We start from the raw sequence: 288358 nt of genomic DNA on the forward strand, positions 1-288358 counted from the left end.
TGCAGGGACACTATATCACACACACGAACACACACGCACACACTGACACACAGACACACAGACACACACGCACATGCACACGCACACACACACATGCACACACAGACACATGTACACACACACGCACACACAGACACACACATACAGACACACACACGCTCACACAGACACACACACGTGCGCACACACACACACACGCACACAGACACACACAGACACACACACACATGCACACACAGACACACGCACACACAGACACATGCACACACAGACACATACACGCACGCACGCACAGACACACACTAGCTTTTAACCCCCCTGTTTGTATATTCCAATTGGAAACCTGGAATACACTGGTTCATCTAGACAATTGCACCTAAGGTCTTTGAGATGAGATAGATGTCATGTTCCTTTATCTTTACTGGAGATGATAATCAGTCTTTGGATGTTTTTAGAAATACCTTCTGCAGAAACTCCTGTGGGATGTTTTCTAAAGGACAAAGGAATTTGAGTAGCTAACTATACCTTCTCAGCCTTCTGTTGGGTTTGTGCTCATTTTAAAGTATAAAACTCAGGTCTTGTTAAAGTTCAATATTTCTGTGTATTTATTCCATAGCTTTTATCCCGCCCATCATTATAACACACTCAACAAGATCTTAATTAATCTGATTGTGGCCTCAAATCCACATTCTCCCACTCCCTTGTTAGCCAAAACTGTAATTATCTCAGCTTTAAACACACTGAATGTCTCTGCCTCCATCACTCTCTAACGCTCAGAGAGAAAAAACATCTTCTCATCTCTCTCCTAAACTACACTCGTTGGACAGCCTGCAGCACCTTCCTGGCCTTCCGCTGGCATCTGCCGGAGGAGGGGGGACAGGCTCAGATGGATCTCTGGTTTGGGGGGAAGGTGGTGGAGATTCTCCCAAGTCCATCCTCCCCCCATCCTCTACCACCACCCCCACTGCCCCCCCCAACCAGAGATATCTCCTGATTTCTTTATTAATCAAGAACCTATCTACCTCTGGCTTAAAGACACTCAGTGACCCGGCCTCCACAGCCTTCTGCGGCAAAGAGTTCCACAGATTCATCACTCTCTGGCTGAAGAAATTCCTCCTCATCTCTGTTTTAAAGGATCATCCCTTTAGCTTGAGATTGTGCCCTCTGGTTCTAGTTTTTCCTACTAGTGGAAACATCCTCTCTACGTCCACTCTATCCAGGCCTCGCTGTATCCTGTAAGTTTCAATAAGATTCTTCCTCATCCTTCTAGACTCCAATGAGTACAGACCCAGAGTCCTCAACCATTCCTCATATGACAAGCTCTTCATTCCTGGGATCATTCTTGTGAATCTTGTTTGGACCCTTTCCAAGGCCAGCACATCCTTCCTTAGATAATGGGCCCAAAACTGCTCGCAATACTCCAAATGGGGTCTGACCAGAGTTTTAGCCTTAGAAGTACATCCCTGCTCTTGTACTCTAGCCCTCTCGACATGAATGCTAACATTGCATTTGCCTTCCTAACTGCCGACTGAATCTGCAGGTTAACCTTCAGAGAATCTTGAACAGTGACCCCCAAGTCCCTTTGTGTTTCTGTGTTAACTCATAATTGATCTTCCAGCATTGTCCAGGGTTGAGTAGATGCTTTCCTTTCTGCTTCTAACGGTCCCCTATTGATGTGATGAAGACATTCATTGTCAATCACTGTCATTATTATCATTACTGCCTACTTGTTGTGCTAGTGATTGCAAGATCACCGGGTGGGATTGTGTGGTTGGTACAGACTTGATGGGCCGAATGGCTTCCTTCTGGTCCATACACTGGATTGAATGGAGTCTTTCAATTCATCGCTGGATCTTTTGTTGTCAGGGCTTTGATATTTCTGTTCAGCCCCAGCATGGGCAGGGTCCACTAACGGAACTCTTTCCACTGAGAAACACCTACAGAACCTAATGGCTCAGCAGTCTTGTAGCCCTCAGTCAGGTTGGTTTCTTCAGCTTGATTCTGCCTTTCTGGTTATTTACTGTCACGTTACACATCCCCCTTCAATTACCCACTCTGTTGGAGTATTGATCCATGAGGGGGACTTTCAGACTGGGTCCCCAACTTCACTGCAGCCGCTTCTCCCAGCTGTTTGCCAATGTTACCCCAAGCTTTACAGCTTTTCTTGTTGCACAACAATGTCCCTGCTTTACGATTGCACCCATTGAAGGCAGAGTTTCAACTAGCCACTGCTGCCATGCTCTGCACCACTGCCACTATTTATGTTACTGACTCTTAAGACAAATGTACTGAACACTATGGGGGGCATAGTGGCATTGTGGTTAGCACTGCTGCCTCACAGCTACCAGGGGTTCGATTCCCAGCTTGGGTTACTGTCTGCATGGAGCCTGCACATTCTCCCCATCCCTGTGTGGGTTTCCTCCGGGTGCTCCAGTTTCCTCCCACAGTCCAAAGACGTGTGGGTTAGGAGCATTGGGCCATGCTAAATTCTCCCTCAGTGTACCCAAAGAGGCGACTAGGGGATTTTCACATTAGCTTCATTGCAGTGTTAATGTAAGCCTACTTGTGACACTAATAAATAAACTCAAACAAGGGGGCAAATTTTCTCATCCCAGCCACAACGGGAATCATCGGGAAAGTTTCATGCACTATTTAAAGATCTGTTGACCCAGGGTGAGATTTCTGGTCTTGGGGAAAGTGTAATCAAAAAATCCCACCCAAGGACAATGATTAGCTATTTAAATGAAGGATTCTTAATGCAGAATGTGAAGAATTGAGGAGAGCTGTTCATGCACATGTTAAATTAGCTGTGTGGAATTTGCATGTCCTCCTGTGTCTGTGTGGGTTTCCATCAGGTGCTCTGGTTTCCTCCCACAGTCTGAAAGACGTGCTGGTTAGGTACATTGGCCGTGCTAAATTCTCCCTCAGTGTACCCGAACAGGTGCTGGAATGTGGCAACTAGGGGATTTTCACATTGCAATGTTAATGTAAGCCTTACTTGTGACTAATAAATAAACCTTACTTTACCTGCCAACCGGTACATTCTAATGACTGTATCACATGTAAACTTGCATCATTTTCTGTGATGAAGTATACTGGGCAATTTACATACTCAGCAATATGAAACTAGAACTAGAGGGCATGGCCTCAAAATAAGGGGGAGCAGATTTAGGACTGAGTTGAGGAGGAACTTCTTCACACAAAGGGTTGTGAATCTGTGGAATTCCCTGCCCAGTTGAGGCTCCCTCATTGAATGTTTTTAAGGCAAGGATAGATAGATTTTTGAACAGTAAAGGAATTAAGGGTTATGGTGAGCGGGCGGGTAAGTGGAGCTGGGTACATGAAAAGATCAGCTATGACCTTATTGAATGGCGGAGCAGGCTCGAGGGGCCAGATGGCCGACTCCTGCTCCTAGTTCTTATGTTCTTATGTTAAACTACATGCACTACAAGGCAATATCACAACACTCATTGACCAGAAGCTAAACCACATATCCATACTAATATTGTGGCTATAACAGCAGGTCAGATTGGGAATTCTGAACTGTGTAACACACCTCCTGATTTCCCAAAGCCTGTCCACAATCTACAAGGCAAAAATGTGGAGTATGGTGGAGTACTCCACACTTCCCTGAATAACTGAGGCTCCTGCAACACTCAAGAAGCTTGACATTATCCAAGGCAAAACAATCCACTTGATTGGCACCTCATCCAACACCTTAAACATTCACTCCCTCCACCGTTGACATGCAGTACAGCAGTGTAGACTATATACAAGATACACTACAACAACGCCCCAATTCTTCCTTTGATGGCACCTTCCACACTCATGACTTTAACACCTAGAAGGGCAATGGCAGCAGACTTATGGGAACACCACTACCTGCAACTTCCTTTCCAATCTGCACACCACCCTGATTTGGAATTATATCGCCATTCCTTCATTGTTTCTGGGTCAAAATCCTTGAATTTCTTCCCAAACAGCACAGTGGGTGCACCTACACCACATGGACTGCAGTCATTCAAGGAGGTGGCCCATCTCCACCTTCTGAAGGGCAGCCAGGGGTGGGAAATAAATGTTGGACTAGCCAATGATGCCCACAAGTAATTTTTTAAAAAAATTAGTTGTGGAAATGGCCAAAATTCCTGTTCCTGATCACATTCTGATAACCCTGTTTCCTCAATTGGACAAGAGGCAGGACAGGACTGAACTCTTCTTACACTCAACATCATAGAATTCCTACAGTACAGAAGGAGGCCATTCGGCCCATTGAGTCTACACCGACCACAATCCCACCCAGGCTCTATTCCTGTAACCCCACACATTTACCCTGTTAATACCCGTGACACTAGGCTCAATTTAGCCTATCAACCTAACCCGCACATCCTTGGGCTATGGGAGGAAACTGGAGCACCCGGAGGAAACCCATGCAGACATGGGGAGAATGTGCAGACTCCACACGGACAGTGACCCAAGGCCAGAATTGAACCCGGGTCCCTGGTGGTGTGAGCCAGCAGTGCTAACCACTGTGCCCACCACATAAAGAATATCTTCTTGGATGAGATACTCAACCTTCACCGATACAGCTGTGCTTGAGTCAGGAAAGATGGAGATATATGAGGGATAAAAAAAGGCAAATTGATCTTCAGTAATAATTAACGAAGAAGTGATCAGTGAGATATATTTTCCTCTGTTCGTCAACAATGGTGAGAAAACTGGAATGAGCTTACAGAAACGCCTTGTGTTAATGGTGCCTCCCCTAATGTTACTGAATGAAGGAAAATGTCTCCTTCCATCTATCGCTGTTCATTATTGAAAGCCTGGAGCCTTAGGCGATCATCCCCAATGCCTTCCCTACCTGCTCTCGATTCAAAATTATCCCTTTTTGGAGCAACATGACCATCAACCAACATCTGCAAAAGACAGATAATCAGCTAGGCTGCTGTGGGATCTTACTGTGCACAAGTTGCCTGCCCCTTTTTCACTTCAAAAGTATGTCGTTGCCCGAAAATCTCTGGGTTATAAAAAAGGCCACTTCTTTTTTCGGAAATACCTCTCAAATAATCAAACAATAAGACATTAACAAAGAAAAATGTAATTTAACGCTTAGAATGGCAAATTGCGTCAATTATTTAACAAGGTGCGGTTAAGGATTGGGGAAGACTAGATTGGAAGGAAAATTTTAAAAATTGCCCTAGTATTTTCCAGTTTGCCTGCTCAGGGCTTACGTACGGAATGGAAACACTTAAATATGATTGCATTCGATATCTTGATCTCAGCACCCACATAGCTGAGGAATTGCGTTGTTCCATCTGTGCCAAATAATAAGGCTTTGATTATTTCAAGCTATTGAAATATAATATATTCAGTCTGAAAGGCGCTGTAGAACTAAAATAAAAGAAATTCCCCAGGCACTGAGACCAGCCTAAATAAATGGCCACAACTGTCACACATGCCAAGTTCATACGGACTTGAGCCAAAACAATTATCCAGTAAACAGGTTCCCAGGAAACACCAGGGAACAGTAAGTTACAAGTGCAAACCATCGCTGTAACTTTCATAACAAAGATTTGGAGTAAAAAATTCCAAAATTAAACATAATGAACAGAAACTGAAGATCGTGTTGGCAACGTGCTTTGAAGAGAGGACAGGAAATGTATTCAGTGGCAGAGTTCTCTGAGAATGTGTTAGGGTTTAAACCAGAGCGGGAAAAGTTGAACAGTTATCCAAAAATATGAAAAACCATGAATCCCCCGTGTGGCATTTTTCAAGGATAAAAATGAACAAAAAGGATGTTTCTTCCTGTATTTGTCTCTCCATCATTCTCCCATTATTTTTGGATGTTACTAGATTCACTGACACCTCGTAAGTCTTGGACAAGTTTGTTAGGAGTTCATCCAAGGTGTAAACCAGCTTCTCATTCTTGCTCGCCCTCACTCTCTGTCAAAGCATCACCAGTCTCTCTCCTTTCTGCTGTTCTTACACAGAATTATTACTCATTACTCCAGAGAGGGCCCATTTACATTCATTACTTAATTCAACACATCACACAAGGTGGTCAGCACTGATTAGTCCGGACCTCTGATCGTGTATTCTGTACAAGTTAATGGTCTCCTGCCAAGGTTAGTTAGATCACATATAGTGAGCATGTGACAAGCAGAACAGTGTATGTAACATTGTAACATGATAAGCTTTCAGTAGGGTTTATCCGTGTGAAAAACATACCATAGAAAATGTTATATAAAAAAAGTAAAATGAAACTGTGGCTTCCCACAATGTTTTTCACTTTTGGCATCCCATACACACATGCCAAGTTCTGGCCTCCCAGCTACTCCCATGCCCCCTGATGCCACCATACCAAGCTACAACACGTGTGTGCCACTTGATCCTCTATACACTGTATAGAACAAATAAGTCACACTTGGAATACTGTGTACAGTTCTGGTCACCCCATAATAGAAAGGATATTATTAAACTAGAAAGAGTGCAGAAAAGATTTACTAGGATGCTGCTGGGACTTGATGGTTTGAGTTATGAGGAGAGACTGGATTGACTGGGACTTTTATCTCTGGAGCGTAAAAGGCTGAGGGGTGAACTTATAGAGGTCTATAAAATAATGAGGGGCACAGATCAGCTTTTCCAAAAGGTAGGGGAGTCTAAAACTAGAGGGCAGAGGTTTAAGGTGAGAGGGGAGAGATAGAAAAGTGTCCAGAGGGGCAATTTTTTTCACACAGAGGGTGGTGAGTGTCTGGAATAAGCTGCCAGAGGCAGTAGTAGAGACAGGTACAATTTTGTCTTTTAAAAAGCATTTGGATAGTTACATGGGTAAGATGGGTATAGAGGGATATGGGCCAAATGCAGGCAATTGGGATTAGCTTAGGAGTTTAAAAAAAAGAGTGGCATGGACAAGTTGGGCGGAAGGGCCCGTTTCCATGCTGTAAACCTCTGTGACTCTATTGTGACAGAAGCTTGTGCAAAAAAGGCTTGAAATAAAGTAATTAATTCATAACTTTCTACAATTATAGGTGGCCAAATGAGTCAATCATCCAGATCCTTTAAAATGTCAATAACAAAAACCACAACCCCTTGAAACCGCTTAACCTTGTGGATTGAAACATTGGGTGGGATTTGCTGTGCCATCCACTATGCGGTGGGAGGTGGCCTGCCATTGGTTGGCAGCAAGATCTTTTGGTCCCGCCATTGTCAATGGGGTCTCCTGTTGAATGTACCCCTCACCACGTGGTGGGGATGGGGGTTGGGGTGCAACATCAGTGGGACCAAAGACCTCGTGGCATGAACAACCGCAAAGTTCTGGCCATTGTGAAATTGACAGCAGCGATCAGCGAGCCTAAGCTGTCAATCAAAAAATGTTTTCTCAGGGATGAAAATGTTCCAGCGGGCAATGGTTGTCTGAGCTCTCAGCCATGCCGCATTATGTATTTCTGGCTACTTTCCCGACTATCCAACTACCTCCCCCAGCCGCAATTAAAACCTCTCGATTACCCACCTAACCCTGAACCCCAACTACCTTCCTGACTCTGACCAACCCACATATCCCCTCACCCACTCACCTGCCACCCTACACCTTTACCCTCTCCCACCCATCTACTGTCCTCACACCTCAGCAATCACACTTACCGCCTTGCTGTAACTTGATAAAGTGGCTGGGACATTTAACATTACTGGTATATGGTGGCTGGTGATGTAAAAAGGGGGTCTGGCTTGGCTCCTACACTACAAGGGAAGGACTCCAGGCTCCACATGTCTCAGGAGGCCTGGTTTAGGAGTTTTGTGAAGAAATTTGGAGCTCCAGTGGAAGGTAAGTAAGTAGTGGGAGAGTGGCAATCAAGGGTGAGAACCACTCCTGAGAAGATTTGGTCCAATATATTCTTCCCAAGCTTTGGTGGCCCAGAACATTTCACAGTGCTCTTGACATTGTCCAGCCAAGGCTTTGTATGGCTTGAACACAGCTTCAACCTAGTCGTATTCTATCCATCTTGATATAACAGCCGCCATTCCTTTATAAATAAGAAGAAAAAATAGCTTGAGGGATGTGGCAGGTCAGGCAGCATCTGTACAGAGGAACAGAGTTGATGGTCTGTACCTACTGGTGAAGGGGCAATTGAGTTTGATTACCACTTCACTCATAATCACTTACCTTGTCGGGGTGGTGATGGTGAGATGGAGTGGTCGGCGTGGGGGTTGGGTCAACGTGTGGGCCTTTGGTCAGGTGAGGTAATCAGATCGGAGTTGGAGTTGGGAGGGCTGAGGTAGTCAGTAGGGTGGAGGGGGGCAATTAGTGGGGAGCTGGATGGTTTCCATAGGGACATGAATGGATCGGGGGGGGAGATAGAGGGCTGAGAGATGGGGGTCAGATGTGAGGAGGGATCCCCATAAGGGGAATTGTGGAGAGTCCAGTGAGGGTGTTGAGGGGTGTGGGAGGTGGCGTGGAGAAGTGAGTCAGTACAACAGTTAGCCAGAGGTTTAAAACTTATTGGTGTCGTAAGTAGACTTATGTTAACACTGCGATGTTACTGTGAAAATCCCCTAGTCGCCATATTCTGGTGCCTGTTCGGGTACACTGAGGGAGAATTTAGCATGGCCGATGCACCTAACCACACATCTTTCAGACTGTGGGAGGAAACTGCAGACATGGGGAGAACATGCAAACTCCACACAGACAGTGACCCGAGAGGGGAGTAGAACCTGGATACCCGGTGCTGTGAGGCAGCAATGCTAACCACTGTGCCACCTTGTACTGGTTTCAAGTCTAACTTTTCCTCAATAACTTTTGCTGTCAGAACCACCAAAAGTTTGCGACTTTAATCGCATTATCGGATATTCACAGTGAAGGGCATGGGCTGAAGGAAGTTTGAACTTCCTGGGCAGTTGCTTCTCAGCTGTTTTGTGGGAAGCTCTGTGGGATGCTACCCAGGTACACTGCCCTGGTGTTAGGGAGTTACAGGCTGATAGAAACATCTGCTGAACACAGAGACTGGTGGGCTGGGGAGAGACCAGAACAAAAGGAACCTCTCACTGTTCTGGGAGGGAGAGAAAAAGGGGTGAGAATAGGACTTTGTGAAATGGTTTGGAATTGGAGAGCTCACTGCATGGGAATCCTTGGTCAAGGAAAAGGAACAATGCTCATATGGAAGATTGCATCATCAGATGATGCGATGGAGACAGAGAAACTGAGAGAGTAGAATGGAGGTCTTACAGGAGACAGGATGCGAGGAAAGGTAGTTGAGATAGCTGTGAGAGTATGAGGATTTGATATGAATATTAGTAGGAAGCCTATCTCCAGAAATGGAGACTGATAATTTGAGGAAAGGTTCAGAAATGGACCAGCTGGAGGTGAGAGAAGGGTGGAACTTAAAAACAAAGTCAATGAAATTTCCACTTCATGTGGCTGTATGGTGGCACAGTGGTTAACGCTGCTGCCTCACAGCGCCAGGGGCCCGGGTTCAATCCTGGCCTCAGGTTACTGTCTATGTGGAGTTTGCACCTTCTCCCCGTGTCTCCATGGGTTTCCTCCAGACGCTCCAGTTTCCTTCCACACTCCAAAGATGTGCGGATTAGTTGGATTGGCCATGCTAAATTGACCCAAGTGTTGGGGGGACTAGCTAGGGTAAATGGGGGTGACAGCAATGGGGCCTGGGTGGGATTGTGGTCGGTACAGACACAGTGGGCCAAATGGCCTCCTTCTGCACTGTAGGGATTCTATGATTCGATGGTAAGATCAGGAAGGAGTATTGACACAGTCATCAATGTGCCATGAGTAGGACCAGAGTCGGATTAAAATACTGAATGTTCCACATATCCCACGGAAAGGCGAGTTAACTGGGACCAATACAGCTGCCCAAAGCAACAGCTTTTACTAAGGAGGAAGTGAGTGGAGTTGAAGGAGAAGCTGTTAGAGTGAGAACGAGTTCGGCCAGGTGGAGGAGGCTGGCAGGGGTGAGGGACTAGTTGGGCCTCTGTTCAAAGAATTAGCAGGAAGTTCAGAGACTGTCTTGGTGTGGGAGGTGGTGTGGAGGGATTGGACCAGGAAACTAGCACCTATCGAAGTGAGGCTGGGCATCAGAAGAATCATGGATGTTGGCAGGAAGAGTCTGTGTCAAAGGAGAAAAATATGGAATTGAGATTGGGAGAAATAAGTTCAGTGGAGCTGGAACGGCATTCTGTTCACCTGTTTGATTCTTTAATGATATTTTAATGATCCAAATACTTGGAATGCGAAGTCTCTTTGGTCCATAAGTATTTCTAACATTTCCACGCACCCTACACCTGTGCTACTTTTCTATGTATTTGTTCTTTCAGTTTTTTTCCCTGTCTCTTTAGTTGTTCCTGGCTGTCATTTTTGGAAAGTGGACCTCTTGTCCTTTCAGAGAATAAACTTGTTCTGAGTCATGTTAGATTCTTTTTTGAACACCTCCCACTGTTGTTTGGTCCATGAACAGATTAGTCTGGTTTACTGTCCACAATCTCCGTCCCATCTCATTGAAGTCAGCCTCATCTAAATTACAATCTTTGTGTCTGTTTCATGTTTCTCTCTTTCAAACAGCACACTGAACTCAACTGTGTTATGATTGTGACGAGATAAATGTTTGAGTACCATTAGGTTGTTAATTAAATCTGACTTATTACTCGTTGCTAAATCTAACATGCCACGCTGCCTTGTTAGTTTATGCGTGGCAACTGCAAGCTTTTTCATTTCGCCAGCCAGTCCCTGAACCCATGCTGGTAAGGAGGGATATTAATAATCTGTAAAAACTAAAGGAGGTCCTTTGATTTTGATTTGATTTGATTTATTATTGTCACATGTATTAACATACAGTGGAAAGTATTGATTCTTGCACGCTATACAGACCAAGCATACTGTTCGTAGAGAAGGAAACAAGACCGTACAGAATGTAGTGTTACAGTCATAGCTAGGGTGTAGAGAAAGATCAACTTAGTGCAAGGTAAGTCCATTCAGAAGTCTGACAGCAGCAGGGAAAAAGCTGTTCTTGAGTCGGTTGGTACGTGACCTCAGACTTTTGTATCTTTTTCCCAAAGGAAGAAGGTGGAAGAGAGAATGTCCGGGGTGCGTGGGGTCCTTAATTATACTACTGCTTTGCCAGACAGCAGGAAGTGTAGACAGAGTCAGTGGATGGGAGGCTGGTTTGTGTGATGGATTGGGCTACATTCACGACCTTTTGTAGTTCCTTGCAGTCTTGGGCAGAGCAGGAACCCAGACCAAGCTGTGATACAACCAAAAAGAATGCTTTCTATGGTGCATCTGTAAAAGTTGGTGAGAGTCGTAGCTGACATGCCAAGTTTCCTCAGTCTTGTGAGAAAGTAGAGGCGTTGGTGACCTTTCTTAACTATAGGGTTGGCATGGGGGGACCAGGTCAGGTTGTTGGTGATCTGGACACCTAAAAACTTGAAGCCCTTGACCTTTTCTGCTTTGTTCCTGTTGATGTAGACAGGGGCATGTTCTCCTTTATACTTCCTGAAGTCGACGACAATCTCCTTCATTTTGTTGACCTTGAGGGAGAGATTATTGTTGCCGCACCAGTTCACCAGATTCTCTATCTCATTCCTGTACTCTGTCATTGTTTGAGATCTGACCCACTAGGGTGGTGTCGTCAGCAAACTTGAAAATTGAATTGGAGAGGAATTTGGCCACATGGTCGTAAGTGTATAAGAGGCATTGCAGGGGGCTGAGAACTCAGCCGTGTGGGGCACCGGTGTTGAGGGTAATTGCGGTGAAGGTGTCGTTGCCTATCCTTACTGATTGTGGTCTGTGAGTTAGGAAGTTCAGGATCTTGTGCTAGAGGCAGTCATAGATCATAAATCCCTACAGTGCAGAAGGAGACCATTTGTCCCATCGAATCTGCACCAACCACAATCCCATTCAGGTCCTATCCCCATAATCCCATGCATTTAACCATCTAATTCCCTTGACAGGAAGGGGCAGCTTAGCATGGCCAATCCACCTAACACACACATCTTTGGAATGTGGGAGGAAACCGGAGCATGCAGAGGAAACCCATGCAGACACGGGGAGAATGTGCAGACTCCACACGGACAGTGACCCAAGCCAGGAATCGAACCCAGGTCCCTGGCACTGTGAGGCAGCAGTGCTAACCACTGTGCCACCCAGTCAAGGCCATCATTAGAGCACATCTTATCTTCTGTAAACCATCATTTTGCCTGACAATGATAATAGCCAGTGAGTGCTTCTACAATGAGGACAGGTACAGGAACTGGATCTTTACCATGGAGGTGGGAAACAGGAACCGGGTCTGTTTCTGTGTCAGAAACCTGCCTCAGATGTGAGTCTGAAATTGATACGGAGACAGGCTTCCTGTCCAATTAAAACCAATGGGGATAGGGACAGGGGTGGGTCAGATGAAAGAGTGGGAGTTATTTAGACACCTCATGGCAGCCATCACTGAGCACCTGGCTATCCTGAGGGAGAGGTCTGTGCCAGAACATCCCACTGCAAGACAAGGAAACCAGATATCATTGTGGAACCGGCAGTCTGGCACACTGGGTAGGACAGCCTGTCCTGAGGGTGGGGAGGGAGGTTGTCTTCCCAGAGAGGGGCATTCAGCACAGGGGACTTCCCTATTCATTGTCATCTCCCTCTGCCTCCTCCCTCCTCCTGATTCTGCACCTTCCCATGAGCTGTGCCTTTCCAGAACTTCACTGTTCACGAAGATTACAGGACCATGCCCTGGAGATCAGCACCATCACCCAATCCTTGCAGGAATATATTGCAGGGCACAGGCTGACTGTGCCAGCCACTGGATTTGCATCTTTAGAAGCCCGCTAGCTTGTCCATTGCTTGCCCTGCTGAGCAGTTGGCATTGGTTGTAATGCCTCCTGTCTACATCTCCCATTCGAGGGGTCAGTGGCCATCCCTCGTCCCCTGGGCCCATCCACACACCTTGAGGATTGGAGTGAAGATTGGAAGCAGCTTGGGCTGGCAGAGGAGGATGGCAGAGATGAGAAAGCTGCCTGGAAAGTGAGCACACAAGTGGAAGAAAGACTTGTGATGGTCACATATCCCTCGGACATTGAAGGAGAGGAAGACATTCTTGTTCATGGGTTTCACTGGTTGGTCACTGGGTGCCTTGATGCTAACATGGGTGCAGTCAATGCTGCCTTGCACTTGGGGAAATACAGTGATGGCAGTGGATCTCTGTGCCCTCTGAGCCTGCAGTGCCCCATTGATATAACCTGACGTGTTGCCCAGCCTTGGTTAAAAAGGGGGCTTGTTACCAGAGCTTGTCACTTGTCCCCCTCCATGCTGACACTATAGTTAAGAAAGCCCACCAATGCCTCTACTTTCTCAGAAGGCTAAGGAAATTTGGCATGTCTGCTACGAATCTCACAAACTTTTTCAGACACTCCATAGAAACCATCCTTTCCGGATGTATCACAGCTTGGTATGGGATCCTGCTCTGCCCCAGACCACAAGGAACTACAAAAGATCATGAATGTAGCCCAATCCATCATGCAAACCAGCCTCCCATCCATTGACTCTATCTACACTTCCCGCTGCCTTGGCAAAGCAGTCAGCATAATTAAGGACCCCACGCACCCCGGACATTCTCTCTTCCACCTTCTTCCATTGGAAAAAAGATACAAAAGTCTGAGGTCACGTACCAACCAACTCAAGAACAGCTTCTTCCCTGCTGCCATCAGACTTTTGAATGGACCTACCATATATTAAGTTGATCTTTCTCTACAGCCTAGCTATGATTGTAACACTACATTCTGCACCCTCTTGTTTCCTTCTCTATGAATGGTATGCTTTGTCTGTATAGCGCGCAAGAAACAATACTTTTCACTGTATGTTAATACATGTGACAATAATAAATCCAATCAGAGTGATGCACTGGTACAGTCGCCTGTACAGGACCGAACAGGTCCTCAGCTGTCCCCTAAAACGACCCAATGTGAAGAAATTCATGACCAGTTACCTTAACGACTGGGAAGGTTTAGTGATGGGAGGTGGGAGCCGTGTCTGTAACCATCTCCCGCGGGAGTCACTACCTTGTCTGGCACTCGTTCGCAGCAATGTTCCCTTAAAGCTGCCCCTGTGTACAGCTCTACAACAATCAGGTTAGTGCTACACACTTACTGTTATATCCACGCACATCCTACTGGTGAAATAACGTTTACTGCTGCTATAGCCCACAAGCAAAGAACTGATAAATCACCCCCCAGCCCCCCCAAACCCCCCCACCCCCCCATGACTGGAAATCACAGGTTCAGAGTCAAGTCTGGCCTGATTAATCAGGTGGAAATACAGTCAAAATTCACTTGTGTCTGGAGCCTGAAGCTATCACCCAGCCTGACTAAGGTGCTCCAGCTGACTCCCTGAAACTAAAGAGCAAGTGGATGGCCTCTAAAGGACTTCATTTCCCATTCCAGCCATCAGCTGGACTGATCTCACCCTCTGGTTTCTCTTACTTCCTCTCCCAGGTTCCAGTACAGAAGTGGAAACAGTGTTCATTTCCCATCTCCCACCTCGTTCCCCAGCCATCCCACTCACAGTCTCCCTCCCCAATCATCCCACTCACCCTCTCCCTCAGCGACCTTCCCTCTTCACAGCAGGGGTTCAGGAGAAGGAAGCAATGCGCGGGAGGGTTGGAGAGTGGACCAGTGAAAAGGTGCAGAGGGAGAAGGCCAGAGAGGGAGGCAGCCAGTAGATCAGGAGCAGGTGGGGGGAGGCAGTGAGTGGGGAAATGGGGCAGGGAGGCGGTGAATGGGAGAGGCATTGAGTGGGAGGGAGAGCAGGAGAGACAGTAGATAGAAAGGTCAGCAAGGTGGAGGGTTGGTGAGTGCAAAGGTTGGCAAGAGGGATGGAGGTGGCGAGAGGGAGAGAGATGGTGAGAGGGAGGGAGATGGTGAGAGGGAGGGAGTTAGCGAGAGGGAGGGAGGTAAGAACATAAGAACATAAGAAATAGGAGCAGGAGTAGGCCATCTAGCCCTTCGAGCCTGCCCCGCCATTCAATAAGATCATGGCTGATCTGTCGCTGCTCAGTTCCACTTTCCCGCCCTCTCCCCATAACCCTTAATCCCCTCTCCTATCAAAAACCCATCAACCCGCGTCTTAAAAATATTTAGCGAGGCAGCCTCCACCACTTCAACGGGCAGAGAATTCCAGAGATGGCAAGAAAGGAAGAGAGGTGGTGAGAGGAAGAGAGATGGCATGCATGGGGTTTGGTGAGCACAAAGCTTGGGCGGAGAAGGTGCACAGCAGTTTGAGGAAGGAGGCACTAAGTTTGGATGGGTGGCGACCCAGAGGTAAGGTTTAGTGAGGATAATAAGGATTAGTTAAAGGATTTTGGAGTCTGTGAGTACAGTTGATCTAATCATTGTGCTTTGGCTGATTTGTACAATTGTTAAATTCTAGATTGATGTCATTCAATGTATTAAAAACACAAAGACCTTTCTAGTTTGTGAAAAATTCGGGATTCTTAGCCCAGATCTGCAAATAATAATGTGATGCTTTTGTCACTCCTTTTTGAGCTTGTAGATAGAAACTAAAACTTCTTGTGAATGATTGCTACCAATTCGCATTTATCTTCTGTCAAATGGCTAAAATAAAAACTCCAATATAAAAACGAACAAGAACCTCTCCTGTACATGGTGGTGTAATGGTTATATACAGTGCTGGAATTTCAAACCAAGTGCCTGTGAGTTCAGATGCCACCGTGGTAAATTTAAAATTGGGTTCAGTAATTTGTGGAGTGATAAGTTACCATATCAACCATGGCGGTGTGTATTCCTTACTCTTCTTAGACAACTATGATAGTTTTTCAGATATATATGTTGTATATAGGTCTCTACTGATACTGTATACCACACATTATCTTAATTAACATTGGTGTGGATAACAACATTCATTTCCACAAGGATGGAAAAAGTATGAGGGAGTATACAGGTAGCATTACCTCTGCATGTCAATCCAATGCTCAGGGTGGTCTCTTTTTCTCTGTTGTGCCCTGCTCTCTCTCTCTCTCTCTCCTTTGGCCTCCTGATATTCTGTGTGGGCTGCTGTTTCTCACCTCAAATGGCCTTGATTCCTGAGGGTGCAGTATCCATTTCCAACTTTTTCCAGTCCTTTCTGGTGCCCAGATGGACTCCAAGCAGCCCACGTGACACAAGGCAGATGACAGTCACCCAAACTGGCAATGTTCTTAATGCTGGCTCCTTCCTTGATCAGTGACGGGCTGCTGCACTTTCTCCTAGGGGTAAGTTCAGTTCTGCTCAGCATTGAGATTTGCCCACAAGTACCTTTCTGGCCTCCCTGGTTTGTGCCTGCCCTGAGCTAATCTGAGACAGAAATCTCCAAAACACCAGCCGCCTTCAACAATTTAAAAGCCTGTCAAAAATTAGGCCTTTGACGAACCCCGAACTACTTGAATTGGCTGAAACAGGAGTGCAGGTGAGCTGACACACCTTCACCCCACTGTCACGGAGATTTCTGATATTGGGAATGAAGATAGGATGTTAGTGCGCACATCGGCACCATCTTATAATAGCTATTGAAATGTTTATCATCTGTTTTTATGCCTCTTGTCAGTTGACTGTCAGAATCAAAAATTATCGAATCGCTACAGAGCAGAAGGAGACCATTCACCCCATCAAACCTGCACCCAGGCCCTATCCTTGTAACCCCATGTAATCTCCTGACACTAAGGGGAGATCTCACCCAGACCTGTTCCCCATAACCCTAAGTATTTACCCCACTAAATCCCCCTAACCTACACATCTTGGAGCACTAAGGGGCAATTTATCACGGCCAATCCACCTAACCTGCACATCTTTGGATATATCTTCATCCTATTTCTTTTCTCCATCCTTCACAATCTCTTGGCTCACCTTTGCTAGATTTGAAAATCTTCTCAGACCTACTATACTTTTTGGCAACATTATAAGCCTCTTTCTTCAAAACTACCTTTAACACCCCTCCTTAACCAGCGTTCCATTACTTTTTTGTCGAGACCTTAAAGGTATGTATAGCTTTATAGGGCTTTGCAGCTGTATGGTGCAACTGGTGAGGCTGCAGCTGGAGTACTGTGTGCAGTTTTGGTCGCCGCACTTACACAAGGATATTTTGGCCTTGGAGGGAGTGCAGAGGAGGTTTACTAGGCTGATTCCGGAGTTGAGGGGGTTGAACTATGAGGAGAGGCTGAATAAACTAGGCTTGTACTCGTTAGAGTTTAGAAGAATGAGGGGAGATCTCATTGAGACGTATAAGATGATGAATGGGATGGATAGGATAGAGGTGAAGAGGCTCTTCCCGCTCAGAAAGGACAGTAGGACTAGAGGGCACAGCCTCAAGACAAAGGGGGGGCAGTTTAGAACGGAGTTGAGGAGGAACTTCTTCACTCAAAGGGTGGTGAATCTCTGGAATTCTCTGCCCGTTGAAGTGGTGGAGGCTGCCTCGCTAAATATTTTTAAGACGCGGGTTGATGGGTTTTTGATAGGCAAGGGGATTAAGGGTTATGGGGAGAGGGCGGGAATGTGGAACTGAGCCACGACAGATCAGCCATGATCTTATTGAATGGCGGGGCAGGCTCGAAGGGCTAGATGGCCTACTCCTGCTCCAATTTCTTATGTTCTTATGATCTTATGTGTTTTTTTTGGCAAATTATGTTTAAGTCTTTAAAAATCAGGTCTTACTTGTCTACCAGCACAACCTTTAATGTCATTTCCCAATCTGCCTTAGTCAACTAACTCCCTCGTTGCTTTGTTTAGATTGAAAATGCTAGTTTTGGACTGAACTTTCAAGCTCAATTTAAAATTCCATCGTGCTACAGTCACTCTTCCAAGAAGTCTCCTTACTACTAGGTTATTAATGAACTCTTTCCTGCTGCATAATATTAGATCTAAAGTGCTGTGTTCCCTAATTTGTTGACGTGCTGATCTAGAAACCTAACCTACATACACACTATGAGCCTTCCACATTATTACTGTGAATTTGGTTTATCCAGTCTTCCACAATTACTGAATTGCCCTTACTATATGAATTTCTACTGTTTAGGGACCCGGAAATAACTCTCACTAACATTTCCTGCCCCTCTCTATTCCTTAGCTCCACTCGGACTGGTTCAATTTCTTGATTTTCTGAGCTAAGATCTTTTCTCTCTACTCTCCATCAGAGTCAGTCTTCTTCCTTCATTATTTTGCCCATCAAAAAGTTATGTATTCTTGAATATTTTGTTCCCGAACTTGGTCACATTCAACTACGTCTGTGTGATGGCTATTAGATCAAACCTATTAATTTCTAACTGTGCTATTAATTCATCTAATTTATTGCAAATGTTTTGCAAATTCGTGGCCTTTAGCTTTGATTTTTCTCTCACTTTTCCTGAATGTCACCATCTCTGTGCAACTTTCACTCTTATTTTTACCCAAACATTGCACTGCTATACATCATTGACATTTTCAATTACCCTTTCCAGAATTCTCCCACTGCCAAAACCCCGTCTGTCAGTTTAAACACCTTCATCACAGTTACTCGCTACTTCCCGAGTTATTTCATTTGCCAGAAAACTGACTCCAGGCTGATTTAAGTGGAACCCACCCTAATGGAACAGTTTTCCCACCCTAGTGCTCTGCCTGTGCCCCATGAAGCAAAAATCCCTGCCTCCCATATCACCCTCTCAGTCACGTATTTAACCTTCGAACCTGTTTATCTCTCTGCTAAGGTATGCATGGTTCAGGTACGAATCCAGGAAGCATTATCTTTGAGATGCTGCTTTTAATTTGGACCCTAGTTCCTCCCCCTCCATTAGCAGAGCATGGACATATGTCAGTGGTTCCAAGGTAAACCAGGATATCTGGGTCTTCCCTGTCCCACTCCAAATACTTCTCTGACTTCAATGAGATGTTCTTAACTCTGGCACTGGGCAAGCAACCCAACCGGTGCTGCTGGTCACAGCTATAAGAAACACTATGGGCTGGATTTTCCAGCCACACTCACCCCGAAACCGGAAAATCCTGCCCGAGGTCAACAGACCTTTCCATTGTCCACCCCTCGCCCGCTCCGATTCCTGAGTGGAACAAGGAAAATTTGCTCCTATCTGTCTGTCTGACTGTACTATGCCCCATCTCAACTACACTCCTTTTCATTCCTCTCTCCCCCCCCACTTTAATGCCCTGCTCCACAATGGTACGATGATCAGTTTGCCCATCCACCTCTTGTAATCTTTGATTAACAACTCTGAAGGGTGGCACTGTGGCACAGTGGTTAGCACTGCAGCCTCACAGGTTCAATTCTGGGTCACTGTCTGTGGAGTTTATACGTTCTCCCCATGTCTGCGTGGGTTTCCTCCGGGTGCTCCGGATTCCTCCCACAATCCAAAGATGTTTCACAGGTTTTAAGTCGGTCCGCCTTGTTGTCCAACGAGGGGCATACACGCGATGGGTCGTACTTGGGCTGCTCTTGGATGTTCGAGAATAGCCTAGTACTTCATGTCGTTAGTGTGTGCCTAAACTGGACCAGATACTGGGCAAGACGGCAGCTCAGTGACTATCACTGATTGCTGTGCAGACACATGGATTTGGGCTGGTGTCTGTGGGAGTTTGCGCATTCTCCCCGTGCTTGCGTGGGTTTTCTCCGGGTGCTCCGGTTTCCTCCCACACCCCAAAGATGTGCTGTTAGGCTGATTGGAGGTAATAAATGGTCCCTAAATTAGTTTTCCCTCAATGTGGATGGCCATAAGCATAGATAAGGGTCATGGGTGGAGGGGGGGACTGGTAATGTTAAAATGGCGGCGTGGGCTCGTTGGGCCGAAGGGCCTGTTTCCCGGGCTGTTTTTGTTCTTTTTTGTTCTTTTGTGTGGGTTAGGTTGATTGGCCATTGCAAATTGAGCCTTAGTGTCAAAGGGAGTAGCAGAGTAAGTTAAAGTTAAAGTTTATTTATTAGTCACAAGTAAGGCTTTCATTAACACTGCAATGAAGTTGCTGTGAAAATCTCCTAGTCGCCACACTCCAGCGCCTGTTCAGGTCAACCAGCACGTCTTTCAGACTGTGGGAGGAAACCCACACAGACATGGGGAGAATGTGCAAACTCCCACAAACAGTGACCCAAGCCAGGAATCAAACTTGGGTCCCTAACGTGGTGAGGCAGCAGTGCTAACCATTGTGCCACCGTGCCTTCCAAAAATGAGGGGTTACAGGGATAGGGCCTGGGTGGGATTGTTCTTGGTGTTCTTGATTAATTTAACATGGCCAATCAACCAAACCCACGCATCTTTGAATTGTGGGAGGGAACCCATGCAGATACCAGGAGAATGTGCAAACTCCACACAGACTTGATGGGCTGAATGGCCTCCTTCTGGATGGTAGAGATTCTATGGATTCTGTGTTCCCTCAAGCTGCAGATACTGAGTGAAGATATGGTTACCCAGGGCTGCAGTACTTATCACAAAATCCATAACTGTAGCTATATCGTGATAGCACACTCATGACAACTGAAGGACTCAGTCAAACCTCACATGGCAGATTAACCTCAGAAACTATTCCGATCGCCTCAGTTCATGACCTAACATTAAATATCCAGAATATTTTGACAAAATTGGCAGTTTTAAGGAAGCTGCAATGTTATGTTTGCAGGTGAACACAAGCCTGTCCAACAATCTGTTACAATTTGTGCATTGCAAATGTCAACAGATACAAGAAGAAATGGCAAAAGATTCTAATTGGAGAAACTGTGGAAAACTGTCATTTCCGAGGAATGGCCTGATTCAATTCAACATGTCCACAAACACGTGGGATAATTTTGGCCTTATGGGATTAATTTAGCCGTCTGCCAGAGCAGTCATTGTCAAAGGCAGGCTGGTATTCATACTGGGATCTTTTTGACCTGATATTCTTCAACAACTACACACATTGGCATAAATCAGAGAAAACTCATTAAGGAGACAGTCTTTAGGTATAGTTGTTGTTGAGAAATGTGAGGCATGCCATCATCAACCACTTTAACAAGTACCCCTTTATTTGAGAATTGCATAATAAGTCAAGCACAACAGTCATTCACACTCGAAATGCTATTTTCAGTTTATTAGTTGTGCCTAAAGAAGTCATTGTGGATAATTGTCTATAATTTATTGGTAAGCTATTTCAGGATATTTGCGAGAAGTGGGGCATCAATTACACTACTTCTTCTCCTCATTATCCTACAACTAATGGCCAAGCAGAATGTACGATTCTTACAGCAACATCCTTAATTCTCAGATGTAGACAGGCCAAGCTAACCTACACATTGCAATGCTACAGACAGCAACACCTTAACTGCAGCACTTTCATCATCAGCAGAGCTCAGGTTTGGCAACCAGTGTGTACATATTGTCTATTCCTTACCCATTCTACTCTCTCAGAAACTAGAGAACAAGTTTTAAAGATACAAGAAAAGATGATCAATGTGCCAAATAAAAATGGAGGTATAGAATTGTTAAAGTTTTTTTAAAAGTTTATTTGTTAGTATCACAAGTAGGCTTATATTAACTCTGCAATAAAGTTACTGGGAAAATCCCCTAATCCCTACACTCTGGCACCTGTTTGGGTACACTGAGGGAGAATTTAGCATGGCCAATGTACCTAATCAGCACGTCTTTCACATTGTGGGAGGAAACTGGAACACCCAGCCGAAACCCATGCAGACACAGGGAAAACACGCAGACTCTATCCAGACTGCCATCCAAGCTGGGAATTGAACTTCGATCCCGATGGCTATGAGGTAGCAGTGCTAACCACTGTGCCACCATACAGGCCTGTCTCACAACAAATTTGCATTCAGGATTCAATCCACAGCTGTTACATGGCAACCAGCCAAAGTGACAAGGTTTCATTCAGAACCAAGGTCTTCTGAAGTCATTACACAGAAAGGAGCAGCAACGAGTTGTAACTGAGGATAAGTCAGATTCATTTCAGTTCCTTAACCATCATGCAGACCTATTACATCGATGGCAAGGTCCCAAAAACAACCAGGAACAACATCTAAACATGATAACTTCAAAGATCACTATAAGCAATTAAAGAAACATCCAGACAAGGTTAATATAATAACACCAGGATTCAGCTGTAAAGGAACAGTGCTATATTGCACAAAATAAAGTAAAACTAAACCAAAAGCTATGGTGAACACAAACAGGTCCCAACCAGGACAGTTCACTAATGGAACTATTCAGGTGCCTGCTTTTTAAACGACTTGATATACGAACTCCCCTATCAATCACCAGGAAGCTTGTATTCTTCAAGTGTACAGGGAGATCAATCAGAGATTCCCCACGCAAGCCCTGAACGGCTACCATCCCAAGATCTGGTGTACCAGCAGGCCAGCTATATGCTTTAGAGATTCGTGGAGTCATTGGATCTATACTCAAATGCTTTGTCACGAAACAGGAACATGTATTATAAATAGTTTTATTCCTTTGGCGGGGTGGGATTATCTTTAAAAGCAAAGGTGTTCTAATATGTCTTTAAGAGATGGCAACATGACATCACGAGAAGGAATGTGTGTCATGTGATCCAGTCTTAGTTTCACCGTTGCTTTTGTGCAGAGCACACAGCATACACATCCCTGCTGCTGGTATCGGCAAGTTATCTATCCGTGTGCCTTGTCTTAATAAATGAAACCATGTGTTTACCCAATCCCTTATGAGTGAGCGTTGTCTTTTTACTATTACAACATTACATAAGCGCACCCCAAAGGTGTGCTACTAGGCTAATTGATGTAACAAAATGTCCCTAAATTAGTCTTCCCTCAATGTGGAATACCATAAGGGTAGATGAGGGTCATGGGTGGAGAGGGGACTCATAATGTTAAAAGGGCGTTGCGGGCTCGTTGGGCCAAAGGGCCTGTTTCCCAGGCTGTTTTGTTCTTTGTTCTTTTTATCGTTACAATTCGGCCAAAGTAAGGATGAAAAATATTTACGTTAAAGCCACTTTAGAAGTATTTTGTCCTTAGAGAAAAAGTTCTGATATTTTATATTTCACGAAACATTTACCAACATAAGCAGAGGGAAATGTATTGTTCTATTACCTAAATATAATGTTTTAACCCAACAGGTAAATATTAAAAAGTTGCCCTTCAAAACATTGTTTTAGATCTCGGGGCATGGGAGTGGATAAATGAGAGTGATTATAGTCATGCTGTTGTCAGTCTAAATCACGTTTTAAAGGGCTTTAAAAAAAGTTTTAAATTGACCTGTTGTTTTCTTTGTCTGATGTTTCTTGTGGAGTTTTGCCAGCAATCAACTGAACTGCAATATTATCAGCTCCATGTCCATTAGTGTCCCTAACTGCACTGAAATCCATTAATTCAAGAAAGGACAATTACTCTACTTAGAAATCATAGAATCTCTACATTACAGAAGGAGGCCATTCGCTCCATCAAGCCTGCACCAACAACAATCCCACCCAGGCCCTATCCCCATACTCCCACGTATTTACCCTGCTAATTCTGCCCTGATACCAAGGGGCAGTTTAGCATGGCCAATCAACCTAACCAGCGTGCCATTTGGACTGTGGGAGGAAACCGGAGACCCGGAGGAAACCCACGCAGACACAGGGAGAATGTGCAGACTCCATACCGATAGTAATCGAGGCTGGAATTGAACCCGAGTCCCTGGCGCTGTGAGGCAGCAACGCTAACCGCTGTGCCACCATGCCGCCCATACTTGTCTCTGAACTGTTAAAGAGTTGCGTGGCCTTTTTGCTATTGTGGTAACTCAGCCACTGAAAGGCTGATGTGAAGACGTTACGATCCCAAACAAAATTTGCAATTAAAAGATTGCGAAGTGTAAACTGCAACCTTCCTTCAATTGTCATTTCAGACCGAAAGCCGTTTAAAGCAATCAAAACGACAGGATTCCAAATGGAAAAGTCTCGGACGTGCATCAAGTATCTCATGTTTCTCTCCAACACTTTAATTTTTGTAAGTAACTGGTCGGTCATATTTACGAACATAAGCGAATGAATATTTGCATGGAGGAAGCGCTCAGCTAGACAGCTCAGAATATTCATGAGATCGGTAATTACAAGGAATGATATTAAAATCTGTGTCCATGGCAACTGGCATTGTTATTCAATAACTTTAATCAAATACGTACCACGTAATTTTATTAAAGTCTAGAATGTGGTTTAATTGTATTAGGAGATAAAGGGTGCTTTATCTTAAAAACAGTTATGAAATAATATCCAGGAGCTGAGGAGATTATTGCAGGATCCTGGATGAATTTTAATGCAGGAGACAGTGGCTCTCTGTAATAACCTGACTGTGGTTTCTTACAGGCAGGGGGGACATGTCTGCTGGGAGTTGGCATTTGGGTTACAACCAACCCCAACGGCTTCAGGAACATTGTGACGGCAAACCCGTTGATCTATACTGGGGCTTACATCATCCTGTCAGTCGGGGTAATTCTCTTCTTCCTAGGGTTCTTAGGTTGCTGGGGAGCCATCCGAGAGAGCAAACAACTGCTTATGACTGTACGTACAGCAACCTGAAATCTTCATTTTTTTCAGATTATTTTTGATTGATGTCCAGAGGTGTGAGAATGGTTAAGATTCGATCTGTCTTTTCCCCAAGATAAATGACACAAATGCATATTATACCCCCATTAGGATAACATCATTGGGCGCAACACCTTTTCCCCACCCACTTTGAAGGTGCTGGGTTTGCAAGCTTAAGGTGCCTTCTATCCTAACCCTTGGCCCGCAGGTCATAGAATCCTACTGTGCATAAAGAGGCCATTTGGCCCATCAAGTTTGCACCGACCACAATCCCACCCAGGCCCTATCCCCATAACCCCATACATTTGACCCTGCTAGTCCCTGACATTAAGGGGCAATTTAGCATGGCCAATCCATCCAGCCCGTACATCTTTGGACTGTGGGAAGAAACCCACCCAAACATAGGGAGAGCGTGCAAACTCCACACAGACAGTGACCCAAGCTGGGAATCGAACCCCCGGGTCTCTGGCGCGGTGAGGCAACAGTGCTAACCACTATTGGCCCATCATTCATTATATTTGAACTTCATGAGTGGTGCCAAACACTTGGCCTCTGGAGCATCGTAACCAATGTGTTTTTTGTTTATTCGTGCCACAAGTAGGCTTACATTAACGCTGCAATGAAGTTACTGTGAAAATCCCCTAGCTGCCACACTCTGGCACCTGTTTGGGTACACTAAGAGAGAATTTAGCATGGCCAATACACCTAACCAACACATTTTTCAGACTGTGGGAGAAAACCAGAGCACCCAGAGGAAACCTGCACAGACAGTGACCCAAGCTGGGAATCGAACCCAGGTCCCTGATGCTGTGTGGTAGCAGCACTAACCACTGTGCCACCATGCTGCCCTAAGTATCCTTGTCTGAGGTCCTTTGAACTTTCCACCTTGTGCCCGCTGAGTGAGGATGTGGCTGAGGATTCCCTTTTCCCCGTCTAAGGAACATTGAGCCTACGGAAGGAGCCAAATAGCTGAGATCATTTGGCTTGCTACTGGCTTTGGGTTTAAATCCCAGCTCAAATTCTTCATTATCTCAGAGCACCAGAAGTTAATTCAAGAACTTTTTTTGAAACTTAACTCAAATTCTTAAAGTAAGAATTGGAATTATATCATGGATTAGCATCTGTCCTTTAACCAATTGGGCAAAATGATGTGAATAGATTAGTGATGAAATATCCATCTCCAAGATTGCAGGGATCCTTTCTGTTGGTCAGATCATTGTTGAAACTTTCGATCTATAAAATCACAAATTGCACAAAATCTAAACTCCAAGGGCCCCAAATAACTGCTGTCAACATTCCAATGATCCTTGTAAAATATTCACACATTCCAAGGGACTCTCTGTAAAGTATTGACAAAATCTGAGGACCTCCCAGTAAATATTCATAAACCCCTAGGGGCGCCTCTGAAAATATTTACACACTCTTAGGGGGTTCCTGTAAATATTGTCACATTCTCCAGAATTCCTGTTGAACTTTGACACCGTCCCAGGGAGTGGCTCGGTGGGGAGCACCGTGTGGGCTAAAAGGCTGTAGCTCTGGATATTCGAGCACCTGATCTAGGCTGACACTTCACTGTTGGAGCTGCCACCTGAAAGATTAAACCAAGGCCCCGTTAGCCCTCTCAGTTTGAAGTAAAGGATGGTATTTGAAGCTCTTTGCATCATCCTGGCTGATATTTACCCCTCAGGCCAGTATCACTGAACCAGATTATTTGGCCATTATCTCATTGCTATTTGCAAAGTGCCTGCTGTGATCATTCTTCAGAAGACTCTAAAGCGGGTTGTTACGTTGTGAAAGGTGCTATTTAATACTATTTCATTTTTTATTCGTAAATAATAATAGGTCCTCTATAATCTCTGGTTTAAAGAATTATGCCACATTAGCTTCACGGAATTCCATTAGACTGTCTTTTTGTAAGATTTCCCAGGTTAAGGGCATATTTGTTTCAAAACGCTGTACAAGGAGGACAATCTCAGTGTGGTTGGTTAAAAAAAAATCATAAATCTGTTGTCCCCAGTCACCACCACCTTCTGGAAATGAAGACTCATTCTGACTTCTTTTATTCTTAATTCATTCCTGCCAACTCAAACATGTGGAACTCGCTAACCCAAATCCTGTCATCTTCTTGGAAAATATTGGGTGGAGTTTCCCCATCCTGCCCACCACAGGGATCATAGCGGGCAGGGCGTGGCTCACGCCTTTGACCTCAGGCAGGATTTTCCAGTCTTGGGGTGAGTGTGGCTGGAAAATCCCACCCATTGACATATTCCAAGGAACTCCCTGTAAGGTATTGAGAGGAGGTGATGGCCTGGTGGTATTGTCACCAGATTATTAAGCTAAAAATGTAGCTAATGCTCTGGGGAGCCAGGTTTGAATCCCACCACACCAGGTGGTGTAATCTGAATTCAGTTTAATAAAGAAATCTGGAATTAAGGAACCGCTGATGACCATGCGACCAATGTTGATTATTGGGAAAATTACTAATTCCGGATTCACTAATGTCTTTCAGGGATGGAAGTTGTAGAATTGCAGAAGGAGGCCACAATCCCACCCAGACCCTACCTATTCCCAACCCTTCTTCATCCAATGTCCTGTAATATCCAAGGAATTTAACTAACTGGTGAAACTTGTGTCATTGCAGCTAATGCAGTTATGTATGTGAAGCCTTGTCCTTACAAAGCAGCATGGAGCTTGTCATTGAGAGTGGGTGCTGAGCATCCCCTGCTGGTGGTTTCAGCTCATCCATATTATTATTGCATCTCCTACTTACCAATCTATTCCTTGCCAATCTGTAGGAATTTTATTAAAAACTTCCAAAATCCACCAAACTCAGGTCAAACTGTACATGTTTGAATAAACATCTTGTGTTTTCCCCCCATTCCGCACCCCCCCCCAATACACTTGATCAGAGTCAAAGATTTGATTTTAATCCCCTTAATAAATTGGCAACTGTGACAGGGTAACTGTTAATTTACAACTTGGTTTCAAACAGTTTCAGAATCACGCCGGCTGCCAACTTTGTGAAAGTCGAAGGCCAGTTGACTTTGGAAGGCAACGATTGAAAAAAAACCTCAGAAACTTGTAATCGTCCGTCCTATTCGAGAGGCAGGACTTTCCTGCTCCCCCCCTCTCCCCTCACTGAGGTGTGTTTTCCAGTGGCGAAGGTGGCTGTCAGCAGGATTTTCCGTTCCCACTAACGTATACACCATTTTGTGTGGCTCACCTGTCCCTCCGCTGGGGAACCTGCCATGGGGGAGTGGGCTTTAACCCTTGCCGGGACTGGAAGATTCTGCCTGTGGGAAGGGCTGGAAAGTCCCACCCGATATCTCCTGCTTGACGGCTTATATATTTCTGGTGTCAGCAATATCATTGTTTTATATATTATGCACATTTATGATTGCTGTAACTGGCAGACTGTGGAGTTCTTTCCCACACAGTGATTCAAGCAGGTAGTTAAAGGCAGGAGGACTAATCGAGTGTGTCCTGTTACTTGCAGTTTTTGCTGTTGATTCTGATCATTTTCATCCTGGAATTAGTGGCAGCCGTCCTTGCGTTAGTCTTCAGAAAGCAGGTAAGTACAATGAGCAGAAAGTACACTGTCACTATTTAACCATCTGTGAGTAATTACCCCCTGCTAAATACGAAACTTGTCATTTATATTCAGATAAGGAAGGATTATTTCTTAAAGGAATTGCAGATGAAGTACAAAGGAGACAATTCTACGGACGCCTTTTCAAAAACTTGGAATGCCATTATGATGGATGTAAGTTTTAAATTAAATTCTCTCCTTCCACCACTCGAATCAGAAGCTCTGATAAAGGCCACCTATAGTTCCACACACACAGCACGGTGGCACAGTGGTTAGCACCGCTGCCTCACAGCGCCATGGACCTGGGTTTGATTCCTGGCTTGGGTCACTGTCTGTGCAGAGTTGGCATGTTCTCCCCGTGTCTGCGTGGGTTTCCTCTGGGTGCTCCGGTCTCCTCCTACAGTCCAAAGACGTGCTGGTTAGGGGTGCATTGGCCATTTTAAATTCTCCCTCAGTGTACCCGAACAGGTGCCAGAGTGTGGTGACTAGGGGATTTTCACAGTAACTTCATTGCAGTGTGAAAGTAAGACTACTTGTGACACTAATAAATAAAATTTAAACATCAGCTGCCAACTCATGCCTCACCCAACTGGGTATCAACCTGTTGTTTGGTCATGTGACACATCACAAATGAGATTATCGACAGGCAGTTTGGCCATGTGATGCATCACAAGTCAGTTTGTTTCCTCCCCCTCTGTTGACTCCCAGATTTTAAGTGGGGTCACAGGACAGTGGAATCATAGAATCCCTACAGTGCAGAAGGAAGCCATTTGGCCCATCGAGCCTGCACCGACCACAATCCCCATACCCTTACTTATTTACCCTACTAACCACCTGACACTAGGGTCAATTTACTATAGCCAATCAACCTAACCTGCAAATCTTTGAACTATGAGAGGAAACCAGAGCATCCAGAGGAAACCCATGCAGACATGGGGAGAACATGCAACTCCACACAGACAGTGCCCCAAACTGGGAATCAAACCTGGATCCCTGGCGCTGGGAGGCAGCAATGCTAACCACTGTGCCAGGGTGCCACCATTTTTTTTATTCCCATGACCCCATGTATCTACTGTACTTAGTCCCCCTGATACTAGCTGGCAATTTATCATGGCAATCCACCTAACCCGCACATCTTTGGAGTGTGGGAGGAAAGCCACGCGGTCACGAGGAGAATGTGCAAACTCCACGCATACAGTGACCCGAGCCGGGAATCGAACTCAGGTCTCTGGCACTGTGAGGCAGCAGTGCTAACCACTGTGAACATAAGAACATAAGAAATAGGAGCAGGAGTAGGCCATCTAGCCCTTCGAGCCTGCCCCGCCATTCAATAAGATCATGACTGATCTGTCGTGGCTCAGTTCCACATTCCCGCCCTCTCCCCATAACCCTTAATCCCCTCTCTTATCAAAAACCCATCAACCCGCGTCTTAAAAATATTGAGCGAGGCCGCCTCCACCACCTCAACGGGCAGAGAATTCCAGAGATTCACCACCCTTTGAGTGAAGAAGTTCCTCCTCAACTCCGTTCTAAACCGCCCCCCCCCCCCCCTTTATCTTGAGGCTGTGCCCTCTAGTCCTACTGTCCTTTCTGAGCGGGAAGAGTCTCTCCACCTCTATCCTATCCATCCCATTCATCATCTTATATGTCTCAATGAGATCTCCCCTCATTCTTCTAAACTCTAACGAGTACAAGCCTAGTTTATTCAGCCTCTCCTCATAGCTCAACCCCCTCAAAGAACCATTTTCTATGGAGAATGTAGTTCTGGTTAGAACAGGTTGACTACTACCGTAGGCAAGGCAAACTAGTAGTCCGGGATTAAACCTAGATCACCTTGACCTGTTGACTCTCCCATGTTGGTGGTCACAATGCGTATAGTCGTGCATATATTATGTGAAATGTCTGTTTGAGGCTTGTCTGCATTGCAAAATCTGTTCCACTGGATTCAGTATTCCCCAGCTCCTGCACCCTGCTATTGACAGGTGGGAGTCAGGTGATGACAAAGTTAAACTCTGCTCTGTTACAAGACATAGAAATCTCACATCAGGTTAAAGTCTAACAGGTTTATTTGGCTACATAAACCTGTTGGACTTTAACCTGGTGTTGTGAGACTTCTTACTGTGCCCATCCCAGTCCAACGCCAGCATCTCCACATCAACAATACATAGAAACAGGCCATTAAGTTCTGTGTTTTTCTTCCTAAGAGTCACACACTCCAATTCTGCGCTCCTGCTTGCTTCCCCCATAATAATCCTGACGTGGGATTTACATCAAAGGTGTAATGCTGGTACCTTATCATTCCAGTTTTCCTGCTGCGGTGTAATTGGGCCTCAGGATTTTGGACAGAATTCCAGTTTTCACGAACTCTTTCCCAATATGCTGCTACCTGAAGCATGTTGTCAGAAGAACAGTGTATCTCTTGGCTTCCGAGACAAGAACAGATGTTTACGAGGAGATGTGGACTACATAAACAACAAGGTAAATGGAGAATCGAGATGAAGTACTTGTAAAGAGACAATGACCCTTATCAACTCTTGGTTGGATTGTTAGAAATCATATTGGTAGCTCAGTAAACTGCAGGTATTATATGATGTATTTATTCCTTAAACATGACTGTAGTCTTGCTGTCTAATAATAAGGTAAGCAGTGATCTATGGGCATTACAGAACTAAAGTGGGAATAAGGAATTGTGATATGGATCAGTCCTTCTTATATCCTTTCCTGGGGTGTGGCGTCACTGGAAGGGTCTGTATTTGTTGCCCATTGCTGATTGTCCTTGAGAAAGTGGTGTTGCACCTCCTTCTGAAACTGCTGCAGTCCTCACCAGTGTGATCTCATTGATTCATGGGACAGGTGTAAGGGGCTGAATGGCCATTTTCTATTCCTTATAGTTCTTCCAATGAGACTCCAAGCAGAGTCTCAAGGAGGCAATTGTACCCATCCAGTATGTGTCAACCCATTGGGAAAGGTATCCAATTAAATCCACTCCTCTGCTCTTCTGTCATTATTCTGAGTGTTTTCCTACTCAAGGGAATATTGTGTTCCTTTATGAAGAGTTTGCTTCAACTGCTCTTTCAGTCAGTGCGTTCCAGGTGATCATAGCTCATCAAGTAGGAGTGGCACAATGGCACAGTGGTTAGCATTGCTGTCCCACAGCGCCAGGGACCAGGGCTGGATTCCTAGCTTGGGTCACTGTCTGTATGGAGTTTGCACCTTCCCCCCATGTCTGGGTGGGTTTCCTCCCACACTCAAAGATGTGTGGGTTAGGTGGATTGACCATGCAGATTTACTCCTTGGTGTCAGGGGGATTAGCAGGGTAAATATGAGGAGGTTGTGGGGATAGGGCCTGGGTGGAATTGTTGTCCGTGCAGACTCAATGGGCTGAATGGCCTCTTTCTGCACTGTAGTGATTCTATGATTCTATCATTCTCTCCTAAGTACAGGAAGCTCCCGTGGAGGTCAGGATTGCACCTTGGATTATAGCAGCTTTGGAGCATTCATTAATGTTTATTGTTTCAGGGATGTTTCTCAATGATTGCGGAGAATTTTCGGAATTATGTCCATCTGGTGGGCGCGTTCAGTATAATAGTGCTTTTAATTGAGGTAAGGTCACTTTCTGTAAACTGAAGCTTTTGAAAAGCTGCTTGAAGTGAAAGGAAAGAAGATTTGCTCTGTTTATTACTTGCAGTGAAACTGCTAACATAGGTTTATAAATAGGTATCCTCCCCCTCCAGGTACTGTGCCCTAAGAGGACAACCATTTACCTAGAATGACAGAATCATAGACTCCTACTGTGCAGAACAAGGCCATTCAGCCCATCAAGTCTGCACTGACCACAATCCCTATCCCCATAACCCTATGTATATACCCCAGTTAGCCCCCCTGACACTACGGGCAAATTTAGCATGGCCAAACCACCTAATCTGCACATCTTTGGACTGTGAGAGGGAACTGAAGCACCCGGAGGAAACCCACGCAGACACGGGGTGAATGGTGCAGACTCCACACAGACAGTCACCCAAATTGGGAATTGAACCCGGGTCCCTGGCGCCGTGAGGCAGCAGCGCTAATCGCTGTGGCAACGTGCTGCTCTTGTGCCACTCCCATGTCACCATGGATTATGTTTGGCAAAGTGGTACAATGATTTGCCATTGCCTTCTGCAATGTGGTTGACTAGGAAACTCTCCCACTCTTTACCCCCTGACCTTCAGGGTTCACAGGCTGATTAGCAATGTGTTTGACCATGTTATGGATGCACATCCCATGGTCACCAGGTCCTGCAGTGGGATTCAAACCCAGATATTCTGACCCATAGGTAGAGACGCTATCCACTGTGAGCCAAGGCCTCCCACTAATGGGTATATATATGGCAACTGAGGAAATCTTCTTCCATTGATGTTCTTGTGCACACCTATGGCATAGGGAATGCCTTCCTATTGCTCTCTAAACTTGTATTTTTTTACTGCTATCTGTGCAAGTGTCAAGATGCATAGCCAATGAGCGGTGGTTTAAGCTGGACAGTATAAATAGAGACTAGAAGCTTGGGGATATTTAGCAGCTTGGCTAAAATATAAACAAACTAAAAGACAATTGCTGGTCAATTGGGCTGTTTATTGTGGCCATCTTATTGAACAAAGATTTTTAAAATAAAAATAATTGTACAAGGGGGAAGGAAAGTTTCCTCCCACTTTTGTCTGAACAAATAATGTGAACAGTTTTAGCCCCCGTACCTAAGGAAGGGTGTGCTGGCCTTGGAGGGGGGTCTGGAGGAGATTCGTATGATTCCAGGAATGAAGGGTTTGTCATATGAGTGTTGAGGACTCTGGGTCTGTATTCATTGGAATTTAGAAGAATGAGGGAGGTATCTAATTGAAACTTACAGAATATCGAGAGACCTAGATAGAATGGATGTGGAGAGGATGTTTCCACTCGTGGGAGAGACTAGAACTTGAGGGCACAACCTCAGAATCCTTTAAAACTGAGATGAGGAGGAATTTCTTCAGCCAGAGAGTGGGGAATCTGTGGAACTCTTTGCCACAGAAGGCTGTGGAGGTTGTTGAGTGTCTTTAAGATAGAGATAGATAGGTTCTTGATTAATAAGGAGATCAGGGGTTATGGGGAAAAGGCAGGAGAATGGGGATGAGAAAAGTATCAGCTGTGATTGAATAGCGGAGCAGACTCGATGGGCTGAATGGCCTATGCTCTGACATTTTATGGTCTTATGCTGTTACGGGACTGGGTTTCCTGTGTTCCTGCTGGGGCTTCTTTCCTAAAATATGGCAGGTGCCCAGCCTGTTACTTCCCCTGAGCTCACCCCCATCTCAGGGTAGGGAGGTGGATGCTGGCATTGGCAGCCTACCCACCATTTTTAAAACAATAATTAAGGGTAATTAAGCTTGTTAAAAAGCCAGTTGATCAGTGCTCATACACTGCCCACAACTGTTGGTGCGGTCAGGTGTGTGGCATTGGGCAGACGGTTTTTTTAAAAAGGAGGGAGATAAGAAGGAGATATAGGGGAATATTACCTTCAGTAGAGGATGCTCTTTGTGCATCAGGGACACCTCCCCAAGATATTACCCCCTCTACTCACCTGCATTCTGAATCACCCCTACCCACTCCTCTGCCCTCCTCCCAAACTCTTCCCTCCCAATGCCCCAAATATACCTCACGCTGGATCCATTGGGACTTCCCTGGGACTGGGGGTAACGCCGGTCGGACCCCTGGTTGAACTTTTGGTTCTGTTGGAATTGCTGGACCCAATCCTGAGGGAGGGTCTTGTCCCCAGTGAGGGGGTGTATGTGCCAATTTGGCTACCCTGCAATACATTATGGCTGTAGACTGGGCTTGAGTGAGCCGGCATTCAGCTGGCTTTCCTTCCTGTTGTGTTATGATGATGATATAATACCTTGGGCTTATTTACTGCACAAGCCATCAATCACTCTGAAAGGATTGTGGAAACATGTTGTGAGTTCAGCAGACTTGGCAGAGAGACTTCACCGGAACATTCCGGAAGAAGTCAGTGTAGTCACGGCTACTGAAAAGTGGGAAGCGGAAATGCGGTCACACTCAAGGTGCAGGAAGACAGATGGGTGACCGTCAGATTGGGTAGGCGGCCAATGCAGGGGTCCCCAGTGGCTGTCCCCTTATCTAACGAGAATGCCATTTTTGCCACTGAGAGGGGGAAGATCCAATGGGCGACATCAGCAGTGGCCAGAGTGAAGTCACCACACATAGCCCTGCTACAAAGGGTGGGGGGTACAAAACTTGGCAAACCAATAGTGGGAGGGGATTCAATAGCCAGGGGCAGAGACAGGCGCTACTGTGGCTGCGATAGGGATGGTGGTCCTGGATGTCTCTGTGTGGGTACAACGCATCCTGGAATGGCAGGAAAATCAGACAGATGTCATTGTGCGCATTAACACGAGTGACACAGGTAGAAAGAGTAGTGAGGTCTCAGGGAGTTGGGTAGAAGATTAAAAAGCAGCACCTCGAGGGCCTGATTTTACCAATTTCGTTCTGAGTGCTGAATCTGGGCACAATTCCGATCCGGCTCGGAAATCGGAAACCCATTCGCACTCAGCCTGGAAATAATCCCGAGTCTGAATCGCGCTGTGGGTGGGGTTTATCGTGCCCGAAACGCAGCCGCTCCGATTGGGGCTTTGAACTGCGTGTACGCGGTGAGAGAAACTCTCCGCAGTCACATGGCCCCAGGGCCGCAAAAAGCGGATAAAGTGGCCTGGGAGTGAAAAGCAGGAGCGACGTCCACCACGGACATTGCCCCACCCCCACAACATAACTGTCCCCCTTATCACCCCCCCCCAACCTCGCTACCCAGACCAATTGTGACCCTCTGCCCCCCTTCCCCACCCACCGATCACCCGCAGAGAGGCAGCGGACCCTGGCGCTGCCCCCGCACCCCACAGAGGTCCATAAGGCCTCCCTCTCCCCCCACCAGAAGGAGATTGGGCCTCCCCTCCACACCAGAGATACATCTTACCCCACCCCCACCCCACCCCCCCACCAACCCCCCCCCCCCCCCCCCCCCCCCCCCCCCAACACCCCTGTCTCACCAGAAAATGATCGGGCCTTCTTCCCTTGCTTCCGAGAATGATCGGGCCTCCCCCCGCCACCAGACAATGATTGGGCATCCACTCCCCCCCGCCCCCCCCCTCCCCCGGAGAATGGTCAGGCCTCCCCCCACCCCACCTAAGAATGATTGGGCCTCCCCTCTCCTGAGAATGATTGGGCCTCTCCCCCACTAGAGAATGATTGGGCCTCCCTCCTCCCCCCTCTCCTACCAGAGATACATCTGACCCACCTCCTCCCCCCCTTTCCTTCCCTCGCCAGCGAACGATCTGGCTCGTCTCCCTCCCTCCCCACCACCAATCATTGGGATGTCTTCCGGGGAAGGTGGGGCCTGTACAAACAAGGACAGGTTACACCCAAACTGGAGGGGCACCAACGTCCTGGTTTGCTAGTGTGGTTCGGGTGGGTTTAAACTAATGTGGCGGGGGTGGGGGTGGGGATCAGAACAGTGGGTCAGCAAGTGTAGAGACTGGGGGTGAACATGGGACCAAGGCCAGGCTAGATAAGAGGAAGAGTGGGGGGCGGGGTGGGGGCCGCACTCAGTGGGTCTGGAGTTCTGGAGTGAGTCTGCTTCAATACAAGGATTATAACAGGCAAGACAGATGAACTTAGAGCCTTGATTCATACGCGGAACTTGGATGTGGTTGTGGTAATGGAGACTTGGTTAAAAGAGCTGTGGGACTGGTTGTTAAATACTCTGGGATATAGATATTTTAGGTTAGACAGAGGGAAAGGCAAAGAGGTCAGAGGGGGATGGGGGAGGGTGGCGGGGGTTGCAATAAGAACATAAGAACATAAGAAATAGGAGCAGGAGTAGGCCATCTAGCCCTTCGAGCCTGCCCCGCCATTCAATAAGATCACGGCTGATCTGTCGTGGCTCAGTTCCACTTTCCCGCCCTCTCCCCATAACCCTTAATCCCCTCTCTTATCAAAAACCCATCAACCCACGTCTTAAAAATATTTAGCGAGGTAGCCTCCACCACTTCAACGGGCAGAGAATTCCAGAGATTCACCACCCTTTGAGTGAAGAAGTTCCTCCTCAACTCCGTTCTAAACTGCCTCCCCTTTATCTTGAGGCTGAACATATTACAGCTGCACATAAGGGAATTTCACAGTAACTTCATTGCAGTGTTAATGTAAGCCTTACTTATGGCTGATAAATAACCTCTAAAAAAAGAGGGAGGACAGCTTGGAAGGGTGATGTAATGAGACACTGTGGGTAGAGCTCAGAAACAGGAAGGGGGCAGTCGCTACGATGGGGGTGTACATTAGGCCTCCCAAACACACATGGGAAGCTGAAGAGCGGATACGTAAGCAGATTCTAGACCGATGTAGAAATAATAGGGTTGTTGTGGTGGGATAATTTAACTTTCCTCATATTGATTGGAAATCCCTTGGGGCTAGGGGGCCGGATAGTGAGGAATTTGCAAAGTGTATCCAGGAAGATTTTTTGGAACAATATATGGATAGTCCGTATGGATAGTTCCGAGGGGGCCATACTGGATCCAGTACTGGGGAATGAGCCTGGCCCAGGTCATGAGGATTGCAGTGCGTGAACATATGGCAAACAGTGACCACAACTCCGTAAGTTTTCGGATACTCATGGAAAAGGACAAGTGTTGTCCTAGGGTTAAGGTACTAAATTGGGGAAAGGCTAATTACAGCTGGATTAGGAAGGATTTGGAGGCTGTTGTTTGGGAGAGGTTGTTTGAGGGTAAATCCACATTTGGCATGTGGGAATCTTCGAAGGAGCAGTTGATTGAAGTGCAGGACAGGCATGTGCCTATGGAAAGGAAGGACAGGAAAGGCAGGATCCGGGAACCATGGATGACCAGGGAAATTGTGAGTCGAGTCAAAAAGAAAACAGATGCATGCATAAAATCCAGGCAACTAAAAACAGATGAAGCATTTGAAGAATACAGGGAAAGTAGAAAAGAGCTCACACAGGGAGTTAGGAGGGCAAGAAAGGGTCATGAAGTGTCCTTGGCAGATAGGATTAAGGAAAATCCCAAGGCGTTTTATACATATATTAGGAACAAAAGGATTGCTAGAGAAATAGTTGGACCACTTAAGGACAAAGGAGGGGAATTATGTGTGGAGCCAAAGTGGATAAGATCCTTAATGAATACTTTCACAAAGGAGAGAGACACGTTGATAGATGATGTCTTGGGTTGTGTAAACCCTCTAGAGCAGTCCATCATTATGAGGGAGGAAGTGTTTTAAGAAACATTAAGGAGACAAATCCCCAGGGCCAGATGGCATCAGACAGGAGAGGAAATTGCTGGGCCTCTAATAGAAATCTTTGTTTCCTCGTTGGCCAGAGATGAGGTCCCAGAGGATTGGACGATAACCAATGTTGTCCTGTTATTTAAGAATGACTAACAGTTTGAGGTAGGCCAGCAGTGTGAAACGGGAGATGTTGGATGCGTGGATCTCGGTCAATTGTTGGAAAGTAGAATCAGGAAACGTGTGATGAGAAGCTGATCTGTTATCATGCACTGAAACTCAGAAGAATTTCAAGCTGATTGTGACATACAGGATTCTCAGGGGCTTTGACAGGGTAGATGCAGAGTGATTGTTTCCCCTTGTGGGAGAGTCTAGGACTTGAGGGCAGAATCTCAGAGTATGGGGTTACCCATTTAAGACAGAGATGTGGAGGAATTTCTTCTCTCAGAGGGTAGTGAATCTTTGGGATTCTGTGAGCTGTAGAGGCTGGGTCATTAAATATGTTCAGATGGACAGATTTTTATTTAGTAAGCAATCAAAGGCTATGGTGATAAGACCAGAAAGTGGAGCTGAACTTTATCATATCTGATTATACCATGATCACACTGAGTGGTGGAGCTAACCCGATGGGCAGAGTGGCCTTCTTCAGCTCTTAACATCTTACTTACTTAGCACTCGCAAAACCATCATAGAGTCGTACAGGGCAGAAGTGGTTCTTTGGCCCATTGAACTGCACCACACGAGAAACACCTGAACTCCCACCTAATCCCAGCTACCAGCACTTGGCCCATAGTGTTTAATGTTATGATGTCCCAAGTGCTTAAACAGGTCCTTTTTAACAGAGTACAATCAATCCATTTAAAAGGCCAGAATCAGGTTAGCCTTTGGAAAGAGAAAAATGGAAGGAAAAACCTGGAGATAAATTAAAATATAGCAATCACTGAGAAATGTACTGCTCTCCATTCATTTTTAGAGAAGTATAACTGATTGAGTTGCTGTCTCCAGTTAGATCCCAATCTGGTGGATGATTTGTTCCATTTCTCTCTTCACTTTCTGTGATACACCAGAAAGTGTGCACCCCTCTCAGTGGGAAGAACTGTGTGGGAAATGTTTAATATCCCAGAAGAGGTGGGAAGCAGAGGACATAAATTTAAGGTAATTGGCATCAGGACCAGAATGGAAATTAGGTTTTTTTTATTTCTATAGAGAGTTGTGAACTGTAATTCCATTGCCGGGAAGGATGGCGGAACCTGACTTCAGAAGGCAATTGAATAAATGTTTGAAGGGAAAGAAATTGCAAGGGATAAAGGTCAGGCTGTGGAACTAATTGAATAGCTTTTATAAAGGAGCTGGACCTTCCTTCTGTATTGTGTCAGGCTCTGATCCAGACAAAACTTTGTATCGCTATATGGAGCAAAACCTGTTTACTTTTCCTTTGCAGCTTGGTGCTATGGCTTTCACTATCTTTGTCTACCGGACTTACAACTAGTAATGGCCAGAGTCAGACTGGAAAGGCAGTGCTCCAGTCATTATCGAACAAAGAAAGGAAGAAACTGACAGCTGGAAACATGTGCTGGACAATGACTGGGTGGACCTGCATCAGTGATTTACTGAGACTTCATTCAAATAATGTGTGAAATCAGGTTGGGAAAGGAACGGAACAAACCTTAACAAAGAACAATCCAACCAGTTTTGTATTCTGCCCACACAATTATATTCTTTATTTTAGTCCTGTTAAGAATGTGCTACTTAACTTTTTAACAGCGTTACTGTCCATGATTAAATGGTGTGTAGTGAGGTACCAATGTAATGTCGAGCTAATTATATTACAGTGTAATAGATAAGGATTTTGTGAAATGAATCTTCAGATTTCTTCTGTCTGAATATTTGTAATATCTCAGTTGTATTTTTGACCTTGAGGCTGAAAGTCTACAGTGAACATCTTTTTAAAGTTGCCCTTTTAATTTATTATCCCCTTTAGCAGTTTATTCTCTCCCTTCCTCTACTCCAAGCAGATGACCAACCAGCCTTGCGCTTTTTAAATGATTGCGACAGAGGCAGGGACTCATATGGGTCACCCTGTTCACTTCTCAAGCCGTGGCAGCCCCCACCCCAGATCCCCACCCCCTCCTCCACCTCCCAGTTTCGACGTGGCAACTTCCTCCCGCAGGCTCACCTGCCGGGAAAAGGAACTCGCCAGGAATCCTGTGCTCCATCAGTCAGCAGGGCAGTGCGTTAACGTGGCAGCTACCCGCGTGTGCGTGTTTCCTCCTGACACTGTGGAAATGATTCTGTTCTTCACTGAGCTTTTTTTTCCAGTTTTAATGGAGGAGGAGGTTCTATTATTTAGTCACGCACTGGTTATATTTCAAACAACAAGGAACAAAAACAGCCCGGGAAACAGGCCCTTCGGCCCAACGAGCCCGCGCCGCCATTTTAACATTACCAGTCCTCCCCCTCCACCCATGACCCTTATCTATGCTTATGGCATTCCACATTGAGGGAAAACTAATTTAGAGACAATTTATTACCTCCAATCAGCCCAATAGCACATCTTTGGGGTGTGGGAGGAAACCGGAGCACCCGGAGAAAACCCACGCAAGCACGGGGAGAATGCGCAAACTCCCACAGACACCGGCCCAAATCCATGTGTCTGCACAGCAATCAGTGATAGTCACTGAGCTGTCGTCTTGCCCAGTATCTGGTCCAGTTTAAGCACACACTAACGACATGAAGCACTAGGCTATTCTCGAACATCCAAGAGCAGCCCCAGTACGACCCATCGCGTGTATGCCCCTTGTCGGACAACAAGGTGGACCGACTTAAACCTGTGAATTTAAAGAGAAAAACATTATTATCATTCCACATCCTTTTACATTCCCAGGGATGTCCCAATGCTAATGAACCTTATTTAAAACAATCTCCTATATCCACCCATCTCCAACCCACTCATGTGCCTGTCTAAGTTACTCTTAAACAACTCCAGCGTGCCTGCCTCCACCACCTTACTTGGCAGAGCATTCCATACCCCCACTACCCTCTGTGTGAAAAACCTCCCTCTAATATCTGTGTTATACCTCTCCCCCCTCACCCTAAGCCCATGGCCCCTCGTACTGTGTGTCTGTAACATAGGAAATAGCTTACATAAGAACATAAGAACATAAGAAATAGGAGCAGGAGTAGGCCATCTAGCCCTTCGAGCCTGCCCCGCCATTCAATAAGATCATGGCTGATCTGTGGTAGCTCAGTTCCACTTTCCCGCCCTCTCCCCATAACCCTTAATCCCCTCTCTTATCAAGAACCCATCAACCCGCTTCTTAAAAATATTTAGCGAGGCAGCCTCCACCACTTCAACGGGCAGAGAATTCCAGAGATTCACCACCCTTTGAGTGAAGAAGTTCCTCCTCAACTCCGTTCTAAACCGCCTCCCCTTTATCTTGAGGCTGTGCCCCCTAGTCCTACTGTCTTTTTTGAGCGGGAAGAGTCTCTCCACCTCTATCCTATCCATCCCATTCATCATCTTATACGTCTCAATGAGATCTCCCCTCATTCTTCTAAACTCTAACGAGTACAAGCCCAGTTTATTCAGCCTCTCCTCATAGCTCAATCCCCTCAACTCCGGTATCAGCCTAGTAAACCTCCTCTGCACTCCCTCCAGGGCCAAAATATCCTTGCGCAGGTGCGGCGCCCAAAACTGCACACAGTACTCCAGCTGCGGCCTCACCAATGCCCTATACAGCTGCAGCAAGACCTCCCTACTTTTATATTCAATCCCCCTCGCTATGAAGGCCAGCATCCCATTAGCCTTCCTGACCACCTGCTTACCTCTGTTTACTCTATCTATACCCTTCATAATCTTATATACCTCTATTAGATCCCCCCTCAGTCGCCATCTTTCAAGGGAAAACAGCCCCAATTTGCTCAACCTTTCCTCATAACCCAGTCCTTCCATACCAGGCAACATCCTGGTAAACCTCCTCTGCACTCTCTCCAGAGTCTCCACGTCCTTCCGGTAGTAAGGCGACCAGAACTGGACGCAGTACTCTAAATGCGGCCTAACCAACGTTCTATACAACTGCAACATTAGACTCTAGCTCTTATACTCTATACCCCTTCCTATAAAGGCTAACATACCATAGGCTTTCTTCACAACCTTCTCCACTTGTACTGCCACCTTCAATGACTTGTGCACTTGCACCCCCAGGTCCCGCTGCGTTTCTACACTCTTTATAGGCTTATCCTTTATCATGTAACTCCTCCCTACATTATTCCAGCCAAAATGCATCACCTCACATTTATCAGGATTAAACTCCATTTGCCATATATCTGCCCAATATACCAGCCTATCAATATCCCGTTGTATTGCCAGACACTGCTCCTCACTGCCCGCCAATCCAGCCATCTTGGTGTCATCTGCAAATTTGCTGATCACACCACTTACTCCCTCTTCCAAGTCATTTATATACACTACAAAGAGAAGAGGTCCCAGTACTGAGCCCTGCGGCACACCACTAGTGACAGACCTCCAGCTAGGAAAGGACCCCTCCACTACTACTCTCTGTCTCCTCTTAGCAAGCCAGTTCTCTACCCATCTAGATACCTGGCCTTGTATCCCATGAGCCTTAATCTTTTCTACCAACCTACCATGAGGGACTTTGTCAAACGCCTTACTGAAATCCATATAGACGACATCAACTGCTCGTCCTTTGTCGACCGTTTTTGTCACCTCTTCAAAAAATTCTACCAGATTCGTAAGGCAAGACTTCCCCTTTACAAAGTCATGCTGCGTATCCTTAATCAGATCGCAACGCTCTAAGTGCTCATACATCCTATCCCTAAGAATCCTCTCCAGCAACTTGCCTACCACTGACGTTAAACTCACTGGCCTATAGTTACCCGGGCTATCCCTCCTACCCTTTTTAAACAACGGTACCACGTTTGCTATCCTCCAGTCCTCATTGTCTTGGTGGGTGCACGTGTATGCAAACTTTAACTTCTGTGCACAAAAAAAAGCAGCAGCGGGGGCAACATTTAAAAAAAAATCCATTTTGATGCTATTTATTATACTATGCAAGTGGAATCCTGGTACCAAGAGCCCTCCAAACATTGGATGTTTAAAAAAAAGTTACCTAAAGAGTTCACAACTTGGTGGCACAGTAGTTAGCACTGCTGCCTCACAACGCCAGGGTCCCAGGTTCAATTCTGGCCTCAGGTCACTGTGTGCAGTTTGCATGTTCTCCCCATGTCTGTATGGGTTTCCTCCGGGTGCTCTGGTTTCCTCCCACAATCCAAAGATGTGCAGGTTAGGTTGATTAGTCATGCTAAATTGCCCCTTAGTGTCAGGGGGCTTAGCAGGGTAAATATGTGGGGTTACAGGGATAGGGGCTAGGTGGGATTATGGTCGGTGCAGACTCAATGGGCTGAATGGTCTCCTTCTGCAGTGTAGGGATTCTATGATAATGAGTGAAGGATTTCCCTGCTCACTACTGTCATCAACATCGGGAGGGGATTTGTGAAGTTTTCCTTATTATTTTTATTCCTAGTAAAATCATCAATGTTCTTTTCTACTTCTTAACCCAGTCTTATAACCTGCACACCAGAGCAAGCACATTTGGGTATCTGATACCAAGATTTTCGACTGGATGTTTACAAGCACACAGTACGTACTAGATGACTGTACAGTGCATGTTTTACAGCAACCTGTCTATCACTGACTTAACCCATAATACAATGATTCTGATTTACTGCCCTTTAATATAGACATCACTCCAGTCTACTGGAAATATTAAATGTATGAACTGCTGGCACGTTCAGGACTAACCCCAATTTCTCAAGAACCTTAGGATGAATTCCGTTGGAACCAGGAGCCTGCCACGTTTCGGAAATATTTCTAGGCTCACTTGCACATAGCAGCATCTTTACGTAACAGCACTGGGTCAGCACCATCTTCAGTGGTGGAGACTGATGAAAAATAATTATTTATAAATTCAGCCATTTAACCCAACTCCAACTGGCCCTGCAGATTCCTGCAGTGACCTTGCTGTCAATTAGTGACAACATTGATATCCATTGATGGGTTGGCAGTTTGACAATAAATGTTTGTGCTCTCAACTGAGCCAGAATGACTTGTCAATCATTCGCCAGTTTGTTTACCTGGCTCTTGGTAAATTATTCCTGCTGTGAGATCTCAACATCACCATGTAGATTTGTATTGTCTTCCTTTAGTTTTCATTTGTGATGCGCTTATTTCTACAAAATTCTTCAACTGACCCAACTTAAGGTAACGAAATATTACTTCAAATGAACTTGGATAGGGATTGGAACTCAGATTTTGCTCTGATATCTGGAAGTACTTCACGAGAAAGCAAATTAATCTATTTTGGATGAATAATGACATGAAGGAGTCAGTTTGCTACGGGATTTAACATGCTGGTGGCTCACGTAGCAATAAATGACGTATGACCAGTGTCTGAATTCATATAACCTCAAACATTGGCTGGAATTTTACTGCCCCACCCGTCACGGGAATTGGAGCGGCCAAGGGGCGGACAATCGGAAGGTCCAGTGACCTCAGGCAGGATTTTACGGTTTCCGGACAAGCGAGGCTGTAAAATCGCACTCGTTGGCCAGAATTCTCCAATGTTGTACACCACTGTCAACAGGAACGGAGAATTTGGCACTCAGCCCAAACTCAATTTCTAGCAGTGAGACGAGGTCAGAGAATCCTGGCCATTACTCACAGAAAGTGTTCCGTTGTCTAACATTTGGCAAAGATGGAAGCAAAATCACTCAGTTCAAAAGCAAACATCTTGTGTGATTTATTCAAATATGTTTCTGAGTAACAAATTCTTTTTGATATCAGTCACCTAATTCACTGGGTTTCTGTTGCTGGATTGAATATATTTATGAACCTATCATTTCCAATCAGTAAATCAGGAATCTTCAACAAGAGAAAGAAAGGAGCCATTATGTAAAGAAATTACTTAAATCATAGTTTCACAATGCAATTGCGAACTATTATATTTTACAATACCGGTGTAACTAAGTTTACCAACAATTGTAAAAATATATTGCTGCTGCCATTTACTTGTTGTATGACTATTCAATAAATCTGGTAAGCAGATAAAATTTAAATCAAACCTCAATATAATATTATCTTTCAGCTTTTGGAAAGCATAGAAGAATTCACGAGATGGGATGGAATCAAGACCTGAAGTAATCTGTAAAGATTCTCTGTTAGTTCAGGGTAGCACGATGGCACAGTGGGTTAGCACTGCTGCCTCACAGCGCCAGGTACCCGGGTTCGATTTCCAGCAGCACGGTGACACAGTGGGTTAGCACTGCTGCCTCACAGCGCCAGGTACCCGGGTTCGATTCCCAGCAGCACAATGGCACAGTGGTTAGCACTGCTGCCTCACAGCGCCAGGTACCCGGGTTCGATTCCCAGCAGCACGGCGACACAGTGGGTTAGCACTGCTGCCTCACAGTGCCAGAGACCCGGGTTTGATTCCCAGCAGCACAATGGCACAGTGGTTAGCGCTGCTGCCTCACAGCGCCAGGTACCCGGGTTCGATTCCCAGCAGCACGGTGACACAGTGGTTAGCGCTGCTGCCTCACAGCGCCAGAGACCCGGGTTCGATTCCCAGCAGCACGGTGACACAGTGGGTTAGCACTGCTGCCTCACAGTGCCAGAGACCCGGGTTCGATTCTCAGCAGCACGGTGACACAGTGGGTTAGCGCTGCTGCCTCACAGCGCCAGGTACCCGGGTTCGATTCCCAGCAGCACGGCGACACAGTGGTTAGCGCTGCTGCCTCACAGCGCCAGGTACCCGGGTTCGATTCCCAGCAGCACGGCGACACAGTGGGTTAGCACTGCTGCCTCACAGCGCCAGGTACCCGGGTTCGATTCCCAGCAGCACGGCGACACAGTGGTTAGCGCTGCTGCCTCACAGTGCCAGGTACCCGGGTTCGATTCCCAGCAGCACGGCGACACAGTGGTTAGCGCTGCTGCCTCACAGCGCCAGGTACCCGGGTTCGATTCCCAGCAGCACGGCGACACAGTGGTTAGCGCTGCTGCCTCACAGCGCCAGGTACCCGGGTTCGATTCCCAGCAGCATGGCGACACAGTGGTTAGCGCTGCTGCCTCACAGCGCCAGGGACCCGGGTTCGATTCCCAGCAGCACGGCGACACAGTGGGTTAGCACTGCTGCCTCACAGCGCCAGGTACCCGGGTTCGATTCCCGGGGGCACGGTGACACAGTGGTTAGCGCTGCTGCCTCACAGCGCCAGGGACCCGGGTTCGATTCCCGGCAGCACGGTGACACAGTGGTTAGCGCTGCTGCCTCACAGCGCCAGGTACCCGGGTTCGATTCCCAGCAGCACAGCGACACAGTGGTTAGCGCTGCTGTCTCACAGTGCCAGAGACCCGGGTTCGATTCCCAGCAGCACGGTGAAACAGTGGGTTAGCGCTGCTGCCTCACAGCGCCAGGTACCCGGGTTCGATTACAGCCTTGGGTCACTTACTGTGTAGGGTTTGCATGTTCTCCTCATGACTGAGTGGGTTTCCTCCGGGTGCTCCAGTTTCCTCGCACACTCCAATGATGTGTGATTTAGGTCAATTGGCCATGCTAAATAGCCCCTGAGAGTAAGGGAGATTGGCAGAGTAAATGTGTGGGGTTAGGGGGATAGGACCTGGGTGGGATTGTGGTTGGTGCAGGCTTGATGGGCCAAATGGTCTCTTTCTGCACCCATAGGGATTCTATCACCGCAAGTGCGAGTTACAGCATAAGAAATGGTCAAACAGCCTGATCAATCCAAGGGCAGAATTTTACCCCCCAGCCCCCTCCACTTGTCCCAACCCAGAAACAATCTCACAATTGGATGGGCAGAGAGCTATGAGCAGGAAACCCTGTCTATCAGCTTTAAGTCTCTTGAGTGGCCAGTGAATGGCTGCTTAGGGCCTTTTCCCACTCAGCCTCCGTGTTTAAGCTGGCAGGTGCAAGTCGTGTTGGAAAAACTTTCCTCCATCTCAAGAAGGAGAGAGGGGGGAGGGGTGGGGGCCCTTTCGGATTTGGAACGTACTTCTCTCTGGGACCTTGGAGCTCCAGCCCTCCATCACCCCCTGGCATAGCCGCCACAATAGCCTCTCTCCCAACCCCTCACGGCATCCCCTACCCCCTTTATCTTTGGGATTTAGTCCCAGGCAGGGTGTTGCAGTTTCTCTTCTGGCCTTTCAGCACTGTGCCTGACCCAGGCTGGAGATGTGTTGGTCAATCTAAGTGACCAACAGCTTTCATAGGCAGGGCCTCCTTTCAAAATCCTCGACACTGTCAATCAATGCTCAAGTGAGCGGTAAGGAGCAGTGGGATTCTGAAGGTTGTCTGGAGTGTGTTACACACTGATTCTCAGGATGGCGAGGGCTGAATGTTCTCCATTTTTAAAATTCTACTCTGCGTCTACATTTATCTTCCATTAAACCAAACGATCCAAATTCATCTTGCTTCTACACCCTTTTAACCCTTCATTCACAGATTCAATTTAATCTTAAATGTTCTCAGGCCTGAGGGAATTAATAGCATCATAGATGTTTACAGCGCGGAAATAGGCCCTTCAACCCAACTTGTCCACTCTGCCCTTTTTTTTAAACCCTGGAGCTAGTCCCAATTGCCTGCATTTGACCCATATCCCTCTATATCCATCTTACCCATATAACTGTCTAAATGCTTTTTAAAAGACCAACTTGTACCTGCCTCTACTGCTACCTCTGGCAGCTCGTTCCAGACACACACCACCCTCTGTGTGAAAAAATTGCCCCTCTGGACCCTTTTGTATCTCTCCCCTGTGACATTCTGTGTATGCACCCGAATGTCGATTAAACTGTAAAGTTACTAGTGATGCTTTACTAACATTAAGCAGGTTAAAGTGTGCCTAGGCCTGGTTACTGCTGCAATTGGTTCAGAGTTAAAGCGGTAATCTCTGAACTCGATCTGGGCAACTTCAAACAGTTGTTTTGGAACAATGCAAAATGTGTGGTACACTTAACCTAAAAATAAAACAGTCCCTCAGTTCACCAGCACCCATCTTTATTAAAGCTGTTCATTCTGACCATAACTCAAAATAGAAGTTGGATTTGGTAAAAGCAGATGTTTGCACTCAGAGTTAACAGAACTGGGAAATAATAGGAAGTGAGATTCGTGACTAAAAAAAAATGAATGAGACTATTTTAATGCATATTTCAGTGAATATGAGCTCATCTTTACTGGGTTGAATAGGGTCACATTAAAAAAGTTCCCATCCCCGCCATCCTGTCTAACACCCACAAGGCAGCACAACGGCATGGTGGTTAGCACCACTGCCTCACAGCACCAGGGACCCGGGTTCAATTCCCATCCTGGGTCACTGTCTGTGTGGAGTTTGCATGTACTCCGCATGTCTGCGTGGAGTTTGCATGTACTCCACATGTTTGTGTGGAGTTTGCATGTACTCCCCATGTCTGTATGGAGTTTGCATGTACTCCCCATGTCTGGGTGGGGTTTTCTCTGGGTGCTCCGGTTTCCTCCCACAGTTCGAAGGTATATGGGTTAGGTTGACTGACCATGCTAAATTGACCCTAGTGTCAGGGGGATTAGCAAGGTAAATACATGGGGTTACAGGGATAGGGCCTGGGTAGAACAATAGTCAGTGCAGACTCGATGGACTAAATGGTCTCTTTCTGTGAGATTCTGTGATTCTATGATGCTGTGCCTTGGTGAGAACTAAGTTAACAGGCTTCTGGCCTCTTCAGGTAACCACCCAGGTTTTCAGTGAATCATCTGCTTTGATAGAGAGTGTCAAAAGGCCATCCAACCTCAGGGGAATCCTGCCCTTGCAACTCGGCCAACATTGTCTACCTGATACGTTGCAAGAAAGGATGTCCCGAAGCATGGTACATTGGGGAGACCATGCAGACGCTATGACAACGGATGAATGAACATCGCTCGACAGTCACCAGGCAAGACTGTTCCCTTCCTGTTGGCGAACACTTCAGTGGTCACGGGCATTCAGCCTCTGACCTTCGGGTAAGCATTCTCCAAGGCAGCCTTCACGACACACGACAGCGCAGAGTCGCTGAACAGAGACTGATAGCCAAGTTCCGCACACATGAGGACGGTCTCAACAGGGATCTTGGGTTCATGTCGCACTATCTGTAACCCCCGTGACTTGCCTGGGTTTGCAAAACCTCACTTACTGTACTGTCTGGAGACAATACACATCTCTTTAAACTGTGATCAGTGCTCCTTCCACTCACATTATCAGCCACTTCAGGTCTTGAACAGCAGGTTAGGTGTAAGGATTCGCATTCTAATCAGTAATCTCTAAACTGTTTGTGCTTTATATGCTCTGTCTGAGGCCAGAACTCTCCATTCACCTGACGAAGGGACTAACCCCGAAAGCTTGTGAGTATATTATCAAATAAATAGGTTGGACTAAAACCTGGTGTTGTCAGACTTTTTACTTGCCCTGATAGCCATGAGTTTTCTTCCAGCATAGCTCAACACAAGAGGATCGCGGGAGCTGCTGGATCTCTTCATCTCTCTCTAATTATCTGACCTCAGATCAAGTTTCACACTTTCATTGCTACCATAGCCAAGATCATTAGACGCCACATAGACTGGTATTGAGTGGTGGAGCTGGCTGGTCCGTGTAACCCAGCTATTGACCAGAGAAACCTGAGGAGTGAGGCCCCGAGATTATAAAATGAAATATCTTACACCACATGCAAAAGTCTGGCTAACAGAGAACTTGTGATGTGGGTATGCCGGCGTTGGACTGGCGTAAACACAGTAAAAAGTCTGACAACACCAGGTTTTAGTCCAACCTATTTATTTGATAATATATATTATCAAATAAATAGGTTGGACTAAAACCTGGTGTTGTCAGACTTTTAACAGAGAACTTAACAAGCTTCCTGTTTGTAGGTTCACTCTCAAAGTGAATCCTAAAATGAAGTTATAATGGTGCCATGTAAAATGAAGCATAATTGTGAGCGTACACAAACTGTGGAATTGTCAGGATGAGGAGAGACTGGAGAAGCTGGGGTTGGTCCAACTGGAAGAGAGAAAGTTAAGGAGAGATTTAATGGAGACCTTTGAAAGATGGAGGCCTCACCCTGGATCCAGCAGGAACGCTGCATCCTGAAGATCCAGGCAGCCAGCTGGATATCCCACCCAATTTATACTGCAACCAGCTGCAACGGCCCTGAGATACAGTGAGGCTCATTTATATAAGGAGTATCATTGATTATCTGCTCTGAACATGTTTAAAATCCCAATGAACAAATTCATTTGAATAATTGCAATGTAAAACTTGTCATTTATATTTTTGATCAGGGTGTTGATAATAAACAATTTTTAAGGTTGGAAGGATTCATCTCGACCTATTTATAATTAAGATAAAACACAGCCTGACCCAAAGATCTGATTATTGTTGTAATATGAAGACATGCAACTTTAAGGCGACACATCTTAACCTATTGTCAATCGGGACGTGGAGATGCCGGTGTTGGACTGGGGTGGGCACAACATCCGGTCAAAGTCTAACAGGGTTATTTGGAATCACGAGCTTTTGGAGCGCTGCCCCTTCATCAATGAGTCATTACACACAGCTCCGGATGTACCAGTCCCACAACTTGTAGGCAGTCTATAAGCAGCAGGGAGTGAGATGAGGTGTCTGCCTCACAGTGAACCTTATTGATGTATAGAATTATCTTTAAACAAAGAACCCAAATTATTGCCTAACCAAACCTTGTGATTTGATTTGATTTACTATTGTCACATATATTGGGATGCATTGGTTTCTTAAGAGCTGTACTGAAAAGACATACCATTCATAGAGTACATAGGGGAGAAGGAAAGGTGCAGAATATAATGTTGCAGTTACAGATAGGGTGAAGAGAAAGATCAGCTTAATACATGTTAAGATCATTCAAAATTCTGATGGCAGCAGGGAAGAAGCTGTTCTTGAGTCGGTTGGTATGCGTTTTGTATCTTTTTCCCGATGGGAGAAGGTGGAAGTGAATATGTTTTGGGCGTGTTTATTATGATTATGCTGGCTGCTTTTCCGAGGCAGTGGGAAGTGTATGGATGGGAGTCAATGGATGAGAGGCTGGTTTGACTGATGGACTGGGCTTTGCTCTCAACTCTTTATAGGTTCTTGCTGCCTTGATCAGAGCAGGAACCATACCAAGCTGTGATCTTTTTGGAAAGTATGCTTTCATCTGTAGAAGTCTCTCGACCATCTCCACTTCATCACTGTTGATGTATACAGACACATGTCCTCCATTATGTTTCCTGAAGTTGATGACTATGTATGATTGGGGTGTTTATAAAGATAAAATGGTTAGCATTGAACTATTACATTTTTCATTGTGCAGAATTATGCAGGCAAATTCCCACCACTCTCACATTCTATCACTTTCTTTTTCTTTCCCATCCCAACCTCACCTCTGCAGTTCCTTCTATTCTGGGTCACAGATCCAACCCCCCACCCCATCTCACTCCCTCTCAGGCTCAGGTTCCAGCCCTGTCACTCCCTCCAAATTCAAATCCCAGGCTCCAATTCCCACTGATTTAAGACCTGGACCTCTGCTTCCCCCGACTGTCAGCAGCCTTGTCCAACTCTGCAAGATAACAGGGTTGGCGTGTGCTCCGAGCCCCCCAGTACCGGATAGCTTCCAAGTAATTCCTGCACTTTTCACAGCTTTTAAGCCCTACAGTTGCATCCATATCTCTGGAATACATGAGAGGGAAAAGTGGGAATGCCAAACATACAGGGGGTAAAGCAGGGATCAATGAGAGGCAGAGGGCAGAGCGAGAGAAAGAAAGGAGTGCAGAAAGAAAGATTGAGAGGCATAGAGAGATTTCAGACATTTCTTCAAAATCTCAGTCCAATGTGTGAAACAGGATAAATCCTGTCTATAGGCAGGTTTTAATTTGGGGCTGTAATCGGGGTGTGCGTGGAGGCTGAACTGGACAACACGGGCTTGTTGCCTGTAAGATCTTCACTCTGCACCTCCCTAAGAGATCCATGGAGATCTTGTGGTCTAATGGGATGTGTTCGTACCTCTGAGTCAGAGGCTCTGGGTTCAATTCCCACCCTGGGACTTGACAACCAAGGAAGGTGGGTTCATTACACGGTCAAAGAGTTTGAGTATCAACCTGGAAATCCTTCCAATGGCAGTTGTTCAGAGCAGGAGAGACTCCTGGTCAGTCAGGACATGAGACAGAAAGAATGTTGGAGACTCTACCATCACTATCTATAGCTCCAGAACACACAAGTTAACTCAGGCTCCATGAGTGAACTGTAACACATCATCACTGTAATTCAGGAGGTGAAAAGTGTTGTGAGGTTTAGGAATTATTATGGACTACATCCCAGGGTTCTAAAAGAGACAGCTGAGGAGAGTTTTTCACGCAAAGGGTAGTGGGGGTGTGGAATGCACTGCCGAGTAAGGTGGTGGAAGCAGGCACGCTAGGGTTGTTTAAGAGTCACTTAGACAGCCATATGAGCGGGCTACATATAGGGGGATATAGTAGGCCTTACTGAACATTGTAGGCTTGGGAATACGTTTTGCCTCAGGAATGTTAGTCTTTGCCTGTTTAACAATGAATTTTTTGTCTCCACAGGCATTTAAGTCCAGCAAGGGGCATGCAGGCGGCAGGTTGTAGTGGGCTGCTCTTGGATGTTGCTTCGGGAGTTGCCTATTGCTTCATGTCGTTAGTGTGCTTAAACTGGACCATCTCGAGGGCAACATGACAGCTCAGAGACTATCTCTGTTGCTGTGCGGACACATGGATTTGGGCCTGTGTCTGTGGGAGTTTGCACGTTCTCCCCGTGGTTGCGTGGGTTTCCTCCGGGTGCTCCGGTTTCCTCCCACATCCCCCAAAGATGTGCTTTTAGGCTGATTGATTGGGTACTAAAATTGTCCCTAAATTGGACCTCCCTGATCCTCGCACGTTAGGCGTAGACTAAAATCATGAATAGGTCACTGAGATAGTAGGACGGCGGCGTGGGCTCGTTGGGCCGAAGGGCCTGTTTCCCGTGCTGTGTTGTTCTTTGTTCTTTGAGATTGTGGAGGCATTGGGGGTGATCTTTCAGGAATCACTGGAGTCAGGGAGAGTCCCAGAAGACTGGAAAGTAGTGAATGTAACACTGCTGTTAAAGAAGAGACGGAAGCAGCAGACAGGAAATTATAGGACAGTTAGCCTGACTTTGGTCATTGGCAAGATTTTAGAGTCCATTATTAAAGATGAGCTTGCAGAGTACTTGGAACTGCATGATAAAGTAGGACTGAGTCAGCACAGTTTTGTCAGGGGGGGGGCATGTCTGACAAATCTGGTAGAGTTCTCTGGGGATGTAACAAAGAAGTTAGATAAAGGAGAACCAGTGGACGTGATTTATTTAGATTTCCAGAAGGCCTTTGACAAGGTGCCACACAGGAGACTGTTAAATAAGTGCCCATGGTGTTAAGGGTCAGATCCTGGCATGGATAGAGGATTGGCTGACTGGCAAAAGGCAGGGAGTGGGGATAAAGGGGTCTTTCTTAGGATGGCAGCCAGTGGCTAGTGGTGTGTCTCAGGGGTCAGTGCTGGGACCACAACTTTTCGCAATATACATTAACGATCTGGAGGAAGGAACTGAAGGCACTGTTGCTAAGTTTGCGGATGATACAAAGGGACAGGTAGTATTGAGGAAGTGGGGGGGCTGCAGAAGGACTTGGACAGGTTAGGAAAGTGGGCAATGAGGTGGCAGATGGAATACAATGTGGAAAAGTGTGAAGTTATGCACTTTGAAAGGAGGAATGGAGGCACAGACTATTTTCTAAATGGGGAAATGTTTAGGAAATCAGAAAGACAAAGGGACTTGGGAGTCATAATTCAAGATTCTCTTAAGGTTAAGGTACAGGTTCAGTTGACAGTTAGGAAGGCAAATGCAATGTTAGCATTCGTGTCGAGAGGGCTAGAGCAGGAATGTACTTCTGAGGCTGTATAAGGCTCTGGTCAGACCCCATTAGAAGTTTTGTGAGCAGTTTTGGGTCCCATATCTAAGGAAGGATGCGCCAGCCTTGGAAAGTGTCCAGAGGAGGTTCACAAGAATGATCCCTGGAATGAAGATCTTGGTGTATGAGGAATGGTTAAGGACTCTGGGTCTGCACTTGTTGGCGTTTAGAAGAATGAGGGGGGAATCTTATTGAAACTTACAGGATACTGTGAGGGCCTGGATAGAGTGGATATGGAGAGGATGCTTCCACTAGTAGGAAAAACTAGAACCAGAGAGCACAACCTCAGGCTAAAGGGACGATCCTTTAAAACAGAGATGAGGAGGAATTTCTTCAGCCAGAGAGTGGGGAATCTGTGGAACTCTTTGTCGCAGAAGGCTGTGGAGGCCAGGTCATTGAGTGTCTTTAAGACAGAGATAGATAGGTTCTTGATTAATAAGGGGATCAGGGGATATGGGGAAAAAAATAGGAGAATGGGAATGAGAGGAGTACCAGCTATGATTGAATGGTGGAGCAGAGTCGATGGGCCGAGTGGCCTAATTCTGCTCCTACGTCTTATGGTCTTATGGTCTAGTTCCTTGATATGTATCATTTGAGATGTTGGGTCCTTAGAGCTTCGCAATAATTAATCATCATGCCCAGTTATGTAAAGGTTGGCAGGAGTTAATCTTCCATTGAAACCAAATTCTTGCGAACACAAGATATTTATGACCTTTTGTGAAAAACAACCTCAACTTGTTCTGTTTCCACTGTAGCCTTCTGGCTCTATGGTTTCTGAGCTGTGTGAAATGGAAAGAAAAGCTTCCGTACTCAGGATCCCTCACAGCACTTTAATTTCCACTCAATTCCCACCCACTCCAATTGTAGGTTGAAAGTATTCTCAGGATTCTCGGGGCCAACATCTTCGACAGCAGAAGAATTAATATTAACTTCAGCTGCAACCTGCGATCGAGCCAGCAGGTGGATTTGAACAGGTGAACCATACCCAATAACTAACACAAATCCTTAAACCAAACTTAATGATTCTCAACGCTACCCATTCCATTCTGATTGTTCAGACTGTCAGCTCCTGGAGGAGGGAGCAGACACATTTACAATTCATGAGCTTTGCTAATTGGATTCTAATATTCTTCCAATTATCTCATTTGCATATCCACTAAGTGTTGCTAAGGACTTTGGTGTCTTGCTGAATCCGCAATTACATAAAAAAATCTTTCCACCCACAAACCTGAATAAACAACCAGCTCGACGGATAGCCCACTTGAACTTTAGACCTCTCAGTGCCTTCCACGATGATGTTTCTTGAATTACGAGTAGTCTGGAATCTGCCAATTTTCCTCTCATGTTTTTATCGGATTTTCACAGGATCCCTACAGTGCAGGGGGAGGCCAGTCACTCCATCAACACAGCACTGTCTGACAGAATATCTTGCATAGGCCCTCTCCCCACCCTATCCCCATAACCCTACACATTTCCCATCTACCCTACACATCTTTGGATGCTAAGGGACAATTTAAAAGCATGACCAATCCGCCTAACCTGCGCCAGTGGGAGGAAACCAGAGCGCCCAGAGGAAACCCTCACAGACATGGGGAGAACATGCAAACTCCGACACTGACCCAAGCTGGGAATTGAACCTGGGTTCCTGATGCTGTGAGGCAGCAGTGCTAACCACCATGCCACCTTTCCTCGAACTAAGCATGTATATGTATAGGAAATTCATCTGTCCAAATCAATTTGGATCATGTAATATAAGAGGGCCTCTCTTTGAACTAATGACTTAGACCATTTTAAGAAAAAGCAAAACTGGACTAAATTACTGGCATGTTTTAAAGTTTAAGTAGGATCATATTTAGTTTGTTCACCATTTACAGCCTAACTCTAGACGTGCAGAGTGAACATACATAATAGCACTCGTCATGGGAGAATGGGCAATAAGCAAATGATTTAAAATGTGCATCATTTTCTAAGGACAGTTATATGTATAAGGAGGATTATCCCTCAGAAAATGCCCAAATGAATGGCTGGAGTTATTAACCTTGACCACATGGTTTTTATAAAGGTAAGGAGAGTCAACTTTTGAAATATTCATTTTTCTCTCCTCCATTATATAAATAATTATTCCTCAAATGTAATTAGAAATTTTGAAAAGCAAACTGAGTGATACTTAAGTTAATAACGCTTTCCAGCAATTAAACTAAGAATCATTTGTGTTTCTCAGAGGAGTGTGCTCACAGCGCCAATTTCACTGTAATCATTTGCTGTTTGATAGTCCCACTAATAGCACAAGTTTGCAGCAAGCCTAATTAAATGGAGATTGTTAAAATAGCTGCAGAAAGAGGTGATTTCACTGAAATTTCCTAATGATGAATGGGATTTATATTTTTTTACAGATGCCCCATAGAAAGCATTCTTTCTGGGTGTATCACAGCTTGGTATGGGCTCCTGTTCTGCCCAAGACTGCAAGAAACTACAAAAGGTTGTGAATGTAGCCCAATCCATCACACAAACCAGCATAATTAAGAACCCCATGCACCCTGGACATTCTCTCTTCCACTTTCTTCCTTTGGGAATAAGATACAGAAGTCAGGTACCAATCGACCCAAGAACAGCTTCTTCCCTGCTGCTGTCAGACTTTTGAATGAACTTACCTTGCATTAATTTGATCTTTTTCTACACCCTAGCTCTGGCTCTAACACTACATTCTGCACTCTCTCTTTTCCTTCTCTATGAACGGTATGTTTTGTCTGTGTAGCGCACAAGAAACAATACTTTTCACAGTGTATTAATACATATAACAATAATAAATCAAATCAAATTTTTGTTATATTTTAATAAAGTAGATATGGCCAAGAGCTTCAGGTTTTTAGGTGTCCAGATCACCAACAACTTGTACTGGTCCCCCAACACTGACACTATAGTTAAGAAAGCCCACCAATGCCTCTACTATCTCAGGAGACTGAGGAAAGTTGACGTGTCAGCTATGATTCTCACCAACTTTTACAGATGCATCACAGAAAGCATTCCTTCTGGTTGTATCACAGTTTGGTATGGGCTCCTGCTCTGCCCAAGTCTGCAAATAACTACAAAACATCGTGAATGTAGCTTTATCCATCACACAAACCAGCCTCCCATCCATTGACTCTGTCTACACTTCCCGCTGCCTTGCCAAAGCAGCCAGCATAATTAACGACCCCACATACCCTGGACATTCTCTCTTCCACCTTCTTCCTTTGGGAAAGAGATCCAAAAGTCTGAGGTTACGTACCAACCGACTCAAGAACAGCTTCTTTCCTGTTGCTGTCAGACTTTTGAATGGACCTACCTCGCATTAAGTTGATCTTTCTCTACACCCTAGCTATGACTGTAACACTACATTCTGCACTCTCTCCTTTCCTTCTCTGTGAACGTTTTGCTTTGTCTGTATAGCGTGCAAGAAACAATACTTTTCACTGTATGTTAAAACATGTGATAACAATAAACCAAATCAAATCAAAAAAACTGTATTCTTAAATAAACTTTGTTTGATAAAAGCTTTCTGATGGGTCATTCAAATCATACCTGGAGTGAAACACCTTATACTCAACCTAGTGCTAAAGTCAAATGTAAAAACCTAGGGTCTAGGCTATCTTCATGAAAGACCTTGGAGCTTCTGCCCTGGGCCATAGCCGTAGGGAGAGTGAGGAAAAGCAACTGGTACGTTTTTTAAAGGTGTGCAGGAACAGAGGCACCTAGGTATAAAGGAACATAAACCTTTGAAGGTGAAAAGGCTGTTGGGTCCTTAGCTTTATAAATAAAGGCAAAAGCACTGCAACTGGACCCCAGCTTGAGAATTGTGGCCAGATCTGGAAACCGCAATTGAAGAGAGGTACCAACACTTGGAGAGCCGCAGATAAAATTCATTACAATGGGATCATGGGTGAAAGAGTGCAGTTTTATGGAAACTATGGTTGTGTTCCTTACAGCATTAAAGGTAAAGGGGAGATCTGAAAGAGATGTTCAAAATCTTGAAAACCTTTTATAGAATCAAAAAGTTTAAAACAGAGTTGAGGAGGAACTTCTTCTCCCAGAGGGTAGTGAATCTTTGGAATTCTCTGCCCATTGAAGCAGTGGAGGTTACCTCGTTAAATGTGTTTAAGTCACAGACAGATAGATTTCTGATCAATAAGGGAATTAAGGATGTGGGGAGCAGGTGGGTAAGTGGAACTGAACCACTATCAGATCAGCCATGATCTTATTGAATGGCGGGGCAGGCTCAATGGCCTACACCTGCTCCTATTTCTTATGTTCTTAATCATGATCTGAAATGAAAAGATGGTTGGAGCAGATTCAGTATTCACTTTGAAAAGGGAATTAAATAAATACTTAAAAAAGAAAACAGATTATAGGACATTAGGGAATGAACGGTGGAGTGTGATGAATTGGATAACTCTTTCAAAGAGCTGGCAGAGATATTAAAGGGCCGAATGGCCCCCTTCTGCACTGTATCAATCTGTGAATCAAGGACAAAACATCAGAACTGCCAAAAGCAATTCCCAAAATGTGAAATAACAAATCTCAAAAGGAATAAATTCTAAAGCATTTCCAATCTGTGTTGGGATTGTAATTAATTACAAAAATCTGGAATCATTAGTAGTAATAAGTTATTGGAGGACCTCAGAGGTTAGAGTAATGATTGATGAATGGTGTTTAGTGCAGATCAATGCAAATTAACAGGTGTAGATATGAAATACATTAATTTATGGGATTAACGATTTAACTTCAATGAAGGTACTGCAGCAAATTGGGTTTAAGATTATCGTCAAACAAGGTTCCCAAGTAGTGAAAGAAGTGTGCAAGATTATCACCCTATTGGATAGAGTCATAATGTTAGAGGTTTACAATCTGGAAACAGGCCCTTCAACCCAACTTGTCCATGCCACCCCTTTTTTTTAAAGCCCAAAGCTAGTTCCAATTGCCCACGTTTGGCCCATATCCCTCTATACCCATCTTACCCATGTACTGTCTGAATGTTTTTTAAAAGACAAAGTTGTACCCGCCTCTACTACTACCTCTGGCAGCTCACTCCAGACACACTGTGTGAAAAAGTTGCCTCTCTGGACACTTTTGTAACTCTCCCCTCTGACCTTAAACCTATGCCCTCTAGTTTAAGACTTCCCTACCTTTGGGAAAAGATATTGACTATCTAGCTGATCTATGCCCCTCATTATTTTATAGACCTCGATCACCCCTCAACCTCCTACGCTCCAGAGAAAAAAGTCCCGGTCTATCCAGCCTCTCCTTATAACTCAAACCATCAAGTCCTGGTAACATCCTAGTAAATCTCTTCTGCACTCTTTCTAGTTTAATAATATCCTTTCTGTAATAGGGTGACCAGATAGAGGGCCATACAGGGCAAGATAGCCTTATATTCTTCCTCTGGACTATCTGTATTGACTGACGTCAGCTAGGATAGCAACTGGGTTACAACTGGTCTCTGTCTACCTGCTCCCACTTAGAGGGTGACACTGCGAAGACATCTCTGCTCTCCTTCATTCCTCACTGTGATCATTGGTGTCTGGGTCCACACTTACTGAATGCTAAAATACCCGAGGGTAACCAGAATTCAAGGAAGACGTTAGAGCATGAGTATCAATTCCAGGATAGGTGGAGGTGAGGAGGGAGTGGAGGTGGTGGGTTGAGGGGAGGGTGATGGGCACAGGGAGAAAAGCTTCGATTCTAATGAATGTTATGAAGTAACTGAAATCTGGAAAATGGACCTTGTGGCCCAGGACGTAGCGCCTCTGCCTCTCACCCAGAATGCTCCAGATCAAACCTCACTCCAGGCCCTGCTCTCTCTCCACTGAGTCTGTCAGACCTGCTAAGATTTTCCAGCATTTTCTAATTTTGTTTCAGGTTGCAGAATCCTCAGCATTTTATTTTTACCACTCCACAGACGTGGATGCACCCAGTCGTTAGTGCAGGTAAGCCAGTTTGTATTAATGCCAGATCCCAGGTTGGATTAGCAGCAGGAATGACTGTATAACTATCCACCACTGATGACTGATCTGAATGGACGAGAAGCTTGGCTGTGCAAATTAGCGGTGACACCATTTAACATGGGAGAGAGGAAGAGAGAAAGTGAGTGAAATCTCTATTGTAATGGTCATGGTTTTATCTGTGTTGGTGGTAGCCATGATGTGGAGTTGCCAGCATTGGACTGGGGTGGGCAGAAGTCTCACAACAGCAGGTTAAAGGCCAACAGGGTAATTTGGTAGCATGAGCTTTCAGAGCGCTGACCCTTCATCAGGTGAGCGCAGGATTTGATTCACAAAATCCTCATCATGGCTACCACCGACACCGCAAATTGACAGTTCAAAGTGGAGAGAATCTCCAAGCAGATTGTTCATATCGACACAGGCATCAAGTTTCTGCAAGATGCAAGTATTCTAACAATTACCTTGTAATTGACTTTGTGTCTATCTATGCCCTGTTAATGAAAAAAATCCAACACTCACCTGATGAAGGAGCAGTGCTCCAAAAGCTCGTGCTACCAAATAAACCAAGAACATAAGAAATAGGAGCAGGAGTAGGCCATCTAGCCCTTCGAGCCTGCCCCGCCATTCAATAAGATCATGGCTGATCTGTTGTGTCTCAGTTCCACATTCCCGCCCTCTCCCCATAACCCTTAATCCCCTCGCTTATCAAAAACCCATCAACCCGCGTCTTAAAAATATTTAGCGAGGCAGCCTCCACCACTTCAACGGGCAGAGAATTCCAGAGATTCACCACCCTTTGAGTGAAGAAGTTCCTCCTCAACTCCGTTCTAAACCGCACCCCCTTTATCTTGAGGCTGTGCCCTTGAGTCCTGCTGTCCTTTCTAGGCAGGAAGAATCTCTCTACCTCTACCCTATCCATCCCCTTCATTATCTTACATGTCTCTCTAAGATCCCCCCTCAGCCTTCTAAACTCCAACGAGTACAGACCCAGTCTATTTAGTCTCTCCTCCTAGTCCAACCCCTTCATCTCTGGTATCAGCCTAGTGAACCTCCTCTGCACTCCCCCCCGTAGTACTTACTATGGTTTTATCTGTAATAGTGTTAAAGTTAAAGTTATATTTATTAGTCACAAGTAGGCTTATGGTAACACTGCAATGAAGTTACTGTGAAATTCCCCTAGTCACCACACTCAGGGGCCTGTTCAGGTACACTGAGGGAGAATTTAGCATGGCCAATGCACCCTAACCAGCGCACCTTTCTGACTGTGGAGGAAACCGGAGCACCCGGAGGAAACCCACGCAGACACAGGGAGATCGTGCAAACTCCGTACAGACCGTGCTTCAAGCTGGGAATCAAACCTGGGTCCCTGGCGCTGTGAGGCAGCAGCGCTAACCACCGTGCCACCCAGGATTGCTTCCAGGAATGACTATCAAATTATAATGACTGCACCCAGCCATTCAAAATCATTTGAATTTGATCTTTTGCACTAAATCATCAGGTAATCCTTCCATTCAAATCCTTTTGTATTAATTCCATTGTCTGTGCTTGTCTTTAACTGTATTAAAGACATTTTATGTTCAGATCCAGTTGAGCAGTATCACTGGCTCATGTGGCTTTGTTCTGTAAATAACACCAGGCATGAATCCAAGATTTGTTGAGGTGCAGCATTTCAGCATCTCAACAAAAGAACAAAAACAGCCCGGGAAACAGGCCCTTCGGCCCAACGAGCCCGCCACACCATCTCAACACCACCAGTCCACCTCTCTACCCAAGACCCCTGTCTAATGTTTTATGGCCATCCAGATTGAGGGAAACTGATTTAGGGACAATTTATTCCTGCCAATCAGCCTAACAGCACATCTTTGGGGTGTGGGAGGAAACCGGAGCACTCGGAGAAAACCCACGCGAGCACGGGGAGAATGTGCAAACTCCCACAGACACTGGCCCAAATCCATGTGTCTGCACAGCAATCAGTGATAGTCACTGAGCTGTCGTCTTGCCCAGTATCTTTAGGCACACACTAACGACATGAAGCACTAAGCCAATCTCAAACAACCAAGAGCAGCCCCAGTACGACCCATCGCGTGTATGCCCCTCGTTGGACACAAGGTGGACCGACTTAAAACCTGTGAATGAAAAGAGAAAAAACATTATTATCATACTATACCCATTTACATTACCAGGGACGCCCCAATGCTAATGACCCTTATTTAAAAGGATCTCCTATATCCACCCATCTCCAACTCAGTCATGTGCCTGTCTAGGTTACTCTTAAAGGACTCTAGCATGTAAAGATCTCCAGGCTAGGGAGAGATAAAATGATGCTTGTGTTTCTAATCCCATTCCAGAAATCCTTGCTTTAAAATGTATGGCATTATCAGGTTTGGTTCTGATGCACTCTCTGGTCCAATAGCCTTATGACATCTCAAGTTGAGGCTCACAGATCACTTGGGGAAAGAATTGAATTAGCTTTTGAAGAATAACTCTACAGTTCATCACCCTGTTCTGGAACTCACACTGATCTTTAATTCTGGATTGGGACAGCATGATAGCACAGTGGTTAGCACTGCTACCTCACAGTGTCAGGGACCTGGGTTCAATTCCCGGCTTGGGTCACTGTCTGTGTGGAGTTTGCACATTCTTCCCATGTCTGCGTGGGTTTGCTCTGGTTTCCTACCACAGTCCAAAGGTGTGAGGGTATTGGCCACGCTAAATTGTTCCTTAGTCTCGGGGGGGACTAACTAAGTTAAATGCATGGGGGGTAATGGGGACAGGGCCTGGGTGGGACTGTGGTCAGTGCAGACTCGATGAGGCTGGACTCATCCTGTGCTGGCATGAATCCCAGAGCTGTGGCTGGAATTTTACTGTCCTGTCACGGGAATCGGAGCAGGGGGAGGAGCAGACCATCAAAAGTCCGTTGACCTTGGGTGGGATTTTACAGTTTTGGAATGAAAAGGTCGCGCTCATGTAGCTATGGCAACGAAGTTCGAGTCGGGGTGGAGTGCAAGATAAGGCCAGTTGAGGGGGCGGGGGTGGGAGCCAGCTCGGGGGATGCTTGTGATCGTGAGCTGGACACACGGGTCCTGGGTGGGTTATAGGTTGGAGTGGGTTTGCAGGAATGGCGGGGGTGGTGTGGGGGAGGGGAGTGGAGGGGAGGGGAGAGACATCTCCAGGGCCAGCTTGCATTGAGGCACAGGGAACTGAATAACGGGAGACTAGATCTAATCAGCGAGGGTGTGGGGGGAGGAGGAGCTCCAGCAGTGGTCTGGCTTGGAGAAGAGAGAAGGGTCTGGCCTCTTGAAGGTGGGGTGGGGGGGGGGTGCAGGGGGTGGGATCTCAGTCAGAGAGAGGAGGAAGGCCACTCTTGAGGCTCACCTATCCTGCGTCTCTGTCTTTAGGAAGGGGCCTGGCACTGGGTCTCCTGGGTGTCCAGCAGACATGGTCTATAGCTCCTCAACCTTGGGGGCAGAGAAGGTGTGGGGTTGGGAGCAGCCAGTGACTAAATGACTGAACATCTTAACTGTAATATGGAATCATGATGATATTCATTTGTTCACCCTAACCTGACAGTGGACTCAACCCTGAGTCAATAAACATTGCTTTGTTTTGATAAAGTAGCCAGCAATCCCCACTAGCTCTGCATTGCTGCACCACTGATTCCAGGTCAACAATTAATCATTTGAACGCTGGACTCAGTGAAGCCTGAGGGTTACTTTCAAGATCTGATTGGAGGCCCAGCAGATTCACAAGATCCCAGTCAAGGGGTAAGTGATACAAAGTTCAGCAGAGTGCCCTGCTCCAGGAGATGTTTCTGCAGTGCCTTCCTCACTGGCCAATTTCCTCTTCTCTCCCTTGACAAGGACTGCAGACAGGGCCTTACCATTAACCATGGGGCAGAGGCCTGTACTTTTCATCAGATCTCAGGGTGCAGGATGGTCTCTGAAGCTGAGGCTAATTGGTCAGCTTGAGTGGGACAAAGGTGGTATAGAATCTTATCTAATCTGGGACATATTAATGACTTGGGCCTCAGTATGATGGCCAGCACAGCAGTCAGGGATGCTCGGAAGCTCCCGGGGGTATATTGGGAATGTGTCAGGCCGAGGCCTCCACTTTTTCTCTTTCCCACGCAGTTAGTAGAGCGAGAGAGATATGGAGCTGGTATTGGCTGCAATCCTTCTTGACGTGAGGCGAGAGAGAGATGGCGGAGGTGCCAATATCTGACTTTCTGGAGGTAGCATCAGAATGGAAGGAGCACTAGGGCTTCCTCCACACCAGAAGGAGGACCGCAGACAGTGACTGCTCAGAGGTGCCATCTTTGGCCAGGATGCCTAACTTGGAGATGAGTGAAGGAGACTCTGTATGTCCAGGGACACAGTCACGCACCTGTGCCACCTGCTCCAGGAATTGGTGCCACATGGACTCAGAGGGCACCCATTGCCAGTTGCCCTGAAGGCTCCTTTCAGGGCTCCACTGGTGATCGTTCTGGCATCTCACAGTCCTCCTCCATACACGAGGAGGTGGTCAGGGATGCAATGTTGGCAAGGATTCACAGTTTCAGCAATCTCAACTGGGATTAGGCTAGCCATAGTGTGAGAGACGTGGGATTTGCCCAGATCGCTGGCTTCCTCCAAGAGCAAGGAGCCATAAACTGCACCTAGATGGTTCTCTGATCCCCATGGCATCAAGGTGTCCCCCTCATAAACCACAGTGGTGGATTTAGATGACAAAAGATGGGAAAGGAGGACCAGTTGGGCCGAATGGTCTGCTTCATTGCCAGGTGTCCTTTGTAAACTTACAACTCCACGGCAGTCAAACACTTACAAAATTTCCTCTTCATTACAAATTTTACTAAGAATAGGCTTTAGGTTGTTAGCACAGGAAACACTGGAGATTACAGAGAATTTGCTTTAAAAGCTGATTGTAAGTAATATGAAAAAGGGCAGCAATATTACAACAATCACACTTGTTAAAAAGAAATGACACACAGCCGGTCGCCTAGTGACAGGTTCGGCTGTATTTTTCTATGGTAATCAATTTCATGTTTTAATGTAGTTATTTCACGATGATGGATGAGGTGTGTTATTTCTGTAACGGGCTTTGCTTAAAGACATAAAATCAATTCCCTGCTATCTGCATATTAGCGACAGCAGAGGGTCAACAATTATCTTACTATCGTAATGTGTATATTCAACACTCTAGTATTGTTGATAATTTCTGTAAGGTCCCCCAAACGCAACGAACGAGGTTCTTCATTAACATTTCAATAAGCAAGTTGGAAAAGAGAGAGAGATCCTCCTCACTAACATTGTACCCTGTCTGATTAACACACAAATTCCCAATGTTCAAACCACCCGGAACAAGAGAAATAGCATTCTCTCTAGTTGTATCACAGCTTGGTCTGGGCTCCTGCTCTGTTAAAAACTGCAAGAAACTACAAAAGGTTGTGAATGTAGCCCAATCCGTCACACAAACCAGCCTCCCATCCATCGACTCTGTTTACACTTCCCACTGCCTCGGAAAAGCAGCCAGCTTAATTAAGGACCCCCACACACCCCGGGCATTCTCTCTTCCATTGGAAAAAGTCTGAGGTCCCGTACCAACCGACTCAAAAACAGTTTGTTCCCTGTTGTCATCAGACTTTTGAATGGACTTACCTCGCACTAAGGTGATCTTTCTCTACACCTGAGCTATGATTTTAACACCACGTTCTGCACTCTCTCCTTTCCTTCTCTACGAACGCTATGCTTTGTCTGTACAGCGCACAAGAAACAATTCTTTCCACTGTATACAAATACACGTGACAATAATAAATCAAATGAAAATGCTGGAGGAAATCGGAAAGAAAAACAGAAAATTCTGGCTTCGGTGTATGTACTAAAATTGGAACGATACAGAGATTAGTATGGTTCCTGCATAAGGAGGATATGCAAATTCAGGAAGCAGATCTACTGTATTAGAATAATGTGGGTGAGCAGTATTTTAAAAAAAAACAGGACAAAGGAACAAAGGCACACACTCCTTTGACCAGATCCAGAGCAAGATATGGATAGTCAGAGGCTTTTTCCCAGGGTGGAAGGGTTGACTACATTAGGGCACAGGTTTAAGGTGAGAGGGGTAAGTTCAAGGGAGGTGCGTGGGGAAAGTTTTTCACACAGAGGACGGTGGATGCCTGGAATGCACTGCCAGTGGAAGTGGTGGAAACAGGCACATTAACAACCTTCGAGGTGTATCTTGATGGACAAATGAATGGGAGGTGAACAGAGGGATAGAAAATGCGCATCAGAGCAGGTTTGGTGGGCTGAAGGGTTCTGTTCCTGTGCTGTTTTGTTCTTTAAAAGCAAAATATTGCAAATGCTGGAATCTGAAACAAAAACAGAAAATGCTGGAAAATTTCAGCAGGTCTGAAGGATCATTCAGACTCAAAACGTTGGCTCTATTCTCTCTCCACAGATGCTGTCAGACCTGCTGAGATTTTGCAGCATTTTCTGTTCCTGCATTGCTCTTTATTCTTCAGAGCCAGGAGCAAACAAGACCTGCAGAGTAATTCCACCACCTTCAAAGTACCTTTCCACTGGACAACTACGGAAAGACACTGATGTTGACATCTGCCTCTCAGCCCTTCCTGCTGTCCAGAGTAAAGTCATATCAGTTTTGGTGATGAAAGGAGGATGGAAGAGGGTCAAATCTTGAATTGGAATGGGAGAAAATTATTCAAGTTACATTAATTTTAATTTCCTCACTGTCTTATCTGTTAGAAGGAACACAAATACAGAATTAAACAAATTAGTTTATTTCAATAACAGATTATTGATAGGACACAATTCTCCCCAAAAAATTCAAAGGGTGTGATCTTAGGATAAAAATTCTAAATGCCAAATGAGTGGAAAAAATGATGGGAGAGTTTCAGGTCTGTTTTTTTTGGCAACTTTGAGTCTTATGGGACTTAGTGCAAAAGAAAATGCCAGGGTGCGATTCTCACCAGCGGAGAGCTGAGGAGTTCAGCAAGTTCACTTTGAGATTGGCACCAATTGTATAAGACTTAGGTTCAAAGAGCAGGAGGCACTGGCATGGATATGAAGTAATGTAGAGACAGCCTTTAAAAAAAAAACTTTGCAATCTTAACTAGGATAAAAAACAAAGGCAGCCCATCTCAATGGCCATCTACCATCCCGGTAGTCACGATACACAATAATAATAGGGTTGCTGACTAATCATAGTCAGTTGTCACTATCAAATAGTCTACAACAGACCCAATCACAGCATGAAGAAAAGCCAGTGGTGGGACAGCTTTGTGAACCATGGATTCAAAATAACCTGCATCACCTCGGCACTGTCAAAAGATCAGTGCATTGGAAATCCTACATTGTGACCTGATGCGGGATTATTCAGTCCAGAATATTTAACAGTCTCCTTGATGATGTTATTGTGGGTGAATTTAATCAACTTTCTATTGGATAACATACTTTTTATTTTGACTAACATGCAAATGAAGCTAATCTTGGCAGCTTCCTGTATACTATCGATAGGGTATAACACTTCCGAAGTATAATTCTGTTTGGTTATAGGACTCCTTATGTACATTGCATCACACTCTATATTCCGATTATCTACAAAAATTACAAAAAATCTCTTGTATGCTCAAGGGGAATGGGCTATATTAGTTATGTATTATCTGTTTACAATCACAAATTATACCCTTTAGAATCATAGAATCTCTTCAGTGCAGAAGGAAACCATTCGGCCCATTGAGTCTGCACCGACCACAATCACATCCAGGTCCTATTCCCACAACCCCATATATTTACCCTGTTAATCCCCTTTACACTAAGGGACAATTTACCACGGCCAACCAATCTAATCCGCGATCTTTGGACTGCGGGAGGAAACTGGAGCACCCGGAGAAAACCCACCCAGATACAGGGAGAAAGTGCAAACTCCACACAGACCCGAGGCCGGAATTGAACAGGGTCTCTGGTGTTGTGAGGCAGCGAGTTAACCACTATGCCAGTGATCAGGAGAAAGTGAGACAAGACAGGCACACTTTGCAAAACAATCTGTGGCAATGAGTGGCTGAAATTTTTCCGATCCTTCCTGCTGGTGGGATCTTCCTGTGCCGCTGATGGCAATCCACCATGTGGAATGTTCCCTTGCAGCAGGGAGCGCGGGAACACACAAAACCCCGTAGGTACCAGTGGTTCCAGAAGGTTCTGCCGCTGCCCAACAGTGGGACATCCTTGCTGCTAGTAAACATGCCTAATGATCGTGGCTGCAATTAATTCTCAAATATTGTCTTCACCGTAATAAAAAAAACACAAGAGTAAACATTTCAGTGTTTATAGGAATTCATGAACAAAGTTCTTATTTTACAAAGTTTCTTTGAAAACAGTAATAATCACATTCTTCATCGATTTATACATCAAGATAAAGGCATTCTTTGAATCGTCATAAAAAGGCTTGTACAAATGTACATAATTCTCACCAATATCAACACTGCAGAAAAGACCTTGACATGGTGAATGGTTTGTTATTCTATCTGTTCCACTTGCTTTCTCAATATATGCATTCCTCAAACTTCTAGTGAGAAGAAACTCGTCTTCCAGATAGCTCAGCCAGAACCATTCCATGATGATTTGTAGAATTATTCATAAAGTACAAAGATTCCTGATTTCCCTCTTGGTGAGCTCCATTCTCTTATCCTGGCAGCTTGAGAGCAGAATTGTCAGGACTCAAGGTCAGGGCAGGGGCAGAGAGAGAGCCCGAAAGATACCAATGCCAACTGCCTGACCCCATTTCCGCTGCTGCCCATTTAAAAGGGGTCGGATTCAGAATGCATTATCGAATGGCGGGGCAGGCTCCAGGGGCTAGATGGCCTACTTCTGCTCCTATTTCTTATGTTCTTCTTACCCTCTACTGCAGCCTGCCACACCTCTCAAGCCAGACGCCCTGGAGAGGTGCAACAAAGAAGCCCAATGCCGCTTAAATCATAGAATCCCTACGGTGCAGAAAGAGGCCTTTCAGCCCATCGAGTCTGCATCGACTCTCTGAAAGAGCATCCAATCCAGGGACACCCTCTGACCCTTTTCCCATGGCCAATCCATCCAACACTACACATCCTAGGACACTCAGGGGCTATTTATCATTGCCAATCCAATTAACCTGCACATCTTTGGACTGAGAGGGGAAACCGGAAGAAACCCACGCAAATACGGGAGAGAAAGTGACCCGAGGCTGGAACTGAACCTGAATCTCTGGCACTGTAAGGCAGCAGTGCGAACCACTGTGCCACCCATAATCGGGTGTCCAGAATTGGGCAGGGAACCTGTCTCTGTGCTAATTAAGGGTCATCGACTGTTTCTGCTGGGGGCAGGCTCAGGAGCAGCCCCATCTCCTGTTTCCTGCCTCCCGAGAGAAAATTCAGCCCACAAGCGATGGGGACGTTTCCTGTGGCCCAGATGTTTCCGTTTAGATAACGCAAGTGCACCTCAGCGGCGAGAGACTCAAGCTGCCAGAGGGATTGTATCTGCACCAGAGAATCCAAACCTTCACCTGTTGGAATTCAGAGTCTGAATGACTAGAGATTTTACTTCTAGTTGGTCGTGGGGGGAGTTTGGTTTGGTGGGGTGCAGGGGGGGTTAGTTTTGGGAGGTGGGGGATGGGGTGGATGCAAGTCCCAGCTGTCATGTGCTTCTTTGCTCTAAGCACACAAGACACTGGTGTTCGACAATCTAGGCTTTTGATTTTACAATAGTTCCATTTAAATGCCGCATCCTCATTGTGCTTACGGTGGCAGAGGAAGCAGGTCGTTAGATATAGACAATATTTTGAGGGGGCTTCTGTAAAGAGTTTCAAATAATTCCCTTACGTTCAATTGTACGTTGGCCCCTGCCATTATCAACCTGTGGAGATGCTGGCGTTGGACTGGGGTAAATACAGTAAAAAGTCTGACAACACCAGGTTTAAGTCCAACAGGCTTATTTGATAGTAAACTCATAAGCTTTCGGGGTTCACCTGATGGAGAGGGGAACCTCGAAAGCTAGTGAGTTTACGATCAAATAAATCGGTTGGACTTTAACCTGGTGTTGTCAGACTTCTCACTGTGATTATCAACCTGTCCTGCCCCCTCTTTTCCATTCTCAATCAGATTACCAAGTCAACCAGTGATCAGAGATGGAGGTATGTGTTAGGCGCCGTGGTTTGACCACTTAATTTCAGAGCAGAGGGTCATACTGTAGTGGTGGCTTACAAATTCAAAAGAAAAGGCAATTAAGAGGTGCACAAAATACTTCTTTTTCCCCAAATAACCACCGGCTGTGCCGTGGAATGCATTTGGAATTAATCATTTGATATGAAATGCTGGTTGGCTGTAGCTAACCTGGTTTCAAAAACCCTTCTTGCGTGGTCCTCTGTCGCTATTTTCATCTTATTAAAAGTTCTTCTACATCAGAAAAAAAATAGTCAATTCGTAAGAATTCAGCTCTAATTAATATCCCAAAACTGACACCTACTGTTGCTTGTAAAGCAAGTGTTTCAATATTCCTGGATGGATTGGGAGAATGGCAGGAGTTCCAAATAAACCAGGGTTTGCTCTTAAATCACCGGTGACCAAGCACTCCGAAAAATCGGACGTGCGTAAGGGGATGGATGAGTTTGGCTCTGTGGAGTTGAATAGGCTGACAACATTTACTGCTTAGCTTCACTCACAACAAACAACCACTTTGGTAAGATACAGTCATGAAACCATGGGCGGAATTCTATGGCCCTGGTGCGGTGGGGACGGAAAATGTGGCGAGCCATTCAAACGTCCATCGGACTTCGGCAGGACTGGAAAATCCCACCAGCGTGAGGGATCATAAAATTCCGCCCTACATTCCATTAAACATCACGGAAGAGAGGAAGAAAATGATAGAGGATGTATTTTGTCATAGTACATTGCTCTGCTTTGCCCAAATACTGATGCTTCTAATGATTAGCCAATCTTTTTGACTGTTTGTTATATATATTCGCACACAGTCTACACTGAAATCAATAATGGAATTGATATCTTTTTTGTCACACAGTCCCTTTTGGAACTCATTTATCTTAACATAGTCCGAGCAATCTTTACCCTTCTGGGTCATTTTTGGATGTTTTCCAACTTCGAGGACCCCAGAGTGAAGAATATCATTATTCCGATCCTCTGAGCCAGTGACTACATGGACTCTGGTGACGTTCATTGGCTTTATGAATATAATAGTGAAGTAGTCTCCAGTGGTGGGTGATTTTCCCCAGAAGTACTCATCGCCATTACTGTAAGCTTTGCTGGGGTCATAATTCTCAAATACTTTGAGACTGGTGTAAATGGTGGCAGGCGGGTTGTCAGGAATATCAAAGAAATCCTCTTCAAAGTCATCATCCTTCAATCTGTTCTCCGTTCCTCTGAAAGAGGAATAATATCCAATGTGTTGAAACAGGGAAGGCCGAAAGCGGATGACATCTTTCTGGGTGAGAAGGCCTCGGAAATGGGTTAGCAACCAGTCACACGGCATCTCTTGATAAAACATCAGCAGAAAGTGGGCCAACCTCGGAAGGTCGGTTGAATGGTAAAGTTTGCCAATGTAACCCAACTTGGAAAACTCCAACGTCACCCAGTAAGAGCCCTCTTTGGAAGCAAGGACCTTTTTAATTGCGGTTAAGAAAGAACGCGCACATTGAACATCATCTTCCAGCATTAGGTAATAATCTGATAAGTTTGCACAGAAGTTGAGCAGGAAAGCGTAGTCAACATTCTGCTTTGACCTGAAAGTCACGCGATCAGCTGGGTCGTTATAATTTCGTTTCAGGCCTTTTAGAGGCGGATAATACAACTGGGGAGCATGAATAATGACCAAGTGGCCGGAGATGATATGGTGAGCAAACCTTCTGGAAATATCCTGAACCACCTGTGCATTCCATACCATGTCAAAGTCTGCCAGGTGTACCACCACCACCATCTCCGTCAACTCTTCATTGGTGGATTGTTCAAATATGGATTTCAGCGTCTCGAGCAGGTAATTCCCTCGCTTCCGTCTCACGGATGACAGCCCGACTGTAAGGTATTCTGTAAATTGTGGAAAAAGAGAGAGAACATAAGAACATGAGAAACAGGAGCAGGAGTAGGCCATCTAGCCCTTCGAGCCTGCCCCACCATTCAATAAGATCATGGCTGATCTGAAGTGGATCAGTTCCACTTTCCCACTTTCTCCCCATAACCCTTAATTCCCTTGTCTATCAGAAATCTATCTACCCATGACTTAAACATATTCAACAAGATAGCCTCCACCACTTCAATGGGCAGAGAATTCCAGAGATTCACCACCCTCTGAGAGAAGAAGTTGCTCCTCAGCTCTGTTCAAAACTGCCCCTCTCTTATTTTGAGGCTGTGCCTTCTAGTTCTGGTTTCTTTTCTAAGTGGAAAGAATCTCTCTACCTCTACCCTATCTAGCCCCTTCATTATTTTGTAAGTCTCTATATGATCCCTCCTCAGCCTTCTAAACTCTAACGAGTACAGGCCCAATCTACTCAATCTCTCCTCATAAGCTACCCCCTCATTTCCGGTATCAGCCTGGTGAACCTTCTCTGTGCTCCCTCCAAGGCCAATATATCCTTGCGCAAGTGCGGCGACCAAAACTGCAAACAGTACTCCAGCTGCAGCCTCACCAGTGCCCTGTACTGTTGCAGCAAGACCTCCCTGCTTTTATATTCTATCCCCCTCGCTATAAAGGCCAACATCCCATTCGCCTTCTTGATCACCTGCTGCACCTGCAGACTGGGTTTTTGCGATTCGTGCACAAGGACCCCCAGGTCCCTCTGCACCTTAGCATGCTGCAGCTTTTCACCATTTAAATAATATTCCATCCTACTATTATTTCTTCCAAAGTGGATAACCTCACATTTGCTAATGTTATACTCCGTCTGCCAGGTCCTCGCCCATTCACTCAGCCTATTCTATCCAACCTATCAGAAAAACAACATTATACAACTACTAAAAATCTAAGGACACTCTCTAAAAGATTTCAAAGCAAAATCACTTCAAATTACTTCTATTCCATGTGACAAGGTAAGATGGTGCAATCAATGTAACAGGTTCCGTGTACACGGTTCAGTTTAGATATTTACGATATAAAAGCTTAGAACGAGATAGTTTAACTATCCATTCAACGAAGTCTTAAGATGACATGGGGAGAAAGAGTATACCTCCAACAACCACCTTAGTGGGCTGGCTGATGTGACATTGTCCATGGTTAGGGGCTCACAGCCAGGATTACATTGCAGGTCAACCCTCAGCTTCCACTTCCAGAGCAGGTGGCCATATCATCCATGGCCTGTGTGGACCAGATAGATCATCACACTCTATCTTCAAGACAGCTTTTAAAAAAAATTTATTTATTAGTGTCACAAGTAGGCTTACATTAACACTGCAATGAAGCTACTGTGAAAATCCCCTGCTGACGACACTCCTGTTTGGGTACTGTATGGGAGAATTTAGCACGGCCAATGCACCTAACCAGTCTGAGAGGGGCAAACAGAGCACCCAGAGGAAACCCACACAGACTGAGGGAGAATGTACAGACTCCACACAGTGACCCAATCCAGGAATCGAATCAGGTCCCTGGCACTGTGAGGCAGCAGGGCTAACCACTGTGCCACCCCAGTCAGGTTCTCCTGCGTTGGATCAGTGACGAGGTGTGGATTTTTTTATCCACATGTCTCATCTATGCAGATAGTGAGTTGATAATAACACTGGCTGCAGGAACGTTAGCTGCTGCTTTTCAGAATGGTCGACGGGGTTTTAAGCGTTTTCCTGTTAGGGTTTTTCCAAAGTCTTCACTAAGGGAGTATGATGGCATTGTGGTGAATGACAAGCAGGGTCATGTGGGAGGGAATTGGAAGCCACTCAATTTGGAGTTGGCTTTAGCATTTCTGGTGCCCTTTTCTTGGTAACCTTAGGCTGCTGGTAGACAGTGTGTGTGTGATTGCCGTAGGAGCACAAGGCAGATTTATATTCTGCAGCACCATAGACAAGGCCATCATTGCGATGCAAAGCATTCTGGCTGCGTTTAATAGGTTCAGGAACAGGTTCACCCTGGATATCGGCTGATCTCTGGGTATCAGATAGGGAATCACAATTTGAAACTGTGTCCCCCTTGGTTCTATGATTTTCCCCCACAACTTGGACAATGATTGGTTTTGTGGATGGAGGAAGAATGGCCGCAACAACGATTTAACATCAATAATGGCAACAGTAGCTCTGAAATGGCCATTCTGGATAAGAGTGATGCATGCTGGGACTTCTGGTCAATTTAAACATAGATTAAAATCAGATGCAGGTGGTAATGTGGCTCTGGGCTGGGAGTTGAGATCTGAAGCTTCCTGTGTTGGCCAAATAAAGGAAGTTGTTCACATTAACTGTGATGGTGCATCTCTGAATTAAATGGCTGCAATGTACGGTACATGTCAAAATGAGCTAAGGGTAATGGCACCATTCAAAATAATTTCACTGGATGTTCGAGCCATGTGATCAGTTTCTGGTTACACAGTTGGTTGGATGACAGAGAATCTTCCAGAAGTGAGTTGAGAATTGTGGATAAAGAGACACGTGAGCCTTTATTTGTCGGCGATAACTCAAAGAGACCAGCCATTGCAGGAAGATGTGTACCCTGTAGGCTGCTTCAGACAAGAATAAGATAGATTCTACATGAAGGATATTCCTTAGTTAAGGTTTTCCTAAACTCGGTGGTATCTATTTTCAGTTAAATGGTTAAAATTGATGTTCAGTTAAAGTTAATGTGTAGCTAAGAGTTAAAGTTCAGGTAAAGTTGATGAGTTGCAACTGTTTGAGCAGCTACTAGGAGTGTTAAATAAATAAATCATTGAATTATTGTCCTTGTTTGTCTCATTAAACTGGAATACTGGAAGATGTTTAAATTAAAGCTGTATAACAGTTTCCACCAGCAGTATAATGATACTCCAACAGCAGCTTTTGGTTTTAGTTGGTGCTGACACAATGATTCAAGTGGCCTCCTGTGTGTCTTTACAACTCTGTGAGAATATTAACACTAAGAAATCTTGATAAAGTCATCTGAATCCTCACGATTTATTCCAGGCTTATAATCTAAATGAGATGTTTACAATATTATATTTTGCGCAGTGAGGATGGAAGCTTTAGTAAACTGTCGCCCCTTCCTGAATTGGTTCAAAACTAACCTAACTTGGTGGAAATTTGAGCCCTGGTCCCACCCACAAGGATCCAAAATAAAACTAGTTTAGACATTCTTATCCGAGTTTGTGACAGCAAGAGGAACACAGACTATAGTTTTCCATATAAGCTGCTGGCTTACTGGTCTGTGTAGCAAAATAAGACAGATTCTCCAACCTTGCCCACAACTGGGATTCTCCAGTCCCGCTGTAGTGAATGGAAATTTGGCTGAGCACCAAATTCTCCATCCTTGCTGGTCATAGTGACAGGGCATAATTGGTCGGAGAATTCCATCCCACATTTTTACTCATTCATGGGGCATGGACATCGCTGGCTGGCTGGCCAGCAGTTATTGCCTATCCCTAACTGCCCTTGAATTGAGGCCATTTCTGAGGGCAGCTAAGAGTCAACCACATTTCTATGGCTCTGGAGTCACATGTAGGCCAGACCAGATAAGGAGGGCAGATTTCCTTCCCGAAAGGACATTAATGAACCAGATGGGTTTTTTACAATAACTGATAATGGTTTCATGGTCATCAATATGTTTTTAATTCCAGGTAATTTTTATCAAATTCAAATTCCACCATGCGCTGTGGCAGGATTCGAACCCGGGCCCCAGAATATTAGCTGAGTTTCTGGATTAATAGTCTAGCGATAATCCACGAGGCCATTGCCTCCCCAGCATGGGGGAAAGAGGAGGCTTCACTCGGCACTCACGTTTCTGCAATAGCTGAAATGAGACTGGTTGATGAGAAGCAGCTGCATAACGGCCTTATAAAATGTTAAGAAACTGATTATTGATTTAATTGAAAATTAATTATTAATTCATATTGCTTGAATATTTTTCCCTCCCCTGTTACTCAGTTCTGATGATGACTGGTGTCAGCAACGATAAGTCAAAACGCTTCTACTTGCGCTGAGCAGAATTCCTTCGTTTCGACAATTGTAAAATTCAACCACAAAAAAAATTGAACAAGGAACGTGTAAGTGATTACAGTTCCTCTGTGTGGGCAAAATCAGTGCTTTAGCTCTGGGTTAAACGTAACACATGGAAAGAGATTCTGCTAACGTTCTGGGAACCGGGTTCGAATCCCGCTACGCCAGATGGCGGAACTTGAATTCAATAAAAAATATCTGGGATTAATAATTTACTGATCACCGTGAAATCATTGCTGATTGTCAGAGAAACCCATCTGGTTCACTAATGTCCTTTAGGAAAGGAATTCTGTCTGTCTGGCTGAAGAAGGTTTATCAGTCAAAGGGCAACTGACACCTGAACAGTGAACTCAACAAATGCACAGGTGACTGAAGGAGTTTGGAGATAATTTTATTGTGAAAGTGTGAAGGGATTGATGGCAATTTAGTCAATTTGAACAGAACCTGGGGACGTCATAATACTCCACAAAATATAATATCCATTGACAACTGAATGCTGTGTGATGTTGAATGGAACCAGGAGAGGGAGTAAGCAGCAGATTTGGAGGTTTGCACTCACCTTTACCATTTGTGTGTGAATGCAATCTAATACAGGGTGCTTTACCAAGTTTTGATTTCAGGTACATTTTGAAGGGGAGTAGCAATAGTGTTCCACGATGAAAGCAGAAGCTTTTTATTTATTTTAGTGTCACGAGTAGGCTTATGTTGACACTGCAGTGAAGTTACTGTGAAAATCCCCTAGACCCCACACTCTGGCATCTGTTTGGGTTACACTGAGGGAGAACTTAGCATGGCCAATGCACCCCGAACCAGCACATCTTTCAGAGAAAACAGGAGCACCCGGAGGAAACCCACACAGACACTGGGAGAACGTGCAGACTCTGGACACCCAAGCCAGGAATCGAACCGGGCTCCCTTGCACTTTGAGGCAGCAATGCTAACCACCGTGCTGTCCCTTAAGCTACCTTAAGAGATTGGTGGAAAAGCTGGAATTTCTCTTTTGAGTAAGAGTGAAATCTTTCACCACAAAACAACATAAACGCAGGACAAACGCCCGGTGATTTCAGTGAATATGAAACTCTGTGTTAGACAACAGTTTCTGTTTCAGGAAATGTTAGGCCGAGAGACTCTCACAATCAGTTAATTTAAATCCATTCATTTTATAATCAACATATGAACAATTCCACGATGAAAACTTTCTCTTACTCTTTTTCAGCAAAGGATAGCCTGCTAGGTATTGATAGGTGACGTTAATGGGTGCAGAAAAGTTGATCAACTCTCTGAAGTTCTGCCCATTCCTCTCTGAATACAACTGTTGTACAGCTATTTCTTTGGCCAATCTCCTCGCTTCTTGATCCTGAAAGAGAGAGTGCGAGCAATCATAAATTGTGCCCCGAGCAAGAAATTGGACAATTATCAAAGGCGGTGTTTCAGTAAGTCTGCTTTATAAACCCAGCAGCAATCTGGACATTTTCACACAGCCAAAACATCAGGAGGTGATGAGGCAGTGAGTGCAGAACACTGCCTGGTTTACACCTCCTATTTCTTTACTGAAGAAACGTCAAAATAGTTACTTTGGAAGACATGTCACCTGCAAAATCACTAAAAGAGTCCCCCCCGGGGAGGGGCAAAGAGAGGAGGAAAAAGAGGGCAGAAAATCCCGCCTATGGTCTTTGAGTGATTTTGCAGGTGAGATCTTTTACAAAGCACCTATTTCTACATTTCTTCAGTAAAGTGGTGGCCTGCCTTTGGCTGGAGTTGAGGTCTTCCAGCCTGTAATAAGTCTTCACAGGCAGAAGTCCCATCACCAGAATCCCTTTATTTACAATTCCAGCAGTAATGTACAGAGGAACTATCAGTCTACATTCTGCACTCTCTTGTTTCCTTCTCTATGAACGGTATGCTTTGTCTGTAAAGTGCACAAGAAACAATACTTTTCACTGTATGTTAATACGCGTGATAATAATAAATCAAACCAAACCTTCGGGAGTGCCAGAGGAACTGACATTCCTGGTTAAATACAAGGAAAAGAACCCTCTGATTGGCTCATCAATTGACTCCTTAAGCAGGGAGCTCATATTCCAATAGGCCAACCTCAATGGCTCGACTGGAGTCATGATGCTGCTACACCACTCTCAATGGATTTCCTTGTTGCTCTTGCTCTCCGCTGTGGGGAACCCGGACCCCGGCCACTGCTAGTGACTGGATGATCCCGCCAGCAGGAACAGTTGGTAAACTTTTGGCATGCTTGCTGCAAGGATTCTCTTCGGCGAACATATTTCAGTCATGTTTTAATATAAATTAATACGGCTAGCACCACCCCCTCCCAACTCCTCTCATCACACCAACCTCCCCAATGCTTTCCAATCCACCCACATAAAACAAACAACATGCACTTTTAAAGTACCACATTGTGAAATTTTCAATTATGCCACCAAAATAGGGGTCTATGGAAAAAGTGTAATATATATTAAAAAGCAATTGTTGAGTTAAATCCAACTCAGTGGGTTAAATGTACAGGATGTCCTGGCTGAGAATGATACCGCAATATTCAGATGGTGAAAACTGATTGGGGGCATTTCAATTAACATTCACAACAATTCTGGCTGTGTTCGCTCAACTGATGATACTCACCGGGGCAGTTGCCATGGAAATCTGGTAAGATTCCCCTTCCTGTGGTTATAATCATCAGTCAAAGAAGGGAGGGACCAATGTCCGGTTTCAGCCTGGTTTATTAAAGGCTGTGGGATGTAGGGTCAGGTTGCTGAGCTGGGTATTAAAGGGTGGCACAGTGCTTAGCACTGCTGCCTCACAGCGCCAGGGCCCTGGTTCAATTCCGGCTTCGGCTAACTGTCTGTGGGGAGTTTGCACGCTCTCCTCATTGTTTGTGTGGGTTTCCTGTGGATGCTCTAGTTTCCTCCCACAGTGCAAAGATGTGCAGGTTAGGTAGATTGGCCATGCTAAATTGCCCCGTAGTGTCCAAAGCTGTGTAGGTTACTGAGATTAGTCATAGTGAATGTGTGGGGATAGGGTGGTGGGGTGGTCCTGGGGAACGTGCTCTTTCAGAGAACCTGTATGAACACGATGGGCTGAATGGCCTCCTTCAGTACTGTAGGGATTCTAAAACACAGTATTTTATTTGATTTATTGTCAGATGTTTTAGAATACAGTGAGGAGTATTCTCATGTGCTATACAGACAAAGCATATCGGTCATAGAGAAGGAAAGGAGAGAGTGCAGAATGTAGTGTTACAGTCATAGTTAGGGTGTAGAGAAAGATCAACTTAATGCAAGATAAGTCCATTCAAAAGTCTGACAGCAGAAGGGAAGAAGCTGTTCTTGAGTCGGTTGGTACGTGACCTCAGACTTTTGTACCTTTTTCCCGATGGAAGAAGGTGGAAGAGAGGTGCATGGAGGGGTCCTTGATTGTGCTGGCTGCTTTGCCGAGGCAGTGGGAAGTGTAGACAGAGTCAATGGATGGGAGGCTGGTTTGCGTGATGGATTGGGCTACATTCATGACCCTTTGTAGTTTCTTGTGGTCTTGGGCAGAGCAGGAGCCCAGACCAAGCTGTGATACAACCAGAAAGAATGCTTTCTATGGTGCATCTGTAAAAGTTGGTGAGCGTCATAGCTGACATGCCAAATTTCCTTAGTCTTCTGAGAAAGTAGAGGCAATAATGTGCAAAATGAATCTGGATAGTCTTGGCGTTGAGTGCAGTCAGGTGAAGGGGGAGTTTGAAGGAAAGATGGAATTGTTACTTTGGTTCAGCCATGCCTATGCTGCAAAACATATCCTCCTGATTTGTCCTCAAATTTGTTGTAGCAAAATGTTCATCAGTTCTGCCCATCAAAAGACTGGAGAAATGCGGAAGGGAACCTGGGCTACATTACCTTCTAGGTTGATGTGGGTAGCGTGAGTTATTTTTTATTTAACCATTCCTGGGAAGAGGGTGTCACTGACCAGGCCAGCATTTATCACCTATCCCCAATTGCTCTCAAGAAGGTGGCGGTGAGCTGTGTTCCTGAACTGCCACTTCAGTTATGAAGATAGACTGGGGAGGTTTGGACTGTTTGTTGTCATGTGGTGTTTTGCGCTTTGCAGTAAATAAAAATGTGTTACAGATAGCTGTTGGAAACCTGGACTGGGATTCTCCCAAAACAATTCTAAGTGTCGAATTTGTGTGGAAACCGAAGAAATTCACACCTTTTGTCAGTGGGAGTTCAGAGAAGAATCTCCCACATTCTGTGCACTGCAGAGGCCACCAGTGTAAACATTGTTAAATTTCAGGCAGTGGGGCCTATCTCCATGGAAGAGGGTGAAACCAGTGCACTGACCAGGTCACTGCGTATACACCTGATCTGTCAGTACTGAGAATGGCACACATGCAGTAGATCCGCACTGCCAACCTCCTAATTACTGGCCAGATCGATTGCTGACCAGCTCCGGCCCCCCACCCCAGACCCCCGCCCTGATAATTCCTGGGCCAGCTACGATCCCCTCTTGGCCCACTGCGATCTCCAGCCCCACCTGGACTATGTCTGCCTCCCTCCACCTCCCCCCACCCCAGCAGCCTCTCCTAGCTACCCCCAACCCTGCTCCATTCCACCCAATCACTGCTCTCTCTCCTTCACTCGCCAATCCCAAGTGCAGAGGGGTAGCGGGACCCCTCCCACCCCCCCACTAATTGCCCCATCGGGCCCCACCCCCATCAGCCCCACTCCGGTGTCCCTGCCCCATTCCTGATGGGCTGTGCAAAGGTGCCCTTTGAGCAGTGCCATGAGGCACAGGCTGCCATTACCAAGGTGCCAATGCTTAGGAGGCACAAACCCCGCCATCTCCCCCGCTGACTGACCCTCTGGAAGGCCCCAGTTGTCCACCCTCCACTCTAGTGGGGTCGGGCCACTTGGTTCCCCAAAAGAGGGGAGCTACTGTAATCCCCGCTGGCATGAACCACTCTGGTGGGGGTGGGGGGGACACTAGCAGACACATAGATTCCAATCCCAGGCCCGTTAATGATACTTTAATTACGTTAATATCCCCCTGCATATCTAATGTGGCTCCGTGCCTATTCCCACGCGGAGCTGGCAGTGAGAGACCTGGCGCTGGGAGAGGCGTTCAGGGCTGGACCCCCAGCGCGGATCTCACTAATCCCACCCGGCTGAGATCTCCCAGCTCACTGCACTGATTTATCAGTGCTAATTTTTTTTTGTTTACTTTATTCCAATCCAATCAAGTCAAATTAAAGTCAATTTAGAGTTCCAACAAGTTGGGACATTCCCGATCCGAGCTGACAGGACAGGGCTCTCACCTCCTGTCCTGGGCCTGATCTGCATAATCCAAGCTGATTGGAGCAGGTGTAGCTCCTCCTCCAGGGCTGGATCTAATTTGCATCTTAACCAAAAGGCCGAGATGCAGCTTTAAGAAGTTGCTTCAAATGAAGCTGAAATGTAACCTAATGACTTCAACCAAGTGCAGCATGTCGATACTACACTTGATCTTAGCCGAAAGGCCGAGATTCAGTGCTAATACATTAGTGCTGCAGGATGGGAGAATCACCCCCATGATCTCAACACTCAGAGATACATTGAGTTTGTAGGTGTGCCGACACCTTTTAGTGCAATTGTTGATTAAAAATAAACAGGAGGAATCGCAGCGTTTGCAAATCTTTTCCCATTGTCATTGTCCTTGGTTGCTGAATGCTCGAATACGTTGGTTAATATATACTTGTGAAATATTCCTGTGGGGAGGTCGATGAGGCAACTTGCATTAAAACTGCTGCTCGTGACTGAAGTACAGTTGCTGTAGCCACACTTATAGCTGGTCTGTGATTGCCCTGAGACTAACCTTGTGTTTTATTATGAGCATTTCTTGCTCTAATACATTGGTTTCATGATGCCTTGTGTACCATCCAAGTATGTATAGAATTTGCTGTAGAATGAGTAGACCCAAGTTAAGCTGCTGCCTAACAGCATGCTGTGGTCCCCAGACAATAGTTAGTGAAGAAACAAGGGCAATGTTGGCAGAGTTGTCTCCGAGTTTGCCTGGATTTCAAGCCCAGTCCCCCTCAACTGATTTCCATTTAAAATAGTAGCTTTTGCAACCTTAGAGAGATCTTAAAGCACTTTACATTCAATAAAATACTTTGGAAGAGTTGTCACTATTGAAAATTGGGTGGCTGGGCCAAAATCAAACCCACAGGATGGTTCAGAAACTTATCCCAGATCCTACTGTCCAAGGCTGAGGCACGAGAAAACTTCAGGTATTGTTCAGTACCTACTGTACCTGCTCTCCCTGATGGGGCTTCTCCCCCTCTGATGGTATAACACTGAAATCAAACAGAATGACAGGGCAAGGCTCTGAGAGACTCTTTTACCAAGATCACCAAATAACCTTTATTTAAAATTATTCTTTCACGAGATGTGAGCATGGCTGGGAAGGCCATATCGTTGCCCTGGAGAAGGTGGTGGAGAGTCACTTTCTTGAACCACTGAAGTCCCTATCGGTACAGGTACACCCACAGTGCGCTTAGGAAGGGGTTCCAAGAACTTGACCCAGCAATAGTGAAGAAATGACAGTCTAATTGCAAGTCAGGATGGTGTGTGGCTTGGAGTGGAAATTGTGCTGTTCCCATGCATCTGCTACACACCCATATCCTTCTAGGTGGTACAAGTCCATAAATCTGAAAGATGCTTGACGATGGTGCACACTGCTACCAATGTGTGCTGGGGTGGAGGAAGCGAATGTTTAAGGTGATGGATTGGGTACCAATCAAGCAGGCTGATTTGTGCTGGATAAGTTAAGCTTCCTGAGTGTTGTTGGACCCTCGTGGGGAGTATTCCATCACACTCCTGACTTGCAGACGATGGCGAGGCTTTGGGGAGTCAGGAGATGAGTTACTCACTGCAGAATTCTCAGCCTTTGGCCTGTTCTTGTATTTATCTGGTTGACCTGGTTACGTTTCTGATCAAAGGTGACTCCCAAGATGCAGGAGTTGTTCACCTTAAGCCTTGCTGCAGTCCTTCAAGTACTTAATCCTGCCCCGAATAGAAGGACAGTTGTACACCATTTCTTTATATAGTACGTGACCACATCTTCCTGTACAGTCTCAACATGAATCATTTGTGATGAAGCAGACCGGTGCACTGCTGCTCGTGGGTTCAGACGTGACTGCTGGATCTGATCATGGTTAATACTGATAGCTCTGTATATTTGTGAGATATATTTGGTATATTTGGGCTGTGTTGTCAGAGGTGCCTTTCAGATGTGACGCTAAACTAAAATCATATCTCCTTATTCAGGAGGATGCAAAGTATCCCTAATAATGGTGGGCAGCACTGTGTTTAGCACTGCTGCCTCACAGCCCCAGGGACCTGGGTTCAATTGTGGCCTTAGATGAGTTTTCATGTTTGCCCAGTTTCTGTGTGGGTGCTCCGGTTTCCTCCCACAGTCCAAAGATGTGCGGGTTAGGTTGACTGACCGTGCTAAATTGCCCCTAAGTGTCGGGGAGATGAGCAGGGTAAATATGTGGGGTTACGGGGTTAGAGCCTGGGTGGGACTGTTGTCAGTACAGGCTCAATGGGCCAAATGGCCTCCTTCTGCATTGTATGATGTTTTTCATGTTTGCTCATTTCCATCTTAAATGGATGGGGATGAGGAGACATTCCTTCACCCAAAGAGTGGCGAGCCTGTGGAATTCATTACCACAGGAAGCAGTTGATGCCAAAACATTGAATGTGTTCAAGAGGTGGTTGGATATAGCACTTGGGGTGAATAAGATCGAAGGTTATGGGGAAAAAGCAGGATTAGGCTATTGAGTTGAACAATCAGCCAATATCGCGATGAATGGCAGAGCGGACTCGAAGGGCCGAATGGCCTTCTCCTGCTCCTATTTCTTCTATGTTTCTATACAATCCATGCTGGTAAGGAAACCATCATTTGGTCATTGTTGTCCCCACTGATTGTGGGACATTGGCTGCTATGTTTGCCTACGTTACCCTTCAAAATAATGCATTTTAGGGTATAATAGGGGCTGCTTTCAAATATTGAGCCTGCCGTTGACATTCTCAGTGGTTCAGGTTCACCCTATAAGCAGATGTTGGGTATCTTGCATCAAAGTGAAGACATTTGCCCCAGAGCTTGCTGCATCCCTAGCCAAGCTGCTCCATGGTAATTAGAACACTGGCATCTACCCAGCAATGTGGAAAATTGCCCACACAGGTCTGTCCACGAAATGCAGGAGAAAGCCAACCCAACCAATCTCCTTCCAATGGAATGCATCACTGACAGTGATATAAGGTGGCACTCACTGAGCTATATCCTGCTCACTGATGCTTAGCTTGGGTTCCAGCAGAACCACTCAGCTCCTGACCTCAATACAGCCTTGGGTTAAAAACGTGGAGGTAGGGTGAGGTGAGAGTGACTGCCCTAGACATCGAGGCAGCATTTTGAGTCTGGCATCAAGGAGCCCGAGCAAAACTGAGTCCATAAAAATCAGGGGGAAATCTCGCCATTGGTTAAATTCATACCTCTAAAGGAAGAAGATGGCTGTGGGTTTTGGAGATCATTCCCCTCAGTCTCAGGACATCACGGCAGGAGTTCCTCAGGGTCGTGTTCGAGACCCAACCACCTTCACCTGCTTCGTCAATGACCTTCCTTCCAACATAAGGTCAGAAGTGGGAATGGTTTTTGACGATTGTACAATGTTCAGAACATTTTCAACTCAGCAGATACTGAAGCAGTTTATGTCCAAATGCAGTAAGACCTGTTCAACATTCAGGCTTGGGCTGATAAGTGGCAAGTAACATTTGTGCCAGGCAAGTGCCAGGCAATGACCATTTCTAATCAGAGAGAATCTAACCATCTTCCTTTGACATTCAATGGCATCGCCACAACTGAATCCTTCACGGTCAACATCCTGGATTTTACCATTGACCAGAAACCAGTATTAGCATGGTGACTCCAAGAGCACATCAGGGGCTAGAAATTCTGCAGTGAGTAACTCACCTCCTGACTCCCCAAAGTCTGTCCACTATCGACAAGGCAAAAGTCACGAGTGTGATGGAATACTTGCCACTTGTGTAGAAAGATAGAAAAGAAAAGGGCTACTATAAGATTGGCAGACACTGCTAGGGCTTTTCTTTAGTCAACTTAGATGCAGAATTCACTTTATTAATAGGGAACAAGTTTGTTAGTAATTGTAATTAGGTATTTTAAATATTTTGTCGTTTTAAAGGTATGTATAATACCTTTAATTAGTCCATACATATAAATATATCTTCCATAAATTTTTAGAAGTTAAACAAAGGAATTTTGATGCAGCTATAGAGTGTCCCTTTGATACCAAACATGTTAGATACATTCCTTTAAAAACACCCAACTGTTGGAATCACAAGGCCACAAAAGGGGATTTAATCGCCTCACAGACACCTTATCATAAGAACATAAGAACATAAGAAATAGGAGCAGGAGTAGGCCATCTAGCCCTTCGAGCCTGCCCCGTCATTCAATAAGAAACAATTATCAGAAACAACTGATACAAGAATGAGTTTTAATGAAGCTGCCTTCACAGCTTCTCATCAAAAAAGAGTCATAAAGATATTAAAGTCACAGCTAATGAAAGAGTTACGGTTGGGGAGTTAGCAGGAACTGACAAGGATTAATGGCAACATGATGACATCACTCACAACTGTAGATAGTGATAAAAAGCTCAGTCATTGGACTGATAAACAATATATATATATATCCACGTGTTTATTATGTTGGCAATAAACAAACTTATCAGGGCTACAACCGGGGAATATCCTGAAGGCAAGGTGAGGTGATCACATCCCTAAGAATTCAGGTAACTTCACTGACAAGACCAGGAAATACTAATGGCTTTTGTAAGCCCCCTTTATCAATTAAAGGATGCCCGTGTGAGACTGTTTTAGTGAAAATGCTTTGTGAGGCTGCTATCAAAATAGAGACATGATGTCTGACTAAGAGATTAGAGGACAGGCTTAGGGATGAGACGTTGGGGTATCCCAGGAGGTATCGTGATCTCATTGGTCAGAGTGGTTCAGTATTTTCATTCGATTGGATCAATACATAAAGTATGTTATTTGTAACACTTCTGATTGGATCATGTCCAACTGACTATGAGCTTCAGATCTGTATAAACCAGGAAGATTTTCTTTGTCCGGTGGCCTCTGACCCATTGTGTCAAGAACCTCCCCTTGCTAGCAAGAAAATAAATACAATCTGTTCGGTTAAGTAAGTTGTGTGTTTGTGTTAAAGTCAAACTCGGAAATTGAGATTTCGACACTTGTGCAGTTCCAAAAACACAAGAAGCTCAGTACCATCCAGGACAAAACAATCCGCTTGATTAACACCCCATCCACCACCTTAAGATTCACCCTCTCTATCACCAACACACAGTAGCAGCAGTGTGTACCATCTACAAGACACTGCAACAACTCAGCAAGACTCCTTCAACAACACCTTCCAAACCCACGACAAGTGTAGCAGATGCGTGGCAACAGCACTCCCTGCAAATTTCACAGCATACAACCATCAAGATTGTCCAAGGAAAAACTGGTGTAGAGTGGGCTCCACGAACATCCTGCCACTGAGAACACTCACCAACACATTCTCTTCTTCATCCTTCATACAGAGGTACATTAAAAGACAAAAAAGCAGGATGGAACCAACTGTAGTCAGTGATCGTTTCCAGTAGCATCTCATTGCAGCAGGATCTTTCAAAGTTGATCATGAGTCAGTCTCACTCTGAAAAACACAAGAGAAGAAAACCCTGTCAGATTGTCCCTTGGTGGTACAGAACGTGAGTATTGCTAAAAAATAAAGAGTCCATTGCCAACGTGGGCAGCACGGTGGTTAGCACTGCTGCCTCCAATTGCCAGGGACATGGCTTCAATTCAGGCCTTGGGTCACTGTCTGTGTAGAGTTTGCACATTCTCCCCATGTCTGCATGGGTTTCCTCCAGGTGCTCCGGTTTCCTCCCAGAGTCCAAAGATGTGCATGTTAGCTGCATTGGCCATGCTAAATTCACCCTTAGTGTCAGGAGGACTAGCTGGGTAAATATGTGGAGTTACAAGGAGAGGCCTGGGTGGGATTGTTGTTGATACGGGCTCGATGGGCCAAATGGCCTTTTTCTGCACTGTAGGGATATTATAATTCTAACTGATCATCACCCTCTTCTCATCGTTATTCCCCTTGAGATTTGGTATTCTTGCAATTCTGTACTGACATGTACAAGGTGAAACATCATTTCTCCTTAAAATAGAAGTAAGTTTGGGTTTGGAAAACCTTCGCTTGGACCTAAAGCTGAAAAGGGCTTGTTGAAAGGAGTATTTATTTTGTCCTGATCAAAATCCAGGACATCCCTTCCTAACAGCACTCTGGGTGTACGTACACAAAATGGACTGCAGTGGTGCCAGGCGGTGGCTCATGCCCACTTTCTCAAGGGCAATGTGGGAAGGGCAACAAATGTTGGCTTATCCAACACCCAGGGTAAAACTAAAGCAAAATGTCCCAATCATTGCCACCAACTTGTGCTGGTGCATTTTGTATCTCTCATTTGAAAGTAATGTGAGGACAGGAAACCCATTTGCATTGAGGCTGCGAAAACAATGACCCTGGAAAATGGAACTGATCCAAACCAGATAAAGGTAAATGATTTAACTGCTTCATGCCATTTCTTACAAAACTAACAGGGAATAAAATAAACCAGGTGAATGTCAGTCTTGATTTGATTTATTATTGTCACATGTATCAACATACAGTGAAAAGCATTGTTTCTTGTGCGCTATACAGACAAAGCATACCGTTCATAGAGAAGGAAACAAGAGTGCAGAATGTGGTGTTACAGTCATAGCTAGGGTTACAGAAAGATCAACTTAATGCAAAGTAAGTTCATTCAAAATTCTGACAGCAGCAGGGAAGAAGCTGTTCTTGAGTCGATTAGTATGTGACCTCAGACTTTTGTATCTTTTTCCTGATGGAACAAGGTGGAAGAGAGAATGTCCAGGTGGAAGAGAGGGGTCCTTAATTATTCTGGCTGCTTTGTCGAGACAGCGGGAATTGTGGACAGAGTCAATTGAGGGGAGGCTGGTTTGCGTGATGGATTGGGCTACATTCACGACCCTTTTGTAGTTTCTTGCGGTCTTGGGCAGAGCAGGAGCCCATACCAAGCTGTGATACAATCAGAAAGAGTGCTTTCTGTGGAGCATCTTTAAAAGCTGGTGAGAGTTATAGCTGACATGCCAAATTTCCTTAATCTTCTGAGAAAGTAGAGGCGTTGGTGGGGCTTTCTTAACTATAGTGTCGACATAAGAAATAAGAACATAAGAAATAGGAGCAGGAGTAGGCCATCTAGCCCTTCGAGCCTGCCCCGCCATTCAATAAGATCATGGCTGATCTGTGGTAGCTCAGTTCCACTTTCCCGCCCTCTCCCCATAACCCTTAATCCCCTCTCTTATCAAGAACCCATCAACCCGCTTCTTAAAAATATTTAGCGAGGCAGCCTCCACCACTTCAACGGGCAGAGAATTCCAGAGATTCACCACCCTTTGAGTGAAGAAGTTCCTCCTCAACTCCGTTCTAAACCGCCTCCCCTTTATCTTGAGGCTGTGCCCCCTAGTCCTACTGTCTTTTTTGAGCAGGAAGAGTCTCTCCACCTCTATCCTATCCATCCCATTCATCATCTTATACATCTCAATGAGATCTCCCCTCATTCTTCTAAACTCTAACGAGTACGAGACATGGGGGGACCAGGACAGGTCGTTGGTGACCTGGACACCTTTCTACTTTGACCTTTGCTCTTGACCTTTTCTACTTTATCCCTGTTGATGTAGACGGGGGCATGTTCTTCTTCACGCTTCCTGAAGTCGATGACCAGCTCCTTCATTTTGTTAACTTTGAAGGAGTGATTATTGTTGCCGCACCAGTTCACCAGATTCTCTACCTCATTCCTGTACTCTGTCTCATCATTGTTTGAGATCTGACCATCTCTTGTCCCAGTGCTTCGCTTCTTTCTGTATCTTTCTCAATAAAGTATCAAATCAAGGTGGTTTACTCTCAAGATAACAAGTAACTTTCAAGACAAAATAATTATCTGTGTGACTTTAAGAAAGTAGCTTACCTGCTGCATTTGTTTGCTTTATCAAAATGTAACAATTGTAAAGGTAATGTTGGAATATTGCGCCCGAGTTTATGGATGAAAGGTTAATCTTCCAATTTGTGACAACCTCAAGAGCTTTGTTAAGGGGTGTGACAGCCTGATTCAATGCTGAGTATATCAAAGATTCTTTGAGCCAGAAACCCTTGTACACAGGCACCTTGTTTGATGCAACTGTGCCCCATGTAGTTTCCATTCTATTTTCTTCGATTTTAAGCTAGATGACTGATATTATGGAAAGGTGTGACTGAAGGGTCCAATATCTCTAATGTATTCATTTCATTTGTCACCAATCTAAAGAGCAGAGAATTCCTGCATTGCTGGCTCATTCTATCATCTTCACTCGAGGGCTGATGACAGACACACTTCATACACTCCAGTCTTCACACAGATGAATTGTGCAAACTCCCCCTGAAGTTACAACTCTCCGAGCAGCATCGTGCCCACAGTGTAAACTCTGCAACATCATCAGCCCACGATTTGACTCTATTCTTGCGCTGGTTCAATGACTTCTCATTAGTCATTCTTTTTGTCCCAATTAACATGTCAGTATATGTCTGCGACACAATAACTCAAACACCTCCAGTTTAATTGCATCAGGAACTATACCAAATCTGGAGCAACTCTTAACCAAGAAGTTGCTTTCCGACTTTTTGAAACTTTCCATTATAGAAAAAGTTTCCCAATTGTAGAATTCATTTCACCCAACACGGCTGGGAATTGTGCAATTATTTGTCAAGTCTAGTGACCCTGTGACACCATCAGCTGCAAGGACAGGAATTACCCAGGTTCGATTCCCCGCCTGGGTCACTGTCTGTGTGGAGTCTGCACGTTCCCCCCGTATCTGCGTGGATTTCATCCAGATACTCTGGTTTCCTCCCACAGTCCGAAAGTCATGCTGGTTAGTTTAAGTTATTTATTAGTGTAATAAGTAGACTTACATTAACACTGCAATGAAGTTACGGTGAAAATCCCCAAGTTGCCACATTCCGGTGCCAGTTCGGGTACACTGAGGGAGAATTTAGCACAGCCAATGTACCTAACCAGCACGTCTTTCAGACTGTGGGGGGAAACCGGAGAACCTAGAGAAAACCCACGCAAACATGGGGAGAATGTACAAACTCCACACAGACAGTGACCCAAGCTAGGAATATAACCCAGGTCTCTGACGCTGTAACAGTGCTAGCCACCGTGCCGCTCATGGTACACTGGCCCTACTCTACCTGTGTGGAGTTTTCACCTTCTTTAGGTGAAAACTCCATCCAAGGTGGATTGGCCGTGCTAAGTTCTCCCTCAGTGTATCCGGACAGGTGCTGGAGTGTGGCGACTCAGAGATTTTCACAGTAAACTTTAATTAAATGTCTGTCCACTCTGACAGTTGTAGCAAAGCCAAGAACTAAAGCTCAAATTTATGATGCTGTGGCGTTGGACTGGGGTTGGCTACAGTAAGTAGTCTCACAAACACCAGATTAAAGCCCAACAGGTTTTCAGAGTCTCGCTCCTTCTTCAGGTGAGTGCACTTGTGCTACCAAATAAACCTGTTGGATTTGAACCTGGTGTTGCGAGACTACTTTCGCCAAATTTATTATCACAGAGTTGCACAAACATTTGACTTAAAAACTCAGCCTTCAAGTTGTTATTAAATGCAGTTTTTGTCGTGTTTGAACGGGCTACGTCTATGCCTTAGAAATGAGTTTTATTTTCAAATGACCATCACATTTTGAACCTTTCATGGAGTACGCGATACCTAAAATTAAGTTAAAAACCCTGAAGTCCAAAAACGGTGAATGAATCCCCAATGATCTTTGAAGGTGTTTGCTCTGGCTTAGTGGGAGTGCTGTTACCTCTGACTCAGAATGTTATTGGCCACATTAGCCTGTCTCTGCTGCAGAATGTTTAGGTGGCTGCGTGTCCCTTCTTTCAATGGAATATTGAACCACACAAACCAGCTCTGAAGTGCAGTCCTTTGACTCTGGCGAACTGGAGGAATAATTTCAATCTTCGGCGGAAAACACAAGAAAATCAGACAGCACAATATTCCAGCTCCTGGTCACAATTCAGTGGCCTTTGCGAAAATATGTGTGCGTGTATGTACACATGGGCAGAAACATAATACAGCTTGGCAATAGGTAGAATACAAAGCTATTTCAACAAGACAAAACAATATTGAATTGGGGCATAGATTAACTAGATAGTCAACATCTTTTCCCAAAGGTGGGCGAGTCTAAAACTAGAGGCACAGGTTTAAGGTGAGAGGGGAGAGATACAAAAGTGTCCGGAGGGGTGATTTTTTTCACACAGAGGGTGGTGAGTGTCTGGAATGAGCTGTTAGAGGTAGTAGTAGCAGCAGGTACAATTTTGTCTTTTAAAAAGCATTTAGGCTGTTACGTGGGTAAGATGGGTATAGAGGGATATGGACCAAATGCGGGCAATTGGGATTTGCTTAGTGGTTAAAAACTGGGCAGCTTGGACAAGTTGGGCCAAAGGGCCTGTTTCCACAAGTAAACCTCTATGTCCTGATGACTCTAATCCAACTATCAAACGGCATCGATCTGTATTTGTTATCTGCTTTCATTGCTTTATTAATAATACTTTACAACTCAATTCAATTTCATTTTATGGAAATTCGTTTTGCGTACATTTGTTAATGGAATCCAAGACAGTTGGTGAATTAACAACCAGGACAGAGTGCTTTTTTTTAAAAAATGAAGAGTGTTTATTGTTCTTTGTACAGTCTCATAGCTCTCCTGTCACCCCAGTGTCCCAGCAGTCCCCTATTTGTACTGATTTATCTAATTCACAAAGTAACTAATTTCAAAAAACAATTGAACCAATCAATAGCCACTAAGTGCCGTTGTAACTAAGGAAAATTTAAAGGAACCATACCAAATTAAATCAAAACATGGTATTGGGGACTGAGGTAGCACCTAAACCCCTCACACTACCCAGTGGTCACGGTAGGTCTCCCATTTATATGTGTTCAACATACCTAGACAACGCTCCTCACTTGACAATATAACTAAGATGCAGTTAAGAGCGTTGCTCATTCATTCTAAAAATAACAGAAAAATGAATAATCAAAAGGAAGAAAATTACTCTATCACAAGAGATCTAATTTCAATTTATTTAACATATCTAAGAACTATTCTAAAGCATTAAAGTAATCAGGCCTGTGTGCTGTGCTCTCATCCATTCATCAATCTCCTACTAAATGTTCTTATAAAGGAGGGGACAGATGAGTTCAGAACACAGCCTTTCCCATGAATACATCCAGGAACAAAACTGTGATAAAGGCTGATTCTCGCTGTTCGTGAGGATTTCACCAACATTCTTTTGAGAGAAGATTCGAGGCAGATCAAATACCCTTCCTGCCTGGTTCAATAATCTCAGTTCCTGAAGGCCACAGTGTGAAAAGAGAAACCCGGGACAGATCGCACTCTCAGCAACAGCTGAGTGGAAGAGTTTCATGCCCGTGGTTCGATTTGAAAGAATCTTAATTTTTCTGACACAGAGAGCTTCTCCAGCCCTGTTAGACGGCTCATGGGAAACTTATTCTGATTGGGGAGTTGGACAAAAATTGGATTCCTGATGGCAATTGGGTTCCACCCGAGTCTCCCCACAGGCCACGATCTGGGCAGGAATCCGATTATTATTCAACACCCCTGTTTTACATCTCTTAGAGGGGTGTGAAGTTCGGTGCAAGAATCAGCAATCAAAATAGCTCAAAATAGAAAGATTTGATTTCTGTTTTAAAGATGTTGTGAATCAAACAGCATAAAATGAAGGAATTGAGAAGATACAGACCAGAATTTAAACAGCAAAAGGGACTTGGGATATTGAATACAATCCAATTAATTGGAATATTTTAATTGGGTACTGATGTATATTCTCGTGAAAGAATGGGCTAATAAACTGATAGCTTTCTCTTGGTGATATCTGTGTACTCTCTATGTTTTTAAGACACAGAAGTTGATACTCTGACTGCCACCTGAGGCACGTGGACCATACCTGGCTAGATGGGCAAAGACGTTAAAATCTTTTGATCCGATCACCTGAGGGTCAAGGTGTTAGCAAGGTATTGAGACACTGTGCAGATATGTTACATGTGAAGCAATCAATATGTAGGAAATCTGTCCAAATTGGATCCATTTAAGGGTTATATATATTTAAGGACAGGTCTCAGACATGCACACTACTTGACAAACATGGTGTGAAATGGTTAATGGGGCCAGTAGAGTCAAACAGCACTGTTAAATGATGAAGGCAGTGTGTGATGTTAGTATAGCTTTAAGAAAGGTTTTCCGCCCAGATCATGGTTTCTGCAGCTCTCACAGTTTAATTGGTTTCTTAGCTCACTGCTTCACGGATGTCATTGTTACATAAGAACATAAGAAATAGGAGCAGGAGTCGGCCATCTAGCCCTACGAGCCTGCCCCGCCATTCAATAAGATCATAGCTGATCTGAAGTGGATCAGTTCCACTTTCCCGCTTTCTCCCCATAACCCTTAATCCCCTTGCCTATCAGAAACCTATCTACCTGTGTCTTAAATATATTTAGCGAGGTAGCCTCCACCACTTCAACGGGCAGAGACTTGTCGCTGACGTGACTGGAATTGACCTGCTATTGCTTCTTAAGTGGGGTTGTCTGTGTTTACGCTGGGATTAGTTTTACAATCCTGCACTGTTAGGAAAAAAGGTCACGTGTCTTTGGGCAGTTTTTTTCCCAGTGAGTTTAAGGTTTCCGTTTTGAGGCTGCAGTTTAGTTTTGAGTTTTAGCAGGGGCATCAAGCGAGAAAGAAGCTGAAGTCTCTCTCTCCGTCTCCCTGTTCTATTTGGAAATTCTGCTGGTTATCTCAAGGCAATGTTTTGCCTTCTGGAAGGAAAGTGCAGGCTTTGAAAAGACTCAATTCTACTCAAGTGAGATTTAATTTATGCTGTGTTAAACCTGTGGAAAGGGTTTTATCTATGAAAGATTCTGGTTTGTTGGAACAGCTTTAATATTCAATTAAAAGTTAATACATTATTGTGGTTGTTTTCTTTCTGTTTTTTTGATTGTAATTGTTAAAATGTACTGCTAATTTTCTTTCTATACATGTTAACTATATACATGTTAACATGTATAGAACATGTACATGCTCTATACATGTTAACTATATTCTTAAATAAACTTTGCTCTCAAATGGGTTGTTGAATTATGCCTGAAGCAAAACATATCACGCTTGTCCTAGCCACATTCAAGGTGCAAAACGTTTTGTTTGGGTGGTTTTCATAAAATATTTTGGAGTTTCTAACCGGACTAGGATGCTATTGGGACATGATGGCTTGAGTTATAAGGGGAGGCTGGAAAGACTGAACTTTTTTCTCTGGGGTGTAGGAAACTGAGGGGTGATCTTATAAAGGTCTATAAAATAATGATCAGCTAGAAAGTCAAAATCTTTTCCCAAAGATAGGAGAGTCTAAAACTAGAGGGCATAGATTTAAGGTGAGAGGGGAGAGATACAAAAGGTGTCCAGAGGGGCAATTTTTTCACACAGAGGGTGATGAGTGTCTGGAACAAGCTGCCAGAGGTAGTAGTAGAGGTGGGTACAAATTTTTCTTTTAAAAAGCTTTTAAACAGTTACATGGGTAAGATGGGTATAGAGGGATATGGGCCAAATGCAGGTAATTGGGACTAGCTTAGTTGTTAAAAAAAAGGGCAGCATGGACAAGTTGGGCCAAAGGCCCTGTTTCCATGCTGTAAACCTCTGTGACTCTAGGGTGGGGATGACAGTAATGAAGCGGGTAATGTTATTCGGGGCCACCATAATGTGCTGTTATCAAAGAAAGTCAGTTAAACTGCTGGCGCTGTGAGGCAGCAATGCTAACCAGTGTGCCACCCTGGTCAGAGATATAGCTATAATTTCTGGAAGTTATAACATGCACAAGTTTTAATTAGACATTATACCCTTATAAATACATGATGTAACCATAACTATGATTGGATAGAGATAACTCCCACTCTTTTATTGCTATATGCTAAATATTTGTGATCAATCCCGAGACTTTAATTACCTTTGTATTTCTGAATGCCCTCAATGGACATTCAGGGTCCTATAGCTGGCTATAGTAAGGTTCATCTTGGAACCACTCTTTACTTTGTTTGGCTATTTGAGGGGAATGATAGTTTTTAATGTAAAAAAAAATTTTACAGCCCCCCCCGTAACAGATTCTTTCTGTTAATCTGATCTGGACCACATGCTTTCTGTGGATTTACTCGCTTTACTTGCCTCCCATTGTTGTTAGTGGCCTGAGATTCTTCCAGTTCACAAAATGGACTTGCTACATAAACACAGTGCCACAAGAGCACATCAGAGACTAGGAATACTCACTTCCTGACTCTCCAAAGCCTGTCCATCAGCTACAAGGCACAAGTCAGGAGTGTGATGGAATACGCTCCACTTGCCTGGATGGGTGCAGCTCCAACAACACTCTAGAAGTTCGACACCATCCAGGACAAAGCAATTCATTCGATTGGCATCACATCCACAAAATTTACTACCTCCATCATCGACGCTCAGTAGCAGCCGTGAGTACCATCTACAAGATGCACTGCAGCAATTCAACAAAGATCCTCAGACTGCACCTTCCAAACCCATAACCACTTCCGCCTAGAAGAACAAGAGTAGCAGATACACGGGGACATCACTACCTGCAAGTTCCCCTCCAAGTCACTCGCCTTGGAAATAAATCACCGTTCCTTCACAGTCAATGGGTCAAAAAGATGGAATTTCCTTTTCAATGGCATTGTGGGTCAACCCACAGCACACGGACTGCAATGATTCAAGAAGGCAGCTCACCACCACCTTCTCAAGGGCAACTAGGGATGGGCAATAAATGCTGGCCAGCCAGCGACTCCCATGTCCCACGAATGAATTAAAAAAAAGTGAAGCCGGCTGCATAATCACATGTTCCTTCGATTCATCCCTTTCAAACAGACTTCAACAACAGTTCAACTCACTCGCAACATCATGGACAAAAATGGATCATTCCATTTTTCACTGTAAAATGTGACCTGTTATACAAACGCCTCCATGCACCTCTGGGATTATTTGTCCAAAACAGTTTTGCATCTCTATACGCACCTTTCACATTCTAAATTTCCTTTCTCAGCTCGAATTTTTATTCGCCATAAACGCTTTCTTATTTTGAAAAAGGAATAAACATCATTCAACAGGAATTTTTATACGGTGAAAAATAGAATTTTCAGCAATTGGAAGAAATTTATGCTCAGACCAGCATTACAAAATCCAGTATTTTGGTATTATTGCTTTATGAATTTCCTGGTATTGTTACAATCCAGCTTGCTGCAACATCGGTACATCAATATTTCTTTAAATATATAAATAGAGAACAGGTTTAAACCCAATTGGTGTGGTAAAGGGGAATAATTTTGAGTTTAAGTTTATTTATTTGTGTCACAAGTAGGCTTATATTAACACTGCAATGAAGTTACTGTGTGACCACTATGACTTCACCATCCCATCCCAAAAGAACAAAGAAAATTCCAGCACAGGAACAGGCCCTTCGGCCCCTCCAAGCCTGCACCGACCATGCTGTCCGACTGAACTAAAACCCCCTACCTTTCCGGGGACCATATCCCTCTATTCCCGTCCTATTCGTGTATTTGCCCAGACTCCCCTTAGAAGTCACTATCGTACCTGCTTCCACTCTCTCCCCCGGCAGCAAGTTCCAGGCACCCAAAACCATCTCTGTAAAAAAAACTTGCCTCATACATCATCTTTAAACCTTGCCCCTCGCACCTTAAACCCGTGCCCCCTAGTAATTGACTCTTCCACCCCGGGAGAAAGCTTTTGACCGTCTCATTGAAAAATACAATCTCCCGCGGCATTACTCTTAGCTGACATCGTATGACAGAGCAGCATTTAACCTGGCTGTGTTCCTTTAAGGCCACAGTTCAGTCACTCCCTGCGGTGAAAACAAATGTGCAGCATGTTGATGAAAGAGACACAGCAGCTTTTGCAGCTCGCTGCAGCCTTCTGGTTATCTGTTAATTTGTTGCTGATAAAAATGTCTGGTAAATGGAGCATTTGCATGAGGTACAGGCACTGGAATGTCACATGCAGCAGAGAGATAAAATGAGGAAGGAGTCAGCAGAGTGCAACAAAACCCCAATCTCCACCTTGTGTTGAAGTGTGCAATTTAATCTGGGGACTATGGAAATGTCTCATCAAACAAACAAAAAGCAGAAACTGAAACGAGTTTGCCTGGAGTGCAGTTTGTTGAAACCTGGAAGATTCACATCCGTGAATCGGTTAAAACTACACAAACCACACAAATTTCACATCCTGCTAGGTGATTTTTTTTTCAAAAGATTATTTATTAGTGTCACAAGTGGGCTTACATTAACACTGCAATGAAGTTACTGTGAAAATCCCCTGGTTGCCACACTCCAGCCCCTGTTCCGGTACATTGAGGGAGAATTTAGCACGGCTAATGCATCTAACCAGCACGTCTTTCAGACTGTGGGAGGAAACCCACGCAGACACAGGAAGAATGTGCACATATAGTGACCCAAGTCAAGCCTGGGCCCCTGGCGCTGTGAGGCAGCAGTGCGAACCACTGTGCCATCCTCTGTGCAGCATTTTGTGACGAGGTTATTCAGGTCCAATCAGGGTACCTGCAGGCTTGGGGGATCCAAATCCTGCCCAATAGGCCGTTAGTACTTTGGATGAACCTGCCACAAAACTGGCTCGGTCAAAGAAGTCATGATGTGGAGATGCCGGCGTTGGACTGGGGTAAACGCAGTTAGAAGTCTCACAACACCAGGTTAAAGTCCAACAGGTTTATTTGGTAGGGAACACCACTAGCTTTCAGGCCTCTGACCCTTCGTCAGATGAGTGGAGGGTTCTGATCACGAACAGGGAACGTAAAGACACACACTCAGTTTACATAGTAACCAGGTGTTGAGAGACTTACTCAGTCAAAGCAGATAGAGGGTAGCAGTGGATGGGTGCGTTTCTGAATGAAGGGCTGAGACAAGTGGCATTACTCAGGGATCAGTGCTGGGACCTTTGCTGTTTGTAATATATATCAATGATTTGGAGAAAAATGTAACTGGTTTGATTAGTCAGGTTACGGATGACACAAAGATTGGTGGATTTGTGGATAGCGATGAGGACTATCAGAGGATACAGCAGGATATAGATTAGTGGAGACTTGGGCAGAGAGATGGCATTTGGAGTTTAATCCAGACAAATGTGAGGTAATGCATTTTGGAAGGTCTAATACAAATAGGAAATAAACAGTAAATGGCAGAACCCTTAAAAGTATCGAAAGGCAAAGAACATAAGAAATAGGAGCAGGAGGAGGCCATCTAGCCCTTCGAGCCTGCCCCGCCATTCAACAAGATCATGGCTGATCTGAAGTGGATCAGTTCCACTTTCCCGCTTTCTCCCCATAACCCTTAATTCCCTTGTCTATCAAAAACCTATCTACCCATGACTTAAATATATTCAGCGAGGCAGCCTCCACCACTTCAATGGGGAGAGAATTCCAGGGATTCACCACCCTTTGAGTGAAGAAGTTCCTCCTCAAATCTTATCTAAACCATCCCCCCTCTCCTTATTTTGAGGCTGTGCCCTCTAGTCCTGCTATCCTTTCTAAGCGGGAAGAATCTCTCTACCTCTACCCTATCCATCCCCTTCATTATCTTATATGTCTCTACAAGATCCCCCCTCAGCCTTCTAAACTCCAACGAGTACAGACCCAGTCTATTCAATCTCTCCTCATAGGCCAAACCCCTCATCTCTGGTATCAGCCTAGTGAATCTCCTCTGCACTCCCTCCAAGGCCAGAATATCCTTGCGCAAGTGTGGTGACCAAAACTGCGCACAGTACTCCAGCTGCGGCCTCACCAGTGCCCTGTACAGCAGCAAGGCCTCCCTGCTTTTATATACTATCCCCCTCGCTATAAAGGCCAGCATCCTATTCGCCTTCTTGATCACCTGCTGCACCTGCAGGCTGGGTTTTTGTGACTCATGCACAAGGACCCCCAGGTCCCTCTGCACCGTAGCATGCTGCAGCTTTTCACCATTTAAATAATAATCCCTCCTACTATTATTTCTACCAAAGTGGATAACCTCACACTTGCTAACATTATACTCCAAAGGGATCGTGTTCAAATCATGTTGGTTTTCAGAAGACATTTTGGCCAAATTTTCTGCTCAAACCTATTCACGGTTGAGCCTAAACTATGCAACGAATCACACAATCGTACTTACAATTGTACTTACCCTGCTAATCCCTCTGACACTAAGGGTCCATTTAGCATGGCCAATCAATCAAACCAACCTGCACATCTTTGGAGTGAGAGGGGAAACTGGAGCGCCTGAAGGAAACCCACACAGGGAGAACGTGGAAACTCCAAATAGACAGCGACCCAAGCCGGGAATCGAATCCGGTCCCTGGTGCCAAGAGGCAGCAGTGCCAACCACTGTGCCACCATGATGCTCATTTTCATTTTGATGGGTGCCTAGTAAAATGTGCTGAACATAAAAATATAAGAACTAGGAGCAGGACTAGGTCATCTGGCCCCTCGAGTCTGTTCCGCCATTCAATAAATCATGGCTGATCTTCTCATGGATTCAACTCCACTTACCCACCCGCTCACCATAACCCCTAATTCCTTACTGTTCAAAAATTTATCCATCCTTGCCTTAAAAACATTCAATGAGGTAGCCTCAACTGCTTCACTGGGCAGGGAATTCCACACATTCACAACCCTTTGTGTGAAGAAGTTCCTCCTCACCTCAGTCCTAAATCTGCTCCCCCTTATTTTGAGGCCATGCCCCCTAGTTCTAGTTTCACCCGCCAGTGGAAACAACTTCCCTGCTTCTATCTTATCTATTCCCTTCATCATCTTATATGTTTCTATAAGATCTCCCCTCATTCTTTTGAATTCCAATGAGTATAGTCCCAGTCTACTCAGTCTCTCCTCATAAGCCAACCCTCTCAACTCTGGAACCAACCTAGAGAATCTCCTCTGCACCCCCTCCAGTGCCAGTATATCCTTTCTCAAGTAAGGAGACCAAAACTGTACACAGTACTCCAGGTGTGGCCTCACCAGCACCTTATACAGCTGCAACATAACCTCACTGTTTTTAAACTCCATCCCTCTAGCAATGAAGGTCAAAATTCCATGTACCTTCTTAATTACCTGCTGCACCAGCAAACCAACTCCTTTTGATTCTTACACAAGGACACCCAGGTCCCTCTGCACTGCAGCATGCTGCAATTTTTTACCATTTAAATAATAGTCCATTTTGCTGTTATTCCGACCAAAATGGATGACCTCACATTTACCAACATCGTACTCCATCTGTCAGACCCTCACCCACTCACTTAGACTATCTGTATCCCTTTGCAGACTTTCAGCGTCCTCTGCACACTTTGCTCTGCCACTCATCTTAGTGTCATCTGCCAATTTTGACACACTACATTTGGTCCCCAACTCCAAATCATCTATGTAAATTGTAAACAATTGCGGTCTCAACACTGATCCCTGAGGTACACCACTAGCCACTGATCACCAACCATTGCCCACTGCACATGTAATGTTCTCAAAGAATTCCACCAAATCAGTCAAACATGACCTGCCCTTCATGAACCCATGCTGTGACTTACTAATGGGACAATTTATATCCAGATGTCTTGTTATTTCTTCCTCGATGATAGATTCAAGCATTTTCCCTACTACAGAAGAAGTGAAGCTAACCGGCCTATAGTTACCCTTTTGTCTACCTCTTTTTTTAAACAGTGGTATCACATTTGCTGTTTTCCAATCTGTGGGACCCACCCCAGAATCCAGCGAATTTTGGTAAATTACTTCTAGTGCATTTGCTATTTCCCCCACCATCTCTTTTAGTAGCCTTGTGACAAAGGCCTTGTGCTTAAAAAAAAAGTTTAACTTTCCACAAGGCTCATAATGGTCCCAGTGGTGATGAATTTGACAGGCTGAAGCTTAAAATATCATTGTTGTGAAATTGATATTGGGAGTGTGCGCAGACATGGGCAGGATCAGGTTCCACTCTAACGGAAACTCAATCACTGGACACAAGTTACAATTGAAATTCCCCAATATTTGGTGCTTTTCAGTTTGAATCAGAGCAAATTACGACAGAAAAATATGTTTCTACACAGTAACTTTAACGTAACAAACTCCCCATGGTACTTCAGGGGAGCACTAGCAAACAAAATTTGACATTGAGGCTCATGGAAGTTTTTTGTTACTCTTTTGTGGGACACAGGTATCGCTGACCGGCCAGCATTCATCGCTGTTCGGTGATGTAGTCCTGATACTCGGAGTTCATCCAGCAATTTGGAAGTCAAATTTGACTATATCAAGGTGCGCTGATCACTGTGTGGCATAGCTGTGAGAATGGACAACGGGGACACTATTCTAGCAATTACAGAAAACCCTAACTACAAGTTAATTCATGAACAGAACGCGGGCATCACAACCACAGCCAGCATTTGTTGCCCGTTGTCATTGCCCTTGAAAAATTGGCATTGAAAATGTGGCAAAAATACCCTCGCTATTCAAACCAGAAAGATTGAAACAGTGTAAGTTCAGGGATTGAACGGAAACGTGGAGCTATTGTGAATTTATAAAATAGAACATCTTGGTCGCTAACAGACTGGTTTAACCAAAGGCTTCACCAATGGTGAAGAAATGGATCTTGTGGTGGGAGCTACAGGGAGTGGTTTCATCTTAAAATTCTGAAGGGGCTTCACAGGATAGACACCATGACGCTGCTACCCCTGGTTGGGGAGTCTAGAACACAGGGGGCACATCATCACTCTAATGGTACGGTCATCTAGGATCGAGAGGGCTGTGAATTTTTGGAATTCTGCATCCCAAAACGTTGCGGATATTCCATGGTTCAATATATTTCAGGCTGAGAGAGACAGATTTAAGAATTTCAGGACATTAAGTGACATGGGGAACAAACAGGAAAATTTGATTTGATTTATTATTGTCACATATTGGAATACGATGAAAAGTGCTGCTTCTTCCATGCCAGACAAAGCATACTGTTCATAGAATCCATAGGGGAGAAGGAATGGAGAAGACACAGAAATGTAGTGTTACAGTTGCAGCTCAAGTGTAGAGAAAGATCTCTACATGAGGTAGGTCTGACAGCAGCAGGGAAGAAGCTGTTCTCGAGTCAGTTGGTACGTGACCTCAGACTTTTGTACCTTTTTACTGACAGGTGGTGGTGGAACAGGGTATGTCTGAGGTGCGTGAGGTCCTTGATTATGCTGGCTGCTTTTCTGAGGCAGCAGGAGGTGTTGACTGAGTAAATGGATGGGAGGCTGGTTTGCGTGATGGACTGGACTTCATTCACAAGCCTTTGTAGTGAAGCTCCAGACCAGGTACGATCAGATTGCACGCGGAGCAGGTTTGAGTACCCACACTGTCTATGCCTGTTCCTGTATTGAACTGGAGAAAATTGCATCTTATCCCAAAGGAGGAAGTCATCCAGCAATCTGACTAAACAGGGAGAAGAGAATAAAGCTAGAGTTAATTAATGTACACGGGGAACTTGTCCCCATATCTTTGGACAAGGATGCCAAGGAAAAGCACGTAGATATGGAAGAGGAGCGAGGAAAGGAAAGGATGGTGGGAGTAACTGGTCTGCGATGAGAAGACTGGAACATCATGTGACTGTGAGGTAAGAATAGAACAAACCAATTGCAGCTCTGCAAACCTGGGCAACGATGGGTGACGTTGGAGGAAGAGGATGGCGTTGATTGTGTTAGTAGTAGTAGATCAGATCTTTATTTAATTCAGTGGGGTGTGGTGTTGCTGTCAAGGTCAGTATTTGCTGCCTGTCCCTCATTACCCCTGAACTAAGTGGCTTGCTGGTAACAGAGGGCAACTAAGAGGTGACCGCATTGCTGGGGCTCTGGACTCACACATAGGCCAGATCAATAAAGGTGGCAAATTTCCTTCCCCGAAGGACATTAGTTCACCAGATGGTGGGTTTTTACAACAATTGACGATAGCAATACTGACCATGAAACCGAGACTCGATCTTCAGTTCCAGACTCGCAACTGATTTTAAATCCCACGAGTTGCCCCGGTGGGTTGAATCCATTTCAGTGGAGCACTTACCTGGATTTCTAGCCCAGTGACATTGCCACTGCTTCACCCTTCTCCCCTGGGGAGGTTGAGGGGCACAAGGAAGGATAGAGCACAATGATCAGTCTATTTCTCCCCTTTAGCAAATGGAACAAAAACACTAAAGATACTAAATTGTAACCAAAATTGTCCTTTCTTCACCTTCCTGCCCAGTGATAGATCTCACACTCTTCACCCTTTCATTCTCCTTCCAATGGGACGTGGGCAGCGCTGACAAGGACAGCATTTATTGCCCATCCCTAATTGCCCTTGGAATGAGTGGCTTACTTGGCTATTTTGGCCATTTCAGAGGGCAGTTAAGAGTCAACAACATTGCTGTGGGTCTAGAGTCACTTGTAGACCAGGCAAAGATGGCAGATTTCTTTCACTAGAGGATATTAGTGAACCAGATGGGATTTTTGAAACAACAATCCATGGTAGGTTCATGGTCACCAATACAGGAACAAACTTTACAATTCCAGGTTTTTATAACTGTTTACCTGGTGAGGTGGTGACCCAGGATTACTGATATTACCATCGCTTCACTGTTTCCCCTCAACAGGAAAAGGGGTTACAATTGAGGCAGAGAGTGGGGGTCAATGGGTGCTATTCGGATTGGCGGTTGGTGACTAGTGGGGTGCCCCAGGGGTCGGTGCTGGGGCCTCAGCTATTTACCATTTATATAGATGATCTAGAGGAGGGAACCGAGTGCAGGGTGTCGAAATTTGCTGATGACACCAAGATTGGGGGAAAGGCAAATTGTGCGGAGGGTGTGGAGAGTGTGGAGAGTCTGCAGAAGGATCTAGATAGGCTGGGCGAATGGGCCAGGAAATGGCAAATGGAATTTAATGTTGGCAAGTGTGAGGTGGTCCACTTTGGTAGGAAGAATGGTAGGAAGGACTATTACTTACGTGGCGAAAAACTGCAGCAGGCGACGGTGCAGAGGGACCTCGGGGTCCTTGTGCATGAGTCGCAAAAACCCAGCTTGCAGGTGCAGCAGGTGGTCAGGAAGGCGAATGGGATGCTGGCCTTCATAGCGAGGGGGATTGAATATAAAAGTAGGGAGGTCTTGCTGCAGCTGTATAGGGCATTGGTGAGGCCGCAGCTGGAGTACTGTGTGCAGTTTTGGGCGCCGCACCTGCGCAAGGATATTTTGGCCCTGGAGGGAGTGCAGAGGAGGTTTACTAGGCTGATGCCGGAGTTGACGGGATTGAGCTACGAGGAGAGGCTGAATAAACTAGGCTTGTACTCGTTAAGAGTTTAGAAGAATGAGGGGAGATCTCATTGAGACGTATAAGATGATGAATGGGATGGATAGGATAGAGGTGGAGAGACTCTTCCCGCTCAAAAAAGACAGTAGGACTAGGGGGCACAACCTCAAGATAAAGGGGAGGCGGTTTAGAACGGAGTTGAGGAGGAACTTCTTCACTCAAAGGGTGGTGAATCTCTGGAATTCGCTGCCCGTTGAAGTGGTGGAGGCTGCCTCGCTAAATATTTTTAAGAAGCGGGTTGATGGGTTCTTGATAAGAGAAGGGATTAAGGGTTATGGGGAGAGGGCGGGAAAGTGGAACTGAGCCACGACAGATCAGCCATGATCTTATTGAATGGCGGGGCAGGCTCGAAGGGCTAGATGGCCTACTCCTGCTCCTATTTCTTATGTTCTTATATATACGTAAGATAACAGAAGTTTATCTAGAGATGGTGCTGTGCCCAGCGTTTGACATGAAAGGCAGTTGGAAACCGGAAATCATTTTACCCACCCTGCCAGGATCATTCCAATTTTCCACGTTCCGTGGGCACAAACCTCCCGGGCCCCATTGTGTCTGCACCAGAGTGTCACAATTTAGATGTTAAAGCAATCTTTGAAGTTTCAAATGAAATAACACGCTTGTGTGCGGAAAAGTATTTGATGGCTCGGGCAGAATTGAAAGCCTTAAATGTGATCGGTGCGCTATTCGGAGGCATGTTGCTGTGGTAACGGTTGATGCAATTTGAACGTCAGACTGTCAGTGACTAACACGGGCTTCTTCTGATCCAAGTTCAGGTATGGATGCATATCAAAGCGAGAGAGAGAGAGAGAGAGAGAGAGAGAGAGAGAGAGAGAGAGAGAGAGAGAGAGAGAGAGAATAAAAGCCAACAGGTGGCAAAATACAGGATCAAGACAAAGTGGCCAAATGTTTAATATCTTGCTGAGCGCTTCCAATATCCTGATCAGACTGGTGTATCATAAATATGTATCGCATCCTGCATTTCCTCCACATTTTCTCACGTTCACACACGTGTGGAAATAATGAAAAATGTTCCCACGGTTTTCTAATAATTGTTAGGGACACAGTCAAATTAAAAATGTGAGGCTGAATGTAACACTGATTTAATTTCTCTTGGGTTTTTTGTAAGGGGGGAGGGATTGCTTTGTTCTGACTTACTTTCCTTTCGTATTCCTGCTAGCTGCTTCCAGTCTGTCTTGTTGGCTATCACATTGGCATCACATTACAGAACGCAGCAGACTGCTGCCGTCCCCTTTTATTTCGCAGGAAACATTATTTCTGTGTCAGGTGTCTCCCTGGACTTTTGCTGTACACTGAACCATTGTCTGCGAGCAAACAGACAGTCATTCTCAGATGCCACAAATTAGGACCAGCGTCAGGCCACCGTGTTTAATGTTTGCTGTCTTCAGAAAAGGAATCGCGCAGATTCAACAAAACCTGGCACTTGTTGCTCTTATCAGCAGACTTGCAGCTTTCTCAACGGAATATTTAGTATTATTTGGCTCCTTTCTGTCTCATTATTTCTTAATCCTTTCAATGTATTTTACTGTCGCGGTCACAAGTAACAAAAACAAAATCCTTGCATTTGCACAATGTCCCAGTGAAGTATTTATTGAAGTGTTCAGGAAAACACGGTAATTAATTTGCACACAGTCGCAGGAAGAGGCCATTCAGTCCATCCTGTCTGTGCTGGCTCTCTGCAGCAGCTGCTCAGTTAGCCCCCCCCACCACCCCGTGGCACCTCACATGTTCTCCCTTCAATGCTTTTCAAATTGCCTTTTGCACGCCACACGTCTCCACCGCCCTCTCGGTCAGTACATTCCAGAGGTGGAGATGCCAGCGTTGGACTGGGCTGGGCGCATCATGAAGAACGAGCAGTGCCCCGAAAGCTCGTGATCCCAAATAAGCCCGTTGGACTTTAACCTGGTGTTGTGAGACTTTTTATGGTATTTAACTCTGCAAGTCTGATGCTCACTCGCTCGTTTGGTTAAGCCTGGGTGTGAATGCAGAGAAAAGTAAATTAAGCTGCAGAAAGAATTCCAAGTATGGATATTTTAAAGCATTGTAAATGAAGCCAGTTACACATGTAGAAACAAGTGTCAGATCTACACTTAGTGTGCACTCAGGCATTTTTAAAACTTCTATTCAATCTCCTCTCAACTTCTGTGTAAGGAGGACAACCCCACCTTCTGTGCAGTTAGCTGAAGTCCCTTATCACTTGCGTCATTTTTGTAAATCTTTTCTGTACCCTCTCAAAAGGCATCTTCCCTAATTTTGGGTGGCTCGGTGGTTAGCGCTGCTGCCTCACAGTGCCAGGGTCCCAGGTTCGATCACTGTCTGCGTGGAGTTTGCACATTCTCCCCGTGTCTATGTGGGTTTCCTCCGGGTGCTCTGGTTTCCTCCCACAGTCTGAAAGACGTGCTGGTTAGGGTGCATTGGCCATGCCTGAATTCTCCCTCAGTGTACCCAAACAGGCTCTGGAGTGCGGCGACCAGGGGATTTTCACAATAACCTCATTACAGTGTTAATGTAAGCTTACTTGTGACACTAATAAATGAACTTCTACTTAAAACTTAAACAGATGCAAGTTAGAAAATAGACAGTTGTAATCGCTTACTGTCTGAAATACGTTACTCCTGGATTAGATGTTGAGGGTGGGTTTTCCTTGCCCCAGGTAAGTGATGGAGTTTAGCCTACCCCTGGTTTAATTTTGCCAGCACTGGCCCTGTGCTTAATGTGAGGCTGGGCACTGGCCCTTTAGTGTGAGGCATCGCAGGAGGCTGAGGAGAAAGAGGAACCATGGATGCCCCAAAGCCCGGGTAAATTTGTGCTCTTGCTGGTGAGGCATGTTGGACAAGGCAGGGTGGGAGGCAAAACAGTGGAGAGAGGCCTTTGATTGGCACAGGAGGTCCGGGAGACAGGCTCCTTTCGTTGCCTAGGAGTCTCCAGGGTTAAACCATCCACATGTTGGGCACCTGAAGCACCAGCCTACCTGGGTGGGTAGGCTGGCACCAGCTATATACCGATAGCATGACACCCTAACTCACAGATCCACCTGACCACTTCCTTGACTGTGGGCTGCTTGTAAAATTTAGACACATCATCTCCTTTGGTTTTTTTTGCCAATCGCTTTCAACACATGCCCTCTGATTCTGGAGTCTTCTATTCTATCCAGACACTTCGTGCATTTTAAATACCTCTATTCAATCACCTCTCAATTTCTAAGGAGGACAGCCCCAGCTTCTTAAATCGGTCCAGCCAACTGAAGTCCCTCATCATTTTTGTAAATCTTTACTGCATCCTCTCTACAGGCACCTATCTTATACTGCAGTGCCCAGAATTAGTCATTACTCCAGTTTTGGCTGAACCAGGGTTTTATAAAAGGTCACCATGACTTGTTTTTGTACGCTATGTCTCTATTTATATAAAGTTCAGGATGCAAAATGCCTCTTAAAAGACTTTCTCAAGCTGCCCTGTCAGTTTCAACAAGTTATACTGCCAGGTCTCTCTGTTCCGACACTCCCATTAGAATTATACAAGGTTCTAATAACTGCAAATTACTCACCCTCTGGCACCAGCCTGTATCCGAGGAAAATTACAGACAGTACTGTCGCCAATGACACTTCTGACAGTGCAGCACTCCCTCAGCATTACACCAACATGTCAACGTGTGCTCTGAAAGTCCTTATCCCACTGTCTCTGATGTTGCATGCCGACCCTTGGCTCAGTTTTGGTGGTTTACCCTTGCCTTCCACTCTCAGGAGCAGGGCATGGAGGCAGATCACAAGTCTACCTCATCAAATTCACGCTGTTTGTGTTTTTTTCCAAGCTACACACTGGTCCCCGAGCCAACTGAGCTAACTAGTCTCACTGACCTGAGCTTAAGACACAAGTTTTGTACTGTACTGGAATAGAACTCTGACCCACGAGTTTCTGATTCCAAACTGAGCAGCCAAGACTGACACTAGCATTTAAATATTCAAAACCCACACACCAAACCCAAAGGTGATGAGACAAGTGCCCAGAGGAAACTGTCCGATGGGTTTCCCTAGGGATCTGTTCCAGCCCTAACCCTTTCCAATCTCTATATCAATGATCTGCCTCCCACTCTATCTTAGAAGTTGATCTGTGCTGATGATATTGGCAGTGTCTACCAGGCTTCGACATTTACTAAATTAGAGGCAATTAAAAAATGATTTGTCGAGAGACTTTAACCCGGCAGCAATGAAACAGCCTCAAGTTTTCCACCTTCACAATGGCAGTGCCAAGAGGGAATTCAATATCCTTTTTAATGGCACAAGACTGAATCACAGAAACCCATCTGTGCAGAAGGAGGCCATGCGGCCCAATGAGACTGCGCCAACAATCCCATCTGTGCCCTATCCAGCCACACTCACCCCAAGAGCAGACAATGCCACCCAAAGCATTTTCCTGTGCATGATCTGTGCCCTGCCCTCGTTGCGGACGGGATGAGACAATTCTGTTCACAGTTTCTGGTACAAAGTACTAAGTGTAACCAGATCTCTGATAAATTATTGTTTGCCCTACCCTTCGTGACAAACGAACATTCTGGCCAACAATTGGGCCTGTTGTTCGGATGTTGTGCTCAGATCAGCTAACCAAAGATAATTGGCTTCCAGGCAGTACATTTTAATAATTAATCTACAGAGAGGGAGCTACTGCACCCCTTTGAATTTCTGATTTCACTTATTCATTACCACAGGAAGTAGTTGATGCCAAAACATTGAATGTATTCAAGCGGCAGCTGGATATAGCACTTGGGGGTGAATGGGATCAAAGGTTATGGGGAGAAAGCAGGATTAGGCTATTGGGTTGGATGATTAGCCATGATGGTGATGAACGGTACAGCAGGCTCAAAGGACCAAGTGGCCTCCTGCTGTTCCTGTCTTTTACGTTTCTATGTTTAACAGTTAGTCTAAACTTTCTAAATTTTGTCAATTCTAATTGATCAGTTGACTAACCCAAAATCTGCAGCTTGTTGTGATAGGGTCCGGCTTAAACTCCCCCTGAACGTTACACAGAGTGCACACCACATCAACCTGCAGAGAAATAGGAGCTCAAACTGAAACTGTTCTTTGTTGTGGCGCGGTAGATTTTGGATGGAGAATTTTGCAGTGCTGCGTGAAATCTGCAGCGATTATATATTTCAACTGGTGTTTTATCATGAGTTCCAGTAACACTCCATAATTGATCGCAAATTGAGTTTTTACTCAAGAGAACTCTAATTAGTCTCCTTTAATGGACTGTACACTTCTCTGCTGAACAATCCTTTCTTGCAGACAGTATATGAGGCTTGATGTGTCTTACAGAATTATTACTTGGTGTGTTTATCTTGAACTGTTAAACTGATGGAGGGAGTTCCTATCAATGCAAATTCACAACAGGCCTATTCAGTCAAGGGGGCACCATTTTGCTGACGCAAAGCCTCGCACACTCCCGTCACCTTCCTGTCTCCTTCACCTGTAAGCCTTGATTAGCTATTTGACTACAGAGGGCATCACACTAAAACAAGGACCAGAATTGTGGGCAGCACAGTGGTCAGCACTGTGAGGTAATGGGATGTTGCTGAGGTAGAGGGTTTGAGTTAATAGGGTCGGGGCAAAACAAGGCCTCATGATAGATGTTGGCAACCTATGAGGTGAGAGATCAACTTGAAGGTGAGAGGGGGTCCACTGGGAGAAGCATGCTTGCCCTGGACACGAGAAGATGATCATTCATCACTCATGCTGCCCTGTCCTCTCTGGTAGTGAGCTGGCACTTACTATAGCTGCCAGTCTCTCAAGGTGAGGGTGATCACCTTGCTGAAAGGACGGCTGCGCAACCAAGGGTAGAGGACATCCCGGCTCTGGGGCGGTGCCATCCAAGAGTTTGGTCAGGGCTCTCTCCAGGCAGCTATCCCCCCCTAATGGATCTGGAACAAACACTCGCGCGTGTTGGGAAGGAGTTTATATGGAACTCCCCACTGATTGCACAGGTTCAGTTGACCTGCCATGAGCACAATGCAAATTATATTGGAAAAAGAACGTTTGTTAACGACACTCAAAATTCTTTGGGAGCACTGGTGAGATTCGCATCATTTTCCTGACTGGAACCAAGGCTTTGCAATTCCTGGTATGACTTCCCACCTGCTCCCTGCCACGTGTGGGACTGGAAGAATGATTTTTGATTCGATTTATTATTGTCACATGTATTAACATACAGTGAAAAGTATTGTTTCTTGCGCACTGTAAAGACAAACCATACTGTTCATAGATAAGGAAATGAGAGAATGCAGCTTGTAGTGCTACAGTCATAGCTAGGGTGTAGAGAAAGATCAACTTAATGCGAGGTAGGTCCATTCCAAAGTCTGACAGCAACGGGGAAGAAGCTGTTCTTGAGTCGGTTGGTACGTGACCTCAGACTTTTGAATCTTTTTCCCAAAGAAAGAAGGTGGAAGAGAGAATGTCCGGGGTGCGTGGGGTCCTTAATTATGTTGGCTGCTTTGCCGAGGCAGCGGGAAGTGTAGACAGAGTCAGTGGATGGGAGGCTGGTTTGAATGTAGCCCAATCCGTCACGCATGACCTTTTGTAGCTCCTTGCGGTCTTGGGCAGAGCAGGAGCCCATACCAAGCTGTGATACAACCAGAAAGAATGCTTTCTATGGTGCATCTGTAAAAGTTGGAGAGATTCGTAGATGACATGCCAAATTTCCTTAGTCTTCTGAGAAAGTAACGGCGTTGGTGGGGCTTTCTTAACTATAGTGTCAGCGTGGGGGGACCAGGACAGGTTGTTGGTAAGCTCTAATTATTGACTTTTATAGTGAATAAAGTTTTGTGGATTCTTATTCTAAACTAAAACATGCCAGGAGCTGAAGGTTTACAGTTTTTGTCTCATCAGAGTGAGGATATTAATCTCCCGACATTCTGGGCAACTATTTTGATTCCAGCTTCCAAGAAGACTGTACATTGAAACAACACAAAGAACAAACTCATCTCCCTGGGACTTTTATTTTTTTACAACCTTCTAGCTTTTGAGTCATTTCTTCATGACGCATCTTGTTTGATCGTTTATAGTGCTGCTGACTTACTGCTCCGTAATGTTGGTTCTTAACCTGGGATGTTCAACGTAAAGATAATTGAGGCTGAATGATTGCGAGGTGTTCCCCTGTTGGTGTCATGTTTGGAACAGACTTTCTATAAAAAACACTTTGAATATTCCACCTTATTAACCTTTCCCTTTTTATGAGAATGGCACAGCTGCACTTGAGTGTAATTTATATTTACCAAGGTTGTTTAATTTAATTAAGTTTTTTTAAAATCATGAAATACATATGTGACTCATCCTTCCCAACAGTTTGGGTAACAGTGAATCTTATGTTGACAGTTAGCCAAAATGTTTGTTCATGAAATATAAAGTCACTGGGGTGTCACAATATGAGCTTTATAAAACTGTCTTTTACATTTCCTTTCTATCTATGAATGGATCTTACATAGTGAGCGTGGGTGATTGTGATGTTAGTGTACCTTTAAGAGGTTTTTTTTAAATCGTGGTCACATTCTTAGTTGATGTCATTGGTGGGAGGAGAAAAGAAACCTGTGTGCCGGTCAGATGACAAGGGTTGTTTTTTGTTTGGTTTTGGCTTCAGTGTTCAAAGGCTGAAAGAAGCCTTTCTCTCTTTTTACCAGTTAGCTGAAAGCACATCTTGTTTGCCATCCTGCAATAAAGAATCTGTGTTTTGGGAAGCTGTCTTATCTTCAAACTGTTCTGAGTCTCAAGAGCATTTGACTGCAGAATTCAACTAATGGCTTTGATCCCAGTATCACGTGAGCATTAGTCTGTGCTATGTTAAACCTGTGAAAAGGATCTTTTGTCTATGGCAGGTTTTGGCTTTGACTGGGACAGCTTACATACATTGAGTTATACATTATTGTGGTGGTATTGTTAATTTTTTTTAACTGATAAAAATTATTGCTGATTTTCTTTCTATACATGTTAACTATATTCTTAAATAAACTTTTTGATGAAACCCCCCAGTCAGTCATTTGAATCATACCTGGAGTGAAACATCTCATGCCAAATTCAAGATGCAAGACTTGTGGTTCAGGTGGGTTTTACAAAACACTTTAGAATTTCTGATCTGAACAATAACCATAACAAAGAACAAAGAAAATTACAGCTTAGGAACAGGCCCTTTGGCCCTCCAAGCCTGCACTGACCATTCTGTCTGACTGAACTAAAACCCCCTACCCTTCCAGGGATCATATCCCTCCATTCCCATCCTATTCATAGATTTGTCAAGACGGCCCTTAAAACTCACTATCGTATCTGCTTCCGCTCCCTCCCCCTGGCAGCAGGCTCCGGGCACCCACCACTTTCTGTAAAAAATCTGCTTCCTACATCTCCTTTAAACCTTGCCCCTCGCACCTTAAACCTGTGCCCCCTAGTAATTGACTCTTCCACCCTGGGAAAAAGCTTCTGATTATCCACTCTGTCCGTGTCTCTCATAATCTTGTAGGCCTTGGCAAACTTTATTCTGGTAATCTGTTCATGGCAGGGTTGTATGACCCAAGAATGAAATCTCACTTGGCACAGTCAGAACACTGGGTGAAATGCCACAGTATCATTTTCAATTTGGACTGGCTAATGGCAAATGTCAATCTGCGTTTATTAAATGTGATCCAGCACAATATTCCACGCTAACTAAAAAGCACATAAATAAGGAGGAAAACCTTTAATGGACTAATTACCCTTTGTAAGGAGAATCTTTGGATGCAGATTGGAAATATCTTTACTCTTTAAAGACAGAGTCCTGCTTATCAGCGAAATCAACTCCAATAGTTTGTGGTACCAATAATTGTTATCACTAATGTACTAATTATTGATAGAAGTGACCCCTCAGCTAGGGAATTAATCATCGAATCCTACAGTGCAAAAGGAGGCCATTTGACCAGTCCCTATCCTCATAACTCCCATGCATTTACCCTAGCTGGTCCCCATAGCACCGAAGGGGCAATTTAGCATGGCCAATCCACCGAACCCACACATCTTTGGACGATAGTGACCGTTTTGCTTAGACTGGCTGAATTTTTTTGTGTGTCCGTTTTTAACAACGCGGTTTATTTGGACTTTGAGTTGTGAGATGAACTATTATACACAGATGCTAAGCATACTATGCAAAACTAACTATGCGCTTTGGGAAAAGGGAACTGGATGAGGATTCTAATCATTTCAGGCGTGGGAAAATAACTGGTGTTTACAAGGATCCAACTGCCCACATAAATTTACTATCAATCAAAGAACAAAGAAAATTACAGCACAGGAACAGGCCCTTCGGCCCTCCAAGCCTGCACCAGTCATGCTGTCCGACTGAAATAAAAACCCCCTACTCTTCCAGGCACCATCTCCCTCTATTACCGTCCTATTGATGTATTTGTCAAGACGCCCCTCAAAAGTCATTAATGTATCTGCTTCCATTACTTCCCCTGGCAGCGAGTTCCAGGCACCCACCACCCTCTGTAAAAAAAAACCTGCCTCGTACATCTCCTTTAAACTTGCCCCTCGCACCTTAAACCTGCCCCCCCCCTAGTAATTGACTCTTCCACCCTGGGAAAAAGCTTCTGACTTTCCACTCTGTCCATGCCCCTCATAATCTTGTAGACTTCTATCAGGTCACCCCTCAACCTCACTCAAAAAGCTATTGAAACGGAACCCTTTGAACATTAGAACAAAGCTTAAACTGCTTCATTAATTGAAAAGGAATCAAAGTTGCTACCAAAAGACAAAGATTACACAGAGTTTTACAGCATACAGCATTAAAAGGTCACGTCCTACGCAAACTTCCTCTCAGCTTTACCTCATTTCTCCCTATCTATTCCTTTCATTACCTATTTATCTAACTTCTACAGAAAATGCGTCAATGCTGATTGTCTCAAACACTTCAATGACGGGATTTTCCAGCCCTTCCCACAGGCAGGATCTTCCGGACTCGTCGAAGTTGACCACCTGTGGCGGGTTCACCAACAATGGGATGGGCAAGCCAGCCGTAGACACTGGTGGGACCAGAAGATCCCACCAGTAGCTAATGGCAAGCTGCCTCCACCATCGCAAAAAACGCCAAGGGGGGGGAGGGCAAAAAATCCCGCCCCGTGGAGCAGTGAATTCCATAACATTCTCCATGTACTGAAGGACACAGTACTTCATCTCTCACAAGTACGAAGGAAAAGCAAGTGCTCTTCAATACATATGGAATCTTGTGTTTTCTTTTAGCAGCAGTTGTAGATTCCTTCTTTGATAGTAATATATTCTCCTTAAGAGCTAACAAAAGTATGCAGAAGCTGGTGATGCGAGCTATTTGTTTGATAATACTCAAGAAAAAGCTTGAAACGTTTCCCTATGTTAATGGTGATAAGATAGTCTATTGTTGGTGTTGTAGGGGAGAATCCTGGCACTTCAGAACCTCATCATATTCAGACGTGGCCAACATTGTCTACCTGATACGCACAGTAAGAAGTCTCACAACACCAGGTTAAAGTCCAACAGTTTATTTAGTAAGCACAAACTTTCCGAGCGTCGCTCCTTCATCAGGTGAATCATTCACCTGATGAAGGAACGAGATTCTGAAAGCTTGTGCTACCAAATAAACCTGTTGGACTTTAACCTGGTGTTGTGAGACGTCTTACTATTGGACATAAAGAGTTATGGCCACCTCCAATGACAAATCCCTTTGTGTCCACGTCGTTATTGGGTGAAATCACCCTTTTGATGGTGTGGACTCTTTCTGCTCACAGTATAGCTACGATTGGCAAGGTAACATATCAGCTCACAGTACTACAGTTCTCTATCAACTGTTTCAACTACCATGGTAAGTTATTCAAAGGTCATTGAACTGAAAATAGGGTGGGATTTTCCAGCCACGCCTGCCCCAAGACTGGAAAATCCCACCTGAGGTCAATGGATCTCTGCATGGTCCGCCCCCACCCGCTACCATTCCCACGGTGGGTGGGGCAGTAGATTTCCAGCCAGTAACTCTGTTTCTCACTTCACAGATGCTGCCAGACCAGCTTAGCATTTCCAGCACTTTTTATTCTTACGGAACACAGTAAATTAACACAGTTTTCACATATTGGTTTTGAACCTAGGGGGCCGGGGGGTATATGTGCACAAAGTGACTAGCTATGAATTATTAACAGCGCACAAGTTTCTGAAATTGGAGAATAAAAGTACATCATATAACCGCAATACAAAACCTCGTTCAGCGGGAGTAAGGTTTACGTTAAAACGATTTCGATACAACATTCTGGTTCAATTTTATGCTCTGCCTAATCTTTCCAGATCATAGAGATTCAAAACATATAAAATTTTGGGTGGCGCAGTGGTTAGCGCTGCTGCCTCACAGCGCCAGGGACCTGGGTTTAATTCTAGCCTCAGATGACTGTCTATGTGGAGAGTGCACGTCCTCCCCGTGTCTGCGTGGGTTTCCTCTGGGTGCTCTGGTTTCCCCTCTCAATCCAAAAATGTGCGGGTTAGGTGGATGGGCCATGCTAAATTGCCCCTTAGTGTCAGGGAGATTAGCAGGGTTAATACATTGGGTTATGGGGATAGGGCCTGGGTGGGATTATTGTCAGTGCAGGCTTGATGGGCTGAATGGCCTCCTTCTGCCCTGTAGAGATTCTATTCTATGAATCTGACTGTGGATCCAATTCTGTTTCACTTCCCACCAGCCATGCATTTCCTGTCATTGCTGTAAGTGGCTTTGCAGCAGTAACAGGAACCTTCCCCACCCAATTATTGCTGTGATACACGGTCCTCAAAATGTCCCTCTCGAGTGTTTTTAAGCTCTGATTATGCCCACCTCCACAAAGCAATCAGATTAACTGCTGTGAAAGGGACACAGAAAGAGAAACCCTGCTGAAGTCTTTAAATTTTATTCATTTTGAGGATTTCTAAACCATGGAAATCTTACCTTCGGAGCAGGGAAGATTTTCCTCTGGTCTCCCAGTTAATATTTGACCAATATCAATAAAACAGATTACCCGATCATTATTACATTGCTGTGTAAATATGAACTGCCGTGTTTCTGAATTACACTAGCGACTACACTTCAATATAATTAAGCTATCGGTATAGTGATTGGTATGCCTGAGAGGTGCTATATAAATGCAAGTTTTTTTTCTTTTTCCCAGAGTTTCTCCTTCCTTCAACAATCATCATGCTTCAAAAGTTGGAAAATTGTATTACTAAATTATTAATGCTTGATTTATTTGATCTATTTTCTTTTCCCAACCTTGGTTGTGCCCTGCAGTACGGAGCCTGGATTCTTCCAATTGGTCTCCCTCAAGGAAAACGGAATTTGATACAGTTTAAATCGTGATAAATCATACCCTGCCGGGGACGATGTCCTCACCCACTGAGACTTGACAACTGGAAAAGCTAAAATCACCGTCAATGCTTAGAGTGACAGCAACAATACAGATTCAGTAATGCACAAAGAAATATCTGGTTACTGGACGTATTAACACCACTTAGCCTGCCTGCTGCTGGTTAGAAATCATGATAAGCATCAGCAGTGTCAGGTATTGCTTGTAAATGAAGGTGTCCAATTTATCTGAAGTCACTCAGCAGGTCGGGAAGTGAACAGTGATAGTGTGAACAAGTGAATTATTGCTTTGGGAGTAGAGTGTTCTTTAACATACTAACTCATCTGTTTTCTCTCTCCACAGAAGCTCCTTGACCCTGCAGCCTGTTTCCAGCCTTGATTTCAAATAGAAGTCTCATAACACTGGCTTAAAGTCCAACAGGTTTACTTGGAATCACGAGCTTTCGGAGCGCTGCTCCTTCATCAGGTGAGTGGAGAGGAAGGTTTCACAAACACGGCATATATAGACAGAGACACAATTGTACGATACTGGCTGGAATGGTTGGAAGAATCACATTGCAACCATTATCTTGCAATTGTACCTCTGTCTATATATGCCGTGTTTGTGAAACCTACCTCTCCACTCACCTGATGAAGGAGCAGCACTCCAAAAGCTCGTGATTCCAAAATAAACCTGTTGGGTTTTAACCCCGTGTTATGAGACTTTTTACTGTGCCCATCCCATTCCAACGCCAGCATTTCCACTTCTAGTATTAACATTTTGCTTCATGCCTCCATCTGTAGGTCTGTTGCTTTGATATCTGCATAAAGGGGAAGGAAGAGTTATGTTTCTCACACTTTTGCAATGTTGTTCAGTGAAATGTCACAATTCATAGGACCAAAATGCTCCCCCCCCGCCCACAAAACCCCCCTTCCCCAACAGGGAAGCAGCCGGCAGAACTATTTAAACTAACAGCATTTTATCGCAGTTAGAGACACGCTGAATAAAACAGACTGGTGTTTTACACTGAGAGACTGGGCACCATTCTCGATCTTGGAGCTGCATGTTTTGCAATGAATTCTACACAAAAAAGATTGCACCACACTCATTCTCCACATCAGTGAGGGTAACTTCCTGCTCACCACTTAGCTGATGAAGGGAACTTTTTGGTCTTGTAAAATGCTGCCTGCATCTCTTATAAACAGCTCTGTACACATATGGTTACCAGTAGCCAAAAGGTGCATAAGTCTCTTAACAACTCTGAGCATCGGTTGCAAAGCAGTGGAGCAAAACAAAAGGGTGAAGACTAAACTAAAATAGCTGGACCTAATGTGAATTGCCACACAGCCTGAGATAGGAAGTTGCTAAGTAGGATTAACGGTAAAAAGACAGATGAACCAGTAACTGAGTTCGTAAATGTTATTTTGCTGGTAAAAGGCTATGAAATTATAAAGCTCAGTGATACAGCTTTCACAAGCAGTAATGAACTGCTACTGATCTGAAACTCTCTCCCTGTGTCTCAGTGATAATACTGCTGCTTTACAGCACCAGGGACCTGGGTTCAATTCTGACTTTGGGTCACTCTCTGTGTGGACATCCTTATAGTGTCTACATGGGTTTCCTCTGGGTGCTCCGGTTTCCTCCCACAACCCAAAAACATGCGGGTTAGGTAGATTGGCCATGCTAAATTGCCCCTTAGTGTCAGGGGGATTAGCAGGGAGGCGATGGCCCTGACAGTATATCACTAGCTGACCTTCTGGATTAATAGCCTAATGTTCTGGGGACCCGGATTCGAATCCTGCCACGGCAGATGGTGGAATTTCAATTCAATTTTTAAAAAAAGTCTGGAATTAAGAATCTACTGATGACCATGAAACCATTGTCGATTGTTGGAAAAACCCATCTAGTTCATTAATGTTCTTCAGGGAAGGAAATCTGCTTTCCTTACCCAGTCTGGCCTACGTTTTTGTAACTGGTCGGCGCAACATCGTGGGCCGAAGGGCCTGTTCTGCGCTGTAATGTTCTATGTTCTATGTTCTATGTTCTACGTGTGACTCCAAAGCCACAGCAATGTGTTGACTCACAACTGCCCTCCCAATGTTGGCCAGCCAGCGACACCCATGTCCTATGAATGAATAAAAAAAAACACGGGGAAAGGGCCTGGGTGGGATTGTCGTCGGTGCAGGTTCGATGGGCCAAATGGCCTCCTTATCCCCTGTAGAGATTCTATAAACATGATTTCCAAGTCTGAAGGTCCTGAAAGTTCCATTTCGGAAATGTGAGCACAAATGTGGGGTTGACAGACCCTGGTTAGTAGTGAGCGAGTCCGGTTGGGAGGCCTGACTGAGATATTTAAACCAAAGTCCTGTCTGTTCTCTCTGGAGAATAGAAACTATCCCATTTCCACCATTTTAAGAACGACAGGAGAATTTTTTTTGTACCTTGTCTAATGTTGTATCCCTCAGTTTATATCATTATAAAACATTGATTATCTGGTTGTGATCACGCTGCTGTGTGCAGATTAGCCACCACATTTACACTACAGCTGAGCTGAAGTCCTAAAAGGTTATATGAAAACGTAACGTAACGGCAGCACAATGATTAGTATCGTTACCTCACAGCGCCAGCGGGCCCAGGTTCAATTCTGACCTTGGGTCACTGTCTGTATGGAGTTTGCACATTCTCCCCATGTCTGCGTGGGTTTCCTGCTGGGTGCTCCGGTTTCCTCCCACAATCCAAAGATGTGCAGGGTTGGGTTAACTGGCTATGCTAAATTGCCCCTCAGGTGTCAGGGGGCTGGCTGTAGGGTTTTGAGGATAAAACCTGGGTGGAATTGTGATCGGTGCAGACTCGATGGGCCAAATGGCCTCCTTCTGTACTGTAGGGATTTTATAAATATTTCCTTTCTTTCCTCCGTCACCTCTATCCTTTTCAACAGAGAGAACAACCAGTTCAATCAAAAAAAAAGGAAGGTGCCTGCGGTTAGATAAGTGGCCATTCATCCCAAACTTACTATGTACAAATCTGCTATTCCTCCCCAAAACAGAGAAACCACCAACAATCTCCAATTCCTTTTCAAAGCAGATTATTTTGTCCATCCATTTAATACATCTGCTAGGGGGGAATCAGTGCAAAATAGGGATAATCTAAACTGAATGCCTCTGCTATGTGAATGTATTAAAAAACTTGCCTTTTTTTGCTTGGGAAGGTTTTTATTTAAAATGAACCCAACAGTTTTTAAGATGGCTGATGCACATCATGTGACTTTGACTATGGGTTCCAGAAATAAAACCCGAAATAAACACCTCATTAAAATACGAACAATCCCAGCCTCTGTGAAACTTGGTCTTTTTTCACGTTTATTTATCAGCATCACAAGTAGGCTGACATTAACACTGCAGTGAAGTTACTGTGAAAATCCCCCTAGTCGCCACATTGCGGTGCCTGTTCGGGTACACCGAGGGAGAAAACGCACATAACCAGCAATGTCTTTCAGACTGTGGGAGAAAACCGGAGCACCCGGAGGAAATCCACGTAGACATGAGGAGAATGTGCCGGCTCTGCACAGACAGTGACCCAAGCTGGGAATCGAACCCAGGTCCCCGGTGCCATGAGGCAGCAGTGCTAACCGCTGTGCCATCATGGTGTTAGACGGGTATAAAATGAGTCTCATCGACCTTTCATTTCCGTGTGATAGTCCATCATCTCAAAACAGTGTGAAAGGCCACAGCACGGTGTGTATCAGCCTAAGTTTTAGCCTTTTCTGACAGTTTTATGAGCAGATAATAGGTTTATATGTTCTGAAAAGCTGTATGTTTATTTTGATAATTTAATGAGTACTTGAAAGGAGATTTGTTCTTCGTAGCACGTTTCAATGGCTGTGTGTGTTTTAGAGACAGTTTTATGAGCTTTTTAAGAGGGGGAGTTTGATTGATTGCAGATCGATCGACTAATTTGTTTTTAAATTTCGTGATCAAATTCAAAGGTTTATTTAGTGTAATTACAGGGCTCGAGTTCTGGACATAGTGGATACCAGATGTGTGGCATGGAGGGGGAATGAGGATGTAGAGGGTGCAAGGAGGGGGGATGGACGAGGCATAGAGAATAAATTTGTTCCCCTTGAGCGTGGGTGGTAGCGGGATTGGGAATGAGCCTTGGGGGGGGGGTGGTGGGGGCAACAACTACATGGAAAGCTGGGCTGGTGGCCAGATGAATGGAGTTGCGCTTTCAAACCTGCCAGCCCGGGCATCTGCCTCGCCCTGGACCTGACCTCGCGTGGCGGCAGCCTCAACTCCAGCCCACGCCCTGACTCGAGATCAACAAGCTGGCTTCCAGAAGTTGGGAATGTAACTTCAGGAAATGACTGGATTCGGGCTTCCCCGCACCCTGCCCACTGACTGATCCTTTACAGATGCTGACGGACCCACTGCGCCTTTACAGCATTTTCCGTTTCATCTTCTATCCGATTGCTAACCTTTGTGACATTGGTCTACTGCTGAAAAACAGTTCCCTATTTTCCCCAAAAAAACCCAGAGTGAAAGCCTGCCTCTTATTAAAATATCTGACAGTAACAAATTGCAGCAGTAATTGCCTGCTAGTTATTTTAAGGGTAACAGTTAGTATGATGAGACTGTGACAATCCACATCTCGCTAATTGGGTGATAAAGCTCATGATATTCTGCTGACTGCAGCTATGCTGCGGCATCTGTTAGTTTCATTACCATGTACCCAAAGGAAATGAGACTAAGGTTCATCTTTTCTTTGGATAAATCATCTCAACGCAGCTTCACTTTTGCATCATAAACTGACAAATTAATGTCTCGCTATCGGGACTTTTACAACCATCACTGTGGCGTACACTTCAAATTTTGTTTGCCCGTTTCTCTCCCCCAGTTTACTCATTCTTCCCTTTGATCCAGTGACTCCATCAGCTGTGCCGGCAATGTCTTAGGAACCTCGAGTCAGATGGTCATGGGTTTGTAAATGAGTGGATAACATAGACTGACATTTAGTGCACTGTTGAGGGACTGCTGCACTGTTGGAATCACAGTTCTCTGGGCAAGATATCTGCAGCACTATTTCGAGGAGGCCAGAGAAATTCTGCCTGGTTTCTTGGTCAATATTTATTGCTCAACTACTATGTCTAAAACAGATTACTTTGTCATTATCACATTCTCGTTGATTACTTTGTTCTACACTAATTGGCTGCTGTATTTCCAATGTTACACAAGCGACTGCACTTCAGAAGTATTTAATTGCCCATAAAGTGCTATTGAGCATCCAAAGGTGCTCGACAGCACTTTATTTGGCACACAGAGTGCAAGTCTTTCTTTAAGTCCCATTTCCTTGGAAGCTGGCCAGCCCCTTGCTTCTCAACCCAAGCAAGTGTGTTTCTTAACCTGAGACATTGAATCACAGAATCCCTATAGTGCTGAAGGAGGCTATTTGGCCCACTGGATCTGCGTGACTCTCCAATAGAGCATCTTACCCAACCCCCTTTCCCTGTAACCCCACACATTGACTCCATTAATGTCCCTAATCTTCATATCTTGGAGCAATTTATGATGTGGAGATGCCAGCGATGGGTGGGCACAATAAGAACTCTCAGAAGACCAGGCTAAAGTCCAGCAGTTTATTTGGACCCCCACCGTTTGGCCTGGGCTTGCAAAATCCTAACTTTCCTAGCTTGAGACAATTCTTTAACCTGTGATTATCCCTCCCTCCACTCGCACTATCTGTACCTGTGAAGACCTGATTACCAGTAATGACTCGCATTCCAATCCATGATCTTGCAGTTGTGTCCCTGTCTATATATGCCGTGTTTGTGAACCCAACTCTCCACTCACTGACAAAGGAGCGGAGCTCCGCAAGCTCGTGCTACCAAATAAACCTGTTGGACTTTAAGCTGGTTTATGAGACTTCTTAGAAGAAACAATTTAGCATGATCAATCAACCGAACCTGCACATCTTTGGACTGTGGAGGGAAGTTGGAGCTCTCAGGAGGAAGCCCACGCAGACACAGGGAACATGCAAACTCCACACAGACAGTCACCCGAGGCCGGATTTGAACCTGGGTCCCTGGCGTTGTGAGGCGGAGCACTAACCACAGTGCCACTTACACCGAATATCAGCAGACTCCTCAAACAGGAGGTCAGATCAAATCCAAAACCCAATCTCACCCCATCTGAACTCCACCAATACCGCTGGAATGGGGATGGTCTACAAGATACCGTTTTGGCACCTCACTGAGCAGATGACAGTGAGCAGGATGCACTGGCTGGCAATCTTTAGTAAGAATGGTGCCCAGGAGGTGCCACCGTATCACCCACTCATCACTTTCCACTGTTCCAGCTAACCCAGCAAACTCCGAGGGGTCATTTTCCCACTCCTGCCTGTCACGAGAATTGTCGTGGGCTGGACGGACAATTTGACAGACCGCTGAAAGATCCTCAGGCAGGAATTTCCAGGGTAGGCATGACTGGAAAATGCCACGCCAGGAATCGAACCTGGGGCTTCTCTACATTGGATGGCTCGATATTCCACCGAACTATCCATAAACACCTCATTTTGCATGTATTTGACTTTGATCACAAGCCTTATTGTATCCACTCCAACATGATGCCATGCACAACGCCAGTGTGTTGTGTTTTATGTGTCACAGTTTTAGCGAGGCTTAACAAAATTCCCTCAGTTCTGCTGCTTGTTTATCACTGTGCATGTATTAGCATCGATTTACTTGTATAATAAGTTAACAATTAGCTTGTGGAAGACAATTGCAGGATGAAGTGATTCCAGAGCAATGGAATACATTCAGAAGAGATTTTCATAGATCAGAGAATCCCTACAGTGTAGAAGAGGCCATTCAGCCCATCAAGCCTGCCAGATACTCTGACAGAGTTTCTTAGCCAGGATCTATCCCCTGCCCTATCCAGATAACCACACACATGTACCATGGTTAATCCATTTAACCTACACATCCTGGGGCATTAGGGACAATCCATCCAACCCCGCACATCTTTGGACTGTGGGAGGAAACCGGAGCATCTGGAGGAAACCCATGCAGACACGGGGAGAATGTGCAAACTCCACACAGTCACCAGAGGCTGGAATTGAACCTGGGTCCCTGGTGCTGTGAGGCAGCAGTGCTAACCACTGTGCCACCCCTCACTAATAACAACTTGTATCTATACAATGCCCTCAACATGATAAAAATGTCCCAAGATGTTTCACAGGGGCACTATAAAATGATACATCGGGGAATCTTGGGGCAGATTTTAAATTCTTAAGGAGTGGGAGGTTTACAAAGAGTGTTTGAAAGGAGGAATGGAGGAGCGGAGGCAGAGGGAGTTTGACAGCCTGGGGCCCCAGCAGCTGGAGGCATGGCCACCAATGGTGGAGGATGGAGGGTGCGCAAGAGGTCAGAATTGGAGGGGTGCAGACACCTGAGAGGGTTGAGGAGCTGGAGTTGATTACAGAGCTAGAGAGGGGCGAGGTCACTGAGGGATTTAAAAACAAAAATTAGAAATTGAAAATGGAGGCCTTCCTTAACCAGCAGCCAGGTCAGCGAGCACTGGAATGATGGGTAAATGAGAGTTGGGAGAGGGCATGTTCCGTAGAGTTTTAAAATTCATGAAATGTAGAACCTGGAAAGCCGGTCAGACGAGTTGTGATGTAGCAAAGACCAGCACGAGGATTTCAGCATCAGATCAGCTGTGATAGGGTGGTGTCAGGTGATTTTACACAGAGATGGATTTAGTGCCAGCGTGGGAGTGTGTTCAAAAGCTTATTTCAGGATGAAGTATAACATTAATGTTATAAGAACATAAGAAATAGGAGCAGGAGTAGGCCATCTAGCCCTTCGAGCCTGCCCCGCCATTCAATAAGATCATGGCTGATCTGTTGTGGCTCAGTTCCACTTTCCCGCCCTCTCCCCATAACCCTTAATCCCCTCTCATCAAAAACCCATCAACCCGCGTCTTAAAAATATTTAGCGAGGCAGCCTCCACCACTTCAACGGGCAGAGAATTCCAGAGATTCACCACCCTTTGAGTGAAGAAGTTCCTCCTCAACTCCGTTCTAAACCGCCTCCCCCTTATCTTGAGGCTGTGCCCCCTAGTCCTACTGTCTTTTATGAGCGGAAAGAGTCTCTCCACCTCTATCCTATCCATCCCATTCATCATCTTATACGTCTCAATGAGATCTCCCCTCATTCTTCTAAACTCTAACGAGTACAAGCCTAGTTTATTCAGCCTCTCCTCATAGCTCAATCCCCTCAACTCCGGTATCAGCCTAGTAAACCTCCACTTGGGTTATCATTGAATCCCTACAATGCAGAAAGAGGCCATTTGGCCCATCGAGTCTGCACCGACCACAATCCCACCCCATATCCCTACATATTTACCCGCTAATCCCTCTAACCTACGCAACTCAGGACACTAAGGGGCAATTTTTAGCACAGCCAATCAACCTAACCCGCACATCTTTGGACTGTGGGAGGAAACTGGAGCATCCGGAGGAAACCCATGCAGACACTGGGAGAACGTACAAGCTCCACACAGACAGTGACCCAAGCTGGGAATCGAACCCAGGACCCCGGAACTGTGAAGCAGCAGTGCTAACCACCGTGCCACCGTGCCACGTATCCTTAGACAGTTGCCAGGGGAGTGAGGATGGAATCAGTGACAGATGAGTTTGTAGAGGGGATTAAAGACAATCACTGCCATTTTCCAGCTCCCACCACACTGGTTCGCTATTGGCTAGCAGTGGAATCTTCCAGTCCCGCCGAGGCTTACGGCGTTGTTTGTGGCTCATCCGCTCCGCCGCTGGGGAATCCGCCACAGACTGTTACCTTCAGCAGGACTGAAGGTCACACTGGTGGGAAAAGCTGGAAAATCCCACCCAATGGCTTCAGCATTCCCAATATTTAATTTAAGGAACTTCAGAAACAAACAAGGTAAATTCCTTGGAAGAGAAAAAGGTCGAGTGAGGAGGTGCTGGTCAAAGGAAATAAATAAAAACCAAACCAGAGAAGCTGCAGACAAATGTTAGGAGTTAACAACTGGGAAATGATAAGAAATAGGGGATGGAAAGTACAGGAGAGAATTGAGGTGGCAAAGAGAGGTCATGGGAAAAGATCAACTGGCAAACTTAAATTAAATGCTAAACCATGTAAAAAGGAAATCAAGCTGGAAAACGGACATGAGGATTGAACACGGGCAATTAATCTGCGCCCACAGTGATGTGGACAGTGTGGAAACTTTGCAGTGACTGCTAATATAAAATGATGGTGGCATGCAGCCCAATGGTAATGTCCTGCTGAGTGGTTGCAAACTCAGCAGGAAGCTCAAGTTCATGCGAGGTTATTACCACTTAAAACTAGCCTGCATTATTTAAATCCAGCCTGTGCTTCTTGCATGCTGGCTGCAGCAAGTTCTGGAATTACAACTGATCGATGAGTGAAAACAGACCGGAGAATTGTGTCCCTAGGTAGAAACAGTAGTTGGGTCACAAATCACAGTTTAACTATAATAAATGAAGCAGTTTAACTATTACCCACTAAACACTATTTATACTTGGAAAGAAACAACTCTAATTTTTAACTTATCATTGTTTCAGTTCCAAATAAGCAACATTTTCCTCATAGACTCAAAAACACAGTAACTACAGTTAGCAAACATAAATATACTTGCTATAATGAGTGCAAACAGCACTGAATTTTTCAGAGAGACTTTGAGGAGACAGTCTTTAAAGAAACCCCTGCCAGACTAAAAGGGCGCCTTGCAGCTTCTGTAACAACTGGAGCAAAATGCCAGACCACTGATGTAGGTCTTTTAACCAAGCTGCTTTGACATTCACCTGCCCCAGCAGCCACCTATAATCTGCTTCCAGAATAGGTGGGCCTGAATTAATTTTGCATCCACCCTGTCCTCTGACCCTGGAACAAACATTTCACGACTCAGGGGACTTATTCCCGGAGCAGGTCTGGTGACTGGGGAGATTTCCTGACTCGAGCTGTTGTTCCTCATTAGCAAAGATCCATCCCCAAGTATTTATAATAAAATCTACTTAGACTTGTATAATTAGACCACTCTCCACACCAACCCTACAGCGCTAAAAAAATACACTGTGTGGAATGTTCCAGCCCTGCCATCAGTGAAGTGGTGGGGGTACGGTCAGAGTTGGGGCTTTAAAGGCAAGTTAAAAGGTGGATCGAGCTTCCCAATGAATAAGACTGGGAAGCCACTTGGCATGCACTAGCATCTTACACATTATAATACCAACTGGCCAAAATTAAATTCCCCACCAAGTTCCCCACCAATGGGAAATTAGACCATTAATTTTTTTATGATTGTATAAAAGTGGTGAAGCAACTAGCAAGCTTCACTCCTTCCATGACTTTAAGGTCAGTAGATGCTGCTTTCACCTTCCTGGAGACCATGCATAACATCACTCATAACAGAGGATCAGTCACACAAGCTAAAGATTTAATTTGATTTATTATTGTCACGTGTATTAACATGCAGTGAAAAGTGCTGTTTCGTGTGCACTATACAAAGCATACTGTTCATAGAGAAGAAAATGAGAGAGTGTGCAGAATGTGGTGATACAGTCATAGATAGGGTGAAGAGAAAGATCAGCTTAGTACAAGGTAAGTCCATTTCAAAAGTCTGACAGCAGCAGGGAAGAAGCGGTTCTCGAGTCGGGTGGGTGGAGGTGGGGAGCAGAGGCTAGACCTGGGAGGCAGGCTGGCTGAGCAGGGGGAGGGAGTGGGTCATCCGGGTGTCCTTTCAATACGGCACCCGAACCTTCCAGCCCCTGAGGCAACTGTGGGAAGAGGGTCTTACTTCCCGCCACAAGTTTTAAGCACATTTATTAGTCTCACAGGTAGGCTTAAATTAACACCGCAATGAGGTTGCTTCAAGATTTGCTATGCTCCACATGGATGCATGAATAATGAGCTGAATAGCATGTGGGTTCACCCATCTCAGCTCCAGGGGGAAATCACTCACATTTCCATGCCCACCACCGACCTTAGACTTCGGAGCGCAAGATTCTGGCCATTATCTCCGAAGGGGATTGAACAGGCGCTTTTTAATAAAGGGAGTACATCCTATTGCCTGGAAAAACACTGAAGTATATTTTCCACATTCTGAAAAGTAGCTTTCAGTGTACACTGTAGAAAATGCACCGATTTTAATGATAGCAATTGTAGCATTTAAAGAAATCGTGCCTACCTTTTCTTTACACAGGAGTTACTTTCGCAGTAAATATAAGCAGGGACATTTCTGAAGGGAAATTGTTAATATCTCCAGCTACAGGAACCTTCTCTGCAAGGTTTAACATTCTTCATTCAAATTCAAAAGGATCAAATAAATTTCCCTGTGTATACTGAGCTTTCAAACCGAGGTTGCGTTATCTTTGCTGCTGTTAAGAGCACACCTGTCCTTGAACTTTCATTCTTGGCTGGATCTAACACAAAATCTATCATGTACCTCAAGATAAAGCACTATTTATACTGTTAATAGTTTTATCGACTGTTAGCACAACTGGACCACAGCATTTAAACAAAGGTGAAAACTTCTTCTGTTTCCCATTCCTTATGAACCATTATTATAAATGAGAAATTTGAGTGTTTCCCAAGTTACTCTTTGAAACCAAACGGTTATAGAAGAAGGTCATTTGGCCCATAGAACCTGCACCGACAACAATCCTACCCAGTCCCTGTAGCCCCACATATTTCCCCTGCTAGTTCCCCTGACACTAAGGGTCAATTTAGCATGGCCAATCAACCTAACTCGCACATTTTTGGACTGTGGGAGGAAACCAGAGCACCCGGAGGAGACCCACACAGACACGGGGAGAATGTGCAGATTCCACCCAGTCACCCAAGGCCAGATGTGAACCCGGGTCCCTGGCACTGTGGCGCCCACAGGATGCTCATCTAGTTTTCCTATTTCCCCACTAGAATCCACTAATGGGGAAAGATCTGTAGCCAAACTGAGAGAGTCAAAATGTAATCTTACAGTAACTTTAAATACAAGTCATGATCAGCTTGAAGGAAAACAAAAACAAGAACAAACTGTTCTTCTGTAACGTTTTTAGAGCTATGAAAATGATGTAGGAGAAATGGCCAGGCTGTCAATGCTTGTCGATCACACAGGATAAAGCTAATGGTGGGGTCCACACTCGCACAGTTACATTTCGGAGATGCTGCTGGTGATTAAACAATCCCCCACAGGCTGTACTGTTTGTGACAATGGAACTTGTACACAAGTCATTTTAAGAAGGGACTTGTTGAATAACAGTTGCGGCTGACCTGGAAAACAGGATTCGTTTACTCACGCTTCCCCAATTATTTTTCCTTATTTTCAAGTTGCACTTCCTGTCGGATAATTGTTGAATGTTTTACCTGGGTTTCGGAACAGTCACTCCGACAGGGGTCAGAGGCCAGTGCCTGGAAAATGACTGATTAATTTCCAAGTTCAACCATGACTGAAGGCCAAGGTGGCGTTGGTCCTAAATATCGAAAGATGGTGTTGGAACTGATACTCTCGATCTCCAAGAATGGGGCTCCGTGGTGGCACAGTGGTTAGCACCGTAGCCACACAGCACCAAGTTCGATTCCCGGCTTGCGAGTTTGCATGTTCTCCCCATGTCTGTGTGGATTTCCTCCAGGTGCTCCGATTTCATCCCACAGACATGGGGAGGACATGCAGAATCCCCACAGAGAGTGACCCAAGTTGGGAATTGAACCCGTGTCCTTGGTGCCATAAGGCAGCAGTGCTCGCCCCTGTGCCACCCACAGTAGGTGAGCTACCAACAGGTCTGGCCTGTTGATGGTGCAAACCTCTGTGTTCCTTCTCTTTCTCAAACTGTGCATTAAAACGGAGGGCCAGGTGTAAAGGCTTGAGGTCTGACTGTTTGCTCTCAGGTGAAGTAGAACAAGCTCTGCTGTCAATGGAAGTTCAAGCTGTTAATTATGAACTGCTGCCCTGAACAAAATCTGTTGCTTGATAGTTACATTGATTTACGGTTTCTCTCCAAAGTGGCCTCATGATGTTTTGTATCGACTCTCTCATGCAGAATGGTGATTTTCCAGGCCACTACGCACCAATCTGTACTGATCATTTCGACAATTTCCCCCTTTCATCTGTTTCACAATTAAATAAACAAAACTAATCTTTATTCTTTATTGAGTTGCCAATTTTCCCAGCCTCTCTTGAAATCAATTACAGACAAAACTCCAGGTCAAATCTGCAGCCCTGTCACAAACTCCCACAGTTGCTGTCTTGTTGAGATCAGTACAGACAAGACCAGAACCCGGATCCTTGCTGCTCAGTACAGTGTAGATAAATCAGAAATAATAATAATTTCCTACTTTTCTCTCTTGAAAGTGGTCATACTTAGGAGGCAGGGACTGCTCTTTACTGCTTCCCAAGTGCTATGGTAACAAAGAAAATTACAGCACAGGAACAGGCTCTTCAAGCCTACATCAACCACGCTGCCCGACTGAACTAAAATCCCTTACCCTTCCGGGTACCATATCCCTCTATTCCCATCCTATTCATGTATTTGTCAAGACAAATCTCTGTCGTATCGGCTTCCACTGCCTCCCCCGGCAGTGAGTTCCAGACACCCACCACCCCCTATGTAAAAAATTTGCCTCATACTTCTCCTTTAAACCTTGCCCCTCGCACCTTAAACCTATGCCCCCTAGAACCAACTTTAGGTCCATACAGTAATTCAGTACAAGTGACAGAGAGCTGGGGACAAAGCAGATCCTTTAACATATGCATATATACACTCCGAAGTTTGCATATGTATCGTAGAACTTTGTGAACCAGTGTAAACACACGTTCTCAACAATCTGCTTTCATTTCAATCTATGCGTACAAGTAGTTCTTGCTGCCCTAACTTGAGATATATTTAGCAATATATTTACAGTGCAAGAAAGTCCTCTTCCAAACTTTCACGCACACAAATTTCAAACAAAGCAAACTCGAAATAAGAACTATAAGCTGAAGGAGAACTGAACTGTTTGATTGCCAGGTTACCAACACTTTGGGTGGCTTTTTTCTTCTGCTCCTGAGGCAACTATGGGTCTTCTTATTAATGTGACCGTGAATTATAACCAGCCTGCGGGTCGAAATCATTCCCATTTCTACATAAGGATATAACCAGAAACAAAATCTATAAAAGGGAGAAGTCATTCAAAGCTCTATCCCAGAGGATGGTTAAGAGTGTGGAATTCTCTGCCACAAATCATGGGTGGAGCAACATTTGAGAAAAGAGACTTTTTGAAAGGGGAGGACATTAAAATGAGGGACAGAGTTGGAGAATGGAATTACATTGTGTGGCTTTACTGAAGGAAAACTGGTGAAAATGAGAGGCTATGACTGCAACACCATATTCTGCACACACACTCCTTTCCTTCTCCCCAATGTACTCTATGAACAGTATGCTTTGACTGTATAGTGTGCAAGAAACAATACTTTTCACTGTATACCAATACATGTGACGACAATAAATCAAAATTAGCAGGATGCAAATCAGTTTCCCTCCAACAGGTTTCCCCCAATCTGCCACAGTGGACAATCTGATGGGAAATTCACTCCCTCTCACCCGCCATCAAACCTGCCAACAGGGACCACATGAGAATTCTGTCCTATGATACAATTTAATACAGATAAACACGCTACAATACATATAGGGATGGGAAAGAAAAGGAAATCAGGTGTCCCACTGACTTTGCAAGCCCTTAAAACTCTAAAACAAATTGGAATTCATAAATTGTGAACCATAAACTTACATAAAAACTGCAGAGAGACAGAGAACTCTTAACAACAATGACAGGTGTGGTCCTATCCAGAACGTGAACATGTTTATCAGCCCAGGGAGATTAAGTCAATTTTCACAAACCATATTCACCCAACTGTGATTGTACAAAATAAGCTGAAAGGTGACTGAAACTTCTGGAATGTAAATGGACAGTACTGAGATGTTTTGTTGATTCAATCCGAGTCAACTCCTGGAGTTAATCAGTTCCAAGATCGAGGTTGGTGCATTTAAAACCAGGTGAATGCAGGACATTGTAACCGGACCTAAAACAGTTCTGTGGCCTCAACTGAAGCTTTCCAGATGCCTCATCTGCCACATTCCAGTCAGAGAGAGGGTCAGCATTTGAAGATTAACTATCACAGGACCCGATGTTGTGGTAAGATTACCTCAGTAAAAGGTGCACCTGCTACATGGCAAACTTTTCAATGTACATCCCATGCTATCGCTTCACTTCTAAGAATAAATCACATTGTCATTGTGACAATGAGCACCATACCAGCTTTTGCTCCTTTGCATTCTTCGTTATTTACCAAACATTCTGTGGAGAGGGAGGCTCCTCACCTCCCCATTTAGGGAGGCCCAAGAATTGGTGTCCACCATGGCAGATCGGGAAACCCATGGGAGGCTGGCGTGAAAGTGATTTGCATCCTAGATGAAGGCCCAATCAGAATCTACCACCCACTCTCAAAAACAAGCTGGTGTGAAATACATGAGGAACAGTATTTATTGCCCATCCCTAGTTGCCCTTGAGGAGGTGGTGGGTGAGCTGCCTTTTCGAATCGTTGCAGTCCATGTTCTGTAGGTTGGCCCACAATGCCGTTAGGGAGGGAATCCCAGGATTTTGACCCAGCGACTGCGAAGGAACGGTGATATATTTCCAAGTCAGGATGGTGAGAGGCTTGGAGAAGGACTTGTATTCCCATGTATCTGCTGCCCTTGTCCTTCTAGATGGAAGTAGGTCGTGAGATTGGAAGGTGCTGCCTAAGGATCTTTGGTGAAATGCTGCAGTACATCTTGTAGACAGTACACACTGCTGTTACTGAGCATTGGTGGTGGAGGGATTGAATGAGTCACAGAATCATAGAGGTTTACAGCGTGGAAACAGGTCCTTCGGCCCAACTTGTCGATGCCACCCTTTTTTTAAACCCCTAAGCTAATCCCAATTGCCCGCATTTGACCCATATCCCTCTATACCCATCGTACCCGTGTAACTGTCCAAATAATTTTAAAAGACAAAATTGTACCTGCCTCTACTACAACCTCTGGCAGCTCGTTCCAGACACTCACCACCCTCTGTGTGAAAAAATTGCCCCTCTGGACACTTTTGTATCTCTCCCCTCTCACATTAAACCAATGTAGTTTTAGATTCCCCTATCTTTGGGAAAAGATATTGACTATCTAGTTGGTCTATGCCTCTCATTATTTTATAGACCTCTATAAGATCACCCCTCAGCCTTTTACACTCCAGAGAAAAAAAGTCCCAGTCTATCCAGCCTCTCCTTATAACTCAAACCATCAAGTCCCAGTAGCATCTTTTCTGCACTCTTTCTATAATTAGGTGATCAGAACTGTACACAGTATTCCAAATTGGCATTACCAATGTCTTGTACAACTTCAACAAGACGTCCCAACTCCTGTATTCAATGTTCTGACCGATGAAACCAAGCATGCCGAATGCCTTCTTCACCACTCTGTCCACCTGTGACTCCACTTTCAAGGAGGTATGAACATGTACCCTGAGATCTCTTCATTCAGTAACTCTCCCCAACACCCTACCATTAACTGAGTAAGTCCTTGTAGATATGGCGCCAATCGAGCAGGGCTGCTTTGTCCTGGATGGTGTTAAACTTCCTGAGTGTTGTTGGAGCTGCACCCATCTGGGCAAGTGGGGAATATTCCATCACACTCCTGACTTGTGCCTTGTAGATGATGGATAGACTTTGGGGAGTCAGGAGGTGAGTTACTCGCCACAATATTCATATATTTTGGAGGAAGAATTATACTTCAATTGTGATCTGAGATTGACGTGGGGCATCGCTAATTTTTTGCCGTGTTTTCCCGGCTGGATTTTTCTCACACAATGCTCACAAGCCAGGAAACCTGTTCCTGGATTTGTGCAAGTTCTGCTACTTCTGAATTAAGTTAGACAGAAATACGGCAATGATCTGAATGTTCATCGTCCCAGTCACCCCCAGGATTCAGGGGCGGCACTGTGGCATAATGATTAACACTGCTGCCTCACAGCACCAGGGACCCGGGCAACCGTCTGCGTGGAGTTCGCACTCAGAATGTGTGGGTTTCCTCGAGATGCTCTGGTTTCCTCCCAAAGTGTGCAGGTGAGGTAGATTAGCCATGCTAAATTGCCCCTTAGTGTCCAATAGATAGTAAATGTGCAGGGTTGCAGGCCTGTGCACGATGCTGTCAGAGGGTCGGTGCAGAATCAATGGGCTGAATGGCCCCCTTCTGCACTGTAGGGATTCTATGGTTGTAAAGTCGACTACATTCACCAATGGAAAACTAGTTGCATAGTCCAAAGATGCACAGGTTAGGTTGATTGGCCATGATAAATTGCCCCTTTGTGTCAGGGGGATTAGCAGTGTAAATACGTGGGGATAAAGCCTGGGTGGGATTGTTGTCAGTGCAGGCTCAATGGGCCAAATGGCCTCTCTCTGCACTGCAGAATTCTATGATTTCTTTTCAGTTCTGTATTTGAACCCAGCCCAATGAGGGAATCATACAATCCCTACTGTGCAGGAGGCCATTCAGTCCATCGAGTCTGCGTCAACCACAATCCCACCCATGTCCTAACCCCATAATCCCACATATTTACTCTAGCGAGTCCCCCAATATTAAAGGGCAATTTAGTATGGCCAATCCACCTAACCAGCACGACTTTTGGATTGAGAGGGGAAACTGGAGCACCCGGAGGAAACTCATGCAGACATGGGGAGAATGTGCAAACTCCATACAGATAGTGACCCAAGCTGGGATTTAAACTCGGGTCCCTGTGAGGCAGCAGTGCTAATCACTGTGCCACCGTATTGCTGAGAGTGGGACAACAGACTCTCCTTCCTGCCATCGGGGGATATTTACAAGGTGTTTTCAGGCAGTTTTAACACGGGCTTTAGTAACTGCACCGCACAAGAGAGGCCACACTTTGACACTAAATTGGAAACCTCACCCAGAAAGTTCATTAAGAGTGACTCATTTTAGGGGAGAGAGGTGTAGGATGGGTGTTTATGAGTTTGTTAGTTTTCACAAGGGAGATTTGATCTGCACAGCCCGAGGGTGCTTGACACAGCAATCCATCAATAACCACATGAATTTCCACCTCCCCAACACCTTTGCAAAAACATTAAAAAAAAAATCACTGGTACTGATTTGTCACGCCAAGTGATAAAAATAGACTAAACGAAAGGTTTGATAAATTCAGCTAAGCAGTGATCCACGTTGTGTTGTCAGTCCCTGGAATGGGTGGACAAGAAGCTGAACTGTTACAAGGTGAATTACAATAATAGCTCACCTGAGTAGCTTCCACACTGTGAAACAGATGCATATGTTTTCCAATATCTACAGGACAAACTTGGTCAAAATATGTACAAACCGCAGCGTAGAGTCTGAGCTAATCGATTTTCTTTGTTATATTTCACCAGGACTGAGCAGGCTGGGCTCAGGAGGAATTTACATTATTCATTTTCCTGTCAGATACTCAAGAATGGGCAACTTAGTCATAAGCTCCACAACTTTGGGGTGACACGGCAGTTAGTACTGCTGCCTCACAGTGCCAGGGACCTGGGTTCGATTCCTGGTTTGGGTCAGTTTTTGTGCAGAGTCTGCACGTTCTCCCCATGTCTGCATGGGTTTCCTCCTGGTGCTCTGGTTTCCTCCCACATCCTGATAGACGTGCTGGTTGGGTGCATTGATCCAAACAGGCGTTGGAGTGTGATGACTAGGGGAATTTTACAGTAACTTTATTGCAGTGTTAATGTAAGCCTTACTTGTAACTAATAAATAAACTTTAACTTTAAAACACGGGGGAGGTGGTGGTCTAGTGGTATTATCACTAGACTGTTAATCTAGAAACTTAGCTATATTCTGGGGACCTGGGTTCAAATCCCACCAAGGCAGATGGTAAAATTTGAATTCAATTCAAAAAAAAAATCTGGAATTAAGAATCCACTGATCCATCCGATTCCTTCCTTTAGGGAAGGAAATCTGCTGTCCTTGCCTGGTCTGGCCTCAAATGTGGTTGACTCTCAACTGTCCTCAGGTAACTAGGGTTGGGCAATAAATGCTGACCAGCCAGCAATGCCCATGTCCCACAAATGAGTAAAGATGAAATATTTGACTATGTTTGGCAGGTTTCCACCGATCTTGCAGTACTTGGAGGGGACAGATACATCGGTGTGAATGTTGACCAGTCAGAATGTAACCAGTGACAACTTTGTATTGGATGTAATGAGACCAATGGGAACAAGATGTAAGGGTCAGCTGACCCAGTAAACCATGGAACCAATTACAGAGTAATAAATAGTCAGCTGACCAGCTGATTCACTATCAATAAGGAACTATGTAGAATTGTGAGGAGCTTGGAACCAAAAGAGAAAATGCTGGAAAATCTCAGCAGGTCTGGCAGCATCTGTGAGAGAAAAGAGCTGATGTTTCGAGTCCAGACAACCCTTTGTCAAAGCTCCTCTTCTCTCTCGATTTCAGATTCTGGCATCCGTAGAAATTTGCTTTTATCATGTGGGGAGTTTGGAGTGGCCCAGGGCGAGGCCCCAAGTTTGGAGTAATGATGTTTCTTTATTAAACCCTTTCTTTTGATTTATAAGTTGGAGTAAGTTTTGTTGTATTTTCATTAGCTGCATTTTGAAGAGTTCCTTCTGAAGAAACACCAAAATCATTCATCCATTTAGACAAAGCTTCTTTGTTTCATTCAGTCTTATTTGCTATAACGATCTGTAAAATGAATGTATGGACAATACTCGAACATGGGACCACCATGCAGGTTAGAGGCCTAGTTGCCCTTCTCTGATTAAGGGCAGTGAAGAAATGGAAAAGAAAAATAAAAGTGACAGTACATAGCCTACAGAGACAAGAATGAAAATATGGATTATGAATAAAAGTTTCCTCTTGAGCAATGCTGTTCAATTTCCTGTTTCCTTTCAACGTTCCTGTTAACGCAGACACAAGGGAACACAGACAGAGATTCTGAGAGTGTGCATTACAATCTAATAAGACTTTGTAAACATGTTATTAAATTTCATGCCCACATTTCAGTAAAAAAAAAGTGGTTATACCGGTGTTAGATGTACAGTTCTTGGCAAATGCCGTAAGCACAATGGAAGACAAGGTGATGGGAAAGGGAGTGAGACATGGGATGATGGGATTAAACCCTCAATTCCCCTTTTTGCAAAGCTCCTTGCTGCAAATGTTGCATTAGCCAATTTAAATCCAGGTTTTTAAAAAAAAATTGGTGTAGATTTCAAATAATTCTTTCCCCAATAGACATATTCTCCCAACATTGGTCAAACTACGTGCCCGCACCATAATTCATGGGCATGTGATTTGCCCGCCTAACATCAAGGGCATCACATCAACCAGGTTTGCATTTCAATCTCTGTTCCCCCACCCTCTTCCCTCACCGTCCCCCTGGCAGGATCTCTCAGTCCTGCCAGTGTGGTTCACCGGTCTCGCTGCTGCAGGGAGTGTCACCTTCGGCAGGACTGGAAGATCCCTTTGACAGGAATGGCTGGAAAATCCCACCTATTGTGTTTTTTGTCAGCAATGCCTTTCCTTGTTCACTCTAATTAATCACTCAATCGATGGGAATTGGAAAGTGCCTTGAAAATGGGGCAGATTGAACCCTGCATTTGTGGTCACTGGCATTGTGTTTTTGTCAGGTAGTGTTCTCTGATATCAGGGGGTTGGTTGGTTACTCAGTGCTGCCCTCAATGTTGACCTTGGGCTGAAATTGCCAATCTTGGGGCACATAGCCCAGCGTCTCTCTCTATCTTCTCCCTATCTGTTCCACTCAATATTTTGAAAACTTTGATGAAACCACCAATGGAATACAACCCTACTTTGTGAATCTCTCCTCATAATACAACTCCTACAGTTCAGGTGTAATTCTGGTAAAGCTACACTGCAATCCAACTAAGGCCAATATCTCCCTCTGAAGGTGTGGTAGCCAGAACTGCCCACAGTGCTCCTGTGTGATCTAACCAAGGCTTTGTACACCTGTAGCATCTACATCTTGAACTCTAGCACTCTAGATATAAAGGGCAGCATGGTGGTACAGTGGTTAATGCTGCTGCCTCACAGCACCAGGGACTTGGGTTCGATTCTCGCCTTGGATAAGTGTCTGTGTGGAGTTTGCAGGCTCTCTGTGTTTCCTCTGGGTGCTCTGGTTTCCTCCCACAGTCCAAAAATGTGCAGGTTACGTGGATTGGCCATGCTAAACTGCCCCTTAATGTCCAAAGATGTGTAGGATAGGTGGATTAGCCATGGTAAACGTGCAGGGGATAAGGTGGAGGGTAGGGTGCTCTGTTGGACAGTCAGGACAGACTCGATGGGCTGAATGGCCTCCTTCTGAACTATGATTTTTAAAGGTCAGCATCCCATTAGTCCTCTTGATTATAGTAAGATCTTTTTTACTGGACATGTTCCGGGAACGGGTGGAGTCAACTAATCAAATTTGCAGGTTAATGGAGAGTTATATTACACCGGACACAAAACAAGATGCTTTTCCGTCTGTAAAAGATTGAGGGGAGTGGGGAAAAAATATTGGATAGTCAAATGCTCCAGAACAGCAGACACCAGAGCCTTCAGAAGATCTGCCAGCCTCACTCAGAGTGGGATATCTTTGTTCAGTTACAATAAAACCAAAACCCAACATATAATTTAATCATTTTAATAAACAGACCTAGAACTTCTGAAGATTTGCCATCTTTTTTTTCAAAGAATGCATCAGCTGAACATTGAATGTGACTTTCGGCTTTGAAAGAAAAAGACAAAACTCACATTGCCTGAAATTCTGGTTAGTTGAAATTTCTGGTTTGTACGGTGCCAGAGGACACCTAGATTACTCTTATTTGTATTTCTCCATGACATTATAATGATCCATGTACAGGGGTCCCAATCTCTTTGGGTCACTGTTGTTTCTAGCTTTTAGGAATGTAGGAATTAGGAGCAGAAATAGGCAAATTCTGCCATTCAATCAGTAGAAAGGATGGAGAGCTCCAAGTTTTTAGGTGTCCAGATCACCAATAACCTGTCCTGGTCCCCCCATGCCGACAGCACAGTTAAGAAAGCCCACCAATGCCGCTACTTTCTCAGAAAACTAAGGAAATTTGACATGTCAGCTATGACTCTCACCAACTTTTACAGATGCCCCATAGAAAGCATTCTTTCTGGTTGTATCACAGCTTGGTATGGGCTCCTGCTCTGCCCAAGACCGCAAGGAACTACAAAAGGTCGTGAATGTAACCCAATTCATCACACAAACCAGCCTCCCATCCATTGACTCTGTCTACACTTCCCGCTGCCTCGGGAAAGCAGCCGGCATAATTAAGGACCCCACACACCCCGGACATTCTCCCTTCCACCTTCTTCTGTCGGCAGAAGGACACAAAACTCTGAGGACACGTACCAAGCGACTTAAGAACAGCTTCTCCCCTGCTGCCATCAGACCTTTGAATGGACTTACCTTGCATTAAGTTGATCTTTCTCTACATCCTAGCTATGGCTGTAACACCACATTCTGCACTCCTTTCTTTCTCTATGAACAGTATGTTTTGTCTGTATAGCGTGCAAGAGACAATACTTTTCACTATATACCAATACATGTGACAATAATAAATCAAATCAAAGATCATGGCTGATCTCTCCCTGATCTCAGATGCACCTGTTCCCCATATTGCTTTAGCCCGTTTATATAAAAAAAAAATCAGAAATATATTTATCTCCTTCACCATTTAGAAAATATCCTTTATGATCCTTTTTCATCTAAAGTGGATGACCTGACATTTGCCCGCACTGAAATCTATTTGCCAGCGTTTGGCCCATTCACTCAATCCATCAATACTGCTTTGTAATCTTATAGTCTCAACTCCACTGCTTAAGATGCACTCTATCTTTATGCCATTGACAAATGTGAGTGTGTGACTTTTTATTCAATCAACTAAGTTGCTAATAAACATAGGGAATATATAAATGTCCCAGTACGGATCTTTCCAAGACACCACTAGTCACATCCTGCCAATTAAAGTAGATACCCACAATCCTATCCTCTGGCTTCTTACTGTTTTGTCAATCTCTTAATTAGGTCAATAATTTGCCTTCTATCCTCTGGGCTTCAACTGTAGCTAACGGTCTTTTATGAGGGACTTTGGCAAATTCATTCTGGGAGTCTACGTAAAAACACCCCTGTCCATTCTTCAAAAAATTAACTCAGGCAAGGGCTTCCCGTGCTGGCTCTGATCAGGTGAAAATCTTCAAAGTGTTTGGTCACCCTACCCTTAATTATAGACTTGAGCAAGTGTCAGGCAAACGTTCTGTTAACTGGACCATAATTCCCTGGTTTCCTTCCCTCATCCTTTTCAAAGTATCACAGTGACAATTTTTCAATCTAAAGGCAGAATTCCTGAGTCAAGACGGAATATTATAATTAGGGCATCTGCAATGTTCTCACTAATTTCCATTAAAATCCTGAAAATGGAACCTAGCTGGTCTTGGGGATTTGTCGCTCTTTAGATACTGAAGAGTCAGATACAGAGGGCATTGACCCAAAACGGTCACCCAATGTTTGTGCTTATACAAAATAAACTATTGTGTATCACTCAATTCTCAACAGAGTAATGGAGGCTCGAGTATCAATCAAAGGACATAAAAGGGATTTCTGCTTGTGTTGAGAACAAAGAACTATACAGCACAGGAATAGGCCCTTTGGCCCACTAAGCCTACCCCAATATGTGGTTTCCATCTCTGTTTGTCACCCATTCATGTGTCTATCACACTACACCTTGAATATTACTAATGGTGGCACAGTGGTTAACACTCTGCCTCACAACGTCAGGGACCCGGGTTCGATTCCTGGCTTGGGTCACTGTGTGAAGTTTGCACGTTCTCCCCGTGTCTGTGTGGGTTTCCTCCGGGTGCTCCAGTTTCCTCCCACAGTCCAAGGATGCGTGGGTTAGGTGGATCAGGCATGCGAAATTTCACCTTAGTGTCAGGGGACTCGCTAAGGTAAGTGCATGGGGTTATGTGGATAGGGCCTGGGTGGGATTGCGGTCGGTGCAGACCTGATGGGCTGAATGGCCTACTTCTGCATTGTAAGATTCTACTGCAGGGTGTTCCAGGCACTCACCATGCTCTGAGAAAAACTATCCCCCACACGACTCCCCTAAATTTACCCCCCCCTCAACTTAAACCTGTGCCCGCTTGTAGTTGACCTTTCCACCGTGGTATATTACCGGTTGAAAAATCTGGGCTTGGGTATACAAATCTTTTCTGCACAGCTCAATTCAAACCCAAAATGTGGGGCGACACTAACTGGGAAGGAGTGAACAGCAATCAGGATATTCACATCACTGACATTTAGTAGAGAGTTCTCTGAGCTTCCTTGACTGAACAAGGAAAGACTCTGAGTAGTTAGTATAATCATTAACGATAGATCTGACTACTGAGTAACAGTTACTGTGCTTTTATGTTGCATTAACATTGACCCCGAGGAGCGACAGAATTCAATAATCTTTCCAGTACTTGCTTGATGATACAATGCAACATATAGGTGCCACAGTGGTTAGCACTGCTACTTCACAGCGCCAGGGACCTGGGTTCATTCCCAGCTTGGGTCACTGTTTGTGTGGAGTTTGCACATTTACCCCGTGTCTGCGTGGGTTTCCTCTGGATGCTCCGTTCTCTCTCACACTCTGAAAGGATGTGCTGGTTTGGTGCAATGACCCGAACAGGCGCTGGACTGTGGCGACACGGGGAATTTCACAGTAATTTCATTGCAGTGTTAATGTAAGCCTTACTTGTGATTAATAAATAAACTTTGAATAGCAGATCAAAGCCAATTCTTCCCGAGTCACCTAACAACACCATTCTCAAATTCTCAACTAGATAACTATTGGCCCTTTCATTTACAATGACATTTCTGCAGCATTGTGCCTTGCCCTTTCTGGAAACAACTTTCCACTAAAACCATTATTCACTCTTACTGTAATCGTGCCTCTAATGTGGCTCTCAGCTCTGTTGTCTTAAATTTCAGGGTTGGAGTCTTGAATGTTTACAGGGGACAAGTGATGTGACCATTTGGCAATAGGTCTTGCTGAACCGTGTAAGACATTATGGCAGGGTTTCCCAGGCTGTGGATCACAACCCTGGGTGGGGTCACAGTCTTTGGTGACACGAGCTCTCCCCCCTCACAGGCAGCAATGATGACTGTGGGGAGGAGATTCTGACGGGACAGCCCTGGCTTCATTGGCTGCTTGCCACCAAAACAGCCAATGGGTGGACAGTGAGCCCAAAGTGCCCTTTAACCTTGAACCTTTAGCACTTTGAATGGTGAGTGTCATTGGGCTACAGAGCTCCGTGTTCTGATTGGAGAACCAGCAAGTCACAGAGTGTGGTAAATCTCCTCACTACCAACACCCACGGACTAAACACTGGACAGAGTTTCCCCAAATATCGACAAGGGCTGATAATGAGGGGGAGAGGGGAGGGGGTGGTTCCAGCAACTTGAAACGGTAAGGTAAATAACAGGATATCAGAACCCCCAGCAGAAAAGAGAACACCCCCAACCCTCCAACACAGAGGGACAACCTTCCTGCCACCATTCAATGGTTACATCAGCCCCCCTCCACCCGTCTCCCTCACACAGGCATGAGGGTGACCCACACCTCACCCCCCCACCCTGCCACCCCTCCTGGGGGTAACGCAGAAGCCTCGACTCTGCCCCTGGCAGTGGTAAGGTGTCAGGGCCACGTCCCTCACCACCCCTGGAGTTATACCTCAGACTGTGTCTGAGAGAGAGCGTGGTGACTGTGTGTGAGAGAGAGTGGTGAGTGTGTGTGAGAGAGACAGACAGAGAGTAGAGAGTGTGTGTGTGTGAGAGAGGCGATTGTGAGCGCTTCTTTTGGGTGTGAATGTGTGCGCGTGTGTGTGTCTGAAATGTGAATCCAGCTTTCCAGCAGCAGTCCCAGTGTAAAATGAATTTGCGACTTAAAGCTAACACATGGAAATATTAGTTGAAAAATAAAACTTTTTGACTGTAGTAATGTCATAAAGGTATGCTTACAAGAAGTAGAAAAACCTCGATAAATTTGTTTTTGTATCTAATGCACCATAACAATCATTTTTGGTGGTTTTATTTTTCAACACAACAGGATGTTTTTCAGCTCAGTCCGTGTCCCAGGAGGTTAAAATGGTTCTGCGGCTGGAAAAGTTTGGGAAAGCCTGCAGTGCAGGAACTATTACAGGAACTCCTGCTTACAGCTAGAGTCATGATGTGGATGTGCCGGCGTTGGACTGGGGTAAACACAGTAAAAGGTCTGACAACACCAGGTTTAAGTCCAACCAATTTATTTGATAGTAAACCCAGATAAATCGGTTGGACTTAAACCTGGTGTTGTCAGACCTTTTACAGCTACAGAGAGCAGTCTGTTATTAACCCAAGATCATCACCAGGTGAAAGTGAAAGAAGGGTGGTGCAGGCGGGGGAGGAGAGAGAGATAGAGAGAGAGAGGGAGGAGGGGGAAGAGAGAGTGTGGCAGGGTAAGAGAGAGAGAGAAAGAGAGAGAAAGAGAGAGAGAGAGGGAGGAGGGGGAAGAGAGAGTGTGGCAGGGTAAGAGAGAGAGAGAGAGAGAAATAGATAGAGAAAGTGAGGGGAGAGATAGATGGAGAAATAAGAGAGAGAAAGTGAGGGAGATAGAGAGACAGAGAGAGTGGTGGGGGAGGGAGAAAAAAGTGAGGGAGAGAGTGTGTGAGGGGGAAGACAGAGAAAAAAAGTCAGGGGGGAGAAAGAGATTGAGGGAGATAGCGAGAGAATGTGAGGGAGAGTGTGTGTGTGTGTGAGAGTGAGAGTGTGTGTTGGGGGGGCAATGAGGGAGGGAGGGAGGGAGGGAGAGAGAGAGAGGAGAGATCTCAACCAATGTAACAGTAGCTGATCTTGTTTGGAATGCGATTTGCGGAGAGGTTGGATTGTTTTGTAAGCAAACTCTGAGACAATGTCCAGGCTGTCACTGTGAACCGCAACTCGCGTGTATCATTATTCTGAATTCGATCAGAACATTACATTTGACACAGGTGTTCTCGGTTTAAGAAAGGAAAAAACCGGTTTTTGTTCCTGTTTTTACCCTGATTTTAACTTCAAGGTTCAAGCCTGAGGAATCTGGAGAGGAACTCGATTGGCTGGGATGTCTCACATTGCCAAGCAGCTCGCTGACACATAACAAACCAGCCCCTTTCGAATGGGTTACTGGTCTCAACCTGCATCAAACTGTATCAACATGAGTATCGAGCAGAAACTGGAGACAGCGTTAGAAAGCATATCAAATATTCAGCGGGTAAAATCTTTGTTAAACAGGTAGACACGGCAAGATATTCTGTCAGGCCTACTTCATAATAAACATTATAAAAACACTGGGTGGTCTTTTCAGCCTGCCACCCCCCACACGATGGTATTCTGGAAGTGGAGGCAACATTTGCCACAGGCAGGATCTCCTGGTCCTCCCGATGTGTACAGTACTTTATATTGCTTGCTCATACCCGCCACATTGCCAGGACCAAAAGATCCTGCCACAGAAGGGACCAGAACATCCCACCCACTGTGACTCCTGCCAACACAAGATGGCCACCGATACCATTGTGTGTACGCACTTATCTATACATACACAGAAAAGCAATGTCATTGGCTAGAGACACCGTGCGGGCAAACTGGTGACAGAGGGGAATATTGAAAGGAGAGAAACTTACTTTCCTCTTTCCGAATACACATAGGAAAGGCTTGATTTTCCATCACTCACAATCATGTCACAGAGGAAGAACAGTACAAATTTGCAGACAGAACGCTGGCAGCAAACTCAGTCTTACAAGAAGTATCTGGCACGCGCCCTCTCTTCATTCCTTTGTCCAAACTGTTTCACAACAACTTGAGAGGATGAAGATAATCTGAGCTTAAAAATCGGATATCTCTCTTTGTTGTCTCACCATTTCAAAGGCATTTAAAAACTACAAAAGCAGCAGGTCTGTGTATAACGTGACTAACTTACATACTGCAATAATTACCAGGGCAATCTCCTCCACAAAGAAGAAATCATGACTTTAGTGACCTGCCAATTTTCTGTTACCTTCCAGCATCTCACCTTCAGAGCAGAGCTGTGATTTCCTGTGCACTCTCACCGACAACTGAATCAACATGGAGACACCTCATCCTCACTCATTTACCCATCACAAACACATCTGTCGCTGTGGGTACTGGGAGGAGTCTCCACTGCACAGTCCTGACGGAGACAAAGTCCCATCTTCACACTGTAGACACTCTCCATCACGTAACAGGGCACTGCTGTTGTCTAAATAGAACAGACGTAGCAGCTCCAAACCAAGCATCATTGCGGTGCTCTGGGGATCAGATTGGACAAAGGGAACTGAAGTGAGGCCAGAGTGCTTGCACTTGACAACAAGGCAGTGTTTGACCGAGTGTGGCATTAGACAGCCCTTGCATAACTGAAGTCAACAGATGTCGGGATATGGGTTGAGATTGTTAGTGGTCAGGGATCTCACTCCTGGGACATCACTCAAAGAGTTTGTCAGGCTGGTGCCTGAGGCCCAACCATCTCCAGCTGCTCCGGTTTCTCCAGAGCGGAGAGGATGGTCTATTAGAAGGTGCTGTCACAGCAGGCTGCTACGTGGTGGTGCAGGGAGTGAATATTTAAGGTGGTGGGTGTGGTCTGAGCAAATGGGCTTCTTTGTCCTGGATGCCTTGAGTATTGGTGGAGCTGCACTCCTCCAGGCAGGATAGTCTGTGGAGAGTAACTCACCTCCTGACTCCCTGAAGCCTGTTCATCTCTAAGGCACAAGTCTGGAGTGTGATGGGATAGTCTCCTATTGCCCTTGGGAGAGTTCTGCTGCGGTCCATGTGGAAAGTAATCCCACAGTGCAGTTAGCTGTTAGACCTTTGACGCAAGGAAGTGCCAGCACCTTCCAATAACCCAACCTCTCTGCCCTGGAGAAACAGAGGCAGCAGGTGTATGAGAACACGACCAGCTGTATATTCTCCTTCAAGTTATATATCCTCTTGATTTGAAAATTTATTGCTGTCCCCTTGTCATATCCGTATAGGTCAATGTCCTGGCCTTTCGTTGGATCAAAGGTTTAACACTTTCTAGCTAACTGCACTGTGGGATTACTTTCCACATGGACTGTACCTCAAGGGCAATAGGAGAATGTCCCGTCACACTCCAGACTTGTGCTTTGCAAGTGTAGGTTTCAGGGGTCAGGAGATGAGTTACTTTCCACAGAACATCCAGCATCTGACCAGTTTGTGTAAGTCACGGTATTAACATGGCTGTTTCAGTTTGTCTGTAGTCAATAGTAACCCCTAAGGGGGGGGTTCAGTGATGGCAATGCTGTTTAATGTGGGAATCTCTCCATCATCATGTCAGTTGGCCAATGTCCAATTTGGAACTCCTCAGATACTGAAAGCAGTCTAACACTGCATAGGACATTCAGGCGTGGGCTGATGGGGCATTTTTCACGTCAGCAAAAACACACCTGACCATCTCCCATCCAACAATAAACAGCATTACCATCACTGGATCCCCCATCATCAAAGTCTTAGGGATTACTACTGACTACAGACAAACTGGAACAACCATGTTAATACGGTGACTTATACAAGCAGGACAGACGCTGGGGATGTTCTGTGGAGAGTAACTCACCTCCTGACTCCCTGAAACCTACATCTACAAGGCACAAGTCTGGAGTGTGATGGGATACTCTCCTCCTGCCTGGAGGAGTGCAGCTCCACCAATACTGAAGAGGCATCCAGGACAAGGGAGTACATTTAATCGACCACCTTAAATATTCACTCCCTGCGCCGCTACATGCGGCAAGTCCACTTTGACAGCCTTGAAATAGACCATCGTCTCTGAGAAACAGAGGTAACAAGTGCACGAGAACACAAGCAGCTGCGTATTCACCTTCAAGTCACACTCTCTCGATTTGGAAATTTATTGCTGTCCCTTTGTCACATCCGTATAGGTCAAAGTCCCGGAACTTCCTCGGGTCAAGGGTCTAACACTCTCTAACTAATTGCACTGCGGGATTACTTTCCACATGGACTGCCACAAGACTTTCGCCACTACCCTCTCAAAGGCGATTGGGGATGGGCAACAAATGCTGGTCTAATCACAGAATCCCTACAGTGCAGCAGGAGGCCATTTGGCCCATTGAGCTTGCACTAACAACAATCCCACCCACACCCTATCCCCCCGTAGTCCCCCTGACACAAAGGGGCAATTTTCGCACAGCCATCAACATGATCAAAAATCCCAGAATAAACAAATGCCCTTTGTATTCCACTGTTAAAAGATGTTTTATCAGAAAAGCCTCAAGACTGCTTAAATTGCCTTCTATAATTGCTCCTTAAGAACAGCATACATCTTACCATACCTCGGGATATTAAACAGCTTCTGAAATGTTTCTCCCTGATGTCTGCATTGGGCAACAGCGAGAAGTATTTTCTTCCTCTTGTGGCAGATTTCTATCTAGTCACATTTCAGTTCAAGGTTAGAACTGATCAAAGTGCTACTCATCAATTAGCATCTTTGTACGGATGGACATTACACTGTGTTAATATTCCATGAACAGTTAAAAATGCTCAAATTATTCATGAACCACACAGCCGCTCATCGCTGCAAGTTGGAGACAACGCTACCTAATTATGTTTGTTTTATTGCAATGATATGAAACGCATAAGCACAGCAGGCTTCTGTTTATAGTCATCTTTAAATTCTAGGGGTCTGGTTTCTCTAAAGCTTTAAAAATTCCCATGGTAATCATACCAGATTAGACAAATATTTGGGTTGGTATTTACTGAATGACTGAAAGGACAACAGAGAGCTAATTACTTTTGTATTAGCATTCTGCAAACAGGAATGGTCCATGTGAATGTTACATACGTTATAAGCCACAAACGAATAAATACGGAACAGAATCTTTCTCCCTCAGCATCAGATAAGAGATTCACTCTACATTTTTTAATTGGTTTATCAAGAGGTGAACTGCACAAACAGTCCAGGAAATTTCAACAAGTTTAGAAAATAACATCTATCAGGCCATATTACAGAATCCCTACATTGCAGGAGGCAGCCATTTGGCCCATTGATTCTACACCAACCACAATCCCACCCAGGCTCTATCCCCATAACCCCATGTATTTACCCTAGCTAGTCCCCTTGACACTAAGGGGAAATTTAGTCTGGCCAATCCACCTAACCTGCACATCTTTAGAGCGTGGGAGGAAACCTACACAGACACAGGGAGAATGTCTGTGCGGAGTCTGCACAGTGACCCAAGCCAGGATATGAACCCGGGACCCTGGCACTGTGAGGCAGCGGTGCCAATCACCGTGCCACCTTTACTGTAGGCACTTAAAAGAAAATTAATTTATTCAGACACAGATTATTGTCAGACAGTGACAAAGATAAAGAATCCCTGTTTTTCTCTCCAGAGAGAAAAAAATATATTTTATTATGAATTGAATGTTGCTTGACACAAGACTGGAGGATGAAATTCCATCTGTGGTTAATTTTACACGCGTGTATAAACAGGTTATTGTATGTGGGGCAACATTTTTCAACTAATCGAGATGCAGGAGGAGCTTATCACTGCCTCCCAGCTTGATTTAGCAATGAATATACCTTCACTGCTGGTAATTCCACAGCAACTTCAACAAAAGCTTTGTGTGTCTGTAAATGGGAATGAATGAATGTGATGATTATCTTGGTGGAGGTGAGATAGTGCACCAATATTAGTGCACTGATAGTGCATCACATTTCACTCATTGTGCTGCTTTCTTTGTTCTCCAAGAACTACGTAAAAAAAATCAGATATTCATCGCCAGCTGCACTTTTGCCTCCAACCTTAAAAACTACCAACCTTTTTATAATAAGAAATCTCACAATACCAGGTTAAAGTCCCACAGGTTTATTTGGAATCATGAGCTTTTGGAGCACTGAGTCCAATGCTGATATCTGCACATTACCCTTTTTACAGTAAAGTCACCATAGTCCCAAGGGACTGGTTTTCTCTCTGAAGGGGAGAACTTACTGCTGGTGATTTAACCCGAAGATCATCACACCTCAGGCAAGAGGCAAGGTTGATTGTTAATCTCAGCTATGACTCTCGCCAACTTTTATAGATGCACCATAGAAAGCATTCTTTCTGGTTGTATCACAGCTCGGTATGACTCCTGCTCTGCCCAAGACCGCAAGGAACTACAAAAGGTTGTGAATGTAGCCCAATCCATCACACAAACCAGCCTCCCATCCATTGTCTCTGTCTACACTTCCTGCTGCCTCAGCAAAGCAGCCAGCATAATTAAGGACTCTACGTATCCCAGACATTCTCTCTGCCACCTTCTTCCATGGGGAAAAAAAATATGAAAGTCTGAGGTGACATGTTAACCGACTCAAGAACAGCTTCTTCCCTGTTGCCATTAGACTTTTCAATGGACTTACCCTGCATTAAGTTGATCTTTCCCAACACACTAGCTATGACTGTAACACTACATTCTGCACTCTCTTGTTTCTTTCTCTATGAACGGTATGCTTTGTCTATATAGCACGCAAGAAACAATAATTTTGGCTGTATGTTAATACATTTGACAATAATAAATCAATCAGATGGAACAGGAATCATCGCAAACCAGCTGTCCAGCCAACTGAGCTAAAGCGGTCAGTGCGATCCCACAGACTTTACACTTCTCGTGTTCAACTTGTTTTCTGGAATGTTTGTTAATTTTATGGCATAAATCTCTCTGTCCCATTCACCGTGGAGACCGTAGCAGGTGGGACAGTAAATATGACGGACAAGCAAAGGTCCATTGACCTCAGGTGAGAATGTGTCCCCCTAGGAATAGAAAATCCTGCCCTATGTTTAATTTTAGTCCGTACTGCCTAACTGGGTAACTTTGCAGAGTAGACACAGAAGTAATCTCCCCTGGCTGGGAAACCTGGAACTTGACAGTACAGTAACAGGATAAGAGCCAAATTATCAAGATCAGGATGGAGGAGAAAGTTCTTCACACAAAGGATCGCAAATCTTGTTCTCTAACTCAGGAGGGCTGTGGCTCCATTGTTGAATTTATCAAGGTATATTGTGGATAGCGGGCTCTCTCTACCAGGAGAGAGATGGCCACTGCTGAGATTGTAAGGAGACAAGAAGATGGCATCTCCATTGTGAGGTACCCTGGTGGTGGAGTCAGAAATTACGTTTCTCTGTCTGGATCAGAAAGACAGGCCCCAGTGATCAGCTGATTAACCCCTCTACTGATAGGGTCAGGGCTGGGGGTGGGGGTGCTTTGCTGCCAATGGGACCCATTCCTTGGGCCAAATGAAGTTAACACAAGCCCAGCACTGGCTAGTAATCCAGAATCCAGCAGGGCTCTCCCATGGTATGGAATCGTGTGGAGCCACTGGAAGATTCTGAATGTGTGTCTGTGTGTGTTGGAAAGATGTGGAGGCACTACATGTTAATGGTGTTGACCACTCCCAGGACATCAACAGCCCAGGAGGACCAATCACCAGCACTGCTGCCTCACAGGCGCCACAGTGTGGCGACTTGGGGGATTTTCACGATAACTTCATCAGGAGCTCGGGTTCGATTCCGTCTTGGGTCACCATGCAGAGTTTTGCAATGTTCTCTGGTTTCCTCCCACAGTCTGATGCTGATGATGTTCCCTGCCCAAGGTTCAGTCTAAGGCAGCCATGTTGTCCCCTGTTCTCATCTTTTGAGTCTCAGTGACTCATTAGATAGAATTAGCCTCTCACAAGTTCTCTGACCAAACAGGAGTGAGGGGAAGTGAAGGAAGGAGCTCAGAGTACAACGTTGCGGTTATCTACCTGACATTCAAGTGAGCCAGTAATGTTGGCCTCAGTGTACCAGCAAGTATACTGATTCTTAAACCGATTAAAAAGTCAGTGCAGTTCATGAGTTAACATGTTTTGTTAACCGGCCTTTGGAGGAGATGAGACCGAACCAGCCACAACGTCCTTCAGTTAAAACCACAAGTAATGTTAAAACAGCTTTTATTTAAAATGACTTTAACACTCTCCCTCCTGCACACATTCCTCCAAGTTAGTATTCCTTTTGTCAACGTGTTTCATCTTAATCCAGGTAAAACGCCTTTCAAAATAAGGCAAAAATTTAACACTAAACGGTCTTTAAAAAACAAGAGGTCCTATCTGTTTCATCTGTGACACACAACCCTGGCCAAATAAAAGTACACAAAGTATACAATTCACAGTAAATCATCTCCTGTTTCACACACACACGCCTGTTAGCCACTCTCATCGATCTGCAGACAGAATTCTTTAAAAAAAAAGTTGGAAAACGTGGTTTGCAGACGGAGTTAACAGTTTACCATCTGCTAATGTTTACCAGCAGTTTCCCTTACTCTCAATGCCTGCGACACGAGCCCGGGGTTTCTCGAAAGTGAGCCAAACAAAAGGGGAAAAGAAAACTTTTTTTTTACCTGGTGCTACACCTCTGTCTGGAGTCGCTTCTGTTTTTTCACTTTGGAAGCCACACCGGTTGAAAAGGAGGGGGGGGGTGTTATTATAGGAGTTCCAGAAACGGGTGAGACTGCCTCTGTGTCCAAATTACAGCAGAGACTCACTTTGGGAGGAGGTGGGTGTTGGAGAGGGTCTACCTGTGACTAGGTTACACACAGGGGTGGTCTCCAGGCGGCTGGGCTGCTCTTGGATCCGCACGGTTGAAGGTATTCATTTCCTTGTGGTTGTACACAGCAGTCTCTAAATGCATCTAGAATCCCGGGGCGGAGTCTACATTCTCACTGAAACCACACACAGTATTGGGCACAGCCTGCTGTGTGTACGTTAGATATATCAAAAAGCAAACTTCCTTACAGGGGCTTGTACTCTTATTAATTCCACAGGCCAGGTCAGAGGGAGATGCCTCACTCAGATCACAAACTGGTCTCACGTCTTTCTGCGTTTTCTCTGGAGTTCCCAGAATCCAGGGTTAATCCAGTGAACATTTGAATCCAGCTTGCTGTCTGTAAATGCGAGCTGGCCGCCGCAATACTCATTGTATTCACAGGAGGGAAGATTGGCAGTGGTTAGAGCCGAGGATGAACAGTCAGCAAGAGACTACTGGGAAGTAAAATTAGGAAAGGAAGGATTTACATTTATATAGCAACACTGGTCTCATTCCGAACTGGTTTACAAACAATACTTCTGACGCGTAGTCACCCTTATAAGGTGAGTTTATTAGTGTCACAAAGAACAAAGAAAATTACAGCACAGGAACAGGCCATTCGGCCTTCCAATCCTGCACTGACCATGCTGCCCCACTTAACTAAAATCTCCAACCCTTCCAGGGACCGTATCCCTCTCTTCCCATCCTGTACTTGTTAAAAGTCATTACCTTATCCCCTTCCACTACCTCCCCAGCAACGAGTTCCAGGTACCCACCACTCTCTGTGTAAAAAATCTGCTTCCTACATCTCTTTTAAACCTTGCCCCTCACACCTTAAACCTGTGCCTCCGAGTAATTGACTCTTCCACCCTGGGAAAAAGCTTCTGACTATCCACTCTGTCCATGCCTCTCATAATCTTGTAGATTTCTATCAGGTCTCCCCTCAACCTCCATCGCTCAGTGAGAACAAACCAAGTTTCTCCAACCTCTCCTCCTAGTTAATGCCCTCCATACCAGGGCAACATCCTGGTAAATCTTTTCTGTATCCTCTCCAAAGTCTCCACATCCTTCTGGTGGTGTGGCGACCAGAATTGAACACTATATTCCAAGTGCGGTCTCACTAAGTTCTATAAAGCGTCAACATGACTCGCCAACTTTTAAACTCAAAGTAAGGCTTACATTAACACGGCAATGAAGTTACGGTGAAAATCCCCTAGTGGCTAAACTCTGGTGCCTGTTCGGGTACACTGAGGGAGAATTTAGCACGGCCACTGCACCTAACCAGCATGTCTTTCCGACTGTGGGAGGAAAGTGGTGCAGGCACAGGGAGAAGGTGCAGAATCCACGCAGACAGTGACCCAAGGCCAGGAATTGAACCTAAATCCCTGGCCCTGTGAGGCAGCAGTGCTAACTGTGTGCAGGAAATGGAGCAGTCAATTTACACACAGTTATAGGGCATTGGATACTGTTTGGTAGGTCATAATGAAGTCACTCTGTATTTATTAACTACAGGAACTATATACACATATACAGTAAAGGATTCAAACTTGGGACTGTCCCTATGCTTGTTTACCCACATGGTTGTCTATCCAACAACAAGCTGACCCCAAGGTGTGTGTCGTTTGTTCCTGTATGTCACTGTGTGGTCAGTATTGTACTCAGTCCCATATGAATTCTGCCAGACTCTTCAACTATACCACTCCAAAGTCATTAGCCAATGTATTTCAATAATCTCACAACACCAGGTTAAAGTCCAACAGCTTTATTTGAAATCATGAGCTTTCAGAGCGTCGCTCCTTGATCAGGTGATTGGAGGTTAGTTCACAAACACAACATATATATGTTATATATATAGACAAAGACACAATTGCAAGATATTTACAGATTGGAATGTGAGTCTTTACAGGTACAAATAGTGTGCGTGGAGAGAGACGGATTATCGCAGGTTAAAGAGGTGTGAATTGTCTAAGCCAGGACAGAATTCTGTCTCTGAGTGTATAGGTTCAGGCAGTCTGGAAGCCTTATCACCTTCCACAGCTCCTTCACATTATTGTCAGAGTGCTAGGTTCTGTGTTTGAAGGTAAACTCTGTAGATTTGGAGGCTGTTCTAGAATCTGAGTATCTTCTCATTCTCTTTTCCATTCTTTGCTAACTCAGCAGTTGTGGTGGTCAGTGGTTGTTGTTCTCTCCCATTTCTTGCAGAGTGGACAAACGCGCTGATCTCAATGTTGTTGTTTCCTCTTTCCCTTTCATCATGTGGATTGTTACAATGTCCTTTTGATGGAAGATGGTCATTTCTGTTACGATGATGTGTTTTTTTATTAGTAAGCTCACCTTTGTATTTTGTTATGTGATGTGTGTCGACAATGGACAGTTGTTATTTGGTTCCAGCATTGTCTGTGACACTGTCGAGTTGTCTGGGGGGCTGCAGTGTTTGCTCTGTGATCGCAGCATTGACCTCATCAACAAGTGTCAGCGCCAGAGGTTGAGGCTCTTTTGATTTTTGGTTCCTCTCTGGTTCCTCCTCCACTCGAGGCATCGTACAGCCATCTGAGTGGTTAGCTGGTGTGATCAATGAGGGCTTTCCGCCACTGACAACAATCTCACCTCAGACTCTATCCCCATAACCCCATGTGTTTACCCTGCTAGGCCCTCTCACACTAATGGCCAATCCACCTAAACTGCACATCTTTGGAGTGTGGGACCAGAGCACCCAGAGGAAACCCACGCAGACATGGTGAGAACGTGCAAACTCTGCACAGACAGTGACCCAAGCTGGAATCGAACCTGGGTCCCTGGTGCTGTGCTACTGAGCTGCCCTGTAAAGGCCCAATAGAAAAATCTTGTATCTTTTACCACACTAAAAACAAAGAAAATTACAGCACAGGAACAGGCCCTTCAGCCCTCCAAGCCTGCACCAACCATGCTGCCCGACTGATCTAAGACCCCCTACCCCTCCAGATCCCTCTATTCCCATCCGATTCACGTATTTGTCAAAACACCCCTTAAATGTCACTATAGTATCTGCTTCCACTACCTCCCCTGGCAATGAATTCCAGGCACCTCCCACTCTGCGTTTAAAAAACACAACTTGCCGCAAACATCTCCTTTAACCCTTGCCCCTCACACCTTAAACCTGTGCCCTCTAGTAATTGATTCTTCCACCCTAGGAGAAAGCTTCTGACTATCCACTCTGTCCATGCCTCTCATAACCTGTAGACTTCTATCAGGTCTCCCCTCAACCTCCGTCGCTCCAGTGAGAACAAACCAAGTTTCTCCAACCTCTCCTCATAGCTAATGCTCTCCATAGCAGGCAACATCCTGGTAAATCTTTTCTGTCCCCTCTCCAAAGCCCCCACATCCTTCTGGTAGTGTGGCGACCAGAATTGAACACTATATTTCAAGTGCGGCCTAACTAAAGTTCTATAAAGCGTCAACATGATTTGTCTATTTTTAAGTTCAGTACCCCGGCTGATGAAGGCATGCATGCCGTATGCCTTATTAACTAACTTCTCCATCTGTCTTGCCACTTTTATTGACTTGTGTACCTGAACACACAGATCCCTTTACCTATCGATACTCTGAAGGGTTCTGCCATTTACTGTGTTTTTTAAATCAATATTAGACCTTCCAAAATGCATGACCTCACATTTGTCCAGATTAAACTCCATCTGCCATCTCTCTGCCCAAGTCTCCAACTGATCTATATCCTGCTGTATCCTCTGATGGTCCCCATCGCTATCTGCAAATCCACCAACCTTTGTGTTGCCCGCAGAATTATTAATCAAACCAGTTACATTTTCCTCCAATTCACTGATATATATTACAAACAGGAGCACAGTTGTGTGTCCTCTTGGTTTGCAGTCTGAACTTCACAAATCATCTTTGGGTCTTCTGTGGGTTTAGATGTTTTGGTCTCACACAGTTTGCCGAAATGTCCAGTCTGGCTGCACTGGTTTGTAATTACAGGATATCGAGGGGCCGTTTTGCTCCATGCCACGGGCACAGTTGTCCTTCTGCTCCGTTAGGGCATTGCTCCCCTTAGCCTGGAGTATCCCTGTTTCTGTGCCTGTTTCATCTACTGGGCTCTGGAGTTTCATTTGTACCGCAGTTTATTTTCTCCTCTTAAAATGGACCTGTGCCGCACACGGAGTTCAGGCTGTCTAACACACTGGATAGCTCACTCAAGGGTTAGATCTTCCTTTACTGGCACATGTCTGAGAATGCTACTCCTACCCTGTCCCTGATCATTCAGATTTTAGCTCTCAATATTCCCAGCCTTCAGTCATTCAATACAGATCATTAATGAATGAGTTGACTGGTCCTCCTGGCAGCTGGACACACATTAAATTTAATCCTTTCCAGGATTTTATTACCGCTTAGATTAAAATAAAGATCCACTGATTTTAGTACTTCTTCAAGTTAACAATGATTTATAGTCAAGCAATACTGTCGTCCAATTGGGCAGTATTCACCTGTTGAGATCCTATCATTTTGTTCAGATATGAGGCAAACATCTATCTCAGGAATCTTTTCCTCCAAATTCCCCAATTATCATAGAATCCCTACAGCAGGGAGCAAGGCCATTTGGCCCATGTTCCTGTACCAACCATGCTAATCCCCCTGATACTCGGGTTGAATCAACCTAACCTGCACATCTTTGGAGTGTGAGAGGTTACAGGAACACTTGGAGGAAACCCACACAGACACGGGGAGAATGTGCATGTCCACACAATGAGCCGAGGCTGGAATTGAACCTGGGTCCCTGGTGCTGTGAGGTAGCAGGCTAAACACCGTGCCCCCATGCTGCCCCTGATGTGATTGGTCTGGGTCTTGGAACAGTCCAAATTGTTCCTGAAGAGTGGATTTTTGATCCGTAGTTAAAAATGTACTGCTTTTAGAGACCAGATCAGAAACTTCAAGGTATATTATGAAGTTACCTGAGATCCCAATATTTTACATTAGGATGAACACAAGCGTTTCACTCCAGGTGTGATTAGATTGACCCACTATGAAGCTTTTATTAAAACTTTTATTTAACAACGCAGTTTACCAATTGAAAATGCTTAAACATGACAAGTTATAACTCTTAACAGCTAGCTATCTCTGTAGTTCCAATGTAAGCAATATCCTCATAGACATATATCCCTCTTGAGAATAGGTTAACATTAAAGAAACATTTTGGCTATCATGGATACTAGATTCCAGCCTTTTAACCCCACTGGACAGATATAGAAATATACCTGTCACCTTACTCTCATACAACGGTCTCCAGAGAAAGAGTCAACTCCAAACAGCAAAACATATGAGAAAGAGACTTTTTTTGGTACATCCCAGTTTCTAATCTTCAGAGAACAAAGAGTTACTTCCCTCTGACTCCCAAGCAGCGACTGAAGTGGGTTTCTTTCTGTAAGCCTAGTCCCACCTAGTCATGACTTTTCCTGTCAAAATCCTAATCAAATCCCACTCTGTAAAACCACAGGGGGAAAACACTAAAATAACAACCCTGCATTAGTCCAGATTAAAACAAACATTCCAACAATTAAGATCAATTATGCTGCTGCAGTAACAACAGGAGATGCCGGCTATAGACAAAACAGCACCAGTAAATAGAACTGACTGCTTAAAAAAAACCCGCTCCAGAAATATGACACAATACATTTCATAAAGGCATACTGTTGTTGCAGTGTAGGTTCATCTTCAAGAATTTGCTGAAATTCAAGATTTTCCAGTTTGCTGATGACACCACCATAGTGGGTTGGATCTCAAACAATGATGAGACAGAGTACAGGAATGAGGTAGAGAACCTGGTGAACTGGTGCGGCAACAATAATCTCTCCTTCAATGTCAACAAAACGAAAATTGTTATTGACTTCAGGAAGCGTAAAGGAGAATGTGCCCTTGTCTACATCAACAGGATGAAGTAGAAAGAGTTGAGAGCTTCACGTTTTTGGGTGTCCAAATTACCAACAGCCTGTCCCGGTCCCCCCATGCTGACACGACAGTTAAGAAAGCCCCACCAATGCCTCTACTTTCTCAGAAAACCAAGGAAATTTGGCATGTCAGCTACGACTCTCACCAACTTTTACAGATGCCCCATAGAAAGCATTCTTTCTTTTATGCACATTTATGCACAGATATTGGATCAAATAAACTCAGAGCTCAAACCTCTTTTCATGGCAACAGTCCTTATAGATTTTCAAATCTAAAGAAGTTTCTAGTAAGAATCTTACACAGACTTGCCTCTCTGAGGATGGCAGCAAATTGGGGTTCACCCTACTGGCTTTAGCACACAGTGTCTTGGTGAAAATCTCAAAATCTCACAGCTACACTCTCAATTGTTTTTTCCGATTTGATCTTTCACTCTATTGTTTCTACAGTTCTTTAGAAGTTCCTCTTCCCAGAATTGATCAATCTTTTTTTATTCCTTTATGGCTATCATATTTATAAAGTAATCTTACTATTTTGTCTCACATATTTACACAGTTGTGTCAGTTTTCACAGTAGGAGACACATAACATGTCAAAAATCGATGACAGGAAGGTTATGGCAGGTGAGGACTAGAAACTATCATTGTCACCAAAGAGGTAGTGTTGGGTAAGCAAATGGGGCAAAAGGTAGACAAGTTTCCTGGCCCTGATGGAATACATCCCAGGGTACTAAAAGTGATGATGGGGTAATGGCAAATACATAGTGGTAATTTACCAAAATTCACTGGACTCTGGTGTGGTTACTGCAGATTAGAAAACAGCAAATGTGTCAAAAAAGGAGGTAGACAAAAGGTGGGTAACCAGAGGCCGGTTAGCTTAACTTCTGTAGTGGGGAAATGCTTGAATCTATCATCAAGGAACAAACAGCGAGACATCTGGATATAAATTATTCCATTGGGAAGACACAGAATGGGTTCATGTTTGACTAATTTGGTGGAATTCATTGAGAACATTACATGCACATTGGACAATGCAGTATGTGGTATATCTGGATTTCCAGAAGGCATTTGACAAGATGCCGCACCAAAGATTAAGGTGCACAGTGTTATGGGTAATGTATTAGCATGGATAGAGGATTGGTTAACTAACAAAGCAAAGAGTGGGGGTAAATGGGTGTTTTTCCGGTTGGCGATCAGTGACTAATGGTGTGCCCCAGGGATCAGTGTTGGGATTCCAATTGTTTACGATTTACATAGATGATTTGGAGTTGGGGACCAAGTGTAGTGTGTCAAAATTGGCAGATGACACTAAGATGAGTGGCAGAGCAAAGTGTGCAGAGGATGGTGAAAGTCTGCAAAGGGATATAGATAGACTAAGTGAGTGGGTGAGGGTCTGGCAGATGGAGTACAATGTTGGTAAATGTGAGGTCATCCATTTTGGTCGGAATAACAGCAAAATGGACTATTGTTTAAATGGTAAAAAATTGCAGCATGCTGCAGTGCAGAGGGATCTGGGTGTCCTTGTGTAAGAATCAAAAGGAGTTGGTTTGCAAGTGCAGCAGGTAATTAAGAAGGTACATGGAATTTTATCCTTCATTGCTAGAGGGATGGAGTTTAAAAACAGTGAGGTTATGTTGCAGCTGTATAAGGTGCTGGTGAGGCCACACCTGGAGTTACTGTGTACAGTTTTGGTCTCCTTACTTGAGAAAGGATATACTGGCACTGGAGGGGGTGCAGAGGAGATTCACTAGGTTGATTCCAGAGTTGAGAGGGTTGGCTTATGAGGAGAGACTGAGTAGACTGGGGTTATACTCATTGGAATTCAAAAGAATGAGGGGAGATCTTATAGAAACATATAAGATTATGAAGGGAATCGATAAGATAGAAGCAGAGAAGTTGTTTCCAATGGCGGGTGAAACTAGAACTAGGGAGCACAGCCTCAAAATAAGGGGGAGCAGATTTAGGACTGAGTTGAGGAGGAACTTCTTCACACAAAGGGTTGTGAATCTGTGGAATTTCCTGCCCAGTGAAGCAGTTGAGGCTCCCTCATTGAATGTTTTTAAGGCAAGGATGGATAAATTTTTGAACAGTAAAGGAATTAGGGGTTACGGTGAGCGGGTGGGTAAGTGGAGCTGAGTCCATGAGAAGATCAGCCATGATCTTATTGAATGGCAGAGCAGGCTTGAGGGGCCAGATGGACTACTCCTCCTCCTAGTTCTTATGTTACTTACAAGCTTCCAATTGTAAATGTTTTCTTTGAAATCCAAAAGTCAACCTTAAAATCACTTCCCTTATCTGCTGAATGTAAATTCCTGCTCAAGCTGCTTCTCCGACTCCCTGTTGATGACCACTTGAACCATAGCCTTACAGCACTTTTACTGATGTTTTGACCTTTGCCTCCCTTTTAATTAAACCAGTCACACCTATAATCAAACTTGTTTCCAAGTATATCGCAATGATATTGCAAAAACTATGAAAAACTCTGATCTTTCCTCATGAAGGATAAATGTTGGCCAGGGCAATGAGACTAAAGCCCCAGCTCTCCTTCAAAATATTGCCACGGGATTTTTTATTCAGACTCCTGAGAGTGCAAAAGATCCTCTGTTTGATATCTTGGTTAAAAGACAATCAGAGTGGGGCTGATGGAGAGCATAGGTGATTGGTGGGGGTGGGGTGGGTGGGGGTGGTTGGGGTAAAGCCCGGATAAGTCTACCATAGAAGCATCGAAAGAGCAGGCCACTCGGCACGTGGAGCCTACTTCGTCATTCATTTTGATCATGACTGATCATCAAATTCAAAATCCTGATGCCCCCTCTCCCCCCCTCCATATCCCTTGATTTCTTGAGTTCCAAGAGCTATATCTAATCGCTTCTTGAAATCACACAACGTTTTGGCCTCAACTGCTTTCTGTGGTGGTGAATTCCGCACATTCACCACCCTCTGGGTGAAGACGTTTCTCCTCGCCTCAGTCCCAAATGATCTGCTCCTCATGGCCTAGCATGAAGCTTGTAAACCATCTGGGCCTGGACTTCTTCTGGGCCACCACTCACCTCCTCCTGGCAGCTTGGGCCTGACTGATGTCACCATCTGCATGTTCAAAGAAGAAACTCTTTGCCTTCCTTGGCCTGTCCAATAAAGGGGGCGAGTATCAGGGCCTGGTGGGAAGGCAATGGCTCGGTAAGTCCATTTCTAACTGCCCTACCCACCAACCTCAGCCCAGTTCTCATTGGGAATCAGGCAGGGGGTGACACAAGTAAATATCAGGGTTATTCCTCAGGAGATTACATTGAAGAGGCAGAGTTTTTACTGTTGGGCAGATGGAAAGAACATCTTAATCAAATAGCCTCTACATTAATAGGAAGGTGTAGAAGGAGTGCCACCTTTGTTTCATTAAAAACGAGACCTTTCACACAGTCTTTGCAAACATGCTGATTCTGACTGTATCTGGATTGATGTCTGTGTGCCTGTGCTGTGTTGCCTGTCACGCCATCCTGAACAATTCCACATTTTGCTTGTGCTTTTGCAGAAGTCCTGTGAGCCTGTGTGAGCTGGGCGGAGGGTGGGGGGAGGATGGGGGGAGGCGGGGGGGGTGGTGTGGTGGTGGGTGCTGCCTTTGGGCCAGTCATGTGTCTGCGCGCTGGCTTCAGCTTGTGTGGTTTATTGACTGAGGCCCCATAAAGTTGACTTGGTGGAAAGCACTGACAGGTTCAGCTGTCAGCAGCGTTTGTTATAATCGAGAACAGAAACTGAGCCCTTGCTTCAGGCCATGACTCATTAAACTGCTGGAATAACACAATAGCTTTCTGTGTTAAACTTGCAGCCCACACAGCAATGTGTGCATGTGTGTATATGTGTATGTGCGTGTGTGTGTATGTGTATGTGTGTGTGTATGTATGTATGTGTATGTGCGTGTGTGTGTATGTGTATATGTGTATGTGTGTGTATGTGTATGTGCGTGTGTGTGTATGTGTGTGTGTGTATATGTATGTGTGTGTATTCGTGTGTGTGCGTGTGTGTGTATATGTATGTGTGTATATGTGTGTGTGTATGTGTGCATGTGTATGTATGTATGTGTGTATATGTGTATGTGCGTGTGTGTGTATGTGCGTGTATGTGTATGTGTGTGTATGCGTGTACGGAGGGAACAGCAACATCGCACCTGCTGATCTTTTGAAGAAGAGGTGGAATAAATAAGCAATAACTCGACCGGTGACAGTGAGTTACTGGCCTTCTTTCCTGGCCATGAAGGATCCATAATTCACAAGGTCTGCGAGTAACAGTGACTTATAGCAGCCCCTATATGCAGGTGACAGGATGCCAGCGACACTCTGTCATCTGTGAGCCAACCACCGTGGCTGCCTTCAATATTTACACCTCAGATTTGGCTTATTTTGTTCGGAGAATTCTACAGCCTCATTCTTGCAACAGCAACCGCACACAAAAAAAATTCCCCTCAGCTGCCTGAATCTGAACAAATTTGCAATCTGTTTTATGTTTGCCCTCACACAATCTCACATCAGGCCTGCCTCCCAAAAACCTGACTGAGTCGTAGCTTCCTGAGAAAGAGATCAAGGACTTGGCAGCAGGACGGCTGAGAGGTGTTTCTGATGAACGGGTTCCTTTTCCCTCACTGTAAAAGGCTCAGTCGGCAGTACTCTTGCCTCAGGTTGTGGGTTCGAGTCCCATGCTGGTGCGGTACTTGTGGGAGTGCTGCACTGTGGTAGGTGCTGTCTGCCACGTTAGACATTAAGCAGATCAAGAGATGGACAGAAAAATATTCCGTTCTACCATTTTGAAAAGACGAGGAGGGTGTTATCCCTGGTGTCCTGGTCAATATTTATCCACCAGTCAGCATCACAAAACATGACTCGATTGTCTAGAACATAGAACATTCCAGCGCAGTACAGGCCCTTCGGCCCTCCATGTTGCGCCGACCAGTGGAACCAATCTAATGTCCCTCTAACCTAAACTATTCCAATCTTATCCATATGCCTATCCACTGACCATTTGAACGCCCTTAAAGTTGGCGAGTCCACAACCACTGCAGGCAGGGCATTCCACGCCCTTACTACCCTCTGAGTAAAGATATAAGTAAAAATAAAGAGTAAAAATAAAGTCACACTGCTGTTTCTGAGAGTTTTCTGTGTGCTAACTGGCTGCAGCTTTTACTACATTGCAACAATCACTGTGCTTCCAAAAATGTACTTCATTGGTTATAAACCAATGTCCTGGGGTCACAAAAGCTATATAACTGTAAATTCTTTCTGAAATAACTCCTCAGAGGCTGGTATTCCCATCACTAGATTCCCTTTATTTACAAACTCACTTCTACCCCTTAAGAGTACTTCATGTACAAAATCAGGGATGATGTGGAGATGCTGGCGTTGGACTGGGGTGGGCATTGTAGGAAGTTGACAACACCAGGTTAAAGTCCAACAAGTCTATTAGCACGAGCTTTTGGAGCACTGCTCCTTCATCAGAAGAGTGGAGAATTGAATTCACAAGCAGGGAATATATAGATGATTGAGTGTGTGTGTCTATTTATGCCCTATTTGTGAACCCAACTCTCCACTCACCTGGTGAAGGAGCAATGCTTGTGCTACCAAATCAACCTGTTGGACTTTAACCTGGTGTTGTGAGACTTCTTACAGAATCAGGAGTGCCTGTGGACCTGACGCTCCCGTTTTATATAGAGGTGAGGCTCCCTGATTGAGCAGGAAATTATGACCAATCTTTTTGGCCAACTAATTCAAATTAACGAGAAGACAAATGAAAATGGGCAGCTCCCAAAAGGAGGGGAACCGCCCAAAACAAAAGTCAAAGTGGAAAAGAAACTTAATACATCAAATCAAAATGTAATTAAAGGGGTCAATAATGCACCCCAGTCCCTGCGGTGCCCAGCGGGCATGGAACAATTACAGCCTCAATCAGGAAGCTCATACTCTAAGGGGCTCACCTCATGGACGTTGAAGTCATTACACTTTAATTTTATAAACTATGGAAGAGTTCAAGCTAATGCTCGCTTATGAGGAGTTCAATAACCAAACAAGCTGCCTCGGAAAAGCAGCCAGCATAATTAAGGACCCCACGTACCCCGGACATTCTCTCTTCCACTTTCTTTGGGAAAAAGATACAAAAGTCTGAGGTCACGTACCAGCCGACTCAAGACCAGCTTCTTCCCTGCTGCTGTCAGACTTTTGAATGGACCTACCTTGCATTAAGCTGATCTTTCTCTACACCCTAGCTATGACTGTAACAATACATTCTGCACTCTCTCGTTTCTTTCTCTATGAACGGTATGCTTTGTCTATACAGCGCGCAAGAAACAGTATGTATGTTATTATTGTCACTGTATGTTAATACATGTGACAATAATAAATCGAATCAGACTTTGGAATGTAACACTCCTTGCATCATATAAATATTCCAATCAAGTCAACACTTTGATTTAGGGGCTGGGGCAGCTAGTTTGCAATGAACAAAGATAACAGACTGCTGCTCCTCGCTACCAATCTGGTGCTAATGACCTCAGTGTTATTTATTGCAAAACACAATCACACAATGGCTTTGAACCAGGGGGCCTCGTTTAACAACCGGAAACTGGTATCACATAACCGAGACTGAGCTCCTGAACTCCTTTAATTATACAGCTTTTGGATCTTTTAGTCGGTCAGTTTCACCTCCAAAGTTAGCAGTAGCTTCAGACAAGCAGCTCACACTGTCTACTGTTTTAGCCTCAAGCTGATGGCATCAGAAAGGACCCCAGCCCCTCATCAGAACTGCAAGTTACTGGAACATTGGAACGAGGCTAACTTAGCTGTGTTTTCTCGCCTAGTGGAAGTCTAGTTTCTGGAAAGGCGGATCATCCTGTAACCGTCAACGTCCCCTCTGAAGAAACATTCCATTAGACTTCTGATTTTAGACTCCAGACTCTCAAAAGGGCGGCACGGAGGCACAGTGGTTAGCACTGCTGCCTCATAGCACCAGGGACTCGGGTTTAATTCTGGCCTCGGGTCACTGTCTGTGTGGAGTCTGCACATTCTCCCCATGTCTGCGTGGGTTTCCTCCAGGTGCTCCGGTTTTCTCCCACAGTCCAAAGTTGTGCGGGTTAGGTGGAATGGCCATGCTAAATAAACCGTAGTGTCAGGGGGATTAGCAGGTTAATATGACGGGTTATGGGGATTGTGGTTGGTGTAGACTTGATGGGCCGAATGGCCTCCTTCTGCACTGTAAGGATTCTATGAAGACCCTAACTTGTATTTTATTGTTCCAGGCCTACCCAGGTCCCCTCCCACAGCTCCTTTACCGGTACATTGATGACTATTTTGCTGCTGCTTCATGCTCTCGTCCAAAACTCAGAACATTCATCAATTTCACTTCTGGTTTCCACCCCTCCATCACCTTCACCTGATCCATCTCAGACACTTCCCTTCCCTTCCTTGACCTTTCTGTCTCCATTTCCGGTGATCGACTATCTACCAATATCCATAACAAGCCCATTGACTCCCACAGCTATCTGGACTACAGCTCTTCACACCTCACATTCTGTAAGGACTCCATCCCTTTCTCTCAGCTCTTCCGTCTTCATCACATTTGTTCTGATGATGTCACTTTCCAAAGTGGGGCTTCTAATATCTGCTCCTTGTTCCTCAACCATGGATTCCCATCTACAGTTATCAACACGGCCCCCAACAGCGTGCAGTCCATCCCCTGTGCCACAACCCCCATCCCCTCCCCTCCCTCCCAGAACAAGGACAGAGTCCCTGTTGTCACATTTCACCCCACCAGTCTCCGCATGCAAAGCATAATCCTCTGCCCTTTTCACCAACTCCACCGTGATATCACCGCCAAACACATCTTCCCTTCACTCCCTCTGTCAGCATTCCGCAGAGAACGTTCCCTCCGGGATAACCTAGTCCACTCCTCCACTATACCCAACACCTCTCCCGTCACTCATAGCGCCTTCCCATGCAATCGCAGAAGGTGTAACACCTGCCTCTTTACCTCTTCTATGTTGACCATCCAAGGTCCAAAACACTCATTCCTCATTATGCAGTGTTTCACTTGAACCTCTTTCAATTTGGTCTTTTGCATTCGCTGCTCCCAGTGTGGTCTCCTCTACATTGGAGAGACCCAGTTATAGACTGGGTGATCGCTTTGCTGAGCACTTTTGGTCTGTGCGCCATCAGGACCCTGACCCTCCGGTTGCTGCCATTTTAACACACGATCCCACTCCCGTGCCCACATGTCTGTCCTTGTCCTGCTGCAGTGTTCCAGTGAAGCTCAACGCAAACTGGAGGAACAGCATCTCATCTTCCGGCTCGGCACTTCACAACCTTCCCGTGTCAACATCAAATTCAACAACTTCAGATGATTTGCTCTATCCCACCTCCACCCCTTTGTTTTCATTTTATTTTATTTAATTTTTTGTTCTCTACCTTTTATTTCTTTATGGCCTTTCTTCATTTTTCTTTCCCCTCCATTCTTTCCCCCTACTTCATCTCCCCTCCCTTACCGTTTTCCCCCTGTTACCCTTTTCTACATTTTACCTCTGTTCCATCTCACCGCCTCCCCCCACCGCCCCCCCTCGCTCCGTCTCCATATCTCCATCTATCACAGCTTCCAGCTTCTCTGCCGTTTGGCCATTCAAACCCTTTATTCTCTCTGGGAACAGCTATTAGCAGTCTTTTCCCCTGGTTTTTTGTGGTTATGGCTCATCTTTCATTCCCTCACCCTATAGTATAAATGTCTCCCACTTTCCATACCTTTTAGCTTTGACAAAGGCTCATCTGGACTCAAAATGTCAGCTCTTTTCCCTCCTTACAGATGTTGCCAGACCTGCTGAGATTTTCCAGCGTTTTCTCTTTTGGTTTGTTAGCAGCTGTGTCTGTTTTATTTGAGTGCAGGAGGGGCAGACATTGCAAAACTCGTCTCCTACATGTGTGCCTGTTAAAAAAAACTTTATTTTATCCTATCTTGAGTTTGCAAGCTATTCACAGAGGCGTTAAGATTTGGTGAAACTACACCAAAACCCCTTTCTGTTTACAGGGAAAACAGGAGTGGGAGGAGAAATTCAAACTGTTTAAATTAACCCTCCCTCTCACCCCTCCATCTGTAACAATTCCCTCTGCACACCTACTTTTGAATTAATGTTTTATTTTAAGAGTTGCTGATTTTAATTTACCATCACAGGGGGAAAGAAATAATCCAACTCAATGCCTTCCCACACCCTGCTAAACTACTGGCGTGGAGTGCATGTACAGATAATTAAACAAGAAATGCTCATTCAAGATTTCTGTGCAATCCACACATACTAAAAATAGCCAAAAGTCAGCTCATTCTGCAACTTAGAGATCTAATCCAATTAAAAAATAATTTTAAAAAAACTGTTTTTACCAACTGTTAGGTTTCTAGTATGTGTGGAGCAGCCTGGAGTTACGGCTTACCTTTCAGCTGTTTGTATGTGACAGCAAAAAGGACATCCGTTTAAAGTCTTATCTGAATGACCGCACCTCTGACAGTGTACTTCCTCAGTAATGCATGACAGCATTCAGCCGAGGTTTTCTTCCTGAGTTCCTGGAGTGGGATTTTAATCTATAAACTTCTAATTAGGAAGTAAGTGGACTATCCACTGAGCTGCCGTGCAGCGATGCGTGTAATTTGCGTGTCAGAATTAGTCCGCTCTTTATGTCAACACTAATCACTGAATTAATTCTAAATGATGCCAATTTATACTGAACTATGCTATGGACTGTATGGACTTGTTTTCAATCTTTGCTGGTTGGAAGTTGCGCCTAGTACACGTCGAGGATCTGTGACTTCTTGGGAGGCCAACGCCAACCTGATGTTAAAAGAAGTTGGTTTCCTGTGGTGACTGTCCCTTTAAGGACCGCATGGAAGAAGAAGGTCACCTGGTTTGGAGGACCAATTGGGACTGGGAGTGGGTAATCACCCCAGTGGGTAGAGTCCTACCTTAGGAAGAAGACACCCAGAAGGCATATAGGGACTGGGGCAACTGATGGGCAGCTGGGGAGAGGGGTGAGTGAGGAGGGGGGAGCTGTCAGCCTCTGTACAGTGTTTCCTTGTTAATAAATACTCTTTGCATTCCCGACCGAGTCTAGAGTGTGCATCATCACATTGCCAACGAGGATAAAATAGATTATGAGGAAACTGCCCATGGCCAAGACATGCAAGTAGTGAGATGTAAAGATATTGCCAGACCTTGGGGATAGATGCAGAATTGGCTGGTGCAAGGAAAGAAATAGGAGAAAATAACCAATCAGCTTTTTCTACAGTGCTCTCACATTTCCAGATCCAAATTTGAGTGCCCATGGTGATCTAGATCTAGAAATCGGGGATCCCATGTCAGCTCCTTCTGCCCTCTGACTTAAATCAGGGTGGGGTAGGTTTTCCTGCAGTCGGGAGATTGATACAGGTCCTCCCCTGTCATTAAGCGCGTGTGGCTACCATGCTCCCTCCATGATGGGCTGCATGAAATCCCACCCCTCGTCTCTCTGTAGGAAGCTTCCAATCACAAAGCATTCGTTATTGTAGAAAGGGTACTCAGTATTACCACGGACATCTGTTACTTGCAGTCCTATGTATTTTCTGAGCAGAAACAAAATCTCTGAAGAATCCAGGCCATTTATCAGCATGATTTTGTTTGAGTGACTACACAGCACATGAAGCAATATGACCAGCAGGCAACAACTTTGCCTAAAGGGTGTAAAAAATCTGTTCTAAACGACCTTCTCTGATTATGATCCGTATCTTGTAGGATTCATAACTTGCCACCCAGAGTTCAAAACCACACAAAACCTTTAAGAGTCAATCATGGATAGAAAAGCTTACAAGGTATTTTGTAATTGTACATGTTTTCCAGTTTCCTGGAAGTGTTGTTATGTGTTCAAACTGGGTAATAAAAAAGTCTCTAAAAATGCATCATAGCATTTTATTACAGAGTGGATAATTCTTAAACCTTTGAGCTAAGTTTCTTAACCCAAACCAAGTGATGTAGCTTTATTTATTCAGACAAGGGACCAGAGGGGGTTCACAAGAATGATCCCTGGAATGAAGAGCTTGTCGTATGAGGAACGGTTTCGGACTCTGGGTCTGTACTCGTTGGAGTTTAGAAGGATGAGGGGGGATCTTATTGAAACTTACAGGATATTATGAGACCTGGATAGAGTGGACGTGGAGAGGATGTTCCCATGACTAGGAAAAGCTAGAACCAGAGGGCACAACCTCAGGCTAAAGGGACGATCCTTTAAAACAGAGATGAGGAGGAATTTCTTCAGCCAGAGAGTGGGGAATCTGGAGAACTCTTTGCCACAGCACTGTGGGTGCATCGACACCACATGGACTGCATGGATTTAAGAAGGTGGCTCAGCACTACCTTTTCAAGGGCAATTAGGGAGGGGGGAATAAACACTGGCCAAGCCAGCAATGCCCACACCCTGTAAAATAATTTTAAAAAAATTTAGGGCACTTTAACGTTATCCTGAAGTCGTGAAATATAGATGTAAGTCTTTTATGTAGGTGTAAATCTATACAGGTGAAAGCCTATACAAATATTTTCTTTTTATGTTTAATGAACTTTGAATACTTTGAAGAGGTAACAAAGATAGTCGTTAAGGACTTATTTATATAGATTTCCAGAAGGCATTCGACAAGGCTTCACAGAGAAACTAAAAAGCATCGAATTGGAAGCAACCCATAGGCTTGGAGAGAAAATTGGTCCGGAGATAAGAGAGCAGGAACAATGAGTATGTTCTCAAATTGACATCCCTCATGGATCTGTACTGGAGCCTTAGCATTTTTATAATAAATAAATTGGGTGAAGAAATAGGAAGACACACATCTAAGTTTGCTGACAACATGAGGTTAGGTGATGCACTACATAGTATCCACAGGAGAAGAAAGTTGCAAAGAGACACTGATAGATAAAATAGGTGATAGGTGGAGTTCCCTGTGAGGTAATCCACTTGAATGTTGATCTTTACCTCAATAGGGTTGGAAAACAAAGTTGATGGAAGCTATGTTAGAGCTATACAGAGCTCTGGTTAGGCACCATGTGGATTACTGCAATCACACTTTCACCATACCTCAGGGAGCACATATTAGCCCAGAAGGGGTAAAGTGCAGATTCACCAGAATGATACCAGGGCTAAATTATGAGGACAGATGACAGTCTCAATGTTTTTCTTTATTCTTTCATGGGGTGTGGGCATCTCTGGCAAGGCTACTATTTGTTGCCCATCCCTAATTGCCCTTGGACTGAGTGGTGTGATGGGCTATTTCGGAGGGCATTAATAATCAACCACATTGCTGTGGATCTGGAGCCACATCGAGGCCAGACCAGTCACGGGACAGCAGATTTCCTTCCCTAAAAGACATTAGTGAACTGGATCAGATTTTATGACAATCAGTGATAGCTGTCATGGTTATTATTACTGAGACTAGCTTTTGTATTCCAGATTTTATTATTTGAACTTCAATTCTACAAAATGTCAGAGCGTTAGTTTGGGTTTATGGGTTACTATCCCAGTGACTTTACTGTGACACCCTCCCACTGTGCTCTTGGACAGGGATGATTAGGGGCAATTTAATTGAGGTGTTTAAGATGATGAAAGGAATTTAGAGGATAGGAATGGAGGAACTGTTTCCTCTGTCTGGGAGCGCCCAGAACAAGGAGTAGAGTCTTTCAGGGGTAATGTAATGAAGCACTTTGTCACATAGAGGGTGATGAAAATCTGGAACTCTCTCCCCCAAAAATGCTGGGGGGTCAATTTAACTTCTCAAAAATTGAGATTGAAAGTTTTGTTTTGTTAGGGAAGGGTATTTAGGGTTACAAAATCAAGGTGGGTACTTGGAGTTAAGATACAGACCAACAATGATATAATTGCCACTAGGGGCTGAATGGCCTTTCTGTTCCAGTCTTCCTGTGTATCTGGCTGTACTTCTTTGCTTCCATCCTTCCCCCTTATACAATCCAATGGTTCATATGACAACTTTCTTTGAGTACAAGATGTCACTCTTAATAGCTCGCAGCTCCGCTCTCTCAGAGACTATTTATGCCTATTATATGTCATGTACTACAACATATCCTGCAGACTTCCTACGTTTGAGATTGTTATGTTCAAAGGTCATGGTTGTAAAAGATCTTTCTGCCTCCCCATTTCCCTTGCTTCATTGTGTCAAAAGTATTTACATTCCTTTGCAATAGCCCTGTGGGGTGACCAGGACAGTAAGAAAACTCCTATGCCTACCCCAGTCCAACACTGGCATCTCCACATCAGGGTGACCAGGATATAGGGACTGCAGGTTCAAGGGGTTTTTCCATTATTCAGTCAGGAGGATCATTTATTTTCCTTACTGTCGGGTCTCCTTAAATTCATGAAGCCATTTAGTGTTCAGAGTTTTATCATAGAGTCCCTACAGTGCAGAAGGAGGCCATTCGGTCCATTGGCTCTGCACTGAGCACCATCCCAACCAGGTCCTATCCCCACAATCACATGTATTTATCCTACCTAGACCCCCTGAAACTAAGGAACAATTTAGCATAGCCAATCCACTTAACCCACACACCTTTTAGACTGTGGGAGGAAACTGGAGCACCCAGAGTGAACCCATGGAGACATGGGGGGAATGTGCAAACTCTACACGTGTTTGGCATGCAGTGGCCATATACATATATCATGTGGAACAACCTCTAAAAGCTGATCTTTTTGCTTAAATTTGCTTACCTTCTTTCTCCACTTTGCCGTTTCCTTTTAGCCCCAGCTGCCATGATTCCTGCCGTTCTAGAGCGAACTCTGTCAAATCCTCTGATTTATTTAAAGGGTTTAGTTGTTGCCTTTCTGAATACAGCCACAGCATCCCAACAGTGGCTTCCCTTCCTGCTCCTGCCCCTTCATCACCAGAATCACTCCCTAAAATGTGCGTTTCCTCAGTTCCATCCTGCTATCACTTGGCATTACCCACAGACAGGAACCACTTTCCAAACATATGCTGACGACACCCACTCCCACATCTCCATTTCAGCGCTCCACTCTTCCATTGCCTCGGTGTTCCCGGATGTCCATCCAGCACCAGAACTGACCAACTCATAATGTCCACCTGAATAGTGGGAAGACCAATCTTTGATCTTCAACGCAAACCTCACCCCTTGTTACTGGTTCTAGTTTGTACCTGGCACCAGCTGTTTAAAACCTTGGAATTCTGAGTTTCCGATCCCACACATTCCCTGTCACTGGGGCCAACTGCTTCCATAACATTACACATTGTTTCTGCCTGAGTTCCTGTTCTACTGATTTCCTGTTAGTTGAGACTCAGTTGTCAGTGCGTATGCAGTCATTTCCTGTTCTACACATGCGCAGAAACTTGGAGATCTGTTGGGACTGGGAGTTCGAGGCCTTTGTTCCCAGCGAGAAGCTAAGTTGGCTATCATAACACGTCCACGTCCCCTGTGTAGTCAGAGATGGTACATCATGCAGGCCAATGGCCTTTGACCTGGCTGCAGTCACAATGCCTTCATTTAGTGATGCAGTCTGCCGAATCAGCTACATTTCAGCCATTACAGTGAATCAGAGGGTGACCACAGCTTGACGAGGTCTATTCACTGTTCAATACGCACAGAATCATAGAATCCCTACAGTGCAGAAGGCCCATCGAGCCTGCACCAATAACTAGCCCATCCAAACTCTATCCCACGCATTTACCCTGCTAATCTCCCTTTCATTAAGGGGCAATTTAGCATGGCCAATCCACCTAACCTGCACAGCTTTGGAGTGTGGGAGGAAACCGGGCCACCCGGAGGAAACCCACGCAGAGACGGGGAGAACACACAAACTCAACATCCACAGTGACCCGAGGCCGGAACTGAACCCAGGTTCCTGGCACTGTGAGGCAGCAGTGCTAAACGATGGCCTCGTGGTATCACTGCTAGACTATTAATCCAGGAACTCAGTGAATGTCCTGGGGACCTGAGTTCAAATCCCGCCACAGCAGATGGTGGAATTTGAATTTAAAAAAAAATCTGGAATTGAGAATCTACTGATGACCATGAAACCATTGTGAAAAACCCACCTGGTTCACTAATGTCCCTGAGGGAAGGAAATCTTCCTAAGGTCTGGCCGACACGTGACTCCAGAGCCTCAGAAACGTGGGTTGACTTTCAACTACCCTCCAAGGGTGACTAAGAATGAACAATAAATGCTGGCCAGCCAGCGATGCCCATGTCCCACGAATGAATAAAAAAGAACTGTGCCACTGTGCATCATAACTGTCAACCATAGAACATAGAACCCTACAGTGCAAAGCAGGCCCTTCAGCCCATTGAGTCTACACCGACCACAATCCCACCCAGATCCTATCCCCATATAACCCCAGAGTTTGTTAGTCTTTCTCTGACTCAGTGCTATGTGCAGTCTGAGGTGCAGAAGTACATGAAGTTAGTTCAATGATTACAATTATTATACAAAAGGATTGGACAAAGTGCTGTCTAATAACCTTTAGGTGCACATTTCAGTTCTAACACTTTAATTCAGGTTCTGATTTCACACCCTTCCTGAAAGTTATACCAGAACAAATTAAAATTCATAACATTGGAAAATAAAACATTACTTTGCATTTGCCATGACTTTTACAAAATGAAATGCTTTCTAATAAAAGGCGGCACTCCAGTTTTATCAGTGAGCCCCTTCCAGTTCCACTTTGGAAAGGATGGGCTCCAAGTTCTGTGCAAAGCCCTGTGCCAAGTCACTGCCAGGTGCCTCTGGGCTCTTTGACATTGACTGCAGGCTTCCTTGCCCGCCTGCTAATGCACAAAGCGTTTTATTACGTAGCCACGTCAGCGTTCTTCTGCGGCCTGGTACATCAAAGTGCTCAGCCAAGTCCTCGGCAGCATGTGTGACTTCACCCTCCTGTGAGCTGGCACCTACGCCGTCATTGCATCCTGCCCAGTCTCTCATCACATCCGGGTGCTATCCCTGGTTTATCTATGATGATATATGCAGTATCAATATGTGAGCTGGTGGCTGCACAGATGAGTTCAAGTGTTTTTTCATTACATCACTCTCTTCCCAGTCTTCCCCCATAGCTGGCCAAGTCCTACCTCTTGGATATCAAAAGAAAGAAAGGCACAAGGACAAAGTTGTGATGATGGGCGGATCAGGGCACAGTAAGAGGTGCATTCTTACATCACCCGCTGCTTGGAATTCAGAAAAGACTGGGGGGCAATTGCGATATGAGAATGGGAATTAGATATGGCCTTACTAATTTCTCCTCTGATAATGGCCAGCACTGTCTCCTCCATGGGAGTTAGGGCCTGTTGATGTGTCTGTCCCCTCCAGTTAGTTCCTCCTGCCTCCAGTCATGTGTCACATTGCCCGGAAAGAGAGGGAAGAGTATGTCAGTGAGTGTTACCTGTCTGGGTGATATGATTGAATACCTGACAGTCTGTGCAAGGTGTGGGAGAGTGAGGTGAAGCACATGGATGTTAAGTATCAATCTTGATTAATAGAGATTGTTGGGATGTGACTGATGGGAGTGTGATGAATTTAGCAGTGTGTGAGATGGATGGTGCGGTTGGTGAGATGAGACATTTGGAGATGAGTTCACTGACTTTGACTACTCGTGTGAGGCCATTAAATGTTTAGTGACACTGCAGCCAGATCTTTGGCGCTGCATTCCAGGCATTGGCATTGCCAGCTATCTCCTCCAATCGGCCTTCCGGTCCTGCCAACAACAGGAAGCTTCATTTGTGTGGAACCTAATTTGGTGTGAATTCAAAAGTCCTTCTCCTGACATTGTGATGGAGCAATTCTGTGCGACTCTGTTCTTGGAACTTTAAAGGCAATGTCCATTATGGCATGCTGGAACTTAGTATCACATTGAAACAAACCGTAGTTGAGGAGGTTCTGAGAGCAAGTAAAACATTGAGAAGATGAAGTGCAAAGAAATCCATCTTGTGCAACCTTGAAGTTTGTCTTTTCAGAGATGCGTCCCATGACATTCTTGCAGCTGGGAAGAGTACAGTTGGGTTTATCATATATTTGACAAATGAAAACAAAAAGTCTTGTCTCCTGATCTGGGAAGCCAAGGGAATATGAAGAAATGTTAAAAGTCCTCAGGCTGCAGAAATACTGGCAGAGGTGAAATGATAGATGTGGATTTGTACAAACCTTTTACACGGAGCAGTCTGACAAATGTTTGCCCATTGAGTATAAGGTGGATAACTGTTCCCTTTGTAATAATGTTCTTTCAACAAAGTGTGTCACTGAGAAATGGTTAAGGATTGACATTATTATTATAAAGGATCTGTTAGAGAGGAAGGAAGGAAATCTCTGAAATAGAATGGATAGACTCAAGTCAGACTGTTTTACAAAGTGGAATGTTTGCTCCAAGGAGAAACTGTTGGAAGTTCTAGAAGAGGGATATTGCGTTGTAATGGGTTGTGAGGAAGAAGAAACCAATTCGCTTTCTTTGTAATTTTTTAAGTATGTCATAAAGTTTTTGTTTAAAGAAATTAAGGGGTATCTTAATGGTTGGTTGATGATGTTGTTGAAGATACATCATGATGGGCATTGTAGGATTAAGGACTGAGAGTGTATAGAAAGATAGTCACCTGGGACATTGGGTTAATAGTTTGGGTCTCTAATATTGCACTCTGTTAATAAACTGACTAAGAAGTTTCAAAACACTAGGTTAAAGTCCAACCAGTATAGTCTAACCTGATGTTGTGAGACTTCTTACTGCGCTTACCCCAGTCCAATGCCGGCATCGCCACATCACTAAACAGGGGAAAGATCTGTGTCTTGTTTAATACTCACTATCTGGCCGAGATCCTTTTAACCCAACGTAGAATAACCAACTATATTAATTGATTAGGTTATATGTCAATAATGACCACATAGATGAAGAGTCAGAGCATAGCCAATGAGAATTCTGCCCCAGCTTTCATCAGGCCTTTCAAGGAAGATAATTGGCACCATGTGCAGAAAAGATTTACCAGGATGCTACCGGAACTTAATCGTTTGAGTTATAAGGAGAGGCTGGATAGACTGGAGCTTTTTTCTCTGGAGCGTAGGATGCTGAGGGGTGACCTTAAAGAGGTCTATAAAATAATGAGGGGCACAGATCAGCCAGATAGTCAATAGCTTTTCCCAAAGGTAGGGGAGTCTATAACTAGAGGGCAGAGGTTTAAGGTGAGAGGGGAGAGATACAAAAGGGTCCAGAGGTGCAAATTTTTCACACAGAGGGTGGTGAGTGTCTGGAACAAGCTGCCTGAGGTAGTAGTAGAGGCAGGTACAACTTTGTCTTTTAAAAAAGCATTTAGGCAGTAACATGGGTAAGTTGGGTATAGAGGGATATGGGACAAATGCAAGCGACTGGGACTAGCTTAGTGATTTAAAAAAAGGAAGGCATGGACAAGTTGGGTCAAAGGGCCTGTTTCCATGCTGTAAACCTCGATGACTCTATTTATTTGTGAAAATGGACAAAACAAATAGGGATCATCTCAAATATATTTAGAATGGAAAATAAAAATTATGTTTACACAGACATAACTTTGACAAACTGGGTGTATTCAATAGCAGCTGTTGGTACACAGAGGAGAGCATTCGAACGATTCTGCAGCTATTTATAAAATGAATTAATGATAGAAACATAACCCCATCTATCAGCGATAAAATGCTTTCAGCTGCAGGGCTCACCACCATCCATTACTATTAACTCCTAGTGTAATAACGCCACTTTTATACGCTAATTAAGAGATAATGAACCTAAGGGTGTTGCATTATCATTTGTTTTAGCAATGCTGGTTTATTTCCAAGTATAATGCAAGTTAATGAATAAATAAGCATAAACCACAAAATGTATATTCCTTTGGATTTCTCCCTGTCTCGGCACAGAGCTATAAGCACTCACAATCGGCAGTAATTATTGAAATCACCGGGCTCTGTAACTCTTTACTCCTCCATTTAATATCTTGAAGTTTCTTTCCCCTTGTAAATGTTACTTTGGCTTCAAGCGTTGTCTGGCTGGCAATACAAATTTCTTAATATTTTAACCCCCACTCAAACAGTTAAGAGGGCCTTGCTTTCAATAATTGTACAATATAAGTCGCAATAGCATATTTAGCAGTGGAACAGAACATGATATGTGAAAGGGCAAGTAATGCAAAGCAGTGGGGAACAAAGCAGGCAAAGGGGGGGGGGCAGGTACATTGAACTGTCACCTTTTCTGCTGTCTGATACTATGGTATGTTGCTGCTTCATAGAACTTTAGTTAGGCCGCACTTGGAATATAGTGTTCCGTTCTGTCACCACACTACCAGAAGGAGGCTTTGGAGAGGGTACAGAAAAGATTTACCAGGATGTTGTCTGGTATGGAGGGCATTAGCTATGAAGAGAGGTTGGAGAAACTTGGTTTGTTCTCACTGGAGGTTGGGGGCGACCTGATAGAAGTCTACAAGATTATGAGTGCATGGACAGAGTGGATAAGGTGGAAGAGTCAATTACTAGGGAGCATAGATTTAAGGTGCGAGGGACAAGGTTTGAAGGAGATGTACGAGGCAAGTTCTTTACACAGAGAGCAATGGGCGTCTGGAACATGGGGAGGTAGTGGAAGCGGATATGATCGTGAGTCTTGACAAATACATGAATAGGATGGGTATAGAGGGATATGATCCCCGGAAGGGTAGGGGGTTTTAGTTCAGTTGGGCAGCATGGTCAGTGTAGGCTTGGAGGGCCGAAGGGCCTGTTCCTGTGCTGTCATTTTCTTTGTTCTTTGTTATTTGGTGTGAAAGGTTGGGACAACTCCGCATTGCCCTTTAATTCAAACTTCCACAGACAGAAGCGAGTACTTCAAAAGCTGATTGCAAAGAGAGAAGCTCGAAACAGAGAGGATATTGACAGATTCAAAGCAAATTAAAACGTTTCAACTGTGTCTGATACCTGTGACGGGAGTGGCTGAGAATGAGTGACATGGAGGTCAAGCTACACGGGTCACAAAAGCACACCGCCAGCCTTATAGACTCAACTCACTCAACTGGAACACAGGAAACGCATATGGACGTTTGACAAACCCCTGATCAGGAAATGGGAACTTAGAGCTGTGTTATCTGTCAGCTGTTATATCCCTCAAGCTCAAACTGGATCTGTAATATCCTGGGATCCGAGTGTTAATGAATTCATCCACTTGCAGCGAAAAGTGAATTCTCTAACACTGCAGCAACAGCATATGTTCAACACTTTCAAAATCCAAATTCTGTCTTACTACCAAACATTTCCCAAAAGCTCGAGAGGCTTTAGGGAGCAGCAGTGGGAAATGCACAGTGCCAGCTTGTCTGAGTGGTCTGAGTTCCCAACTAACTGCAGCCAAAAACAGTGGAGCTGTGGGCAGAAATAGGGAGACACTTCTCTAGATGGATTTTGTGCCTCCAGATGCATCATCCTCATGTACTTCCCCACTTTTGGCGGCACAGTGGTTAGCACTGCTCCGGGTTCGATTCTTGGCTTGGAGTCTACATGTTCTCCACATGTCTGTGTGGGTTTCCTCCGGGTGCTCCGGTTTCCTCTCACAGTCTGAAAGACGAGCTGGTTAGGGTACATTGGCCATGCTAAATTTTCTCTCAGTGTTCCCGAGCAGGCACCGGAGTGTGGCAACTAGGTGATTGTCACAGTAACTTCATTGCAGTGTTAATGTAAGTCTACTCGTGACGCTAATGAACTTTCATCCCTGGTGTTGGGTGGCTACCAGCAGCGTTTCTTCACTGTATCTACTTTCCACAAACCAATAGCTCACAGTATGGTAAATGCTTGGTTTAGTCCTAATTTCTAATGCTTGTAATGAACCTTCCAACATATTTTATACACATCTATTTAAAGATTTCTGGCTGTTTACCAGTGTGCGAGTTGCTCTATTCAAGCTCAACGCACATATCACAATCTATTAACAAGTCATTAAGCACAGGCTAAGGAAGGGAGGATTGTGAGCGCCTGTACTTCACTGGGTGTGCAACAGCTCGAAATAATCTTCAAATGCAAGACAGCTTGATTTCTATGAGAGCTCAATAAGAAAGAAAACAAAAAGGGAAGGAAATAGCTCTCAGACAAAACTTGCTCAAATCAGACTTGTAATTAAGTGGAACAGCATCTACTATCAGCCTTACAAGATTTATAACAGTGAAAACTCTCTTCATAAAACATAGCAAAGGAAAGCAGAAGTAAATCAAATGTAAACTACTGAATAATTATGTACCAAAACCTAACTACAAATGAATGCTCTTAATTGGGCTGTACCGCAAAATAAATCACCCTATTTATTAGTCTCTGTGACAACAAGTTTAATTATACTTTTGGGATTTACTGACATCAATTACTTATGATTTGTATTCAATTTCAATGTGAGGTTTGAGATCGGGGGATACAGCACGTACCACCAACAGCTCATCATGTGTCCAGTAAGTTCATAAGAGCACTGGTAGCTCTCAGTTAGGGTTATGTTCAAAAGGCCCTTTTACTCACACCTCAATCCACTTGCTCACCAAATGATGCTAGATGTAAGTTGTGTTTACTCTGCCAAGCTCCCTTTTAAAAGAACATCCATACCAGCACTGACTACACTGGGTGACAGGTTATTTTACAATCCAATACAAGAAGCTGTTTCTTTTTATCCCTTGACTAGCACTCATTTATAATCTGTTGTGCTATTTTCTTGATTCAGTACAAAGGATTCATCACCTTCCAGCTCAGTAATAGGAGCCATATTTCAGCTCTCTCCTTTCTTTAGAATTCATCTCTGGCCTATAAGAAGGGGAAGGGAAATCTAGGAGAGGGATTTGTTCAAGATACTTCTTCAAGAAACTCTTGCTGACAATTTTAGTTATTAGTTCAGTCAAATTCAACTCAAGAAGTTATTGCCTTCACAGCTGCTGCTAACCTGCCAAGTATTTCCTGCACTTCCTGCTTTTATTTCAGATTTCCAGCATCTGCAATATTTTTCCTTTAAATGTTTCCAGCATCCACAGTGAATTGCTTTTATAATATTACTTTAATGGTTGATGGCTATCCAATTTCTCTTTCTACTATTTATATGAAGTAAAATTTTATGTTTGGGATTTTCTTAAAGAAACAAGAATTAGTTATCTTTTTGGGATATTGAGTAAGCGTTGATTTATACTCTTTGTATAACCACCATATTCCATACTTTTAGGGGTGGCACAGTGGTTAGCACTGCTGCCTCACAGCACCAGAGAGCCAGGTTCGATTCCGAGCTTGGGTGACTGTGTGAAGTCTGCTCGTTCTCCCCAAGTCTGCATGGGTTTGCTCCGGGTGCTCCAGTTTCCTCCCACAGTCCAAAGATATGCGGGTTAGGTAGATTGGCCACGGTAAATTGCCCCTTAGTGTCAGGGGGACTAGCTAGGGTAAATGCGTGGGGTTATGGGGATTGGGCCTGTGTGAGATTGTGATCAGGGGAAACTTAATGGGCCAAATGGCCTCCTTCTGCACTGTCAGGTTCTTTTCATAATATTGAATTTATGCATTTACTTAAAAGTTAAATTGTCTCATCTAAACTTCAGTATCCAACACTCAATGAGCCCAAATCCTATTTCCTTTGATGGGGGAATATTTTCTGAGGAATTCTCACCTGGATGTTTACAATATCCGGGAAATTATAATCCAGCTAATAAAAATGAATTCTTGACTATTGGGAAGGTAACACTTTGACTAACTTCCTTCCTGTGGGTGAGGCGATAGTTAGATCCCATGGACCCAAATTACATGTCCTGGATTCCTCTGCCTGTAGCTGAGGGAAATTAGCTCAGCAATCCACAGGGTCCAATTGGCTTCACAGAGAAATTACTATGGTGAAAACAGCCCAGGGGACTGATGCATAATACAAATTAATCCCAGTCACTTACAACAATGCTATCTCCAGGCTAGTTTGATGGGAAAATGACCCAAATCATCTCCATTCTGGCTGGCCCAATGGTGTCACTACAGATGCAGTCACTTATGGGCAATCTGAAACCGTTAAAACCCTGAAATCCAAATTACCAGCCAGAGGAGTGGCTCTTGGGCTAATCTAAGGAGATTCCGCTATTATTTACCAATAGTTGCCCTATTATTTCCCGTGAAGTTGCTCTGGGAACACTGCTTGTTGATATTTATCTCCCAAGCAGCACAGCTAAAAGAATGACTGCCACCTGAGTTTCTGAATGGAGCTAACAAGACTGACATTTTTACTATAATTTCTGGTGAATGCATCATGTCCCTGCATAAAATGGGGTGAAGGGGGCTTTGTGAATCAAAAGAACTTTTCCCAGTCCATGCCTTCTCCTTGATGAGTTCTGCACCTACTTGCATTACTTTGCAGGTATCCCATATCCTACAGAATTTATTAATCATTGGCCAGTTATTCAGTTTTCCAAATTTCTAGAATCTGAGCCTCATTATCCCATTTTGCCATCCGACACAGTCCTATTTTATCAGCAAATGTAAAAATGTCACTTTTAATCCTTTCATCTAGGTCATTAATGAAAGCTGCAGAAAGTAAAGGATCAAGGACAGTTCCCCATGGAACTCCACAAATTACTGCACACTATGTTTTGTTATTGTCTCCACCATGTTTCATCTCATTAATCCTGTCTGCCCAACTCTGCAACTGCAACTGTGCTCCAAGTCTCCGAAGACATGTTGTACCTTGCGTGTGAAAGTCAAATGCATATCCACTGCATGGCTCTCGCCACCATCTTCTCCTGTGTAAAACAGCACACGAACCAGAATTCTATACATTGTAATGAGAGGTACTTGGGAGTACTTTGGTTCATTGGGATTCCATTTAATAAGAGTGATTTGCTCCACAACCATTTGTACAGAATGGGAGTGAATGCAGAGCGCGTTAAAATTCAGTGGGAGAGGGCTTCTGTAGAATGGGCAATGATCAAGTCTATTAGGTGATCAAGAAGGCGAATGGAATGTTGGCCTTTATAGCGAGGGGGATTGAATATAAAAGCAGGGAGGTCTTGCTGCAACTGTACAGGGCACTGGTGAGGCCGCAGCTGGAGTACTGTGTGCAGTTTTGGTCGCCGCACTTGTGGAAGGATATATTGGCCTTGGAGGGAGTGCAGAGGAGGTTCACTAGGCTGATACCGGAGATGAGGGGGTTGGCCTATGAAGAGAGACTTATTAGACTGGGTCTGTACTCGTTGGAGTTTAGAAGGCTGAGGGGGGATCTTATAAAGACTTATAAGATAATGAAGGGGATAGATAGGGTAGAGGTAGACAGATTCTTCCCGCTTAGAAAGGACAACAGGACTAGAGGACACAGCCTCAAGATAAGGGGGGGCAGTTTAGATCAGAGTTGAGGAGGAACTTCTTCACTCAAAGGGTGGTGAACCTCTGGAATTCTCTGCCTGTTGAAGTGGTGGAGGCTACCTCGCTAAATATATTTACGTCATGGGTAGATAGGTTTCTGATAGACAAGGGGAATTAAGGGTTATGGGGAGAAAGCGGGAAAGTGGAACTGATCCACTTCAGATCAGCCATGATCTTATTGAATGTTGGGGCAGGCTCGAAGGGCTAGATGGCCGACTCCTGCTCCTATTTCTTGTGTTCTTATGGAAATGTTACATGAACAGACTTGCAACAAGATCAATTTTAGTTTCAGAGTCTTTTTTAAAGATCTGAATTGTATGTAAGTACTCTGTCTGTCTACAGTGGATTGCACTTATTTTGCAACCAGCACCTCCAAATAAACAGCTTTTTTTGCATTATGCTTTCACCATTACAAAACTGTGGGACTGCAGATGACATGTGTTGGAAAACATGTTGATTCAAGTTAGTTTACTATCAAGTGTGCTAACATTTAGGGAAAATATGCCTTACACTGTGATATGTGACAGGTGCTTGCACAGTCGAGATAACAAAGATACTTTTTTCTGTTTCAGCTGTGCTTGAGGGTAGAGCTAATGAGAATTTTCAGTCTGTCAGATGTTCTGTTACATTAAAGACATTGGTGCTTTCTTAAAAGTGTCTTTATTCCGTCTGCCGTGCTTTCGTTTAAAACCAGTCAATTTCTATTCACTAAATAGCTGCTTGATTATTGCATTAACTTAGTGAACATGGATATTGGCTAGCTAAGAATGAAGCTTTCCAAAGGATGTCTGTCACAGATACTCACCATTAACATAGAGATTTGAGGTGGAAATATTGTTAAGTCCCAAGGTCCTTTTATATACTATTAGAGCACAAAGCTTAAAATACAATAGATGGTTACTGAATCGCTCCCCATCAGTTTTAGGTCAGGTGAATAATTTTTAATTTTAAAGATTAATCTGGACTAAAACTACATCGCGTCAAATTGGTAATATTTGAATAATTCCCCCCATGCTGCAGAAAGGTGCAGAATGGAAATCATTTTGGCCATGACATCTGGCATTGAGTTTCTGTAATGACTGTAACTCTCGGCAGTTTTGAAGATGGAGTACAATTATTACAGCAGCTAACAGGGGAAATATCACTGCTGTCATTTTGGATTAGCATTCCCAACCCCCTTGGGCTTTGCTTCCATTTTAAATTCTGTAATTATCCTCATCCCACTGTGATCACTTCTCCTTTGTTGGTCTAATTAACAATTTCAAGCCTGATTTTTTTTTCTCTCTATAGTAACAGTGAGGTGGGTAACCTGATGTGACAGCTGCCATCCGGTCCATGCCAGCTATGGTAACCATTGTATTCCAAGCTTCATCTTATCAGTCTGTTTATTATGGTTTAATATAGATTACTTTAGATGCCGTAGTTACTGCGGAAGCCACAAACACCAACACTAAACCTGAAAGCGCCAATTTCACACAAGAGGGTGCCTGGAACGCACTGCCAGTGGAATTGGTAGAAGAAATTCCATTAACAACACTAAAGTTTAAAGCATATTTACTAATGTCACTTGTAGGCTTACATTAACACTGCAATGAAGTTACTGTGAAAATCCCCGAGTCGCCACACTCTGGCACCTATTTGGGTTACACTGAGGGAGAATTTAGTCAATCCATCTCACCAGCACGTCTTTCGGACTGTGGGAGGAAACCCACGCAGACATGGGGAGAACGTGCAGGCTCCGCACAGACAGTGACCCAAGCTGGGAATCGAACCTGGATCTCTGGTGCTATGAGGTAGCAGTGCGAACCATTGTGTAACCACCCTGTTGCCCGTTCAAGGTGTATCTTAATAGATACAAGAACGGGAGGCGAACAGAGGGAGAGAAACCATGCTTGGCGTGGGCTTGTTGGGCCTGTTCCTGTGCTGTATTGTTCTTTGTTCAGGAGCACCACTGAATTCTTCGAACCTTTATTCTGCTGAATAAGTGGGAACTCGAATGTAACTTTGAAAACAAGTGTTTATGAGTTACTTGCATCAAGCAGAACTGATTTTCTGAGACTGCCCTTTCTGAACACATTTAATATTGAACAGACAGGCTGCCAGCTGAAGAATATAATTACAGCATTGACGTAAACCACAAGGAAATATCTGGAAACAAATTTGCTCAAACCTATAGTAGATATTGATTTTCAAATTAAAATAAAACACCTTTAACCCCGTTAAACCCATTGATACCAAACACGGTTCAGGCTAATAAATTTAATCTGTACTCTTTGTATTGTGTGTTATTAGAATCATAGAGTCTCTACAGTGCTGAAGGAGGCCATTTGGCCCATCGATTCTGCACTGACAACAATCCCACCCAAGCCCTATCCCCATCACTCCATGTATTTACTCCGCTAATCCCCCTGACATTAAGGGTCAATTTAGTTTGACTAATCCACTTAACCTCCACATCTTTGGACTCTAGGAGCAAACTGGAACACCCGGAGGAAATCCATGCCGATGGTAGGAGAGAATGTGCAAACTCCACACAGACAGTGACCAGAGGCCAGAACTGAGCCCAGTGGTAGCAGTGCTGAGCTCTGTGCATTAATGCTGCCTCCATGTAGTTTATACTGACAATATAAACTGTACTCCTTACTTAAGCCACTTGTACCGACAGGAACCAGCCGCCCTCACCCCCCTAAACAACATCCTTCTGTACCTCACCTCCCGACAATCTTGTGAACACTCTCTCCTTTCACACTGGCAATCCATGCTGCCAACTGGCACTTAGATTAAGAGCTTGAGGTTCATAGGCAGTAAAAAGCATTTGGGCACATCACACCTTCTTGCAGCCAAAACACTTGCAGGATTATTCTGTTAGCAAGATGTTAATCTTTCCGCTTTGAGGGACATTAGATTTTTCTCTCTCTCCTACTTCTCTCCACTCCTCAGAGGAAAACAGTCCCACAATCCATTTGAATGTGTATCCCAAATCTCCCACAAACTGTTGGTGGGGTGATGGGAGGGTGGGGGGGTTGTTGGTTGGTTGTGTCTCTTTGTGCCTCATTCAGGGCTCGAAGGAGGGTTTCCTTACACCCGAGTTCCCTTCCATTTTCCACTGTGGTCTACTGGTATTATCACTAGAATATTAATCCAGAAACTTGGCCAATGTTCTGGGGACCCAGGTTCAAATCCTGCCACAGCAGATGGTGGAACTTGAATTCAGTTTTAAAAAATCTGGAATTAAGAATCTCCTGATAACCGTGAAAGCATTGTCAGAAAAACCCATCTGATTCACTAACACCCTTTAAGGGAAGGGAATGGCCTACATGTGACTCCAGAGTCACAGTAACATGGTTGACTCTCAACTGCCCTCGGATAATGAGGGATGGGAGATAAATGCTGGCCAGCCAATGAGATCCATGTCCCACGAATGAATAAAAAAAAACACAAGAAAGTGTGGAACATTTGTTAACTTAAAAAACTGGCCAAATTGGATGTAGTCCCTTCACCAAAATCCCTTTATTTACAAGTCTGACCACAGCTTACAGAGAACTTTCAGTTTACAGCCTACAGAGGGACTGACACTCTGGGTTAAGTACAAAGCAAGAGGGTTCTTTGTTGGACTATAATTTGGCCCTCACTCAGGGACATCGTTTAGTGTGCCAACAAAATAAACAAAATCCAGTTAATTTAGTGGGCCCTTGATCAGTGAGTTCATATTCTCGTGGGCCAACCTCAATTGCCTGATTAAAGTTGTTACACTGGATGTTTTTGCTCAGGGTTTGGAATGGAGGAAACTCCCTTCCTCTGTCAACGATGTGACAGAGCCAGGCTCTCCCTGACCGGGGCAGGGGGGGCAGATGTACACTGGAGATGAGCCCACGATGAAACTTGTCTGCGACCAGCCCCATGTACCCTCCCCCAGCCTAGGCAAACGCCAGGGGTCAGTCTGAGGACAAAGCTGAGATCTCATTTTTGTTTTGAATCCAGTGAGTTTACTGCATACCCTATCCAGGCGGAATATTTTCCATTTGTTCCTTGGCCTGCGAGGACTGCTGACTGTACTGGATAATGGGAATGGATTGCAGATGTGGATGAAATGATCCAACCAGACAGATCAAGCTGGAGGCCTTGAATTTGCAGGGATGCATTCGAGTATAACCATTGTAAATCTATGCCACTCGCTCGGAACATTCAGTGACTGGAATTGTGTTTTTTTTGAAATCACTGCGGTGTTCTGGTCATTGGAAGTCAAACTGAATGTCGCATTAAACCCAAGCATGTTGGCGAGTAACAACAGAGCCTGGTCTAACACTGAACATCTCCATGTTAGTCTGTATATTTTTATCACCATGATTAAGGAGTCCACTCACGCAAAAGAAAACCTTCCCAGTCTGTTTGTTGTGGAGATTTTCACAGCAAATGGGGGATCAGCACAGCATGCTGTGGATTCTAATGCACCAATCTGTGCTGCTTACCATGGGTTTTGGCTCCAGGAGTAGGAGAGGCTGTGCGCCAACTGGAAGTGCGAAAAGCAGAGGCCAGGCATTCCTAAATTTAAACTATCCTGCAAATCTGCCGCAATCTTAAAATTGACAGCAAGAATGTGTGCATGTGTGTGTTTCCAAGATACCTTCTTTTAACCAGAACTATTTTGTCACAATTCTGGGCCTACGATTTTCACAGTCATGGTGACGTTATTTGTGCAGAAGGAAGGTTGATCTATAATTTCACTGGCTGACTAAACACGTACTGAACTATTCAGAAATGACTCCTGTTTGAAAAGGAAAGACTAAAGATGGCCTCCACAAGTCACCTGACATCTGGTCTTGCGAGTTGCAATTCATACATGCTGCACTATCCTTCTCTGGAATTTCACACCTGAGGACAGCAGGAACCACTGTAAAGGGACTTATTGAAGTGTACTGGGCAAAGCATTTGCATTTCCATGTGATTACCTTTCCAACAGAGACAGGAAACCTGGCAGAACAATGAGGATGTGCCTTCCTATCTCCTATCCCCTCAAACTGGATAATGACTCATCCAATGGTTTAGTGGGTGGGGTCAACTCACCCCTTAGCCATAAAATGAAAGTAGCTGTTGGTTCAAACATCAGATATACAAACTACTCCAGAAATCATTATGGGGAGAGACAGAGGTCATGTGACTGAAGTAACTATTATGAAATCTCTTTAATACAACCAACTAACGACAAAAGCAATGAGTAGACTGGAAAACTGTCAATGAAACAGAAAGGAACTCCCTTCTCTCCTCTCTCAATTTAAGACTCTCAACTCATACAGTTCAAAAGAATCCAGCACAGAGTTAGTGAATTTTTCCACCGAAAGAAACATTAGGTATAAAACTCATCAACGTCTGAAAGAGACAGATAATGGATGAGAAGGAACTGCTCTCCAACTACTGCAGTTCAATTTGACTGTTGGGATCTAAAGGAACTTGAAAACACCGCTCCCGCAGCCATGGTAACCAGAAAGGACTCATAAACAGTGAAGTTTGTACCTTCCAGCATAGAACAATAAATTGTCTAGGAAAGTAACTAACTACACTAAACTTTTAATGCTTGTGTGTCTGTGAGTGTGGGATGTGAAGGTTTGAAAACAGCGGGTTCGATGTCAGATGTTCGGGGGTGGGGTAGTGGGGGGTGCTGGCATTGACTGTTATGGGGAGGGGGTAATGACGTACCCGCTCCAATCAGGGGGAAGGTGGGGGGTGGGGGCATTGCTGTAGAGGTGCCAGCTCTCAGATCTGATGGGGGGGGAGGAGAGGGGCGGGTAGTGGTGGAGAAGTGCTGGCTCTGTTGGGAGGGAGTTGGGGGGGGGGGGCGCGGTGAATGCGGCCTCTGATTGGAGGGTGGCGAGAGGGTGAGGGTTTGGATCTGACTCTGATCAAGGGGGGTATTTGTGGTGTAGGGGGTGAATGCTGGCTCCGATCTGGGGCTGGGGGACAGGGGGGGTTGTGGCAGTATGATGGGGCACTCTGAGGCCTCGTGGCAAGCTCCAAAGGGTGATCGTTCATGATCTCATCAGGGGGTGCCCTTTAAACACGGCACCCTGATCTCCGTGTGGCCGGGCTTTGCCAGTGTGTTGAGGCCCACTGTGTGATGGCGTGAAACTCTCCCAGCTGGATTTATAGACAGAGAGTGATAAGATCTGGAGAGAAAACCGACCTGTTTCTCTGAACACGCTGGGCACGGTTTTACCTCCTCTTCACACCAAGCTCCCATCGCAATGAGATTGGAGAATTTGGCAGCCAGCCAATTCTATGTTCACTGCAGCGGGATGGGAAAAGCCCGCCGGTGGGAATGGTGAGAAGATTCCGGCCACTCTGCCATCGGAGCCATCACTCTGCCAAATTCTGGGAAGATCTCCCTGATTCTGCTCTCCCATTCACTCTGCACTTCTCCCCATGAAGAAACTGTGGATGTTATGGACTGCAGTAGATTTAGACGCTGTCCATTTGCTTTTGGGTCATGAGTTAAGGCAAAACTTTCCCTTTCTGCAGGTAGTAGGGATTGTACATGAATTAATTTAGGAAGCACAGCCTACCAGGTGAGAATCTTCAGTGCAGAAGCGCACACAACTGCAGTTAAACTGTTGGGTCTCACTCAGTGAGCTGGAGGATGGCCGGAGTGGGGAATGGAAATGTCACACTGGAGCAGCGAATTGTCTCACGGTTTGGCTGGAAGTACTACATTCATCTTACTGAGACCTACTGAGGCTGACACTTCTCCAGTTGCACCGCAATTTGCAACTTTGACATGTGGTGAATCAGTGGAACTCTTTGCTGCAGAAGGCTGTGGAGGCCAGATCACTGAGTGTCTTTAAGACAGAGATAGATAGGTTCTTGATTGATAAGGGGATCAGGGGTTATGGGGAAAAGGCAGGAGAATGGCAATGAGAAAGCTATCAGCCATGATTGAATGGCGGAGCAGACTCAATGGGCCTAATGGCTTAATTCTGCTCCTGTATCTTATGGTCTCATGTAGAGGAAGATCAACTATATTTGAATGTCACCTGGTTTTGCAGCATATCTAGTCAAGGAAACACTTCCGATAGTAATACTTCCAAATGACAGGGATAATAAAATTAGAATGTTTACAGCCTGAGCTCAGTTGAATTACTTTGGGGACTAAATGCTGAATTAAATGTTGATACCAACCAGTCGGTGACCCAAGCATGGACCTGCTGCTCCTTTAACAGTTTTCTCCTGGTTACACCGACACCTGCCCATTCAAACATTCCTCAGGGCTGAGGAGATCTCAGCTTGTCTGACCCAAACAGAAATGGATGGAATCATTATGCTGCCTCTCTCAGTGAAGGGCCTCTAAATCTCTCACTGCTTTTGGAGGCCTCCTAGAAAACCTTTTCTTTGACTGTTTTTATGCCCTGCCCATGTTTTGTTTCACAAGCCCTAATGGGGGCATGGTGGCACAGTGGGTTAGCACTGCTGCCTCACAGCACCAGGGACCCGGGTTCGATTCCAGCTCAGTCACTGTCCTGTGTGAAGTTTGCATGTTCCCCCCGTGTCTACATGGGTTTCCTCCTCTGATTTCCTCCCACACTCCAAAGATGTGCTGGTTAAGTGGTTTGGCTCTTAGTGTCAGGGCATTAGTGTGTTAAATACATGGGTTACAGGGATAGGGCCTGGGTGGGATTGTTGTCGGTGCAGGCTCGATGGGCCAAATGGCCTCCTTCAGCACCATAGGGATTCTACGGATTCTATAATCCCCTGACACAATTTGATGAGGAGCAGGAATGCTTATCCCTGACTGTTCATCCCTCAAATCAACATTGCTAAAAACAGATTGTCTGGATATTTTTCTCTCTGTGGGATCTTACTGTGCATAAATTGATTCCTCCTTTACCTTCACAACAACAATGACTGCCCTTCAACAAAAATTAATGGATTATAGCGACTTTGGGATGTCCTGAGGTTGTTAAATAAACTATACAAATAGAAGTTCTTCCTTTTCACACAACACACATCCATCATAAATACAGTCCTAATGTAGATTGGCAAGACATTTCACCCACTAATTAAAACATAGCAATGGTTGGTGGCACATAGATTGACTTAGATATAGTGACTGGGCAGCATGGTAGTGCAGAGGTTGGCACTGCTGTCTCACAGCACCAACGACCAGGGTTCGATTCCCAGCTTGGGTCACTGTCCATGTGAATCTGCACATTCTCCCCGTGTCTGCGTGGGTTTCCTCTGACTGCTCTGGTTTCCTCCCACAGCCTGAAAGACGTGCAGTTGGATATATTGGCCATGCTAAATTCCCCCTCAGTGTACCTGAATAGGTATCGGAATGTGGCAACGAGGGGATTTTCACAGTAACTTCACTGCAGTGTTAACGTAAGCCTACTTGTGACACTAATAAATAAACTTAAACTTATTTCCACCTACAACTAAAACTTGACAAAATTATAATGAAAGGAAGCCAACTCAATAGGGATGAAGTAGAAAGGGTCGAGAGCTTCAAGTTTTTAGGTGTCCAGATCACCAGGAACCTATCCTGGTCCCTCCATGATGACACTATAGTTAAGAAAGCCCCACCAATGCCTCTACTTTCTCAGAAGACTAAGGAAATTTGGCATGTCAGCTACAACTCTCACCACCTTTTACAGATGCACCATAGAAAGCATTCTTTCTGGTTGTATCACAGCTTGGTATGGGCTCCTGCTCTGCCCAAGGTCACAAGGAACTACAAGAGGTTGTGAATGTAGCCCAATCCATCGCACAAACCAGTCTCCCATCCATTGACTCTGTCTACACTTCCCACTGCCTTGGCAAAGCAGCCAGCATAATTAAGGACCCCACGCACCCCGGATATTCTCTCTTCCACCTTCTTCCTTCGGGAAAAAGATACAAACGTCTGACCAACCAAGAACAGCTTCTTCCCTGCTGCTGTCAGACTTTTGAATGGACCTACCTTGCATTAAGTTGATCTTTCTCTGCACCCTCGCTATGACTGTAACACTACGTTCTGTACACTCTCATTTCCTTCTCTATGAACAGTATGCTTTGTCTGTATAGTGCTCAAGAAACAATACTTTTCACTGTATGTTAATACCATGTGACAATAATAAATCAAATCACATCAAAAACCTCATCCTTGTTTGTATCAACCTTTATTGGAAATCATGACTCTTATTTTAGATGCATTCAGAATTACTCTCTCTTGATTGGCTCGAACAATGATTTCTGAAGAGATTCGTCTTAACGAATGCAAAATAATTATGAGATGATAAAGTGTGAAGATAAAAGAGCACAGAACAGCACACCTTGAGCTCAAACATGGCAAGTCTTATGTTCTGAAACCTGAATGGACTAACTCTTCCCTTGTGCAATCTTGGCACCTAAAGAAGGCAGAATGCCACGTGGCACCAGGCCAAGTTGATGCACAGAGCCATCTTCCCTTGAGATCCATATGGTAGTGCCAATTATTGTAATGTGGAGGCATCTTTCTTATGCTACATTTCAGCTGCTCATTTTTAAACCATTTTTCTGAGAAAGTGGTGTTTGAGGGTGGGAGTTGTGTGTCATAGATTGTCACAGTTCACCAATGATGGGCAAGGTGGATGCTGGCTATTGGTGCCATCGTTTAGGTCACACTGGAACAGCTCCACTTGGAGAACAGGTAACTTTGACACAGCAATCTTGGAAACGAGGGTTGCTAATGATCATTTTATGTGTTTGGCAGACATTCCTTTTAAAATAAATGGGTTAATGTTCAAAAAGGAAAGTCGCATAAATGTGAAAATCACCTATTGTGCAGCCAACAGTAATTTCTCGGTTCAAAAATCAGAGTGGTGTAATAAACCAAGAGACTAATACACTATTTTGTGATAAGACTGCTGCAGTGTACATGATTTAACATTACAGTGGTCTCCTGTCTAGTTTTGTTGTGTACAAAATGCAATAACAGGTCACTACAGTAATACAGTGGATTGTGTTACTCAACTAGTAATCCAGAGGTTTGATTAATATGGTAGAGAATGTGAGTACAAGTCCCATGACAGCTTCAGAATTCAATTTCAGTTTCAATAAAAAAACTGGAAATGCCACTGAAAGTTTTAAATTGCCACACGTACTCAACCCTTTCACAAACAACCTTCTGGGAACGAAACGGGTGGCACGGTGGTTAGCACTGCTGCAACACAGCACCAGGGACCCGGGTTCGATTATAAGAACATAAGAACATAAGAAATAGGAGCAGGAGTAGGCCATCTAGCCCTTCGAGCCTGCCCCGCCATTCAGTAAGATCATGGCTGATCTGTCATGCCTCAGTTCCACTTTCCCGCCCTCTCCCCATAACCCTTAATCCCCTCTCTTATCAAAAACCCATCAACCCGCTTCTTAAAAATATTTAGCGAGGCAGCCTCCACCACTTCAACGGGCAGAGAATTCCAGAGATTCACCACCCTTTGAGTGAAGAAGTTCCTCCTCAACTCCGTTCTAAACCGCCCCCCCTTTATCTTGAGGCTGTGCCCCCTAGTCCTACTGTCTTTTTTGAGCGGGAAGAGTCTCTCCACCTCTATCCTATCCATCCCATTCATCATCTTATACGTCTCAATGAGATCTCCCCTCATTCTTCTAAACTCTAACGAGTACAAGCCTAGTTTATTCAGCCTCTCCTCATAGCTCAACCCCCTCAACTCCGGTATCAGCCTAGTAAACCTCCTCTGCACTCCCTCCAAGGCCAAAATATCCTTGCGCAGGTGCGGCACCCAAAACTGCACACAGTACTCCAGCTGCGGCCTCACCAATGCCCTATACAGCTGCAGCAAGACCTCCCTACTTTTATATTCAATCCCCCTCGCTATGAAGGCCAGCATCCCATTCGCCTTCCTGACCACCTGCTGCACCTGCAGGCTGGGTTTTTGCGACTCATGCACAAGGACCCCGAGGTCCCTCTGCACCGTCGCCTGCTGCAGTTTTTCGCCACGTAAGTAATAGTCCTTCCTACCATTCTTCCTACCAAAGTGGACCACCTCACACTTGCCAACATTAAATTCCATTTGCCATTTCCTGGCCCATTCGCCCAGCCTATCTAGATCCTTCTGCAGACTCTCCACACCCTCCGCACAATTTGCCGTTCCCCCAATCTTGGTGTCATCAGCAAATTTCGACACCCTACACTCGGTTCCCTCCTCCAGATCATCTATATAAATGGTAAATAGCTGAGGCCCCAGCACCGACCCCTGGCTTTGATTCCTGGCTTTGGTCGCTGTCTGTACAGAGTCTGCATGTTCTCCCCGTGGGATTCCTCTGGGTGCTCTGGTTTCCTCCCACAGTCTGAAAGATGTGCTGGTTAAGTGCGTTCTCCCTCAATGTACCCAAACAGGCGCCAGAGGGGATTTTCACAGTAACTTCATTGCAGTGTTAATGTAAGCCTACTTGTGACACTAATAAAGACTTTTATTTTTTACCCTGTCTGCCTTATTGCACAATCCTACTCCATCCCCAAATTAACGCGGTTGACTCTTAACTGCTGCCTGAAATGACCTAGCAAATGGCTCAGTTGTATCTAGAACAACAAGGCCACAAATAAAAGCCTTACTGCATCCTGAGAGTGTTATTTGAAAAACATTTAAAATGACAAAATGCTGCCTCCAATATGTCGAAAGGCGGAGCAAATACGGTGCCCCGTGTGGAAATTTGGCGCATCAGAAATTAAATCAGGTGTATACCATCTTCACTTCTACATTGCTGTGGTGTGGTCTAACCTAAACACAAGTCTAAAAATAATAGTTTATCAATAATTCTGTTGGCAGGAAAGGTTATCTAACAGCAGGATATGAATTATTTCTTTCTTCCAACTCCCTCGTCTTGTCATCCTAAATTAAAGCAATCAGCATAAATAGAATATCAGAAGAGTAGACTTGAACCAGTGGAGCAAAGCAGGAAAGAACAGAGTCCCCGTGCACGCTGTGGCCTATAGAGATGTAGAATCTTTACTGAAATATCATATCAGGAGCGAGCAGGATTCCAGCTCATATTATAGTCAAATGCCAAACCGCTTTCCATGAAGCAGCAGGCAAACAGATGCAGCCTTAGAAGATTTCTATTTGTCCTTTGACGCTTTCCTACGAGCTTCTTGTGCAATGTTATAAAGACAGGTTGGAGAGCTCATTATCAATGTTAATGAATGCATAATAAGGATACTTACACAGATGCACATCATTTGCACTACCACATGGGGTGCGGGAACTGATTAGCAGGTTCCCATTTGAAGCAGTCAGAAGTTAAAAAGAAAATTAAATATTTTAATGACAGCAATGCTGCCGGGGAGTTTTAGAGAAATTCATTTTCTTTTCATTAAGCACCATTACCAAACAGACAGAGGTATACGGTGTCTGCCACATGTTAAAGGTGAAATCACCAGTCCCAGGTGACCTGTGGCTGCCCTCTCCCCTTTGAGAGGGGGCTGACTGGTGGGGGTTTAACCTGATTTAACATGAAGGTGGACCTTCATGACTAATCTCAGTCAGTCAGGGACTCGAATCCACCAATGCCTCTACTTTCTCAGAAGACTAAGGAAATTTGGCATGTCAGCTACGACGCTCGCTAACTTTTACAGATGCGTCATAGAAAGCATTCTTCCTGGTTGTATCACAGCTTGGCATGGGCTCCTGCTCTGCCCAAGACCGCAAGGAAATACAAAAGATCATGTAGCCCAATCCATCACACAAACCAGCCTCCCAACCATTGACTCTGTCTACACTTCCCGCTGCCTCGGCAAAGCAGCCGGCATAATTAAGGACTCCACGCATTCTCTCTTCCATCTTCTTCCACTGGAAAAAGATACAAAAGTCTGAGGTCATGTACCAACCGACTCAAGAACAGCTTCTTCCCTGCTGCTGTCAGACTTCTGAATGGACCCACCTCGCATTAAGTTGATCTTTCTCTACGCCCAAGCTATGGCTGTTACACTACATTCTGAACTCTCTCCTTTCATTCTCTATGAACAGTATGCTTTGCCTGTATAGTGTAAGAAACAATACTTTTCGCTGTATGTTAATACATGTGACAATAATGAATCAAATATCAAATGTTCTGCATCACTAACCAGGGGTTCAGCCAAAGTGAGCTAGTTGCCAAATGTGATAAGAACATGAGACCACTGAGATTAGTTAAAAAGCTCATTTATCTACAAAGACTATTGAGTGTTTCCTGTGGTTACCTGTGATTAATTGGATTAGCAGGAATCCACTGCGGTAGAAATTTACAATGTCATATCAGAAGGGGATTTTCACAGTAACTTCAGTGCAGTGTTAATGTACGCCTACTTGTGCTACTAATTAATTAAGCTTTCAAAAGGTGTGTTTTTGATAGGGTGAATGGTCTGTCGCATCAAATTACATAAAAGTTAGAAGTTTATTTATTAGTGTCACAAGTAAGGCTTACATTAACACTGCAATGAAGTTACTGTGAAAATCCCCTAGTTGCCACATTCCAGCACCTGTTTGGGTACACTGAGGGAGAATTTAGCATGGCCATTGCACCTAACCAACATGTCTTTTGGACTGCGGGAGGAAACCGGAGCACCCAGAGGAAACCCACACAGGAAGGTAGGTCTGCTGAGGAGCAGTGGAGGATCTTTAAGGAGATCTTTCTTGGTGCTCAGCAGAAATTTATTCCGATGGTTAAAAAGGACAGTAGGAAGAGAGGTAATAAGCCGTGGATAACGAAGGAGGTGAAGGAAAGTGTTAAATTAAAAGCGGAGGAATCTAGAGTAGCTAAGAGCAGTGGGCGAGAAGAGGATTGGGAAAGGTTTAAATGTCAACAAAGATTGACAAAGAAGTTGATAAAGGAGGGTAGGAGAAGCTATGAGGCTGGGCTAGCACTTAATATAAAAAAGGATAGCAAGAGTTTTTATAAATATATAAAAAGGAAGAGGCTGGCTAGGGTGAACGTTGGTCCTTTAGAGGATGAGAAAGGGGAGCTAGTGGTAGGGGATGGGGATATGGCTGAGGTCTTGAATAACTTTTTTGTTTCTGTCTTCACGGAGGAGGACGTGAATAATTTGCCGGGTGTTAGCGATGGAAAGGTGGTAGGAATGGAGGGTCTTAATGACATTACTGTTACTAGAGAGGTGGTGCTCGACAGACTGGAGGGGCTGATTGTGGACAAGTCCCCAGGACCGGATGGAATGCATCCGAGGGTTCTGAAAGAAATGGCGGAGGTGATAGTGGATGCCTTGGTGGTTATTTTCCAGACGTCGCTGGATTCCGGGGAAGTGCCGGAAGATTGGAAAACGGCTAATGTTACGCCGTTGTTTAAGAAGGGTGCCAGGCAAAAGGCGGGGAATTATAGGCCGGTTAGTTTAACGTCTGTGGTAGGTAAAATGTTAGAATCCGTCATTAAGGAGGAAATTGCGAGGCATCTTGAAGGGAATTGCTTGATAGGGCGGACGCAACACGGTTTCATTAAAGGGAAGTCGTGTCTGACAAATTTACTGGAGTTCTATGAGGATGTGTCTAGGGCAGTGGATAGAGGAGAGCCGGTGGATGTGGTCTTTCTGGATTTTCAGAAGGCGTTTGACAAGGTACCTCACAAGAGGTTATTGCAGAAGGTCAGGGGACATGGAGTTGGGGGTAGGGTGTTAGCGTGGATAGAGGATTGGTTGTCAAATAGGAGGCAGAGAGTGGGGGTCAATGGGTGCTATTCGGATTGGCGGTTGGTGACTAGTGGGGTGCCCCAGGGGTCGGTGCTGGGGCCTCAGCTATTTACCATTTATATAGATGATCTGGAGGAGGGAACCGAGTGCAGGGTGTCGAAATTTGCTGATGACACCAAGATTGGGGGAAAGGCAAATTGTGCGGAGGGTGTGGAAAGTCTGCAGAAGGATCTAGATAGGCTGGGCGAATGGGCCAGGAAATGGCAAATGGAATTTAATGTTGGCAAGTGTGAGGTGGTCCACTTTGGTAGGAAGAATGGTAGGAAGGACTATTACTTACGTGGCGAAAAACTGCAGCAGGCGACGGTGCAGAGGGACCTCGGGGTCCTTGTGCATGAGTCGCAAAAACCCAGCTTGCAGGTGCAGCAGGTGGTCAGGAAGGCGAATGGGATGCTGGCCTTCATAGCGAGGGGGATTGAATATAAAAGTAGGGAGGTCTTGCTGCAGCTGTATAGGGCATTGGTGAGGCCGCAGCTGGAGTACTGTGTGCAGTTTTGGGCGCCGCACCTGCGCAAGGATATTTTGGCCCTGGAGGGAGTGCAGAGGAGGTTTACTAGGCTGATACCGGAGTTGAGGGGATTGAGCTATGAGGAGAGGCTGAATAAACTAGGCTTGTACTCGTTAGAGTTTAGAAGAATGAGGGGAGATCTCATTGAGACGTATAAGATGATGAATGGGATGGATAGGATAGAGGTGGAGAGACTCTTCCCGCTCAAAAAAGACAGTAGGACTAGGGGGCACAGCCTCAAGATAAAGGGGAGGCGGTTTAGAACGGAGTTGAGGAGGAACTTCTTCACTCAAAGGGTGGTGAATCTCTGGAATTCTCTGCCCGTTGAAGTGGTGGAGGCTGCCTCGCTAAATATTTTTAAGAAGCGGGTTGATGGGTTCTTGATAAGAGAGGGGATTAAGGGTTATGGGGAGAGGGCGGGAAAGTGGAACTGAGCCACAACAGATCAGCCATGATCTTATTGAATGGCGGGGCAGGCTCGAAGGGCTAGATGGCCTACTCCTGCTCCTATTTCTTATGTTCTTATGACACAGAGAGAATGTGCAAACTCCAGGAACCCAGGTTCCTGGCGCTGTGAGGCAGCAGTGCTAACTAACCACTGTGCCACCTTACAGCCTAGCAATAGGCTCTCTGTGTCAACTTGTCTTCTCCACATATTCCTTCTACTCTACTCATTGAGCACCATCCGTTCTCCCTCCTCTGTGCTATCTGGTTTTCCCTTAAATCTATTCTATTTAATGACTGAAGGCTGTAGCACATTCCACATTCTAACCACACTCTGCCTACGCGAGTAAGTGTTTGTATACATGATAACCTGCAAAAGCAACAAAACTTGCCAATGGTTTCAAACCAGCTGATGACTCAAACCGCCCTGAATGTGGACCCATAACATGTAATTACACTGTAAGCGCAATGTGACACAGGACCTTAGGACTTTGACTGCAAGTACATTCAATATTCCATAGATTGTCAGGTGGTGGCAAACATCAGGGAGGTTATTCTTTGTTTCTGATGTGGAAATTGCTGGGTGTTATGGCTATGTTCCAGAACTCTCTATTGCCAAATCTAATAAATAGTTATAAAATTGTTCACATAGTGTCACAGGAATTTCTTTCCATTCCCTACCCATTTACAGGAGCAACTTTTGTCATTCCACCACTAACTCCCCCCTTCCTGCCCCTCCCCCTCACCGGCACCCTTTCAACATACTCTGGAATTTTTCACCCACCTCTTCCCGTCGCTCGCAGACGCAGACTTTTCTGGATCTTCCCCCATTTTTACAATCTCTTTGCAATCAGGTTGATGTAGTTCAGGCTCCGGGACACCCTGGTATTCCCCTAGCCCCGAGACAGCCTTCAAAGCTGCTCTGAGCTTCTCCGTAATGCCGTTTTATTGAGTTGATCAAATATTGTTCACTCTGGATGGAGCTGGCACATATCGCAGAATCCAATCCTTTGGGGATATTTCAACATCCACTGTTTACAACAGAGGATTAGAGGCAGCATCAGCACTGATTAAAGTCCACAAAAGCAGACAACTGTATCCAGGTCAAACCTAGGCCACAGGCTTGTACACTATCATATTCTCTTCATTGAATGAAAATTATCTTCAGAAACAAAAATCATCGGATAAGAAAAAATAATCCCAATTCTAACCTTTCTTACATGACGTTATCATTACCAATGATCAAGTTATCAATCATATCACCCTTAACAAGTGTGACTCAACTGTAGAAGGCTGCTCAATGAAGATTACATCGAAATACCCGTCTTTGTACAGGATTCAGACTTGATTCGATTGAACTTATTTTCCTTCCTGTAACTAGACTTGAACTCCTCACAACTAATCTGGATTGGCTCAGTTTGTTCCATTATAAATTATTGACTTTATATCCAGTAATCACATCTAGAATCCCCACAGTGCAGAAGGAGGCCATTTGGCCCATTGAGTCTGCACCAACCAAAATCCCATCCAGGCCCTATTCCCGTAACCCCACACATTTACCCCGCTAATCCCCTGACACTAGGGTCAATTTAGCACAGCCAATCAACCTAAATGTTCTGCACACATGAGGATGGTCTCAACTGGGATCTTGGGTTCATGTCACACTATCTGTAACCCCCATGACTTGTCTGGGCAAAATCTCACTAACTGTCCTGTCTGGAGACAATACACATCTCTTTAACGTGTTTAAAGCTCTCTCCGCTCACAATGTCTGTACCTTTAAGACTTGATTATCTACAAAGAATCGCATTCCAACCATTATCTTGTAAATTGAGTTTATGTCTATATACGCCCTGTTTGTGAACAGAATTCCTACTCACCTGAAGAAGAAGCAACGCTCTGAAAGCTTGTGCTACCAAATAAACCTGTTGGACTTTAACCTGGTGTTGTGAGACATCTTACAATCAACCTAACCCACACATCTTTGGAGTGTGGGAGGAAACCGGAGCACCCGAGCAGACACGGGGATAATTTGCAAACTCCACACAGGCAGTGACCCAAGGCCAGAATTGAACCTGGTTCTCTGACACCGTGAGGCAGCAATGCTAACCACTGTGCCATCCATCTCTATGAAACAGAACATCTGCTTAAACAGTGACATGAAGGAGTGTAGTGGAGGCTATCCAGATTAATCCTTGAGATGGTGGGATTGTTTTTTGTGGGGAGTTTGAGGAGACTGGGTCTCTTATCACTTGGGTTTTGAAGAATGAGAGATGACCTCATTGAAACTTACAAATTTCTTGTAGGTCATGACAGGTGGATGTTGATAAGATGCTTCTCTAGCTGGTGAGTCTAAAAGTAAGGGAAATAATCTCAGGATAAGGGGAAGGCCACTTAAGATGGAGATGAGGAAGAATTTCTTCACACAGAGGGTGCTGAACGCTTAGAATTCTCTCGCCCAGAAGGTTGTGGAAGCCCAATCACTGACCATGTTCAAAACTGAAATCAATTTACTTCTAGAGACTAACAACATCAATGGGTGTGGATAGTAGTGTTGGGGTAGGCAATTAGACCACAGTGAACAGCGGAACAGAATCAATGGGCTGAATGATCTACTCACATTCCTATGTTCCCAACTCTTAACTTTAGGGGGTTTAAAGCCCCCACTATATACCCCCAAAATTGCATTCTTTCCATTGATATCAACTGTTTTGTGCAATTGTCCAAGTTAAACATTATGCTTACGGTAATTAAATAACTTAGGCTGAGGGATGGCCACTTAGGCAAGCGGGCAGAGGGTGAGCTGGGATGTGGGCCATTCCATCACAGTAATCCGTGAATCCTGAAATATATTCTGTAATCATGACCCATAACAGCAGTTTAAGAGAATCCTATCTAAAGCATGGATCCAGAGTCTTCGCACGCACACCAACAACTGGCTATTTTATGAATCTGTATGCATTAAACAAGATTTAACAAACAAAAGTCAGATTTTGGCAGTGACATCCTGTGACTGCTGGTCTGTTCATTTAACTGCTCAGATTAACTTCACTCTGATTAATTACACTGCCGCTATCACTAACAAAGCATCCAGGGCTGAGAGTCAGCCTGGGGCCAAACACTTGGGCAGGAGTGGAGATGTGTGCCCACTCCAGGAGCTAGAGGTGAGGGTTCAATCTGAAAACCTCACTATATTGAATCCAGAGGAGAACATGCTTGTTTCAGCGACCTTGATTGCATTTCCTTCCCATTGATCTCGACTGTGCAGCTCACATCTGCTCTTCTGAAGCCAGATGTGGCTCTTTCAAGAAGAGTTTCAAACTACTTTAATAAAATTAAAGCGCTGACACTATAGTTAAGAAAGCTCACCAACGCCTCTACTTTCCCAGAAGACTAAGGAAATTTGGCATGTCAGCTACGACTCTCATTAACTTTTACAGATGCACCATAGAAAGCATTCTTTCTGGTTGTATCACAGCTTGGTATGGGTTCCTGCTCTGCCCAAGGCCACAAGAACTACAAAAGATCGTGAATGTAGCCCAATCCATCACGCAAACCAGCCTCCCATCCATTAACTCTGTCTACACTTCCCGCTACCTCGGCAAAGCAGCCAGTATAATTAAGGACCCCACGCACCCCGGACATTCTCTCTTCCACTTTCCTCCTTTGGGAAAAAGATACAAAAGTCTGAGGTCACGTACCAACCAACTCAAGAACAGCTTCTTCCCTGCTGCTGTCAGACTTTTGAATGGGCTTACTTTGCATTAAGTTGATCTTTCTCTACACCCTAGCTATGACTGTAACACTACATTCTGCACTGCCTCGTTTCCTTCTCTATGAACAGTATAGTTTGTCTGTATAGTGTGCAAGGAACAATAATTTTCACCATATGTTAATACATGTGACAATAATAAATCAAATCAAATCAAACCAAAATTATCAGTCAGTAATTCCACCCATGGACTGAAGATTATAAGATGTATATGAGTTTGCCCAGCTTTAGCCTAACCCATGATTAACGGAAGCAATAGAATTCTGTAATTATAACCCATAGCATCAGTTTAAGAGGTTACTTAGTGCTATGTATTAGCAGCACACACACACACACACACTCTTACACACACACACACACACACACACACGCACACTCTTACACACACATGCGTACACACACACACTTACACACACACACTCTTACACACACACGCACACACACATACACACACATGCATACACACACACTTACACACACACTTGCGCACACACACATGCACACACATGCATACACACACACACACTTACACACACACACACTTACACTCACACACACTTACACTCACACACACTTACACACACACACACACACACACTCACACTCACACACACACTTATACACACACACACTTACACTCACACACACTTATACACACACACACTTACACACACACACACACTAACACACACACATGCACACACACACACACACACACTTACACACACACACATCATATCAGACAGAGATACCAAGAAATTATACATGATAGACAGCAATGTATTTAAAGTTGGATTGCTAACAAAGAACAATATCAGTGCCTTTCATTACAGTTAGTTGCATCCAGTCTATAGAATCATACCCCTGTTCCAATGCACCTCAGGGGACCATCATGTGTTTTACTCACATTAATAGCACTAAAAATACAGTATTTAATGCTGTCAGCCTCACCCTAGCATGTTCTGCACTTGGATGAACCAGACCATTTTGAATTTGTGGGCTGATTCTGGGCTTTTTCTTTAGGTCAGCGACAGCTTGTCATTGGGGCTCAAAACAAGACCTTTTAATCTCACCCAGAAGCAATAAGCTAAACACTGAAGGCAAAAGAATTTACAGACATCATGAATAATTGAATATACTTTAATCAACTCTCAAAATGAATATTGCGCCTGTGATTATTAAAATCCATTTTGAGCGTACACCCGATTTCTCATGATATTGTCACTGGGAGAAGAGTATTCTGCTCTATAACGAGTATGACCAAGCAAGCGTTACACTAAGTAATGTGACATTTACAGAAAGTGTATGTTTTATTCAAGACTTTTAGTGAAATGTAAACAGATATAATTAAGTTTCAGAGTCAGATACAGAACAATGTTAAACTGAAGGCATTGAGTGGCAAGGCTTTATCTGTTAATATTGCCCATTTATCTACTGGGCTCAAATCAGGGATGTGATGGAATAGTTACTTGGCGAGGTGTAAACTCCAACAACATTCAAGGAGCTCAACACTATCCAGGAAAAAGCAATTTGTTTGATTGGTGCTTTTGCCACCATCCCCAGTATCGCTGGTACTGGACAATTTACAGGGTCTACTGTAGCAACTCACCAAGGTTATCTCAACTGAGCCTCCTCCCTGGATCACTAAGAAACAGACATGTCATGCGAACATCATTATCTCCAAGTTCCCCTCTAATTCCCACCCCATCCTGATTGTTATTTTGTCAATCCCTAACTCTGCTAAGGGGAGGTCCTGTGGTGCAGTGGGTAGCATCCCTGCCTCTCAGCCAGAAGCTCTAGGTTCAAGTCCAGGTGTGGAGATGCCAGCGATGGATTGGGGGGTGGGCACAGTAAGAAGTCCCACAACACTAGGTTAAAGTCCAACAGGTTTATTTGGTAGCACAAGCTTTCAAAGTGTCACTCCTTGTTCAGGTGAGTAACCTGGTGTTGTGAGACTTCAAGTCCCACCCAAGGTCTTGATGGCCAAGAAGGTGTACTCATAATGTGACTAAATAATCCTTCCAACATATGCCAATGGCAGGAAGTGAGAGTGGCAAAGATTCCTGGATGGTCATGGTGGGGGTGGCTCATGTAGATCAGATTGATGCCAATAACAAAGGTTTGAGTCCTGTTTTGGCTGGGGTGGACTTGGGAGCTGCCTCCTTGCCTTACTCCTGAGGTATGGTGCTGTGGGCTGGACTTGCTTTCAGGCAGAGAACTCAAGAAGAACGTGCTTTAAAGGTGATGTTGGGCCTTGTCCTTGAACTGTTACAGTTTAATAATAAGGCTGTTACAATATTGTTGGGTAAGCAGTTCCAGAGTTTTGATCCAATGGATTAAGGAATTGTGATATATTTCTAAAAATGATGATGTGTGGAATTTTACGGGATGATTCTAACTGTCCATCCAGCGGGAAGATGGAAGAGTTCCCCGTCCATTTTTTGAGCAAGTTTTCACACCCATTCTTATGTATTTAGTCATTGAAAAAATGGTGTAGACTGTTTCCAGCTGCTGCAGGTAGTGGGTGGATGAGGTATCGCACAAGTTAATGCTTGGTTCTGGACAGTGTCAGGCTCTTGAGTACAGATAGCAGCTCCAAGGAAATGTGAGTATTCCATCACACTCCTGACTTGCAGAAAGATCCAGGAGGCAAACCGTGGGCCATAGAATACCCAACACCTGACCTAGTCTAGGAGCTAGCAGGCACCATTTATGTGGGTTTCTGTTGAGTTTCTGGTCAGTGGTCACTCCCAATATATAGATTTGGTACTCAGTGACAGTAATAAGAACATAAGAACATAAGAAATAGGAGCAGGAGTAGGCCATCTAGCCCTTCGAGCCTGCCCCGCCATTCAATAAGATCATGGCTGATCTGTTGTGGCTCAGTTCCACTTTCCCGCCCTCTCCCCATAACTCTTAATCCCCTCTCTTATCAAGAACCCATCAACCCGCTTCTTAAAAATATTTAGCGAGGCAGCCTCCACCACTTCAACGGGCAGAGAATTCCAGAGATTCACCACCCTTTGAGTGAAGAAGTTCCTCCTCAACTCTGTTCTAAACCGCCTCCCCTTTATCTTGAGGCTGTGCCCCCTAGTCCTACTGTCTTTTTTGAGCGGGAAGAGTCTCTCCACCTCTATCCTATCCATCCCATTCATCATCTTATACGTCTCAATGAGATCTCCCCTCATTCTTCTAAACTCTAACGAGTACAAGCCTAGTTTATTCAGCCTCTCCTCATAGCTCAATCCCCTCAACTCCGCAATGTAACTGCATGAAGGTGCTAAAGGCTGTCTTGTTGGATATGGATGTTGCTGGGTGTTTATGTATAGTGAACAGTACTTGCCACTTATCAGCCCAAGTTTTGCTGCGGGCATGGATTGCTTCACTGTGTGAGGAAATGTAGGTCCAGTCATAACCAGAATATCTCCTATAATGACTTATCTTTCCAAACTTCTGGTGTTGCTCAATGGTCTATTTTTGGTTCTTTCACCATTAACATACTTCTCTTTGGAGCATCATCCAAAGATGCAGTTTAGCTACACTGTTAACCATCCCAATGTTACCACCAATTCTTCACTGTTTCTTCAAGATGCCCTGTTGCCTCTCCATCACTGAACTCTGAATGAGCCAATTATGCACAGAAAGGCCAAAGCCTGTGTTTCTATGCACCGCACCCCCTCAGCCCCTGCTCCCCCCAACCCCTCAGCCACCTCCAGCCCGCCCCTCAGCTCCTCTCCACCAACACACCCCCCCCCAACAGCCCCCCCCCCCCCACCCCCACCACCACCACCTCCCTCCACCCCACCCAGTAACCACCAGTTTTATTCCCTAGCCACTGGTTTCAACTCCCTGCTTGTCCAAACCCAACCTAAAGTAAAAGAAGTTTATTTATTAGTGTCACAAGAAAGGCTTACATTAACACCGCAATGAAGTTACTGTGAAATTCCCCTAGTCGCCACACTCTGGCGCCTATTTGGGTCAATGCACCGAACCAGCACATCTTTCAGAATGTGGGAATAAACCAGAGCACCCGGAGGAAACCCATGCAGACACGGGGAGAACGTGCAGCCTCCAGACAGACAGTGACTCAAGCTGGGAATCGAACCTAGAGCCCCAGCGCTGTGAGGCAGCAGCGCTAACCACTGTGCCACCATGCCACCCAGAACTTATTGCTCTGTTCAATGTTCTCTGGCTGGTCGTCCATCTTCCAAATTCTGAGGCTCCTCATGTCAAATCCTGTTCATCCATCAGCCAAGCTCACAGACTTACACTGGCTTCTGAACCTTTAAAACTTTCATCTAACTTTTCACACTCCCTGGCCTCATCCTCTTTGTAACTTCCTACAGCCATACAAACCTCTCCAATTCTGGACCCTCCTGATTACTGATTGCTGGTGGCTGTGTCTTCAGCTGCCGAAGCCATAAGCTTCCTTCCTGAACTTAAACACTACATTCTGCTCTCTCTCCTTTCCTTCTCCCCTACGAACAGTGTGCTTTGAAACAATACTTTTCACTGCATCCAAATACACATGACAACAATAAATCAATCAACTTCTCTCTTTAAAATTTAATACAAAATCTGTCCCAAAGATGTGCAGGTTAGATGATTAGCCATGATAAATTCTCTCTTAGGGGGATTAGCAGGGTAAATACTTGGAGTTACGGCTATAGGGTCTGTCTGGGATTGTGGTTGGTGCAGGCACAATGGACTAAATGGCCTCCTCCTGCACTGTAGGGATTCTGTGATTCTATGATGATACTCGTTGACTGAACATTTGATCTCCTGTCCTAATGTCTCCTTCTTAGATTCAGCATCAATTTTTGTCTGATTACTCGCTGTGAAACAGCTTTCAATAAAGTAAAAGCGAAATACCGCAGATGCTGGAATCTGAAACCAAAACAGAAAATGCTGGAAAATCTTAGCAGGTCTGACAGCGTCTGTGGAGAGAGAGTAGAGCCAACGTTTCGAGTCTCGGTGACCCTTCATCAGAGCAAAGAAAACCAGTAGAGATCTATACTATGAGAGTGGGGGTGGGCGCTGTAATTGGACAAACAAAATGTAAATGATGAAGGTAGTGGACAAATGTGCTAAAAGTGTCATTAAGTGATTAGAATGTGTGAATGGCAGAATACAGATACAGATGATTAAGGGATTGTTAAGCATCTTTGAATGCCTTATTTAGTTAAAGCGCTATTTAAATGCACATTATTGTGATTGCTACCAAATGCCGTACTGATCAATGCATAAATAAAGGTCCTTTCCAACCACATTGCTCCAAACAGCTGATACTGTGATTGTTACTGGTGTCTGCTCGTTGCCAGCTTTGCTTTTTACTGTAGTGTCGTGAATAAAATCACCCTCATTATTAAGAACTATCATGTGCACTTTCACACTTAATTCACAGCTGTAATAAACAAACTGCTTTCCTAAATTAGACTCTAAATTACAATCTAGAACAACCACACTGAAAATAACAAACGGCAATAGGTCAAGCAGCAACCATAACTTCTTTAATAATTAGTCAAAATCTCATTACCACTAGAATGAGGGAAAACAAATTGTCAGCATTTCTTAAAGGCAACCATAAAAATACACCCCACACAATGGAGTTGTCATTGCATCCCTGAATGTAGCAAGTTGCACCAGTCAATGTACTTACAGCTTTGAGATGAGATGCAATCCTGACAATCAACAGAGCTATTAGATTATATCACAGTGAATTGAATGCATCCATAATCCAGTACAACAGTTTACAATAATACAGCCTTCAGCAGGTAAAATAACACCAAAAACAGGTAGGGACGTAAAAATTTAAAAATTGCAAAAGTGACCCCACTCAGATGTACCAAACTCTCCATTGAAAAGACATTCATGAAATGTCACATTCTCCATCTAGAGAGCAAGAGATAACTTTTTTAGGGGTGGTCCACTGGTATTGTCACTAAGCTATTAATCCAGAAACTCAGTTAATGTTCTGAGGACCCAGGTTCAAATCCCGCCACAGCAGATGGTGAAATTTGAATTCAATAAAAGATATCTGGAATTAAGAATCTGCTAATGACCATGAAACCATTGTCAATTGTTGGAAAACCCATCTAGTTCACTGATGTCCTTTAGGGAAGGAAATCTGCCGTCATTGTCTGGTCTACATGTGACTCCAGAGACACAGTAATGTGATTGATTCTCAACTGCCATCGGGCAACTAGGGATGGGCAATAAATGCTGGCCAGCCAGCGACACCCATATCCCATGAATTAATAAAAAAAAACACAGAATAATATTCTGCTGCTTAAGACTGGAGAAAAGAACTAATTAAATTTTGTGCCCATTTAATTTATTTTTAATTGTAATAATTACAGTAAGTATTCTATCTACAGATTTCTTTAACCTTTCAATAATTGGAATGAAAACCTGTGCATTGGAGAAAATGAGTTTGCTAGTGGGATGTTACTTCCACTGTGCTAAAAGTAATATCTTTCCATTCTGTGATGACTCAGTTGGAAAAAAGAAATGTGGCTGAACCATCGAGATCAGAAGGTCTAAAATTCTGTGCTAATCAGAGCTGGAAAGCTTATAGAGGCACTATATTTGATCTGAAGAAGGGTCAAGTGTCAGAAAAAAGATTTTTGCTATTGATTGTAGTGGGACCAAAGTAGGTAGTTTGTGCAGAATTGGTGCAAGCTCCCATATCCCCGCTGCTGGCATTACCTTTTGTTTTACTTATTAGGGTCACAAGTAGGTTTACATTAACACTGCAATGAAGTTCCTTTGAAAATCCCCTAGTCGCCACACTCTGGTGCCTGTTTGGATGCAGTGAGGGAAAATTTAGCATGGCCAATGCACCTAACTAGCACGTCTTTCAGACTGTGGAAGGAAACCAGAGCACCCGGAGGAAACCCACACAGGCATGGGGAGGATGTGCAAGCTCAGCACAGACCATGACCCAAGCCAGGAATTGAACCTGGGTCCCTGGCGCTGTGAGGCAGCGGTGCTTTCCATTATGCCATGGTGCCAATGGTACCCAACTAGACTCATATATTTAAAAAAATGGCCATTTGATAGTGGTGCGGGAGACCCCAGTGGATGTCTGCTCCAGATGGAGTCCACTGTCTTTGGAAGAAAGAGGAGGAGGAGGACACTGACAGAGAGAGAAAAAAATGCTTTCAAGCAAATTAGAGATTCTGCTATACCTTACCTCTACAGAATTTCAATGAAAAATAGTCTGTAATGGATGAGTTCTGCTGTGCTGAGAGCTTCAGGACGTCTCCAGTCTTAAACCTTCCAAGACTGAAACATGCGTTTACTAAAATGATGTTACGTAGACCAAATGACTCACTTAAAAAAAATGTTAAAAATAGATGACTGCTTGGCGTCCAATCCTGTCAGTGACAAGGTCTGCTTCAGAAGGAGGTTTACAAAAACCATCAATCAATTAGTTTACTTCCAGCAAGGGAAGAATTCCACTGCTCATTATACAATATTCCCATTAAACTGCCCCTGTTACAGAAAACTTCACCATGTCGCCACTAACAAAAAATGTTGCTCTTTTTTAAAAGGATCGCTGAAGATGTCCACTTTTATTTAGCGGAGGTGGAATATTTACAACTCATTGAATCCAGTATAAGGGTGGCCCAGCCCCTGTCTGGTTATCCGGAAGGTATTTCCCATCTTAGTCAAATTCTCTAACTCCATGGGAGGGATAACTTTCACTCACATTTAAATACTCCCAAGCCCGTTACCCACAACCATTCCTTTCAATCTTAAAATCTGCGGTAGCGTTACTGCACCAAACAGCACTAGTTACAGTTACCTACCAGCTACCTCGCAAAAACAGCCAGCATAATCCAGGACCCCACACACCCCGGACATTCTCCCTTCCACCTCCTTCCGTCGGGATAAAGATACAAGTTTGAGATCATGTACTAACCGACACAACTTCCCTGCTCTCCTCAGGACCTGCTATATATTAAACTGATCTTTCTCTTCTCCCGTCTGTAACTGCAACAGTATATTCTGACAGCCTCTCCTTCTTCCCTATCTACTCTATGAATGGTATATTTTGTCTGTATAGCGCAAGAAACAATAATTTTCACTGTATCCAGTGCATGTGACAATAATAAATCAAATCAAATCCCAATACAAGTGACAATAATAAATCAAATCTTGGTCATATAATTTTATGGGACAAGGATGTGTGAGTCTGATAGCCCAGTTAGATATCTGACCCTCTCAATAACAGAACGTGAGCCAAATTTATCCTCCCAATTATTATTCTTTTTCCATAAATGTATTGCAGATCGTGGGATGTTTCACCTCTGATGGCAGAGGGAGAAAGTTGTGAACAAACCAGTCAAGTTCTCCTAAACCAGACGCGGGAGCTGCACTTTAAGAGGTTCAGCTTTCCCGGACCCTGCCCCACTCCAAGACTGGCTGCCTTTTATCATTCACTGCTTTACATTCCTCAGACAACAAGCTGCCCAGAAAGGCTGGAAAACAGCTGAATTTCCCAGATGTTATCAGACAAAAACCACAGTGGGGAAAAGAATGAGAGAATTTCAGAACCCAAACAGTTAAAACTTGGTTGAAAATAATCTTACCTTTACTGTGCACATTTCCAATCTCTTCTTCTCCAGCCTTTCAACATGAGATCTACATCCTAGTGCAGCAGAGAATGAACTGATGTTGCTTTGCCCACACAGCATGACCAGAGTCTGCTATTTTCCCATATTTGTGTGTGTGTCTGAGAGAGAGAAAGGGGTTGTGTCCCTCTTACACATGCCAAGGCACGTTAACATGGAAAGTGGGGTTGGAAATAAGTCACAGATCCCTGCCACAGCTCTGGAAAGCAATCGCTGCTAAATGCTCGTCAGCCTCAGAGAGAGAGACTCACTCTCTCCGAGGAGGGGGAGCCCGGAGAGAAATCTGCACCATCTGTATCTGTTTGTAACACGGGTTACCTGTGTTTTCCCGGGGCCTTACACTCTGTCATGTAAATTAGCAAAACACTCAGCAGCTTGTTAGTGGTGCCCATCTGTTAACTTAGCCGTTTGCCTGCTGATCTCTTTAACCACACACACACACTGTGGGATTGCCTCCAGGAAGGCAGCCCGGACCAGCTCAACCAAGACGGGTATTGCAACCCTTCAACCGAGGGGATTATCTGGCATAGGGAGGGGATTGCTACATACAGATACGGTAATAAAAATCCACATTTCTTTAACCTCAGCAATCCTCTGCAAACACGCACGTCAGAATCCTGGGCTTTGGTTGGAAGCTGTAATTCTGATTTTTTCTTTCCCGGCACAGCCTCCTCCACACACTGGAACTAACCATTAGTCAAATAACCACATCTCCCATGATAATATGGCTCATAGTTCCCTAACAGTTCCTGGTAAGAAAGCCGAGTTGACGCAAAAATAAATAAACCTATGTTTAGCAATCCAAATGAAAGCTTAACAGAGCACCTGATTTGGTAATTGTTGGTATTGGACTGAGGTAAACACAGGAAGAAGTCTCACAACACCAGGTTAAAGACCAACAGGTTTATTTGGAACCAGGAACTTTTGGAGAGCTGCTCCTTTATCAGGTGAGTGGAGAGGTAGGTTTCACAAACACTGTATACATACGCAGAAACACAATTGCAAGATAATGATTGGAATGTGAGTTTTAAAGTTTAAAGTGAAAGTTTATTTATTATTGTCACAAGTAGGCTTACGTTAACACTGCAATGAAGTTATTGTGAAATTCTTTACAGGTAATCAAGTCTTTACAGAGATCTATAGTGGGAGTGGAGAGAGGGATAATCATAGGTTAAAGAGGTGTGAATTGTCTCAGGCTAGGACAGTTAGTGAGATTTTGCAAGAATGGTGGGGGCTACATGTAGTGTGACATGAACCCAAGATCCTGATTGAGGCTGTCCTCATGTGTATACCTTGAGTATCAGTTTCTGCTCAGCGATTCTGCATTGTTGTGTGTCTTGAAGGCTGCCTTGGAGAATGCTTACCCAAAGACCGGAGGCTGAATGCCCTGACCATTGACTATTACATAGCAGCAGCATTGGACAGGATTTGAATTCCTTTGCAGGAGTTTATTAAACTTTTTTTGACACAGAATGCTGCTACAATACAACATGCAAAGAAATGGTCAATTTTTAATCTAAAGTAGAAGTTTTGCGATTGGCACACATTCCTTATTTGTCACAATCACCTCCTCAGCTGCACTTTCGCTGTCACATCTGAATTTATTGCCTCAAAGTCAATGGCAGCAAAACTAAAAACAAAACGAGTAAAGGAGGAACAAAGCGACACTTTCTGAAGAAATGGTCAGAAACGAGGGAACCAACAAAACTCATAGTGCAAGGAGGGTGCTGCGGACTCATTCTATTTCAATCGCAACTTTATATTGCTGACTAGGGGAGTTCAAGGCCGTTTTGTTAACATGAATCACCATCCATTGTGTACCAATAGTATTTGTCACATGACCACAACCCTTGTAAAAAGCTGTGATGGTAAACTTTGTCTGTTGGTAACTGTAACAGGCAGAAGCTGAAGCCTGCAGAACAGACCTGCAACACCATCGCTCTACCTGCTGTCCTCAGCGTCAAGACCCTACCTCTGTGACATAGCGATAAGGAATTACCATCAAAATGGACACCTGGTGTCATAGTATCCACTTCTGAAATAGGCAAATTCAAAGAAACTTCTCCAGATCTTACATTGGCAACCTCACTGGAAAAATAAACACCACTATTTAAAAAAACTGCCTCACCCATGAACACACCTAGATAACAAGGACACCTATGTCAGACCCCTATTTATTGACTATAGCTTAGCCTTCCCATGAAACTCATCTCAAAACTCCGTGGCCTGGGCCTCAGCACCTCCCTCTGCGACTCAATCCTGACCTTCCTAACCCACAGACCACAATCAGTAAGGATAGGCAACAACACCTCCCCCACCATCATCCTCAACACTGGTGCCCCACAAGGCTGTGTTCTCAGCCCCCTGCTATACTCCTTATACACCTATGACTGTGTAGCTAAATTCACCTCCAATTCCATTTTCAAGTTTGCTGACGACACCACCCTAGTGGGTCAGATCTCAAACAGTGACGAGACAGAGTACAGGAATGAGATAGAGAACCTGGTGAACTGGTACAACAACAATAATCTCTCCCTCAATGTCAACAAAATGAAGGAGATTGTCGTTGACTTCAGGAAGTGTAAAGGAGAACATGCCCCTGTCTACATTAATGGGGACAAAGTAAAAAAGATCAAAAGCTTCAAGTTTTTAGGTGTCCAGATCACCAACAATCTATCCTGGTTCCCCTAAGCTGACACTATAGTTAAGAAAGCCCACCAATGCCTCTACTTTCTCAGAAGACTAAGGAAATTTGGCATGTCAGTTACAACTCTCAACAACTTTTACAGATGCACCATAGAAAGCATTCTTTCTGGTTGTATCACAGCTTGGTATGGGCTCCTGCTCTGCCCAACACTGCAAGGAACTACAAAAGGTTATGAATGTAGCCCAATCCATCATGTAAATTAGCTTCCCATCCATTGACTCTGTCTACACTTCTGACTGCCTCAGCAAGCAGCCAGCATAATTAAGGACCCCATGCAGCCCACCTTCTTCCTTTGGGGTAAAGATATAAAAGTCTGAGGTTACGCATCAATCAACTCAAGAACAGCTTCTTCCCTGCTACTGTCAGACCTTGAATGGACTGAGCTTGCATTAAATTGATCTTTCTCTACACGCTAGCTATGATGGTGACACTATATTCTACACTCTGTTGTTTCCTGCTCTGTAAACGTTATGCTTTGTCTGTATAGTGCGCAAGAAACAATACTTTTCACTGTATGTTAATACATGTGACAATAATAAATCAAATCAAAAGAAATCAAAATCAAATCAAATCAATAGTGAAGGACTCAGACTCTCTATTTTCTACCTTTTACCATTGAACCTTAAATTGGCCAAAAGTAACCCTCTCCACTGTATGACTTATAATTTTGCATGCACGTGTGTACTTGTGTGAGTTCGTATGTGTATGCATGTTGCACTGTTGCAATATTAGAAATTAACCCTGCATAACCCTGGGGATTTTTTCTCTGAAGCATAGGAGGCTGAGGGGTGATCTTATGGAGGTTTATAAAATAATGAGGGGCACAGATCAACGAGATAGTCAATATCTTTTCCCAAAGGTAGGGGAGTCTAAAACTAGGGGGCACAGGTTTAAGGTGAAAGGGGAGAGATACGAAAGGGTCCAGAGGGACAATTGTTTTGCACAGAGGGTGGTGAGTGTCTGGAACAAGCTGCCAGAGGTAGTAGTAGAGGCAGGTACAATCTTGTCTTTTAAGAAGCATTTAGACAGTTATATGGGTACGATGGGTATATAGGGATGTGGACCAAATATGAGCATTTGGGACTAGTTTAGGGGTTAAAAAAGGGGCAGCATGGACAAGTTGGGCCGAAGGGCCTGTTTCCATGCTGTAAATCTCTATGACTCTATAATCCCTTTTGTGTTTTAACCCAGGAAAGCCTGCCAGACTGAGATCTGTGTAATCAATACAGATAATGAATTAACATATTCATCCTTATAAATTTCCAAAAACCCTGTTGTAATCAATCGAGATGTTGGGAAAAAAGGGATTAGGGAAAAGGGCCAACTACTCCATCCTTACCCTGGTGGTAACGACATTTTGGAACATAACTCTCAATAATGATTAAATGAACCTGCTCAATTGTCTTTTAATATCTTTATCAAACCTCTTATTTTAAGACCTCAGCCTATCCTTGTCCTTTATATTGAGTCCACTCCTCCCTGAATCCAATCTATTGACTAGATCATCAATATTCTTGCCTCTATCTGCTGTTCTATTCACTGAATGTAGATCACGCAGTCTGGGCATGTTTTCCAGAATGTAGCAGACACATTTACTTTGTCCAACTAATAGCCTAGAGCTCCAAGCCTATAGCGCCTGTTTAAAGGTTGCAAACCAGCATCCTAAGCTTCCAATATGGAGGACAGAATGTGCATGCTATTATGAACTGTGATGTGGGCCATCCGCCTTATTAATAAACAATAACCAGTGTCCAGGCATGAACTGAGCATGGAAGCCTTTGTATTTGCAATTAAAGATTTTTTTAAAAGTTTATTTATTAGTGTCACAAGTAAGGCTTATGTTAACACTGCAATGAAGTTACTGTGAAATTTCCAGAGCCGCCATATTCTGGCGCCTGTTCGGGTCAATGCACCTAACCAGCACGCCTTTCATACTGTGAGAGGAAACTGGAGCACCCGGAGTAAACCCACGCAGACATGGGAACAACGTGCAAGCTCCACAGGGACAGTGACCCAAACTGGGAATTGAACCCAGGTCCCTGGAGCTATGAGGTAGCAGTGCTAACCACTGTGCCACCATGCCACCCAATAAGTGGGCCTTCTTGCCTCTTCCAAAGTAGCCATTCTCCAAACTAAACATCAAGTTCTTATAGAACAGCATATTCTCCAACGCATTGTGAGAAACATCATGGGAGATTGGCTAATGCTAAATTAAAAGTATCTCTTCTACTGTACACTTCCTATAAATCCCACACCAACTCCTTGTAATACTGTCACATTTTGATTGCAAAAAATACTTGTCCTTTATATTGTGTCCACTCTCCCTGAATCCCACTGCCAGACTGTTGACTAGATTGTCAATATCATTTCCCAAGGTAGGGGAGTCCAAAACTAGAGGTGAGAGGGGAGAGGTACAAAAGGGCCCAGAGAGGCAATTTTTTCACACAGAGGGTGATGAGTATCTGGAACAAGTTGTCAGAGGTAGTAGTAGAGGTGGGTACAACTTTGTCTTTTAGAAAGCGTTTAGACAGTTACATGGGTACAAAGGTATCAAGGTTTATGGGCCAAATGCGGGCAACTGGGACTAGCTTTGAGGTTTAAAGAGAAGACAAGTTGGGCCGAAGGGCCCAGTTCCACGCTGTAAACCTTTATGACTTTATAACTCCAGCCTGCATCTAACCATGAATGGAGAACGCAACTCTAGGCCAATTATCCAGTTTCCCAATTCATAACCTAGGAATGAAAATCTTGTCCCTAGTATCTGTGCAGAATCCCTGAATTAGTGCAAAGTCCTTTAGCCATTTCCTGGACACCTTGGCAAGTTCAGCAACTCAACCAAACTTTGACAATTAGAGCTAGAACCAGTAAAAATCAATCAAGAACTAACTTGAGGGTAAATGATAATCACTCTAACTGATATTGGTTGGTTGGCACAGCTGCCTCACATTGGTTGTGTGGTGTTGGAGAGATGGATAGGGAATTCTCCCTGCTGCTGGAGGCAGCCTCAGCTGTGCTAATTGGAGGAGTATTGACTTCCACTCAATGGCTGACTTTACAGTGGCAGAGGCAGCTCGCCAATGGCCGGTAGTGGGATCTTCCGCTCCTGACAAACGTGATGGCACTTCCCATGGTTTTCCAACCGAGCTGCTGGAAAACCAGCCTCAGGGAGGGCTTGGAAAATCCTGGTCAATGACGGTGCTGCCATCAAATCAGGGCAGCATGGTGGCACATGGTTAGCACTGCTGCCTCACAATGCCAGGGATCCGGGCATGGTGGCACAATCATTAGCACTGCTGCCTCGCAGTGTCGGAGGCCCGGGTTCAATTCCTGGCTTGGGTCACTGTCTGTGTGAACTCTGCATGTTCTCCTTGTGTCTGCGTGGGTTTCCCCTGGGTGCTTTAGTTTCCTCCAGCAGTCTGAAAGACATGCTGGTTAGGTTCATCAGCTGTGCTAAATTGTCCCTCAGTTATCCGAATAGGCGCTGAAGTGTGGCGACTAGGGGATTTTCACAGGGACTTCATTGCAGTGTTAATGTAGGCCTTGTGACAATAATAAATAAACTTTAAAAAAAACAAATCCCTGTTACTAACTGCATGATGGCATGTAACCATAGTCATAGGGTGGCACGGTGGCACCAGGGACCCAGGTTCAATTCTGGCCTTCTGTATGAAGTTTGCACATTCTCCCCGTCTCTGCGTGGGTTTCCCCCGGGTGCTCCGGTTTCCTCCCACAGTCCAAAGGTGTTTGGGTTATGTTGATTGGCCGTGATAAATTGTCAGGGGGACTAGCAGGGTAAATGTGTGATTATGGGGATAGGGCCTGGGTGAGACTGTGGTCAGTACAGACTCAATGGGCTGAATGGTCTCCTTCTGTATAGAGGGATTCTATGGAAAAAAATAATCTACCTAATTTGCATTCTTCTTCTGTTTTACTGACTGTAGTTTATAATGTAACGTAACAGAGGTGCACCTGCAGCTAACACTTATCTCATATAATTAGTTTGTTGAATATTAGCATGCAAAAATGTGTATTTTAAACTGCACGCTGTATTGGAATTCTGTTGCAAGGGACTGTTTTTAACAATTGTGAACAATAAGCTGAAAAAATTAACTCTCACTGGCAGAGCTTCAGTTCTGACTTTAAATGGTGCATTTATCCTTTGGCAGAAGCCCCTGGTTTGAAACCAAAGTTTGCAGGATGATTGAAATGGTTTTTTCAAACAGCTCACTGCCACTGGCCTGGGAGAATGGTTCGGTTTGTTAATGCTAACCTATTGCAATGGTTTCACTGCTCTGCCTCTAAGTGGATCTCATGTTCCTTATGTAGCAGATGCTACATCCTGGAGGTAATCTAACCCTGCAGAGATCTGATACCCTTTTAGGGCTCACACTATCCTGAATCGATTGTGCCCAGCTGTGAAAGGTTGTACTGTCAGAAAACCGGTTACTATTGGCATTGGGAAATAGGTAAAATGTTTTTACAGAAATTCCACAATAAAGATCAGAGAGGGCAGCTTAAATGTTGATGCACTGAACAGTAAACACGGCAGGTTTGGCTGGTTTTCTAGTGGCAGAGGGGAGGGTACACACATACCCTAAATCATAAAATTCCTACAGTACAGAAGGAGGCTGTTTGGTCCATCGAGCCTGCACTGACAACAATCCCACCCTATCCCCGTAACCCCACACATTTACCCTACTAATCCCCCTGACACTAAGGGACAATTTAGCGCGGCCAATCAACCTAACCTGCACATCTTTGGACTGTGGGAGGAAACCGGAGCACCCGGAGGAAACCCACACAGACTTGGGGAGAACATGCAAGCTCCACACAGACAGTGACCCAAGCCGGAATTGAACCTGGGTCCACGGTGCTGTGAGGCAGCAGTGCCATCCACTGTGCCACCATGCCCACTGTACCAGTGTAACATTAATGTATTATATCTGGATGAGGGGTGGGACTGGGGGGGTGTTGGCTGGGTGAAGTCCTCAGAATTTCTTCTGTCTCTGGGTCATTTGCATGGAGTTCCTTGGAGATCAGGGGGTTGAAGGGGGAGAGTAACTGTTGGTAACCTTCCCCAACCACTGATGAGTAAGTGTTTATGAAGAGAGAGGATAATTGAAGGTGAAGATAAAATTTGCCCCCCAAACCCCTCTCCAGCCCACCTCCCAGCCCACACCCTTCAGTGCTTTCCAAGTTCTTCTCTCCATTGACAGACAGCAGAGAGTCTGTGTGATTCAATGGGCTCAATAGCCTTGCTTTGTGTTGTAATCATTCCATGATATTACAATGCTCAAACCATGTTAGCACAACTGCATCAAATCAAATGGTGGACACTCTGTTGACAAACAGACTAAATCCCTGTGATGAGTTTCATTTTTGCAGATTTCTGAAGAAAGAAACATGCTGTTGAAGCTTTCTCTCTTGCACTCATCAGGACAGATGCAAGAATTCCAAATTTCAAAGAGAACAACAATTTATGCTGCATGAGAGAAGTGATGTTGATTGTTTGTCAAGTTAACACTTATTCTCTTGTTTGTTGAGACGTAAATGCACCAGGGAGCTATTGTCCCCCATACTTACATTTATACAAAAAAGAAATTGGGTGGGATTTTCCAGCCTCGCCTGCCCTGAAACCAGAAAAACCTATGTAAGGTCAACAGATCTTTCTGTGGTCTGCTTCTCACCCATTCCAATTCCCATGTTGGATGGGACGGTGAAATTCATAAGAACATAAGAACATAAGAAATAGGAGCAGGAGTAGGCCATCTAGCCCTTCGAGCCTGCCCCGCCATTCAATAAGATCATGGCTGATCTGTCGTGGCTCAGTTCCACATTCCCGCCCTCTCCCCATAACCCTTAATCCCCTCGCTTATCAAAAACCCATCAACCCGCGTCTTAAAAATATTTAGCGAGGCAGCCTCCACCACCTCAACGGGCAGAGAATTCCAGAGATTCACCACCCTTTAAGTGAAGGAGTTCCTCCTCAACTCCGTTCTAAACCACCCCCCCTTTATCTTGAGGCTGTGTCCCCTAGTCCTACTGTCCTTTCTGAGCGGGAAGAGTCTCTCCACCTCTATCCTATCCATCCCATTCATCATCTTATACATCTCAATGAGATCTCCCCTCATTCTTCTAAACTCTAACGAGCACAAGCCTAGTTTATTCAGCCTCTCCTCATAGCTCAACCCCCTCAACTCCGGCATCAGCCTAGTAAACCTCCTCTGCACTCCCTCCAAGGCCAAAATATCCTTGCGTAAGTGCTGCGACCAAAACTGCACACAGTACTCCAGCTGTGGCCTCACCAATGCCCTATACAGCCGCAGCAAGACCTCCCTACTTTTATATTCTATCCCCCTCGCTATGAAGGCCAGAATCCCATTCGCCTTCCTGACCACCTGCTGCACCTGCAGGCTGGGTTTTTGCGACTCATGCACAAGGACCCCGAGGTCCCTCTGCACCGTCGCATTCTGCAGTTTTTCGCCACATAAGTAAATTCATCCCACAATGTCTGGACCTATACACCTATACACACCCATGCTGAAGCTATAGTTAAGAAATGTCTCTACTTTCTCAGAAGACTAAGGAAATTTGGCATGTCAGCTACGACTCTCACCAAATTTTACAGATCACCATAGAAAGCATTCTTTCTGATTGTGTCACAGCTTGGTATGGGCTCCTGCTCTGTCTAAGACCGCAAGGAACGACAGAAGGTCATGAATGTAGCCCAATCCATCACGCAAACTAGCCTCCTATCCAATGACTCTGTCGACATTTCCTGCTGCCTCGGCAAAGTGGCCAACATAATTAAGGACCCCAAGCACCCCGGACATTCTCTCTTCCTCCTTCTTCAAACAGGAAAACAATACAAAAGTTTGAGGTCACGTACCAGCCAACTCGAGAATAGCTCCTCCCCTGCTGTTGTCAGACTTTTGAATGGATTTACCTTGCATTGAATGGATCTTTCTCTACACCCTAACTATGACTGTAGCATACATCCTGCAATCTCTTCTTTCCTTTTCTATGAACGGTATGCTTTGTATAGCGAGCGAAAAACAATTATTTTCACTGTATGTTAATACATGTGATAGTAATAAATCAAATCAAATCAAATCAACATATCCTTTCTTCCTGCAGAGGACAGCTCCCTGAGTGTGAGTGTATGTAGCCTCTGGCAAGTGTAAGTGAGCTGAATTTTGAGTCTGATAAATGATCTTAATTTGGCTGTTGGTGTAATTCTTAGCACACTCAGCGTTGTTCAGCAAGTATTGGCTAATCGCAAATCACGCCTAATGTTAGAACACAAAAGTTATCTATTGAATGTTTCTGAGCGTGCATTGGCCCAGTGTTTCTCAAAATAGGGATTGTGACCCACAGGTGGATCAAAGGATGTTGAAAAATGGGTCACCAAAAATTATCCCCAATGACTGCCTGAGCTTTTTATCTATTTTCTCAGTTGGTGGGTTCTGGTTGCAGTAGTGTATGACCACATGAGGCAAGAATAAACAGGTCAGCACACACTATATGTGCACCAAGGGTTCTGTATGTCAGTGCTTTCAGCATCAATTTCCTTTCCCTTTCTACTAAGCTGATTGGAGACATGGATTGTTTTTTATGTGAAAGAGACAAGTACTAAGTGAATGTGATGTAGGTCGTGTGGGACAGCCATTTGGTAAAAGTGGGTACTGGAAAAAAATGTTTGAAAAACACTGTATGGGACTCAAGCTCGTACCAGCGTTAGTCCCACAATCGAGCGATGTTCATACAGAATGGAATAGAAGGAATAGGTTACAGATTGCTAATTTACATCATACCCTACACTGCACTTGGTCTGAGGTGAGCAAACTTCTTTTATTTTTTGGTTTGACTGGTTTGTGCCACTATATTGCCTCAATAGATGACTGCATCACAAACACTGTACTGTAAACTCACTGAGCCTCTTTGGTGGCACAATTTTGACCATCATCGAAATGAATCTGTCCAATCATGTAGTCTCTGAAAGCGAATAGTATGTCTTTGTGCATGGCTTCAATGTTTGTGTTCCTGTGGCCCACACCACTCACGTTGTGTTCCTAGGGCACAATCTCAGACTAAAGGGACGATCCTCTAAAACAGAGATGAGTGATGAACCTGTGGAACTCTTTGCTGCAGAAGGCTGTGGAGGCCAGGTCATTTAAGACAGAGATGGATAGGTTCTTGATTAATAAGGGGGTCAGGAGTTATGGGGAAAAGGCAGGAGAATGGGGATGAGAAAAATATCAGCCATGGTTGAATGGCGGAGCAGACTCGATGGGCCGAGTGGCCTCATTCTGTTCCTGTGTCTTATGGTCTTCTGGAAGAAGTATTAGGAGTTTGAATTTTATTCTCAACTATCCTGCTGCAAAGCACAGTCTGCTGAAAACACTGGGGAGGGGTGAGGGAGGGGGGGCGTATCTCCTCCTGCTTTATATTCAGTTTTAATGACACAGTGTACGTCCAAATAGATAGTGTTGCTGTGAGTTCGGGACAGCTCTCACACTTGTGTCAGTTTCCAGAGAAATGCACCTTTGATGCAATGATCCCCTAACTTCTTAACTCTTGCAGACTTCTGATAAGTAGATGACAGATTTACTATGTTTGGATTTGCTGTTGTGTGTAAGAATTTCTTTACGTGCCTTAATGCACTGCACCCCACACTCAAATCCACCTTTGAAATGGAGCACTGTAATAAGATTCCTTTCTTCTATGTATTAGTTGAAAAATCCCCCAATGCCTTCTCTACTCCTGTCTCCTGTAAGTCTATCTTCACTGATCAATATTCACATTGTGACACCTACAGCTCTGCAAGACTGGTCTTATTGGCAATCTCGTAAATTGGAGCTGACCTATTTTCTCAGCATGCAAGCTTGTTGCTGAAATAGGCCACATCAAAGCTATCCTGTGGGATAATGGCTATCCCAAAATGATCATTGCTCACTGTGTATTGCACACACTCACAAACTGGTCAAAGGCCACCACTTTCAGACCTGAAAAATGCCTGGTGTAACCTGGGAGAGCAAAGTCTCTCAAAAATCTCTGCAAATGGTGAAGTTAGCCATTTCCTCCATGCACTCCAGTTTCCTCTCATAGTCTGAAAGATGTGCTGGTTAGGTGCATTGGCCATGCTAGATTCTCCCTCAGTGTACCTGAACAGGCGCCAGTGTGTGGCGACCAGAGGATATTCACAGTGACTTCATTGCAGTGTTAATGTAAGCCTATTTGTGACTAATAAATAAACTTTACTTCCTACTGTTACTATGCAGTAGTAACACAAGCGGTATTTTCAATTAACAGGAAACTACCATCAAGCCTTTGTTCTATCACAGAAGCGAGTAAGGTGATATATGAATTTCAGTGTGGGTACAATGCCAGGCTGGTGTGCCATATGTCCCATTGATGGATCATATCCAATAACACACCCTTTTGGCTGTTCCCAATAGGCAGAATACTGACTGTACTCAGCCAGCCCTTACTCATTAAAGTCAGAACATAATGTGTAACTACAGGTGAGATTCCGTGATGGGGCAGCAATTGCGAATCAATCCTGATTTTGCTAAGAATCCAATTCACAACCAATTTGGGATTATTAGTCAACCTCACAATGTAGGTTACTTGCTAGAAGCTACATATATTCTCGTGCTAGATTCCCAGGTTAGCCACACTGACCTCTGCCGACTATGGTAAGGTCCGCAAGACATAACAGGCTACAAGATGAAGGTGTGTAAAATCGCCAGCTCCAATGCACCCCTCCCTGATGAGCTCAATGCATTCTACTTCCGTTTTGACCAAGAGGTCAGCGACAGCACACCCTCCACCCTGGAAGCCCTGGATGAACCTGTATCTGGGGTCACCACTGAAGGTGTCAGAGCAGTTTTCTTGAAGGTGAACCCAGGGAAAGCAACCGGCCCGGATGCGGTATCAGGACAGGCACTCAGATCCTGCATGGATCAGCTGGCAGGGATATTCACACACATCTTCAACCTCACTTTACAACAATCTGAGGTCCCTATCTGCTTCAAGAAGATGACTGCTACCTAAGGAAAACCAAGTGTGCCTTAATGACTATCGGCCGGTGGCTCTGACATCCATCATTATGAAGTGCTTCGAAAGGTTAGTTATGGCACAAATCAATTCCAGCTTCCCAGACTACCTGGATCCATTACAATTTGCCTACCGCCGCAACAAGTCCGCAGCAGATGCCATTTCCCTGGCCCTGCACCCAAACCTGGAACACCTAGATAACAAGGACACCTATGTCAGACTCCTCTTTATTGACTACAGCTCAGCCTTCAACACTATTATTCCCTCAAACTTATCTCCAAACTTCATGGCCTGGACCTCGGCACCTCCCTTTGCGAGTGGATCCTGAACTTCCTAATTCACAGATCACAATCTCTAAGGATAGACAACAACACCTCCTCCATGACCATCCTCAGCACCAGTGCTCCACAAGGCTATGTTCTCAGCTGCCTACTATACTCCTTATACACCTATGACTGTGTGGCCAAATTCCCTTCCGATTCTATTTTCAAGTTTGCTGATGACACCACCGTACTGGGTTGGATCTCAAACAATGACGAGACAGAGTACAGGAATGCGATAGAGAATCTGGTGAACTGGTGCGGCAACAATAATCTCTCCCTCAATGTCAACAAAATGAAGGAGATTGTCATCGACTTCAGGAAGTGTAAAGGAGAGCATGCTCCTGTCTACATCAATGGGGACAAAGTAGAAAGGGTTGAGAGCTTCAGGTTTTTAGGTGTCCAGGTCACCAAGAACCTATCCTGGTGCCCCCCCCCCCAATGCTGACACTATAGTTAAGAAAGCCCCACCAATGCCTCTACTTTCTCAGAAGACTAAGGAAATTTGGCATGTCAGCTATGACTCTCACCAACTTTTACAGATGCACCATAGAAAGCATTCTCTCTGGTTGCATCGCAACTTGGTATGGGCTCCTGCTCTGCCCAAGACCGCAAGAGACTATTAGAGGTTGTGAATGTAGCCCAATCCATCACACAAACCAGCCTCCCATCCATTGACTCTGTCTACACTTCCCGCTGCCTTGGCAAAGCAGCCAGTATAATTAAGGACCCCATGCATCCGGACATTCTCTCTTCCACCTTCTTCCTTCGGGAAAAAGATACACAATTCTGAGGTCATGTACCAACTGACTCAAGAACAGCTTCTTCCCTTCTGCTGTCAGACTTTTAAATTGATTTACCTTACATTAAGTTGATCTTTCTCTATACCCTAGCCATGGCTCTTACACTACATTCTGCACTCTTTCATTTCCTTCTTTATGAATGGTATGTTTTGTCTGTATAGCATGCAAAAAACAATACTTTTTACTGTATATTAATACATGTGACAATAATAAATCAAATCAAATCAAAATCAAATCAAATGTGAAGGGATCAGTACTCTGCAGACAAAAGAAATATGACAGATAATGCACATTTTTGAATAAAAAAAGTGTGGGAAAAATAGACCACTGATGCATTTACTGTGGCAATGTCTCAACCAATTAGACCTGACTTATTACCCAATCAGCATCCTTTTTTTCATGCAGTATAAGTTATTGTCCCCTTTGAAATTTGGCATTCTTGTGTCAGCCCTGCTGAGTGCAAGACTAAAAGCTTCGACAGCACATCTCTTTTTTTCAGCAATAGTCAAGTTTTTGTAAGTTAATTTTAAACAAGTCTTTTTTGCTTAAAATTTCAGGGGATTGGTTCCGCAGGCCCTGGAAATCACCTAGTATTTGAATGTAAATTCAGAAAATGTTTCTGATTCAGGAGTGTTATAATAGCCACCCCTCTGAAAACTATTCTGTTTCACTAAATACATACACACAAACACACTGATAAATGACTAAAATCAGAAAAGGAGGTGATTAGGAAGTGAAACCAATGTATCTGAAATGAAACAAAGATATGCTGACAGTCCAGTGTAGACTGAGTTCCTCTGTGGACGGGATTTTCATTCTCGGGGCTATCTTTCCTAATTGATTCTACCAAAATGGAAAAGTGCAACTGACTAAGAAGCTGTGTACCAGGAAAAGGAAATAATATATTAAACCGCAAGAAAACAAGTTAAACCTCAATCACTAGTTTCCAGTCAGTTTGTGTGAATCAACAAGTTATGTTAATGTGAGCTACAGCCTCACACAAGCTCCGTGCAATCATTATCTCACGAGTGCAAAGGGGGTTTTTCTCACCGGTTTTGAAGCTGCCTTTTGGAACTTTTAGTTTTATGTTATGAATACGTGGCCTACCTCCAGCTCTGTAGCATTGCCAGGTCACACCCTACCTCCGCCTATCTGTTGCTGAAATCCCCGTCCATGTCTTTGTTAAACATAAGCTTGGCCGGTCTCCCACATTCTACCCTCCAGAACCAATCAAGAATCTTCTGCCCTTGTCCTTCCGTTGCACAAGCCATGTTGACCCATCAGCGCCCGTGCTCGCTGACCTACACCTGCCCTCAGCCGTACCTCACTTTTCAAATTCTCATTCCTCTTTCCAAATCGCAACATGCTTTTGCCCCTCGCTCTCTCAGCAATTTTCTCTAGTTCCCCATCCCTCCCCAATATCAACGCTCATCTAAGTCTGGCCTCTTGAGTGTCTCCAGTTTTAGCTGCTCCACCATTGTTGGCTGCACCTTTGGTTGCCAAAGCCCCAGGCTGGGATCATCCCCCCATGGTAGGTTTTTTTGGTTGCAGAGACAGGTCACCATTGTCGGGCAGTTGGATCTTCTGCTGCCAATAAAGTTAAAAGTCACTCTCACCAGCTGTGCCACCGGGGATGCCACCTTCTGGTGGTTACCCACCTCCGCTGCTGTGGGCTGCTGGAGAATCCTGGTCATGAGCTCTGGGAGTCTGTCCATAAACCCATTCTGCCTCTCTGCCTCTTTTTCCTTTGAGACACTCCATATAACCATCTCTTTGACAAATCTTCTTGTCATCACCATAAATGTCATCTCATATAGTTCACTGTCAAATTTTGCCTTACAACACTCTTGTGAAGAGCCTTATTAAAGGTCCTATATAAATACAAGGTGCTGTTGTTGTAAGGTTAACTGATGTGAAAACTGTAACAATTCATGCCCGTACAGTTGGGGACCAGCTTTCAGAGGCTGGAGTTAAGATATATTATTGTAACAGAGTAAAGGGACCAGTTGGGCATTGAATGTATGGAACTAAAAATAGACTCCTTCGCCCTGTCAGTTGTTTGCACCTTGAATAACTAATCTTTTAAAAGAAGCAAATAACAGGTTATACATCTTTTTCTATTGTGCATCAAGCCTGATATTGTTTATCAGGCAGCACGATGGCAAAATGGTTAGCATTGCTCGCCTCACAGTTCCAGGGACCCGGGTTCAATTCCAGCCTTTGGTCACTGTCTGTGTGGACTCTGCATGTTCTCCCCATGTCTGCACGGGCTTTCTCCAGGTGCTCTGGTTTCCTCCCACACTCCAAAGATGTGCAAGTTAGGGGGATTAGCCATGCTAAATTGCCTCTTTGTGTCCCAAGTTGTAATAGGTCAACTGGATTAGCCATGGTAAATGTGTGGGATTACCGGGATAGGGTGAGGCAAAGGGCCTGGGTAAGATATTCTTTCAGAGATTCAGTGCACTCAAAGGGCCGAATGGCCTCTTCTCCACTGCAGGGATTCTTTGTGTACAATATCAAAGAAGACAGGACACTGACATTTTCCAAATTTTCCAGTCATTCAACAAAGCTGTGTTGTAATTGATGGGTTATAGGCAGGAAGGGACTGATGTGTCTCACAAAGATCTGTTTCAGTGCCTCAACTATTCATTGTATTAATTAACAACTTAGATGATGGGATAGAATCGTGAATCCAAGTTTGTCAATGAACCAAAAATAGGAGGCATTGCAAACAATGTTAAAGGAAGCAAAACTTTGCAAAGCATTATTAATAGATTATGTAAATAGTCAAATCAATGGTTCAATGTACATGAGTGTGATATCATTCACTTTAGACCTAAAATGAAAAGATCAGACTACTTTCTAAATAATAAAAGCGAGAAACAGTGGAGGTCCAGAGTTTTCCACGTGTAGAGGTTAGTAACATATGGATAGATCCAGAGCATAATCGACAAGGTTAATGGAATGTGGGCCTTTATTATCTGGAGATTTAGAATACAAGGGGGCCTATAACTGTGTTCCAGCTGTGCAAAGCCCAGGTTACAGCACCCCTGGAAAACAGTTTTGGGCTCCACACCCAATGGAGGATCTGTTGGTTTTGGAAGGAGTGCAGCGTACTGGAATAATATCTGCAAACCAGGGGTTAAATTATGAGGAGAGATTACACAAACAAGGTTTAATTCCCTGGAATGAATGCTGTTGAGGGGTGAATCGATTGAAATTTTCAAGCTATTAAGGGAAAATGATAGAAAGAAACTTTTTTTTTAAAGTAAAAGTTAAAATTTATTTACTGGTCGCAAGTAAGGCTGACATTAACACTGCAATGATGTTACTGTGAAATTCCCCTAGTCGCCACACTCTGGCACCTGTTCAGGACAATGTACCTAACCAGCAGTCTTTCAGATTGTGGGGGGAAACTGGAGCACCCAAAGGAAACCCACGTAGACACGGGGAGAATGTGCAAACTCCACACAGACAGTGACCCGAGCCAGAATTTGAACGCGGTCCCCTGGCGCTGTGAAGCAGCAGCACTGACCACTGTGTTGCCATGCCATCCCAAATGAACAATGTAGTCGGTAGGATTTCTGCTGGCTGGAGCGACTATAGAGGATATGGCCAAACTGAGATGCAGACGTGGTGAAGCTACAACACAGGCATGCAAAACTGTGAAAGGCCATCCTGTAAACCGATCTAAGCAATCCCACAACCAATAGATAAAATCAAAGCTCCTGCCACATTCAATGATGAACGGTGGTAGAATTTGAACAACTGTAGAGTGTAGAAGGCTCCACAAGCATTCTCAATATTGGGGAACCCAACACATCAAAGCAAAATACAAGGTTGAAGTATTTGCAACTATCTTCAGCCAAGAGACGAGTAGATAATCCATCTAGGTCTCCTTCTGAGAGGTCCCCAGAATCACAGATGTCAGTATTCAGCCAACTCTCTCCACAGAATGTCAAGAAACACCCACTGACACTGGATTCTGCAAAGGCTATGAGACCTGACATCATCCTGCCTGGAGTGCTGAAGACTGTACCCCTAGCCAAGCTTTCCAGTGCAGCTACTGCACTGGCACCTACCCAGCAATCTGGAAAATTGCCCAGTTATGTCCTGTCCACAATAAAATGGACAAAATCCAATCTGGCCAATGACTGCCCCATCAGTCTACCCTCAATCATTGGCAAGGTGATGAACAGTGCCATCAATGATGCTAACATGTTACACTCACACACCAATAACCCACTCACTGACATTCAACAGGAACACTTGTCTCCTAACTATATTACAGCCTTGCTCAAAACATGGATAAAAGAGCAAAAATCCAAAGATGAGGTGAGAGTGACTGCCTTTGACACCAAGACAGCATTTGGATAAGATCAAGGGGCCTTAGCAAAACTGAAGACTCTGGGAATCAGGGAAGAAACACTGATTGGAGTCATACCTAACACAGAGGTAAATGGTTGCTGCTGGAAACCAATCATCTCAGCTTCAGGACACTGCTGCGGAGGATCCTCAGGTTTGTTATAAGCCCAAACCATCAATGACTTTCATAAGGTCAGAGTGGGATAGTCACTGATGATGGCACAATGTTCACTGCCATGCGAGACTCCCAGATAATGAAGCAGCCATGTTCACATGCAACAAGACCTGGGAGACTTTCAGGCTTTGGCCAATTAGTTGCAAATAACATTCATAACACACCATCTCAACAAGAGAGAACCCAACCATCTCTCCTTGACATTCAATGGCATTACCATCACTGACTCCTTCCGCTATCAACATCCTGCAATGAGAAACTGAACTGGAGCAGCCAGATAAACACTGTGGCAACAAGAACACCCCTTCACTGTCGCTGTGTCAAATTCCTGGAACTCCCTCCCTAACAGCACTTTGGATGTGTCTACACCATGGGGTGCAGTCTTTCGAGAAGGTTCCTTCTCAAGGGCAGTTAGGGATGGGCAATAAACACTGGCTTTACCAGCACTGCATACATCACATGAATGAATAATACTAATTGGAGCTAAGCCTTTCTGCAATGATGCGAGGAGATTCTTCTGCACATAGAGCTTGACGCTGGGTCAATTATCAATTTCTAATCTGAGATTGATAATCACTTTGGTGAACAAAACACTCAATGGAATGAGGCAAAGGTGGATTTATAGGGTTCAGTTACAGATCAGCTTTGTGAATATGAGAGCAGGCGCAAGGGGTGAAATGCTCTCTTGCTGTTCTAATGCTCGTATTACAGCAACAATTATAATCAACATTTAGCAGCTGGGTTCTCGGCTGGTATATTTATAATCTGGCGGCACTGCAGCTATTATCTTGATGCAAATATTTGATCCTCATTTTTGGAATTAACCTTTGAGGCTTCAATCAGATTCTTAACCAAATGTTGATCCACCTGTTATTACCAAATGTCTTCAAGATGCTTCCCAGCGCTCGCTCACAGGTCATTGATAATAGCGGCGCACTCACTGGATAACTTTATTGAATGTTAGCATCCAGATTCAGGGATGGACAGTCTGCTGTAGTTGTATAAAGGTTTGGCTGGAATGAAGCTGGAGAATGTGCCAGGACCCTGGTCAGTTTTTCTCCCTAGTTAGCCTAATGGAAGTTGGAAACCCAGCACTGGAGGGTCTGCTGGGTGAGTTTATCACATCCTGGGACATACTTGTCTTTGTCAATCTCTCATCCTTATTTTCCAGTCTCTCTCTCCTGCCCCCTCCCTATCTCCGTAGCTTTCTCCAATCCCATCATTTCTGAGAACTCTGCATTTCTCCAAATCTCTTGCACACTCCCAACTGTAATCAGTCCAGTGCTGGTGACCATTGCCTGGGGCCTAAACTCTAGATTAGTCCCCCTGAACCTCCCTGCCTCTCAGCCCCTGAGACACTTGTTAAAAGCCACTTCTTTGCCTAAACTTTTGGTCATTTGTCTTAATGTCTCCTTATGTGATTTGGTGTTAAATTCTGCTTGATAAGGTTCCGGTGAAGCACCTTGGGAGATTTTATAATGTTAATAGGCACCATATAAATGCAGCTTCATTCTGTTGTTTACTGACTAATGAAATGTTAAACACGCTTACGTCAGCAACAGTACAGCTGGATAATCTGGACATGCCATTCACTGGAAATATAGGATCACAATGTATCTATTATCACTGAGTTCCTCACCAAACAATACATAGGGTTGGATAGAATTGTATAGGGTATACAGCACAGAAACAGGCCATTCAGCCCAATAAGGTCAATATTTATGCTCCATCTCAGCATCCACCCATCTTTCCTCATCTATATCTAACATCAGAACTATCTAGTTCCTTCTCATTCATTTTCTTGTCTAACTTCCCCTTGCGAGGGGGATTGAATATAAAAGTAGGGAGGTCTTGCTGCGGCTGTATAGGGCATTGGTGAGGCCGCAGCTGGAGTACTGTGTGCAGTTTTGGTCGCCGCACTTACGCAAGGATATTTTGGCCTTGGAGGGAGTGCAGAGGAAGTTTACTAGGCTGATACCGGAGTTGAGGGGGTTGAGCTATGAGGAGAGGCTGAATAAACTAGGCTTGTACTCGTTAGAGTTTAGAAGAATGAGGGGAGATCTCATTGAGACGTATAAGATGATGAATGGGATGGATAGGATAGAGGTGGAGAGACTCTTCCCGCTCAGAAAGGATAATAGGACTAGGGGGCACAGCCTTAAGATAAAGGGGGGGTGGTTTAGAACGGAGTTGAGGAGGAACTTCTTCACTCAAAGGGTGGTGAATCTCTGGAATTCTCTGCCCGTTGAAGTAGTGGAGGTTGCCTCGCTAAATATTTTTAAGACGCGGGTTGATGGGTTTTTGATAGGCGAGGGGATTAAGGGTTATGGGGAGAGGGCGGGAATGTGGAACTGAGCCACGACAGATCAGCCATGATCTTATTGAATGGCGGGGCAGGCTCGAAGGGCTAGATGGCCTACTCCTGCTCCTATTTCTTATGTTCTTATGTAAATACATCTTTGTTATTTCATTCAATTCCCTCTGGTAGCGAGGTCTAAATTCTCACTAATCTCTGGGTGGACGGTTTTTTTTGAATTCCGCTTTGTGACCAACTTGTGTCAAAGGCCTCTAATTATTCTCTCCCCTACAAGGATCATGTATCCACTCCATAAAAACCTCTCACATTTTAAAATGCCATCCATTAGGTCACCCCTCAGCATTCATTGGTCAAGAGAAGAGACATGCCAATCTTTTCTGATGTGTATTAACAGAGAAAATGGGAGCAGGAGGAGGCCATTTAGTCCTTCTCGCCTGCATGACCATTCGATATGATCATAGTTGATCGTGCCGAATTTCAGTATCCCACTCCTGCTTTCTCTCCACACCCCTCAACCCCTTTAGCCACAAGGACCATGTTTAGCTCCCTAAACATCAAAACCAAACCAGGCATTTCCAGTTTCAGAGTTGCATATTTCCTTTGCATCCTCTCCATTGCTTCTTTTGATAATCGGGGCTTGAAACTCACATTCTGAGACTTTTTCATGGTCCACCCCCACTCTGATTCCCATGGTGGACAGAACAGAAAAATTCCCCCCTGTGCATGTGGTGGGCTCTGATGTGGATGTAGAATCCTCTCTGGGGTGAAATCATATTCTTATTTCACACCGGGTAGCCTGCCCAGAGTGAAAGGTGGCTCCCTGTTGCCCTGACAGTGAGGGCTGGGGTGGGATTGAGTCAGGCACTGAGCCCAGCGGTATCCCCAAGCACTTTTGGCAACCTCAATTAATCTTCCAGCGGACAAGCAAATAGGTCCTGCTGCACAGAAATTAACTTGGTGATGTTCTTGCAGCTTTTTGGCTGAGAAATTATCCTGACTAAAACCTTCACCGTGTATATCGGAGCTCTGAAATGTGCTGTGAATATCGGTAGGGTCTGTCCAGTATCTGTCACTGATCTAACTATACCTTGTGGCAGCAGGAGAGAGAGGGGGGAAAGAGTTGGGGAGAGGGTTCCTTTCACCTATTTACTTTAGTGAAGAAATTAAAGAGAATGACTAAGCCAATCTCCAACACCTTCCATGACTTTGGGACATCCCAGAGACCCTCACTGCTTTTTGGTCATGGACATAACATGGAAAATGTGTCAGCCAGCAAGTTGCGCACAGCAAGATCTCAAAGAGGTCTGCAAGGCTGAGGTAGAATCATAGAATCCCTACTGTGCAGAAAGAGGCCATTTGGCCCATTGTATCTGCACTGACCACAATCCCTCCCAGGCCCTACTGTCATACCTCACACATTTACCCTGACACTAGGGACATTTTAGCACAGCCAATTAACCCAACCTGCACCTGTGAGAGGAAACCGGAGCACCCGGAGGAAACCCACACAGACACGGGGAGAATGTGCAGACTCCACACAGACAGTGACCTGAGGTTGGAATTGAACCCGGGTCCCTGGCTTGGTGAGGCAGTGATGCTAACCACTGTACCACCATGCAAACTGCAATGTTGGATCTTTTGCATCCTCTTGAGAGGGTAGAAGTGACCTCAGAGTAACATCTCACCTGAACACTGGCAGCACAGGCAGTGCGGCACTCTCTCAGGGCTGCCTTGGGACTGGAGACCTATGTGTTCATCTTTCTGTGGTGGGACTTGGACATCGAATTCATTTCCCTGCTGTAGGACCTGCTTCTCGACTGATGTTGTCAAAGTCCTTGGGGTTGCCATTGGGCTCAGTGTCTGATTCAATCCCACCCTAGCCCACACAGCCAGGCAACTGGAAGATGCATTTCAGGCTGGGCGGGCCTTAGTTGGCCACCCAATGTGAAATTGTGTAGAGGGGAGAGAATGTTCCAGTGTTTACAGATGCCCAAAGCTATCTGGAGGGTACATCAGATCCAGTGGCTATTGCCACAGCTCTAGATTGCCAGTTTGAGGTGTCGCAGCTAGGAATAGTGGCTGTGGTGAGGAGGCCTGGGATGGTTGCCAAGCAAGAGAGCGCGTGCTGGGGGCGGCAAACAAAATGTAGTTGTCCCCTTCCGTAGGAGAATAATTCAAAAAAAACTTTTTAATTATGCACGGATCTGATCTTACCCTACCTCACCTGCTGGGTTAGCTGAGATACGTCTGATGATGAACCTTTGGTATCTGTATGCTGTGTTATAATGGAGGCCTGGTTCATAGGGAGTCTAGAATCATAGAACCCTACAGTGCACAAAGAGGCCCTTCGGCCCATCGAACCTGCACCAAACACAATCCCACCCAGGCCCCACCCCCATATCCCTATATTAATCCCTCTAACCTACGCATCCCTGGACACTAAGGGGCAATTTCTTAGCATGGCCAATCAACCTAACCCGCACATCTTTGGACTGTGGGAGGAAACTGGAGCACCCGGAGAAAACCCATGCAGACACGAGGAGAATGTGCAAACTCCACACAGACAGTGACCTGAGCCAGGAATTGAATCCAGGAGCTGTGAAGCAGCAGTGCTAACCACTGTGCTACCGTGCCACCCTGTCTAATGTTAAGGGAGCCCATACTCTCAGTTTAATCCTCCACGTCCCCTGTTTCATTACAGTGGTAACATGCCAAATGGCCATGGATTTTCAAGGCCAATATTTTCTGTAAACGTCAATGTTTCCCTTGTACAGATTGATCTACTTTGTTCAAACTCTGGCACAGATTTGTCACAGAGCCAGTTCAGAAAGCTCACAAAATCAAAAACAAATCTGGCAATCTCAAAAATATGACAGCGGCAAAATCGCAAATAAAAATTGCCTGTGCTCTGGGAGCCTTTAATCCCACCACTGGATGACGCATTTGATAACATCTTAACTCCAGCCGACTATTTTTGTCCGTGTGAAGAGCGCAAAATCTAGAATTTGTTAAGAGGCTTTTTAATGGCCTTAATTGGCCCTGCAGTTGGGCACAGCTCCAATTCCTGCGCTGCCTGGTTATCTCAATATTCCATGTGTGCACGGTGACATTGGAACGCAACCCTGATACCATCTGGCGCAATTCTATGCATGTTCAGGTTTGGCACGTGCCTGATTGAGTGCGGTAAAACTCTGCTATGGTAACCGGAACTGCACACGGCACTCTCAGTGTGGTCTAACAAAGCGCTTTAACATAACCCCCCACTTTTCAATTCTACCCCCATCAAATTGAAGCCTAGTTTTTTTATCTGGCTTTACTAACCTTCAGAATAACTTTTAGTGATTGACTTCGTGCTATCCTGCTTTGAAAAAGATGGGGTGGGCATGATGGCAAGCAAAGTCCACCAGCAGATTTTCACACCTACGCACTCCCCATGTGTCTGATATTTTATGGGAGTGGGGTTGGTGCCTCTGACATAGAATCATAGTGCAGTGCAGAAGGAGGCCATTCAGCCCATCCAGGCTGCAAAATCAATACTGCCCACACGGAGAGTGAGCAATCCCACCCAGACCTTATCCCCGCTTAGTTAACCTGCTAACCCCGCTAACCTATCACGGCCCAGGACACTAAGGGTTAATTTAGCATGTCCAATCAACCTAACCTACACATCTTTGGAGTGTGGGAGGAAACCCACTCAGACATGGGGAGAATGTGTAAATTCCACACAGATAGTGACCCAAGCCAGGAATCGAACCTGGGTCCCTGGAGCTGTGAAGCAGCAGCGCTAACCACTGTGCCACCGCGCCACCCTATTCAGGCTCTTAAGGTCTCATCCTTCTCCTGGATTAACCCGCGACTGAGGGGGGGAGGCTCATGTCACATGGGAGGCTTGGCCGTTTTAGCAGATTGAGGATCAGGCAAGGGAGGGGATTTCATTGTGAGGGTACCCTGGCCTCAGCACAGCCTCCCCCAAGTTCATTCCCCCCTCCCCCTTTAACCTAACTCCAGTCCTCTGAACCCGGCTCTCTCACCCTGACCCCATCCCCTCTCCCCAACCCCATTCCCATTCACCACCCCCTTCTCTGAAAACTCCGACTTTGGAAATTCCTGGGCTCCTCAGTGTGGTGGGACTGCCTGTAGCTCCAGCGCCGGCCACCGCACCCAGCTAGCACTGTAAGGACCACAGAGACACTGGCCATCTGAATGGGTGGGAGTTCTCTAAGGTGGGGGCCAATTACCCACCGCTGAGATAGGGGCAGATATCTTATGTCAAAGCAAAATTAACACTGCCCACGCAGACACGGGGAGAGTGAGGAGACTCCGCACACATACACAGTGACCCAAGTGGGTAATCCAACCTGGGTCCCTAGTGCTGTGAGGCAGCAGTAGCACAATGGTTAACCCTGCTACCACACAACGCCAGGGACCCCGGTTCAACTTGGGTCAGTGTCTGTGTGGAGTTTGCACATTCTCCCCGTTTCTGCATGGGTATTCACCGGGTGCTCTGGATTCCTCCCACAGTCTGAAAGATGTGCTGGTTAGGTGCATTGGCCGTGCTAAATTCTCCCTCTGTGTACCCAAACAGGCATTGGAGTGTGGCGACTAGAGGATTTTCACAGTAACTTCTTTGCAGTGTTAATGTAAGCCTGCTGGTCACTAATAAATAAACTTTAAATTGCTGCAGAGCAGTGACTGTGACCCGAGGCAGGACTCCTTGAACATTTTACTTGGTGGTGGGGAGGCTGGTGGGGACTGCACTGCCCCATAAAATCCATCCTCTTGTTTCCCCACCAAGAGTTGCGCCTTCCAAACAGGAAGTAATATTCTTCCTACGAGAATGTGACACCCCACATTTATCTGTGTTGAATGAAGTTTGCTGCCACTTTCTGTCATTAGAATTCATTGTCTAATTACCCCCAGACAATGGGGACAGCCTGTCGAGGGCTCTCATTACTCATGGGGACTATTCATTCTCCAGCGGACTTTTATGATCTTCATTGAGTTCCTAGAATAGGATCATATAATCCCTGCGGTGCAGAAGGAGAGCATTCGGCCCATCGAGTCTGCACTGACCACAGTCCCACCCAGGCCTTATTCCTGTGACCCCACATACTTACCCTGCTAGTCCTCTCACACCAATCAATTTAGCACAGCCAATCTACCTAACCCACACATCTTTGGACTGTAGGTGGAAACTGGAGCACCCGGAGGAAACCCACACCGACATGGGGAGAATGGGCAAACTCCGCCCAGACTGTGACCCGAGGCCAGGAATTGAACCCGGGTCCCTGGCGCTGTGAGACAGCAGTGCTAACCCACTGTGTCACCGTGCCTCCTGGGAATCGAACCTGGGTCCCTGGCGCTGTGAGGCAGCAGTGCTAACCCACTGTGTCACCGTGCCCCCGGGAATCGAACCTGGGTCCCTGGCGCTGTGAGACAGCAGTGTTAACCCACTGTGTCACCGTGCCCCCCGGGAATCGAACCCGGGTCCCTGGCGCTGTGAGACAGCAGTGCTAACCCACTGTGTCACCGTGCCCCCCGGGAATCGAACCCGGGTCCCTGGCGCTGTGAGACAGCAGTGCTAACCCACTGTGTCACCGTGTCCCCGGGAATCGAACCCGGGTCCCTGGCGCTGTGAGACAGCAGTGCTAACCCACTGTGTCACCGTGCCTCCTGGGAATCGAACCCAGGTCGCTGGCGCTGTGAGACAGCAGTGCTAACCCACTGTGTCACCGTGCCCCCGGGAATCGAACCCGGGTCCCTGGCGCTGTGAGACAGCAGTGCTAACCCACTGTGTCACCGTGCCCCCCCCGATGAGTCTATGAGTTCCTCGTGTAAGTGACACTCATTTATTCAGCATCCTCATCCAATGGTGTGAAGTTTGAGCTCAGCAAATATGCCAGTATTTTTGAGATTCACACCACGTTGGTGTTCAGGAATTAATATTACTGCATTAATAATGTCATACTCAAAATTCACACTGTAAAGTGCTGGCAAATCAAATATCCTTTGACAAGCAAAGAGACCAGAATAAGTATCCTTACTTGTGAAATGGGCTGTAAATTTAAATCGATCAAGCCTTTCCTGCCCAATAAAAATTATCTGGACCAGCTGTATATTTTTAATGATAACACTCCCTTGTTGATTTTCCAAATCCAGCAGGAAATAGGGATCAGAAGGTTACGCATTATTAATGTAAGCAACTGGGATATCGTGCAGAATGAGCACCCAAATTTCCGATATTTCTGAAGGTGTGCCACGTTCCCAGCTGGGATCAGGAAGCGTGGGATTACATCTGTCTGAGAGAACTGGTCCTTTTTTTAAATATTGGTTCATGGGACGTGCTGGCTGGGTCAGCATCTATTGCCCATCTCTAGTTACCCTGGAAGGGGCAGTTAAGAGTTAACCACATTGCTGTGGCTCTGGAAAAACATGTAGGCCAAACTGGCTAAGATTTCAAAAGAACAAAGAAAAGCATAGCACAGGAACAGGCCCTTCAGCCCTCTAAGCCTGCACCGATCATGATGCCCAAACTAAACTGAACGAAATCCTTCTTCCCTAACACGGTCCTTATCCCTCTATCTCCTCCCTATCCATGTACCCATCCAAATGCCCCTTAAGTGTTGCTAATGCGCCTGTTTCCACCACCTCCTCCGGCAGCATGTTCCAGCCACTCACCACTCTCTGCGTGAAAAATGTCTTCCACACATCTTTAAACTTTCCTCCTCTCACCTTGAACTTGCACTGTCTTATGATTGACACTTTCACCCTGGGCAAAAGCCTCTGACTATCCACCCTGTCTGTGCCTCTCATCATTTTGTAGCCGTCTATCAGGTCTCCCCTTAGCCTCTGTCTTTCCAGTGAAAACAATCCTAGTTTATCCACCCTCTCCTCCCAGTCAACACCCTCGAGACTAGGCAACATCCTGGTGAACCTTCTTTGTACTCTCGCTAAAGCTTTCACATCCCTCTAGTATTGTGGTGACCAGAACTGCACACAATTCTCCAAATATGGCCTAACCAGGGTTCTATATAGCTGCAACATGATTTTCCAACTCTTGCACTCAATGCCCTGGCTGATATAGGCAAGCATGCCTTATGCTTTCTTAATCACCTTGGCCACCTGTATTGCCACTAAAAAGGAACTGTGGACCTGTACGCCCAGATCCCTCTACATGTTAATGTTCCTAAGGGTTGTAGGGGATTTTTTATTCCACATGTGGTGATCTCTGCTACAACTCTTGGATGTGTGTGTCTCTCCTAAAATTTAAATTTTGTTTATTAGTTTCAAGTAAGGCTTACATTAACACTGCAATGAAATTACTGTGAAATTCCCCTACTCTGGCACCTGTTCAGGCCAATGCACCTAACCAGCATGTCTTTCAGAGTGTGGGAGAAAATGGGAGCAGCTGGAGGAAACCCACACAGACACAGGGAGAACATGCAAACTCTACGCAGACAGTCACTCAAGCTGGGAATCGAACCCTGGTCCTTGGTGCTGTGAAGTGCTAACCACTGTGCTACCGTGCCGTCCCTGCAGATGGAGGAAATGGCACAAGTGTCACATTGGGTCAACTTTGCAGGAACGAGAGAGAAAAGTGAGCCACTGTTTGTGCTTGACCAGTGAACCCTCTTGAGTGAGTGTTTCCAAGGCACCCCAATCTCTATGACTCTAGACTTTATGTCCTAGCTCTGTGATCCACCAGAATGCAAAGAGAGGTGAGTGGGTGACACAAAAGGCCAAATTTTATTTAGGAAGGAATGAAATTAACCAGAGCTGTCAACTTGCACACATAACCAGTTCCTGTGCTATAGAAGCAAGAGACTATAATGATATTTTTAGTTTAACACAATTTTACACAATTTCCCAACCACCAGTACTTGGCTAATTGGGGATTTCTATGGACTGTAGATTATACTCACCGCTCCTGGGGTCAAAGGAGCAGTATTGCCTCTAAAAAGATGTCAGGGCTGTCTTGCCTTCAAGAGACACGAACCTTTGGTTGCATGGTTAGGTCAGTATAAAATTCTTTGCTGTACAACCTTCAGTCTCGGGTTGTGTCTGCAAATGCAGTTTTTTTGCTGGTAGATACTTGTTGAATTTCTTTCTTGGGAGAGTTAATTTAGAGTCTTTTCAGCTGTTGAAGTTGATAAAGTTTGTTCTGCTTGGAGAAGAGTTTGGGTTAGGGTTAGGGTTAAGGTTAGGGTTAGGGTTAGAGTTAGGGTTAAGGTTAGGGTTAGGGTTAGGGTTAGAGTAAGGGTTAAGGTTAGGGTTAGGGTTAGAGTTAGGGTTAAGGTTAGGGTTAGGGTTAGGGTTAGGGTTAGGGTTAAGGTTAGAGTAAGGTTAGGGTTAGGGTTAGGTTTAGGGTTAGAGTTAGGGTTAGGGTTAGAGTTAGGGTTAGAGTTAGGCTGTGGTTGTGGAGAAGTGAACGAACCCGTGTGCTCGGGCTGAAGGAGTCCCGTGTTCTTTGTCTTTATCCAATTTCAAAAAGATTCAGCGTTTGAAATTCTGGCAGGCTTCTAAAAATTAAATGTAATTATTAGCCACAAGAAGACTTACATTCACACTGCAATGAAGTTACTGTGAAAATCCTGTTGGGCTTCTCCCAATGGTTGCTCGAATTTGATGAGAGTGCTTGGAGCTGATAAGGTGCAAAATGGTTTTTTGATGGGCCCCCGGAGGTGTTAATCGCTTTCCCATGGAGATGGTTTTGCAAGACACAGCCTGGAGCCAAACCTGTTGGATTTCGCAGACAACTTGGAGGCTGTAATGTTACTGTCTATAGATGTTGCAATGGTTGGTTTTTTTAGTCAGATCCAGTCGCGCCTGTTTTTGTATAACTAGCAGGCTAGTTTTTCCCATGACTCATTGTCCTTTGTCTGCTTAAGCAATTCTCAGTTGGCTTTGATAAGGCTGTGTATCTCTTTGTGTGTCAACGTCTTATTTACAGCCACTTTAAATCCATGTGCTTTGAAACATAGAATTTTAAGTTTATCTGTAGTTCAGCCAGTTTGCCCATATTCCACATATTATAGCATAAAATGTAGATTCACCTCATCTTGCAGGGAACTGAGGACCTGCACATCCAGGTCCCTCTGTACTGTTGATTTGTTCTGTTCCAGCATTTACAGTATAATTCACCCTAAATTTGATCCTTCAAAATGCATCAGCTCACATTTGTCTGGATTAAATTCCATCTGCCATTTCTGTGCCCAAGTCTCCAATCTATCCTCCATCAATCTTCACGTCATCCACAAACTTAGTAATCAAACCACCCACGTAATCTTCCAGATCATTTATACGTACTATAAACAACAGAGGTCCCAGCACCGATCCCTGTGGACCACTAACTACAGATCTCCATTCTGAAAAACAGCCTTCCACTGCTACTGTCTGACTTCTATCACCAAGCCAGTTCTGTACCCATCTAACCAGCCCACTCTGAATCCCATGTCATTTTAGTTTTTGTACCAGTCTGCCATGTGGGATCTTGTCACATTCCTTACTAAAGTCCATGTAAACCACATCCACAGCCCTTCCCTCAGCAATTATCTCTGTCACCTCTTCAAAAAACTCAACCAAAGTTGGTGAGACATGACCTTCCCCTACAAAACTATGCTGCTGTCACTAAGTTGTTTATTTTCCTCCAAATATGCATATACCCTATCCCTCAGTATCTTCTCCAGAAGCTTCCCCACGACTAACGTCAGACTCACCGGCCTATAATTTCCTGGATTATCTCTGCTTCCTTTCTTAAACAACTTTGGCCACTCTCCAGTCCTCTGGAATCTCACCTGTGGCCAAAGAGGATGTGAAGGTAGCAGTTAGGGCCCCAGCTATTTCTTCCTTTGCCTCCTTAATGCAATTTAGGATTCTCAACACTTCCTCCTTCGACATTCTCTCGGGCGTTCACATACCTGTCACTGACCTCAACATCTGCCATATCCTTCTCCTTGGCGAATACCGATACAAAGTACTCATTAAGGATCTCATCCAGTTCCTGTGGCTCTCAGCATAACTTCCTTCCCTTGTCCTTGAGTGGGCCTACTCTTTCCCTTTCTACCCTCTTGTTCCTAATATATGCATAAAAAGTCTTGGGATTCTCTTTGACCCTGTTTGCTAAATGAATTTCATTGCCCCTTTTAGCTCTCCTAATTCCAGGTTTAAGTTCCTTCCTATTTTCACTGTACTCCTCAAGTGCTTCATCAGTTTTTAAATGCCTATCGTATGCTTCCTTTTTCCTTTTAACTAAGGTTACAATTTCTCTTGTCATCCATAGTTCCCGAATCCTGCCATTTCTATCCATCATCTTTACGGGGACATGCCTGTCCTGCATTTCAATCACTGGCTTTTAAAAGCCTCCTACAAACCACTCATGGATTTGCCCTCACATAGGCCGCTCCCAATCCATACTCCCCAGTTCCTATCTAATTTGGATGTAATTGACCCTTGCCCAATTAATCACCCTCCCCCAAGGACAGGCCACTCTTGTCCTTGTCCATGACTACCCGAAATCTTATGGAATTATTGTCACTAATCCCAAAATACCCCACCACCGAAATGTCGATCACCAGGCCTGGCTCATTTCCCAATACCAAATCAAGTATGGTCCCCTCCCTGGTTGGATTGTCAACACGCTGCATCCAAAAACCCTCCTGGACACATCTAACTAATTGCTTTTCATCCAAGCCATGGCTGTAAGGGAGCCCCAGTCAATATGGGGGAAGTTGAAGTCACCCATCACAGCTTTCCTCCCCTAAAGGATATTAGTGAACTAGATGGGCTTTTATAACAATTGACAATGGTTTCATGGTCATCCGTAGATTCTTAATTCCAGATTTTTTAATTGAATTCAAATTTCACTCGCTGCTGTGACAGACTTTGAACCAAGGTCCCCAGAGCATTAGCTGACTTTCTGGGTTAATAATCTCTCAATCGTACCACTAGACCCTCACATCCCCAAATGAATGTTAGCAGAAGCATGTTTACTTTATTACATCGAGGTTGGAGTGGATGAGGGAAGAAATCTTGCAGCAATTGTATAGTTCCTTGGTGAGCTCAACCCTATGTGCCAATTTTTGTTTCCTTTACTTGTCCAGGGACAATACCACCCATGCCACTCCTCCCTTATGCAAGTTAAATTTATTGAAACAGTAATTTCCATGTGTTTGGCGAGCTTGGCTCTTAATCTCCCCTCTATGGCCTTGCTGGAAGAGGTTCTCTCCAGTAAGGAAAACACCTACTCCCCATGAACAGGGAGCAGTTGTGTTGCCCTCTCTGGTAAAACTGGAGGTCAAGGGCAAGAGGGCTGCCCCTTACTCAGTGACAGCCTGGCACCTTGGCACTGCCAGTTTGGCACATTGGCAATGACCACCATTCATCATGGCACTGCAAGATGAGGCCTGGAGGGGGCAGGCCTAATGGGGTCAGGGCCTATGGTAGGCAGTGCTTGGAGGGGGTGGGGCCAGGCCAGGATGGCCCGATTGGGGAGGTGGTCCGCTGCACATTCTGCCTGTGATCAATGGCGGGGGAGGGGGGGGGAGGGATTGATCGGTCTGGGCGGTAGGGGGGACCATATTTTTAGGCAGTGTGGGGCTGGTGATCAGCCATGAGCTCCCACGATTGCTGGGGGGTGGTAATGAGTAGAGGCTGCCTGCATCAGCAGAGGGCTGACAGATCTCTCTCTCTTTGTCAGGCCTTTGCTGTTGGAATTGTGCATGTGCAGCCACAGCGGTCTGCACATGTGCAATAGATCCCTCTAATGCCTGATCAGGCTGGCTGGTGAGTTAAGCCCTGTCCACTGCCTCGAGTACTTAGACGCAGTCTAGTAAATTTTTACAAGCATTATGTGCATACAATTGGGAGTACAAACTCTCCAAAAAACAGATCTGCAACTTTCCCACTTTTACATTAGCTGGACACTTGGAAATTTTCTTGTAAAATTCCATGCGAAATGTTAACATATTTTCTCTCTCCACAGATGCTCGCACTGACCTGCTGAGGATTTCCTGAACTTTCCATTTTTATTTCAGATTTCCAGCATCTGCAGTATTTTGCCTTCATTTGAGGGCCTTAAATAATATCTGAAAGAGTTCTGTTCCTATACTTGGCATTCCAGCAATGACTTGGTTTACGGTAACTCTGTTTTTTTATCTAAATGAAACAAGCACCTTCATAATGCACCATCAATGTCGCGTGTTGGATTATTTGATGATATTCAATCGAGGTCACTGCTTTTTCCAAGAATCTAATTACTAAACTCCTTCACACACTGAGGCAACAAAGCGGCATCAGCTCAGCAAATTCTGTAGCAAACAAAAGGAATTATTTAATAAAAGAAAATAATTTTATGCACTGGAATCTCGCCTCTCTTCAACCACATGTTAACGACAAAAAAATACTTCTCCCAGTAAACATGGGTAAAGCAAAAGAAAATGATTTTGAGCCTGCAGCTAACACTTGGTGTGAATAAGAGCCAATTACCTACCAGCCCCACCCCCCCATCCACCCCCCCCACCCCCTCCACACACACACACACACACACACACACACATTGATCCAGACTTCAATTCTCACACCAACAATCCGTGTTGGGCTGTTAGAATGTAACCGGTGATAACATTATATCTGTTGTAATGTGACCAATGATAACCAGCTGTAAGGGTCAGCTGACCCTTACAAAGCATATAACCAATGACAGAATGATGTGTTGATCAGCTGACCCAATATAAATAAGAACCTGTTGGGAATTGTTAGCTTGCTTGGACTGGCCTAGAGTGAGGCCTGAAGTGTTGGAGTAACAAAGTTTCTTTACTAAACTATTTCTTTGCTTTCTCAGTTGGAATAAATTTTGTTATATTTTTACTGTCTACACTTGCAGACTTCTTTCTGGGTGAACACTGGTCAGATGCAGTATTGTGATTTATGTTACACGGGTTTGACAGATGATACAAAATAAGCCAGCTACCAATTACTTTGCTACCACACAAGTAAGATGCTGCGGATGCTGGAAATCTGAACTAAGAACCAGAAAATACTCAGCAGCTCTGCCCTTGAATATAACAATGGGCTTTAGATCAACATTTATCCCGAGTGTATTTTGCCCATTTCTTCACAATAGACGTGTTTTCCCAAAAAAAACCCCTTTGTAATCAACAAATATTTCAAATTTACATCGGCTGTGAAAATTTGTGATCATTTTCAAAGCCCTTAGTTTGAAAATCTATTTAATTATAAATACAGCTGTTGGTTCAAATTCTTAGGTCTGAGATACTGATCTCTGAAAGTTATGAATCCAGGCACTATGCCCTATTCATGTGTTGTTCCTTTCAGAGATGATGCTGGTGGTGGTTTTTGTTGTACAAGGCATTCTGTTAACAAGGGCTGAACTCAGAGGATTGATTTGGAACCTGATCGATAGCTATCACTAGACTGAGTAAATACTGCACATCAAAGAAAGAAAGAGAAAGCTTAACCATATGAATGATGGAAATCAGCCTCTGATCTTCTGACAATCCTCTTAATCTATTCCCCAAATTTCAGGGGCACATCTAACGTTTTTGCAGCAAAAATCCTCAAGAAATAACTATTTTTTATTTCATATTCAGGTTTGAACCTACCACTGCTGAAGGCTCACAGGCTGTCATTTCAGATAATACATTTCACCAATGTATCTATCAAATTTTATCACCTCCGTGTTACCCAATGCTCTCAGCTTTGTATATCCCTTTGGCTAAATGTGCTGTTTTTTGATAAGTCTGCAAAGAAATTGGCCACTTCTGTTGTTCAATCTTTCATCCCTCATTCCTGACCTTTCTCTCTCTTTTCCTTCATTTCTTTTTGAGTCCTTTCCTGTCATCCCTCTCTCCTCCCATTGTTTCTCACTCCCTCTCAATTCTTTATATCTGATTTGGGTTTTTTTTTGGCCACTTTTCACTTTCCCATTTCTGTCGTTTAATGTTTTATCCTTTTTACTGCTACACCAGGCGCCTCATTTTCCTTCTAGATGCCTTCAAGGCTGCTACAGATACATAAAGACAGAAGGATCTCAAAATCTGCATTATGTCGGGGAGCGGGGTCAGACATGGAACATGCCTCTCAAACCAGCTGACAAATGGGATTTCAGTCTGCTCGGAATGACATAGGGAGAAAGAGAGATGAGATCCTGCAGCAAGAATTTAGGGAGCTAGGTAGCAGATTGTAAAGCAGGATCTCAAAGATTCTAATCTCTGGGTCACATAGGGGAAGTGATGGCCTAGTGGTATTATCACTAGACTGTTAATCCAGTTAATGTTCTGGGGACCTGGGTTCGAATCCCACCACGGCAGATGGTGGAATTTGAATTCACTAAAAAAATCTGGAATTAAGAATCTACTGATGACCATGAAACCATTGTCGATTGTCAGAAAAACCCACCTGGTTCACTGATGCCCTTCAGGGAAAGAAATCTGCTGTCCTTGCCTGGTCTGTCCTACATGTGACTCCAGCAATATGGTTGACTCTCAATTGCCCTTGGGCAACTAGGGATGGGCAATAAATTCTAGTAAGAAGTCTCACAACACCAGGTTAAAGTCCAGCAGGTTTATTTGGTAACATGAGCTTTCAGAATTTCACTCCTTCTTCAGGTGAGTGGGAGTTGTGTTCACAAACAGGGCATATATAGACACAATCTCAATTTACAAGATAATGGTTGGAATGCGAGTCTTTACAGGTAATCAAGTCTTAAAGGTACAGACAATGTGAGTGGAGAAAGGATTAAGCACAGGTTAAAGAGATGTGTATTGTCTCCATCCAGGACTGTTAGTGAGATTTTGCAAGCCAGCCAGTGAGCTATGTCCCATGAATGTATAAAAAAAACCTCCCAGGCTGTTTCTTGGCCTTTTGGCTACGATCAAATGTAATTTTGGCATCCTACACTTGGTTTAAGTGATGAGATTACACTGAGGCTTCATTTGAAGAAATCTTTTAAAGCAGCTTCTCGGCCTTTTGGCTAAGATGCAAATGAGATCAAGCCTTGGAGAAGGTGCAATGCCTGCTCCAAGCAGCTTGGATCGTAAGGATCAAGCCCAAGACAGGAAGTGGTGAGCCTGCCTTGTCAGCTTGGATCGGGAATGTCTCACTTGCTGAGACTTTGAATTGGACTTTGATTGGATTAAGTTGGATATATAAACAAAAAAAAACTCCCAGTGCCACCTACTAGTGAGTATCGGAATAGTAGGTTAAAACAGATGAATGTGTGGGTGAAGAGATGGTGCAGGAGGGAGTTTCCTGGATCACTGGATCAGTTTCTGGAACAGATGGGACTTGCACAAGTTGGGATGCGTTGCACCTAACTGGAATGGGACCAATATCTTTGCGGGAAGGTTTGCTAGTGTTGTTGTGGGTTGGGGGATTTAAACTAATTTGGTAGTGGGATAGGTCACAGAGCAGAGGTCCAGTAATGCACAGCTAAATACAGAAGAAAGACTGAGTCAGTCTAGAAGGCAGAGCAAAGGTAAACACGTAAAGGCACAAAGGAATATGGCAAGGCTGAATATTTTAATGCAAGGAGCCTTATCGGTAAGGCAGGTGAGCTGAGGGCATTGATTAACACACAGGAGTATGATATCGTTGCCATCATGGAGATATGGTTGAGGGAGGAGACAGGACTGGCAACTCAGTATTCTGGGACATATAGTCTTCAGAAAAAACAGGGGGGCTTGTGAAAGAGGAGGTGGCATTGCAATATTGATCAAGAAGTCAATTACTGCTGTGTGGAGGGATGGTATTGTAACAGGCACCTCAATCCAGGCCAGAGGGGTGGAACCGAAAAATATAAAGGGGGAACCATGTTGCTGGAAGTGTACCAGAGGCCCCTAAACAGTCAGGGAGAGACAAAAGAGCAGATATGTAGGAGAAGTGTAAAAATAATAGAGTAATATTAGTAGGATTCCAACTGGATTTGGAATCCATTTTGGATGACCCCACTTCCCTTGTTGCCTGGTAACCTCAGATGCTAATCACAAAATTCAAATGAATATTCCTATAAATTTCCCTCTCAGTCACTGCCAAACCAGATTAATCCAAGATTCCACATCGGGGCATGTATCCATCTTAGCTGGAGAGTGAATAACCCCTATTCATGAAATTAGAGTAAGTGTTTTAAATGTTCAATCCATTAGAAATTCTGCTGATAAATCTTGCATATCCCCAAGGTTTCAATATTCCCTTAGAGTCTGGTTCTATCCTAATGTCCTTCACCATGATGCTTTGCAGCAATCTGCTCTTGGCTAAAGTGAGCAATGATTCTTAAAAATACATGAATGCATTCAAAATATCAGCATATGTGTTTTAAAATCATAATCACTTGTTTAAATCTCTGACTGCATTTCATATATGCGTAAACTGCTTTCTTGATAGCTTATAAGTCTGTTTTAAAGCCATCTAACTCAGTGCTGGTAGTTTTGTCAGTGCCTTAATGTCTAATGGTTTAAAAATTTTACTAACCTATTAGGATTTATCTCTTGACAGGTTCTAAAGAAAGACATGGAGCAGTGACTTTATAGAAGCTCCAGAAATAGAGTCTAGAGCTATCAGTGAGTGGGTTGCTTATAGAAGGCTGAGAACATGGTGCCCAAAGAAATATTGATAAATTGATGCAAAAACAGAAAATGCTGAAAAATCTGTGACGGCACCTGTGGGGAGAGAATAGAGCCAACGTTTCGAGTTTGGATGAACCTTTGTCAGAGCTAGATGACAAGTTGATTTGTGGTAAGTGTTGATTGAGATTTCCAAAGGATCTACTTGCTTATCTCTGCATTTTCTCACTTGCAGATAAGAAAATAATCATTGACAAGCAAATCAAATGAATAAGTGAATTGAAGTGTTCTAGAATTTTTGATTTAGTTTCTTCACTTGCGGAAGCAGGTTTGTGGAGTTCTGTGGAGATAAGTGCAGCTGGAAGTAGTTCCCGAAATTCCATCATTCCAAGAAAATGGAAAACCATTCAGGTACATTCAGACATTTCTACATCCGTCTGGGTAGATCTGTGGCATACCTGAGACAGTAATAGGAGTTGCACCTTTGAAAATGAGAACCTTCCTGTAACCATACCAAATGTTCTTTTGAAGAATATTTAGTTATTTTAATTAATATAATTGGGCACTTTGGCATCCACTACAGATCTGGCTGGTTTTAATGGACATTCTGATTCTCTGATTTTGAAGGTAGGAATTCTCCTATTTTGCTGCAGCGAATGGAGGTTTGGCTGAGTGTTAAATTCTCTGTTCCCGCTGGCAGCAGTAGCGGGTTGTACAAGGCCATAGAATTCCAGCCGGTTATCTTTCTTTATTCTACTGCAGTCACCGAATTAGCCCTGGGACTGATCACTAAGTGATTTCCTCCTCCACACTACATACATCAAATCAGCAGTTGGAAAATGAGCATTTTCTGTCAAAGTGCCAATAGTTTGAGATATTAAATAATCCATCTTACAGTTCTCACCATATCTCTTGCCTGCTTAAGGCATAAGACGCAATTTTCTGAATAAAATGAATACAAACTAAAATACCTCAGACAGAGAACCAAGCCATACTTGTAATTTTCACATCTACTGCCAGTTTTTTAGGTTGGCGTTTTAGAGTGAAATCAAAAATCTTAACTACAAAAATGAGTTGTATCTTTTTCACTAACCGTCACCAAAATATGCACAGGGGTGAGAATGGACATGGATGGACCCAAAACTGGCTGTATCGAATTGGTCACCTGTTAAATGCAGCACCTGAGGTTTAGTTCCAGAAAGTAAGTGATGTTGGAAATTGCAATGCCATTTGCTTTGTGACTCTATCCACATCCAATATCACGCTCGTTAGTTCGACGATCATACTTCACTGGTCCTGATTTTGAAAGGAGATGCCGGATATGGTGAGTGTGCACTCTATAAAGGGTGCAAAACTCAGGAGTTTGGGAATGTAAAGGCCCAACTTCTTAAGGATGGCATCACTGGGCTCGATCAGAACATGTAAATTAGGAACTTTATCTGAAGGTGTCCCATTTGCCTACACACAAGAACACGTTAAAATAGAGACTACAAAAGAAAATAATGACCGGCATTTACCTATTTCCTTCAACGGTGGGTTAGCACTGCTGCCTCACAGCGCCAGGGATCTGAATTCGATTCTCAGCTTGGGTCACTGTCTGTGCGGAGTCTGCACATTCTCCCCATGTCTGCGTGGGTTTTCCCCAGGTGCTCTGTTTCCTCCCACAGTCTGAAAGGTGTACTGGTTCAATGCATTGGCCATGCTAAATATTCCCTCAGTGCACCTGAACAAGTGCCGGAGTGTGGCAACTAGGGGATTTTCACAGTAACTTCATTGCAGTGTTAATGTAAGCCTACCTCTGACACTAATAAATAAGCTGTTAACTCAATGTAATAAAATGTCCCAAAGTACTTTAGAGAAGTATTATGAAGCAAAAGTTGACTGGGGCATATGAGATATTAAGACAAATAGCTGTCAAAGATAGGTACAGCTTGGTTAAATAAATTGGTTTTAAAGGGTGTCTTAAAGAAGGAATAAAAGGTGGGAGAGTGGAGAATATTCCAGAACTTAGGGCCTTGACATCTGGAGACATATCCACCAATGAATGAGTGAATAAATTTGGGGATGCTGGAATTAGTTGGATGCAAATATTTCAGAGGGTTGTGGGACGGAGGAGATTACAGAGATAGAGAATGATGAGGCCATAAAAGGATTTGAAAACAAGAATTAGAATATGAAAATTGAGGTGCTGTTTGACCAGGAACCAGTTAAAGTGCACAGGGGTGAAAGTTGAACGGTGTTTGGTGTGAGTAAGGATGAGGGTGGCAGAGTTTTGGATGATCTTGAGTTCAGAGAGGGTAGGAGGTGGGGGTTTGGCCAGGAATACATTGGATTAGTCAAGTCACGAGGTAACATTGATCTAAATGAGGTTTCAGCAGCAGATGAGTGAATTGGGCAGTGTGGGAGAGGTAAAAATAGGGCAACTTAGTAATAGTGGAAATATGTATCCCCACATTCTACCCACTGTAAACTTAACAAGTTGGAAGCCAGTAGGATCAGAGAGGATAAGAGACTGGCTTTATATACTGCTCCTCCCCTCTTCCCAGCCAATTTCCACCAGATGATTAAACATCAAGGTCATAGAATGCCCCACCTTCCTCACAATCACTTTCAGGATTTCCGTACTTTAAGGCAAACCATTTTCTGCTGTTATTGTTTCTGTCTTCTCTCTCAGATAAACACAAGAGAAGTAGGCCACTCAACAAGCCTCTTCCACCATTCAGTTGGATCATAGCTGATCTACCTTTATCCTATTGAGCCGCATTTGATCCAATTACTTTTTTGTGTAAGCATAGTGGATTATAATTAATGGAGGAATGATTTCAGTGTTGAGTGAATAGAAGTGAGTCATCATTGCAGTGAAACTTTGAAAGTGAATTTGGTTTGAAAGTCCACATGAGAAAATTAACCAGTCCCTCTTCATTTCTATCAGTTTCGTACATTTTCTAAAACCTTACGACACGAGGATGGGATTATTATTAGTGATAAACATCTAAGAAGTGTTAAAGAAACAAAAAATTAAAAACAGAGGAATAACATACATGATGCCATGAATCATTTGCCCAACATTTGCGATGGAGCCCCGTGGTTAGCACTGCTCCCTCACAGCCCCAGGAACCCAGGTTTGATTCCCAGCTTGGGTCACTGTCTGTGCAAAGTCCGTACATCCTCCCTGTGTCTGCGTGCGTTTCCTCTGGATGCTCCAGTTTCCTCCCACAGTCCGAAAGACATGCTGATTAGGTGCAATGGCCGTGCTAAATTCTCCCTTGGTGTACCTGAGCAAGCACAGGAGTGTGGCGACTAGGGGGTTTTCACAGTAACTTCATTGCAGTGTTAATGAAAGCCCACTTGCGACAATAATAAATAAATTTTATGTAAATTTGTAAATTTTATATAACTTGATGTGGCAGACCATTCACCTTGTCGAAAACACACCTTTTGACAGTGCAATGAAGTTACTGTGAAAAATCCCTTAGTCGCCACACACTCTGGTGCCTGGAGAATTTAGCATGGCCAATGCACCTAACCAGCATTATTTCGGACTCTGGGAGGAAACCAGAGGAAACCCATACAGACACGGAGAGAATGTGCAGACTCTGCACAGGTAGTGACCCAAGCTGGGAGCTGAACCCAGGTCTCTGGCATTGTCAGATAGCAGTGCTAACCACTGCGCTGTCCTCTTACGCTAACAAAGAAACTCTGTCACAAAGAATCATTTCTAGCCAATGCTGCTCCTACTGACTCTATCGAAAAGGTTTTAATGAAAAGCCATTGTTAACAGCTGACATCAGAAAGAACTGAAGTGCATGAAAATGTGGAGTTGCTGAAAGACTCAGAGAGCCAGAGGTAAGTTTAACTGAAAATCTCCAGTCAAGCGTTTGGAATCAATTGTTCTCATTGATTATTAATGTCACTCCTCATGTTACGCCCTGGATGTTGACTGTCCGTTGGGCTGGGTTGCTGCAAGATTACAAAAAGGGCCTCCACAATGAGTCCAGAAATAAACTGAAAAGCAGCCTGAAAGTTAGAGGGTGAAGCCAGGAGTTTAACCTGGTACAAGTCAGTGAGCTGCTTCACTCTCACACAGCAAAATGGAAATGTGAATTGTGGGAATCGGTGTCACTTACAAAATTAAGTAACGCTCGTCGTCATAGCAACCCTACTCCCTATTTTGTTTCCACTTTGTGAGTGCAGTGATAGAAATGCTGAATGCTCCTTTGAGAAAAATATGTTTTAAAAGATGCATTTAGCAGCTTGTCATATCAAAATGAGGAAGAGTGGTATTCTGCACTGAATCCACTTATTTCCATTCACTTGTTCTTTCTCCACCTTGCTGTAACGTTTTTGTCTGATTTAACGTGCCATTGAGTGGAACCTTGCCTCTTCATTTTCCAAATCTCTTGGCAGAACATCAAAGGCGAAGCCTACAATGCAGAATTGCCGGATGATTTCACCATCAGGGTTGGTACAATCGCTTGGGATGGGCAGCAAACAGCTCAGCACCACCTTCTCCAGGGCAATTCGAGACGGGCAATAAATGCTGGCCCAGACAGTGACACTCACATCCCCTGGGAGAGTAAATAAAAACATGTACTCGTGGGTGGAGCATCAAATTGAAATGAGCAGCTTTTATTAGATCCAAATATACCCCGTAGTGCAAGTGACACTGATTCAGCACAATAGGAACTAACGCATTTAACTGTCCAATTCTTCAGATGGGAGGGTGACCCAGAGGTTAGCACCGCTGCCTCACAGCGCCAGGGTCCTGGGTTCGATTCCCGGCTTGGGTCATTGCCTGTGTGGAGTTTGCACATTCTCCTCGTGTCTGCGTGGGTTTCCTCCGGGTGCTCCAGTTTCCTCCCACAGTCCAAAAGACGTGCTGGTTAGATGCATTGGCCATGCTAAATTCTTCCTCAGTGTACCCGAACAGGCGCCGGAGTGTGACGCCTAGCGGATTTTCACAGTAACTTCATTGCAGTGTTAGTGTAAGACCACTTGTGACACTAATAAATAAACTTTAGTATAAGGGAATACTGGGGGCATATTTGTACTCCTGATGAATTCAATAAGGGGTGAAAGCAGCTAAAACCCACTTCAAACATTACAATGCCCAAAACTTAATCAGAATGAAATACATTGAAAAGCAATTCTTTAAATGATCCTGTGAGTAACTGTGCCAGGAGATGAGATACTGAGACTAGAATGTCCCAAGCTCCATTCCTGCTTTGTCAGCGTCCCCATTGTCCGTCCCTCGAATGAGGAGACCTCTGGGGGGTTAATGGTTAGCTCTGCAATGAATTGGAGGAATGGGTTAAGAGACTTCAATTCACATCAATCTCTGGGCTGAGAGACAGAACAGTAAGAAGCCTCATAACACCAGGTTAAAGTCCAACACATTTATTTGGCAGCTACCAGATAAACCTGTTGGACTTTAATCTGGTGTTTGTGAGACTTCTTACTGTGTTTATCCCAGTCCAAGGCTGGCATCTCTACACGAGAGACAGAAACCAGGCTTCCTGCTCCCGATTGCATCTTAATCTCTGATCCAGACCTTGAGTCCTTAAAGACTTGGTGGAATAGCTGAGGCTAAGTTTAAATATGGTTACCCTGGATCATCCGATAAAGGTGTTCATTTGAATGAGGTAGAAATTTCTAGACTCCTACATCAACGTCAGTCACTGCTTCAGAATGATTAGAATGATAATGATTAAGAGATTTCTTCAGCTCACCTTACCACTTTAAGTTCTCATGCAACTAGCAATGATGGGGTGAAGAGGAATGGAATTTCATTAGTTGGTTGTGGTGGTCTCCAGTCCTGTTTTCCAATGGATATCTCACTGTGAAACAAACAATCATCTTTTTAAAAGAAAAATGACTCCATCCTTTAAGTTACAAAGCCAATGCTTCGAATGCCAATGCTTGGAGTTTAGAAGGATGAGGGGGGATCTTATAGAGATGTATAAGATAATGAAGGGGATGGATAGGGTAGAGGTAGAGAGATTCTTCCCGCTTAGAAAGGACAGCAGGACTAGAGGGCACAGCCTCAAGATAAGGAGGTGGGGGAGGTGGTGGGGGCGCAGTTTAGATCAGAGTTGAGGAGGAACTTCTTCACTCAAAGGGTGGTGAATCTCTGGAATTCTCTGCCCGTTGAAGTGGTGGAGGCTACCTCGCTAAATATATTTAAGTCACGGTAGATAGGTTTCTGATAGGCAGGGGAATTAAGGGTTATGGCGAGAAAGCGGGAAAGTGGAACTGATCCACTTCAAATCAGCCATGATCTTATTGAATGGCGGGGCAGGCTCGAAGGGCTAGATGGCCGACTCCTGCTCCTATTTCTTATGTTCTTATGAATGGACTGGACAAACCTGAATCCATTCCTTGCTTGCTTCAAAGACCAAATTCAAATCCAAGTCAATCTAATTCATGGTCTCCACAGGAGAGATAAACAAGATCCAAGTTGATAAAATAAGGCATTGATTTCCGACTTCCCAAGTGTTTAGCTTTTGTTCAAATACTAATTGCCAGCTTTAAAGGCGGGCTACTGACATGCACCCTTAGCCCAGGGCAAATCCTTCCCAAATTGTAAATCTTTAATCACCAGTGTTAAACGATCATTTCCCCTTCACTTAGATTGTAAGCACCATGGTAGGTCCCTGCAGCTTGATCAGATTTGTTTCTGTTTGGAATTGTATTAAATCGACCAAAGGCAGATGGCACTCAGAGCTGGATTTACAGCCAATGGTATGAGGTGAAAGGACAGCATTATTCCTACATCCATCACACATTATCCTTTTGCCTTTAGTTTTAAAGCCATACTCGGATTAGCAGGTCAATTACTTCTCTGCTTAGTAGCTCATGTATTCTCAGTGGTAAATGCAGTAGAGGCACATGGCAGAAACTATTCCTTTACTCATCATTGGTAGGCTTTTATAATGCTTCCTTTATTAAGCTTTTTGACATTCTTAGTGATAACTAGATCCCCCAAATCCCAAATGAATGGAAGAGACTCGGAATGATCGCTATCACAGGCTGACCCTCTAGTAGATAAAGCTTTGCAATAACTACATACTGTAACATTTGCGAGGAACATAACACTTCCTGAAAGCATCCATTCCTGTAAACTATGAGAATAATTATTTACAGGAAATATTTTGCTCCTAAATATTGTGCTTATGTTCAATAGTTTCTGCTTCTCCTGCTGGACAAATCAAGTCAAATAAACTTTCTGTCAAAATGGAGTGCTCACGCCAATATTTGCATTTTCCTTTCCAAATTTCCCGCTAGAATAATGGATAATAATCCAGAAATTTCAACTGCTTACTCTTTTCTCATTGATTATTGGTAGATTTTGTGTCAAACACAATTTTGGAAATGTCTGCAAGAACCTAGAACTTCTGTGACCCTCAACAGTCATCGCAGTCCATAGGACTCCACCTTGTAATTATGATCCTTGCTGTTCTGACCTGCCATAAGATTTCACGGGATTAATAAACACTAGAACGATTCTAGATTGGAAACAGCCAAGCATTCTCGGGGCAATCTTACCAAAAAATTCTAAGTGTCAAATGAACGTGAAAACGCAAGAGAATCACGTTGTTTTTTGGGCTAGATAAATAGTGAATCTTACTTGACTGTCAAAAAAATGGCCAAACTTGTTTCTCACCAGCAAGGGGAAGAGGCAGGGCCTAGCTCACTAGAAAGCTGGCAGATAGCAGCAGAGGGTGCCATTGCGCATGTGCAGATTTCTATGCCCTGTGCAATACCTTGCCAGAAATCCTGTGCTGGTAAGTGTACCGGGTCAGTTAAAGACCCATTTATTTCTAACAATGGGCTGTAATGTCCAAGTTCACCAGCACTGGATTTGGGGGTATACCAAAGATGCATTATGGAATCCCCCTTGGAACTTTAAGATAAGGTTTGCATGGCATTGTCCAGAAGTATTAATCTCCTCTGGGCAACTGTGTTGCACTGGGAAGATCTGAAAAAGTAATTTAAATCATTAACTTCCACTAGGGTTACACCAGTAGTTGCTCAGAAAATGTTAGATATCCACCATTCAATGCAATGTCACAATGCAGCTCTGTGGTGAGGGCTCGGAGTGAGAGAAGGGTCTTCTCTGTGGTGGAGTTACTGATGTGGAGAGTGGGCTAACTAAAGCAACACCCCAATACCCATCAGTCTACTGGCTGGAGAACCATGCTCAGTTTCTCCAGCCAATAGTTCTCATCTGTCTGGTCAAACCCCCAAGAGAGTAGCATTTCTCCATTACGTGTGGGGGTTTCATTGCTGCATCATCTCAATAAGGTCTGGAGGAACAATGGAGCTTAAACTAGAGGCTATCCTTCTTAACCGAGGTGGCTGAGGTGGGATAGGGAAGGAGAGCTCCATGGGGCTCAGTTGGTGGAGGGCCCCAATTGAGCTGTGTTGGAACCTTGAGATATCTGGGCAGATTATAATAGTGGATAAGAGATTCTGTGTGATGGCAAGAAAAGGATCTTCTGAATGTATCTTGAAGGTGTCGGAGGGAAGTGTTTGTAGAAAAGTGTGAAGACATACGTTTCATGGCTTGGTCTGGGCACATGGATGCTGGGATGAGAGCAGCACTCATCTGTGGTCCTCCAACGTGGGCTTCCTCATGTTGGGATGTGGGCTGGGGCTGCCAGGGGTGAACCAATGCTAAGTGCAGGCATTCCCATTCGCTGGATTGAGAAGGGAATGTTTCAAACAATGTGATGGCCACGTGGGTCTCTGCAGTGTGTTTCTCGAGTGCCTCAGGTCGAAGACAGACTTATCATTTCGGCCCAGTGCCAGGAATAAAAACAGCGAGAGCAGCAGCTGCAAAGGTCTCTCAAAAACATTCTCAGAGAGACCCGAACGGGGTCACCAGTACCTGCTGGGTTCATGTCACACTATCTGTAACCCCCGTGATTTACAAAATCTCACTAACTGTCTGGAGACAATACACATCTCCTTAACCTGTGATTAACCCTCTCTCCACTCACATTGTCTGTACCTGTAAAGACTTGATTACCTGTTAAGACACAAATTCCAACCCTTATTTTGTAATTGAGTTTATGTTCATTCATGCCCCATTTGTGAACACAGCTCCCACTCACCTAATGAAGGAGCGACGCTCCAAAAGCTCGTGTTACCAAATAAACCTGCTGGAATTTAACCTGGTGTTGTCAGACTGCTTACTGTGCCCACCCCAGTCCAACGCCGGCATCTCCACATCATCAGTATCTGTTGTACCAAGGCCTCAACTTCAACAAGAATGCCTAAGGATGCCACAGGGCAGGATCATTTTCGCACAACAGATGGTGTAAGACAATAAATGGCCCATGGATGGAGCGGTGGAGTGTAGGTCTGAGCACACATCCAGTTCTGCTGGATCTAGTTCTCCAAGGCAGATGCCACCATTTCCATGGAGGCAGCCAACTGCTTGCATGAGGTTTAAATGTCAACAAAGATTGACAAAGAAGTTGATAAAGAAGGGTAGGAGAAACTATGAAGCTGGGCTAGCGCTTAATATAAAAAAGGATAGCAAGAGTTTTTATAAATACATAAAAAGGAAGAGGCTGGCTAGGGTGAACGTTGGTCCCTTAGAGGATGAGAGGGGGGACTTAGTGGTAGGGGATGGGGATATGGCGGAGGTCTTGAATAACTTTTTTGTTTCGGTCTTCACGGAGGAGGACGTGAATAATTTGCCAGATGTTAGAGATGGAAAGGTGGTAGGACTGGAGGGTCTCAATGACATTACTGTTACTAGAGAGGTGGTGCTCGACAGACTGGAGGGGCTGATTGTGGACAAGTCCCCAGGACCGGATGGAATGCATCCGAGGGTCCTGAAAGAAATGGCGGAGGTGATAGTGGATGCCCTGGTGGTTATTTTCGAGACGTTGCTGGATTCCGGGGAAGTGCCGGAAGATTGGAAAATGGCTAATGTTATGCTGTTGTTTAAGAAGGGTGCCAGGCAAAAGGCGGGGAATTATAGGCCTGTTAGCTTAACGTCTGTTGTAGGTAAAATGTTAGAATCCGTCATCAAGGAGGAGATAGCGAGGCATCTTGAAGGGAACTGCTTGATAGAGCAGACGCAGCACAGTTTCCTAAAAGGGAAGTTGTGTCTGACAAATTTACTGGAGTTCTATGAGGATGTGTCTAGGGCGGTGGATAGAGGAGAGCCGGTGGATGTGGTCTTTCTGGATTTTCAGAAGGCGTTTGACAAGGTACCTCACAAGAGGTTATTGCAGAAGGTCAGGGGACATGGAGTTGGGGGTAGGGTGTTAGCGTGGATAGAGGACTGGTTGTCAAATAGGAGGCAGAGAGTGGGGGTCAATGGGTGCTATTCGGATTGGCGGATGTTGACTAGTGGAGTGCCCCAGGGGTCGGTGCTGCCTACTCCTGCTCCTACTTCTTATGTTCTTATGTTCTTATTTTGGAGTCACAACTGCAAATGGAATGTAGACAAACTCCTCTGGCCTTCAGCCCCAGGCATCTCTGCCTGATGTTCTCCTGCCTGTCTGCATCTCTCATGGCTGAGTCCAGAGGCTTAGCACCTATGTAGGTCTCTGGTACCCACCAGTGCCCTGTGTGTCAGAGAACTTGGCTGTCACTGCCTCTGTCAGCTGTGGACCTGCATCATTGATATACTCACCAGACTGTGACTCCAGAATCTGCATCTGCTGAGGTGGATGTGTCTGCAGGGAAGGAGGGGCCAGGTGAATCCTGGTGATGCCTCCTCCGGGGCTTCTGAAGTATCATCCTCAGAGGTGGTGCTGAGGCTGGGTCTGTGGATGGCCGGCTTATTTTCTTCCCCTTTCTTGCTGGTACCTGGAATGGAGAAGAGGAAGATGGTCTGGAGGAGAACTTGCATTGTTGAACTTTGGGGCCACACGCTGTCTGCTCTGGGACATTCTGGATGAACAACCTGAGCTCTTGCAGTGTTAATGTCAGCCTTACTTGTGACTAATAAATAAACTTCATGTACTCTATGAATGGTATGTTTTGTCTGTATAGCGCCCAAGGTACAATACTTTTCACTGTTTCCCAATACATGCGCCAATAATAAATTAAATCAAATTAAAAGTTATGCTCTAAAACATGTGTCAGACCCCTATTTATTGACTACAGCTCAGCCTTCAATATCATTATTCCCATGAAACTCATCTCCAAACTCCGAGGCCTGGGCCTTGGGCTCCTCCCTCTGCGACTGGATTCTGAATTTCTTAACTCACAGACCACAATCTGTAAGGATCGGCAACAACACCTCCTCCACAATCATCCTCAACACCAGTGCCTACAATGCTGTGCTCTCAGCCCCCTGCTATACTCCTTATACACCTATGGCTGTGCAGCCAAATTCCCCTCCAACTCAATTTTTAAGTTTGCTGACGACACCACTATACTGGGTCGGATCTCAAACAATGATGAGACAGATACAGCAATGAGCTAGAGAATCTGGTGAACTGGTGCGGCAACAATAATCTCTCCCTCAATGTCAACAAAATGAAGGAGATTGTCATCGACCTCAGGAAGTGTAAAGGAGAACATGCCCCTGTCTACATCATGGGGGATAAAGTAGAAACGGTCGGGAACTTCAAGGTTTTAGATGTCCAGATCACCTGTCCTGGTCCCCCCATGCTGATACTACAGTTAAGAAACTCCAGCAACGCCTCTACTTTCTCAGAAGACTAAGGAAATTTGACATGTCAGCTACAACTCTCACCAACTTTTACAGATGCACCATAGAAATTCTTTCTTTCACAGCTTGGTACAACTCCTGCTCTGCCCAAGACCACAAGGAACTGCAAAAGGTTGTGAATGTAGCCCAATCCATCACACAAACCAGCCTCCCATCCATTGACTCTGTCTACACTTCCCGCTGCCTTGGTAAAGCAGCCAGCATAATGAAGGATCCCACGTACCCTGGATATTCTCTCTTCCACCTTCTTCCTTCAAAAGTCTGAAGTCATGTATCAACCGACTCAAGAACAGCTTCTTCCCTGCTGCTGTCAGACTTTTGAATGGACTTACCTTGCATTAAGTTGATCTTTCTCTAAACCCTCGCTATGACTGTAACACTACATTCTGCACTCTCTCGTTTCCTTCTCTATGAACGGTCTGCTTTCTCTGTATAGCATGCAAGGAACAATACTTTTCACGGTGTGTTAATACATGTGACAATAATAAATCAAATCAAATATGAATCATGAGCTAGATGTTATGATATCACTTACATTGGACACTAGTGAGGTGGAAGATAGTGAAAGGGACATGGGATTGGAGAATCTGCCCAAAGCTCTTCCCCTTATCAGCCATTTCACTCCCTCATTAGCCAATACCTGGCATGCTGCCACGTAACCCAATTACTGAGCCTGCCACTGTATGGGGCAGATTCCTGCAAAGCTCTCACAGGCTCTAAAACCTACAGGCCATTAACTGAGAACTTCTGAGCAGTCAGCTGCAAATTCAAATCTTCACATAGTGAAGATGACAGCAACATCTGGCACTTGGAGATTTAAAATTTTCACATTTTTCTTAAAAGAAAAGCTATGAATTATGAAACAAATGTCTGGTTTTGCACAGGAAATCAATCCCAACCCATTAGAAGTTATACTGAGACAAAAAAGCTACACTTTGCTTGTCAATTTTAAGTATCTTGCCAAGGTTTCCCGATGCCTCACAAAGCTTGCCAAGCATCAAGACAGCTTCCAATTAATCCTATTAACCCTTGGGCTCCCAGTTAGTTTCCACTAACAGTTCACAACTTGTGAAGCCCAGCACACTCAACCTCTCAGATTTCTGATTATGGTTTTTCTTGGAGAAACACCGTGAGTGACTCAGGTTTTAATCCCGCCATGTAATTTCCAGCAGGGAAGAATCCAAACTGGGAATTTTATATTGACAAAAGAAAACTTTCTTGGTACAACAAGATTTGGCAATATGGAGACCACTTTTCTACTCCTGCCCATAATACTATGGGGAATACACTTAAGGTGAGAGAGGGGAAAGTTCAAAGGAGATGAGAGGGACAAGTTTTTTATACAGAGTGGTAGGTGGCTGGAACACCCAGCCAAGTGTGGTGGTGCAGGCAGATATGATGGGGGCATTTAAGGGGCTTTTGGATAAGTGCATGAATATGCAAGGAACAGAGGGATATTGTTGAGTATTCACCAGATTTTAAAAAATTCATTTTTGGGACAGGGTCATCACTGGTTGGCCAGCATTTATTGCCCATCCCTAGTTGCCCTTGAGAAGGTGGTGGTGAGCTGCCTTCTTGAATCATTGCAGTCCATGTTCTGTGGGTTGGCCCACAATGCCGTTAGGGAGGGAATTCCAGGATTTTAACCCAGTGACTGCGAAGGAACGGTGATATATTTCCATGTCAGGATGGTGAGTGGCTTGCAGGTGGTGGTGTTCCCATTTATCTGCTGCCCTTGTCCTTCTAGATGGAACTGGTCATGGGTTTGGAAGGTGCTTTCCAAGGATCTTTGGTGAATTACTACAGTGCATCTTGTAGATATTACACACTGCTGCTACTGAGTGTCGGTGGTGGAGGGAGTAGATGTTTGTAGAAGTGGTACCAATCAAGCAGGCTGCTTTATCCTGGATGGTGTAAAGTTTCTTGAGTGTTGTTGGAGCTGCACCCATCCAGGCAAGTGGGGAGTATTCCATCACACTCCTGATTTATGATGATGCAGGGTGAGTACTCAAAACTACGCCTTTATTTCTCCTGCACAGGTGAACAAACAGGGATCTCATTGTAATGTTCTGACCAGATTCATAAAACTGTTTCAATTAGAGCAATTTACAGCCAACACATGGTGGTAAAACACCAATAGCATTGCAGTTTGATGTGCACTTTCAACCAATACACCTTTTCAATCTTCAGTTTGTATATTTACCACTATCCACGCTGATGTACAGAGTCCTTGTCATTTCAGTACACAATGTTCAGTAAATATCCTTACTTTCCCTCACCACAAACCGAACCCAGAAATGGCTTGATCAAGCGGACCCACACCATCCACCTGCTAACAGCTGACTCCAATATGGACAAAGGGCAGCCAGAAGGGATTCATTTAATTTGGCTTCATGTTTGGCCACAACATCATGGGGTGAAGGGCCTGTTCCTGTGTTGTACTGTTCAATGTTCTATTGTAATCATGTTACTATAGAGCTGTGTTCATCAGGCAGCTTGAATGCAATTGGGTGGCACATTCATTTAACTCGAGACCCTCATGCATTTGTAGCCTAGAGAGGAAAGCAGGGAGAGTAGAACCAACTCACATCACCCACGTATCATTATTGCAAATGTAACAAAGATCAGTGCTGCAGTTTACCTGAATCATTTCTAAGTGCCCACGCCAGCCAGAAAACTGGATTCTTTCCCCTTGTTTCACTGAGTGATTCACCCACCTGATCGATGCAAATTTATGGGAAACATGGCGGCTAGTTTGATATTACTGAAATCAGGGTGTTATTCTTAGGGTGCACTCTGATCTCAGTGTTCGGACACAGGCCTCCTTCTCCCTCCACCACTACCCCGACCCCCATAATGGAAAATCTTACCCACCCACCACACCCCCACCACCCCTGTTGACTAGGGGAATATTCCCTCAGGGGGCTCACCACTCTTCCACCGAGAGAATGGGGCACTCTCCCTCCACACTGCGCCAGCATGAGGGTAGTTACAGGGTTTATAGAAAAGAGGAAGTAAAAACACTTAGCTGCTTTGAGGTTGCTTGTAGCTGTCAAACAGAACAACAATGCTTATAAACATTATTTGGATATTATAACGGATATTAGAGGGAGGTTTTTCACACAGAGGGTAGTGGGGGTATGGAATGCTCTGCCAAGTAAGGTGGTGGAGGCAGGCACTCTGGAGTTGGTTAAGAGTAACTTAGACAGGCACATGAGTGGATTGGAGATGGGAGGATATAGGAGATTGTTTTAAATAAGGTTCATTAGCATTGGGACATCCCTAGTAACGTAAAAGGATGTGGTATGATACTAATGTTTTTCTCTTTTCATTCACAGGTTTTAAGTAGGTCTGCCTTGTTGCCCGACGAGGGGCATACACGCGATGGGTCATACTAGGGCTGCTCTTGGATGTTCGAGAATAGCCTAGTGCTTCATGTCGTTAGTGTGTGCTTAAACTGGACCAGATACTGGGCAACACGACAGCTCAGTGACTATCACTGTTTGCTGTGCAGACACATGGATTTGGGCCGGTGTCTGTGGGAGTTTGCGCATTCTCCCCGTGCTTGCGTGGGTTTTCTCCGGGTGCTCCGGTTTCCTCCCACACCCCAAAGATGTGCTATTAGGCTGATTGGAGGTAATAAATTGTCCCTAAATTAGTTTTCCCTCAATGTGGATGGCCATAAAACAACAGATAAGGGTCATGGATGGAGGGGGGACTGGTAATGTCAAAATGGCGGCGCGGGCTCATTGGGCCGAAGGGCCTGTTTCCCGGGCTGTTTTTGTTCTTTTTTCTTTATGCTAGGAACAATGGTGGGGGGGGGGGGTGACTTCTGATGCATTCAACTGTGAAAGATATGATAAATAAACAAACTGCTAGCATGTTGTGTAAAAACCATTAAGCTGTCAATCAGAGGCTAGTTAAAGGCTCTCAACCATGAAATTGAATGAGACCAAAGGTTTTCAAAGGCTTGCAATGAATTACGAAAGACTTCAAAGGCTGACAATAAATTTGAGCTTTCCAAGAGCGCCCAGGATGTGAAAAATATTCAGTGTTAAAGGAATGGATCAGAGTGAGCAGCTGTGAGGAAGGGACATCACCCCCCCCGCCCTGCAAACCCCCAATCCCCGCCTCGGGTGAGTGAAAGTTGCTTCTCCTATGAGTCGATAGACTTTAAAGCAGCTTTCTCACACCTGCAGAAGAATGGAGTGTTGCTGTTATTTGGAAACCTTTCAGGGGTCAAGAAGATTAAAATGAGCAGGCCACTTCAAAGTTTTCACAGTGCACAGAGAAGGATGAAGGTTTCGATCAGAGAGCTACATGAAATCACCATACCAGGAGTGATGTTCATGTTTCCCAGAGCTGGAAGGGGCAGTCCAGCCACCAGACCTCCCTTCTAGTACAGAGTCCTGAGGTCAACCCTCTGCCCCTAACCCAAGTCCCCAAGACCCGGGTCCCTTGGGGGACCCTTGCTCTGCGGCCTGGCAATGGCAGAGGGGCACATGGGCACTGCACTTAACTCCTTGACCCCCCCACCCCCCCACCTTGAGGTCCACTGTGCAGGATCCACAAATGTAGGACTATCACCAAAGCCTACTGGTGCTTTGGGAAGAGGGCGCATGGTGGGAGGCCATGGATTCGGGCCTCCAGCCCGCTAATGAAATGCAAATGAGCAGATTTGCATAATTATCTGGTTTCCAATGGTACAGTGGGACTCTGATTGGGACAAGCAGGATGAGACGGGAACAGTGTGATGGATCTGCCATCTCTTTTTCTATCATTTTCCGGGATGTGGGTGTCACTGGTTGGGCCAGCATTTATTGCCCATCGTTAACTGCCCTCCATTCCAGAGGGCATCTGAGAGTCAACCACATAGAATCATAGAAACCCTACAGTGCAGAAAGAGGCCCTTCAGCCCATCAAGTCTGTACCGACCACAATCCCATCCAGGCCCTATCCCTGTTTCCCTACATATTTACCCACTAATCCCTCTAAGCTATACATCTCGGGACACAAAGGGGCAATTTTTAGCACGGCCAATCAACCTAACCTGCACATCTTTGGACCGTGGGGGGAAACTGAAGAACCCAGAGGAAACCCACGCAGTGACAGGGAGAATGTGCAAACTCCACGACCCAAGCCAGGAATCGAACCCAGGGCTGTGAGGCAGCAGTACTAACCACTGTGCCACTACACCGCCCATTAAAGACCAAAGATATACACACGCAAGTAGACTGCAAAGGAAAAATGTTTAGAAACATTCCTAAAAGATAACTGATATGTACACACTCATTTATGGTGTAAATCATTGTGCAGATAGCTAGGCTGTGTAAAAGAATGGAATCCTCCTCTACTTGAGGATAAGGTCATTGCTTTGAACTCAATTAAAATAACACCAATTTCACCTTTATGTTTGTACTTTCAGTAATTGACAGCAAACGCCACAGGAGAAAGAAGCTGTGTTCACATGACTGCCACGTATTAGCAAAGGAGCTTCTTTATTTTGTGTGTGGCATCAGAAGGTAAGTGGCATCAAACAGAGATGCAGCTGGTCTTTGCATCAATTCTGAAGCGCTGTGAAATAGAACAAGTCTGAGCAACTCGTTAAACATAGAACTTGAAATATTCTGCCTGCAATGTATGTTTCAGACAGCCTTGAAATGTCATCATTCTTGCACATTGCTCAACCATAGAATCCTTATAGTGCAAAAGGAGGCCATTTGGCCCATCAAGCCTGCATCAACCACAATCCCACTAAGGCCTTTACCCCACGTATTTATCCTGCTAGTCCCCCAACACTAAGGGGCAATATAGCATGGCCAATCAACCTAACCTGCACATCTTTGGAGTCATGTTGTGGACTTACCGGCGTTTGACTCAGGTAGGCACAGTGAGAAGTCTCACGACTCCAGGTTAGAGTCCAACAGGTTTATTTGGTAGCACGAGCTTTCGGAGCACTGCTCCTTCATCAGTTGAGTGGAGAGGTGTGTTCACAGACACAGCATATATAGATTGGGACACAATTGTAAGATAATGGTTGGAATGTGAGTCTTTACAGGTAATCAAGTCTTTACAGGAACCACTGTGCAAGTGGAGATAATTAAGGTTAAAGAGGTGTGAATTATCTCAAGTCAGGACAGTTAATAGGATTTTGTAGGTTCAGGTTAAATGGCGAGGGTTACACATAGTGTGACATGAATCCAAGATCCCGGTTGAGGCCATCTTCACACGACTTCTTACTGTGCTCACTTCAGTCCAACATCTCCACATCAAGGCTACCTGCAAACCTGTAACTACACCGGCCTTGTGGATGTTTTAACATTTCATAAAACCGCAGTACCTGAATTGAATTACTTTCTTTCAAATCATGAAAAGCAATTTTCAACCCAACAAATTTATAAGCCGCAACATTCACTGGGTAAAGTGACACATGGGGTTTGCTTCTAACTTAATTTTAGCTAAATTCAACAAGATTTGAAATTCCACCGCAAAATAAAGCACAATCTGTCTTTTGTAAGTTAATTCGAATTACTGCCTGAAATCCAAAATGCACAAATTCCATCTCGTAGACAGGATGTAAAGTCCAGCACAGAGTGTGATTAATTATAGACATACTTTATCACGCTGTAGCAGCATTTTACTGCTGCATATTTTAATTATTGTACTTGGTAATTTATTCAAATGACATTTAAAACACAATAAAAGCTCATCTTTTGTGGGTCCACAGTGAATTTTGGGAAAGCTAATTTCTGCAGGTGAACAAGAAATGTACATAGGGAGATCTTCTGAATTACAAATGGGGAGCAGAAGGTTACTCTGCTGAGGTGATGCCAGGGCAATGTACATATACACAGACGGGAGATGTATATACATTCATGCACACGTGAGTATGTATAGAGATATACATGAACATACATGCTCTCAGAGTGTAGGGAACACTGCGGTCTAGAACATGAGATATTTATTACTGCAGACTGGCACTTGTCAAGGTCCAGGTTTACATTCAGTCATGATAAAGCTCAAGGCAAATGTTGCAAAGGCTTATTGTGAAAAGGCCAATTCCCCATTTTGTTTTGCTGGTTATGTTATGCTGATGGCTTCTCATTGTACTTTTCCCTACAAAAGCAAACATTGGGGTGAATTTTCCCAAAAAATGATTAAGTCAGCATTTCAGATGAGTAAACCAGTGGGATTCAGAATCAGATTGCAATTTTTCCACACTTAAGTCACTTTTTGGGAGGGTGGTGAGTCTTGCACTAGTTCTGAGAGGGGCACCTGGTAAGCCCCGTGATTAGGCGCCATTTTTAAAGGGCGGACTGATTGAAATTGAAATTGAGGACCCCCTCCTTCCCCCCATGGACATCGGACCCACCTCCCACCCTCTTTACATTGAAGGGATGTCTACCCATCCCCCCAACACAGGTTGCTAGCCTCAGGGCATTGGGGCTCTCCAAATGTCTCCCCTTTCATGATCCTCTTCATGACATCTCCCATTCATGAATGCCCCCCCTTTATGACCCCTTCCTTCATGACCCTTCGTCATACTCCTTCATGACTCCCCGCTCGAGTCCCCATCCTTCCTGTCCTCCTTCCTGACCGCCCCACTTCATGTCACCTTCAAGACCCTCCTCCTGCCCCAAGTCATGCCCCACCCTCCTCATGCCTCATACCCCTTGGAACTGCTCCCAGAAACCTAGCAGTGCCCACCTGACAGTGCCAGGGTACCACCTTAGGGTATCAGAGTTCTGGTTGGCATGGCCAAACTGGCACTGCCATGGGGGGAGCTTCAATAGTCAGTGAGAGCCCCCCTCCCCCACGTGGTTGTGATGCCTGGTCTCCAATTGTGGAGACCATTAGTGTTTCTTGCTGGGTTCTACTGGACCAGCAGGTCGGGAAATCTCCGGAACATCCGGCCTTGAACGGAATCTGCACCTTTAAATGACTATCTAAATATGCCGATCTGAATCCTGCCCCTACTGATCGGGAAGTAGAGTGTGGTGGGTGAGGAGATACTGATGAGGTTTGGTGTCAGTCCAGAAACCCGGGTGACTTTCCTGCCTCTCTCCACTCTAACACACTCTGCACTGGGGCACAATGAGGCTGGAAAATCGCAGACATTCTCCCTGCATCCACCAAACCTTTTATAACGTTAAAGGCCCTCAGTTGTCTTTTATCAATTGAAGGAACTGCCCCAGTCTACCTATCCTTTGCTGATGTGTGTAGCCACACATTTCCAGATCATTCTTGTCATAAAGTTTCTCTGCTCCTCCTCCAGTGCCTTTATATCATTTTCTTAAGATGGTGACCAGAAATACACACAAAAATGCACGGAATACTCTCCAAATGTGCTGTAACCTGTGGATTGTTGTAGATTTTTGCATAACTTCTGCACTTTTTGATTCTATATTGACCTCCCCATCTCCCCACTGTCACCAAATCCTCACCTCAGTTCTGCGATTGGCTGTCCAACAACACGTCATTGAGGCATTATCTTCCTGCACCAATTGACAAGTGAACAGAATTTTCTTTACGTGAGGAGTGAGTAACCAGCTAAAACCCCTCAGGCTGTGTATTCACAGGAAGTGTGCATTGTAAATATAACCAGTCATTGCGAGTATAGTGAGGTACTTTAGCGTGTCACATATTGTATGGAAAGAAATTGAACCACATCGCATTTGCTGTAATGTCCAGTCTGAATTATTATACGATGCACTTTTATGAATTTTAGGAACAAAATATATTTTTGGGAAACGTGATCTTTACAGACCAGTTCAAGCTGAAGTAAATCGTGGAAAGAGAGAAGCCATTTCCTATGGAAACTGGGCAGACTTTTCCCATTGACCAACAGGCACAGACAAGCAGGGCCAAAAGGCCTGTTTCTGACCTGTCATTTTCTATGGTTCTATATTCCTGAAAATGCCGGGAACATGGTTTGGAGGGATTGGGCATGCACTAAAAACTGGGATTAGCACCGGACCCCGGTCGAACAGAAACTGAACATGTGCGAGTGAGGATTCCCCCCTCCAATACTGGTAAAGATCTTGTCATTATGTGCAAGATGCCCTTGGTATTCTTGTACACGGTGTAGGTCTGGCCTATACCCGGTTCCTGTGCTAAGTTCTCTTCTACACAATCCGGAGTTTAAAAATGAATACACAGTGGGAGCCACTGGTAGCAACGTCCACCCCCGTTTTCCCAGATTCAGAAAGATTCATCCCTCCAGTCACCAGGCTCTTTCTGCCAGACCCTGGCACATCAATAGTTTTTATGCCAGCCTGTCAGGACGCCTCAGTACATAAGAACATAAGAAATAGGAGCAGGAGTAGGCCATCTAGCCCTTCGAGCCTGCCCCGCCATTCAATAAGATCATGGCTGATCTGTCGTGGCTCAGTTCCACTTTCCCGCCCTCTCCCCATAACCCTTAATCCGCTCTCTTATCAAAAACCCATCAACCCGCGTCTTAAAAATATTTAGCGAGGCAGCCTCCACCACTTCAACGGGCAGAGAATTCCAGAGATTCACCACCCTTTGAGTGAAGAAGTTCCTCCTCAACTCCGTTCTAAACCGCCTCCCCTTTATCTTGAGGCTGTGCCCCCTAGTCCTACTGTCTTTTCTGAGCGGGAAGAGCCTCTCCATCTTTATCCTATCCATCCCATTCATCGTCTTATACATCTCAATGAGACCTCCCCCCATTCTTCTAAACTCTAACGAGTACAAGCCCAGTTTATTCAGCCTCTCCTCATAGCTCAACCCCCTCAACTCCGGTATCAGCCTAGTAAACCTCCTCTGCACTCCCTCCAAGGCCAAAATATCTTTGCGCAGGTGCGGCGCCCAAAACTGCACACAGTACTCCAGCTGCGGCCTCACCAATGCCCTATACAGCTGCAGCAAGACCTCCCTACTTTTATATTCAATCCCCCTCGCTATGAAGGCCAGCATCAAAAAAGACAGTAGGACTAGGGGGCACAGCCTCAAGATAAAGGGGGGGCGGTTCAGAACGGAGTTGAGGAGGAACTTCTTCACTCAAAGGGTGGTGAATCTCTGGAATTCTCTGCCCGTTGAAGTGGTGGAGGCTGCCTCGCTAAATATTTTTAAGAAGCGGGTTGATGGGTTTTTGATAAGAGAGGGGATTAAGGGTTATGGGGAGAGGGCGGGAAAGTGGAACTGATCCATGACAGATCAGCCATGATCTTATTGAATGGCGGGGCAGGCTCGAAGGGCCAGATGGCCTACTCCTGCTCCTATTTCTTATGTTCTTATGTTCTTATGTTCTTATCCCATTCGCCTTCCTGACCACCTGCTGCACCTGCAAGCTGGGTTTTTGCGACTCATGCACAAGGACCCCGAGGTCCCTCTGCACCGTCGCCTGCTGCAGTTTTTCGCCACGTAAGTAATAGTCCTTCCTACCATTCTTCCTACCAAAGTGGACCACCTCACACTTGCCAACATTAAATTCCATTTGCCATTTCCTGGCCCATTCGCCCAGCCTATCTAGATCCTTCTGCAGACTCTCCACACCCTCCGCACAATTTGCCGTTCCCCCAATCTTGGTGTCATCAGCAAATTTCGACACTCTACACTCGGTTCCCTCCTCCAGATCATCTATATAAATGGTAAAAAGCTGAGGCCCCAGCACCGACCCCTGGGGCACTCCACTAGTCACCAACCGCCAATCCGAATAGCACCCATTGACCCCCACTCTCTGCCTCCTATTTGACAACCAATCCTCTATCCACGCTAACACCCTACCCCCAACTCCATGTCCCTCGACCTTCTGCAATAACATCTTGTGAGGCACTTTGTCAAACGCCTTCTGAAAATCTAGAAAGACCACATCCACCGGCTCTCCTCTATCCACCGCCCTTGTACTCAGTAGAGCAGCCACCATTATCTGGCGTTGCCGAGGCTCCAGAGTTTCCGGCCCTCTGCACGGAAGGCAGCTCGGAGAGGCCAGCCTCCAACCTTAATGTGAAAGCACTCCCAAAAGTGCTGATTTAATTGGTTGCCAGTCAAATAGACCAGGTAGCCCCACCCCATTCACCTGTGCAGGCTCAGGGTCTGTATTTGGTGATGTCAGCGAGTCTGTGATGTACAGATAAAATTCTGTCATGAGGTCCGCAGTGTTGTGTAGAGAGTGGGTCTGACCACATCACCACAGACCTCTTCATTCTGCTGGACTGTGCAGCACCACCGGTCACTCAAGGAAAGTGCAGAAAAACACTGCCACAAATATGCAATTATGAAGGTTCTTAAGTACAGCGGGTTTGAAGATATGTTTTTGCTTTCAAACCTATCAACTGAGTTTAAAAGCCCTTTTCAAAATGAAACTATGGACAGACATTCTGGCACCTTTCTCTTCAGACCTTGACAGAGTCTGAACTGATCACAGTGTCATTAAAATACCAGCTCCTCCCTGGCTACCCAAAGCTTCTAAACCTGTTAAGATTCTTTAACTCCTGACGTGGGTGTATATTTGCTTTTCTAATTTTCAGCAACTGGTAGACAATCCCTAAAAGTATTCACTTACCAACTAAAGAACTTACAGTTTTCCTGCAGCTTTCTTTTAACAAAAACTGACTGCAGGACAGCAGGATTAGGGCTAGATGGCCTACTCCTGCTCCTATTTCTTATGTTCTTATGACACTGCTCCCAGTCTGCTTCACTATAACACTGACTGCAGGACACTGCTCCCTGTCTGCTTCACTACAATACTGACTGCAGGACACTGCTCCCAGTCTGCTTCACTACAATACTGACTGCAGGACACTGCTCCCAGTCTGCTTCACTACAATACTGACTGCAGGACACTGCTCCCAGTCTGCTTCACTACAACACTGACTGCAGGACACTGCTCCCAGTCTGCTTCACTATAACACTGACTGCAGGACACTGCTCCCAGTCTGCTTCACTACAATACTGACTGCAGGACACTGCTCCCAGTCTGCTTCACTACAACACTGACTGCAGGACACTGCTCCCTGTCTGCTTCACTACAATACTGACTGCAGGACACTGCTCCCAGTCTGCTTCACTACAATACTGACTGCAGGACACTGCTCCCAGTCTGCTTCACTACAACACTGACTGCAGGACACTGCTCCCTGTCTGCTTCACTACAATACTGACTGCAGGACACTGCTCCCTGTCTGCTTCACTATAATACTGACTGCAGGACACTGCTCCCTGTCTGCTTCACTACAATACTGACTGCAGGACACTGCTCCCTGTCTGCTTCACTACAATACTGACTGCAGGACACTGCTCCCTGTCTGCTTCACTATAATACTGACTGCAGGACACTGCTCCCAGTCTGCTTCACTACAACACTGACTGCAGGACACTGCTCCCTGTCTGCTTCACTACAATACTGACTGCAGGACACTGCTCCCTGTCTGCTTCACTATAATACTGACTGCAGGACACTGCTCCCTGTCTGCTTCACTACAATACTGACTGCAGGACACTGCTCCCTGTCTGCTTCACTATAATACTGACTGCAGGACACTGCTCCCTGTCTGCTTCACTACAACACTGACTGCAGGACACTGCTCCCTGTCTGCTTCACTATAATACTGACTGCAGGACACTGCTCCCAGTCTGCTTCACTACAATACTGACTGCAGGACACTGCTCCCAGTCTGCTTCACTACAATACTGACTGCAGGACACTGCTCCCAGTCTGCTTCACTACAATACTGACTGCAGGACACTGCTCCCTGTCTGCTTCACTATAATACTGACTGCAGGACACTGCTCCCTGTCTGCTTCACTACAACACTGACTGCAGGACACTGCTCCCTGTCTGCTTCACTATAATACTGACTGCAGGACACTGCTCCCAGTCTGCTTCACTATAATACTGACTGCAGGACACTGCTCCCTGTCTGCTTCACTACAACACTGACTGCAGGACACTGCTCCCAGTCTGCTTCACTACAATACTGACTGCAGGACACTGCTCCCAGTCTGCTTCACTACAATACTGACTGCAGGACACTGCTCCCTGTCTGCTTCACTACAACACTGACTGCAGGACACTGCTCCCAGTCTGCTTCACTATAATACTGACTGCAGGACACTGCTCCCTGTCTGCTTCACTACAACACTGACTGCAGGACACTGCTCCCAGTCTGCTTCACTATAATACTGACTGCAGGACACTGCTCCCTGTCTGCTTCACTACAATACTGACTGCAGGACACTGCTCCCAGTCTGCTTCACTATAATACTGACTGCAGGACACTGCTCCCAGTCTGCTTCACTATAATACTGACTGCAGGACACTGCTCCCTGTCTGCTTCACTATAATACTGACTGCAGGACACTGCTCCCAGTCTGCTTCACTATAATACTGACTGCAGGACACTGCTCCCAGTCTGCTTCACTATAATACTGACTGCAGGACACTGCTCCCTGTCTGCTTCACTATAACACTGACTGCAGGACACTGCTCCCTGTCTGCTTCACTATAATACTGACTGCAGGACACTGCTCCCAGTCTGCTTCACTATAATACTGACTGCAGGACACTGCTCCCTGTCTGCTTCACTACAACACTGACTGCAGGACACTGCTCCCAGTCTGCTTCACTATAACACTGACTGCAGGACACTGCTCCCAGTCTGCTTCACTATAATACTGACTGCAGGACACTGCTCCCAGTCTGCTTCACTATAATACTGACTGCAGGACACTGCTCCCTGTCTGCTTCACTACAACACTGACTGCAGGACACTGCTCCCAGTCTGCTTCACTATAACACTGACTGCAGGACACTGCTCCCTGTCTGCTTCACTATAACACTGACTGCAGGACACTGCTCCCAGTCTGCTTCACTATAATACTGACTGCAGGACACTGCTCCCTGTCTGCTTCACTATAATACTGACTGCAGGACACTGCTCCCAGTCTGCTTCACTATAACACTGACTGCAGGACACTGCTCCCTGTCTGCTTCACTACAACACTGACTGCAGGACACTGATCCCTGTCTGCTTCACTACAACACTGACTGCAGGACACTGCTCCCAGTCTGCTTCACTATAATACTGACTGCAGGACACTGCTCCCTGTCTGCTTCACTATAACACTGACTGCAGGACACTGCTCCCTGTCTGCTTCACTACAACACTGACTGCAGGACACTGCTCCCTGTCTGCTTCACTACAACACTGACTGCAGGACACTGCTCCCAGTCTGCTTCACTATAACACTGACTGCAGGACACTGCTCCCAGTCTGCTTCACTACAATACTGACTGCAGGACACTGCTCCCAGTCTGCTTCACTACAATACTGACTGCAGGACACTGCTCCCAGTCTGCTTCACTACAATACTGACTGCAGGACACTGCTCCCAGTCTGCTTCACTACAATACTGACTGCAGGACACTGCTCCCAGTCTGCTTCACTACAATACTGACTGCAGGACACTGCTCCCAGTCTGCTTCACTACAACACTGACTGCAGGACACTGCTCCCAGTCTGCTTCACTACAACACTGACTGCAGGACACTGCTCCCAGTCTGCTTCACTACAACACTGACTGCAGGACACTGCTCCCAGTCTGCTTCACTACAACACTGACTGCAGGACACTGCTCCCAGTCTGCTTCACTATAATACTGACTGCAGGACACTGCTCCCAGTCTGCTTCACTATAATACTGACTGCAGGACACTGCTCCCAGTCTGCTTCACTATAATACTGACTGCAGGACACTGCTCCCAGTCTGCTTCACTATAATACTGACTGCAGGACACTGCTCCCAGTCTGCTTCACTACAATACTGACTGCAGGACACTGCTCCCAGTCTGCTTCACTACAATACTGACTGCAGGACACTGCTCCCAGTCTGCTTCACCACAATACTGACTGCAGGACACTGCTCCCAGTCTGCTTCACTACAATACTGACTGCAGGACACTGCTCCCAGTCTGCTTCACTATAACACTGACTGCAGGACACTGCTCCCAGTCTGCTTCACTACAATACTGACTGCAGGACACTGCTCCCAGTCTGCTTCACTATAACACTGACTGCAGGACACTGCTCCCTGTCTGCTTCACTATAACACTGACTGCAGGACACTGCTCCCAGTCTGCTTCACTATAACACTGACTGCAGGACACTGCTCCCAGTCTGCTTCACTATAACACTGACTGCAGGACACTGCTCCCTGTCTGCTTCACTATAACACTGACTGCAGGACACTGCTCCCAGTCTGCTTCACTATAACACTGACTGCAGGACACTGCTCCCAGTCTGCTTCACTATAACACTGACTGCAGGACACTGCTCCCTGTCTGCTTCACTATAACACTGACTGCAGGACACTGCTCCCAGTCTGCTTCACTACAATACTGACTGCAGGACACTGCTCCCAGTCTGCTTCACTACAATACTGACTGCAGGACACTGCTCCCTGTCTGCTTCACTATAACACTGACTGCAGGACACTGCTCCCAGTCTGCTTCACTATAACACTGACTGCAGGACACTGCTCCCAGTCTGCTTCACTATAACACTGACTGCAGGACACTGCTCCCAGTCTGCTTCACTACAATACTGACTGCAGGACACTGCTCCCAGTCTGCTTCACTATAATACTGACTGCAGGACACTGCTCCCAGTCTGCTTCACTACAATACTGACTGCAGGACACTGCTCCCAGTCTGCTTCACTACAATACTGACTGCAGGACACTGCTCCCAGTCTGCTTCACTACAATACTGACTGCAGGACACTGCTCCCTGTCTGCTTCACTATAACACTGACTGCAGGACACTGCTCCCAATGTGCTGACTGCAGGGCATTCTGGTCAGTTGCAATCGTCACTTCCTGGTCCTTAGGTTGGCTTGCAGGATGAACCCACAACTACCCCAATGGAGGTGCCCCTTTAGTACCATGACTTATTTCTGTATTTTCATTTGCTGCATTTTGAAGAGTTCCTTCTGAAGAAACATTGGTAGCAGAGGAAAACCCTTTGTAATTTGGTGTTTGTTTTTGAAGGTGTGCTCTAACCATGGCAGAAGGTAGAAGTGAACCGGTGGGATTAGATTGTCCCTCCCCTGTCTTTTCAGATGCTGAACCATATCAGCAATGGAAAGCAGAGATAGAAATGTGGACCCTGGTCACCACAATACTGGGGAAAAAAAGCAAGGTATGGCATTAGTGTTGCTGCTTCCAATTAGGAGTGAGCTAAGGAGCAATGTATTTTCCCACTGGATGGCAGATGCCCTAAATAAAGAAGAAAGACCACACTTCCTGCTACAATACTTCGATAAGTTTTACCAGAAAGATGAGTTCTTGGAGAATTATGAAGGATGGGTGATGTTTGACAGGATTAGGAGACAAGACACCCTGTCCATGGAACAGAATATCATGGATTTTGATAGGGGCTGTAACAGGCTAATGAAATTTAATTTGGAGATTTCAGATGCAGTCCTGACCTTTAGATTGTTAGACTGTGCATGTCTGTTGCATATAGAGACTTTTTGTTTTAGTCATGACTGGAATACAATTAAGGAGAACAGTACCCCTCATCGATCAAATGGCAGCATCATTAAAAAAGTTTTTAAACAATCCTTTCCCACCACCTTGTTCAATATAGACCGGAATGTCATAGTGCCCAGAGTGGAGGAATCAATGGTGACTCACCCACCTGCCAGACCAAATGGCACATGCAGGCCTCTAAACATAAGAAATAGGAGCAGGAGTCAGCCATCTAGCCCTTCGAGCCTGCCCCACCATTCAACAAGATCATGGCTGATCTGAAGTGGATCAGTTTGACTTTCCCGCCTGCTCCCCATAACCCTTAATACCCTTATCGATCAGAAATCTATCTACCTGTGATTTAAGCATATCCAGTGAGGCAGCCTCCACCACTTCAACAGGCAGAGAATTCCAGAGATTCACCACCCTCTGAGAGAAGTTGTTCCTCCTCAACTCTGTTCTAAACTATTTTCCCTGCCCCTTATTTTGAGGCTGTGCCCTCTAGCTCGACTATCCTTTCTAAGTGGGAAGAATCTCTCTACCCTATCCAGCCCCTTTGTTATCTTGTACGTCCCTATAAGATTCCCCCTCAGCCTTCTAAACTCCAATGAGTACAGACCCAAACTCTCATAAGCTAACCCCCTCATCTCCGGTATCAGCCTGGTGAACCTTCTCTGTACTCCCTCCAAGGCCAATATGTCCTTTCGCAAATAAGGGGACCAAAACTGCACACAGTACTCCAGTTGCGGCCTTACCAGTACCCTATACAGTTGCAGCAAGACCTTCCTGCTTTTATATTCGATCCCCCTCACTATAAAGGCCAACATCCCATTCGCCTTGATCACCTGCAGAACTGGGTTTTTGCAATTCGTGCACAAGGACCCCCAGGTCCCTCTGCACCGTAGCATGCTGCAACTTTTCACCACTTAAATAATAATCCCTCCTACTATTATTTCTTCCAAAGTGGATAACCTCATTTGCCAATGTTATATGCCATCTGCCAGGTCCGCGCCCACTCGCTCAGCCTATCCAAATCTCTCTGCAGACTTTCCACACCCTCCATGCAATTTGCTTTTCCACTCATCTTCGTGTCATCAGCAAACTTTGTTACCTTCCACTCAGCCCCCTCCTCCTGACTGTATATGGTAAACAGTTGAGGCCCCAGCACTGATCCCTGCAGCACTCAACTAGTCACCAACTGCCAACCGAAAAAGCACCCATTTATTCCAACTCTCTGCTTCCTGTTAGGTAGCCAATCCTCAATTCACGCTAACACTTTATCCCCAACTCTGTGTACCCTAACCTTCTGCAGCAGCCTTTTGTGAGGCACCTTATCGAACGCCTTCTGGAAATCTGAAAACACCACATCCACCGGTTCCCCTCTGTCTACTGCACTAGTCACATCCTCATAGAAATCCAGTAAATTCATCAAACACGACTTTCCCTTCAGAGACAGTTACATTAATAACAGACCCAGTGTCAAATGGTGGTAACTGGTTTGAAAATGGGAGAAAAAGACACACATGGGATACTGATAAATGAAGTTTAAATTGAAGGAATGCTGAAGGGATTGTGAGTCGCTGTTTCCAGTGTGATTTCCCCACACTATTACATTGTAAACTATCCAAAAAGAAACTGCATCTTTGAAACCACATGACACTGTCATGGAAACTGACAGTGACGAGCATACAGATCAGGAAGGCATTGTTTTGGTGGCAGAAAAGTTGAGTCTTATAATGAGCGTCCTGATAGACTCCTTCAACTGTGCTGTTTCAGGTAGTGGATGTACATCCACTGTCTGTAGTCAAGATTAGCTAGATTGTTATTTAGGGTCTCTTGATCATAAAGACTGAAAGAAAGTAAAAGAACATGATAGTTCCACCTGCTTTAGATTTGGAGATGACAACACCCTCTAAAAGGGTGATACTTCCCTCCGCGATTGCAGGAATCAGCTTATTTGTAAGTACAGATGTAGTTTCCAGTGATATACCTTTTGTTAAGTAGATCTGCGATGAAGAATGCTCAGATTTGAAACAGGATAAAGCTGTGGTATTTGGGAAAACTCTGAACCTACATTTTACAAAATCTGACCATTATTGTCTCCCTTAAGGGAACCAAAATGATCAGACCAAAGGATTCATGAGGTGTTAATGTCGCTAAGAGACGACAGCACGATGGACAAAAAGAAGATTATTCTGAAACTCCATTAGCAGTTTGCTCATCCAGTACCGCAGAGACTGAGAGCACTGATGCAGGATGCAGGGGCGCTGGACAAAGGATGTAATGATCCCATAGAACAAATATCAGCCCAGTGTGAAACTAGTATAAAATATAGGACACCCCCATGTCCAGTTGTGAGTCTACCACTAGATATAATGGTGATGGATCTAAAGATATGGGACAAGGACAAAGATGTCTACCTGTTGCACTCTGTGGACATGGTCACCCAGTTTAGCAAATCCACGGTGATATTCGGCAAAGATAAAAAGACCATTATAGATAAGATTATGACCCACTGGATTGGAAGAGGATTGGAGGCACTGTCTAAATTTTTGGACAATGGGGGCAAATTCATAAATGATGAGTTTCAAGATATGTGTGAAAATGTAAATATTGTAATAAAGCACGCTGCAGCAGTGAGCCCATTCAGCAATGGCCTCTGTGAAAGGAATCATGTGGTTATAGATAACATTTTGGTGGATCAACAGGACTGTAAATTGCAGGTTGCATTAGCATGGGCAGTGCCTGTGAAAACTTTGTTACAAATGATGGGGGGGTTATAGCCCATACCAGTTGGTATATGGGAGGAATCCAAAGTTGCCATCAGCATTAACAGATGCTCCCCCTGCATTAAAAGGGATAAACATTAGCTCCATATTTTCTGCACACTTAAACACTGTGTATACAGGGAGAAAGGCCTTCATTAAGGCTGAGGTTTCAGAATGGATAAGAAGGGCCCTAAGACATCACATAAGGCCATTGGGAATGTACTTTGAGAAAAAGGGTAGGGTCTACTATAAAAGAGAGGGCAAAAAAGAGTGGAAAGGGCCCAGGAAAGTGATAGGAACAGAAGGCAAGATAGTTAAAGTACAACACAGTAACCAGACGCTGCGAGTCCACTCTTTGAGAGTAGTGGCACTTGGGTATGAATTTGGAGCAGGTGCGGGAGGCACCTTGGACCTCACATGCACATATCCTGAGTCATTATGAGGAGCAGTCAACAATAGGTGAGAGGGAATCTGATCAACAAATTACCAGTGAAGCAGAGGATGAAGGTGCTACGTTAAAGGTTCAGCTACCCAAAGTAGGCACAGTGGGCCCATACATACCTGAAGGGTTAAGAGAGGCCACTATAATCGGGAAAGCAGGAAAGGTCTCAGGAAAGTACAAACACTGACTCAACATCCAAGAGCAAGAAGCCAAAGATATAGATTGGGAAAATGGGGTGGACAGATGGAAACACAAAAAGTGAGACCTTAGTCCTGAGGATGAGACAGTAAGCAGTCATAAACCCTGGAAAAAGTCAAGAATCTGTGACCAAAGGTGTGTCCACAGACAACGAGAGTGGCAGTCCTGACAGAAACAGACATAGCCGTAGAGGCTGGAGCTTAACAAGGAAGGCCAGGAATCAAACCAGTGATAGGAATAGTAGAACCCCCACGATGAGGATGTATTGATAGCTACAATCCAAGGCACCAGGTGAAGGCCAGCCTGCTTTGTCCCATAGGTGGGTTTGCACAGAGAAAGTTTTGCAAGATGGAACATATAAAGCTAAAGCCAGATTAGTATCCTGAGGAACATTTGGATGGGAGAAATATTAGGATTGATTCACCCACAGCAGAGAAAGTGACACTGAAATTTGTTTTTTGCTGCTCTAGCATCTCATAATTGGATGTGCAAATCAATTAATATCAAAGCAGCATTTGTGCAGGGTGAAACATTTCAAAGAAAAGTGCTTTTGAGGCCACCCAAAAAGCAAATAATACACAGGGACATTAGTGGAAATTAAATAAATGTGTGCATGGGTTAAGTGATGCATCAAGGGTTTGGCTCTGTACAATATGTATTATTGAAGACTGGCTGTGTCCAGTTAAAAGCAGATCTGGCAATGTTTTACTGCAAGGCTAAAGGAAAATTAGCTGGAATTTTTATTGTGGATGATTTCCTACGGGGCAGCACAGAGTTTTTAAAAAGGATAACTGAGAAGCTGAAAACAGAATTTAAAGTAGGGAGTTGAGCAGCTGGTGCTTTCCAATATCTTGATCTTGATATCCGACAAAGTACATCTGGTGTAACGATGAGTCAACAGCAATATCTAAACAATGTTGATCCCATTCCCATTGTCACAGAGAGGTCAATGGAAAAAGAGGAACAGGCCAACGAGAAAGAAACAATTGTTGAGGAGTATGATAGCACAGCTAAATTGGTTCTGCACACAGTCAAGACCGGATAGGAAGCTATAATATCCTAGAGCTCTGGAATATGTTGAAGTGAGCCGCAGTCAGAGAGATCCTGCAGGCTAATAAAACATTTAAAAAGTTAAAATTGGATGAGCGTGTAATTAAATTCCCAGCACGAGGAGAACCAGAAGATATGAAGTTGGTTGTGTTTAGTGTTGTTTCACATGCCAATCTACCAGATGCACATTAGAGCAATGCCAGATTCATAATATTCCTGATAGGTAAGGAAGGAAAATGTTGCCCCTTGGCCTGGGAAGCAATGAAAATAAGAAGGGTAGTCAAAAGTACGTCGGCGGCTGAAACCTTAGTGGAGGTGTTGGATTGGGGGATATATTTGTCAGACACATTAACAGAACTATTTTTTATGGGCATATCGGTCTTTAATGGGACAATGTTCACTCAAAGGAAAAGTATAGCGGAAAAAAGATTAAGAATTGATTTAGCCAGCATAACGGAAATGCTGGAAAACTGGGAAGTTTCCAAACTTAACTGGATCGGTGCAAATCTACAGGACTGTTTTACAAACAAGGGGTGCAGGTGTTGGAAAGATATTAAGAATACTGGAGGATGGTCATCTTAAACTAATAAAGGGAATCTGTTAGTATTTAACCAATGACAACTTTGATTGGATATAATGTGACCAATGGAAACAAAATGTAAGGGTCAGCTGACCCAGTAAAACATGGAACCAATTACAGAGGGATGTAATAGTCAGCTGTCCAACTGATTCACTATAAATAAGGAACTATGCAGAATTGTGGAGAGCTTGGCAGGTTCCCAGGTCCAATGGTATTTCTTTATTAATCCTTTCTTTAATTTATAAGTTGGAGTAAGTTTTGTTGTATTTTCATTTTGAAGATTTCCTTCTAAAAGAACATCAGGCAGTGTTTTTCAGACCAACATAGTTGGGTATTGATCCAGGGAGGCAACCAGGTACAGACTGACTTCCTTCTGATCATTTTTCTTCCAATCCTTCCTTGCTCTAGTTCCCAGAGAACAAGAGAAACTTCCAAATGGAATTCCAGCGTACCATTGAGGATTATTTTAAATTTTTTCAAGCCACAATGTTCCAAAAATAACCAAACCAAAAAAATGGCAAATACACAGAATAAACAAAGACAATGAACAAGGTGTAAACGAGCGAACTCAGTCAGGAAAAAAATGAGAGACAAACTTGAATCTGTTCAGAGATTTCACATGCCCCAATTTTTATTTGTCCGGAGAAATCCTACAGACACCATCACCAGCGTACCTTTGGTGCCTCGAATAATCCACAATGTCCTTTCCCAAAATCAGCAGCAGGACAGAGTGATGGTGAAAAGCTGCCTGTACAAACCTTGTGCAAGTTCGGGAGATTTTCCAATCCTTCCCCTGCCTCTCCCGTCATGCTGCAGTGCAAGTGCGCTCACACTTAGAAATGCATTTAACTTGTGATAATCCTCTTTATCTCAAAGGGTAAGAATATAGAAGCATGAGCAGGCCACTCAACCCTTTGCTCACCATTCAATTAGATCATGACTGATGGAGAACTTAACTCCAACTATGTGCCTTAGTTCCTAAGTCCTTATTACCCCTCTCCTAATGCAAATCTATCAATCTCTGTTTTCAGATTTTCACTTCGCTCAGCCTTAACAATTTATTGGGAGCAATCATCCCCAGAATCTGAAGATGTGCTTTTCCTGGAAGGTCCAGCTCCTATTTTGTGGCTATGTTCCCTTTCTAGTCTCCCCCACTAGAGGAAATAGTTTCTGTTGACCCCAAATAACCCTTTTCCTCATTGTAAACACTCAGATCAGCCACACTGAAGGGAATACAGGTCCAGCTAATGGGTGTAGCGGTGCTATTCTGGCAACTCCCAGTTTTAGTGGATTTGTAAACTCGGTGTGACCCCACCACCAAACCCTGACACTCGAGTGAAGGATATTTAAAAAATACTGGAAAGAAATTCAGATCCAATCATAGGCTGATTCCTCCCTGCACTTGCTGCTGATAGGCTCACCAGTAAGGTGGTAGTGGGGAGAGTAAGTGTGAGGCGATGGGGGAAGGAGGGAGTGACGGGGGGGGGGGAGACAATGTGAGGGAGACAGAGCATTGGGGGATAAAGAGGATGTTGGGGGGAGAGACAATGTGGTGGGGGCAAAACTGCCAGTATTGCAGCACCCATCGGGCAATCCCAAGGGTGCGAGGCCTGAGGGGCAGGGCCAGATGGGGAGGGGGAGGTCAGTAGGCGGGGAGGGAAGGGAGAATGTTGCATCGGCGAGGTGGGAGCTAGTTGTGGGGCCAACAACTGGGGGTCGGGGCTGGCAAGCGGGAGGCTGGCAGTTGGGGGTGTCCATTGGGAGCATGGCAATCAGCGGGCGGTCCATGGTGGTGTCCATGGTGGTGTCTATGGGGGGGGGCGTTATTTGTGGGGGGATAGGAAACTTTTTGGGAAAATTCCACCCATGATGTGGAGGTGGGAGAATGAGTGAGGGAGAGAGAATGTCAGAGTTGGGAGAGTCTCGGGGTGACAGAGAGAAGGTGGGGAGAGAGCATGCAGGAGACAGTGTGGGAAGAGAGAGTGTTGGAGTGAGAGAGAGTGTGGGGGAGAAACTGTGCAGGGAAAGAGAGAGTAGGTGAGGGGAAAGAGAGTGTGTGGGGTGGGGAGAGAAAGTGATTCACGTTAATTCCTGGGCTGTTGTGGCCTGAGGATGCAAGATGCAATATATTTGTATTTCCTGCTGGCAGTTTCTACCTGGTATTTACAGCCCAGAAACAGGCCACATGTCCATAAACAGCCATATTGCTGTTTATGTTCCACACATGCCTCCTCCCACCCTTCTTGATTACACCATCAGGGTAATATTCAGCTTCCTTCTTTCTCATGCGCTCATCAACTTCCTTGGATATATCTATCCAATCATCATAGACTGGTTCCAGCACAGAAGGAGGCCATTCAATTCACTGTGTCAGTTCCCTGCATCAGCAACTCAAATAGCCCCAGTCCTCCATCTTTCTCTTGTAATCGAGTCAAATCTTTTCTCTTCAGATAATTATCCAATTCCCTTTGAAAACCGCATTGGAATATGTCTCCACCACACGCTCGGGCAGTGAGTTCTCCATCCATAACACTTGTTGCAGAAACAGCTCTTCCTCATGTTCTTTTGTTAATCACCTTCTGGTTTTTGATCTTCTGCCAATGGGAACAGTTTCTCCACTACACGGTCTCCACTTCCCTTAAGATTTTGAACATGTCGAACAAATGTCGAAAAATTGGTGGATAGGTTTATGGACAAAAAGGGATTGGTTTAGATTAGTGGGTCAATGTTTTTTTTTTAAAAATAAGACTGGTCGGCGCAACATTGTGGGCCGAAGGGCCTGTTCCGCGCTGTAATGTTCTATAAATATAATCTCAACCTCTTCTCAAGGACTAGAGCTCCAGCTTTGCGAATCTATCGCCATACCTGAAATCTCTCATCCTCAGAACCATTCTTGTCAATCTTTTTTGCACTCTTCCCATTCTTCCCATTGAGATGGAAGCAGTGTTTTATGAACCTGTTCATAACCTTCATAAGTTACTTGCATTTGTACTCTGTGTCCCTATGTACAAAACTCAAAATTCAATACAATTTATTAACTGCTTTCTCAACCTGTCCTGGTACTTTTAATGATTTATGCCCATGTATTCCCAGGTTCCTCTACTCCGGTATTTCCTTTAGAATTATACCTTTTATTTGTGTCACTTCTCCTTGTTCTTCTGACCAAAATGTATCATTTCACACTTCTCTACATTAAGTCTTGTCTGCTGCGTATCTATCTGTTTCACCAGCCTGTCAGTATCTCTTGAAGTTTATCACTATCCTTCTCACTGGTCACAATGCTTTACAAATCTTGCATCAGCTTCAGATTTTGAAACTGCCCTCTAAATATAAACCGAGAAAAGCAGTGACTATGCCATATGGCACGGTGAGTAAAATCTTCTGTAACACCTGTTTTTAATAGGATTGAATTGAATAATTAAACAGCTAATAATGAAATTCTAACTATGCTAAAGACTAACGTTTCAAAATACACATGATTCAAAATAAAATGTTTACTGGCAACAATATTTTTCACTTAGAATGTATCATTTTATTGAGATCTGTGTCTAAAACAGTTACACATAGGAAAACTAGGTAATAGTAAATTTTGAAATGATGTAGCCAACATATTTTCTTCTTGCACTCAAAATTACCCACTCAATCACTGAGTCTAGCTGTCCGCATTTACCCCCAGTATTATTCTTGTGAATTTGTACTGCGTTCCAATGTATAATTCCTGAGGTGCAATACCAGAACTGTGTGCAGAAATGTAAATGAGCCTGATTGAAGTCTACAAGATTATGAGGGGCATGGATAGAGTGGTTAATCAGAAGCTTTCTTATTTTTTATACCTGTCCGCTAGATTCCTGGCCCTAAATCCCACTGCTTCTCCACAGCTTACAGCTTGGAGCTTTTGTGGTAAAGACACTGACTTCTCACTTTATGAGCAGTAAGAAGTCTCACAACACCAGATTAAAGCCCAACAGGTTTATTTAGAATTGCGAGCTTTCGGAGTCTCGCTCCTTCATCAGGTGAGTAAGCGGCAGCAACTGGCAATTCAACACTGTGATCTTTGATCTAATCTCAATCCCATTAACAACACAGGGGCTTACAATTATCCTCAGCATCTCTGGACAAAGGGCTGCACGGTGGTTAGCACTGCTGCCTCATGGTGCTAGGGAGTTCGATTCTGGCCTTGGGTGACTGTGTGGAGTTTGTACATTCTCTCTGTGTCAGTGTGGGTTTTCTCCGGGTGCTCCAGTTTCCTACCACAGTCCAAAGATGTGCGGGTTAGATGGATTGACTGTGCTAAATTGCCCCTTAGTTCCAAAGCTGTGTAGGTTAGGTGGATTGGTCATTGTAAATTTGAGGTTATGTGGATAGGACAGGGGTGAGCCTGCAGTAAGAGGCTCTTTTGGAGAGTGGGTGCAGGCTTGATGGGCCAAATCACCTTCTTCTGCACTGTAGGGGTTCTATGGTTCCAAAACAATTTTGAACAGGGTCCGATTTTGAAACATTGTCTGATGACTCCTATTGAAGAGTGTGGATTTACACTGCAACAGGATCAGCCTCTAAAATGATGCCCATTGCTGTGCTGATGGAATATACCTGTTACAAACAGATGGAGTATACCTGTTACAAACAGATGGAGTATACCTGTTACAAACACTGATGGTATGTATTTATTGAGACCATAGATGGAGTATATTTATTTCAGTAAGAAAGATTGAAATCACAGATGTAGAAAATTATTTTATCGTCTCACAATGAATATGATATAATACAGACTTCACAGTAATTGCAGATGCTTAGAATATGGGTTATTTAGAGCTCCACAGTTACAAATATCAGGCTTTGGAGGGGCTCAGTGACAGAGCTATCGGTGCTAGTGGGAAATATCTAGCGGGTTAGAGGAAAGGAGAGGGATGCATTTAATTTGAGGATAAGGCATATCTTTGCAGAGGTTGATGGACTGTTAATGCTGTGCAGTGAAGTGTTTATATTTCATCTCATTAAAAAATGTGTCATCTGAAGCAGACACTGAGGTAGTAAAAGGTGAGGGTTAACAGAGCAGATTTAAACAAGGACATCAGGAAAGTGAAATGTCAGCATTAAGGCTACGGGCAACATTAGTTATTCTTAGGTTTCTGTGGTATTGCAAGTGGAAAGAAAACAGTCTTTAATCTTTTAATTTTTAAAATGTAGCCATTAAGGAAAGGTTTGACATCACCAAAATGAAATAGCCGTCAGGATAACAGGACAAAATGCATGAATCTGTAAGGGGAATGTATAAGATGTCCTGTGTATGCTTCAGGTTCAGTGAGCACTGTAGCACTAAGCAAACATTGGGGATTGGGTCCCATATGATAGAAAATGACAAGGTAATTGCCAGAAACTCAACGTAGAAAAGAGAATGATCCAGCTCACACTGACCTTATCTGGGAAGATCTGAAGTGTCTTAGTCAAGCTGAAGAAGATTAATGAATTCTTACAGCCCAGCAAGTCCTATAGTCACAAGTAAATCAAATAGCTCATCAAATAATTCACTGCAAGTATAACTGAACCTCAAAATATGATACAATCTCAGACTAATAAATTATAAGGATGAGAAAATGCACAGGCAGTATTTTCAATATTTCACCCACCCTCTGTCTAATATTTGTTCAGATAAAATGCTCCTCACACCGTTCAGGTTGGGAGGTTTCAGGTTAAGGATATCTATGGTATTACACAGTCACTGTGTGGAGTCTGCATGTTCTCCTCATGTCTGCGTGGGTTTCCTCTGGATGCTCCAGTTTCTTCCCTCAGTCCGAAAGACGTGCTGATTAGGTGTTTTGGCCATGCTAGAATTCTCCCCCAGAGTACGCGAATAGGTACATAAGAACATAAGAACATAAGAAATAGGAGCAGGAGTAGGCCAACTAGCCCTTCGAGCCTGCCCCGCCATTCAATAAGATCATGGCTGATCTGTCGCTGCTCAGTTCCACTTTCCCGCCCTCTCCCCATAACCCTTAATCCCCTCTCCTATCAAAAACACATCAACCCGCGTCTTAAAAATATTTAGCGAGGCAGCCTCCACCACTTCAACGGGCAGAGAATTCCAGAGATTGCAGTGTTAATGTAAGCCTTCTTGTGACGATAATAAATAAAATTTAAACACAGCAGACCAATCCTTGTACGGAAATGTTTGTGCTACTAGTAACATTCTATGAAATAGCGCATGGTGTGAGTAATTGAGATGTTTGTGAGTGGCCTGAAGCAGTATTTTGCTAAGTGGTGCCAGGCAGCAACTCTGAAAATATGTGCCTCCCTGCTCCAGAGGACAAGGCAGATTGAATAAACACTCGGGATAAACACTCTGAGTCGGAAAAATGTTTCCCCTAAAACTGAATGCTTCCCCTATACTCCTTTTCACAGAATCGCAAGTTTTTTTTGGTGACTCTGAGAAAGCTACGAGCTGATTATTCTGTCCTCAGGAAATACTTGCAAAGACTTTTCTGGAACCATTCTATGACAGACAACCAGCCAGTGTTTTAGACTAATATGCTGATAATGCATCACCTTGCAGACATCCACTGGAATGGTGTATTCCAATCAGGTGTGGGGTAGCAGCAAGCTTTGTTCTAAAATTATTAAAATAGAGTAATTATTTAGCAGATGCCTTTAAGTTTATGAGCTAGACAGGAACTTGGTGTGATATTGTTAAATTAATGATAGTGTATTGGCAAGCAGCGTTACACCTCAACGGCAATAAATAATGTCTCCCTGACAATTTATTTTCTATTACCTATAGATCATAATTGTACAATCTCAAAATGGGGTTCATCGATATCTTCTCAAAATTCTACAAGATAACAGCATTTTACTGTTTAGTGCAATACTTATATTTGGTAACTCTTAGATCATATCATGCTATCTGTCATTGTAATTTTCTGTGGAACCAAGCTATGAATATTGATTATTATCCAACTCTGAAAGCACTGCCAAATTGTCCATTGTACACCAAGATGGATCATTTTTAAACATACTTTGCCATTGAAACACCCAACTTAATGATTGTTAAAGGCACTATATGATTCACCAAGGTAGAGCTAATGCTCCCCTTGGTGCGGTGAGCAAAGTCTTCCAGTATCATGAAAGTTATGTATTTGAGGACTCTGGGTCTGTAGCTGATGGAGTTTAGAAGGATGGGGGCAGGTGAGGGGTGGGGTGGGAGATCTTACTGACATTTACAGAATACTGAAAGGCCAGGATAGAGTGGGTGTGGAGTAGATGTTCCCTTTGGTAGGCAAGACCAGGATCCAAGGGCACAGCCTCAGAGTATGGGGACAACCCTTCAGAACCGAGATGAGGAGGAATTTCTTCAGCCAGCGGGTGGGGAATCTGTGGAATTCATTGTCACAGAGGGCTGTAGAGGCCAGGTCATTGAGTACGTTTAGGACAGGGATAGATAGGTTCTTGATTGGTAAGGGGATCAAAGGTTATGGGGAAAAGGCAGGAGAATGGGATTGAGAAACATACCAGCCATGATTGAATGATGGAGAAGGTTGAATGGCTTAATATTGATCCTGCATCATATCTTATGGTAAATGTTTAGCAATGCCTTAATCTGCCCACATTTATTCCGAGGCAGAATTGCTGGCATCCAGACAGACACGAAACTTAACATTTATGACCTGACCACTGCTTGCATCATAAGGGTGAGCAATTTTCCCTGCGTCAGTTCTGAGCGCAACTCCTCATTGTTCACATGACAAACTGCTCAACAAGGTTAACATTTTAAGTCCATGTGACTCTTCTTCAGAGCAAGAATCATATTGGACTCAAAACATTAACTCTGTTTCTCTCTCCACAGATGCTGCCAGACCTGCTGAGTATTTCCAGCATTTTAGCTTTTTATTTCAGGACATCTCCAAAATTGGTTTACTGTTGAGAATTGACATGTTATCTAACTTGTTATCAATTTCTCTTGGCATCTGCTGTTGGTGTTGACAAAGGCAACTTGTCTTTAATCTGTGAAGCATCTTTCTCTCATTTCGTTTTACACTATACTGATATCATCCCATTTTAAGTACAGGAGTTGGGACATCTTGTTGAAGTTG

The 288358-nt window shown here is 44.7% G+C and overlaps 2 protein-coding genes and 1 pseudogene across 9 annotated transcripts in view; 2 read left to right on the top strand and 1 right to left on the bottom strand.

Annotated features, from left to right (window-relative positions):
• The window catches only part of LOC145357125 (tetraspanin-18B-like), a 127078-nt gene extending 87153 nt beyond the window's left edge, over positions 1-39925 (top strand). For 3 of the 4 annotated variants that reach the window (XM_080210281.1, XM_080210280.1, XM_080210282.1), the window contains 7 exons: positions 23850-23950; positions 24307-24501; positions 28022-28096; positions 28190-28288; positions 30419-30592; positions 31634-31717; positions 38868-39925. In XM_080210281.1, the coding sequence (XP_080066407.1) occupies positions 23891-23950; positions 24307-24501; positions 28022-28096; positions 28190-28288; positions 30419-30592; positions 31634-31717; positions 38868-38915 (735 nt within the window). In that variant the 5' untranslated portion in view covers positions 23850-23890 and the 3' untranslated portion in view covers positions 38916-39925. The remainder of the gene's footprint in view (positions 1-23849; positions 23951-24306; positions 24502-28021; positions 28097-28189; positions 28289-30418; positions 30593-31633; positions 31718-38867) is intronic. The other variant, XM_080210283.1, reaches the window with a different exon arrangement.
• A 25368-nt stretch (positions 39926-65293) lies between these two features.
• LOC145357191 (U6 spliceosomal RNA) lies at positions 65294-65394 on the top strand (annotated as a pseudogene).
• A 4082-nt stretch (positions 65395-69476) lies between these two features.
• Positions 69477-239133, bottom strand: LOC145357124 (alpha-1,3-mannosyl-glycoprotein 4-beta-N-acetylglucosaminyltransferase C-like). Of its 5 annotated transcripts, none has more exons than XM_080210279.1 (4): positions 239026-239133; positions 86211-86354; positions 76797-76947; positions 69477-71516 (listed from the first exon to the last, which is right to left on the bottom strand). In XM_080210279.1, exons 2-4 carry the CDS (start codon positions 86310-86312, stop codon positions 70360-70362), a joined length of 1410 nt encoding a protein of 469 aa, XP_080066405.1. In that variant the 5' UTR covers positions 86313-86354; positions 239026-239133; the 3' UTR covers positions 69477-70359. The 5 variants fall into 5 exon arrangements, with proteins under 5 accessions (XP_080066405.1, XP_080066400.1, XP_080066403.1 ...); XM_080210274.1 differs by lacking the exon at positions 239026-239133 and adding an exon at positions 209679-210598; XM_080210277.1 differs by lacking the exon at positions 239026-239133 and adding an exon at positions 208277-208359.
• Positions 239134-288358: the final 49225 nt, after the last annotated feature.

Source organism: Carcharhinus amblyrhynchos, chromosome 22 (assembly GCF_965287045.1).
Source record: "Carcharhinus amblyrhynchos chromosome 22, sCarAmb.v2.hapA, whole genome shotgun sequence".
NCBI lineage: Eukaryota > Metazoa > Chordata > Chondrichthyes > Carcharhiniformes > Carcharhinidae > Carcharhinus > Carcharhinus amblyrhynchos.

What these genes read in the sequence shown, in the direction of transcription:
- LOC145357124 (XM_080210279.1), bottom strand. Translation starts at nt 86,312, where the DNA reads ATGAGATGCTACTGGAAACGATCACTGACTACAGTTGGTTCCATCCTG. An exon ending in ATGAAGAAGAGAATGTGTTG is followed by an intron (nt 76,948 to 86,210) that starts GTGAGTGTTCTC and finishes TCTCTCTTTCAG; the next exon opens with GATCAAGAAGCGAGGAGATT. An exon ending in CTATCCTTTGCTGAAAAAGA is followed by an intron (nt 71,517 to 76,796) that starts GTAAGAGAAAGT and finishes CACAATTTACAG; the next exon opens with AATACCTTACAGTCGGGCTG.